Source organism: Aythya ferina, assembly GCF_964211825.1.
Source record: "Aythya ferina genome assembly, chromosome: 1".
NCBI classification, from domain to species: domain Eukaryota; kingdom Metazoa; phylum Chordata; class Aves; order Anseriformes; family Anatidae; genus Aythya; species Aythya ferina.
Genome location: NC_140296.1, coordinates 16,705,223 through 16,993,580, shown reverse-complemented (window position 1 = coordinate 16,993,580; position 288,358 = coordinate 16,705,223). Strand labels below are relative to the sequence as shown.

Genomic DNA, 288,358 nt, shown 5'->3' with positions numbered 1-288,358 from the left:
AACATGATTATCAGTGAGGAAACAATTGAAAACATCTGTTTTGAAATTTTCAGATTGTAATTATTTGGAAATGTTGCTACAGAATGTGACCACTGGAGAATGTTAGTCTGTTGGTTCTGAAAAGAAAGACAGCAGGGCCTTGCAGAAGACGGAATTAATGGAGGGTTGAATTCTGGCTTTCATCCTCCCCCACAGCACCGAGCCTTTGGGTATGACTTGCACTTCAAGATTGTATAACTGTGGTACTGTCTTTCAACCCTAAGTTTTGGACTGAGAAGTTGCTGCATGGTTTGTATCCCCCCTTTTTTTTCTCCATCTCTGCAGAAATGGAGCTTACCCATGGCAGTACTGGTTCTAGCAAGCGATGTTAGAAACAGTTGTTCCAGCAGAAAGAGGGGATAGAAGGTACCTCCCTGGCTCACTGAAAGCTGGAGGGACTGAATGAGCCAAGATGTCCCAGGGAATGTCCTGACTTGCAGTTCAGAAACAGAATTAACAGCAAAGTGGCAACACCAGATATATGAAAAGCCATATTTCTCTTTAGCAGGTAAAGTGGAACCTTTCTTAGAGACTTTCTATTTTGGTCCAGATTTCCTGCACTCTCCATGTCCCACCAGAACAAAACCTGGTAGACCTAAATCACCTCCTAGCACCTTACAGTGTAGACTGACTCTGTGTAGCTTGCTAAGGTTTAATGGCTGCTGCATCAATTCAACTACTTTGATGAAATTTGCCTGCACTAACAGTTGGGCCTCTCCAGCAAAGAGTAGCAATTATTTTGTTTTGATCACTCAAATGTTCAATGGCATCAATGCAGTATAGGTTGATGCATTTCTTATTAACATCAACCATCACAATGTACACAAATGGCCTCTCCAGCATCTTGTGTAGGAGAGAAAACAAGTGAAGATGCTGCAATGTTGTAAGGATACTTGAATGAGCTTAATTCATTCCGTGGAAAATAACAACATTTTCAGAGGGAACAGGATGGTATGCATAGTTAAGTTCCTGCACAAGTCCTTGCAGGTTGAAAAGACCTGAACAAGTCTGGGATATCCCCTTGATGTTTCTTCTGACACAACCCCTGTTTCTCACGGGGAGAGAGGGGGGCACACTGTGTCTCTTCTGTGAATGACTTAGAAGTGCATTGACAAAACTGTATGTTAATAGCTTTGTTAAAATCCATAAAGGTCTGCTCATACCCTAAAGGACAAGGTGTCTTCATACTATCCAAAACTACTTTAACCCATTGCACTTTTCCCAAGTAGTAGGAGATGGTTAAAAATTAACCTTCTGACATAATGTTGTATCTATATAATGTCTTTCAATCCTTGCTCCTCCCTCCAGTGATTTTTTTTTTTTCATGTCAGCAAACATTTAGTGGTAAGATAACCCTGAGGAACTAAAACCGAACTTTCCTTCTCGGCTTTTGCTGCTATTTTGCTTATCAAATACACCAAGCTTTATTATTTCTAGTTGATTGCAATGAAATCCACTACATGGCTGGGAGTGCTATCAATGGAAAACATGAAATATATTCCAAAAGTTGATTTGAACATCTGTTTTCCAAGGAGAAAGTGTGAAAATAAATTCCAATTCCTGACAGTGTTTGTGTTTCACTGCAACAGCCATTTCTGTGTGCTCACTGGGAAGAGCAGTGTCAAAAGGACAAAGCTCTTAATTTCAAAAGAGACTTTCAACTCAGGAAAAGTAGCAACTAAGTGAAAAAAAATACCACTTCTATCTCTAGGTGTTTGTAAACAAACAGCTGGGAACACTTCAGTATTTTGTGAAAAAACATAACTGTGTTTCTCTTTAGGGTCATACTGGAGTCAGTGAAGTTACACATGGATAAAACAGGGGATAAGTGAAAAAGACATGAACTTAGGAAATCATTACTGCACAATCTACCTGATGAAAAATTTATTTTCAAGTCTAGCAAAATGACTGCAACTTTCCATGTGGGATTATAACACCTCTGCCACAATGCTATGCATTTATCTAGCAGTACCTGCTGACTCTCACTCCTATTAGAGGTGTGAGAAACCCACTGGTGTCCTGCTAGACTTTCAAACCCAGCTGGAAGTTTATCAGTGAGGCATCTCAGAGGTGGCTCACATTGACGGAGATACAGTATCACACTCTTGCTTGTTAAACAGGCTTTTATATAACAGTTATGGTTTCCATAGAAACATAACTAAATCTTTCCTCCAGTATAATCCCAAAGGCTTTCACAGACCTGGAAAATATGCTGTAAGCAGTCAAATCATTTTTTATGCTGACACAAAGGATGCCACAGTTGTCACCCAGTGAAGTTTCTCATGGGGGCAAAATGAGTTTAAATCCCACATTGTGAAATTGCTTTGCAGCATTCAGACATTTTCTGGTATCCCATTTCCCTGCAAGCTCAGTTTTATAAACCTCTTAATGAAAACTTACAGAACTACGTAAGTTATAGATGGGAAAGACCTTATTATTCATCCATCTTCCTAAAGCATGTGGGTGAGTGCAAAATAAATAAGAACAGAAACAATACCCATAGTGATGATCTCTTTCCCAGTTCTGTCTTGTTTCCAGTTAAGCATTTTTTAGGTTCTTCATGTCTAGGGTTTAGGTGTTCCCCTTAATTGTTGGTCCTCCCATTATGTAACAGGGAGGGCATTCCACAAAATGATGGATTTGTCAGGCAGAAAGATTTCCTCTGCCGTTCAGTCTACACTATCCTCGTGTTTAATTTCATCCAGTTCTCTTAGCACCCTGTTCACTTTTCTAGGTCTTAACTGAGGATATTTACTGACACTCCTCTATGACAGAAATGGGGCTGATCTGTAATAACTCTTCTTCTTTCAACTAAAACAGAGATGAGCAGTAAGGTGCACCCTGACTATTAGATGTTCCTCGTCTTCATTTTCACATTATTTTTTTTTTTATTATTTTTAGTGGATGGATAATATGAAAGTCACAGTTAAAATAACTGAGTTTTTGGACTCTGTGGTCTGCCTGCTTGTGATTTCAGTGCTGAGGTGTGCTGGTTTCATGCCAGCTGAGCAGCCAACTGAAAGAAAACCAAGGATGCTCAAGGCTTTAGTGTCTTTGTGCTTCCCCAGTTGGTTTGTAATGTCTGTGCTAGCAGGGTATTTGGAGAGGTCCTTTATATACTGTTTCCCACCTATTTTCCTTCCCACTTGGTTTTTCTGACTCCCACTTTCCATCACTATAAAGCTAAAGAAAGTTCAGAAGATTGACACTGTCTGGGTAACTGAAAACTTTTTACACCATTTCTTCTCACCATTAGATCCCCCAAAATCTAGTGATCTCATCTGAAGAAATCTGAATTCATTCCGAGGGCAACACTTGCTGAGTTACTGTTGCTAGATGCATTAAGAAGAATTTCTACATTTTGAAGCCCATTTAGCAAGGCCATTTATCTGAACTTTGAGATCCTGAGCCATTTGTCATGAAGCCTTCCTGCTCTCCTTGTACTTCTCTATGTTTTTTATTGAGTTCCTGCAAATTTAGTGACTAATCAATCAAAATAATATTTCAAATGCAGAGTTCATACCCAAAAGAGTTTTCACTGAAGGCCTGCAAATGCCTAAGACCAAGAAATGTTGAGCTTGATGCTGTCTGTAGAAAAAAACATGTAGCAGCATTCCTTGCTCAGGCAAATCCCATCCTATGGGGAAAACCTGGATTGTAGGAAAAATCCACCACCAAAAAAAACCAACAATAAACACCACACACTACTACAAAAAAGTGACACTACCAGGTAGGAGGGTGGGGTGCAGGCTGAAGTGGGGGCTCTCCATGGGCCGCAGCCTCCTCCATGCCACATCCACCTGCTCCACCGGGGGCTCCTCCACGGGCTGCAGGATGGAGATCTGCTCCATGTGGGACCCATGGGCTGCATGGGGACAGCCTGCTCCACCAGGGGCCTCTCCACAGGCCGCAGAGGAACTTGTGCTGCCTTGTGCCTGGAGCACCTCCTGCCCTCCTGCTGCACTCCCCTTGGGGGCTGCAGGGCTGCTGCTCTCTCAGCTCTCACCCCTCTCTCCCAGCTGCTGGAGCACAGCAGGATTTTTTTTCCCCTTCCTTCAATCTGTTCTCCCAGAGGCCCAAGCACTGTCACTCATGGCTTGTCTCTGGCCAGCAGTGGGTTCCTTTTGGAGTTGTCTGGAGCTGACTCTGATGTGGGGCAGCTGCTGGGCTCTGCTCATAGTAGCCACCCCTGCAGCCCTCCTGCTACCAAATCCTTGCCACCTAAACCTGAAACAGCTGCCTGTCCTGCACACTACTGTCCTGGAGGGAGCAGCCTCTTTTTCTGCTACCTGGTGTGCATCATTGTATTATTACTTGAAAACAGTCTTTTTTATTCATTGCAGTGTGAAGAGCATTTAACTAAGATTAAGACTATTATTTCTGAAGGTCCAAAAGCAGACCTGCTACAGGGCTATACCTGCCACTGTATTTTCCCTATAGCAGTGCCTAAAGAACACCAACTATTTGCCATGTAGGTATGGTGGATACAATAGGAGCAATTAGGTGTATGTTAGGTACAACAGATGCCAGATGAGGTATCTGTTTTACAGAGGCTGTGGTTCAAGTGGGTACCAAAGGGCGGGGAAGGAGAATGTGGGGACTTTAAAGAATGAGAGATTTGTATTACAATGAGAAACAGAAGTGTGAGCATGGTACTTAACTACATAGAACCTATTCTCCTCATTCAGTAAAAGGCTGACTTGTCTGTTTACAGTAAGGACTCAAAATGGGCTTCAAGGACCTTGAACATAACAGAGGGCCCATAACCCTTTATCATAATGAGTGAACTCTATATGCCATCAAAAATGTCTTATTGTCCTGAAAAAGGTTGCTTCTCTGATTCTTTGTACTTATGAAAAAACAAAACAAAAAACCAACACACACACACAGAATAACAGCAAACCAGCATTTTTTACCTCAAATTTTCCTTGTTTCACTTTCCTCTACTACGTCTTGCCTTGAGGCTCTCCTGCTTCTGAGACTGTGTATATTGTTGTCTATGTATATTGCTTCCTTGCAGGCATGTGTAATCTGTGATTACTGTTCCATTTCTTGCCAATATAAATACAACTCTTCCAGTGTTTTTGTGATTTATTATTCCCTATGTAAAACCAAAAGAACTATGTGGACTTGATTTCTTTTGACTTTAAATTTTAAAAATAGTTACAGTATTTTAAAAAATACTTTAAACACCTCTAAAGCACACAAACTAACCTCGGTTCACTGTAGCCAAAAATTTTAAAATAGCTGTCAGTAGAAAATACTTACCAATACCAATCTAGAGGAGCTGGAAATACAATCTTGTATATTCAGAAACAATTTGCAATCTGAATGTAGCAGGTTATAAAAATTGCATGCAGAAATAAGCATTTATTGTTGGAAAGATAGAGACTCCTTATAAATAGCCAGACCAGCAATTATTAGAAAATTTAGGGACCAAGCTGAGATGAAGGGGGGCTTATCAAGGATCTGTACATAACTCTGCCTGCTATTTTTGCTCTATTCAGAAATGAGAGCAGAAAGAGCTGAAACTCTACAAAATTCAGACAAAACTATTCTGATTCATCTAATTAGCACCATATAAAGATCCTTTTTTATTTTTCCCCTGAAGTTTTAAATATATAATGCTGGTACGATTCAGTTAAGCAACCAAGGTTAGGCTTAATGCAGGTGTGTGAATAGTCCCATCACTTTCAACACAAAATTAAACATGATCCAATGCTTTATTAGAGTCAGTCTAAATTTGCTAGCTAAAATTATTTACTATAAATGGCAGATATCTGAATTACACTGCCTTCAGGTGGAGTATACCTGACTAGACACAGGCACCTGCACTGTTTGGTCCACACACCCACGAGTGGCAATGTCCTCTGGTCCTTATTCATGTTACAGGAACAGCACCTGAGATTTGGTAACAAACTCACTCCCTTCTTTGTTTAAAGGGGAAGATACAGCTCTTCCAGCTTGGTTTTTAGGTGATGTATTCCAGTCAGACAGAGAGAAATCTCCCGAGGAGCTGGTTCAGGGCTGCTGGCTGTGGATGAGCAGTCAGCACTGATGGGAACTGACGGCTTGGTCACAGCTCTCCAGACAGCAGAGAGCACTTGCTGTGCACGCTGTCCCTGCTGTGAAACAGGCAGTCTAGTCCACAGTGAGGAGCTGAGCAAGTTCAGAGCTGGGCACAGACCTCCCATCCTCATCCTCATCCTCATGTGGGAGCACGGCACGGTTGTCAGCTCTCGTTGTGTTCCCGTGGGTGAACCTGCTGCTTTCCCAGCTGGGCTGAGGCCAGGCAGGCTGGCAGGGACCTGAGGAACTGCAGCTGCACTGGGGACTTTGCTTCAATGCAGGAAAATCCCTCCCTGGTTAGCAATCTGTCTCCTGGGGGTAGCACTTTCTCTTGGGAGAAGGGCTGCTGCGAGGAGAAGGGGGGCGAGCAGTCCTCACTAGAGAAGCCTTTCTTCAGCTGCAGTGTGAGCTGAGGCCTTGAGGAACGGCAGAAATCATCGAGGGAATTAACCAGGCTTCAGAAGGGATCCAGACACAGTCTTGAAGCTAAACCAGATGGAGAAGCAGCTGTTAGATGAGCCATTGTTTCATGTCTCCATGTTTGTCTCCAAGTATAAGAGTTGTTTCCTTAAACTTTATTTTTAATTTAAGTGAACTCATTTAAATTGTAACTTAAGGCTCTTTGCTGTTAGGAGGCTCCGGGAAGACCATTTTTTAGTACAGGTTTGCTCTGGAAAGACCAGGGATCCCCAGGATCTGGTTAGCATCTCCTCAGGGCAGATCTACACTTCTCTGTAAGGACTGTGTACCTGCCAAACTGCTGAGGTACCAAGGGAAGGCACTGATGGAGGGGCTGAGCCCACTGCATGGCATAAGGGCAGATGAGCAGCAGACTGGTCCTTGGGACAAGCCCTGCCTTGAGCTCCTCCCATGTTACATAGAAGGAGGAATGGCAAAGGGCTATCCCCTAGATGGAGACTGGATATTTGTGACCCATCACAACAGAAGGAAGGTTCCTTCACCACCTGCAGAGGTGCAGGACCTCAGCAGGTCCATGGCCCTGGCTACAGGTGAGCCCAGAAGGTTGTGTTGAGGAGGTGTCTGGGCTGGGTGAGCCTGATCCATACACTGGAGCAAAGAACTTTTGGGTGGCAGTGGTGGGGGACACCCTCCTGTGGGTGACAGAGGCACCCTTGGCCTGCCAGGAGAGCTGTCTCAGGAGATTTTCTGTTTGATCAAGGCTGTCCTATGGGATGAACTCAAGAGATTTAAGTGGCATATTCAGTCCTTAGACTACTACCTGCTGCTTGCTCATCCACATAGGCTCTAATGATTCTTCTCAGAAGACCCTGACTGTTTCAAGAGTGGCTCCAGGGTCTCAGGGGCAAGGACTAAGGCTGTGGGGTCCTACGAGGGGTTCTTGGTTCTGCTGGTGGATGGAAGAGACTTAGATACAAGTGGCTCAAGTTTCAGCTCTGCAGCCAATGTCAAAGATAGGGCTTAAACTTCCTTAGACCAGTGAGGACAGCTGGGGAAAGAGCATCCATCTTACAAAGTGGTGCAAGAACAACTGTGCCAGAAGGCTTGCCAACCTACTAAGTAGGGTTTACGCTGGGATTCTCAGGGGATGGTGACAAAAGCTCAAAGAGAGATGGATGAATACATATATTTATTTCAATTTATTCACCTAGGACTACGTGCTGACTTTATGCACAGCCAGATTTATGGAGGGTTTAACACAGGATTCGTAGATGCAAGGGCAGCACAAATGTGTACAGCTTTTCCCACAGCCACCTGGTAGCACTGGTACAAGATGCTGTGCTCCCAGTTAGCTCCTTTCTGCTGGCTTAGGCAGGGCCAGTTGTGCTGAACTCCCTGTTGCAGCTATACTGTGAACTGAAGGGTCTGAGGGTAGTAGGCAGACTTACCCTGAAATGTTTAAAATCATTTTTCATTCAGTCCTATTTCTTAAAACATGCAATAGCATGCAGAAAGCTCAGTGAGTTTTTGCCTTTGCAGTCCCCAGGTGAATATGCACGCACCTCACAGCCCTCATGCTCCACGCAGTGACTAAAGGCTGGGCTGTGTTGGCATACAGCAATCATATTGATGACTCAGGGCTCTGAGAGAGAAAGTGAAGAGGGTGCAGGGTGAGTGAGCACATATATAGCATATCTCCAGCTCCAGTGATGGGTACATGATCCTTCTTCTGCTTCGAGTGCTTAAAAGACTGGGAACACATTAAGCAGTGCTTCTTTTGTAGATCACCTGGAGGTGATTCTCAAGGCCTACAAGGAATCACAGAATCACAGAATTTTCTAGGTTGGAAGAGACCTCAAGGTCATCGAGTCCAACCTCCAACCTAACGCTAACAGCCCTCCACTAAACCATATCCCTAAGCTCTACATCTAAGCGTCTTTTGAAGACTTCCAGGGATGGTGACTCCACCACTTCCCTGGGCAGCCTGTTCCAATGCCTCACAACCCTTTCTGTAAAGAAGTTCTTCCTAACATCTAACCTAAAACTCCCCTGGCTCAACTTAAGCCCATTCCCCCTCGTCCTGTCACCAGGCACGTGGGAGAACAGGCCAACCCCCACCTCTCTACAGCCTCCTTTAAGGTATCTGTAAAGAGCAATAAGGTCACCCCTGAGCCTCCTCTTCTCCAGGCTGAACAAGCCCAGCTCCCTCAGCCGCTCCTCGTAGGACTTGTTCTCCAGGCCCCTCACCAGCTTCGTCGCCCTTCTCTGCACCCGCTCAAGCACCTCGATGTCCTTCTTGTAGCGAGGGGCCCAAAACTGAACACAGTACTCGAGGTGCGGCCTCACCAGAGCTGAGTACAGGGGGACGATCACCTCCCTAGCCCTGCTGGTCACGCTGTTCCTAATACAAGCCAGGATGCCGTTGGCCTTCTTGGCCACCTGAGCACACTGCTGGCTCATATTCAGCCGACTGTCCACCATCACTCCCAGGTCCTTCTCTGCCTGGCAGCTTTCCAACCATTCCTCTCCCAGCCTGTAGCTCTGCTTGGGGTTATTGCGCCCCAGGTGCAGGACCCGGCACTTGGCCTTGTTAAACTTCATGCAGTTGACCTCAGCCCATCGGTGCAGCCTATCCAGATCCTCCTGCAGAGCTTTCCTACCCTCAAGCAGATCGACACACGCACCTAACTTGGTGTCATCTGCGAACTTACTGAGGGTGCACTCGATGCCCTCGTCCAGATCATCGATGAAGATATTAAAGAGGACCGGCCCCAGCACCGAGCCCTGGGGGACGCCACTAGTGACTGGCCTCCAACTGGACTTGGCTCCATTCACCACGACTCTTTGGGCCCGGCTATCCAGCCAGTTTCTAACCCAACGAAGCGTGCGCCAGTCCAAGCCAAGAGCAGCCAGTTTCTTGAGGAGAATGCTGTGGGAGACGGTGTCAAAAGCCTTGCTGAAGTCAAGGTAGACCACATCCACAGCCTTTCCCTCATCCACCCAGCGCGTCACTCTGTCATAGAAGGAGATCAGGTTCGTCAGGCATGACCTGCCTTTCATAAAGCCATGCTGACTGGGCCTGATCGCCTGCTTCCCCTTCAAGTGCTGCATGATGACTCTCAGGAGGATCTGCTCCATGAGCTTTCCTGGCACTGAGGTCAAACTGACAGGCCTGTAGTTTCCTGGGTCTGCCCTCCGGCCCTTCTTGTAGATGGGCGTCACGTTTGCTAGCCGCCAGTCGATTGGGACCTCCCCCGATAGCCAGGACTGTTGATAAATGATGGACAGCGGCTTGGCCAGCTCCTCTGCCAGTTCCCTCAGTACCCTTGGGTGGATCCCATCTGGCCCCATCGACTTGTGCACATCTAAGTGCCGTAGCAGGTCACCAACCAGTTCTTCATGGATAATGAGGGCCACATCCTGCTCCCCATCCCCTTCCACCAGCTCAGGGTACTGGGTATCCAGAGAACATCCGGAAATAAAGCTGTAAGACAGCTCTGCTTTGGCACAACCTCTTGTGCCCTCAAGATGGCAGGCAAAAAATTCTCAAGGAGGCTGCTTAATAGACGTCCAGAGAAAGGGTCCAAGCATTCCTCCCAAAAGCTCAAATCTGATTCTGGCCCTTGGCTGAGAGGCAGTCAGCAAAGAGGCACTTGGTGATGAATCAGAAGTTGTTCAATATCCACTTCAAGCCACAAGAACATGGTGAACAGTCATAGATAGAGGCAGCAGTTATGCTCAGAGCATATCTTTACCAAGACACTGGATTTCTAGAGTTCTTTGTCCTTTAATATAAGTTGAGAATAGATTTATGATGATGATGATGATGATTATTTTGTAGTTGTGGTTTCTACAAAGATGGTAAGTATACATCCTGAGTGCTCTGGACGTACTTGGTATGTGTGCCCTAAAGTCTAGGGGTTTCAAGGAAGCTGGAGCATGTTGTGGGAGGTGAGGGGCTTGTTATATTCTCAGTAGGACAGTGATCTTTCTTTCTAAGGCAGATCAAGAATTTCCATTGTTGCTCCACTCTTCAGATGGGAAGGTCCTCACCTCCTCACCAGACCTTGAATGACCCTGAAGTCCTGAGTGTGACAGCAGGTGACATCTCACCTCCAGCCAGGATGAAGTGTCATCCAGCCCTGGCTGTTTGGGTCAGCAGAAAGGTGACATCTGATGGATGAAGAGGTGCTGGGGGATGTCCACTATCCATGGCAGAGGGATTGGAACTAGGTTGTATTTAGGGTCCCTTCCAAACCAAACCATTCTGTAATTCTATGACATGACTTAAATTGAGTCCCAGAGAACCTCCACCAGAGGATTCTCCTTTTCATAGCCATTATCAAACAGAATATCCGTAACAACAGGTTTCACATGCTGACTACGTCTTTTTTGTCATTTCCTATAATGACTACCTGTCCCATTTGATGGTGTCGTAAACATGCAATGTAGTGGAATGCACTTAAAAGCCTGCAATGTCTTTCCTCTCAGGCTGACTGAAACACAGACTGCTTGTGAGGTAGTAGTGAGGAGAAGGCTGTGAGAAGATCACAGGAATTTGTCCCTGTATGAGTCCCCATGGAAAGGAAGCAAAGGATATCATGAAGGAGGAAAAGAGACTCGAAAGTGGCACAACACAGTCTGCTTGTCCTGGGGGCTCTGTCATCCTTCCCCAAGCACAGAAAGGGAAACCCTCAGCCCCATCCTGCAGTGCCAGCCTGCTCTCCTCAGGCCTGGTCATCATCACCCTTCCTGTCTGCAGCTTAACTTGCTTAACTGGTTTTCCCTAGGAGGTAGCTCTAAAACTCAGGAAAGATTCATCAGCACTTAGGTCTTGGTCTGTGTGCATCTGGTCTTTAACTAGTAAGAATTTAACTCTGGGTTACATTTAAAAAAATGTATCTTTTTCCTTTCTCTCACATCCCAGGGGGTAGCATGTCCTTGCTGTGATGCTAGAGAGACACATTCTCTCTGCTGAGTTCTCTGTTCCTTGTTTAATTTGGGTAGTTATGCTGTATGACATTGGCTCCTCTAGTTGAATGCTGTCTGGCAGAAAATGGGGGAACTCTTCGCGAGGCTGTATCTCTGAGATATACTTTTCATATGACATCTCACAAAGCTCTGAGAGTCTCTGGCCTTCATTTTCCTGCACCAAACACCACAGGCTCTACAAGCAGAAAGCCTGTCTGTCTGTACCACTACTGGCTTGCTGCTGCTCCTGCAACATCAATGCCAGTGTTGAAATCAAGGACAGCTTTCCGGGCTAATAGAAATAAGACACTTGCCAAGTTTCCATATGAAATATACTCTAAAATTAATTACATCATTGTATTACTGTTCTTTATTTGTCTCATGAAATTTAGTTCCCCAAAGGAGAATTACGATACGGATAGCATGTTGTAAATTCTTATGGGAAGAGAACTCACGCTCTCCTTGGAAAGAGCATGGGTAACCATGCAGGTTAAACTGTAATTGTCTTTCACTCAAGACAGGTCCCAAGGCTTCTGTCTCCTTAATGGTGACATCGTGGCCTCCATAGGATGATTCAGACCCACACAGCTCTAGACACCATCTCCCGTGTCTGCAGACTGAGCCCAGACTAGCCACTTTGTCTTAAGTGACTACAGATAGCTGAGAAAAATGAATCCTATGTAGATAGTTGGCCTGTGGTGTTGTTCTGGCTCCCCTGGAGTTTCTGAGTGCTGCTCCAATCCTAATAAAGCAGCAGCTCTGGTGTATGTATGCCAGCTCAGCTCCCGTGCTAAAGCACAGCTTTTGCTGGGTGAGGTATTTGTCAAACTCTGATCTAATGTCAGGACTTCTAATTGTCAGTGACATTTTGAATAATAACATAAATTAACTACTCCGAATATGATCTCAATAGGTATGAGGCTGCCATTGTGCAGTGGAGGTTGACTCATCACACATATTAAGGGACAATGTTTTTCTGAGTATTTCACCTGTGTGTGCTTATTTGTCCTGTCAGTGATGCTGAGGCAATTCTAGTGATTATTTTGCAACTGGATTTTATTTTGATGCAAAGAGAATTTTGTATTGCCGGCTAGATACTTGAAGGTGTCTGTTGCTGTTAGCTCATTTTCCCTCCATGGTTATTCTTTCAAGGACAACTGGAGACAGGTCTTATATTAATATTTATTATATCAAAAATGAGAGTGATTGCAGTGTTGGCAGCTCATCTATAGCTGCATTAATATAGCAAAACTTTTTCTCCCTATTATGGAGATTTCTGTCGCTGTATCTTATCCATTTTTGTTCCTTTTTCTTTCTTTTTTTTTTTTTTTTCCTGATATTAATAATTTGCCTTTTATTATTATTATTATTTATTGAAAGCCTATATCCTTACCCCATCCCCATCAAGCATAATGGAAAGGAAGAAGATTCTTTTTGTCCTTTCCCAAGACAGCAAGGGGTATTTTGCCTACAGAAAGAAGGAAGAAAGATGCCATGGGTGGTAAGGTGATGGAATATGTAATATATCAAGATGGATTATAGAGCATGTGCTTCTGCTATGACTTGTTGCATGGCCAGGGGCCAATGACTTTGACTCAGGCCCTTGATCACATTGAAGTGCCTACCTTTCACCTACAGAAATGTAATGGAGGAAGTGTGCAGTTGCTCCAGGCACATCCAGGTGTCAGTTTGCTTCTGTCCAGTCTATCACAGTCTTGGAAGACAACACCTAAGGGTTGTTTTTGCCAGAGAGGAATTTCTGCATCTGTGCAGGCATGAGGTGTACGGGGAATGGAGCCTGTCTTGGCAGAGGGCTAGTGTCACTCATCTAATTGGCTTAAATTCATTGATGATGCATTTCAGACCGTTGGCAGTGATGGTCAACACTGTTTATTGTCTGGCCATCAAAAGCCTGTTGTGATGGCAAAACTTTGCATTAGCATCCAGACCTTATTCTCTTTGTTCTTCACTGCAGCAACCTGCTGCTCCAGCTTCTCTGAGCAGCTCACTGCTGCTCCATTTCTTTCCCATCTGGTAGTGTGACTGGTGCTAAGCTAGTTAATTGGTGGCATCAAATTGTCAGAACTGACCTTTAAAACTCATACTTCAGTGTAATGAATGTAAGTGAGTGAGATGGGCTGGTCATACCCTCAGACTTGTTCAAAGGGAATAAGGTAACACTTGTTAATTCTTACACCTACAATAGAAAATTTTCTGTCTCTTTCTCTTTTTAATAAAAATGTATAACCTTGCTGAATGTGTCATACATAACACACAAACAGATTATATTGTTTAAATAACAACCTGTGGTCTGCATGTATGGTCATCCTCTTCCTCCTGCCTCCAAGATGGATACACATTCACAGAATAAACTTTTGTAGCTCTGTGTGAATTCTGGGCTGGATGGCACAGGTTAAAAAATTGAGGTCTTGAGCTGTTGAGTGGGTGGGATGTGTTTGCATGAGATGATGACTGCTGAAATGGGGGTGACCATATCACAGTCACCACCTATAGTATTACTTTGCTTTTGGTAGAGCAGAGCAGTTGCAGCCCAGTTGGCTAGATCAGAACAGAAATCCAAGTATTTTCTTTTTTATCCTTGCAGATAACCCAGAAGCTTTGTAATTTTTAACTATAGCCCATTTCTCATTCAGAATAAGAATTGGAATATCGTATTCCTTAATAACTGTGTTATATTGCTCTTTACTTGTAAACTCTCAGCAGTGGCTTGATGGCTAAGTTCATCTTTGTAGATTCTGCTCCAGAAGGATCACTGCTGAATTCAAGATGAGTTGCCTGGGAGACCGACTAATGCAATTCAAAATGCAATGCTGTGCAGACCGGTTGCATGCTGCCTAGTAGTATATGGCCAAGTGTTTTTTTTTTTTTTTTTTTTCCCTACTGAACACCTAATTTCAGAAATTCCTGGATGCTTCCTGCTCTTACACTTCTTCCATTGAACAATCTAATCACGTCTCAAGTATCACCTGTTTGGTGTCTTGTCTCTAAGAAAGGTGAGAGAGGTTTTCTCCTACCACTGTATTTTTGTGTAGTTATGATTTTAATGGACTCGTCCAGTGGTGTTATCATCCTCCGTTTTAAATGCTCCAATAAAGATTTTCAGTGTTCGGTGCCATTGCATTCAATGAAAGTGACAGCTTTGAAAATATAACTCTTTAATGCATTAGCTTGACTAACTAGGGAAGTAGTATTACTTGTTGCTTACTAATGTCCAGAAATGTGAATAAGATCTATGATGCATTGACTGGTATAGTATAAAGGCCAAGATATGTCATGTCTTGAAGAACTGACTGTCAAAAAATAAAGCAAGCTCCATGGTCTTCTCCTTCCACTCTGCCTATCTGCCTTTTCTGCATGTAGGATTACCCTGTTTGGGATATTTCTTTCTTTTCTGTCATTTTCTCTATTTTTTTTTTCCAGGTCATTCAAATGTGTTGCTGGGTAGAAGACAAAAGATCATGAAAATCAGCCTAACCTGCAGGAGCAGCTCTGAGATGTGTTGGCTCTGCCAGGTTGTTGCCTCCACCCCCGCGCACTGGCATTTGGAAAAGAGGAGCATCAGCTCCTCGGTGCCAACAGCTGTCTCATCACGCACTGATTCATTTGTCAGCTTTGACTCTGACGGCTGGAGCACATTGGTGACCTATGAGCTGCCTTCTCCATGCATAACAGACTGGCTGTTTAAACTGACAGCAGATAAGCAGCAAGTACCTAACTTTCCAGCCCAGAGAGATTCCTCTGTATTGTACCTGCAGCTGGGGTTGGGGGATCCTGGAAGATGGACAAACATAGTGTGCAAATAAAGCATGCTTCGGACTCCCCTAACCTGGCTTGAAATGGTTTGTTTCATTTTATCTGATAGCATAAGGCACACCACAGACTTCAACAATGTACATGACACATAGCCCCTGCAAACAACAATCCTGCCAGCTTCACCAGTTAATATCTAGGGAAGAGCTGTAACAATTTTTCCTGAATATTGGCCAGAAACAAGCTTTATATTGCTGCTATCTGTATGGTCGTTTCACTGGTCTGTATTTAGAGGACTGGGAAATTGTGTCCCTACTAAAAGCCAGGCTTAGTACAATCTTGTAACTCTTCTCAGGAAATATGCCCTTTAGGTCCTATTTCTTTTTGGCTTTTACTTAGGTTTATTGCATTAGATGGAAACAAACAACACCTGTCTGTTTCTGTGTGTGCATCCTCATGCCCTGTCCATAGTGTGTGAGTGGTGGACAAGTCTGTCTGGTGTCATCCCCACCCCACCAGAAAGCTCAAGGGGCATTAAGATACATGCACAACAGCAAGATGTAATCAAGGGGAATGTGTGCAGGATGGAGCTGTGTGCCTAGGGCAAAACAGGAGAAAAAAAGCTGGGCATCAATAGACGAAGCCATCGATCCAAGTCACTAGCTCCCTCAGATCAGTGCAGACATGATACAGGTCTCTGTCATTGGCTGGCTACCAGTGCAGAGCTCCTTTGCAGAAGGATGCTGGTGTGGAATAGCCCTGTGAGATACAACTGGAAGAAAAAGGTCAAGGGAATGCAAATTGTATGAAAAAGCCAGATTTGGACATGATGGAGCTTAATAAGCACTGGGCTGTGATTTTATTGATGATGCTCTATGCCCAGTTCTGCAAAATGCAGTTGCATGCTGCTCATTTGTATACGGTGCTCTGCTGTGCTTCTCATTTCGTCTCCCTTAAATGCAGACCCAGCTTTCCCTGTGGCCTTTCTGGGTGAAAATGCTAGGAAGAGAGATGTGTATTAACACTTGGTGTCCACAGCCTGCCTCCATTGAGCTCCTCCAGCCATCTCTGGTGGTGGCACGCAGGCTGCTGTGCTCCTGCCCCTCCTGTTGCTCCTCTGCTGCCCTGCTGCAGGAGTGCTGCTTTTTGCCTCTGCTTTTTGTGGGCTCAGACCTCACTGCTCATTGAAGCCAACAGAAAAATCTCTGCTGTCAATCAGATGTCAAGGCATGGACCATTACCATAGTTGAAGACACGGAACAACCCATGTACTCTTTGATTCGCTGCCTGTGTTTTACTGCTCTGCTCCTCAGCTGCAGGCATTTTACCAGCCATTACACTGACCACAGATTGTAAAATCATGTATTTATGTGGGTATTTTAACAGCTCAGACTTTAATTTGTCTGGCTAAGCAAATGTGATCATGTTTTAAATTAAAAGTTTGGCTCATAGAACGTAAACTGCATGAACATAGCAAAATCTTTAAGGCATTTCAGGACTCTGTGACATATTCCATCTGCAGCTAAAAGTTGTTTGTGAAGATCAGGTGAATTAAATAGATTAAGCCTGGGGTCACTGTTGGGCCATGGGCAGCAGTGCATAGAGAGAGGTCCTGGTGTGGGGCTGTGCCTGGTGATTCTCCAGATGAACCACAAGGATTCCATCAGCATCCTTGAAGCAAGGCTAAAATCAGCAAGCATAAGAAAGTTGTAGGTGAGGGTGGTGTGACACTAAGCAGATGGCCAATCAGAGCCATCAGAAGAATTTGAGTCTCTTCAGGAAAAAACATTTGTCCTCCCTCTGGTGCAGAAGGAGCCTTTGAGGTTGGCCACATGGCTGGGAACACAGTCAGCTGGCAGGGCTGATGTGGCTGTAGGTGCTTGGAGTAGGCTTGGGAAGGCCTGGTAGGAATTCACTGCCTAGTCATGGAATCAAAGGCATCCAAGATCATCTAATTCAACCATCCCTCTACTACCAATGTCACCTACTAAACCATGTCCCTAAGCACCACGTCCAACCTTTCCTTCAATACCCTCAGGGACAGTGACTCTACCTGGGCAACCCGTCCCAGTGCCTGACTGCTCTTCCTGAGAAGAAATGTCTCCTCATTTCCAACCATGCTGCATGCCTCCTGGACTATGAAGCACGTTGAAGGGCAATGTCATGTAGAAGTTATCTATCAGGCAGGATGGCCCAGGGTCCTTTCCTCAAGGTCCCAATCAGAAGAAACATTTGCTGAGAATAGAGGATTTGCAGACAGCCTGCATTCAATCCCACTTTGAGTTATCCATGAAGGAAATATGTAAGGGAGATGGTGGTGTTTTGGAGTAACTCTCAGCCAAATGGGGCCAAGGTTTTCACACCAAACCCACAGAATGGGGGACAAGCCTAGAAAACAGACAGCTTGCCCAGAATGGTTATGGGACCTCCCTCCCTCCTTGGAGATCTCCAAAAGCCGCCTGGTCGTGGATCTGGGCAGCCTGCTCTGGGTGTCCCTGCCTGAGCAGGGGTTGGACCAGATGTCTCCAGAGGTCCCTTCCCACCTCAGCTGTTCTGTGATGCTGTGATTCTGTGATTACAGTGAAACAGGGGTCCAGTGTCAACTCCCTCTGAAATACTTGGGGAAAAATGATTTTTCTGCATGCCTCAAGGGGAGGATAACAAATAAGACCGGGTAGGTGATTTTGTCTCTGTATGCATGGCATCATGAAGACCATGCTGAGGAACTGGGAATGGTTCAGGGCAGGGCTTAGATGACAACAAATGGACACATGCATCTGAGCCAGGCTCTCCTGCGTTCCTCTTGTCCACTGGAGGTGCTCGTGGTAAGTGACACACTGCACCCCAACATGGACTGTGGGGTAGCTTGAACCTGACAGTCTGGAAATGTTCATTTTTCCTGTGACTCTGGGGTGCCCATGGTCACAGATACTGAGATGACAGTGTGCGAGCTATATCCCACCCCAGCTGTGTGTGTGGTTTCAAGTGTGTAAAAGGTAGGTGAAGACACAGCAAAGCCCCATAGAGTTGTGCAATGTTTAGAGGAAATGCTGCTTTGTGTGAGCTTCAGAGGGTTTGGTTCATTCACACTACTGGACATAAAACCGAAATATAATTTCATTGTGACCTGCAAAACCTTTACATGAAGAAAATATGGTTAGCAAATGGCTTGTTAAGCTCAGGACAGAGGAAGGTATAATGAGATCTGGTGTTTGGATGCTGAAGACAGAAAATTTGAGTAAGGAAAAACTAGGCACTAATTTTAATTTGGCACCACTTGCCACAGCAGTGTGCAACAGGAGAAGGAGCAGGCTCTCTACCTCCTGAGGTTTCCTAGAAATGGAGGACATCTCTCTGGAAGACAGTCTTTAGCTCTAGTCAAACACAAACTATTATAGGCTCAGGAAGGAGTGCAAGAGTATTGTGTAATGGCTGTGACAGCTGAGGTGAGGGATCCTGCCATTCCCTGAGGGGCTTCAGCTCCCCGATCAATGAGCAAAAGGATTAGGAACTTATTTGGTCTCACAGCAGTCATTGATTGTTTTTTGAAACTCCCTAGTTTAGATGTGCACATCAACAGAGGGACAAGCAACAAGACTGGTTAGGTGCACTGCCTGTCACTGCAATAAACAGAGATCTTACTGGAGTTATAGAAATGCACGATCTATTTATTAAATTAGATCAGTTCCACTGACGTGCCAATAGACACCAGGAGTGTTTTTCTAAAGAAGACTTGCTGTTGGAGCTTCCATTTTCCAGTAAAAGTAACCATTATATGCCTGTAAATGGCAATCATCCAACCAATACTTCATATGAAGAAATGGTCCGAGTGGGAGATGCAGAAAATAGGTAAGCCTCTTCAAAGGTAGGCAGAAATCACTGAAACATAGAATGGTTGCGGTGGGAAGGGACCTCTGGAGGTGTGGTCAATAAAACGTTGTGTTGTTTTCAGCATGCGGTCTATGCAGATGATACAGGCGTATCACAAGCATTGACATTCCTACTGCCTTGGTGACACCCTGCCCTGCCTGCTTGCCCCAGCTGTGGGACTGTGCTCAGCTCTTTGCCAGCAGAGGTGGGGGAATTCCTTGTCCATGTGCTCTGAGGGAGGTTGGCAGGGATTTACAGGGAGGACATGGGTGCACCATGGGCATTTGAGATGCCATATTTGCATTCTGGTCTTTTCCCAGCATTAACCTGCACTCTGGTTAAATAAATCTGCCTCAGCTTTATGCCAGTGGCTCTTCTACTGTATCAAATTCAGGTAAGGACTTAATTTAACTGTGCAAAAAGGCATAGCTGTTCATCTGGAGATTCATTTGCTGCTCACTTTAGTTTTTCTACTGACAAGACATATGCAGTAATTTAAATATAACATATATATCAAAACTTGCAGGGCTATAATAAGCAAACCCATCTGAAATGATCTGACATTCTCTGGAGAAAAGCTGAAATTGCTGTTTACTCTTTAAACAAAACCAGCCAAGGATTTCAGATGACCCAAGCCACGAGTTCAGAAAATAAACTGCCTGTGTTATGCCGAACCACTCCATTAGTATGGATGCCAAGAGGCGCTCTGCTCATCAGTTACACAGAGAACGAGTGATTTCACATGCTAATGCCCTCTCTCCATCAGTGTCCTACAAATGGAGTCGCAACGGCATCCTGCAGCCTTGCTGGGATGCTTGCCTTGTTTAAGAATCAGCAGAAATCTGCACAAATCCTCACCCTGGCCACCTGAGGAGGGTGAGTTTTTTTTTAAAAAAAGACACAGACCAACCTCACCAGCTCCCCTGGGAGCTGCAGTGTCTTGCTGCTGAATGCTATTATTTCCAGATGAGTTTACAGCAATTTGAATGAATATTTTAAGAAGACAGGAACAGCCCCCCAGTAATTACAACTACACCATATTAATTTACAAAACCCTGTAAATCTGTTTACACATGGTAACAGTGGTATTTCATCCTGGTTCTGATATTAGATTTCTACTGCTTTGGCACCTGTGGTGCCTTTCATTCCTAATTTTCTCCTAAGCACCCTTCCTTTTTTTGAAGATGCACAAAGGAAAATTTTTATTTGAGACTTAACTGTGTGGAAATGCACCATGAGAGCATATATATGCAGGTTTTCCTCCTGGAAAAGGGCGACTGTTTTATCAAATGTTTTGTACTTTCCAAAGGCTGTGTATTTTAGAAAAAAGCTAAAATTTGGAGATGGAAAGGAGAGGAAAAGAGAGGAGAGGAGAGGAGAGGAGAGGAGAGGAGAGGAGAGGAGAGGAGAGGAGAGGAGAGGAGAGGAGAGGAGAGGAGAGGAGAGGAGAGGAGAGGAGAGGAGAGGAGAGGAGAGGAGAGGAGAGGAAAGGAAAGGAAAGGAAAGGAAAGGAAAGGAAAGGAAAGGAAAGGAAAGGAAAGGAAAGGAAAGGAAAGGAAAGGAAAGGAAAGGAAAGGAAAGGAAAGGAAAGGAAAGGAAAGGGAAAAAGGAGAAGGGAAAAGGAGGAGGGAAAATGGAAAAGGAAAAGGGAAAAGGGAAAGGGAGGAGGGAAAAGGGAAAAGGAAAAAGGAAAAATGGAAAAGGGAAAAGGAAAAAGGAAAAAGGAAAAATGGAAAAGGGAAAAGGGTAAAGGAGAAGGGAAAAGGAGGAGGGGAAAGAGAAAAGGAAAAAGGAAAAGAGAAAAGGAAAAAGGAAAAGGTAAAAGGAAAAGGGAAAAAGGAAAAAGGAAAAAGGAAAAGGGACAAAGGAAAAAGGAAAGGGAGAAGGGAAAAGGAGGAGGGGAAAGGGAAAAGGGAAAAAGAGAAGGGAAAAGGGAAAAGAAGAAAGGAAAAGGAGAAGAATCTACTTTAAACAAGAACCGCTCAGGAATATAGGTGTTTTGGAAAATGCCAAGGCTTGGCTGTGCAAAATTCAGTACCCATATATCCAGAGGAGAGCTAGTCACTCCTAGATTGCTTTGAGAGTCTGGGTCTGAAAGTCAGATTTTAGAAACAGAAGAATGGAAACAGACTTTCTTTTGCATCACAGTTTGCTCATGGGGGAAACCACCAGATCTCAGTACTAATGAGAGCCATAAGTGGATCACATTATCTGTTTTTGATGTTGTAGTTATTCATCACTTCATTCAAATCAGTCATTAATTTCCCTGGGGAAAAAAATACATAAATAAATCAGGTCTTAAATATGTTTGTCTTAAAAAAAAAAGGTAGTCTACTGTCACCACATAGAGTTGCTGTCTGTGCCACAACTATTTCTTTAGCAAGAGGAACCATCAGGCAAAGTATACCTGGCCATACTGCCCTGAGGTTGGCGAACGTAATTTGAGTAAAACGCATGGAAGAAATTGACTACATGATCCAAAATATTTTGAACATAATTAAATTGTGCTTGGAGCTTTCCTTGACATTAATCAAACAGGCTATTAAATGTCAATATAAGTGAACCTTAAGAAAATACGATGACCATAAAATACAAATATTATAATGTATTTCCCTCCTAGCCCACTATAAACACCATATTAATCTTGCGGCACCAACTGCAAGCTATTTCTACCTTGGTGTTTTTGTCCCATCCCTTAAACTATTGCAACCCATCCACTACTTCAGCTTCCTGTAATGGATTGTAGAAAGTCCTCTGTGTAGGATGCTGAGTGAGTGATCAGAAGAATCAGACTTTTTTTCCTGCCTTTTCAAGATTTTCGTGCATTATCTCTAGTGACTCATGTGCCTCAGTTTTTCCAGGTGTGCTTCAGGGGAAAATGAAAATAACCCACCTCCAGCATATGAGCAGCCTCTCAGGAGAAACAGCAGCTTTTGGTTATTACTCTAAACAAGATTTTCTGCTGCGAAGGATCCACTTAGAGCCGTCCCTGTTCCCTCTGTCCTCTGGGCAGGAAGTCTCTGCTCAGGCTGCTAATGGCTTGCTATTTTTTCCCTATGGAAAAACAACAAGCAAGCAAACAAACAAACAAGCAAAAGACCATAATCAGCAACACCATTCATATTACAAATTAAGTTGCCACAGGAAATATATAGATTTTCATATGAAAATTTCATTATATGTGTGTAGATATAAAGATTTTCATTCCTTTCCACATAGCTATTTGCAGATCTGCACTAAATAATGAATTTCAATGTCAGTGCTGTAAAAGTGTCAGTCAGCAGCTCTGTTGCTTCTGGGTCTGATGGTAATAGATGGGCTAAGAAATCTGGACACGTTCATTTCACCAAGGGATCGTGTGCTCCTGGAGGTAATGCACATCGGATGAGATGTCACACTCTCTGGAGAAGTGCAGAGGCATTCAGACAAGCCAAATTCTCTGCTGTTTATATTCTCCTTTACCAATCAGGATGTCAGGATGGAGGCTGAATTTATAAATACTGAAATGGGCTTTGTAACATGACAGAAACTCTTGGAGAAAAGAAATATGTTAGAGTTTTTGCCTTATGTTCCAAGGAAAACTGATTGATTATCAGGGAGTGTAGTGATAGGACAAGGAGTAATGGTCTTAAAGTAGAAGAGGGGAGATTTAGGTTAGATATAAGGAAGAAATTCTTCACTCAGAGGGTGAAGAGTCTGCCCAGAGAAGCTGTGGATGCCCCATCCCTGGAGGTGCTCAAGGCCAGGCTTGGATGAGGCTTTGGGCAGCCTGGTCTGGTGGGAGGTTTCCCTGTCATGGCAGGAGGCTGGAACTGGGTGGGCTTAAAGGTCCCTTCCAACCCAAACCTTTCTGTGGTTCTATGCTCATAATTTAAATCAAATAAATATGTTTGGATGGGGAAGTAGAGAGATTTCAGGAAAAAATAAAAGAAGTGCTTCAAGCACCGCATAGAGAGGGTAATTCTGTAAGAGAGAGGATTGCAAGGAATAAAGCAGAAAACAGCATCTGGCAGTGTTTTGTGGGGCACAGGTTTGTGAATGCAAGAAAACAGTCTTAAGAATCCTCACCAGTGCTTTGGAGATAACTGTCTCCAACTATAACCAGTTCTTGACTCAAGTTTGTAAGCTGATTTTGGGTAAGTGGTAGATTTCCAATGAAAAAGAAAGAGGAAAAAAAAATCTGCTCTGGAATTGGTGAGAGCCAGGGAGATGGCTGTGATTTCACTGTGGCTGTGGAAGCACGAGTGGCACAGGACGGGGAGACCACGCTGGGATGCTGTTTTAGGTTTGGCTGTGGAGCCCACGTGCTGCAGTGAAAAGCAGATGCAACAGTCTGACGCGCATCTCATTTGCTTTTTGCCTTTCCATCTTTTTGCCTATCACGATCTGACTAATCCTTTAAATATATTTTGCATTCATTTCTCAAATAACCAGGAGACATATGGTGTTAATGAGAGTTAGAGAGGTTTTTTTTTTTTTTTTTTTTTTTTTTTTTTTTTTTTTTAATGAACAAGAGCAGCTGGTAAGCAGAACGTAAAATTAAAAATGGAGGGAGAAAAAAAAAAGCCCAGGGGGATAGATAAGGTTATTAATCACAGAAGAATTCCTCAGCATTCCCCTCTAATGAGGAGAATCAGGTGGGGTAGGATGCTGGTGACCTTGAAATAAGTAGGGGACAACCTGTTGCCCTAGGGGAAAAGGAAATGATGGATGTGCTTGGCTGTGTGATAGCTCTGCCCTGTCCCTGTGTGGGCATCCTCATGGGCAGAGGCTCCTCTGGCTGCACAAGCCACCAGCCCACCACTTGTCCCTGCAGTCCAAGATGCCCAGGTGGGTGTATTTTGCAGAGGAGTCCCATGCCCAGACTGGCAGCAACATGCCTGAAAAGAAAACAATTGGAAATGGGAGAAAAACGCTCCATCACATCCAGGGATAAATTTGCCATTTCCAAGTGGTGCTGCATTGCTGGGAGGGTTTGTGGCAGATGCTCACAGCTTTCTGTCAATGAAAACCATTTCATTTTCTGCTATTTAAACATGTCGTCTCCACCAACACAGAACAACATGAGAGCATTCCCAGGACGCACTGATTGAGAGGCAGTCGCTGTCTGAACACAAAATGCCTTTCTGCCCAGCAGCCTGCTGTTTCTGCTGCACTGTAGTACTTATTTTTGAATTCAAACCTATTTCCATTAATGACTTGAGGCAGACAGAGCCCAACTTATGGTTTGAATGTTAACTTACCTTCTCCATGAAACGCATACTCTCCAAGACTACTCTCAATCAATCTTCTCCCTCCCCTTGCTCAATGCATCCTGTTCTCATTAGGTAAAAGCCTGTTCCTGCTTGAAACTTCCTGTTTCCACAACTGCCTGCACTCAGGATACCCAGACCACTCCTAAGCGAGGGCTGAGGTTCCCACATGCATCATTTGTTCTGTGAGATGGGGAGCCCTGGGCTTGTGGTGGCCCTGACCACCTCCGGCTGTGTTGGCTCCATGGCTGTGTTTGTCCCCTCTGTCAGACTGTGTACTCCTCATCATACAAAGCTATGTGGATTGTAGGTGCAGATAACTATTAAGGCTGGTCCGGTGTGCCTATTGTCTTTGTATATATTTGGCCATAAAAGATAGAAGTTATCTGGAACAGTCTTAGATGTCCACATGCGACCCAATCCTTAGGTTTGGTCCTAGGGATTTATCAAGGTCCTACCTTGACAAAGGTGGTGTGACTTGTCTTCTCCTGATGCAGACATATGAAGCTGGACAGATTAATAGCTTTCAAAACTTTTCCCTACTGTGCCCAAATCCAGGACAAAGGACAGTCCCAGTCCACCCATGTGCCCACTGGAGTACCCTTCAACCCCAGTATCTGTGGGACAGAAATGTAATTGAGGTTCTGCTTCCCTGCTCCCCTCAGCAGGCTGAAGACATTTACAAGCACTGCTGGCACCTTCAGAAGATGGAATCGATCGTTTATGTGCTTGGAATGGTGGGGAAGGATGGACATAGTCCATTATATAGTCTCTTCAGACAGATCTACAGAGCAAGGCAGCTGGTACTTAGGACAAGCATCTACACTTTGCACTTTTAACAGTATTTTCTTACTTCCTACTAGTTCTAGTCTGTCCCCAGGGACTGAAGGCTTACTTGCCATGGTAGTGCATTAGGTGCTCAGGTCCTGGGGTGAATCCTGTAGCTAAACCTTTGTTTGAAAGGATACAGTTCAGACCCACTGTGACCCACACCAAGATGTCCACCAAAGCTCAGAGAAAGGGGCGACTGCAACGTGTGTTCTTGGTCTGAACTGAGGTACCTGTCTAGCCATACGTCAAGAATATTTGCTGGGCTGCAGCATGAGCACTGCCCGTTGTTGGTTTCTATGGCACTATTGATCTCACTATTATCATGCTGAGACATAATGATGATTTACACAAGACAAAAAGAGTGTTTTATTTATTTATTTATTTTTTTTCAGAAAGCATCTCTGTGAAATTCCTAATCTCTCTAACTTTGTCCAGTGTCACACAGATGCTGCAGAGAAGCAGGAGCTGCTGCTCTGAGCAGGAGCCTGTGCCATGCCCTGTCCTCCTTTAACTCCTCTGAGGCTTAGTAAAGGTCACTTTTTTTCTAATTATTGAGTAAAATACACATTGTTAAGGCTGCCAAGGTAGTGGACCAGTAAACATAACAAGAGATTAAGATTCTTTACAAGGTGAGATCATAAAAATCAGGCTATATGGGAGAAAGCACTTGTTTGAACATGTTCTTTGTAAGAGTAGCAGGGAGAATATGTGCAGCTGAATGACTGTAAGTGACTTTCTCTGTACAGTGAAATACAAAAAAATTTGCCTAGATGAGCTGGATGAGTGATGGAAGTGCTCCAGCTCTCGAGGGAAACTCCCGCTGCCTTGCAGGATCGGGCTCTGTTTGCATCTGGGAAAGGAGAAATTGAAAAGATAACAGTGGGAGATGATTGCCACTGCTAACAGCAGCAAAGAATGAGTGCAGCTGTGTTGGGCTGAGCCCCCTGCCTGGTAGCAACCTTTCTAGGAACAAAGAGATTCCGTACACTGTGAGATTTAATGAAAGAGGAGATGCAACTTCATGGAAGGGAAATTCTCCAAACCATGGATTGGATTTGGATCAATCCAGATTATGCCAACCTGGGAAGCGTTTGGTGGACACGAGCACTTGGCATGCTGTGGCAACCCAGTGTAGTGCCTGTGTGCTCAGCACCAGCAGCCTCTCCCGGACCAGACTGCACATGCCACGCTCACACCAGGGCTGGAAAGGGCTGCTGGGGCCATCTGTGCCAGGGGATTCCCACCAGCCCTAGTGGGGGATGCAGATTTCCAGGATATGACTGAGTCACTTGCATCTCATTCACTGCCCTGTGAGAATTACAGTGATGGCTTTGCTCCTGCACTGAGAGAGAAAGGTCATGTGGTGCTCCTCCTGCCTCTTGCAGGCCCCCATCAATCTCTCAGCAGGGTGAAAGAAGCTCACGTAAAAGGGATGTTTGCAATGATGTTATTCCAATGAGCAACATACAAATAAAATGATATTTAGGCATTGCCTTTGCTTCTCAATAAAGTTCTGCAGGCAAAATTACCCACAATGGTACTTAAGCCTCCTCGGGGGGGGGGTCCAAGGCTGATGGCAGTATTTTCTTTCCTGTCTGCTAGAGTTCAAAGAGAAAAAAACTCCTTATTGTACCTGCATAGCCCACAAGCTTGCTAAGGCCCAGATGTGAAACATTTCTCTTAAGAGCACCAGGAGGAGGAAGAGACCTGAAAAAACAACAAAACCTTGCAAAAGGAGACATTTGCAACCACACAAAATTCATCCCTATGATTTAAATGTTTCCATACCTTGTTACAGAATTCAGCATTTGCAAGCAAGAATAAAAGCTCGCTGCATTGAACAGCTGTTGGACAACATGTTTGTGCAGAACATAAATATTCTAGGGGCAAAAATCAATGCTTGGAGGGGACCGAATGGCTCAGGCTATGGTTGAGCATATGGAGGCTGCTATGAAGAGCTTAGCACGTTGAAATTGGCTCAGGTCAGTAGGAACAGAAACTAATTTCCAGCTGACACCCTTTCTGAGGCCATTAGTTAGAGTCTGTCAAGTTAATATGACCTCTTTTTCCAATTTCAAGAGGGCAAATGCTTCCATTTCCTATTTACACTGTATTCACCACTGGGGCAAAAAGCAATCTTAGCTATTAGAGTAGAATAAAATAGCCACAGGGATGGAAAGAGTTCTTCCAAGTCAGGGCAATTGCATATAGCTGGCAGAAATGAGAAGGAAACGTGTACAGCCAAGATGATGCACTGGAGAACAGTGTCAAGAATAGTCAAGCTTTTGTGAGTACAGAGTTTGCTTTGTGTGAGGTATGAATAAGAGAAGGAGTGGTGCCACAAAGCACAGGGAACAGGCTGCCTATTTTTCTTTTGCATCCACTTTGGTGTGGGGGAACCAGGAGAAATCCTGGGCCTCCCCACATGAGTGAAGAGCAAGATGGGCATTGAGTGCAGGTGACAGATGTGATGGATTATGAACTAAGAAGGAATGAGAAGAACATTGCCAACAGAAGTTTTAAAGATATGGGATGTTTCCAGAAGTCCTTTGCTTTTCCTGACTGAAAACACAACTGCTGCTGAGTGGGGATTCATTCATACTCACTGCTACAGTGTGGCCAGTGACTGAACTCTTCAAAGGAAGAAAAACCACGAAGTCCAGCCTGCATGTTGGATGGCAATTGCAATTGATCAGCTGCATATGCTGGAGCCAAGGGATTTTATCTAACTCTAACTGGGAGCTCGCAGGTGGTGAGCAGGTCTCTTTGCCTGCTGGAGGAGAGCTCCTTTCTGCCATGCTGCAGCAAGATTAATTTATCACAAAAAGTGATGCTTCCCATTCCGAAGATCAAATGGGAAGTGCTGGCTGGGAGAAGTGCTTTGACCTGCAGGTCAGCTGTGCTACAGCTTGGCCAAGTCAGCATGCCAGAAAGTTAGGGATGTGACTCAGCTGGCAGTGTTTTGGGAGGAAGCCCATTCCAGAAGGGTTGTTGGGCTGTCAGCCCCATGACCTGCAGTACCACTGGGGTGGGAAGGGTGAAAGGTCCCTCTCTGAGCTGCCCAGCTCCAGTGGGAAGATGCCTGTGCCAGGTATAGCTGAGCTCACATGCAGTGGAGGAGGTCACTGGCAGGTCCCCGTCCTGATGTGGGTGGCTAATTCATTAGATGCTGTGGGACACATTTGCTGAAGGACACAGAAACTTGTTAGGCTGTACAAGACCTCACGGGTGTGTTTCTTTTCTCCTGCTGAGGCTCCAGCCGGTCCTTTCAGATCCGAGGACAGATTTTTACACATTGCTTTATCTGGTTTCTCTACACATAAACAAGTATAAACATGCTAAAATCTCTTTCCACACCCTACTCAGGAGAATACCATAAGAAAACACTGCCACAATCTCTAAAGAGTTACAGACAGTGATTGCTATTTCTCTTTGCCAAAGGAGAAACTATTTGCATTTCCATGGGATGCTCCTTGCCTCAACCTTGACATAACGGAAAGAGTGGACAGCCAGTTGTGTAGCATTACTTGAGTATTTTGAGTCTTTTTCCTTTACTTTTGCACAGATAAACTTTACATCTCTGAGACCTACTTCCAGTTTTGTTTATCTGCAGCAGACTGTCGTGGTTTAACCCGGCCAGCAGCTAAACACCACACAGCCGTTCGCTCACCCTCCCCCCTCCCTCTCTGGGACGGGGGAGAGAAATGGAAAGTGAAGCCCATGAGTTGAGATAAAGACAGTTTAATAAGACAGGAAAATAATAATAACAAAAATAATAATAACAATAACAATAATAATAATACAATGGTGATAATAGGAAAGTAATAATAATATGTACAAACAAGTGATGCACAATGCAATTGCTCACCACCCGCTGACCGATGCCCAGCCTAACCCCGAGCAGTCCGGCCCCCTCCCCCAGCTAGCCACCCCTATATATTGTTTAGCATGACGTCAGATGATATGGAATACCCCTTTGGCTAGTTTGAGTCACCTGTCCTGGGTCTGTCCCCTCCTAGCTCTTACTGCACCCCCAGCCTGCCTGTTGGCAGGACAGAGCAAGAAGCTGAGATGTCCTTGGTTTAGTATAAGCACTGCTCTGCAACAATTAAAACATCGGGGTGTTATCAGCACTCTTCTCATCCTAAGCCAAAACACAGCATTCCACCAGCTACTAGGAAGAAAATTAATTCTGTTCTAACTGAAACCAGGACACAGACGAAAACTGCCCCATGCTCCCTGTGCTCCTGCACTTGGTGGTGAAGCTGAAGCCCCTCTGGCCCAGAGCCCTGTGTCCCCCGTGTCCTCCCTTCCCCAGCAGGAGGTGGCACCATAGCCAAAATACAAATTAAAACATAATTAATACAAAAATAAAATCAATACAAAAATATACCACAGACAACACGCAGCTGGCACAGAATGAGACTAATATCAGCTGGTTATGTTAGTTTCTTTCCTGAGCCCTTGAAAAAAAAAAAAGCCTTCCTTTCTTTGCAGTCTGACTGTATGTGCTGTAGATTGTATCCATCATGCTCTTGTCTGTATTACTCGCATTAATCTGGTACAGTGTGGGAAGAAAATGTGCCCCTGAGACTAAGCATGTACGTAACTTTAACTACCAGCTGCCAACGTGGATGCAAAGTTATCTTTTCCAACTAGGCATAAAACCCTGTGGATAGTGACACTAAGTAGCTATCTTGTATGCAACACAGGCATTACATTTGTGTTAGTGTGTTGACACATCATTATATTTCTCAACAAGGCAAATTAGAGCAATGATGTGAAATTTTGTCTTGAGAGCATGAATATTTTTATGGATGTGGGAACCAACATTAAAACAGACTCCAAAATGGGATGTAAATATTCTAATGATGAGTTATTCTTTCCTGCTTACTAAGAAGCAACAGACATCATGGAAGAAGCCAGCACATCCCATAAAAATTATTTGCCTTATTTTTTAACAACTGCTGCATATACTGATTGTTTTTAGTTTGCAGGGCCCAAAGGACATGGATCCCCAAAGGAAAACTCCTTTCATTTTGTACATGGGCAGACACGGCTATCCATCACCTCAGCTAGCTCCCTTTTTCTGCACATGCCATGAAGATACCCATGTGAAGTCTTCCTTTTCTATCTTATTTATTTATTTATTTATTTTACTTTATTTTTTACTTTATTTTTTATTTTTTCTCTACCACAACATATGCTTTGGGGTCTAGCCACGTGGCACGCTGTGCTGTAGGTACCTACAGGGATGAGTTCCCCACATCCTTCAGATTACCAGGTGTATGCTGCCAGAGTCATTGTAGTATACTTTTGGGATTGGAAAACACTTGGCCCTCCCTGACCCTCAAAGCCAGAGGCATCATTTTGGCTGGTGGCACCACAGCCGTCACTAAGAAAGAGGACTGGGATCAGGCAGAACATCAGCCACCATGCCACATTTCCATTTTGGAGCACCACCTCTCCCTAATAGTGCTGTCATCAAGCCATCTACTTTTATTAGCCAACAAGTCTCTTGGATGATTTACTAAAATGCACCTTCACAGAAAGGTGAACAACCACATGAAATCTGAGCAAGCAAATGTAGAAGCTAGTAGTCCACAGGAGCCCTGTTACCTTGTGTGCATACCTGCTTGGCTTCCTCTCCTTCTGTTTTCAAAGAGGTATTTTTCAACAAGAAAATATTTAGGGCTGGGTCTCCTGAGATGTTCTTCTGCAAATTCATTGTGCTGTGGGCATTTGGAGTTTGGGTGTTTATGTTGAAGCTTCCAGGTTGCTGGATGTTGGCACCTGCTCGGATTGCACCCCTCTTTCAGAGGGGAAGGGATGGGTGAGCACCTCCATGCCCTGGTTTTCACACAGAGGAAACATAAAACAGCCAGGCATCATGCTGCATGCTCATTGCTCACATAGGTGAAACAATGAGATTTTGTCCTTACATTTACTAACATAAACATTTAGTAGTAGGTTATGTTCAATAACTATTTCTTATACCTAATCTGACCTTGTGCTTCACACAGGACTCATTACTCAGGACTCATTACTCACTTTGAACCCATCCATTTTATTTGATCAGAGTAGGACTTGTATTTTTCCACAAATAATGTTCAAAAAACTCATGCAGTCTTCATGTAAAACCACAAAAGGAGACAGAACATATTATTTCCCTTGGTCATTTCTACTGTTGGTTAACCATCTTCTTAAAATTGTATTCCTTATTTCTCATTTAAATGCATCTGACTTCAGTTTCCAGCTGCTGCAACTCATTTTTTCTCTGCAGGATGAAGGAGACCTATATGAGAGGTCATATTTCCTCTGTGGTCAGGCCACCCTCCAGCCTTCTCTTTGATACAGGAACTACAAGGACTGCTTTAAGCCTAGTAAAGAATTTTCCTTAGCTCCAAAATAATTTTAATTAATATTTTTTTGCATCTTCTCCTATTTATTTATTTATTTATTTTTTTAATTTTTATGCTTTAGCTGAGCAGCATATTCCACCAGCAGTTTATGTGAATGGAAATGAGATGAGGTGCCAGCTGCTGCCTGCTTCTGCTGCCAACCCCAGTGGGACCTCTCTGCTCTCCAGTCTGAGCACTTTGACTTCTCACCCCGTGTGTTCCAGAAACCCCATGGACTGAATCTCTTTTTTTTTTTCCCAGATACAAATCTTGATGCTTTACTGTTCACAACATTAAATTTTGTGTTTTGCTTGCTGATAGTTTAAGGCAAAAGCAAAAAAACATTTCAAGAAAAAGACCTTGAGGCCAGGTTTCTCTCAGTGTCTCCTACCCTCACTACTGGGCTGCAGGGACTCTTTATTCATTTGCTTTTTGATTCTTCAGATCCACCCCTCTGACCACAAGAGTGAAAAGTGATTCTGTGGCAAACCCAATGCTATCTCAGGGGTTCGGGTATTCCCTTCAGCAGGAGAAGGTTCAGTCTGAACTTATCCAGGTTGAGGAGGATTCAAATTTGTGTCTGTCCCTCTCTGGGTGATTGCTCTGACCACCAACCTCTTCTATCACCTTCAGCTTGAACATGAGGAATGCAGCAGTTCTGTGTAAGCAGCAGAAAGGGGAGCAGAAGTTTGTCCTGGATCTCAGGCTCCTTTGTGCATCTTGGGAGAGAGGCCTAAATCTGTTTTATAGCAGACCTGGGGTATCTAAATCCCAAACTGAGATGCTCCCCTCTCCTTATTCACTGCAGAGGAGTCTCTGGTGACCAGCCCAGGTCTGTAACCCTGAGGCTGGTGGCCAGAGCTGGTATTCAGTTCTTTCACTGAGCTGGGATCAAGTTCACCATTTACACATCCCATTTCCTTTCTGTAAAACAGGTCTGGCAATGATTCCCCATCTCAGAGGAATGGGATTTGAGATGTGTGAGTATGATGGGGTGAATTCTGCTTCTTAAACACCATTTACTTTGTGTATAGAGAAGCTTTCAGCAAAAATATTACATTGTACTTAACCCCTCCCCCCCCAATAATATTTTTTTACTTAATAGTTATTGGTGATTATAAATTCTTAATTAAAGTAAATAAAACTGTGAAGCTAACACTAAATTCTCCTCTTGCGTGTCTCCATGTAACTCTGGGGAATATAACACTAGTTCAGTGCTGTGAATGAATAAAATTCGGCCCATGGCTATTTTAGCTTGGGTTTGAAATGTCTTCCTTGATCTTTTGTTAGTTATTTCTATGAGAGACATGCAAATGCTCCAGAGGTAAAAATGGAAAGACATATGAGTGAACAAATAGTGGCCAATACTGCATGAAGAGTTCCAGTGTTTGTGCATTGAAGTATAATAGCCATTGTGGAGACTGGCATGTCCCAGAAACTCCTTGGATAGCACAGCTAAGGTAGGTCACAGCAAACACTGACAGATGACCCATTTGTATTGTGCACTTTTTGCTTTAAAATGCCCAAATTGTGTAATTTGATTACAAAATGCAACAGAGATACAAAGTTCAGGGTACTGAACCGCGTTTTAGAAAAAAATGAAACAAAAAGAATGCAGACCAGATTTCTATATCATAGGACTTAAATGCAGTGGTTTTCAACAATGGATGCAATTTTTTCCTCTTAATGAGCAGCTATTAAGAGAAGCAGAACAGGAAAACCTTTCCTCTGAGTGCCAGCCAACATTTGATTTCCTTGCCCTTAAAGTTCTACGAAAATTAGTTTTTAATCTAGACAGTTAATATCAATGAGTAAAACACTGGTTCCCTGTCTCTCTTCTAAATGACTTTTACATTTCTGACTCAGTAAAGTCTTCTCAATGAAAAGCAGAAAAGAGTCTCCATCAAGTAGCTGAAGGAGCTTGTAATGTATACATGACAACTGTGATATACACAGGCTGGTTTTGATACTAATTGTAGGTGAATATGTGTCTGTTGTAAATAGGATCACTCAGAGGGATTTGACTAGTCTGAATTAAGAAAATATTTTATTTCAGGAACTGCAAGTTTTGTGTTAGAAAATTTTCAGATTTTTTTTTCAACCGTATATATATATATTAAAAAAAAAAAAAAAAAAAAGGAAAAAGGAATATCTTATTGAGAATTTCCCTCATCTTCCACACAGTACAACACAATACAACTGGACATGACCCAAAGGATATGGTCCATGACAGGAAAACAGTCAGTGACACCTAGAATTTATGAGAATGTTTCTAAGACAAAAGCAGAACAGAAAGTTCCAGGTTTTATTTTGTATCTCTTGTAATTCTCAAATATTGATCTCACCATTTATGGGCTGTCTGGCTCTTCACTCCTGATAATTTCCTAAGTGCATACAGGAGCAGAGTTAAATAAAAGTCAAAGCAATTCCAAATAAATAGATATTTGCCCTTAGCATTGCTTTTTTTGTTCCAAAATGAAAGTTTCTAGTGAAAAAGTCTCATTAACAACAACAACACATTGTTTATCACTTCTCATCCAGAAAAGAAATTCTTGAGCCCTGTTCCTACTGAAAACAAGGAGACTATATAGGGCTCACTGGATGCAAATCACTATTTGTGCTGTGTTAGAACCAGACAGATTTTCATTTGACCTGGTGTGGAAGTTTTTCTATTCTTATTTAATCTACAGATGTGTTGAACAAAACAAGAAATGTGTTTTCTTTTTGTCTTTTATTTTCATTTTTGGTAGCTCTGCACACTAAAATGTTATGTCTGTTACACCCTTCCATGAAAATGAATTTGAAATTGCTGTATTATACTTTAAAAGAACGTATTTGTAGATATACTTTGTACATTATATGCAAACAAGAAAATCCATGCTTGAACAAGAATATTTGCTTTCTGTACCCATTAGCCATTATTCAGCATCCTCCTCCTGTTGTGCCATGCAGTGAGCAGGGCTGACATCACCTGACTTACATGGTCAATCACACAGTACAAAAATCCATTGGCACACATCACAAATCATCAGCTGGCTAAAAATGACTCAGAAATAATGGATTATATGGATTGTTTTGCAGAATTGCTAACTGAGATAAGGGCCAGATTCACTGGGTGCATTTACTTATTGCTGGTGAAAAATCGGCTGGGGATTTTTGTGTTTTAAAGTCATTGTGCCTGGGGAAAGCTTCCTCAGCATGTTGGTCATAGCAGGCTGGATCCATAGTTTTTCTCCATTTGATTAGGCTGTGGCTCATTCGCTCCTTTTGGCCTCTCTGCCTAGAACAAGCTCTTTGCATCTCTCTTTCTCATGAGACAAGGGTTTGCAGCCCAGCAGTCCCACACCATGTCTCCTGAAGTCTCTTCAGATTGTCAGAAGTTTAAACACATTTTATTTTATTTTATTTTATTTTATTTTATTTTATTTTATTTTATTTTATTTTATTTTATTTTATTTTATTTTATTTTATTTTATTTTATTTCATTTCATTTCATTTCATTTCATTTCATTTCATTTACAGATTTCACAACGAGCAGTTTGAATTTCCAATTTTCTCTCCAGGGATACCCATGTAAGAGCACACCATGGCCAGGGTTTGTAAGATCTTTCAGAAAAAAAGAAAAATGCCTTCTGGCTTTAACACAGAGCTGCCCAGCCTGCAACACCACTATAAAACATCTGCACACAATTCAATGCCTCATTGCCCTCTTTGGTTGTGAGTCCCCTGGGAATGTAATGCACTTCTGCACACAGCTTCTCCTCAAAGTCACACGTGTCTCCAGTCACTCCTTTTCTCCATCCTTAGCTATTTCCACAGTGACAACATCCTCATTTCTGAAAATGGGATCTCTCTGTTCTTCTCTCCTGCTCGGGCTCACTCAAGGTCTTGAAACCCCTCTAAGTTACTATTTGTTGGGGTGTTGGGGTTTAACCCAGCTCAGCACCACACAGCTGTTCGCTCACTTCCCCCACAGTGGGATGGGGAGAGAACAGAAAAAAGTAAAAAGTACAAGAACCCATGGGTCGAGATAAAGGAAGCTTAATAAGAAAGGGGAAAAAGAATAAAATAATAAAAAAAAAAAGTGATGCACTTGTGATAATTGCTCACCACCTGCTGAATGATGCCCAGCCAGTCCCTGAGCAGTGGCCTCTGTGGCCAACTCTTCCAGTTTTATTGCTGAGGAAATTAAATTCTATCCCATCTGAAACCAGGACATGGGGACTTTAATTTTCTTCAGCAAGTGATGAACTTCCTGTGAGAATGTTCACTGACTACTGACCCCCAATTATATACTGAGAAACATGGTGGTTTTTTGCCTTAGGAAACATCTCTTACATGGGTAGTCTTGAAAGCTCACCAGCCTTTCTCTGCTGGTGCAATTTTTTGTGCAAAATTGCTGGTGCAATTGCTTCTTCTGAATGTATGAAGCACCCCATGGAGAACACACGGCATCCACAGAAAATGCTGTAGTATAAAATACCAATAATTCAGGCAGTTCTTCAGTTCTGGTAACTTCAGTGTGCTGTTCTGTGCTTCAGCCAGAGTGTTTTAAGCAGCTGAGTAAGATCCAGTTGGAGACTAAAGACTGGTTGAAATACAAATTTGTTTAAAACTCAGTCTTTCTGTGGAGGAACAGCAGCAGTTTTCAATTTTCAGTCCCTGGGACAGTTTTCATTGAAGTCAATGTGAATATGGCTTTGAATCTGCCCTCACTCCTCCTTTAGCAAATACATGCCAGGAGCAGCTCAGGCTGAGTTTGATGTAACATTTGTTTTTCTTCATTTACTTGTAACAGGACCAGCTGCTCTAACATGCTTGGTTTACCCATGACTGCCAACATTCACTCTGCAAAAGGAAATATCTGGCCAAAGGACACCCTTGTACCTTCCTACTGGCGAACATGGTCACCAAATCCCTGCTTGTTTGGTGAACACCAGATTAGTTTGTTATAAATGCAGCACTTTGCTTTGAAATCCTGACAGAATACCAGTTGGTTTTACTGAACAAGCAAACTTCTCACGCTCCAGCCTCAGCCTAGGGCAAGCTGAAATAAATAAATAAGTCGCACACATGGAAAAGCAAGCAGCATAGGAATGGGTGATACTCCCCAGCAATCCCAGCTCTGTCACACCACACAGACTTCCTTTTTTTTTTTTTTTTTTTTTTTTTTTTTTTTCCCCAAGTCAACTGCCAGAACTATTTCAAACAGGCATCCTTGTAACCTTTGATATTCCCAACAGATTTTTCCTTGTCATAGAGAATCCAAAAGCAGTACTCTCAAAGAAATAAGAAACCTTGTTTTCTGTAAAACCTAGCTTCTTGATCTTTGCCAAGGGAATAGAGTGTAACTATAAGTCTCTATTCCAGAACAAAATGCAGCTATTGTGACTTGAAGGTGACAGAAAAAAAGAAAATTATTTTCTGTACTAATTTTATTTTTATTTCTAAATATTTATAATTCCTCCTTTGTTAGCATCTGCACAATTAAAAAGTGAGTAAAAGTAATGTGAGCTATTTCTTGCTCTTGTCAGGTTCACCTTCTGTAAGAGTACATGAGAGATCATGGCTCACCCAATAGAAGGTGGACAAGAGACTTGGATTCCTTTATGTCTCCCAGTGGATATCTGCTCATTCACTTTGGACACCTCACTCATGTAAGCCAGTTCCTTTGTTCAGCAGAGAACTGGCACCCACACAGCGGCCAGAAGCTTGGTGATGTATCTGTTCTGAAGGATGGCCTCTGGTGCAGCACTGCAACTTCAGGTGCTGTGAGGAAGCACTGGTTCATAGTGCCACCTACAGAACTGGCATTTCCACTTGTTTCTGAATTAAGGGGATAACGTGTGGATTGCCTTTGCTTCCTTTCTCTTTTAGAACGGGTAACTGCATTCAGCAGTCTCAGTAATACACACCTAAAAAGATGCAGTCGAAAGGATACCCTTGACAAAAATTTCAGGGACTGGGCTAATCCAAGAAGAAGCTTGGAGTGCCTTTGAGGCATATAAAAGTAAAAGCTGTAGTGGAGAAGGCTATCTAAGCAGCATATTATTATGAAATCTTTTGCTTACTGTCCTTCAGCCTAATAAAAACCAAGCAAAACAAAACAAAACAAAACACAAAAACAAAAACAAAACCACAACCAACCAACAACCACACCAACACAAAATAATTAAAAGGAATAGACTGGACAATAAAAGGAATTTTGGGTTTCACATGTCTCCAGATCCTTCTGCTGTTAATTTATGCTTTCAGAAATGAAGACTCCAATCACCACTGCTAGGATAGAAAGTAAATAAATAAATAAAAAATCACGATCCATCAGTTTTGTTTGAGAAACTTGCTGCATCACCAACAGGACAGCCTTATTTAACACTTATGTAATTAGCTATTTTTATGTCAAATGGGAAAGAGGTGTGGCTTTTCCCAGAGATAGGCTGATGCATAAGAGAGAATGATTTCAGTCTGGGGCATGTTCTCACCATGATTCTGTTTTCAGTGACAGCTTACACACACGGGTATGGGCACAGCTGCATGAATGTAGAAATGAAGTATAGTGAGGCAACAGAAATTGCTTCTTGTTCCAGGCCAGGCTCCGACAAAGGGGTAAACTCTGGTTTAGCTGATTTTGCTCTACAAAGGGGTAAACTCTGGTTTAGCTGATTTTGCTCTATATTTCCACACTGCACACCACATCCTATAGTTAGTACTCCTCTTGTGTTGGAGAAGTCCCATCTCTCTGTCCAAAGGACACTTCCCAACTTCTAGCTTGAATCTACAGAGTCCTGGGAAAACTAATCTGAACACCTCTAAAGAGGATTAACTGAATACAATTAAATGTGGAGTCAAAGCATATAAGAGTTTGAGATTCCCTTTCTGCCAAATGTTACAATTGGAGAACATTTTAAAGTGATTATGGAAGCTCTAGCAGATGAATTAATCAGTGTATGACTCCTTCCCCCATAGAGAGTAGTGCTTGAGTAGGAAATTATTTAAAACTGGCAGAATAGAGTAGATGTTATCAGTCTGACTGTCATTCTGTTCAATTTGGGGAATCTTACTAGTCCCTAAGGAAAAAAGAATCATATTTCTTGACTCACACTGTTCTGGTAAGAGGTGATATATTCAAATTACTGGGAACACATGTTATATTGGGTAGATAGCATGAAGAGCTCTCTTAGCATCCCACTTTCTGCAGTAGTTATTAGTATAAGGTGGGCTTAAAATTTCTGAAACAGGAAACAAAGGCCAAAGAACTGAGAAAGACAACCTTCTCACCCCCTCTGTGAGTAGCTACAGGCTGCATTTCTACAAGGTTATCAATGCTTGCACCTTTTATGTGTGACCTTTGTGATAGTAAAGGCCACGATCAGTTCCTTTGGTTTGAACTGCTTGGCTTAATATATGACCAAGTGTAATATCAGAACACAGAAGAAAAGGCTGAATTAAAAATACCCTTTTATTGCTATAAAACAGAGCGAAGTTGTATATCTCTTTTCATGTCTGCCCTTTAGTTTCTGATGCTCTTTAAATTTATGGTGAAGTGCTGGCCTAAAGTGATAAATGGTGTATAGATACTGGAAAATGGAAATGCTGCTTGTCAGCTTGCATAACATGAGCAGCCAGTCTGTGGAAGTGATTCCAGGTTTAAATGTACTTTTTGATGCTTCTTGCCCTGTACCTTTTCGTTCATGCCCCTGTCTGAGACACTATCTTGCAAGGAGATACTTGCTATGTATTTATGTCTATCTCTGTTTAAGAAAGAATTCTGACTGCCTGGTGGTAAGGTCTGTCGAGTTTGCTTTTGACTCAGCATGAAAACATGATATTTGACCTTTCCATGAGGACAGTGACACTTTTCTTTTATTCCAGTTTTTTAACAGAATTACAAAAAGCATTTAAAAGAGCCTTTTCATATTGAAAGGATATTGTAGAGCATACAAAGGGTCTCAGTTTTGTCCTGGATAAAGATGTGGATTTATCCTGTGGGCAATGTTACCTAAATACTTCAAAGGTTTGAAATCTATCAGTCATCTTGTTATCATCACTACAGGAAAACAAATACATTAGCCATGTATTTTCTTCCTGATATGATAGGAATAGATAAGAGATAACTTGCTAAACTATTCTGTCACTATCCTGTTTTGATTTTCGATTGTAACTTTTCCTTTTTTTTTTTTTTTTTTTTTTTTTTTTTTTTTTAAAGCACGTAATCTAACAACTGTAGAGGGATAACTAACTGATATTTTGTCTTGGCCACCGGTATGTTGGGTGAAATTCATCTGTTTCTGAGGTTCTCTTCTACAGGATAGGAATATACATTTAAGTTTGAGATATAGATCACCTTTACTGTCAAGGGAGAAGAATGGGCACTAATTTTATATACTTTGAGTGTAACTGAACACAATAGATGTCTATTACTATTGGAGATAAGCAACCCTTCAGGTGACAGTTCAGCAGGATGTGTTTTCAACAGGTCTTGCAGCACAAGTGGCAGCTTCATGTGGGTGTCTTAGTTATCCTGGGACATCTCCAATGGCAGATTTTTTAGGCCTTTATTCTTTTGATTATAGGGAGAACATGCAGTCAATAAGTAAAAACACATCTTTAACAAGTACAATCTTTAGTGTGATTACAGAATTACAGAACTCTTGACTTCTGTGAGAATCCAAACACATCAAGTTTTCTTCTTATCACTTCAGTGACTCTTTAAAACACTGGTCCTTTCTCCTGATTACCTCTATTTGCTAGATGTGGTAACATCTGCTGGTCTTGATATCAAAATGAAAATCTGAGATAACTGCCCTGTTATATGAAGTGTGCTGAGGAGGGGGTAGGGGCTGTCCTGCATTGTAGACAGCCAGTAGAGTAAAGATTTGTCAAGGTGATATGTAAAGTACAAGGGGACAGGGAGAGACCAAAATCATTCCCATGTAGAGTGGTAGAGACCCAGTTCACATAAGCCAGAGGAGAATGATTCAAGCCAAGTGCCTGCATAATGTTAAGTCTGAACATGGGCAACAGCAATGCTAAGGCACAGATATAAAACAGGAGCTCCTTAGTTTCATTTGCCTATGAGGTTCAGTTTAGCAGGTTTTTTAGACTTTGTCATGATAGACCACATCTATCAGCCTCTGAAGAATTACATCCTATAAAAAATTCAGCAGCAGACAATATTACTTTCTACATCAAAGAATGGATTTCTGTGTGTTATGCAGTTGCTTTCTGTGTGGATATCTTGCTCATGCTGGGGAAATCATAAGGATTCCTTAGAGGGATCCAATCTGCATTTTACCCTTTGAAGGAAACTGTTATAACTACCAGACTATAAGCTCAGCTGTGGAAATTACTTTCCATCCCTCCCTGAAGCTGTGTACCTCTATAGAAAAACACTGTAACTTAATTGGATCAAAACCTCAGAGCATGAAAGTAAGAATAGTTCTGTTGCTAAATAATCGGATCATTAAAAAGGAGAGGAAGAGTCTTGAGTTTTGTTTTTTACACTAAGGCCTGTTTGTACACTTTACCCAGAAACTGGGTAAAAATGCATAATAATGTAATATAAGCCAAAAACTTCCTGGTGCAAAGGTCAGGGCTCACATCCCTCCACTCCAAAGTTAACTCTCATGAAGATTTGGAGTCATGATGTTAAAAGTGAAAATCAAAAATACATCATGTAAGAATGGAGTGTCCTGATATGACAACAATGGTCATGAGGAATGATTGAGGAAGCCTGGGCTCAAGGCTCCTTTCTGTCTGGGCCAGAATTCAGTTGTTGTGAAGGTCAACCGCATCCTGAGGATACGTTTTAAGTGTCAGAACTGGGGGTGGATTTTTCTCATCTGTCCTGGTGTAGCTGGTCCAATTTGCGTCAGTACTTGAATGCTTCTGGGGCCAGAGAACAGACACAAAGATCCAACTTCTTAAATCTCATAGATAGGGCACTCAGTCTGGGGGAAAGGGAATAATATCTTGTATTCAGACTGTATTCCAAGGGATCTGTCTACATCTGTGGCTGAACATCCCATAGCATCTGTCTTCAGAAAGCTGATTCTCAGTGCAGCTGTTTCTCACAGTTCAAGAAGGAATAAGTCTGGTGCGAATCTCAGCCAACAAAAAAAAGAGTTGGATTGGTTATGTAGAATTCATGTAATTATACCCCAAACTTCCTGTGCATTCTAGCTTCCAAAGGTTCTGAAATAGGAGAGTATTTGTGAAAGTAAAAAATTGTAAAAGAATTATATATTTTTTTCTTTTTCTTTCTTTTTTTTTTTTTTTCCAAAAAAGGAAAAGAGGAAGTATTAAATCTCTAGTGATCAGTTATTTGCACACTCCTGAAAACATGAAATGTTTTGTTAAAAAAATGCCATTCCCAAAATGTTGAAATTTCCAAAACATTTTCCTTCTTTTTGGGGAAAAGAGAGCATGCAGAGGGAGGGAAATGTGAAAACAACACTTTCCCTAAATATACATAAAATTCCATGTTGTTGAAACTGAAATGGCAAGTTATATAATTAACTGTGGTGATTTAACACCAATGGGCAGATAAGCACCATTGTGGTGCTCTCTCACTTCTCCTCAGAAGGACAGGGGGAGAAAATGTGATGAAAAAAGCTCTTGGGCTGAGATAAAGTCAAGGAGATCACTCAACAATTACCATCACAGGAAAAACAGGCTCAGCATAGGGAGATTAATGTAATTTATTGCCTAGAAAAGTGAGAAATAAAAAGCAAACAAAAAACACCTTCCCTCTTCCACCTCCTGCCCCTGAGTGGTGCAGGGGAACAGTTAATGGGGGCTGTGGTCAGTCCATGGCGCTTCATCTCTGCCACTCCTTCATGGAGCTCCTTTATGCCGTTCCTCCAAACTCCCAAATTAAAGAATTTCACAAACTTATACCTAAGAAAATGACATGCAATTAGTGCTTATCAGGCTCCTCTTATTTGCCTTCAGGTTTTCTTCTGTGAGTTTGTTTACAAAGAACTTCTCTTTGCTGGGACCGAGTTGACCAATGACACTTTAGATCTTGTAAGAGCAGTTCCAGCACTTAAGCTAATGGAGAATTTTCATTATCTCTCCCTTAAATTACTGTGTTGAAGAGCAGTGGGAAAATGACTATTAATCATCTGTCAGCAGCAGCAGGAGGAATTTTTCTGTTTTTTTTTTTTTTTTTTTTTTTTTTTTATCTCCTTGCATATTTAATAATAGGAGGACAAAAACACCAATTTACAAACTTCACCTCGATCGGTCATCTTTTTTTTTTTTTTTTTTTTTTCCTTATACAAATATCTTGGGTGCTTATTGAGAACAGAATTTTCTTTGGAGATGCACTAATGGTAAATACGCCTGTGTGCAAGGTGGGTTAGGAGAGAGAGAGAGCAGTGTTGACGCTGAAGTAAGGAGAGTGCATGTTGAACACCGGTCCTACCAACAGGAGGATAGCAATGACTTCTGCCTCCAAGGGAAGGCAGAAGGTGACCAGTTGGGTGGCTTGGGGACAACAGGGATGAATTATATGGGAGGCCTCTGGCAACAAAAAGCCTAGCCAGAGGACTAAATTTCCTTCAAATAAAAGGATAAAACCAGGTAATTTGGATCCCAGAGGAATCCAGAAATGAAGGCTGATATTAGCAGAATTCTGAGTAAATATGAAAGAAGTGTGGGGAAAGAAAAAAAAAAGGCAAAAAAAAAAGCAAAGGTCTGAGAAAAGTGGCCAATTGTGTCCTACAATGATTATATCTCTGACTTGCACTGTGGAGGGCTGGCATCCCTACAGCCCCATACAAATCCCTGACTTCACTCCATCTCCCATGGCGTAGCATAATCTCCCTCTTCACTCAGGAGAATCACTGAGTTCCTTGTGATTTGTTACCTCTCTGGTCTTCCTGAGCTAGTGATATTTTTCAGTATATTTTCCAATATAGAGCCATCAGAAACATTCATAAATGACATATTTCTTTTGTGAGTTATTTTCATCAAACTTTGATCAAACCTGTACAGAGAAGATTGAGGTAGAGCTGCACTGAGTACAATCATATGTTCTATCCATACCACAGGATTAGTAAGAACAGAGATTTCTGCAGTCATAATTCACTGAGTTCATGAGAAGAAAAGACGACCAAAGAGCTCAGCTACGGTATTTTTGGCCGCTTAGGGCATCAAGCTGAGATATTTCTTGAAAATGGCCCTTTGTGCAGAAGTCATCATTTTTTACAGGCAAAGTAGCTACTCCTTTTAGTAGCAGACCTCACTGTTATTTTACATGGATGTTCCCTTGGGGGTCTGCAGAAGTGTAAGTATCTGTGTGGGATGTTTCTGAGTGGGATGGAACACATCTTGTGTTTCCTGAGCAGCAGCACTGTGATGCAGTCAAAAAATACTGCTCTAAGGAAAGCTTAGACTATACAGTACTATCTGTGCCCAAATTCTGCCTGTCTGCTGGGTTTCCAACCTACTCTTAAAAATGTTCCCTAGTGGAGATTCGCCCTAGACAGCCGATTCCAGTCTGTAACTACAGGTAGACATTTCTTACCTTGCATCAGTGTAGACCTGCTCTCAACTGGGACCTGTTGAAGTGCCTTCTCCAAGGCAGCAGTGGTGTGTACCCACTTTCCCATCTGCCCTAGGTATGGTGAGCAGCTCTTGGTGCTGACACTCATTGCCAGGTACGTAACTCCCTGACCAATGCAGCTTTGTGATATGTAATGCTTTTAAAATGACACTTAAAAGAATCCTATTCTATCCCTCTGAACAAATTAGTCCATGTGAGCTGCTCAGCTGCTGTGAGCTCTGTCACCTCACTTCAACACGCATGACTAAAGAAGAAGAAAGGCAAAAATTTTTACACATTAAAACATTTTATGCCTAATGTAGGCATGAGCTCATTGTCATTTCCAGCTTATGAGTAGCTGCTCATGTTATGCCAAGGTGCCCTAGCACTATTTTTAACTGGGGTGCTTTGCTTTTTCTGCCCTTGCATGGGAATGATGTGCAGGTTTAATGACAGACCCCCTCACTCCCATGGGCTGAGCTCACCTCGTTGTAAACGTGACTGATTCAAGGCTTGTTGGTGACTGAAAGGCTTTACCTTGTTCCTTTTCATAGCCACTCAGTGCCTTTAAACTTGATCCTTACTCAAAACCATTCCCTTTCTATAAATTACCAATAAATCCATTTATAGTCATATATAAATCACCTTTTACAATATTTTGTTACTGAAATATGATTAATTAAGTTTGAGTTCTTTTCTTTCCAAGTAGTTTAAATACTTATGAACTGAAATTTAAATAATTATAGCCTTCTCAGATTATTTTTTAGAAAGATCTATCAAGTACAAAGTTGAATTTTCAATGCTTCATTTAGCATACTGCAAAGAAAGAAAAGAAAGATATTAAAATATTTGGTACTAGAGCTTTAGAATTAAAAAGAGAGACCTAGAATTCTGATTACTAATTAAGTTCACATTTAACACAAATAAAGCACCCAGGGTTGTAGGAAATTTTGACAAGAAAAGGCCTACAGAGATTCATACATTTTGTGCTATAATTATACTGATATTTTAATATTATTAAAGCTATTAACTTGTGAATACTCATGAAAAACCATACTAAGTTGATACGGGTCATATATATATGCTTCCGTGTGTAAAAATGTGAAGAGTTGTAAAAACATTGAACCAGATTTTGATTGCACATGATCCCATATCCTTCAACCACTTAATGGTAGCTACTTCAGCATGAATTTTACCCTGTGTGTGTGAGCAAATCAACAGAGGTCAACTTGGGGAGAACCTCACTTGCGGCTTACCCTTCAGGTCACAGAACTTCCACTAAAATCACCTGCTAGAAGCCGGCATGCCAATTATTGATTACAAGCCTGGAGACTGATATGGATATTGAACACTGTAGTACTGTAGGGACATTGATTTGACTTACAACCCTCCACCCACCAACCGTGAGCACTGTGTCGCCAGAGAGATTCTTCACCATTGCTCTTGGCTTCAGGAAAAGTACAAGAGAAAATGATGCTGACAGAGCAAAGTCTGATGTTGCTTACCATTCCTTGCTTGCCAAGTGTGTGCAACCATGGACAAGTGAAGCCTGGGGGCTGCAGAAACTGCCTAGTCATAACCAAGCTGGCTCCAGCAGTGCTGTGCCAAGATTACCCTGATTCAGCAGAGTAATGAACTGATCCCACTGTGTCTAATGTGTTGCTATCGAAAGGTATCCATCATTCTTTCCTTGTTACTGCTGATTTTTGGTAGTGCAGAATATCTATCTATCTATCTATCTATCTATCTATCTATCTATCTATCTATCTATTTATTCTGAAGAGGACAAAATTGTTTCTGAGACAAAGTATGCCACCACTTTTCAAAATGGACCAACAGTGATTTTTAATGCGTACACTTGGATTTTCTTAGAAAGGCTTTATTTCTATTCTTGTTTGGATTGTGGTATTAAACTTCTCACTGAGAATATCATCATGCATTTACAAAGATGCAGTGACATGAATGAAGGACGAAGAACACTTTAACTACATTAGTTGGATAGTGATGAACAATTATTTGAACTGGAGTTAAAGGCTAACTGGAGTCTGGAGATTAATTTGGAAATGGTCTATGCATTCTATTTTCAGACACATTGATGCACTTAAAGAGTGAATAAATACAGACCAATCAAGAAAGAAAGCAGAGCTCGGGGAAGACAATTCTACAATATCATATAGCATTACACTTTCAATATGAGGCTCCCATAGGGTGTATGCAAACCTAGTCGGATTTAATTGAAGAGTTTGTGCATTCGAGTCAAACCAGGTCTCATTTACCCAGCTACAGAAGATGTTCCACAGTATGAGGCTTCATTTATCAAAATTGCAGGAGAGATTCCCTGTCTGCAAACCTGCTCTATCAGCTTCTGATGAAGAGCTGGCCAAGCTCTACTGGGTATTGGCCTTTCTGCTCATCAGGAGAGCAGGGAAGGCCTGTAGTGAGGAGCTGATCAGAGTTAAAGAAAGGCACTACCGAATAGCTGCTGTTGCTTTAAAAAGTCATAGTTTCTTGGTAAAAAAAATAAATCATAGTTTCTTGGAATCTGTGACTCTAGGTAATTTGTAAAATAAGAGAGAATATGCTAATGAATAGTAATATTCCAGTTCTTTCAACAGTGGGAGTTGTCTGTTACAGCCTGCACATACTTTTATCCCTGTTTTCAAACAAAAGGGAGAAAATTCAGAAAGATCTAAGCAAGCAATGGGAGAAGCAGGCCTACAGCAGAGCATTTGCTTGGTCTGTTTTTCACTGTTGGCCCAGGAATAGCAGATCAGATTATATCAGATTATTATCTTTTTATAGATTATGGGAAAAGAGAATCACAGCATCAGAGAAAGGCTGAGGTTGGCATGGCCCTCTGGAGGCCCCTGGTGCCAACCCTGCCCAAGCAGGGACACCCAGAGCAGGCTGCCCAGGACCACATCCAGGTGGCTTTTGGAGATCCCCAAGGAGGAGACCCCACAGGCTCTCTGGGCAGCCTGTGCCAGGGCTCCGTCACCCGCCCAGCACAGCAGTGCTGCCTGGTGCTCAGAGGGAGCCTCCTGGGTGCCCGGCTGTGCCCATGGCCTCCTGTCCTGGCACTGGGCACCACCGAGCAGAGCCTGGCTCCGTCTTCTCTGTACCCTCCCTTCAGTGAGATGAGGATGTGAGATCTGGTGAGATGAGGATGTGCCTAGAAGACGCTGGCCGCGTAAGCTGCAGCTTCAGTGATGTCAGAGCCACATGTATGTTTGCCTGAGCTGTGTTTGCCAGCAAAATGAATTGGATTGGCTTTTAGGAGGGCCTTGTGGACATACATGGGTCCTGATGAGTATGGAGGGCGCAATCTAGGTCATAGCTGCAATGTTGCAGACACTCTAAATAGTTTTGTTTCCAGATAAAAGCATATAAATACATCTCAACCAGTACTATGTACAATTGGATCATTGAATCACAGAATCACAGAATCACAGAATTTCTAGGTTGGAAGAGACCTTGACCTAGAGTGATTTATGGTGTGATTCACTTCAGTAAACAAAGGTAATTGACATAATTGAAGGTATCAGAGACAGCCACATGAAGCTGAAAGCTTCATCATTATATCCTTTTAGCAGTGGGTTGTGAAGTGGTGACTTTTTCTCTAGACAAACTAGTCTTGTCTGGTTCTTGGGACAGCCTATGTCACCAGCTCTGTTCCTACTTCTGATATAACTATGGCATGGGACATGTCAGCCTGCCCAAGAATTCCTTGCTTTTTTCCTTTACCCCTCCTAGCATTTAGCTATGTCACAGAGCAGGAGCTCTAGGGGCTCCAAATTTGGGGTATATGGAGCCACCAAAAGCCATATTTCTGGACACTGCTCATTTTTACATGAAATATGATCTAATGAGTAATGTGTAAAGGTTACTCTATCCTTGCTGTCTTTGTGCATGTCACTTACAAGTCTCTATGTACCCCTGGCTCATGGCCACTCCTGACCCTTTTACGGGAATCACAAGTAACTTTATGCCCATAAGAGATATCATCTAAGCCTACTGATCAGATAAAATAAATTAAAAATATCCATGCAACTTGACTAGAAGATAGACTAATGCATCTTGGGGGTGATCAGAGTAGATAGCATGTTGGCATAGACCATCTATCACAGTCATCCACGTCTTCAAAACAAGAAAACAATAGTGCAAGCACAACAACAGAGGAAGACTGATTTTACACAGTTCTGTGGTGGCTAGTAATGCATGAGACCTCAGTGCTCCCATCACCTTAGGGCAACCAGAAAAAATCTCCCTCTTCTAACAAACTTCCTTTTTCATCAAGTCTTTGTGTGCGTTACACTTCATATTTGTCTAAAATTGGCCAATGGGTTCAGAAGTCACTGAGGAGACCTAAGGAGGTTCACACAGACAGTGTAATAGCACATGCCACACCTTCCTTGAAAAATAGGCTAATAAAAATGCTATTGCTGTAACATGCAAAGCTCTTAGATGGGATTTCAGAATTAAAACTCTAGTTAAATTTAGTCCTTATGGCTCAAATGAATGATTTTGATGGCATGGTCTTTTTCCCAAGGTGCGAGAAGTCTGGCCAGCTTATTGTTCTAAATGTGTTGGCTATGAATTATTACCTGTGTGCTACTAAAATTTAATGGAGGAAGGGTCCAGCTATCATATCATCTCTACTTACTCATCCATCCATTCCAAATGCTGCACAGGGCATGAACACTTGAGGCATCTGGTCTTTTGGTCTTGGGAAATCCAGAACAAATTCTCTATGGTGAAGAAATGTGCTTGGAAACCACATTCTTGTTCTTGCAGTAGCAGTAGACAGAAAATAAGGTGTGAGTCATCTTATGTCATATGTGGCCAGCAGTTGGTAGCTATCTCCACTTTGAAATCCATAGGATCTGCCTTCTAGTCCAACTTTGTGAATCCTCTCAAACTTCCAGTTTCTGTCAACCTGTATGGGCAGGTAACCTTCTAGTGTGCCGCCACTGTGGTCCATGCTTTCTTTATTCCCCTCTCCAAGCCCCATTCTCTTGCCCCAAGACTTACTTTGTAAGATGTTGCAGGGTGAATTAGCAGAAAAGCATTTTTCTGACTGGTACCAGAGCTTGTCAGCCTCAGTTCTGAGACATCATTTGAGGCTTTTCCTCCATCAGAGGAATTGTTCCCCAAGCTCTTATCTATGTTTTGCTGATTTGTCAGCACAAAAGTCTGATAAGCAACTGATACTTAGGCACTCAAAACACTCAGAGAAGAGAAAGATGCCATTCTGGAGACTAGTTATAGCAGTTTTACCCTTCTGGGCAGCTGAACTCCACCACAACTGCTGTCTCACGCCTCAAAGGAAACAGGGGGAAAATATGATGGAAAGGACTCAAAGACTGAGATAAGGACAGGGAGACCACTCAACAGTTATTGTAATGGGCAAAACAGACTCAGCATAGGGAGAGTAATGTAATTTATTGCCTAGACAGGAGAGAAAGTAAAAACAAATTAAAAACATCTTTCCCCCACCCACCCTCTTCTATCTTCTCCGCCTGAGTGGCACAGTGTGGAGATCTGCTCCATGTGGGACAGCCTGCTCCACCAAGGGCCTCTCCACAGGAACTTGTGCTGCGTGCCTGGAGCACCTCCTGCTGCACTCCCCTTGGGGGCTGCAGGGCTGCTGCTCTCTCAGCTCTCACCCCTTTCTCCCAGCTGCTGTAGCACAGCAGATTTCCCCTTTTTTCAATCTGCTCTTTCAGAGGCCCACCCAGTGTCGCTCATGGCTGGGCTCTGGCCAGTGGCAAGTCCCTTTTGGAGCCTTCTGGAGCTGGATCTGATCTGACATGGGGCAGCTGCTTGGCTCTGCTCACAGAGGTGGGACAGAAAATGAGCACAGAGGAGTTTGGGAAGATCTGGATGTGAACAGGAACTGCACAGGAGGAGGAAAAATGATCAGTTGGAAGTAAAAACCATGCTGGAGAGACCATTTAATTGATTTTTGTCCAGCGAAGAATTCCCCCAGCACAGAGAGAAACTGGAACAAATGTAACGAGGAGCAGCTTGTGCCACGGTGGCTAACAGGACTGACCCCTGCCTTCAGCAGGCAAATGCCTGCTGACTGCCCTTGATTTGTTTTTATACTCTGTTAAATGATATTTTACATGTTTAGAGCAAGCCAGTGAATTATTAAAAGTTACCCCAGGGGTTTGTCACGCTGGACTATGCACCACAAGGGGCAGAGCTCTGCTTTCACCTGACATCCTCTTTCTCAAAAGCATGACATCAGCCTAACATGGTTGTGAGTGGCAGGATGATGGCAATGACTCCCTCATTGTTAATGCATTTGCTTTTCTCAACTCATTGCCTGTATAGTTTGCTGACTGCTGCTGGTAGCTGGTTGGCTTTATTTTTAATAATTCTGTGTCAAAACCAGGTAGGAGTGAAAAGTGCTTTGCAGAAAACAGCCAAGCACAAAGGTGAGAAAATAGTATCTCTTGCCAGTTGCAGGGAGTTTTGCTGTGATTCATTTTGTTGCTGCTGGACTTGCAGCTCTCTGCTGATTTTTTAGCTGCTGCAGGCAAAAGACAGATCAATCTATTTTAGGTATTTGTTTCATTGTTGGTATTCTGCACTCTGTCAGTCACAAAGGCAGAGGACACTCACCCAGAGACAAACAGATGATGGTAATTCACGGCATGCCAGACAGGGATGTATGATTTGACAGTGAGCAAAACTGCTAACTAGAAAGGCTATCAAACAGCAAAATATCTACATTTGCCATATGATTACTTTCTTTTAAATCTGCCAGACAAAAAGATCCATGAGCATGACATAGTTTGCATTTTGGAGCATTCCTCTGACCAACAAGTTACCATTTTTTACAAGAGCTTTTCTTGGAGGCTGGTACATGTGTTATCTGCCTGATTGAGACTTGGGTGAAAACCCAGCAGGATTTTGGCACATGTGAACAATAACTCCTGATAACATGTTTTCTTTCAGGAAATCTCATCTGACTAGGGAAAATTAAATCTCTGCCTTTGTTGCAAGAATTTATGAAGGCTAAACATATCCTTTAGCTTTGAAACAACAAACTTTGGCAAAAAGAAAAATTAATCCTACTGTGTAAAACTTACTATTTCTTCCTTCTGATATAGATATAACAGATTCAGTTTGTTTTTCACACTTTTGTATAAAAGCAAGTCCACTATTAGAGAGATTGTTTCCAGGTGATACTTGAGAAACTATGCCCAAGGAGATGGAGTCAAAGGGCTGTCATCACCTGAATCCTGCAGACACCGATCTTGTTGTTATGCTCAGACAATAAAGACTGGTAGGGACCAGTTCTCGAGTTCTTCCACCATGATGGCTGCCCGGCCATAACTTTCTGCACCCTCACTGGGTCTTACTCCAGCAGGTCTCCAGCCCAGGGAGGTGACAGGAACATGTGGTGACTGGCACAGTTATGGAAGCTGGTCTGTCCCTAGCATGACTTTGAGTTGTAGCTGGAATTTCCATCAAGAAATACTTTCAGATCTGGTAATATGGATACAGTGCCAATTATCATGTTTGTTGGTGAAGCTATTTGCACTGTGTCCTATGGTGCTGGATGACAGCCTGAGCAATGTCTGACTGCCTTTCTCATGGCAGAAGTCCATTTTGTGTGATGGTCATTATAATCTGTTAGTAACATTGATAAAGTTTGAGGCTTAGGCCTGTTTTATTTTTAATTAGCCATGATACTCACAGCTCCATGTGAAACTCTGAGGTTGGTCTTAGAGTCCGCAGCTGGCTTTCCACACTACATGTACCGCAGTGGGATTCTGCCCATGTGCAATTCCTGGTGACTACCTGTCCTCCTTCCCACCTGCCCAGGGCTGCTGTGAGGGACAGTGGCGATGGGATGTGGAGGTTTCAGGTTCTCCAAGAGCTCCTTTTCACCACAAGAAGAAACTTGAGCTGTGTCCTTCCAAAGCATACAAAATCAAAATAATGGAGCAGTAAAATTTCACCTGGTAGGTTGGAGTGACACCCCAGCCATTCCAAACCAAGCTATGTCAACATTGGGCTGTCGAGGCTGAATGGGGATGAAGCACAGGAGATGAATTTTGCTCCAGTGATACTGCTTCCCACCAGTTTTTGTTTAATTCCTAGAATTAGGGAACAGTAGAACTGCTGCAGTTTGTACATCTGCAAATTCAGTAAGCCATGGCATAGTACAGGAGCCCTCAGGCAGCTTTCCTTTTCATACTTTTCATCAGTCTCTATATGCAAGTGTTGATGTCAAAATGTAACATCTGCAAACGGTCAAAATATTGTTCAATATCTGGCACTCTTCCAATATGTCCTTGTTTTCACTTCATAGAAATTTTAAAAATGCTTAAGTCTCAAACCTTATCCTCTCTCAATATTGAACACAATAATACCATGTGTTTATACTGCTTCTATTAAAATCATTGCAGGTTATGTAGGTTTATTTAGTTATATTTACATTGATCTATAATGCCTCCTGAGGCATTATTGTAATTTATTTTGTTTTTCAGTTTCTACTTTAGTATTTGACTGCAGTAAATTTAACTTTGTATTACCTAAGAAACATACATAATACAATCTGTTAGGTGCAGTGGACCAAAATCCAGTCTGTGAGCTGGAATAAAAATCCACAGAAGAGCTGTCGCTGACTTGATGGGGGATGCATACAAAGATGAAGAGAGTAATCTCATCTTTGCATAGTGGTTGGGAAAGGATCACCTCACTTAATTACAGCTATCTATGGTATAAACATTTACAATGAAACGACTAACCCTAGGTTCTTTTCAGAGTTGATCAAGAGAAGTAGGTATTTTCAAGAAATGATTCACTTGACCTATTTGTAGCCATCTATTTTGGGATGAAATAATTCCCCCCTTCCTGCAGAAGTGCCTATTTCTGTGCATTGACTATAAAGAGCAGTGAAGGTGAAAGGCAAATGCCTACATTCCAGGCTTTTGCTTTTGGCCAAATGAATCAGTGGATGTTTAGCTTTTACCATTACTTATTTTTGACTTGTACCCTCACACTACAGTAATTGAGGTTTTTGGGCAATATACTTATGCCAAGGACTGCTCTGTTGCTGCCCATCTCATCACTGTTCTCCATGTCTTCATCTTCTGTTTCTCTTTTCCCTGTTTTTCTTTGTCTCTTCCTTTTCTCTGCATCTATTTTGAATCCTTTCTTATTTTATTTCCTGAAAATGTTTTAAATGAAATAATTACTATGAGCCATTCAAATATTAAGACTTTGAATGTAGTTGAATTGTAACAATGTCATGTACCTTTTGCTATGCCCTCAGGAAGTCTCTGACTTCTAAGTGGATAGAAAAATATCAAGGATTTAACATGTGTTTGGTCATTGGTGACATTTATTTTCTTTTTGTTTAATGGCCTCTCAGAGAAGACTGATCTTCCACACTGCTGCATGGTCATTCTTAATTTCCACTTCCAATCCTCCTATAATGAATAATGGAATTTTGCAACTAAAACCTTTATTTTTTTCTGTGCAATCCTTTTCAGAAGAGGACAGTTCTTGGAAAGTTTTCCCTACTGTATATTTCAGTCACTTTCTCTTCCCAGAAATTGAGACTTGAAAAGGAGGTATCCTTTGCTGTTGTGATGAGTAATGCTACCACCATGGGATCCCATACAGTGTGTCTCACACCAGTGGGCAGCCCTCATGGGAGAGGCATGCGATGTAAGGTTTGTGGAGTTCATCTGACAGTTGCAAAGGTGCAGAAAAGCTGCTGAGCAGGGATGGGCAGAAGTCCTGGTGTTTTCTCCCCCAGTGCTGAAGTGATAACCCCCTAGTTTTCTTTGTTGCACCAAGCCTGGCAGCCTGCAGGACAGCTGGGAGCTGCAGTGCCTGTGAGGGTGCTGAGTGGGTGGTTGGAAGGTGCTGGGACAAGCAGGGGACAGGCATGGCCATGGTGGGGCAGGCTTGCACCCCATGAGCTCCATTAAAGCATGAGCAGCTCTAACAGAGAATCAGATAATCATAGAATATCACAAGCTGGAAGGAACTTACATGGATCATAGAGTCCAAGTAAATGTGTCTCCTCAGCCCTGGACTGTGATGTTGAGGAGAGCAGTGATGCTCCCTGATACCTTGGGAGCTCCTCTCCCCACTCTCTCTACTTCCTCCTCCAGATTTCAAGGTGAATACTGCTGCTTCTGACATTTTTTCCTGCAAGTATAATGGCTTGTTGCTCTTCTCATTCTCACCAAGATTATGCAAACTCTCCACAGGTCTCCCCAGCAGTAAGATATTTATAACCTCACCTTTTAAAATTCTCTTGCTCTCATGTTTATGATTCTACTGTTCCCAGTAGAGCCTGATTTTCCTTCTGTTAGTCATATTTGTTTTCTTACCTGGAACAAAAAGCACTCAAAACCAATAAATCCCCCTCCTCTAAAATAATAAAACTCTATTATTAGTGTTGTCTTCAATGTAGAGTCTTATGTATGCATTATACATATTGGTCTCATCAACAGTGAAATAAACCAAAAGATTTCAGTAGAAGAAATGAAGAACACAAATCTTGTGGTCCTCTCTTAGTCAAATCCCCCTTTTAAGTCAAAGAAAGCTAAGGAAGAGTGTAAGACTTATAATGTTGATTGAAGTTTCCTTTGCCAGAATTTCCTAGCAAAGTGAAGTTTTATACTGTTAAATTTCTTAATGTGGAATTGCATACAGCTACTCAGCAGTACATAATGATGAGCAGTTTGCAAGAAGCAGAAATTTCCTTGGAGTGACTTCTCATTTCATGTAAAACCAGAATTTTTCTGGATCTTTCAGTAATATCCAAAGAAGACATGAAAAGTGAGCTTGAAGTGGGCAAGTTATAGTTGGCAGAACTTTCTGCTCTGGTAAGTCATATATCTATATTTGACTCCTTTACCTGTCCATTTCTAATTTGCCTCTTGTGACATTAAATCTTTTTCTGTGCCGGTCTCTAACACCTACATTTCTGTTCCACCAAGGCTGAAACTTCTCTCAGCAGAGTCTCCTCACAAGACCTTTTACACTATTTAAAACCCAATTACCCTGAAAATTCTTCTCTTCCCAGATATGTCTCAAGTGCTCAGATTGTGATGAAACTGCTTTGCTCCATATTAACAGGTACACTTGCCTTACCAATAGGAGAATAAGAAGCATTTTGCTGCTGTTTTATATGCATGTACCCTTATATGAATCGAGATTTTACTGTTATTAATATTTAATGACCTATACATTGACTGTTTTTTTTTGTTTGTTTGTTTGTGTTTTTTTTTTTTTTTTTTTTTTTTTTTTTGTAATTAAGGGTGAACAGACCAGGGAAGGAAAGGATGATAAAGAAGAAGAAACAAAATTTTTGGCATTTTAAATGTTTAAGAATAACTGGCAGCAGCAGACACAGACAGTAGCACAGTGCTTCCATGAACTATTTTCCAGCTTTAAAAAGTTGTTTATTTAGGAAATTTTTGGTTATGTTAATGTTAACACAAATTTAATTATTTGATATATGAAGTTTCTTTATTTTCATACAAATGGCAATGGCAGTGTTTCTTAGTTCAGAGTTAGAGTTATCTTTCTTCGTAGAGGCTTGTATGATTAACTATAACCCAGCCAGAACCACAACATCTATTCATGTCTTTATAATTTCATTTAATGTGATTTCACATTTTTCTCTTCCATTTTCAAATCTTGCCCACATTAAGCCATTTGTAACTCAATTGGGACAAGTAAAAAGTAATTTCTGATGCATAATGAACTGCATAGGTTAATACCACAATACCACGAACATACCACAATGCAATGCCATGAACATTTTCCTACTTTTGATCTGCAAGTTCAAGATGCTTCTCAACATCCAGAGAAATGCTGACTGTTTGAGGTAGTATGGATGTTTTCAGTGTTAATCTGTTTCCTTCTGCTGCAATGAATTTTCATTGTGTTGTGTTTGTATCCAACTAACACAGAGATTGTTTTTTTAACATTTTTGACACCTTATTCATGTTGAATCATATAAAGTGTTAAGCTATTGTCAATGGATGGAAAGTTTGACACTATCTGAAGAAAAACGTCATGCATGAAGACAAAACAGTATAGTGAATTTGAGATGATGCAGTAGGCATACATTTCAGTTCATGGTAAAAACAGGGCATGATATTTTACAGGTGCTTCAAATTGTGCACAGATTGGTACTAAAAATAGTTCAAGACAGCTATATTAGTACTTACTTTCATTTTTAGTTTTGAATCAATTTCTCACTGCTTTGCAAAAGATATTTTTCACTTTTGTGGTTTGACTTTAACCAAAATAATTGTGAAAAACTGATTTTATGGCAAACTTTAATAGACAGGTGACCAGAACCATCTTGTTCACTCTGTTTGCAAACCAGGCACTTGGGTGCACCCCCACAGTGAAAGGTTAGAACTACTTTGTCTTTTTAAGAGAGGTATTCCATAAATCTAGCTTACGCATTGGCTTTAAAAGCAAAATGTTAAAGATATTCTCTTAAGACTCAGTTCGATTGTTTCAGACCCTTAATGGCACTTTGCAGTAAAAATACTTTGCTCATCTGTTTTATTAACCTAAAGAGAACATTTTTTTAAAACATTATTCCTTTAGCATTAAGTGTTGTTTGTAGTTAGACTTTATTTTTGCATTACCACAAGCAGTTAAATTCCTATTACAGCAATATTCACCTTGCCTGTGGATTTTTTTTCGCCGTAAAAATGTTGAGTCTGACTCACCCAGGGACTGATTCAGAGAAGTCCTAAGGTCCTTCGGCAAGGTGCTGAGTGCCTCAGACAGTATTGGTAGTGATGAAAACTGCATACTGCCTACTGGATTGGGCCCACAATGCTTTTAAATCTACCATGAAATCTCAGATGTTTGCTCAGCCTTATTCACATTACAGGCATTTGCTTTGTAATTGCTTTCAAATCACATTGAGAAGTTTGTAATGAAGCGTGCTACGAAAGTGAAATAGTGATGTTATGGCAAACACATTGCAGCTCCCCCCGATGTGTGATTCCCTCATAGTAACCTACCTTCGTCAGATCTTTTTGCACAAAATAACTTGAGAATCAAATAAGTATATTTTGTAAGGAGAAGAATTGTGCTTTTTTTCCTCATATTTTCCTTTTCTTCTGGTCTCCCCCCACCACCTCCACCACTCCGAACATTTTAGTCAGTTCAAACCAAATACGAAGCTAAAATTATATATATCATGGAATAGCTTGGGTTGGAAGGGACCTTAAAGAACATCCAGTTCCAATTCCCCTGCCATAGCCAGAGATCCCACCCACTAGACCAGGTTGCCCAGGGCCTTGTCCAACCTGTCCTTGAACACTTCCAGGTATGGGGCATCCACAGCTTCTCTGGGCAACTTGTGCCAGGGCCTCACCACCCTCTGAGTAGGTAGTGTAGGTAAGTTCTTCCCAACCTCTAATCTAAATCTCCCTTCTTTTTGTTTGAAGTTATTCTCCTCTGTCCTGTCATTGTCTGCCTGAGTAAAAAGCTGTTCTCCATCTTTTTCATAAGCCCCCTTTAATTATTCAAATGTTGCAATGAGGTCACCCCTGAGCCTTCTCTTCTCCAGGCTGAACAGCCCAAACTCTCTCAGACTTTATTCACAGGAGAGGTGCTCCAGCGCTTTTATCATCTTCATGGCCTTCCTCTGGATCCACTCTAACAGCCCCACATCTTTCTTGTGCTGGGGGCCCCAGACCTGGATGCAGGACTCCAGGTGGGGCCTCATGAGGGCAGAGCAGAGGGGGACAATCACCTCCCTCCACCTGCTGACCATTCATCTGTTTATGCAGCTCAGGATGCAATTGGCCTTCTGGACTGCAAGTGTGCACTGCTTACATATATATATGTATGTATATATTTGATTCCAGTTGTGTTAACATTGAAGATATATTATTTAAACCCTCTCAGTGTATAGCTTTCCCATTAGTATTCATGCTACTCTCTGCAGAGAAATGTTCCTCAGGGACATGATGATCTGTTTTGCAAAGAACACAAGGAACCTTGAAATATGAAATCGTGGTGCCCTGATGGTAAGTAACATCAGCCAGAGTGACAGTGTTCTGAGTAACACAAGTACTCATATTTGAAGGTTGCATTCCACCACTAAAACAAAGTGACAGGAACCAAATGACAGGAAAAACATTTACCTTAGTATTTACCTGCAGCCATGTTATAAGGAGTCAAGTGACAGAGAAGAATGAGGAAAAAGTCCAACTAAATTTTGAAGAACTAAAAATGCAAGAAAACAGAAGAAATAGATAGATTCCTGGACAGATGCTAAAACTTCAGCCACCAGATTTTGCAGCTACTGTAAAAATTTCTCTTTTTAAGATTCTTTCTCTACAAGTAGCTATGACATTAACAGGTTAGAGAGATGAACATCTGGGAAGTTCCTGAACACCACTAAGTGCTTAAAACCATGCTGCAGTGCTAGGTTAGCTTGGAAGTTACAACCTTAGTTGTAAGAATTTCATCCTTAGTTAAACAGGCTTGGACAGTTCTACCAGCATTGTAAGGAGCAACATTCGTTTGGAAACCTGCTTGCAGAAATTACTTTTCCATTCATTTGCCATCTCTGGGTGAAACAGAGTAAATTTTATTTCAATAGATTTTATATGATTTATAAATAAAGATTTATTTGTTTATTTATTTATTTATTTAATTTGGACAATATTTTGGCTGACTTTTTCAGAGAATAATACCATGTTGGTAGATACTGTATATAATTTTTATTTCTCATGTACTATTCAAATTGTTTCTTATTATCTAAATCTATATGCATGAGCACATTCCCCCTCTCTGTCTACTGTTGCTAAAGCTATATATAAATAAACCTCTTATTCCTTTTTTTGCTTCATGGGAGCAAGTCATACCTGGAAGGTATTATGTGCTGTGTGAGAGACCACCAAAGGGAATTTCTACAAATAAGTCAGAGCCCTGGGACATGAAGGGCAACCTGTCTCATGGGCATCAACTCTGCCTTCCCTCAAGAGATGAGGCAGCCCAAACAGCCATTTCAGAAAACATGGACATCTTGGTTTAATTCAGCCTCTGCCTAGCACACAAGAAGTTCTCAAAGTCCTTGTGGACTTGGATTCATGTGGTCTGTGAAGAGTGCAAGGAGCTGCTCCAGAAGTCTCAAAAAATGTCTGAACTCCCAATACAATACAGCTTTAATCTCACATGTAGCTACTATTATATATTTGTTGGTCTGATCTGATTGATGACATTAATCTCCCCAATAAAAACTGTGTATAGTAGGAAATCTATCTGGAATAAATGTGATTGCAAGGGTGAAAACAAGTGACTTCTGTAGGGAGCTGTTCTATAAATAGTGGCTTGACTAAACTACAGAGTGCTGGGCTGAGGTGGCTATACACCATGTAGTAGCCCATCAGCATCTTCTTGTTTTGCAGCTTTAAATAAATATTGGTGAGGCTCATAGGTAACTCTGAGACAGAAGCCACAGTTACCTGCTGTTCTCAGGGTAAAAACCTCAAGATACAGAAGAGCTGCTAATCAAGAAAAGGTTCAGTTTATGTCACCCTGTGTTGAATTCAGTAAATGTGGCTCTCTGTGCAAGTCAAATGGAAATAAGAGGTAGTGAGTGCCACACTATATTTTTTCTTTTACAATTTATAAATTTTAAAAACTGAATGTTTAGTCATCTCTGTGTTCCTTCTAGACAATTAGTTGAAGCTGTATGCCCTCAGAAATTCTCCCTGATATTTGCAGTCCCAGTTTGACTTAATGATTTGAGTCAAAGCACTGTTATTTGAGCATTCCTTTTTTTTTCGTTTCCCCCCCACACACACACACACTCATTCAGTAGTTTCCTCCCACATTTTTAATGAGATAAGAGAACAAATGAAACTGATTCTGAGTAACTTTATCTTGAAATTAGATTAGGCAACAAGGTTTTCCCAGTTCTGCTCTTGATCTGCTATGTAATGTGAGAATCATGGAATCACTCATCTGTACTTTCTTTTCTCATTCATAAGAGGAAAACTCTACTTTTAGAGTGTGCTAAGACTAGGGTGTTTTATGACCGTTAAGGTCCAGATTCTGCTGCTTTCATTATGTAGGATCATCCCACAGTACAAGATTAATTATATACTCCTTCAGTAACACACTGCAACATGATGGACTCAAATATACCTGATTACTAGAACATCAGCTTTCATCAATGTGAATCCACTCTGTCTTGCAGATGAACTTTATTTCTGAGTAGCTGAAACATAAAATTGATCTGTTCTTTAAGCCAATCGTAATTCAACAGATCATTAATGACAAATGGCAGAATGCCCCAGCCGTCCTTCCAGGCAATACTCCAGATGGAAGTCATTGGATAGAGAACAGAAAGGTTTGGCAGAATGTGAAAAAAGAATAAATTTGCTTCACATCACTCATTTTGCCTGACTGCAATAAAGTAATTGTAATAGAATGTTGTCACAGGATAATGGTCTCCTGCTGCTTCAGAAATGCTTTGCAAAACAGATGTTTACTTTCTCAGTGGGAGACATTGATCCTGGGACAAAAATCTTTTCTATTAAAGGAAAATTAAGTACTTATATGTTCAGCAGTATTATAAAAAGATTATTATAAAAAGACATATAATGTACTAGGTGAAATGATATGAAATATTTAAGTAATATATGTGATATATGCAAGTAATCCCTAGGTGGGATTCATTGAAATAGTTTCTTCTGCTGGCTCTGCAACTAGCATATCCTTAAAAAATGCAGATAGGACAATGAAACACATGATGATGAAGTTGCTTTTATCATTTAAATTGTCTAAGGCTTTTTGAACTGCCAAAAGACAGCATTTGAAAATAAAAATGATATCAAAACTCCAGCATGTGATGCTGGAGGGAAATATCTGGTAAGAAATGTTGATTTATTAATAAATAAGTAAAAATCATGAATAAATAATGATGAAATAACATGTCAGAAATTAAAGATGATGTGTTTTATGTCAGGTCTGAACAAAGTCTTGTGAGTTTTGCTTACTAGAACCAAGACAAAAATTTGAAAATATAAAAAAATTTAGAAAAGATTTGTGCATTAAAAACAATATCTTATCATATGGTAGAGATTTTACAAAACAACCATCTTATCATATGGTAGAGATTTTACAAAAATTAAAAATATTCGTATTTTTCTCCAAGTTGTCTGCAAGACATGTGGGACACATAAATTGCATTCTGTTGTGGCATGATAGAAAAGTTTTACAGGCGCTACTTTGGTGAACCTTATACATTTTACAGACATGTCTGCTGTTCATCCAATAATATGCCAACTGCAAATTTAGGCTGGTAAGACATGTATAAAAGAAGAACATTTGTTCTCTTACGTGCTGTAGCTGTCTATGTGCTGTCAAAGGCATTCGACTATCTGACGAAGCAGCCCTCTGTGGTATTTAGCTTTTGCCAAGGTTGTATCTTGATCAGAAGGAATAAAATGAGAAAAAACTATCCAGGGTCTCAGTGACTTGTTGGCCTCACCAGGCTGACCTCCAGGACCTGGATCCATCATCTTGGATCTTCTGCTGGCCATTCCTCTTTAGCTCAAGACATCTTGTGATGGTGTTTGGTACTTTTCCAGCTGGTGTCTCTAACTGATTTCATGTATTTTAATATCAGGAATCCCAAAAAGAGTTGCAGTAGGCAGATCACTGACATCTCTGACTGTAGCAGCTATATCTTCCATGAGTGCTAAAGACTAAAGCTGAGCAAAATAGCCAGTGAACAGCGACACTGAGTCCAGGCTTAACCAAAAGGCTGCTTCAGCTGGAGCAATAGAAGCCTTGAAGCCCTAATTGCATCTTTTACTCTGAACGGTCAACTCCAGTGTTTAGATGCTGAAGGGAAATGCCTTTTATATTCTTGAAAGGAATTGCTTTGGTACATGAGTGCATTCATTTATAATAATCCTGACCTAAGGAACATTCACTGAAGCAAAGCATTTCCCTTCCCATTTCAGGGTCACCACATTACAGACACCAAAGGAATATGGCCATGAGTGGCATAAAGAAAGTCATTTTTAATGCTGCAAGGGCAACTCAGAGTGCTGTCAAACACCAATGATAAGTTGCACTGGGAACTGCTACATTAAACTTTGCTCCAAGAAAAAGTGGAAACGGAAGGCTTAAAAATGTCAGTTTTGTCTTCTTGCAAGTGTATTTCCCCAGGGCTGAATAAAATGCAAATATGCCCACGAGCAAGTTGCTTACCCTAGTCCTACAGTTGAAGTACCGCACATGGAACAGGTTAACACTTGGGTATTTTAGCAGTTTAGGCTTATAAATATGCATTTGCATTTTCAACACTAAACCATATAGCTCTTGCCCAGTTTTCCCTATTACTGCAGCCTCCAGGAAACCAGTGGAAGCTTCCTTTGCTGAGGACTGGTCTACCAGAAGGAAATAAGTAATGAAACCTGAAGCATGAGAGAGAAGTTATCACCTTAACACAGAGCGTCCTGTGCTTGTGTGAGTGGTTAGCACCAAAAGGACACCTCCCAGCCACTAAAAAATGCTAAATCCTAAATGCCCAAATCCCCTCCATGACAGGAGCTTGGCGTGGAGGGCAGGCACAGTGGGTGCAGCCAGGCCTCAGAGACTCTTGCAAAGGGAGCATTTCTTTAGAGGGAATACAGAAAAGGTATTAAAACTTGTCTTCTATGGGCTGAGGTACTGATGAATATTGTTATTCAGTAGTGGAAAGACAGAAGAGGACAACAGATTTGAAGGTTCATGTATGGATTAATTTTCAAGCGGAGACATCTATGATTCCTGTCCCAATGCTACCCAGGGGGTCACCAAGATTGCAAAAGAAAGTCTGTCTGTCTGTCATCCCAAGTGTAACATTTATAAGAGACCAGAAGGCAGCAGGGACCACCCTGAGTTTATTATACATCCTTTCAACATTCAGGCTTCAAGCTGCAGAGATTTAAAAACTGTGCCATGGCAAAAGGAGACCCATTGTTTTTCTCACTCCATATATATTCCTATAGAAAGAAGAAAATCGAAATAGAAACTGGGTGAGCCAAGAGAGCCAGGGATGATGACACTGAAATACCCCAGCGAGGGCTGCCTTGTCCTAGTTAAAAGCAGCCTGCTCAGCCACAGCCCCGTGTCCCTTCTGGATGCAGACACAGCATTTGTGCTGCCTCGGGCCATGCTCAAGGGCTGCTCCATGCCTGTAGAGATCTTCCCAGTCTCTCATTGAGTTTTTGTTTAGGCTAAGCTCAAACATTTAACAGGATGAAGAGGTAAAATGTATGCCCTAATATAGGGGAAAGGTAGAGTAAAAACTATCCTAAAAAGACTGCCTTTTAAAACAAGATTTGTTTAACTGAAAGTAAATCAATGACGGGCTGGATGGCAGGAAGAACCACACCACTGAGATCACATCTCGCAGCCTTTCTGCCAAGAACTACAATCATGGGACAAACACGGCTGCCAAGAAACTCTCCAGGTTCCTTTAACCTGCCTGCTTGGGTACGGAAGGAGACCCCTTGCATAGTCTTTAGGGGTGTCATCCTACATCCAAGCTCCCCTGCTTAGTTTCCTCCACCCGTCTCCTTTTCCCTCTCGGAGCACAGAGCTGTGGACGGAACGCAGCCCTTTTCTTTTTGCAGACACGACTCCAGCGTTAGCAGGGGCAGCGCTCGCAGGGAGACGGCAGCAACTTTTGCCTCTGAAACCTGACGAGCGCGCTGCAGCCTCCTTTTTTTTTTTTTTTTTTCCTCAAACACCGTGATTTTCCCACGAAAAGCCGCTCGGAAAAGTTGTCGGGCGCGGAGGGCCGGCATCCCTCGCCCTCGGAGGCGCCGCCAGCCGGGGCTCGGGGAGCTTTGCAGGGAGCTGTCCAGCACCGCCGGGCCGGCAGGCGGCGGGGCCGGGCTTGGGGTCGGGGCCGGGTTTGGGGTCGGGTTTGGGGTCGGGGTTAGGGTCGGGATGCCCGCAGCGGGAGGGTCCCGGGTGTCCGCCAGCCCCTTGAGGGGGGACATCGGCAGCGAGAGGCGGGGAGGGGGGAGGCGGGCGGAGGAGGAGGAGGAGATGGAGATGGAGGAGGAGGAGGAGGAGGAAAGGGCTCCAAACAACACGTGATCCCCGCGGAGCAGCGAGGGAGCCGGGGGAGGGGAGAGCGAGGGAGGGCGGCGAGGCAGAGGAGGGCAGCGGCCGCCGCTTTAAAGCCTCCCGGCGCCGCACCCGCGCTGCCCCCGGCCGAGCGCGGAGCTGGGAGCGGGGCTGAGCCGGCCCCGACCCCTACCCCGGCCCCGGAGCCCCCCCGACCGGGGGCACCCCGCGGCCATGCGAGGCGACCGCCCCCGGCGCCCCGCGGCTCGGCGCTGCTGCCCGCCGCGGCTGCCCGCCGCGCTGCGCTGAGCCCCGGCGCCCCGCGGCACCATGTCCCGCCGCAAGATCTCCTCCGAGTCCTTCAGCTCGCTGGGCTCCGACTGCCCGGAGACCAGCCCCGAGGAGGAGGGCGAGTGTCCCCTGTCCCGCCTCTGCTGGAACGGCAGCCGCAGCCCCCCCGGCCCCTCCGATCCGTCCCTGGCAGCCGCATCCATCTCCATCACCGCCGCCGGCTCCGCCGCCTCCGCGGCCAGCGCCGGTGCTCGCCGCGCTCCTCGCCGCCGCCGGGTCAACCTGGACTCGCTGGGCGAGAGCATCCGCCGCCTGACCGCCCCCGCGGTGAGTGCTCCGCGACCCCCCGGCCCTGCCTCGCAGCCCCCCGGTGGCTGCGGGGCTCCGCTCGGCTTGTCCCGGGCTGCCGGAGCATCCCCTGCCCACGGCCGGGCCCGCGATGGGTCGTGGGACCGGTGAAGGATAAAGGGTTTTTAGGGGAAGAGGGGAATGAGGCATGTCCTGGCAGCCTCTTGATGCGTGGAGGAGGGTCGTGAGAGCCTCTTGTCGCGACATGGTGCGAGCGACAATTCGGGGTGAAAAGTTGCGTGCGTTTACACGGTGCGTGGCACGCTCGTTCTTCCATACAGGAGACGTGAACTTGGTGCATTTACAGGGCTTTCCCATACCGAGCGAGGTAAAAAGAAAGTTTTGACGTGCCGGTCAGAAATATTTCAGCAACAGATTGCCCTGTGCCTCACGGATGCACAGGCATTCCCGAGCCATCAGTTTCTTGTAAGTGTTCTTTGAAATCCATGACTTGTGGTTATCTCGATAGTTACACCTGTAGCCGAGAGTCAGCGAAGCATTGTGCAAGCTAAAATAAAGAGTGAATTTGGGTTGAACCCATCAAGTACTTCGGCATTGCTTTGGGAGTCTGAAAGCAATGGCTCAGGAGTCCCGGTAATTTCATGGAGAACAGACAGAAGGTTGTTCTCCAGCCCTACCATCACGGTCATCCTACACTCCTATCTGTACCTCTGTGGCCATCACTACTTTTCCCTCATAAAGTTTCAGCTGCAACTGAATGCTTGCTGCTTTCTGAGATAACATGTAAAGGCATAAAATGTTAATTGCAACAAGTAGTTTAATCTGTTAGACAACTGCATCTGCTAAATTTTGTGGCATTGGAATATCTTTTGGCATGTTCTTATTCAGCTTCAGAAATTACTTACGAGTCGAGTCACCATCTGCTATTGGTTTGCTTTGGTTCTAATGTACTCTTTTCTGTTCAGTCTTGCTTGAACCAGCTAGATCAGGGTAGACAAGCTGTTTAAGGGGAGAAGTTAGCAGTGCATTGTATAGCTAATAGTCATCCGGCTTCAGTAAAGACTTTTCTTTCCCATTGATTTTTTTTTTTTTCTCTATTGGGAATCTGGGCTTGTAGTGCTGAAATTAATAGACGATATCTCAGGTGGCTTGTCTTGTTTTAGTACAAAAAAAAATGAAGCTATTTAATTTGATAATAATACAACGGTATAATTAGAGCATGTGTTACCCAAAATATTTGAAGTATTCTGAAGTAGCTCAGTGCAGTATTTTTAGATAACCTTAGTATTTGTATTTTTCTAGCTTTGACTGTTACCTCATGTAGGGAAATGCTATAAAAGACAACTACAGCTTTACAGCTTTGATGTGTTATTGAATTTGTTTGAAAAATAAACACATTCTGTGACTTGAGAGATGAGAAAAACTTTGATAGGTCTCACAGTCCTCTTTCCTTTGTGCTCTCAGAGAAATTTCATATAAGAATGCAAAAATTTCTTCCAACCTCGCCTTGATGTCCCAAACAATAGTTTCCACTGGCTTCCCTGAGAGATAATTATAACAGCCCATATTGCTGAAATCTGCATATTTTATTTTATTTTAATATGGGATTCATATGATACATATTGTTCAAAACCTTCCTTTATATCTTGGCATTGTAACTACTGCTTCATTCCCATCTTCCACATTTTGACATAAATTAACGTGATTCAAGTCAGAAAAGTCATGTTGGCACAGTGATGGTGTAAGAAAAGAATTGGTCCGCATTCTTTTGTTCTTGACTCTGAGAAATCACTTTTCGGGTGCTTTGCTATTTACGTGCATTTTTTCCCTTGTTGAGAATCTTTTCTGTGCTGCTGAATATCTGCCTTCTTGCAACAAGTTGAGTTACCATCTGTCTAACACTTCAAATCTGATTATTTTGTCGCATCTGCTAATATAAATCAGGAATAACTTCAATTACAAGTTAAAAAAATACTTTTCCTATAAAATTAGTGTCAAATGCGAGTCACTCACTATTTTTAAAATTAAAAGGCAAGTCTGAAGGGTGCAGTCACATATGTTCCTTCTGAATGAACAGCTTTAATTCTTTTCTATAGGTGTAGATATGTTTTTATTCCATAATTCTATAAAAATAGATCCCTGTTAATTATATAAGCATGTATGGATGCACATGCAAGTGTGTGTGAATATACATGCTATATGTATTGCCTGCAATGGTTTGATATGTTCACTTCCAGCATTAATGCTGCAGTAATCTGTCCCCATCCCAGTGCTGAGCACTTTCAAAGTTGAAGGATGCTACAGGTTCCTGATATTCATACTTAGCCTTAATTTTGTGCATTCCTTTGCTGATGGCTAGGACTGAGATACTGACTAAAATTTAATTTTTGTGTTTTCACCAAAAAAAATTCTCTGTGTGTTTAATACTGCAGAGGTGACGTTGTTTCAGTCTCAGTAGCAGGGAGCTGCTCGGGGATGCTCAGAATCTTGATCTGAGCAGGAGGAGCATCCAGGGGGTGAAGGAGCTGTACAGTAAGGAATGTCCATAGGACAGCATGGCAAGAGGGCTGTGCAAGAAGGCTGGATGTTATGAGGAGCAGTAGTGCAAAAGAGAATATGAAAATATTATCTTCTGTGCAATGTATTCATGAGCATGAGTACAAACATACTGTCAGTGGAAAGGCAGATTTTGTAGACTAAAATGCTGTAACAAAGTATTTGAGATATTTTATACTCAAATACAGTGAAAAAGAAGTTATTACATTCTGTATCACTTGCAATCTTGCTCTCAAATTTAGGTGAGCGTGACCGCACAACTATTACTTCTGGTGGAACAATGGGAAAAAAATTAAAAAGTGAAACCTTAGGTTTGCACGTTTCAATCCAGCCTCTTCTGCTTGCTCCTGGAGGACAGCTTCTAGCACTTTCCAGCACATGTGATCTTCCAACTTTTCTCTTAAATGCATTTTTAGAGATTTTCCTGACGTGGTTATTCTAGAGGATATAAGGGCCTGATCCTCAATCACCACAGGTTCGGTTTACATTCCTGTAGGTTCTTAAAGGTTTTCTGACATGCCTGGATGGCTGAAGGATGGATGCTGTTCATTTGGAACTTGCTTACCCCAAACACTCTCTTTTTTAATAGCCAGAAATAAGAGAATAGCAAGGTTCACCTCCCACCAAAGCAGCTGCATAATTCAGAGAAGAGAATCTGGTGGTGAGGAGGATGAGCAGAGCTCCATATATACCCTACTGCGGGTGTTTGTGAGTAGGGCTTGTAGGGGAAGGGCAAGCAGAGCAGTGTGGATGTGAGGAGGGAGGCAGCTTTTGGCAGCAGCTTCCCTGAGCAGGCGAGCTGTGCACATACCAAACAGTTATTGGAGCTGCTGCCCCGCGTCCCACCTGAAGGCCAGCTTCACCGGGCGAGCTGTGGCACTCAGCAGGAGGGCTGAGGCTCACTGGCCAGCCGGGTGCTGCAGCCCAAAGACTCAGGACAAGCAGCTGTGCCTGGCATAGGCTGTGCTTGGCACCTGGCTGGGAAGGTGATGTTTTGTGGGACCAAACACAGCCACTCAGCATGAGAAACCCCGGGTCCAGGTGTTGCACACACTCTGCTCTTGTGGCTCCTTTATCTCACGAGATCATGGCCAATGTGTATTGCTCCATGTTGGCTCTGCCCTCTCACAGCTTTTCATCCCTCTGATGTTCCCACAAAGCGGAGCCTGTAATTGTGTAGGCAGCTCCTACCCACCCTAACGGCAGTCAAACACCTAAATCATGCTCCTAGCTGGGCAGACATCCCTGCTGTCCTCCGTCCTCTGAACCTCCACCACTGAAGAATTTTAGCTTTTATACCTTGTCAGAGAAATATGAGCTAGATCCAGCAGCTTTCAAGACAAGTAGGTGCCCCTCTTACTGGGCTGCATTCGCACTTTTGGAGATAAATAATAAAATGCTAGGAACTCGGTAGGTACATTGATTTATGCCCTTGCTTTTAAGAAATCAGCTGCAATAAATAAATGTATGTCACAAGATTATTTAATGATATAGTTTTCTTTTAGTTCCAGCCTTATTGTTGTGTTCTATTTTAAAGGATGATTTTTACACCCACAGTGACATAAATTTTGATTAATTATAAATACAGACGATGATACTGTCTCCTGTTTATTCTCATCCTCAGTTTTTCTGCCTTTAAGGGCTCCGCTGTATGGGAATGGTATCCTGGCACCAGTGGACACAGTTTTATTCTTTAGAAATGCCTTTTATTATCATACTAAATTCTAGTTCCTTGCAGCAATTTTCACATTTGCTCCAGTTCTATCTTGACTTGTATCCAATACCAGGCTGAAAATAGAATCAAAATCAGAAAAAAAATACAATTTGTCACTGATTTGAAAAGTCAAATACTCTGCTCCTATCTGAGGGGCATGGACTACCCTGAAGGAGTGGAGAGTGATTGGGCATGCATTCAGAGGAGACTGTGTACCCCGAAGCGCTGTGCTGATCTTTCTGGAAAGAGAATTACAGTATGACACAGCATTAGACAGACTTACATTTCTGGTTGATTTTATTTTCTGAATGGCCTATGTAACATCTCTCTTGAACTGTAAACATTATTAAGTGGAAATCACTTCTGGTGTACTTTTCTGTTCATGAAGAATTATTCCTGATATCCTTTAAAGGCTCAGTTGAAGATACATTAAATTAAGAACATTTATTTTTTTCTCCTATTTAAATTAGGAAGCTGCTACTGGCTTATGCCAAATAGATTGAATTTAAGAATTGTCTTTTTTCCTTTTCCTGACAATGGGAGAAAAAAGAATGTAAAGACTATCATTTAGGTTAGTGTGCATGCTATTAATTCTGTCACTGCTGAAACTTCAAACTGTTTAATTGCAAATGAAACCTCCAGTGAGTGGAGGTGGGGGTTTTGGTGGAGAAGTGCAAATGTAGCAGCTCAAATCAAGCCCGGTTTCATCATAAGCCTCTACCAGTTACTCTTAAAGAATAACTACTCTTGCTGGGAGCAATAACAAGTTGTTGCCACTAGTACAAGAGGTAGTGTTGATTTTTACATGAAAGTTTGAAAAAAGATTGCACAAGTCTTCTGAGCTTGTTGTGACTCACATTAAGTCATCGGGTATACCTAAGCTTTACTGTTGTAAGAATAACTTCTGCCTAACTTTGTGAATGAAGTAGGATAATGCTAATGATATCCATATCAGCAGTGTGACTGGCTTATTCGCTTAATAGCCCGTGTTGGATGAGCTTTATGTGAGTAACATCCTTCTCAGGAAGATGGGTGCAAAGGAAAAAATGCCTTGAAAAAGGTGGAGAAAGGCACATCCAATGAGAAACTCAGTTTCTAATTTCAAGAAGCAAATAGGATTAATTTTTCAAAATACAAATAAAGTCAGACTTTCAACTTACCAGAGAGAAAAAAAACTCATACACGAGGCCACATGTGCAGCCTCTAGCTAGTCAATTTGCTATTTCATAGTGTGGAACAGAGCCGGGGAACATTCTGGGAAATGTTATTAATATTAGAATCATGATGGGTGTTGTTTGTTTGTCTTGTTTGGTGGCTAAACATCTCATGCATCTCATCTCAGCCTCAGCAAATAAAATATTTTTTTAAATTTATTTAGCTGTACCCAGAGGACTGCAGCCTTGTATTGACCTTGGTGAAATTTTGTTTAGGGTGACCTTGAATATTTCACATCTAGTACTTAGACTGTCCATAGTGATAGCTGCTTTCTTAATGTTTGTATAGTCCCAAGCTGAAATCTTGACTTTACAGAGCTTGGAAAAAAACACTTCTCTGAAAACATTCATATTTTGAAGGCATCTCTGCTGCCTGAAGCAGATACCATATCAATATATGCCCCTAAATTGCAGTATACAGTCATAGCTACATCAAAACAAGGGTGAATATCCATCATCCTCAACTACTTGAGCAAAGAAGTACCGCTTCACAGCAGCTCAGTGTAGTCCTGGTGAAACTTGGAAAGCCAACACAGAGACAAGCTCTCTCTTTCTAATTGTGCTAATGTTAAGGGCTGTTATATTATGCCATGAGGAAAAGAAATAGTTCTCATATCCAAATTTTTTCTAGACATGTCTGCTTGCAAACTTTAAAAAACAAGAAAATAAAAATGTGGTTCTTCCATACAGCTCAAAGCACCTTTGCAGCTGAGCATATGAAATTAGGTCCTGTTATGCTGAGGACAGTCAGTTTGTGCAGCAGAAGAAATTCCTTGAGAAGCACTGATGTGTAAAGCCTTTTATTTCCTACGTGTCTCCTAGCATAGCACCAATGATTTTATGTAGTAGATGTGAGTTGCTTTTAAAATCAAACAGGTTGCATTGGAGGTAGATTATCTATTATGCTCTCACTTAGTGAATGTATTCTTTCTGCAGCACAGAATGGATCTTCTATTCTTCCCAGACATGGCTGAAATTCAAAAGATGAACAAAGCGATCCCAGACGGTATTATAATGGATAGCACCCTGAGATATTTATCCCTCACTGTCGAGAAGTTAGACTAGATGAACTAATAGGCAATTTCCATCCATAATATCTGTGATGCTTCTAGTTGAAAGGCAGCTGGGGATGCAGGAGTTATAATTTCTAATTATTAATTATCTCTGTTTTATTTCTTTGGAGTGTTTGCATTGTTATTGCAATTAAATAGTATGAGGTAAAATTCTTGGTCTCAATGTTATTTATTAAATTAATGTGTTTTCTCTGATGCAAACAAGTACTTTGTTGCGAAGACTACCCCAGTTTGTACAAACTGAGGAGCAGAATGGTCTCAGGTTTAGATGCAAAGTGACCCCGAGCTCCAGTGCTGTACCTTTACCTCATCCCATCTGGATCACTGCGTGCTGCTGTAGTCATGCTGGTCCACAAGCAATCAGTGCTTTTATATAAATCACAAAATTCTGGAATCAGGAAGCTGGTTTTCATGAAGAAAAAATAAACTTCTAGCTTGCACAATTACAGAGAAGAAAAGTGTGTGTATCCTAATGGTTCAGAAGCTAGAGAGCAAAAAAAAATATATATTTTTTCCTGATTATCTAAAGCACTGTTAAACCCCCAAAGATGATTCTTTTAACATTCTCAAATAGTTCCTTATGCTGGGTCTCAGCTTCTCAATTTCTGATTTTTTTTTTTTTTTTTTCTATGCCTTTTCATTCCATTCTTCAGCTATTGGGAAGGGGGTGGGGAAGGTTCCTACCTGTACAGGATCTGTGAGGACCTGCTAGGGAGCCTGCCTCCTTTCTGCATCATCAATAAAAATTGTCAGATGCCAAAGGAACTCTTCTTTCATTTTTCAGTTCTGTTTTTCCCTAGTTGCAGCAATTTCAATACTTATCTCTGCATGCCTGACATTTGGGAAATGTTGATAAATGTTTGTCTTTAACTGGAGCCTTGGTTCTTTGTTTACTGCCTCTTTAACATCAATATTTGGGTGACCAGAAGAATAGGGAAAGAACAGCTTTCCACTGCTTTCATGATCCTGGGGTAAATACTGGAAAAAGAAAAACAACACACATACACAAAACCAACAACAAGAAACAAACGAACAAACAAACAACAACCAAGAAAACATACAAACAAAAAACCCAACAGATATAAAACTGGCTATTTTTCCATTTATTTCCTTCCAGATGGACCAGGTGCATACTTAATCATGTGTGCTTAGAACTCTGTAATCACCTATGCACAGAAACTTCACTAGAGCTGGTTTTGAAATATGAGAAAAGAAGTGTTTTTCATTAATGAGAGATGCCCAGCAGTGAAGCTGACAATTAAAATCTTACACATCTGCTGAGTTAGTGATTGAACATTACAAATTTGAAACACTTAAAGCTTTCAGCATCCAAGTGCTGATTTGGCTGAGGTCTGTGGTAACTTGTCTCTCCTGTATGTGATGCCTCTAGGAGGGACATTGCACCTCCCCATGGCAGAGGAGTCTAGAGGAGCCCCCTGACTTTACAGACTTCCCTGAAGAAATTCTGATAGAAGTGAAGTGGTTTCTAGCTGAGACTATTATGCTCTTCAGTGCAACTTTCATGTTTAAAATTTGTAGCACTCAAGTTCTTAAGAGCATGACTGTTAAACCACTTCTGAGGTTCAGCTAGGAGCCACTTAGCTTTCATCAGGGAAAATCTTTGAGGCCATGTTAGGATTAAGGAGAAACTGTGTGTTTGGCTGTTCTCTCAGCTCCCCATTCCATACAGTCCCTTTCTTCTCCGGTACTATCTGGTCATCATAAGGTGCAAAAAGAATGGGACAGAGAATATGAAATTGCATTTATGTAAATTTAAACTGAGTCATCTGGAATACTCTGCGCAGTACTGTCACTGCATGGTGGGGTTTGTCTGTCCTCACTTAAGCATTTAAAAGATGTGTCAGTCTAAAACAATCACTCAACATTCTATGTAGACAAAAGAAACAAGTATTTCCAAAGACTGAGTCTTGTATTAGTTGCCAACAGTAAGGTGAAATGAGTCACTTTGGGTACCTACAGTTGGGCAGCACTTTTGGGTACCTACAGTTGGCCATTTACTTCCAAAGGCATTGCAATCAAGTGAGAGACATTTCAGAGGCAACAGGCAATGGTTAGGCAATAGGCCAAAGTCTCTGTCCTCAGAGAAGAGATGAGAAAGCTTACATTTGATTGCCTTGGGAAAGACATTTATAGCAAGGGATGCATTAAAGTGGAAGTCTTTTCCGCTTTGTCTTCAGAACCTAAGGCAATTAAGTTGAAAAAAGAGAAAATTAATAAAAAAAGTTTTTTTTTTCTTTCTTTTTTTTTTCCAGACAATGTCTGTTTAAACTAGAATGCTTTTTCAAAGGAAGTTGTCTGAGTAAGAAAAATCAAATTGAGTATTTCAAGATCATTTAGACAAATATCTTCATAAACATTTTCCTCAGCTTGTCTTAAAAACACCTCTGAAGTTATTACTCTAGCTTCAGGTCTTGAACCAGTTTTGCAGTACTGTAGAACAGGGTGAGGTCAAGCGAGAAGGGCAGGTTTCCCTCCAAGGGCATCCTGCAAGGTGGGCACTGCAACAGAGCAGGCTGGTGGAGTCACAGCTATGACAGCTATGACATGGTGGGATGCCATGGCCAGAACCACTGCCTGCTGCTGTGTGACAGCATCCTGCTCTGGTTTCGCTGCTGAGTTGCCAGACAGAAGATCTGTAGGAAGTGGTGAGGGGGCTTTGTAGAGGTCCTGCAGAGCCAAGATCCTGAGCCCCATGTTGCAAGGAAAGGGGGACAACTAGAGAAAAAGCCTTGAGGGTCAAGGGTGGAAACTCCTGAGATGGGGGAGGCTGGAGGCTTATCACTTCTGGCAACACACTTAGGCACCCTTTTCCACCTGTGGTTCAGCAGTTATGGAGAAAATGCAGTGCCCTGGAAAGAGGTGGGAGAGATGACCTATTTGCCATGAGGCATCAGAGCCAATTGAGCTTCAACTGCTGGAGGCTCCAAGAAAAAGGAGAGTAGCAGTTATCAGAAACTGTCTCCTGAGGAGACAGAAGCATTCATCTGCCAGCCTGCCCTGCTGCCTCAGGAGGTTTGCTGCTTGCCAGGAGCTCAGACATGATGTTGCAAACAGGCTGCCAAGGCTTGTCTGGCCTTTGACTATGAACCCTGCTGCTCGTCCATGTGGGCACCAACAATGCAGCCAGGGGAGACCTTGAGGATATCAGAAGTGACTACATGGCTTTGAGGGCAAGGGCAAAGGCCTGGGGGTCCAGTTGGAGTCTCTTTAATCCTGATGATGAGGGGGAAGGGCTAAGGTTGTAGTGGACACATTTAGTGAGGCAGCCCCTGTAGCTGGTGTTGCTGGCAATGCTTTGATCTCTGTGGATGCACTCACTCTCTGAGGAGTAAAGACTACTGAGGAAGAAGGGATTTATCTGACAAAGTGGGGTGAGGATGTCTTTGACAACAGGCTTCCTTATCTTATCTTCAACCTATGTTTGTTTGCGAAGGGTCTACATTGTCTGAAGAGAAGGTGGGGAGGGGGGGGTGGGGGGAAGTGAAAAATATCTGGGGGACAACATGGCACAACAGGTTCTTGTGCTTACTTTGTGAAAGCAAGATGACCAGGGGCCCATTTTAAGGAACAAATAGGTGATACTGAACTTGGACCTCATGCGTTAGCACACACATCCTTGTGTGAGATGGCTTTCAGGACAGCAGTGCTGCAGGGAATGGACACAGGATGTTCATGGCAGACAGTCTGGGAAGGTGAGGAGCATGAGCAGTGCTCTGTGCAAAGGAGTCAACAAAATGTGCAGGCAGTAGTCTTTTGATGGGACAAGCTGGCCAAGAGTTTGTGGTCAGGAGCAGAGGACGGTTTAGCAGAGGTAGTGTGTTGATACGTCTACTATGCATTGGCTGGTCAAGAAGTGAAAGTAGAGGAAACCTTCAGACAGCTGAGACAGCTGGAGAAAGCCTCAAAATTGAGGGCCTTAGTACTCCTGGGGCACTTCAGCCAATCCAACATTACTGGAAAGGCAATAGAGGTGCAGGAGATCTTTGGAGCTGATGGGCGGGGGGGGGGGGGGGGCGGGGAGAAGGGGAAAGGAGGGAAAATACTCTGCTGGAGCTATTGTTCAAAAGCAAAGAAGAACTGGTTGAAGGCATAAAGGTTGATGGGAGCCTTGGCTACAGTGATTATGAGATGCTGGAGTTTAAAACAGAGAGAAGTGGGAAAGATGATTAAGTGGAATCACAGCCTCCTACTTCAGGAGAGCAGATTTTGGCTTGTTCAGAGATCTTGGCTGGATCCAACGGGCACCTGGCATGGAGGACAGAGGGACACAGGAAGTTGTTTTATCTTTGGGGACCCTTTTACACCCTCCTCAAAGCTCCAGAATGACTGATTATGGTATGCAGAAAGTCAAATAAGCATGGAAGGCCAGCATGGGTCAAGAGGTACCTCAGGACAGAGCTCAAATGCAAAAAAAAGATGTCTACAGAAGTTGGAAGCAGGGATTGGCTGTCCTAGAAGAGTACAGAGGCATTGCCTGAGCATGCAAGGATGGAGATAGGAAAGCCTCCCCATCATGGCAATCAGGGGAGGTAGCTGATGACTGGAAAAAGGCTAATACCACTTCCAGCACTTAGAAGGATAAGGAGGATCCAGGGAACTATGGACAAATCAGCCTAACCCTAGTCCTTGGGACAGTGAAGGAGCAAATCATTTTAGAAACCTTTTCTGAGAACAACAACAACAACAGCAACAAAGGACAAGATGGTGATTGGGACCAGCCAGACCAAATTTTAACCCTTTACACCATTTAAAACCCTTTATATGTTTTTATGCTCTTTAACAAGGATGAATTGTGCCTGACCAACCTGATTGACTTCTGTAATGAGATGACTGGCTCAATGGATGAGGGGATGTTGTTTACCTCGCCTCTGGAAAGGTCTTTGGCATGGTCTCCTATGGTGTCCTTAGAGACAAACTGGTGAGATATGGACTCCATAGTGGATGATAAGGTGGGTGGAAAATTGACAAGATCTTTGGGCTCAGTAGGTGGTGATCAGTGGCACAAAGTCAAATTATCAACCAACTACCTCTGCATTTTTTTCAGGGATTGATAATGGGGCCAGCAAAAGACTACCAGGATGGTTAAGCCATTGAGCTAGTGACATTTGAAGAGTGGCTGAGAAAGCTGCATTTTTTCAGCTTTTAAGAAGAGACATCCTTGAGCTGTATTGCAGTCTACAGATACCTGGTCAAGGGATGTAGTGAAGACAGAACTGGACTTTTCTCAGGGGTGCACAGTGGAAGTATGAGAGGCTGGAAAGATTGAAAATGGGAAGTTCCAGACCAATATTTAAGTTAAATACTGGGATGGGTTTGGATCTCCATTGCTGAAGGCACTTAAAACTCATCTGGAGAAGTATCTGAGCAACCAGTTCTAACAGATATGATTCTGAGCAGGACATTGAATAATGAGACTTTCAAAGGTTCCTTCAAATGTATATGAACCTGTGATTCTGTGATTTTTTATTTTATATTTTATATTTTATATTTTATATTTTATTATTTTATTTTATTTTATTTTATTTTATTTTATTTTATTTTATTTTATTTTATTTTATTTTATTTTATTTTATTTTATTTTACCGTTTCTTTTGATATATTAGGGTTAGCCGTGGCTTGCTATCTGGATTCAGAGTTATTTCAGGGAAGTCCTATAGCATCTGCTATGCAAAAGATCAGTCATCATCTACAGTGGTTCCCTCTACTTTATCATTCTAGATGGAGCTTGGACATGATCTGGTATGGCAATTTTTGGATTAATTTACACGTAAAAATAGCAGTACTGGCATGTCTAAATTTGAATTGCCCTTAGAAACCTGAACTGATGTAACTGTTTTGCAATGCAAACAAAATAGTAATAAATCATTCTAATCAAAATAAATTATTAAAAATTACTGGTTTAGGTAATTATTGTTATTTTACATATATATATATTTTTTCATTTTAATTGGTCTTAAAGCTTTAAAACCTTAGTACATAAGGTCCACTGGGTACCTGTATGGCACAGACTTGCATTGATTGCAGTGGAGGACGTGCATTATTATACGTCTTTTATCTCCCCTAACAGCAGAAGCTATGCTTCTTTGAGAGATGATGTGTGTTATGCTACTAGAAGGCTTAGTTATTTTGTCTTCATCAAGTCCTGCTGTTGGATGCAGAAAAGAGATAGAAATGTTTTCCTACCCACTCCCTCTCTCATAGGCAATGTATAGTCAGTAGTGAAAGAAGTAGAACACCAAACTGCCTATGTAGGCAGCTGTAAGCAGGTGTCACTTTTCTCCTCTCCCTTTATTTAGTCATGGCAAGATGGTCATAGTGACAGAATTACAACTATAGCAAAGGTACATTCACCAATGATTACAATAAACTGGGAAGTTGAACACAGTGGCTTTTTAACCATGTACAGTGACATGCCATTCTTGTCAGAAATGGAGAAAAACTGTGAGTCAGGCTGGTTTTCATATTAACTATGGGTATATTGCACAGAGCTCTGTTTATGACCAGTGTTTTAATCTGAAATCCTACTTTTTGCTTTAATTTATAATATTTGTAGATTGTAAATTAATTTCTAATATTTGGAAGGATGTGCCAGTAGAAAGGTATATGAGTGTATGGGATTGTATAAAGTTCTCTAACAATAGTTAAGCAGATGATTTAGCTTAGCGAGGAGAGTTAGTAGTACTTGAGCTATTCTTATTTCATTCAGCACTGTGGGGGAAGGGAGGTGATTGATGAAATCAAGCTCAGAACTTGGAGGTTGCTTATATGGTCTAATCTTGAGGTATTCAAAAGGGTTTTTCCCTGGATAAAAAGTGCAACATCTGTGTGTCAAGAATGAGAAGGGGAAAGACAATCCCCAGAGGATTGCTGAAGTGTCATCAAGCTGCAAAAGTTCTTGAGAACAGAAAAAGTCTGTTTTTCTTCCTCTTCACTATGGAACCAAGCATTGCTGCCTTTCATATGCTTGCTGTAAAAGTACTTTGGGGGATCCAGAAAGGAGATCTAATTTAACAATGAAAAATTTCCAGCGTTCCATGTTTCATGTCAAAGTAGGTCCTGGTGGAGTACTTAAGTTCTGTGTGTAGAAGTGGGACTGAGGGAAATGCAGTATGGAAATAGGAGATGGCAGCTGTCTAGACCTGCTTATTTAAAGCCATTTTACTTTGCCTGGTTGCTAGAGTGGGAAAATATATATTTTCTATATGTGAAGAATGGATTTTTGTGCCTACTGAGTACAGGAAAGCTTTTGAGTTTCTGTGAGAACATGCCGTGAAATAAGTTCGTAGTCCATAAGGTCTAAGGACTTCAACTGCTCCCATACAACTAAGGAGAGATGAATTTTTGGTATGTGGTGGTTTCATTCGTATGACACTTCCACTGTGTTTTGCAAAAGAGCGTATAACTTTTAATGCCCTTTAGCACAGGAAACCTAGCTCCTGCAGAGATGTGAAGTAATTATCTGATGAAGTACTATCAAAAAAAAACACAAAAAACAAACAAACCCACAAAAACTATTTCAAGGTTGACATGTATTTTGAGCTTATTTTTGCAAATGCATACATTTCTACACATTTAAATTCAAAAGGGAAGACAAGTTCATATAATATGGTTTAAATTTTTTATTTTTTTTACAGTTGCACAAACCTAGTATAGTCTTTTGCATTCCTGCCATCATCAAAGCAAATACCTCTTTCTGCAAACTCACGAACAACGTTAGGAAGAATGGTCAGGTCTTGAAGTGCTGGATCTGCACAGCAGACAGCAAAATCTGAGACTTTCAAAGTTGATGTTAGTTCAAACGAAATCACTTTAACTTATTTATTTATTTATTTATTTATTTATTTATTTATTTTCAAGAATGAAAGAGCTCAAATTTCCGAACAAACAGGTTTCTAAAATAGACCTGTTTCCAAAGAGAATGACTTGGATTTTACATTTGCTTGATTTACCCAAAGATTTTTTGTGTATTAATTCAAAATAATAGGAACAGCAGCACTGGCAGTAGCAGCAGTATTAGTAGTAGTATCAGTAGTAGTAAGGAAGATAAACACATATATAAACATATGTATTTTGGTGAATACTGTAGTGGTATTAATAATGAAAATAAACACAGATATGCACATACATTGCTTGGTGAACACCTGTTATAGTGGAACAGTATATAAATGCTTGAAGCATGTCATGATTTTCTTTTGATAAACTTGAGCTTCCTGATGATTTAAAAGATAACTTGGGAGTTACAACTTGTCAGGAAAGCAAGCCAAAATAAATTATGTCTTTATAATCTTCTTTAATGCAAAATGCTCTAGTGAGCATACAAAGTTTAAAAACCCAAATGGCTTTTCTTGGATATACTTTCACAACAAAATAATAGCATTTTCTTGCAGATTATTTTAAATTAATTATTTTAAAGTAATGAGATAATTGGTAGGTGATAGTTTGGGAGAGCTATTTGTGAAGTGGTTTCTTTGTTATGCACAAATAGTCTTGTTAGCAGTATAAATTATATGTCTCACTGTAAAATTAAATGGTGAAGTAAGATACAAGGAATGAATAATATTTCCTATCTATTGCTATTGCCATGATTGGCACCTGACAGGTAGATGATTTTAAGGAGTAAAACTGGGGAAAAATAGTGTATTGGAAGATTTGTTAATTAAACTATGCTATACTTCCATAATCTTACTTTTTTTTTTTTTTTTTTTTTTTTTTTTCTTCATTTTATTCTTCCATAGCCTCAGACTATTCGGCAAACTCTTCAAAGGACACTGCAGTATTTTGAGCATCAAGTTATTGGGTAAGTGTTAATGTGAGGTAGTGAAAGTTGCATGGAGTATTTTCCCTTATGCTTTCAAAGCTATGGCCTTGACTGACAAGCTTTTTAATTTTTATCACAAATTCTTAGGGAAGCTCTGCAGTAGCAGTACACATTAGAGATGTTAGTGATAAACTGCTGTTCAGTTCTGCTTTCATTCAATTCCATCACAGCATGACTGCTCCTCTAACAGTGACATTTCCTATATAAGGAGAATTAAGGAATCTTTTTATAAAAGTATAGGATCTACTCCAATTTGCTTTTCGTAGAACCACATGAAATTTCTGGAAAATGTATTTATGCTATGACCTGAGGCCCCAGTCTTGCAAAGTCCTACATTATTTCTTATTATATACACTGGCATGGTTGCATACCATACTTGCAGTTTTTTTGCAGAAGCAGGGCAGAAAACCACCTCCTAAGAGTTTAGTAAGAAAATTAAGAGTTGACTGAGGAGTAAAAGGGAAGTGATAGCAATTATCATCATGAAAACCTGAGACGTTTTCCCAGTGATTAAAATAATCTCCTTTCAAGCTTTTTCTTACCTGCACAAGTATTTTATTGTCACAGACAGCTCACGTTTCTAACAGAGTCAGAATACAATGGCTGCATGTCTATAGCCCTTAAATGGTGGTGCCATGTGACAAATGAATAATGCTGTCCTCTGAATTTAATTACACAGATGTAAGGGAATTTTTTTTTTTTTTTCAGGCTGCGCTCAGGGTCTTTTCAGAATTTATGACATTGTTTTGAAGCTCAGTACACTGGAGGAAATTGTCCTTGCATGTTTCTCAATGTTTGGTTAAAATTCAAAGGGTGCCTTAGCTTGGTAGATGTCATTTGCAATGTTTGCAGATTTGGCTGGCACCTGAGGGCAGTGAGGGAGCCAGTCTTGGCAGATAATTATGATACCAACCAGAGAACAGGCAAAGGGAGAAGCCTTTTGTCTGCTACTTTGTTCAGATGCTAAAAGCATTGGTTGAATTCTCATGTTAAAAGACTTCAGTGGGTGAAACAGTGCCTTGCAAAAGGCATGTGTGCAAAAACAATGCAGCTTCTAATTTATGGCCACATGTGGTTTACATATCCTTACTTTAATGGGCAAAGTTTAAAAATGGGACACTCCGGAAACCTGTAATTCCCGTAACTTCTGGCACACTTTGACTCAAGTTTTTGAATGCCAATGTAAATTTAGTCAGTGAAAAAACTGAAAACTCAGTCAGTGAAAGTCAAAATTGTCTCTAGATGTCGTATATTTGTCCTGTCTGGAGATCTATACTGCTGATACGTACTGTGGTGGGCTAACTTTCGGCAGCTGCAGGCCTCACCCTGCTGCTGTCTAACTCTCTCTCCTCAAAAGGACAGTTGGGAGAAATAAGATCAAAAAAGCTTCTGGGTTAAAATAAAGTCAGAAAAATTCTTTACTATTTACTGTCACGGGCCAAACAGACTCATCTTGGGGGAAATTAATTTAATTTGTTGCAAGTAAAAATAGAGTAGGATGGTGAGAAACAAAGACAAAACTAAAACACCTTTCACCCTGTCCCTCTTTCACAGGCTCAACTTCACTCCTTCATCCCCAGCTCCTTTTCCTCCTCCCTCCATGTGGTGGTGGGGAATGGGGGTTGCTGTCAAGCAACAATAGTACCTCTCAGCTGCTTCTTTTTCCACACACTTCTGCTCTGCTCCACCATGAGCTGTCCATGGCTGCAGTTTGTTCAGGGCATATCTGTGCCAGCGTGGGGTCCTCCCCTGGCTACAGGGTATGCAGCTACACACCATTGCTGGTGCCTGGAGCACCTCCTTCCTCTTTTTCTTTGCCGGCCATGCTGCTCATGCAGTTCTTTCTTGGACATTTTTGCCTCATCCCTCACGCTTCCTTTTTTTTTTTTTTTTTTTTTTTTTTTCCCTCCCTTTCTTAAATGTGTGTTCAGAGGCACCATCGGCATTGCTGCTGTGTCGAGCCATGCCCTGCATTATGGCCACTGAGGCTGGCTGGGACTAGGTGGAACCAGCTGGAACCAGTTGGAATCACCTGGAACCATCTGAGACTGGCTAGAACTGGCTGGAACTGTCTGGGACTAGCACAGGGCAACCCCAGCCTCTCCTCACAGAGGCCCCTGCAGCCCCATTGCCAGGGCTTGGCAATTATGCATAACATAGCATAAATTTTGTATTCATCTTCATGTGTACCATAAAGATGATCCAGGGATTGGAGCACCTCACCTATGAAGACAGGCTGAAGGAGTTAGGGTTATTCATCCTGAAGAGAAGACTCTGGGGAGACCTTATAGCAATTTTCCAATACCCAAAGAGGGCCTACAGGAAAGCTGAGAAGGGGCTCTTTGTCAGGGAGTGTAGTCATAGAATCATAGAATCATAGAATATCCTGAGTTGGAAGGGACCCTTAAGGATCATCAAGTCCAACTCTTGACACCGCACAGGTCTACCCAAAAGCTCAGACCATGTGACTAAGTGCACAGTCCAATCTCTTCTTAAATTCAGATAGGCTCGGTGCAGTGACCACTTCCCTGGGGAGCCTGTTCCAGTGTGCAACCACCCTCTCTGTGAAGAACCCCCTCCTGATGTCAAGCCTAAATTTCCCCTGCCTCAGCTTAACCCTGTTCCCGCGGGTCCTGTCACTGGTGTTAATGGAGAAAAGGTCTCCTGCCTCTCGACACCCCCTTACGAGGAAGTTGTAGACTGTGATGAGGTCTCCCCTCAGCCTCCTCTTCTCCAGGCTGAACAGGCCCAGTGACCTCAGCCGTTCCTCGTACGTCTTCCCCTCCAGGCCTTTCACCATCTTCGTAGCCCTCCTCTGGACACTCTCCAACAGTTTCATGTCCTTTTTATACTGTGGTGCCCAGAACTGCACACAGTACTTGAGGTGAGGCCGCACCAGCGCAGAGTAGAGCAGGACAATCACCTCCCTTGACCTACTAGCGATGCCGTGCTTGATGCACCCCAGGACACGGTTGGCCCTCCTGGCTGCCAGGGCACACTGCTGGCTCATATTCAACTTGCTGTCTACCACGACCCCCAGATCCCTCTCTTCTAGGCTGCTCTCCAGTCCTACTCCTAGTAGTGATAGAACAAAGTCAAATGGTTGTAAACTGAAAAAGGGTAGTTTTAGATTAGACATTAGGAGGAAGTTCTTCACTCAGAGGGTGCTGAGGCTGTGGCACAGGCTGCCCATAGAAGCTGTGGATGCCCCATTACTGGTGGTGTTCAAGGCCGTGTTGGAAGGGGCTTTGGGCAACAACCTGGTCTGGTGGGAGGTATCCCTGCCCATGGCAGGGGGCTGGAATTAAATGATCTTTAAGGTCTCTTCCAACCCAAGCCATTCTATGATTCTACAAAATGTTCATTAAATCTCCTATCTCGGTCAAGAGCAGATGTGAGGTATGGTTGTGGTACCATTCCAGGAAGCCTGTGGTATTTATTGGCTGTGGAGGCCTGGCCACCAGGCTTGGTTCTGGCTTTGGGCTATGACTTTGAGCTCAGGCAGTGGGTCAGGATGTGGTATCCCTCTGAAGCAGGATAAAGTTTTTTTTTTTTCTGCAACATGGCCTGGTGTCACCAAGGGCCACTGAGTGGTGAGTGGTCACTGCATTGTGGACCAGCAACCTTTAACCTTGCTCCAGATGGAAAACCAGTTTGTTGTTGGAGTAACCAGATGTACAGTCTGAATCCTTTCCAGCCTTTTCCATGGGTGCTGGCAAAACAGGCACTTGTTTTTTTCAGAAGTTAGTCAGATGAGGAGTCCAGTCCTTAAAACTGCTATTCATGATTTATGAAGTATAAACAAAGTATGAAAGCATAACAAAACCGTTAATAAAATACTCATTAAAAATCTTTGTGCATTGAGCTAAATCAATTACATATTTTGCCAAGTGCATTATCATTCTGTTGTAACACTTTCTTTACTTGCATTTCCTCCTCCATCCTCATTATCACCTGCATAAAGCTTAGTATTAAGCTTTAGTCTGAGGTTCTGTTCTGTTTCTGTTGAATTAAGGAAAACCAATGCGGCAAGGCTAAATCAAATAGAATAATTTAGATGTCAGCTGCTTTCTTGTTAGTCTGAGCACAACTCTGTACCTTTCAGCACAGGTGGGATTTTTTTTTTTTAATTTTTCTTTAACAAGCTATAACACAAGTTTCATCTCTTCAGCAGATAATCCACAGAGAAAGCTAGGTTTTATACTTGCAGTGCTAACATAATGTGGCATTGAAGATTTCTTCTTATTAGATACTCTCCATTGCCTCATAAACATTCTACTTGGAGTTTACTGTAAAACTTTGTTACAGGATCCAAGTGGGAATGAAGTATGACAAATACGCCTGATACCCTTCCCTCATGCCTGAATCCTTTGATACTGTTTTTTTGTTTGTTTTGTTTTTGTTTTGTTTTGTTTTAAATGCATTTATTCTCATTGCAGATAATGTACCAGATTCTAGTATAATGCTACTAATGTAGCCCAAGCTACTAATGTGTCATCTGTGTGGGAATATATATGAAGGGGGTGATGGAGGGGGAAAGAAGGAAGAGACAAGGGGGTCTATTATCTACTACCATTTCTGAAAGGTATTTGTCTATCTTGCGTTTGTATAAGGAGATGCCATAACTTCTTTATTTTTTACTGTAGTTACAGGGATGCAGAGAAGAATTTTCACAATATATCAAACAGATGCTCCTATACAGATTGCTCTGGCAATGAAGAAGCTGAAGATGTCTCAGGAATTCTCCAGTGTACAGCTAATGTACTTGGTATGTATTTTTTCAAGGGAATTTGTTACCTTCAGCTGAAAGGCATACTGACCATCTTATTACCAGCAGTGAAACAAGGCATTTTAGTTCTAACAAAGGAAATTTAGGATGTAGGCAGCTACATATCAGTGTACTGATATCTCGTGTCTCCTTTTCAACTCATATTTTCTACATTTGAGTAGAATGATTTTTCAGTGGAGGTGCATTCAGTAGGGATACATCAACTCAGGTTGATGTCAGTGGTTAGGGAGGTTTCACAGGGTTTGAGCTGAAGTGAATTTGCATCTGTCCAGGTCTGGGTCTTGGAATTATTTCAAAAAGTGTTTTAAGATTCTACAGAACAACAGATGCTCTTAGGGTCTATGGACCTGATGCGTAGAGGTCCTGAGAAACACAGAGCAGGATGACATGAAATATTTTGGAAACTGACATTCACACTAAAGAATGCTTGCTGCAAGAAACTTTTAGAAATGTTGCATGTCAAGATGGTGTCATCCATCACTGAAATGCAACTGTCTTACTAGGATGCACCAACAATACACAGCAAACTCCTGAAAATTACCTGGCGAGCTTGAGCTTCTCTCTGTAGTGTCACTGGAAGCCACCTGTTTTGTGCTGATAGCTCCAGTCAGGTGTCAAGGCTTCATTTAGCAGTTCTGGTGAGCTGTATACAGGAGCTAATAAAACAAGTACTTGTGCTTTCAAATTGTGGTGTCAAAACTAAATGGCTGGCTATTTGCATCCACTTATTATATATCCATATAACTCTTCTTCACTAGTTGTTACTAAGTTTTACTAGTTTTCAGTCAGACCTGTGTTGCTGATGCAAATCTACCAAGAAAGACACACACACACACAAAAGATGAAAAAGATGCAGAGCTCAACACTGAGAATGTAAATTTTGATTGTATTGGGGTTGTTTTAACTGTTTCAGTTCTATGAAACTGATCATGTTCCTTGTTTTAGAGTAAACTTTACAGCTCAAGCTTTAACCATTAGGCATTTATCTATATTTTACAGGGATCTGTAAGGAGGAAAACTAGAAACTGCTTTTAAAGTTAATAGTTTGAAAGCAGAATTTCCTGATCTATTTGTGATAGTCATTTGCAGAGTAGAAAAGGTGATATTACACAGCGCTACTTCCAGGACTGCACCAATCGACAATAAAATTTTCATTATGTTTTAAGACATGAAGTGGTCTTATATATGAATTATACACAATCATGCCATCTTCTAGCAATAAAGTAACACCAGTGGTCATGTTGTTGGTTGATGTGAGTTTATCAGCATTATGTGTGTTTGGGCTCAGTCTGGAGGTCAAGTAACTTACCCACTTGCAGCTCAGTGGCTGAGCTGTTGTAGCTGTCTGTGCCCACTGCTGTCTAGTGTCATTTATCATCCACTACTTTCATGGGAGTCTGAAATTGAGAGTTCTTGATGTTCTTTCTCTGCAAACAAGGTCCTGGGGGTCCTGATGGGCAGCAAGTGAGTCCTGATAGTAAGTTCAGCAGTGAGTTCTAACAGCAATGATGGCCAGTGGCAGCCTAGACTGCGTGAACAGGGGCAAAGATAGAGATTGAGATGAGTGCTTGCCCCCCTCTACTCAGAACATGTTAGACCACATCTGCATTACAAAATCCAAACCGGGAGCCCATAAATATGGATAAATTAATAAACTGAGGGAGATGAGTTGAGGCCCTTGAGATGGTGAAACATGGAGCACTTACCCTGTGAGAAGAGGCTGTGGGAGCTGGGCTTGATCAGCCTGGAGCAGAGATGGTGTTTGAAACCTCTGGAGCCTACAAGGTTGTGGGGGAAACAGCCAGGGTCTTCACAGTGGTGCAGAGAGTGAGAGACAGTGGCCTAAATTAAAACAGGAGATGGTCAGACTGAGTATTCTTCCCCATGAGGACAATCGTAGAGCTTAGGGATATGGTTTAGTGGAGGGCTGTTAGCGTTAGGTTGGAGGTTGGACTCGATGACCTTGAGGTCTCTTCCAACCTAGAAAATTCTGTGATTCTGTGAATCAGGGAGTGGCACAGGTTGCTCAGAGAGGTTGTGCAGTCTTTGCCCTTGGTGTTTTTTAACCACAACTGGGTGAAGTCCTGAGCAACCTGGTCTGAATGACTTGGCAACCTCTGGGATCTCTCCCAGCTTGAAAACTCTGATTCTGGCCCAGCACACAGCTAACAGGAAGCAGCGGGTGATACTGTGATGACATTTTTGCTAGTTGAGTACTGAGCTTTTTTTCTGAACTTTTATATATCACTCAGAACAGTTGGGACTGTACTTATAATGTCTAAACTTTATTTGCTCTAAACTCTATTGCAGGCCTCAGTAAGCTGCTGAAATTAGGGTGGAAAGTACAAAAGATGGCATTTTGGTTCATTGTAGGTTTCCTCTGACCTGGTAATATACAGGATAAACCTGCAGAATTTGTATGGCATTGTGCAGCTGGAGAGTCTTTCTTCAGTGACGCACAGAACTGAAGTCTGAGCTTGCATGATAATTAGAGATGTGATATACCTTCGTTGTCAGGTGAATACTGTAGGTCATATTCTGCCCACAGAAAGTCTGGACCACCATGTACTACTGACAAAAAATCCTTCTGGATTTCGTATTTTTATATGATTTGCATGTCTATCTTTTCTATCTTAAACTGTTAATCAGACTAATATATTCTAGTTTAGAGATGACTCTGCTTTCCTGTCGGTCAAAGTGCTTTTTCCTTTGTCAACTGCCTTATCCTGCAAGATGCTAAGGACTGTCAGGGAGGTTCTGAGAGCCTTTTGCTGCTGATCAAAGCCATGGGAAGAGGCTGTGCTTGGCACTTTCCACTTTTGGGTCGCTGAGAGAATTAAGAACACATTAAATTGTAAATATATCCAGTATTAGTTATAGAATATTTTGTTTGTATTTTTTAATAATTGAATGCTAACTCCCAGAAACAAGCACTGTGAGTGATAAGGCAGGACTAATATAAAATAATGACTTTTCGTAACACTGTTTATGTATTAATGTTATTGATGAAACCCAACAAATTAGATATTCAGTACTCACATCACCGTGAAAAAAAATAGTGTTCTAAAAATAGTTATGAATATGTTTTTGTCTTTAGAGTGCTTTTAAATCAATATGTTAGTTGTGGTCCCTTAGCATCACTGAGTGATGTTCAGCCTGGTTTTTCAGTGGTTTTCTCACGGTCTATGCATGTCAGGGACAGAACAGGCTGTTTGAATCACAGTGTAGGAGTAGCAACTAGGCATTACTGTCTTGGGAAATTATTGATTTTGTTGAAAATAAGTTTGTAGAGATTTATTCTTGGAAAACCTCGCATTTTAAAGACCAAATTTGAGTTCATACTAAAAAAATAAAATAATAATAATAATAAAAAAAGGTAAATCTCTGAGCAATTCCCCATTTTAATTTTTAGCTCCTGTCACAACAAGTAAATAGTTAATGGAGGCTGTGTAATTAATTTTCATGTGCATAGTTATTTTTCTGATTGAATAAGGATTAGTAAGAGACTTTTCTATATAAGAAGAACATAACCACATAGATGTGAAATTGGAGCAACTGACATTCCTGGGATTGGAGACAGGAATGAATCTGACTGTGACAGCAGCTAGTGAATCTGTTGAACCAAATCTGGCTTTTGATTTATTTATATGAGTGGTAACAGGGATTTGCTGTCTAGGGCTGCAAGGAAGTGTTTTCTTAAAGGTGCTTGGAAGCAACCTCATGATCTCTTGCCTTAGATAATGTCAACATGAATCACCTCTCCTGACCCTCTAACTGCCTCTAAAATAGTCATTTAGCATTCCTTATTCATCAGAAGACAGTGAAGGCTGAAGTCATTAGTAAGCCTGGAAGACTGTGAGCAGATGCTTCGCACCATGGTCCTGGTGCTTACACTGCTCACAGCACCGTACTGACTGCATGCTGTATACTCAGCGTGATACATGTGGTTTATCATGCATGAATACTGGAATTTTTCTCCTGTCAAGTCGTCACTAAAGTGTGACACTATCTTCCTGCAGTGGATGGGCCTGATTCTTGTCTCCTTAGTAAGTTATTCCTGCTACAAGTCTACAGACATCAATAGAAGTCTTCCTGCTTTAATCCACTGTAATTAAGGGAGCCAAGTCCATCATGCTTAAATACTGTAAACCATGTTTGATATCAGATCAATGACACAGTTTTCCTTTGTGGTGACAGCTTCTGTGGCTGGAATATTTAATTCTGTATCCTTTTCAAAATAGTCCAGACAGCTTTATGACAAGCTCTGCTTTAATTAATTGGTGCATGTGTAATTTTTTCAGTGTCCTCCATAAGCATATCATCCAAAGGAAAAACAAATATCAATATATTGGAAGCTAGGCAAAAAGAGAAGAGAAATCCTAGTCTCTAAAGGCTAGCATGATAAAGTTTATAGTTTGAAATAAAATATTGCAAAGACTAAATGCTGGTATGTTTTATCCTGTTGACTCAGATAATGCCTTTAGCAGGCTAGCTATACTCTGTTCCAAGCAGATTTGTGCCGTTAGCCTGAACGTACTTCAGAAATAATGATAAGAAAAAGATTCCTATGATGAAGTATATTATCTGAATGACTACTACATTTCTATATTAAGTGACTATAAATTTACACTGAGGTACGTTAGAGAGAAAGAGTGTATCCAAGGAGATTTCTTGTTTGACCTTAGGCAAGTTTTTATTCTTTCTGTGCCTCAATTTCCCATCTGTATAGCGGAGATAACAATTTCTTTTTAATCCTTTAAGCTATATGTCAGTGCTGGTTAGATTTTAACATTCTCAAAGCAAAGATGTTTTCAAACCATTTGTATATTCAGCATTTTGAGCAATGATGGTCAAATCTTGTTTGGGACTGCTTTTATCCCCGTAATTTAAAATAATTTTATTTCAAGTGAGCAGCATGCATTTGGACTTATTGCAGCTATTCAGAGTACAGCAGAGGATTTCCATGGAGGTGCAGATTGAAACTTTGGATACAGGAAAATAAGGATGAAAATGTTTTTAGTAGCTAGTATGTATAATTCCTACTTAAGAATTTATGTAGGGAATTTATGCTGTGATATAAATCCTTCCTGACCTGTCTTCTACTTATCTGTTGGACAGATACTCTAAGCAGGTATGTACTACAGAGCTTTGTGAAGCAAGAGAAAAATGCCTATTTTTTTCATTTTTCATCCCTGTTTTGTAGTTCTGGTATATCACAATATTTTTGAACATACCAATTGCACAAACTAGATACATCAGCCTTCACCTCACATCCCTGAAACACTCTTTGCAAACACTGCACACAATTAACTCAGTCTTTGTGGACATGAGCTACACTCTTATTTCAAGCCTTCACAAAGCAAAAGTGAGTTTCATGAAGGGACTTACCTGTTTTCCTTTAAATGCCAGCGGTATTTCCTTTAGTCTCTTTGCAGCAACTGTATAATCTGTCATAATTTTGATATTAAGGCTAATTGAAAGTAATCTAAGTGCATAAATATCTATAAAAAATTGCTATTTTGTGCAAAGTCTTGTCCTTAATGACACGGAAGAAATGTCTTGAAAGTCTATTTGCGTATTAGAATAGAGTATCTACATTGTATGTACTGCAGCACTGTGCTATATATACTGCATAATTAACACTTTTGCACCACCTTGGGCACACAGTCTGAAGTTAAAAATGCACTCATATCAGATAGTTGTTTCAGTAAGGAGGCCTGGAGAAATAATTGCACCTATCAATTGGTTAAGATACAGAAAAACAGGTCTTCCTTTTCTTTTATTCAATATATTAATTTATGCAAAACAATTATTTTTCATCTATTATAAAAATTTAGCTTCTAAAATCTTAGAGCAATAACCAAATTTTTCTTAAAAATTTCCTTAAAAAGTTCCTGTTAGACATTTTTAACTTATAGGTTAATAATAATGCTCATCCTCTTGATTTTACTTCTGAGAATGGTGTGAATACTTGGTTCCTCTTTCATTTCTAAGTGAATATCTTTTTGGGCATTTTCCATTTGGAGGATGACATGCCATGGAGACAAGGATTCACAGATGTCCCAGCGATGTATGTGAAATCCCACCCCAGAGCCCTGTCCCATCAGGGAGATAAATCAATCATTCAACCCCAAGACACTGATGAAGAGGTGGAATCTGTTGTTGGTGCAGGGGTTTAGAGAGCTCTTGCTCTGGGTGAGATTTGCATGTCACCACCAAAGAAGATAAGTGCTGTAGGCAACTTTATAATGAGTGAATCACTTCATCCCTAAATACATCTGGCAGGTCTGTTCCTTAGTGCAAAGGACATCATTCTATAAAAGTCTTTTGTTCTTTTGTTCAATTTGTCAAAATTGAAGATCTTTGTATCTGAAACTAAGAAAGTTTCAGCTTTTACCCATATTTTCTTGTTACAAAGAAATACATTTAGATCTTTCTGGTAACTATTTAATAATAATGGTTCATAATTGCTGAGAAATGATACATCTGAGGAGAAAAGAAATACATTGAAGAGGAGATGCAAGGGCAGATTTCAGCCTACAGTGAGATTAGACCAGATTATGTAACTGGAAAGGATTATAGAATCACAGAATTGTTTGGGTTGGAAGGGACCTTAAAAACTATTTCATTCCAACCTCCCTGACATTGGTAGGGATATCTCCCACTAGACCAGATTGCCCAAAGCCCCTTCCAACGTGGCCTTGAACACTTCTAGGGATGGGGCATCCACAGTTTCTCTGTAACCTGTTCCAGGGCCTCACCACCCTCTGAGTGAAGAATTTCCTCCTTATGCCTAACCTATATCTTCCTTCTTTTAGTTTTAAACCATTCCTGTCATAGTCTGCCCAAGCAAAGAGTTGCTCTCCATCTTTTTTATAAGAACCCTTGAAGTAATGAAAGGCCGCAACAAGGTCTTCTTGGAACCTTCTCTTCTCTAGGCTGAACATCCCCATCTCTCTCAGACTTTCTTTACAGGAGAGGTGCTCCAGTGCTCTGATCATATTTGTAGCCCTCCTCTGGACACACTCCAACAGCCCCACATCTTTCTTGTGCTGGAGGCCCCAAACCTGGCTGCAGCACTCCAAGTGGGTCCTCACAAGGGCAGAGCAGAGGGGCACAGTCCCCTCCCTGCACCTGCTGTCACCCCTCTGTTGATGCAGCCCAGCATGCAATTGGCCTGGGCTGTAAGCACACACTGCTGGCTCATGTTGAGCATTTCGTCCACCAGAACCCCCCTGTTCTTCTCTGCAGGCCTGCCCTCCATGAGTTCTTCTCTCAGTCTGTGCTTCTGTCTGGGATTGCAAGATGGAGAAAGGTTTGGCACACTGACTGCTCAGCAGGTGCCTGAAAACTGTAAATGCTTATATATTTAAGGTACATAAATTAGTATCACTTTCCATTTCCTTTCAGCTAAGAAGTGCAGATAGTCATTAGAATGCAACTAATTTAGGATAAACAGCCTTATTTATAATTAAAGTGGTTGGTTTACAAATGGTGTAAAAGGAACCATTACATGGCCTAGAGGACTGGCAACACTAATGGATTTTAATAATACTCGGAACTCCATCCTTGGGGGGGTCTAAGCTATACACACAGGGCTCCTATTACTTAGCAGATGTCTACATTGTCAGTAGAAAAGTAGTCTAAACAAAAATCACATAATTTATGTGATTTTAAAACTAAGATGAATATATCTAAATTAGGAAAGAACAAATATTTATATCAAATGGCCTTATACTTCCCACTGTCAAACCAGAACTAGATATTGTTACAAAGCAGATGAACTACTAGTGAGCAGTTTCAAGATATGATGTACATTAACATCTTGTAGAAGTCTATTTATAAAGTAGGTCATTTTGGGTGTGACTCATTGACTAACTGTAGGAGTTTGCCGTTATTTTAGCTGCTGTGGTGTACCTAGTGTGGCCTCTGTCAAGCCCTCAAAAGTGTGTAGGTCTTATTTAAGTCCTATATCCTAGCAGATGTAACTATCTATCAGTCCTTTTGTAGATGTCTTGGATGCCTTATGAAGTCTCAAGCAGCACTGGATTTATATATTTAATCAGCTGAATTTATCCCTTTATATATGTGAATAACTATGAAAGATAATTTTGCATTTCACAGGAAGTGTTTTTAGATTTCATGGCAATTTTATTCTTTCCAAGAAATGAAGTTCTGCTCCCTATGTGGTTTCAATGACATATATATTTAATGCAAAAGCAAATTTAAAACTCCTTTTTTTTATTGCTATTTGATCTCTAGAGTTAACATGAAACAAAATGGTTCTGCCTTACTTTTAGGAATCATCAACATACCGACTGCAATTTTCTTTAGATATACTGTGTGCAAATAGAAGCAGTGAAGTTTCCAGTTCGAGATGGGGGTATCAAATGATGATTGTCTTGCTTCAGACAGCTTGCTTTTGCTTGCAGAATTGGCTGGTGCCGAAAGTGCTGGATGGTGGGAAAAAACACATCATTGCCTGTTCTTTTTAGCTTAGTTGAGCTTCTTGTGTCAGTAGTTTGGAGAAGAATCTTTTAGGCATAGGCTGAGAACAGGTGACTGGGATGTCACCGAGAGGTGGTAATTATAACGATATTTCTAAGCATAATTTATTAGAGAAGAACCTGACTTTAGCAAAGAAAGAAAATGCCTCTTTAAAAATTGGATTAAGCAAGTATTATAAGTGTGAAGAATATTTTTTCTCAATAATTCTCATTTTTATTTTATGAAATGTAAGATATGTGAGCTCTGTATAGTTTTGTAAGAGAAGTGTATTACAAATTTCACAGTTGTGTCAAAAGCGTATGTAAAGGCATAAGATGATGCTATTGTGTTTATATAAAAGCACTAAAATGGTAGTATGAAAAATACTGTCTGGCTTCCTAGAATGATACAAATTCATCACAATAATCAAGTAAGATCAAAGCCCTTTCTACAGTAATTACATACTGGTACTAGGCTCACTTACAAGCCAAATGATCCATCTAACGTACCTTCAGCATTAGCCTGTACACATCAAAGCCTTTTTTTATTGAGAAAATAAATGTTGCTTTCCCTACCGTCTTTAAATTATGCCTTGGAATCCTAAACTGCCACCTGGCTTTCTGTCCAAAAGACTGTTTAAAGAAAAGATCACAATCATGCCCAAAATCTGCTAATCCAAAAACATTAAAGAGTGTTTTTTTTTTTTTTTTTTTTTTTTTTTTTTTTTTTTTTCCCTATAATTGAAGGTGGCAGATTCTGCTTTTGTTCACAGTATGAGTTCTGGACTTGCACTTTGAATTGCTCTATCCCCTTAATATTTGACATCTATATATTCTTAACGTGTATCCCAGAAAAAGGGTATTTTTCTATGCCAAAGCTTTCAGATGCTGTCCACTTCACAACTATTGTGTTCATGATTTACCTTAAGGAATAGTTGGATGGCTTGTAACTGCTTCTGTGTGGAATGCAATGGAATTGATTACTTTGATGTTTTTATCACATCATTCATCTTCTATTTGTTTCTGAAGAGACTATGATTTGTGGTTTCCTTTATGAGAACAGATTTCTATCGAATTTCTCCAGACAGTAATTTACAAATTGCTTAGATATACTACATTAGTTCCTTGGCATTAGTTCCTTGTTGTGAGTTCACAATTTACAGGAACTACTGAAAAGAAAATGAAGAAGGACCTTTTACTAGCATGGTACTCTGGGATGAAGTCATCTATTTTTGCTCCAGTTCAGAGGAATACTTAATTTCTGCTTTGATCCTATGCTTAAAGACTTTGGTCATTTTTGATCTGGCTCACAACTATAAGATCTTTTCTCTAAGTTTTATAGAGCCATAGAATCATAGAGTGGTTTGGATTGGAAGGGACCTTAAAGATCATCTGATAAAACCATCTTTGAGACACATTTTCAAAGGCTAACAACAGACTTTTAGAACTTTTATCATGGGTCTAAAAATAGTTTGTAATAGTGCCTTCATTCTAAAGTTGCTTTGCCTTTTAATTTCCTTCTAAAAAGTGTATATCTAATTTCTCTCCACCACACACTAGAGTAAAAAATGGCATTTTAAGAGAAAGCAACAAAAACGAAACTGTTATGGAAAAAAAAAGTATTAAAGTTCAGAATATGATTTGTCCTCTTGTAGAAGTGGTTTAAGTGGTAGGAACACAGTAGATCACTTTCAAAGGGGAAAGTAAATTAGACTGAAGAATTCTTAAATTTCATTGAGTATACCAGTAGAAGGCTGGTAAATAGCAGAAGCTCAATATAAGATCAAATGGCTTCAGTTGGGTAACAGAAGAGAGTGTTGGGATGAATTTTGGTTTATCTTGTGTCACTACTGTTTAGTTAAGAGTCTTGGTGAAAATAAAAGATACTTTGAAACAAAAACATTTTTTTTTCTTACTTAATGATTGCAGGCTTGCGCCGGTTAGGAAGCCCTATCTGTGTTGATGGGGGCCACCCACAAAGAAGTATAGAAGTGCAGTAGCCTCTGTAATTGGAAGTGCTGGGCACACACACAAATCTCAAACATAAAAATATTTTTTTTCTGGATAGCTGAATATATGTATATTTAATTAGAATGCCAGAGTGAAAAAGAAAGAATGAAAATACTAGCTTTTCAGAAAGGGATAGTAAATCACAGTGAAAAATACTTTCCATTTTGATAAATGGAAAGTTGACTCACATTTTCAGGGCCATCTTCAATGTGAATTACTCACCTGTAAACTTTAAATGAAAACAAAATGAAGATGCACAGAAAAAATATCATGTGAGAAGGGTAAAAAGATTAGACTTTTTATGCAGATGGATAACTTGAAGGTTATAAATAAGATTATTTTGAAAATTTTATTTGTCTTTTCTTAAAATAAAAGAAAAAACAGGAAATACTGAATATGTTGAAATTGGAAATCATATGAATGTATGATTCATGTTTTAATGATTTAATTTTTAAAGATCACAATTAGCTTATGGAAGTCTCCAAACGTAGTAAAGCATGCACTGTAGAGACAATTAATTCAGTGGATTTTTCTTAAAAAGTGGGATCTTCTATAACATATAAAATTATCTCTTGACCTCGTAGCTCCCTCCTTTTCACTAAGACAAATATTTACCGTAACAGTAAGGGAGAAGCTTTCTCAAAAATATGTTTGTTCATGATCTTTCAGCAGGTTTCACTTTTTTTTTTTTTTTTTTTTTTTTTTTTTTTTCCCTGTAGCATCTGATACCAGGCACTGCTGGACAATATTTTTGAGCAGCTACATAGCAGCCTGGTGTACTGATTATCATTTCTATCGTTTCTTGTAGCTAAACCTATACAGTCACTACAGAGAAAAGGGTGAGGGGAAAACTACACAGAAGATATTCAAAAAATTGGGATCATTTTTATTGTACAAAATAAAAAGTTATGATGAAAGATATCTAGAGTTAATGTTTTACGTAAGGTGTGTCTGTGCTTCTATTCATCATTTGTTCCAATTGGAGAGTCAGGATTGCTTCACTGAAAATACAGATAAAGTATTTAGTGCAACTTCATACAAGTACAAGACCAAGAGCAAACACAGGAAAAAAAAATTGTATTTTCTTGTATAGTAGGAATTTAAATAAAGGTTTTGATTTTTAAAAAATCATCATGCTTCAGGCAAAATTTTACCTCCAATTGGAGAGGCTTAGGAAGAAACTTCCCCAATAGGTAGGTTATACTTGTTTGTTTTAGAAGGTGGTTTGACTTTGTTTAATCTGCTCAGTGTTTCATAGTGTCTATTATTAGAGATAAAATTCCTGGCTAAGACAGACCAGCAGTTTCGTCTGGCTTGGGCATATCCATTTTTATATTCTGAGCTAATCTAATTTTCTGCTGGTACTGTGTGTAACTGAATTCAGAGCTAAAATGTTTTTAAAAGTAGTGGCACGTCCTCGAGCCAGGTCATTGACATAGGATAATTCATGTTGCTTGGAATCAGTATGTTACATCCAGATTGAACAGCCAGTCCTCCAGGGCAGATGATAAGACCAATCTAAGACAATCAGCAAAATCTTAGGCTAAATACTAAGATACAACTTCCTTCAATGATAGTAAGACAAGGTTTACATGCATAGCAGTGAACTGCAGGGTATCAAGTGATCAGTTCTGCATACCCTATTTTCAGTCAGTGGTGCCAGGGCAAGTTACGATTTTATTGTAATGTTATACTTGAAAGACAGCTCCACCTACACTATTGATCTGACATGTTGCATAGGTATGTTCCCATACTTTCAAGGCCTCTGTAATCTTACAGCCTTGGGTGCCCCTGCTAAAGTCTTGTGACTGCTCACTTTTACACACATACTTCTAAAGCTACTCAGTTCACTCTATAGAACAGTAAGATTTAACAGTATGTATATGTGTTTGTGTATATGTATGCACATGATAATTTCTTTATTCCTTGTTATTAATATTCAGTGATGACAATGTTATTGGTATGGGTTAGAATTTAATTTAACTTTTGAGTTATAGTGAGCATTTTTAAGGAAGACGTTACAATACTGTTATGTAGACGTAGTGATAATGAGTCAGAAGTTGGCACGCTGTCCTCTGAGTCAGGATATTAGGGGGGCATTGTGTACCAGAGGTACTTTCTTTTGGCTTAGCTGCAGCTTTGACCATCTGTGGTCATAAAAGATCCTGGGAATATTATTGTAATAACTTAGTTTAGTGACCAAATTTGATTATGAGTAATGGCATTCAGATGAACTTTCCCAAATTATTGCTATTACTTCTTTTATAAAATATGCTTTGTCATGCTGTCATGTTGTCCTATTTATATATGTAATTTTATGAATTTTAGTCTGCTATCAATCATGTTGAAGGTCCAAACAAAACTGTCATTGCAGATTGTTTGCAAAGCTATGAAACACTCAAATCCCTTGCAAATATTGGTCGTTATAACTATGCCTATGTGTATAGGCAGTTCAGACACTGCCTTGAGATGATCAAAGGTTATTGTCTGCAAACAACAGATGAATGACTTCTTCTATCCCCCTGTTATACCTCTTGGGCATGAAAGTCACTCATTACACTGTTCTTCCAAATCGCAAAGTCTACAAGCAATCTAAAAAGTGATAAGTTTGGCAATCCACTGGGATCTTATCGATGTTATAAAGCATGCGGAATACATATTAAAATAAAGGTCCTACTGTGCCCTTAGGAAATAAATAATTGCTCTTCATTTCCATTAAAATTCAGGATTGATTTTAAGGTGTTTGACTTGTTCACTACATTGAAAAATAGATTTCAATACTCCGGAGGAACTGTGTTATTTATCTCTAGTTGAATATTTGTAATTCACATGCAGTTGATTCATACTTCTTTTTCTTCTATCACAGCTTAGCACAACACAAACATATCTGATGAATTTTGTAACTCTGCTATTTGATATAGAGATTATATCAGATAAGACTTAACAGAGCATATCCTTTCTAAAATAAGACTGAGGAAAATGTTTAATAACTACCTTTTTTTTTTTTTTTCTTTTTTCTTTTTTTTTTTTTTTTCCCTAGTTTATCTTTCAAAATGTAAATAAAAAACTGGAGTAGCATTTGATGCACATTTAGATCCAGAGAATTCAATTACAGATATTTCCCCCCCTCCTTGTACAACACCAGCCTTATCACCACTGTAAATCAAAACCTTTTGAATTTCTCTGGTGGAGACTTGAAGTGACATTTAGAACTATCACAGGGCTATCCCATCTAATAGCGATTTAGAAAGATCCAAGGGACAGGGATTTTTTGGAAGGTGGATGAATTTCTATTTTAGGTGCCTAAAATAGAAAGGGTTTGCTCTCATTTTTAGGCAACAAAAAAGAAGTAATTATTCCTTTGTATCTTCTGCCAGCTCCAAGTACCTATAATGAGAAAAGTATTTTGTCTGAGAAAACAACAACAAAACCAACAAAAAACAGCTACTAAAGTGTGAATGAATTGTACAGCTTTATGCTACTTATTGAAAGCCAAAGGCCTTTGCACTTTTTATTGAAAACCAAAGGCCTGAGTCCCAGCAGCTTATTTTTCAAGCTGGTAAGAGCTAGATCTCTTTCAGAGGCAGTGAAGAAAGAGGCTGTAAAAGTAGAAGCCTCATCCACATCTAAGTTAGCAATGGCAGCTATACACCCTTGGTTGGGTACATTCAGACAATAGACTGGTTGTGACATGAAAAAATTAGAGAAATCGTAGTAGATTCTGGTTTTCATCAGGGAAGAGGAGACAGGGAAAAGTATAAACCTCACATATAGCTGGCAGGGACAGGGAGCTGAAACCATGAGGAATTAAAATAGCAGGCAAAAATGGCTGCTAGAATGAAGCAGTGTGTTTCAGGCACCCAAGGCTTATTCCTAGCCACCACAGAAAACAGAGTAGGTAAATATCCAGCAGGAAAGCCATTTTTAATGACTTGGAAAAATACTGCACAAAAAGACAGCAAAAGGAAGATGTGACATGGTAGCAGTATTATGCTGTTGACATGAGTATCTCATTTTCCTATAGGTTTGAAGTTTGAGGAAATGCAAGAAAAATTTGGGGAAGAATTCTTCAACGTCTGCTTTGATGAAAATGAAAGAGTTCTTCGAGCAGTAGGTGGGACCCTTCAAGACTTCTTCAATGGCTTTGATGCTTTGCTGGAGCACATTAGAACTTCATTTGGAAGACAGGCCACCCTGGAATCCCCTTCTTTCCTATGCAAAGAGCTCCCCGATGGCAATCTCATGCTTCATTACTTCCACCCACATCAAATTGTGGGATTTGCAATGATGGGAATGATAAAGGCAGCAGCAAAGAAGATTTACCGCTTGGAAGTAGAAGTAGAACAGGTGACTAATGATAAGCTGTGTTCAGAGGGGACGAACACAGGTAATTGCAGCTGTTTGACTTTCCTTATCAAAGAACATGAAAATGCAAACATCACAAAAGCATTTCCACTAGGAACTTCCCAGTCCCCCTTAGACCTGAGGATTAGTATCAGCACCTTCTGCAGAGCATTCCCCTTTCACCTGATGTTTGATCCAAACATGCTTGTTCTTCAGCTTGGAGAAGGTCTAAGGAAGCAGCTCAGATGTGACACTCATAAAACTCTGAAATTCCAGGACTGCTTTGACATAGTTTCTCCTAAGATCAGTGCCACATTTGAACGAGTCCTCCTGAGATTATCTACTCCCTTTGTCATTCGAACCAAACTTGAGGATTCTGGCTCTGAAAGTAAAGACAAGGTAAGAACGTTAATTTGGAAGGCCGTGTGTATATGTGTGCAAAAGGAGCGGTTATTTGTTCAGAGAGAAGCAGCTCAAGTACTGTGTACTCTGGAAAGCTCACTTATGCTTTCCAAACAGGGCTAAGTGGTATTCCCCAGCAGAGTGAGTATTTTCCTAAATTATTTATAAGCTTTGCCTATGAAGTTGTATCAAATCATGACATTGCCATTCAGAAAACTCTGTTTTGTGGACTTGCATGGTACTGTTTAAATCAAAAGGGTGAGGAATTTTACAAAATGCCCATATCTAATCTACTCAAGCTATATTATGATAACAATAATAGTTATTAAGCCATTTGCTGGGGAATAGCTTTCACTATGTTTTCTGAAAGACTCTAGCTGCAAGGTTCACACTGCTACTTTATTATATCCTGCTTCCCTGTTTGGAAATGCTGCTTTCTTCTGTGTTTCTTCGTATCTCTCACCCTGCTCTCAAGGGAACCAGAGCTATAAATGGTACCAAGTATCACTTATGCCACTTTTAATGCTTTCCAGTCATTTAAATAAGTATTTGTCCTTCTACTCTGCCTCTTCCCTCAATGCTTTAGAAGAGAGTTACTTAACTAGTGGGCTTTATGTTGAGTTCAGTGCATCCCAGCTGAGTTAGATGAGGTCTTCTAGATCAGACCTCCACAGAGACTACAAAGACTTGGATGGTGTTTGCCTTCTATCATTATATATATCATTGAATTATGGGAAAACTTTTTGGTGCTGAGCTAGATTCCATCTTTACCACCAAAGTACTTCTACTTTGTTCTTACATTGAAAGCCGATGCTTGGGTGCCTTGGAAATATTGCTGCCCAAGTGAAAAAATTATTGACTTTCAAGGTTTTAAAGAGTAAGTGCCAAAGAATAGTCAATTTTAATCACACCGGACACTGAGACACCTAAGTTCTGCCTACAGGTGGCACATAGGTGATTCAGAAGATGTGGATATGGCTAGAGAAATTCCACTTTTGTTTTGCAACCTATACTGGGACAGAGTCAGAATGGCTCCTGTGATAACTGCATGTTGACTTCTGGTCTCTCTTCGAAACAGAGCACTTTGATCAGCAGTATTTTTTTTTCCATCTTCTCTTTGGCACTGCTTTTGGCACCAATAAACAAGTTTCTGCTGCATTTTTCCCTGAAAACATGTTCCCTCAAGCAAAGCAAACCAGTGCTTCTCATTTTGTGTGAACTGATGTGATTCAACCTGCTTAAAACCAAGAGGAGTTTATTTTTCAGAATCTGTCCTCAAAATCACCCTAACTTGTAATTACAAAAAGGAAACATTATTTGAAAAGTGCAGAAGTGTTAGTTCTGAGCTACCTTTTGGCATGGTAGCCTCTTTTGAAAGAAGCTTGCGCCATGCTCCTTCCTTCCCTGAGCCATCCCTCTCAGCTGTCTTCTCCTGCCCAGAGGCAGAGTCCCAGCTCTTTGTCAACCTTCTGCTCTCCCAGAATCTGCTGTAGATCCCTCTGAAGAGGAAGGAGAAGGACAGGGTGCATGTCTGTGCTAACTCATAGTTTTTCTAATTGCAAGTTAACAATCAAACAAACAAACTCACTTTCTTAGCTGGACAGGTTTTGTACACCTGTGGCTTGCTCCCAGGAGAGGTGGCAGGAAGTGGAGCTTGCTGGAGGTGGGTTGTAGCAGCTGGCTTAGGAAGCAACTCAGATTTCAAAAGCTTCTGTACCATTGAGCTGTGCTGACTTGAGTGCATCCTTGCACATCCTTGACGTTTAGATGTAGAGCTTAGTGGTATGGTTTAGTGGAGGACTGGTTAGTATTAGATCAGAGGTTGGACTAGGTGATCTTGGAGGTCTCTTCCAACCTAGACGATTCTGTGATTCTGTGATTGCATTATTTCCTTGTTTTGTACCATGTGTATTTACTGGCGAGTCATGCATTGATTCAGCAGTGCCACTCAGGAAAGTGACACTCCCCATCTTAACGTTATGTGTAGAGACAATAAAAAGGCAATATCAGTAAAATAAATCCTTTTTCTGCCAGTAGTTATGAGAAAAATTGTGTTTTGAAAATTAAGGTGTAAATAAAAGAGAATATGTTGATAGCAAGGTGCAGGGGACATGGGGTAAATGTTGGGCTGCAGGCATGGGAATTAATTTGAGAACATCAGTTTAGAGATATTCTCTTCTGGGTCACTCATTTTATAAGTATTTTCTAAACGTTTCTGGGAGTAGTTATGCAATTAAACAAAGTTCAGTATGTGATGTATTTTGCTAGATACTTTTTTTTTTTTTCTATTTCTTTTTCCCCCAAAATGAGAGGTTGCACAGATTCAAAATGGTTATAATTGCCTTGCTTTCATAGATTTTGAGTGGAATGACATGGCAATACCTCATGCTAAAGTCCTTAATTTTCTCTTGGATTAAAAAAAATAAAATAAAATAGACTGAGCTTTGGAAACTTCATACTATGCCGTTTTCCCAGAGCTCAGGGCACTCAAGAAGCTCATATTAGAACTTTTCAGTACTTGTTTGGAAGCTGAGTGTTGGACCAGTAGGCCAGTGCTGTAAGCCGGGTCACCAAAAAAATTGGCAGTGACTGGTTTACATATTTCCCTATTTTTCTGTCACACATTTATTCAGTTCTTACTGGAGTTGCATCCCACTTACAGCTATTTATCTTTTTTAGAAAGTTCTGACTCTCCTCTGACCTCAACAGTTCTCAGACTTGGTTACTTTAAATATCAGTTGAAGCGGTGCAGCTCAGATGACTGCTCCAGTTTTTAAGCTGCTCAGATATGTCAGTAGTCCCTCAAGAAGAAAAAAAAAATGTTTCAAAAGGTTTTGTGATGAACACAAGACCTTTCAGCCTCTCTTCAAAGCACTTTTATCTTCATTTCAGTACATAATTTAGATTATTTTTTTAAGCCTTGTAGTGAGAAAGACAGAATAACAAAATAGTTTTCATTTAGTTCTGACTCCAGCTCTGTGTTCAGATGAAACTAAGTCACAGATCGTGATCTTTCCTTAACTCAGCACCTGGAAGACAAATTAAAAAAACACACCTGTCCTGACTTTCAGGATGCTTAGAATCATAGAATCATAGAATATCCTGAGTTGGAAGGGACCCTTAAGGATCATCAAGTCCAACTCTCGACACCGCACAGGTCTACCCAAAAGTTCAGACCATGTGCCTAAGTTCACAGTCCAATCTCTTCTTAAATTCAGACAGGCTCGGTGCAGTGACCACTTCCCTGGGGAGCCTGTTCCAGTGTGCAACCACCCTCTCTGTGAAGAACCCCCTCCTGATGTCAAGCCTAAATTTCCCCTGCCTCAGCTTAACCCCGTTCCCGCGGGTCCTGTCACTGGTGTTAATGGAGAAAAGGTCTCCAGCCTCTTGACAACCCCTTACGAGGAAGTTGTAGACTGCGATGAGGTCTCCCCTCAGCCTCCTCTTCTCCAGGCTGAAAAGGCCCAGTGACCTCAGCCGTTCCTCGTACGTCTTCCCTTCCAGGCCTTTCACCATCTTCGTAGCCCTCCTCTGGACACTTTCCAACAGTTTCATGTCCTTAGTACTTGTCTCTTGTATACAAATGGTACTTTGGTTCACTGCTATTACACAGAATCACACAATGGTTAGGTTGGAAGGGAGGTCATCTGTTACAACCCTCGAGGTTTGAACCACTGAAATAAATGGCTTGGATTGCTAAACCTCTAAGCTATGGCTTGTGAGCTTTGGGGCAATGGGTTGAATTTGCTGCTGAGTTGCAAATGCACCTTTGCCAAAGCACAGCCTAAGATAGTCAAAAGAAAGCAACAGCAAGAACTGGATTTCAAGAACTTGCAACAGCAAGCTTGGATTTCAACTGATTCCTAGAGGGTTTTGTAAGCAGTGATTTATAAATTATGAATAAAGGGGACAAAGTAAAGATTGCAAATGTTTTCTGGCTTAGAACAATGACTCCTGCATCTCTTTGTTGTATTCAAAATTTACCTATACATCTTGTTATCAACATTAGTTCACTAAAAAAATAGGTTTTTTTTAGAAACATATTTTATTAAATTTCCGACCAATCACTACTATTTTCTTTGCTGTCTTCTAGCAGCTGATTCTGGAGAAAATGCATACTTCTTCCAGCTTACAAACAAAAAATTCTTAAAAAACAACTTGCAGAATTATGCATGAGTGGTGGGTTTAGCTCCTCAGGGTATTTGATTAATTGTATTGTTTCACTTGCGTAGATGCAATGTTACTCATGGCAAAAAAGTGTTTCTAGTCTTTTAAAGCATCCAACAGTGTTTGTCTGAATTTTCACAACAAACGTTATATTTGGTAAGTGCTCCATTAAGAGATTTTTTTTTCCTGTTACTGATGTTTTGTTTCATTGTTCACTGTATTCTAACATTATGAGATCAGAATTTTTAAAGCAGTGTCTAAATTCTACTCAGGATTTCACAGAGATATTAAAATGCATCAATATATCAGCAAAGTTTTATTAATTTTATGTGTCACCAGCTGAATTGGACCAAACAGAAAAATGAACTACCCATCTGAAACAGTGTGGACACTATAGCTTTAATCCCAGTTTTCAACGCAGTCCATACTTCTGAGCAATAATTCTAATATTTTGATGTTTCTTGGCTGATAATTCAGTCTCCATTATACAATGGACACATTTAAAGGACATGTGAATAGTGAAAATGTTTATCCTGTAAAATAGTAAGCAATTGTATAAATTTATTAGGTCAGCAGTCTCACTGACTTTACCTGAATTTATTGTAGGTTTGCAAACACCCTTGTAAGTATGTGGAGAATAACAGAATAAGAACTGAATCATACCAATTAATACAGAATAAGACAGAATGTGATGGTTTACCTCCTTCCTCCCTTCTTCTCTCCTTCCATTTTGTTGTCTCTAGTGCTCAGGTTACTCACATTAATGCTTTGTTTTTCTTCTAGATCTTATTTTGCTCAAAATTTGCTGTATGAGCACTTGTGACTGTCTTTAGATCGGATTTCCTTGTATACATACAACTCTTTAGATGTATAAGAACTTATGTGATTGGCATCTGAAGTTTCCATTTTTCTCATGAAACAAAATTCTTATTAATATTTGGTATTTACGATATGGTACTTCCCAGGTGCCAAAAGGAGTATTAGGGCCCTGTTGCTCTACTTATATTAACATTCTGTTAAATTTCACACTTCACACTTATTTTTACTTACTATCTTTTTGCTTTAAACTGGAGAGCTTCACTTGCATGCAGTGACATTTTCCATGTTATTGTCCCTAAACAACAAGATCATAAATATTGCAGTTTCACCTCTCTAAGGAAACTCATTCTACATCTCTCTTTCCGGGAGCAAACATTTACTGTAACAATTCAAAATGCATTTTTGATTTTTTGCCACCTTTCTGCCCAGCCCTCCTTGGGTCCTGCCTGCTAGGCATCTGGCTGGGGCAGCACTTAGAGATGCTCATGCAAAGCACAGGGGGTGTCTGCACCCACATATCAGACTAACAGCCTTTTTCCATCTTTTGTATAAGTTTACTCATTGGCCTTTGACTTACTGTTAGGCCTGCATACTCTTTATTTCAGAGAACTATTAAGAATAAAGCTGCCTTATAAAGCTGTGTTACATAAAGTGGCCAGAATTTTTCTGGCAGAATGATTTCTATTTGAATATGCCATTTTACTAAAATGACAACTTCCCCAGGAATTCGGAAAAATATTGTTCTGGAAATTAACTTTTTGTGTGTGTGTGTGTGTGTGTGTGTGTGTTAGAATATTTTGTTTAATTATTTTAGACTTAAATTATTTTAGACAACTATTTTAGACTTTTTATTAAGAAATGTATTTTTTCATTATAAATTATAACACAATAACATTTAAAAAACATGAAACATTGTTTTCGACAAAAAACATCCTCTGAAAATTTTGTATCACAAGAAGTTCCACATACCACGTATTATTCAGATTTTCAAGAAACACCAACTCTGTAATGATAAAATGTCCAGCAAAATGGAAGCATCAGCTTTTTATAGCTCTACCCATCACACAGGCTGTCCAAGCAAGCACCTCACCTGTTGTTAGTGGGGAGGAGATGGTTGTGGTAGATGAGCTAGACTGCACCAGGAGGAATTTGTCCCAGTGTACTGATTTAAATAAATTCATAAATAGATAAAAATAAATCAGTCCAGAGCCAAGATAGCAAATATATATATATATATATATCCAGAAAGTTAGATTCTAAAATGCATAGATAGACATGCAGTAAATGGCCAGAATTTTTAAAATGTTAATTAACAAAAAACTGTTAATTTTAAAATTTAGGCTGATTCAGTAGAGGTCAGTGGGAATTTCTCAATTTCTCCCATTCATTTCCATTGTCCTGTTTAACTATGGAGTAGTTCTAGTCCTTCCACAGTTTGAGGAATTGCTGTCTTTAGGTCACATATTTCCTTTCAGTCACTTAGCTCTATATATTTGCAACGTGTGATCAGAACAAAAGTCCATCCAGTCCAGCAACCTGACTCTCAGAGTGACTGTTGGACGATGCTTAATGAAAAAAAATACGAAAAAATTCAAGTTTGCAGTGTTCTTTTCTTTAATACACTCTTCCAGCTTTTAGCTCCCCAGGGATGAAAGCACACCCCACTGCAGTGGCATCCAGATGGTGGTGCTTCTGCAGGACTACTCCTCGATAATTTTGTTTAGCCCTGTTTGAACCACGGGAAGTTTATACTGTTGGCTCCCATAGCATCCTGTGGGAGTGAGATTTGATTTACCAGAAACTGTATGAGGATGAGACCTCTCTGGTTGCTGGCACTAGCTGCCTTCATCTAGGTCAGTGGGGACACTGTGTGCTATAAGTCTACTTGCCTATTGCTTCAACACAGCACTTTCCTTTTGTGTTTGTTGACCATTAGAAAATGTGTGTAAAAAATAACACTTTTAAAAATCAGGAAGTACTTTGTCCCCCTTTTTTCTAATGTTTCTATTCTTTATCTGCTACTGTTTATTTATATTCTGGACCAAGTGGATGAAATGATCAGTCCTGTCATTGGGAGGCTAATTTAAACACCATCCCTGCTCCCCCAGTCTTGAACTGTTTTGCTTTTGCTCTATAACAGTGTTTTTCCTTCTCTCCTAATGAAATTCAAATGAAGTAGCCTGAAAATCATTCTAGCAAGAGGGACATCTGTCACTTATGATCTAGAAATTCTAATTTTTCACAGAGCTGATTTCTTCACAGTCAGTCAGCCTTTGACACTTAGCTCCCATTGCTTTGTAGACTCCTGGAGCTCTCAGAATCAAATTGTATCTTCACTGTCTTCTGAGGCTAATATCCCACCCGTTTACTTGTCAAAATGTGTTTAGACTTTGATGGTTTCCAAGATTAATTGGATTGGCTGTCTTGACAGCTACTAGGGACCATTATGGGTTATGAGAAACAATAGATGACATGACTTTCTTATCTCACTAGTGGCTCTGCATTGGAGAACTTTAATAACAATGTGAAAGTGGCCCAGAGTTTTTAATATTTCTTCTTGAAGACAAGCCAATGAAAATGTCATTTTTAAAATGTTTTCAGTGATAGGACTGTAGAAGTATAACTAACTAAAGATAAAATTCTCCCTTCTCCTTTCCATTAGATGAAAACTAAAGAAGCTGTTTGGAAATTATTTCTTGGAGTCAAGAGGCTATTAAACCAATTTGACTCCATAGTGAACTCTCCTGTCTTATGATTTGCATTATTTTTTCATGATAAGAAAACTACTTTTATTTGAAAATGACCACCTTTCTCTAATTGATAGAAAGCTTTTGAATAGGTTTCTAAATTACACACTGTCATAACTGAAACAAAAAAAGCATTTCATTAATTTTTACATTATATAATCAAAATACTCAGGCACAACTTCATTTGATTTTCAGGAATGCATTTTTTCTACCCGTTTCTTCTGGTGACTAAACTGAATTACTGGTGATTTACAATGTATTTTTATCCTTTCTCTCATTTTCTCATGAGTTCAAGAGTGACTGTGTTTTTCATGGCATCATAGTCCTCTAATCTGGATAGGTGAGATGTCAAAAAAAGCAATTTTCCTTGGCATAGTTGAATTAAAGATGTTCAATCACTCCTTACGTTCCTCCATTCTGTCCTGCCAGTTGTAACTGGACAATGTGTGTACTCAAGCAGAGGCTCCTTTTCCAAGTCTCTTTGCAAAGGCTGAAGTGGCCTTTAAAAGAAAGGGGAAAGCTTGATGTCATCTCAAATGAGGACAATGCGATTCCCTTCCTATTTGATTTTCAGTGTGGCTTAATAGTTTTGGACCTGTTTTGCACCATTTGGCTTGGATCCTCACATCTTATTTTACAAATAGATGACTTGATGGTCATTTGAGTTCGTTGAGTCCATTGAGTTAGACTTGATAGTCCTTGTGGGTCCCTTCCAACTCAGATGTTCTGTTATTCTAAATATTTAGTCTTCAGAGTTTGTGTTGTAGTAGACAGCACAAAGTGATTCTAAATACATTAATTTTCTCATGCTCACTGTTCATGCATCTTGAGCATGCTTTATTTCCAATGAAGCAAAGGTCTGAAGTGTTGGGACTCCCCACAGAACAGGAACCTCGTGGCTCTTTTGCCAGGTCATGGATCCAAGAAGATTAGATATCTGGCAGCAAATTTCTTTGCATGTGATTTGCACCTCTTTTTGATTCATTTTCCATTCTGGGAATGTAATTGAATGAGATATCATACATTTTGAGGTGGTAAGGTTGAAAGGAATGCTACCACGATGTAACACCTAGGTTAGTTTGCATGTTGCCCTACTAAGTACAATTAGCAGTTGTATAAAAGAGTAAGACAATAGTGATTTGCAAGTCAAGACTTGCAGATGTGATCTGCAGAAGGCAGGTGCTGATTTGCTAATACTTAGATGCAGTGTTGCTCTTACCTTTCAGCAGCGATGGTAACCATAGTGGATGCAGAGTAGAAGGTGGTGTGATATGAATGAATTTGACTGGGTCATGTATGCTGCCTTTCAGTATTACCAGAAATGTGTGATATTTACCTTGCTCTATTCTCCTCAGTCTTATAGGGGCAATGGCTGGTGGTCTCAATAACAGAAGATCACTTGTTGCCAGGCAAGCAGTCCCTGCCAGCAGTTCTAATCAGCATTTTAGCACACCCTTTGCAGTGATGAAAAAGCATGTTGAGGAGCCACGAGTACTCTCTCAGGAAGGGTAAGCCCTTTACACTGCTGAGGATGGAGTCATCATTCAAATGTGCAGCCCAGCCAGGGAGACCAGTGCGAGGATGCCTGTGGATTTGCTGATGTGGGAATGTCCATGCATCACATGTGGGTTTTTAGGATGTGGTAAGACAAAAAAGACAGAAGTTATCTCAGTAACCAATGTACTAGATGTAGGAGTTATATAAACCACAAAATTACTGCTTAGAGGGAACACAAGGATGTGTTGAGGTTTTCCTGACTGTGCTAGGCTGTTATAGGCAAAAAAAGAATAAAATAATCCAGAATCCTGTCTTGAGGTTTACTCATTTTTTTTTTGTAGTGTCTCAATATTTTTTTTTTAGTCTGCTTTTTATAAGCATGCTTATTCACCTTCTCTTCAGCCAGAAATATCTGTTAAAAAATCAGTGTCATTTTGGTTAAAGAAACTGAAATCAGTTAACCTATAAAATAATATGTATTTTATTTGTTTCTGAAATTAACTTTTGGCTTTTATAAGCGAGGATTGAGAATGAATATCTGAAAAGAAAATCAAACGTCCTTTCTCCACAGACCTAGGACAGGGATGTGAGATATTCCTAAGACATATTTTTCCCCCTGTATTGTTTCAAAACAGAATGAACTTGTTCCTCTTTGTGAGTACAAGCAAATAATAAACATTTGTTACTTTCAGACCTTGAGCAGAGGTAAGCATTTTAAAATTCAATCTTAGGTGAAGAAGCTTTTAAACATTATGTTGAACACTTTGACCAATACAGTTCCTATCTCCCTTGTGAGGATAACTTATTTTATACTTGTCACTCTTTCTAAGAGCTGGAATTGATCTGCTTGTTCATGATGTACAGCAGCTTTTTAGTAAATATTCTCAGCTGTGGGATCACTAGCAAAACAGGATCTGTGCAGCTCTAACAAGAATATACATGTCATTTTCTTTTTTTTTTGCATCACCTTTATTATTCTTTGAAAATTTAAGGATTGAATCCTTTTTGCCTTAGTCATAGGTCTAGAGACGTTGTGCTTGTAAGGATATACTTTGATCTTCATAAAAAAAGATTTTAGCAAGTAATTGCTATGTTTTTCCCACAGTATTTTCTTATGAATATGCCAGTGGTTTTAGTAGATTGTATTCGTGACTGGAGTTGGTAGAATCTGATTATGTCTTAGTATTTCAGTCTAGTACTTTCCTCAAATGTTGAACTGGTAGCTTTAAAATGTCCATTCTGATGAAAATATAGCTCTAGTGGATCCTCCTTAAGACAGCACAGATATAATTATCAAAGTATTTAAAAAAGATGGCATATGTTGACAGATTACAGAGATAACTACTCCTGAAAATTCATAAAATAAAAGCTTAGAGCATAAAAATGTTTGGCTTTTGCTGTTTGAGAGAATTTGAAGAATGATCACAAATCTGCAAGGAATCTATTAATAAATCCATTCCTTAAGCAGGTATTTTACGGGGCGAAGAATTCAAGTGGTGATAACTTCAGAGACCTATAATAGTGTCTGTTGAAGGGCCAATATGTCAGTCACTTTTTGAGTGTGACCATCCAGACAATTCCTTACCCACCCGTGGGTCCATCTATCAAATCCATGTCTTTGCAATTTAGAGACAAGGATATCATGGGGGACATTGACAAATGCTTTGCACAAATCCAGGTAGACGATGTCATTTGCTCTTCCCCTATCCACCAATGCTGTAACCCCATTGCAGAAGACCACCAGATCTGTCAGGTATGATCTGCCCTTAGGGAAGCCATGTTTGCTGTCACCAGTCACCTACTTATTTTCCATGTGCCTTAGCATAGTTTCCACAAGGATCTGCTCCATGATTTTGCTGGGCACAGGAGTGAGGATGACTGGCCTGTAGTTCTCCAAGTCTTCCTTTTTCTCCATATCCCAGGTGACCAGGTCTCCTGTTTCCTTCCAGAGTGGGACTGCAAAATTTCTAGTATTCCTTTTATCACCAATGTGCTTAGAAAAGCCTTTCTTGCTGCCCTTGATGTTCCTGGCCAAATTTAATTCTACCAGGACTTTGGCTTTTCCAGCCTGATCCCTGCACGCTCATGGTCTTTGTATCCCTCCCAGGCTCTCTGTCCTTGCTTCCACACTCTGTAGGCCTCCTTTTTCTGTTTGAGTTTGCCCAGGAGCTCCTTGTTCATCCATGCAGGCCTTCTCTATATATTTACTTATGTATAAAAGAGCTTATGCTTCTTTTTTTTTTTTTTTTTTTTTTTTTTTTTTTCCATAAACCCTCAGTGCTTTCTGCTTTGTTGCCTAAAGGCTTCCAGCCGAGGGAATGTTTGAATGGATTACGCCTGGGGATAATTCTCGGCTGTGCTTGCTGTGGCTCTGAGGCATTTGCAGTGCAGGTTTTTGGATGACTCCCCGTTGAAAGTACTTTCTGCCTTCATGGACATTTCACCTGGCAAAAGTCAGGCAAAAGGAATGGAGAGATCCCCTATTCCCTGAGTTTTATTATACCAATTAAAGGAGAGCTACCAAAAAAAGAACAGGAAAGTCTGTGCTTATTTCAGCTCCACTGAAACCTAAGGGGAAAAATACTAGTGCTTGTCAAATATAAAAGCAAATATAAAAGGAGATACTTGGTATTGAAAGATTTTTTTTTTTTTTCAATGAATAGTATTTGTTTTTTCATTTTAAAGTAAAAATGTGCTGTAAAATACTGACTATGGCAATGATGTGAGTGCTGTACAGTGTTGTTAAATTTTCACTTGGAAGAAGCATAAAGCATATCATTAAAAGGGCATCAATTTTTCTCGTTCATCTCAGTAGACTGATGATACAGTCTGTTTCCTCTTTGCTCATGAAGGCTTCAGATTCAGTTATTGGATAACTTCTGTTCTGTGTCTTGAACATAGAGTTTCTGGCATTTGTTCCTGGGAATACGGGGATAAAATAGCTGAGAATATTTTCTGTCAGCCAAAAATGCAGAACTATCTGAGAGGTTTCCTAGCTATGTTCAGCAGCATCAGAGGGTCCTGAAAGGCGTTCAGAGCCATTTTGGGTGATGGGGAACTCCGCTGAGAATTCTGGGGACATGGGAATAACACTGACAAATCCATAAACAGTATTTAAAAATAGCTGACTTATTTGTTCTGATTCTGTTTTTTCCCATGGTGTCATATAATCATATATGGGCTCACTGATGGTGGTCAACACACAGGGATATCATAGCGGACTAGCAAGACTTGCAGGATCATCCTGCCAGCCTGCCCGTTGTGCTGTCTGGAAATTCAAATTTGTTTTAAGTAGAATATTCTGTGGAACTACTGTAACAACCACAACAATGTAAACCCTACAAATCATTTAGTGCGTGTTGGTGTAGTGAGGTTTGTCTAAGAGTAAAAAGCAAAGAGAAGTGCCAGCAGATGTGGTCAGGATCTCCTGATAAACTGATAAAATAAATTAAGTTAAAATTCTGATCTAAGTATATTATACTGATACTGTTAAACCAACATCTGATAGCTTTGTGTGGGATAAGTAAATTTTTACTTCCTGATTTGTCTTACCAGTTTTCATAAGCCTGGTTTCAATATGATTACTTTGGGAGAAATATTATTTTGAGTAAGGAGACCAAAATACAGTCTTTAATTTGATGTTAAATTGCAGAAAATAAATTTGGTGACTGATCCTACAAATGTCTTGAGCATGGTACTCTTTTGGTAACAGAAGCTGTCCATATGGCGTGTTCAAGGAAGTAGATTTTTTTTTCTAAATAGGAGGCTTTAACTTTGTTAATATCGTATTGCTTTTTTTTTTTTTTTTTTTTTTCTTAAGAGGTTATCATAAATAATTCTTTTTTTTTTTTTTTTAAACAAACAAACACACAACTTCTTTTCCTATACAAAATTCATTTACCACTCAACAAACTGTGACTTAAACAAACCTATAATCTTTCTTTTTGCATGTGTTAATTTGATTGACATTTTAAGATTCATTTCTATAATGACTGTGGAAGTAGAGACTGTAGTATTCATTTTGGTGAATGTCCACAAAATACCAATGAATTGACAATAAGAAATGACTAACACATTGTTTTCTACCTATGACAAAGTACAGCTCTTCAAAATTATGAGGCAAATGATTGATACCCCCTCAAATGTTTATTTCTGGATATGTTTTCAGCTTCAAACTGCTATTTGTAGGCCAGCCAAGTCCTAGTCTCTTTTCAGTGGCAGGATTTACAGTGAAATCATCAGATGCCAGTCTGAGTAACCACTGGGTCAGAATAAAAAATTTGTATGGAGTCAATGAGAATCTGACCAAGAAATGACTAAGAAAATGAGACAGATCCAAGATATCTTAATCAAAGTAGGTTTTTTTTTTTTTTTTTTTTTTGTTTTTTTTTTTTGTTTTGTTTTTTTGGTTAATCTTACCTTAATGCAAATATTAATATCTCATTAAAAAAATAATTTTAGTGTGCATGTGCTTGTTTTTCTTTGAAAATATACACAGAATTAACCTGCAATCTGTCAAGGGAAGCAGACATTGAGTGAGGAGTCCAAATTCATGAAAATGACAATATCTTGCAGATCATTTGGTCTGTTTCCACAGATAAAAGTGTCCTTTACAAAATATTCTGTGACCAAAGCTCTTGATATTAAATGTTCATTCAAAGAATGTATTGATATGGGGATAGTCATGCTGGGTGAAACTTTAATGATCTTTCATACTGCATATTGAGCTTTCTGTTTTAAGTATCGTCCAGAAACATAATAGTGGCACAGGTAACTCCAAAATACCCTGCAGGGTGTTTCCTGCAAAATGTGGATTAGCTCAACCTCTTCCCTGATCTAGCCTGACCAGCTGTGAACAAGGAGCCAAGTCACTGCTGCTAGTGCTACCCAGTGCCCGAGCCTTGCTGGTGCCAAGGGCTATTTGTGGTTGAGCAGTGCTGCAGCTTTCCCCTGCAGTGGGACAACAAGCCTGTGCAGTGTCAGCAGGAAGGCAACCTCCCAAGGGTCCCTGGGGCATGGAAATTATCCAAAATTCTCCCACAGCATGAGCTGCTGGTTAAAAGTTAATGCCCTTACAAAAGTTTAGCTGCCTCCAGACTGATTAGGCTGAGAAAGGGATGTTGTAGATCTGGACAAACTCTTTTTTTTTTTTTTTTTTTTCTCATCAGACAGCTCCATTTCAGAGCTCAGCCTTTGGTATCTCAGCTGAGTGAAGACCACTGCTGCCTGCCTAAATCTTGCAGCAGCATTGTTGCTTTCTCTAATTATTACACAAATGCTTTTGTTCAGCTCTGCCAGTCCCAGCCTTGTTGCAGCTGAGCATTGCTGAAGGAAATCAGTCATCTGTATTAGCAAATAGCTAACACTACTTCCCGTCCAAAGACAGAGCTGAGATGGAGAATAACAACATGTTGTAGAGTATTGTTATAAATGAACTCTATTAATCAGTAAATGATCGGGCTACATGTGAAATAAACAGCATGTCTATCCTGTGCCCTGATGGGACCCTGCACTATCCCTCTCACCCATTCTTGTGCTCTCCTCACCTGCATGACAGCCTCTGCAGACCAGGATACTGACTTTGCTCTTCTTTTGCTGTGTGCTCTTCTCATCTAGTCCACCACAACCACATTTCTATGTCCACAGCTGGACTGTGGAGGTCAGACCACATAATAATTGACTGTGTGTTGGCTAGCAAGCTGGGCACTGACAGGAAACATCCAGAGGCTCTGTGAAGCAATTGTTTGTAGTCTTAATTGTGAGATACTCCTTGGCATGATTTTGGCTACTGCAAGTTAATAATCTCCCAGACTTTTCCTGGGTGAGGGTCAAGAGTTAGCATGGGCAGGGCACATTTCTCAGGAGGACTATGCATGTGACCAGTCTGTTTGGAAAGGTGAAGGAGTTCAGTTGTGTGGATCCAAGAGTTCCTGCAGAAACACCTGGAAAGACTGGGACCTGCAGCCCCCACAGCTCCTGCAGATGCAAGGGGCAACCTGCTGTTCTGCAGGCAGGTTTGTGCAGGCAGGGATGGCTTTTCCATATACCTGCCTCTGTATGTGTGCTGCTCTGTGCCCCTGCACTGTACCAACTGAAGGCAGCTGACACAATATGTTACCATCTATCCTAGACAACACTTTTAGCTACTGCACTGTCATTGCTTGATGCTCGCACTCAGGAGTCTCAGCTCTTCAGTCATGTCAGCGTGGTATCTGAAAATGATGTTTTGTTGTAGTGAGTCATCTGAATTCATGGACACACCACTGTAAATTTGTACCTCCTTGTATAGTCTTCACAGTAGCAGATGCCAAGGAGGCTTCTTTAAGCATGAGCACTTTTCTGCTTAGGGTCCTTTCCTGAAAGGTGACTTCAGTGTGGCACTTTTTCTGGCTGGGTGATATTCAGACACGTGCCAGAAATAGCTACCTGCCAGATTAGAGACAGCCTTCTGCTTCCCTCTGTTAATTGCTTTCTGTGGTGTATTATTACAGCAAACGTTAGTGGTTGCTGTTGAAACAGAGCTTTTGCACATGACTGGGGAAGCAGAAGGATTACATGCAGAGGAAAAGCAGATTTCATTTTTTAAGAAGCTGAAATGTTATTAACATTTTTGGGGTGTCTTCATGTGTTTGTGTATTGCAGACGCCAAACTGAAAATTGTACAGATAATCAGTATTTGATAATTTGTTGTAGAGTTAAAAAAACAAAACAAAACAAAACAAAACAACACAACAAACATCTGATCTCTGCATATATTAAAAAGCATATGAGATTTACTGCTTTAAAAGAAGTGCTGTATGATTCATAAAAAAATGCCTTGGGAGTTCAAAGCTTAACAGATCTTTTCCCATGTAATTCTACAAGCATTTGTATTTGTAGGGAGTAATCCACCTAAAGGCTTCCTGGTGCTTTCCCATTTGAGTTAGAGAAAATGAACAGAAATAAGTCATTCTGCTGAGCAGTGTGTTATAAAGGACTTCCAGTAAACTTATCTTCCCTTTAGCAGAAGTAAGAATGAGAAATGAGTTTAATTTTTATGTTTATTCACTAAAGAAATGTATCAATAAAAGATATTTGCCAATCTTCTACTGTGGATCTGTGAGGAGAGCCTAATAACTCTCTGCTCTTGTCCATGAAAATGATCTAGATTTAAAATAGCCTCTCCCAGAGGAATGGATGGGGGAGGTTTGTTTTAAACTGGGATCAGAAACAGCCTGAAAAGTTTATCTGAGTGCCCTAGTTACTGGAACCCATTTACTGTGAATAGGTTTGTTATAGAAATATTTATTTAAAACAACGGGATTTGGGTAGAGATAAAATGCTGTAGGAAACAAATGAGCTCTGACATAAAACAAGAGGCTGATAGCCAAACGGAATCTGCTACTTGACATGGCACTAGAAGAAAGAATTGATGCAAATAAACATCAATTGTAATTGATGCAGGTGATCTTCGTAGGTAGCAAAGTCCCATCTCCACTAATTCGGCAGGATTTGTGCAAATGACTTCAAAGGAAGCAGCATTGTTTCTAAGGTATTCAGTAAGATGACTACAGACAAAAATTCATTGCTTCAAGTAGCCCACTGCTGGCACGGAAGAAACACTGATCTATAAAGCAGAAAGTCAAACTGTAATTCAGAACGTCTGAGTTTCTGTTTCCTTGCATTTGGTTTAAGAGATAAAGGACAGTTATTTAGTAGCTTCTCTTATCTGCTCTACATGGGAGTCTGAAAAGAAAAGGTGGAGAAACATAAATATATTTTTGCTCACACGGTGTAATGCTATTGATGCCCTGTCAATGTACTTATCTTTAAAAGTACCAGAGCGCTTGATTTTCTTTATAATTTATCATTGAAGGGTTTGCATTTTCTAAAATGTCTGCTAAGTAAATACGAACACATTACCAAAGTCATACAGCACACATTGTGATTATACCACCATTGATATTTGGAAATTCAGATTTTTTAAACTTTTTTTTTCTTTTTCTAATTGAAGAATTTATAAATCATATTAATATAATATTTGAAATTTTTATTTTGGTTGATGTAAAATATGGCATATGGCCATGTTTACTTTTAGAAAAAAACATAATATCTGCAATCAGTGTTTATACTATACCCTTTAGGTAATTGTAACATGTGTACACCACAACACTGTGCACCTTCTGCAGATATTCTGATAATGCATGACCAAACTGTACACTGGACTCTGAGACCACAAACATAATTATTAAACATGCTTATATTAGAAAATACACTGATGTAGATGTTGTGAGTTCACATTGCAGGGATGTGTAGTGTAGCTGTGTCCTGTTTAGACATTTGCAAACAATTATTTTTGAAGTGTTTCCCTGTCAGCGTTAAATGAAAAAATTCCTGTGCTGTCCTGCTAAATAGAATCTTATTTATTTCCTATATATTTAGAACATGAAAAGCCATTTGAGATGTACTTCATTTTAAGTATTCTTTAGATAAAATAGAATATTACATACCAGTAATTTAGATTTTTGTTCAGGATGGTAGGCCTTGAAGGAAGCACTCTTGAAATCTAGAATTGCACTTGAAGTTTCATTATTAGCTGGCATACAAGGCCAGTTTGGATTGATATTGGTATTCACTGGTAAATTTCCCTAATGCTTTTGCAAGGTGGGTTTAATTAGAAACTTAAAATGATTTCTTTGCTATTTTTTAAAATATGAGTCTCTTGACTCATATATGCCATTTAGCATAGAATTTCCTTGTAGAAAGAAGTTCTTAATAGAATTATGTGTATGTCACTAACTGGCTGTTTATATTAGACACTGCACCACACTAAATAGAGTGGAGCTTTTATAAGTTTATTTTCAAATCTAAATCACGATATAAACAAACATTACTTATGTGAAAAACAAAAACAAAAGCCAAAAAAACCTATCCTGAGCCTTTTTATATCAATCCTGCCATCTTTTGAGCAAGGACTGGTGAGAAAAGAGCTCTAGCCCTCTGGGGCAGCCCATGGTCTGTAAAGCATCAGGTGTGAGGATTTGTTGAGACTTCAACAACACTTCAGTCCTCATGGCTGCAAGCACCTGATAGTGCATCACAAATTAGAAAGCTGAGCCTTGTGAAAGATAATTTACTTCATTTTATTTTATTTTTTTACTTATGTTCATATTGCAGGGGTCTGGCATAAGTTGCCTTGTTGTGCTGTGTATCTTAGAATTTTCACTGAGCCTTTAGGTAAAAATTCAATGATGCAGTTTTTCTCATATACCTTATGACTGGAGTGAAGTTATAACATTTAATATTTTATGTGTTTGGTCAGTTAGGATGTGGCAGTCCAAGTGTTATTTGTATATTAAAGGACTCTTTCACAAAGAAGATATGCTATAGTAATAAATATGTTACTGGGATGATGTGTTTGACCATTTCAGAAATCCAATAAGAACAAAATGTTTGCTTTGTTTTGGTATGACATTGTTGGCTAAATACAACATCACGTGATAAGCCATGCTATGTGTTGACATAAGGCCAAGCCAGCAGTCCTGATAGCATTTTCACAGTCCAAGCCATTTATAGTTTGTTTTCAGATCCAGTCAACAAAGACCTTGAACTGAATCTATTTGCTGGGACAATAGAAAACCCTTCTAATAAAAACTATTAACAGTATCTTTTAACACAGTAAACACTGTAAGGCTTATATATATATATACACGTATATATATATATAACCTTTATATATATATATATATATATATACATATATATATATAACCTTTAAGACTCAAAGGACTAAAAACAATTGGAAAAAAAAAAAAATAAAACCAACCAAACCTCCCCTCCCCCCCAAAAAACAAAAACAAAAACAAACAAACAAACAAAAAAACTAAAGATGTTTTAAGTCACTGATAGACCTAGTGTAAAACAATACCACATAAAGAAGCACTTCAGCCAAAGACAGACATGGCAAGAGCTGAATGCATTTTATAAAAGTGGCTGCTGTTCAGTCTTTCTTTAGAACTGAATCTGTCAAAAATAAAAAATAAAAAAGACAAAAGAAAACTAAATAAATATGCATAATGAAATTGTATCTAAAATTTTCAAAATACAAAGTATAAACAGTCTCTGTATATAGCATTTGCAGGTCTGTCTGCAAGGGCAAGCCTTTAAAAGCTGAAACACCATCTGAAATCATGATCAGCATAGCAATATCCTATTCTGTGTTCTCGCATGAATATTTGGTCTAGTGTGAGGAACTAATGATGTGGAGTGGCAGAGACATACGTGCATCCTTTTTTGTCCCCTTGACAATTTAGTTCTTAATGCACTGTCTAGATTTATCATTTATGTAGATAAACTATTACCTTAACCCATGGTTATCTCATTTTGCATTTTTCTTCCAATACCATTGATTTTGAAAGGGATGAAGGAAGTGAAGAAACAAATAACTTTTTTTGTTCATGGATTAAAGTAGCTCAGCTTTCAATTTGCACCGAGAATGCAAAGGGCATGGGCTAATCCCAGCTATCTGCAGGCTTTGTGGGCAGGGACCTGCTGAGACAACCCCTAACAGCTTAGGGGGTGGTCTGTGTTGTTCTCACAGTGAGGTTGAGTCTTAGAAGCATAAAACAAAATTCTGTTTATAGATATTGCCAGGGTAAGTATGAAGTGCTGGAACAGAAGTGACTCCTTTAATTCTTTGTTCAAGTTGAATTAATTTAATGAAATACAGAATATTTTTGAATCATAATTAATGACTGCATGGAGCATGATCCATTTCAGACAGAGTGCAAAGTAACAACTAAAATTTAGCATAAAATTAAGAACTTCATATTCAACAGAGAAAAAAACACAATACGGATTTTTATTGTTTGAGGCAGCATGGTCTTTCTTCTCTGTGTTTATATAACACAACAAACACCAGTCTAAAGAACCACTGTTTCTTAGGCACACTGAAGAGTTAAAAAAAAAAAAAAAAAGAAAATGGATTAAACCACCTATTTACTAGAATCAAGGAAGGCATCATCCATGGGCTTTGTTGAAAATTTCCATCCTCATACCAAAATTCACCAACACTAGCAGTGTTCTTGACTACTGGGTATCAGCAAGTGGCATTTTGGGGTGCTAAGTGAAACCGTTTTCACTGGGGATGCCCATCAGGATGGTGTAACTCTGCTGACATGCCTACTCATTTGGATTTCCTTTTATCGCATTTGTGCCTGCATTTGAATCTGTTTTCAAAAGAGTATTTATGACTCCATCATACTCCTATCTCAGGAGCTCTATGGCCTAGCCACATTTAAAAAAAAAAAAAAAAGTCTCACTTTTCCTGCCTTAGAATTTTAGGATACTACATTGCTCTTAGTAATCTCAGTTGATGTAGAAGTGTTTTCCCTTTTTTCTTTCCAGATGATAAAACACTCAGCACCCTTTCAACGGAGATCTTTATGATTGAAATTTCATTTATGGTTTACGTAAGGTCATTGTATTTCCTCTAGTAAGAGATTTTTTATTTTTATTTTTATTTTTATTTTTATTTTATTTTATTTTATTTTATTTTTTATTTTTTTTTTGATAATTAGAAGTAATAATACTTCCTTTTAAAATCTGGAGCTTTGGTTTAAATTTTCTCTGTAGCAGATAGGAGACTGATGGGACACCTTGGAGACATTAGCTACATTTCAGATCAGCTCTGTCTAATAAAATGGGCATTAGTCCCACTTGTACTTAACAAAGCTGTAATTTGGAGAGAGTAAATCAGTTGCTCAGAGCTATGAGATGAGTAAGTAACATATCTAAGAAATCGTAGTATTATGTTCAGCTCATTTCTTTATCCTTTGGCTATATTCAGCTATTTTAGTACCTTTATGTAGTCTTCCTATTATACCAATCTGTAATTTACTCCTCTAGTGTTCCAGGTGTTTTAGTTTTCCATTTGATCCTCTATAAAAATTCTTTCTTCGATACTTCTGACTTTGATAAAATGATTTTTTTTTCATTTTATGTTGAATGTTTTTCATTATAATTTCAGCAAGAGTGCATATTTTTAGGAACTTAAAGGGTCCAATTTCCTGTGACTGCAGAGAACTGTTTCATAAAATGATCTAGTGGCATTTTCAATCAGTTAGATTTTATTTTACCACCCATTTTCTTATTTACAAAACTTTTCCAATATTTATGCCCCTGACAGTCAGAGATGTTTTCTAATTTCCTGTTTACATTTATTTGTTGTTAGCTTGCATGCGTTTATTGTTGTGCAGAGAGTGTTGAAGGTACTCCTAACCCACAGTAATGTAGATCCTGATGGCTAGGGAACTCTCTTAGGAGGTATGAAATATGAATGGCCATGCTGTAGGCAGAGGAAGATTTCATTAATATAAAATATTGTCAGATGAGAAATGAGACCAAGGGGGATGTTTTCTTTTTTTTTTGTCTTCTGTTTAATCGTAGCTTATTTGTTACTGTTTTTATATCACAACTCATTAAGCCTGTAGAAAGCTCAAAGCTTTGAGAATGACATATTCAGAAGTTGAGTATCACTTTGCCATTCTAGATGGTTTGCTTTAAGTATGTGACTGATTGTGTTGTTTCTTTGGCTGCTACTGCAGTGTTTTTTAAAAACCACATTCCATACGTAGATTTTTTTTTTTTATTATTGTTAGGAATTAGCTTAAAAATTTTTACCCTGACATTTAAATTGGTGATATTCAGCGTAGCTCAAAAGCAAAGACATTTGATTTGATCTGCTCTATATACAGGCTGAAAATCTCAGTTTGGATATGAGGTGTAATTATCTACAAAAATTAAGTCTTGGAATAGACCCATTTTAAAAAACAAAGAATAATCAAAATAAGTATTTGTGATTAAAACTAATTCCATATTTACAGTCTGAAGTACACATCTTTGATTTTGTATTGATTTTATAACAGTATGACTCTGCTCATTTCAGAGTAATTACTCTGTTTTGCATAAAATGTACATAATACAAAGATCAAGCCTTTAATGTAGGTCTTACTACTGTGTCAGAAAATACTGCTGACTGAAAGTCACATAACTTTTGTTTTGATGTTTCCAAGGAAACACAGCTTGCTTCCACTGCCAGTTGGTTTCACCATGTGTGGAAGATCTGTATTTTTCTCATTGTGTACTCCTCTGGATTGCTTTAAAATTTCCTTCTGTGATGACTGCATATTTCACTCTGCATCTGCAATGTCTTTGCATTGAACTGAACAACACTTTCATTCTAATCTTGATTTGCCTGTATATCGGGCACCATGTGGTGCTGTCTTCCAGTCATAGTACATTGTAGCTGATTTTATATTTCAGGGTTTTTTATTTTATTTATTTATTTTCCCCACTAAATGCTTCCATCACTCAGGCTCTTTTGCTCCTACTTGCTTCTGCAAAATGGTTCCTATGGTGATACCACTAATTATCTTTCTATGTGCCTTGCATTGCCCTCTGTCATCTTTGCCTTCAGAAGATAAGGTGGTATCACAACATCCCATTCACAATTCTTTTGTAATAAGACTAAACCAAAATTTTGGTGTATACATATATTTTTACAAAGCATTTTTTGTGCATTTAATTTTTTACTCAAGAAGGGTCTTAATTAAATGTCATTATGCATGAATTTTCAGTTCCTGTTCGGTTTCTGATTCTCTGTCCATATTTCTTCACCTCTGTAGAACATGGTTTGGTTACTGTTCTCTGCATGCAGTGCCTGACACTTCTGGCACAAGAGGCATACTCTACAAGCCATGCTCTTAACTCTAAAATGTTTTCAAGGCTTTATTATAATTTGAGTAAATGCTTCATGTGTGTGAATACAGTACTCACACGTATTTATATTACTTTAGGGACCATAGTAAAAAGGTAAAAGGATCAGCTACATGATACCATGAATCAGCTTCATGAAAATATTTCCACAAGGCAGCTAGTATTGATTTGTAGGGCATACACTATGCTAACTTGACAGTTCACCTGGAAACTGCTATTCTTTGGGAAATGTCAAGTAACTTGGACAACCTGCACTGGGAATGATACCTTAGAATCACTGAAAGGTAAAACATGGCCTCCAGTGTAGGTTATGGGATGTCAGCTTGCTTTCTTCATGGTAAATTTTTATGATAATCATTCTTATACCTGACTTGGCTCCAAATGTAATGCTTCTGTGAGTTTGTAATGCATTTTAAAAGAGAGAATTCTTAATAAGAGAGAATTCTAATACATATAAAAGAGAGAATATTCCTCCAGTGGTATAATAGCATGACAGTTTTATTTACCTATACATTTTCTTTTTATTTATTCTCTTTGAAGAATTCACTCATTCATTCTGTTTTTCAACTTCATTTAGCCATCTTTCTTATGTGATTTCTATTTAAGATGTATTGCGGTGCTGATAGCATTGCACATGTAAATCATTATTCCTACTGATGCCTGCATAAGAACTTTGGAATAGTTTAAGTGTGCAGCACAGTTAACTTTTCTGTGAAAGTTCTGTCTTTTTTGAGAGGCATTTAGGCATTTCCTTTTTTTTTTTTCTTTTTTTGGTATTTGTTGAAACTCTTAATATAGTATGTGACTATATGTATAGTCAAACATATATATAGTCATATTGTCATGTATATTATATATGACTGCTTCTGGAGTTTGAACTGGCAGTGGCTTTTGTCAATCAGTTGGAAAAAGTGGCTTTCTGTCACAACATATTTGGTATTTGGTACTTTTGCAATCATTGTGAGGCTAATAATTTCTATTATTGCTGTATTTCAGGACTGAGAATTTACTACAAAGAGGTGTAGTGTCTATCTAACATAGGGAAAATCTTGAAAAGAACAATGGTTTTGTCAAATCTCTCAAATATTGTTATGATTTAGTGTTTTCAGATGGATCATTGCTGTAATTAACTCTATTAACCCAATTTCCTTGAAAATTTGAGTTGAAAGCTTGGAATTAATGTAGGTCCTTAATGTGCCTTTGGAAATACTCTTAACAGTTCTTCATTTTTGCTATTCTTGCTAATAAGTCTTGCATATTTTTACCTGTAAATGTTTTCAATAAATGATTTCAGTCTGGAATGCTTTTGCCTGTAAAGTGATAGAAATTTGAAAGCTAGAGCACTGCCTGGTTAACTACCAAATATATAAATATTAGCATATGTTAAGAACAGTCGCTTGCTGCTGAGCATACCCAAGATAACTGAAGTCCCTAAATTATTTGGAAATATGTCTTATAAATACCTGCCTTGGGAAAGAGAGATTTTATTTCCTCTGTATGCTAATAAAACAGATTCTTTCTTTATTTTGCCTTTTTTTAAGTAAGCAATCTCCCAACAATGCCTGTAGTATCCCAGAGCTGGAATTGCAGGTTCAGCCCTTCACTATAGGAGCCACAGAGCATATATTTGCTAAAATTTGCTACCAGCTGTCTGATAAACACATTCTTAAAGGGTCTTTGCTTTTGTTAATTTGGATGAGTTGACACAGAATGGCAAGACCACATGATACTTATGCTCTTATGCACAAAAGTACTAGAAATTACCAGTGCAAGATTTTTGTTTGTTTGTTTGTTTGTTTGTTTTCTCTACTTCATTAGGATTGGTTTGCTTTAACCTTGGTCATTTTTTTATTTTTATATTTTTTTTTTAAGGCCCCAAACCATTTTGGTCCAAATTCTCTAATGCCATGATGGCCTCCGGGAGACATTAGAAAAGGAAAATTTCAGCCTGAATTGTTCAAATATGACCAAGTTTTCATGGAAATTGGAAATGTTTGTAATGTTTAGTAGCAAAGAGTCTTGTAACATTGCTTATGATGCAGACAGAACAGCTTTTATACACTGACTTTTAACTTTCTCAAAATGTGAAGGGTAATGCAACTGAAATGAGATGGCATTGGCTCATGACAGCGAACAGTTCTTTACAGGTATAATTAAGTAGATTATGGCCTTTGCCATCTGCTTAGGTTACATTTATGAGAAAAAAAAACACTTTTCCCATGGTGCAGGGAAACAGATAATTAGGTGTTGATAGCTCAGTTGCATGTTAACATTCATACTTGGAATTCCTCACATTAAAAAAAAAGTCACCAGCAAGATAGCATGTGCATCTATATGTAATATATTCACTGCAGTGCCTTAATTCTCTGAAGATGATCTCCACATCTGAGCCTGTGATGGTTTTGTTAGTGCTTCTGACATTAGCTTAAAATGTCTGCCTGAGATGGGAAAGCTGGCTTAGAAAGTGATACTGAGGAGAAAAACAGATGAAAATCTCCTTGAGGCCAAAGATGATGACTTCATCCGTATTGCTCTCTTCCTGTGTAGGAAGGAACCAAGAACCAGAGGCTATAAATTCTAATTCTAAGCAGCATTATGTGGTGTCTAGTGTCAGGTGGGAAGCATGTTCTCTGGGCCTCTCTGAATTGGCACCTGTCACACAGGTCTCTGCAGTTGTGAGGTCTAAATTCCTGACAGTCCTTTCCAGTCCAAGGTTCCTGGGATTTCTCCCCTTCCAATGAGGATAATGCCAATATTACTGTAAATCTGTCTTCTGAATACCAAGAAGACACCTGGAGATACCTGAGTTGTGTGAGCATCCTTAGGAAACAGGCATTTGTATTTTCATTTTGTATTACTTTTTTTCAGGGGTAAATACCATTAAGAAAAACAGCAACAAGTGCACTTCTGAATCATTTGACTCTGCTATGTAAATGGTCAATTTAATCCAGGATCTTGTCTCTCTCAATGACAGACAGCAGTATAACTGCAGACAGTTAAAAGATGGAATGTACAATAACATATTTGCTGGGGATTTTTTTTCTGATTTTCCATCTAGTGCAAAGTGTTGCGACTATCTAGTATGAATTAACTGGGGATGTTTTCATTATCCATGTAAAGGACTAAATGTTTTCTCACTTACTAAAACCTTTCCTGTGTGATTCTTTATGAGAGTTGAACAGGGTTATTGTTCACTGTTAAATAAAAAGAATATCCCTCTTCTGATTTTAATTCTCTTCTAGTGCTGAATATTGCCTTCCTCCTTCATTATGAGATAGGACCATTAAACTTACAAGCTTAATACCTTTAATGTCTGTATTACAGATCCCCTCCAGCTGTTCTGGTTGCTCTACTTTATAGCAGTTAACTATAAGTTTTGACACCTCAACATCATTGCGTTTTGTTTGTTTGTTTGTTTGTTTGTTTTTTGTTTGTTTTTGTTTTGTTTTGTTTTGTTTTTAGATCATTAAGGAAGAAACAAATTCTTTCCCTTACACTACTTGTGAGCTATGACAGAATAGTACCCTATCCAGCAGTTACACATCCTTATTATGTTCTTATGAAAAACTCTGTCAAGGGCTTTCTAAATATTACATGTGCTTTCTCCTTTTGATGCACGTTTATTTCAAAAAGGTTATGTTTTCTTTGGGAACATTGTCCAATTTACTTTGTTATACCTCTCTAGTTGTACAGCAGTTCTATTTTACTCACTTCATTATGAATGAACTGGCCTAGGACTGAAAAAAAGCTTCACCCACCTACAATTCTTATAGTTATAGACAAAGCTTTATAGCTGATTGAGCTGCTGCAAAAAAGGAAAAAAATAAATCAATTTCTTCTTGAAATCAGCTGAAAGTTGGTATCTTAACAGCTTACAGAACCCCTGACTGGGAACCTTCCCAGACTGCTGACTGCTGCTATTTAATCATCCATTTTTTTCCAGTACCAACTCCTCTGACATATCTCTCTGTCTGTGCCTTTTTCATCAGGATCTTCTTAGCACCCCTTATGTGAAAGAAATTACTACAAAGACATCATCTTACTTCCCTGAAAATGTCCTTACTCTCTTTGGTGAAGAGTTTTAATGCTTTATACCACATGCTGTTGTGGTAGACCTACAAATTCATTGCTCCTTCCACAAATAGAAATGTGAGAGAATGAAGAAACTCACCTGGGTGATTTGGAAAGCTGCCTACCATCTGGTGTGGGCATACCTGGCTGTTGGAGCTATGGTAGCAAGAACCCTTATCATGTCTGAGCTCGCCTGGGTCTCCTGTAGGGCTGCAGCAGGTGGAGCTGACGTGTAGCATGTGTTCAAAAATCTAACTACTTCAAAAATGGCACTTCATATATTTAGGAAAATGAACTATATGATGTGATTGTCTCCAGCAGCAGGGAACTGGGCAAAATTAAGTGACAGATCCTTAATGACCTGTGAAGTAAACTAATGAAAAGGACTACAAAGTGCACACAAAATGCCACAAGCATTTTATATCCACTCCACCTTAGTGAAATGCACTGTGAGAAGTAGACTGTCGGGTGTTAAGTCTGAGTCTTCATAAGGAAGCATAAAAGCATATGAGACATGATGAATTATAATTTCTGTTCTATAATTTTATATATATTTTTAAACTTATATAGATTACTATTACTGAAAAATAAACCTGTATGTGATGTGGAAAAAATACTCTGCCATGTCTCAACTTAATGCCTTGCCAAAGGGCTGAAATATTAAATACTGAATGCCACGGCTTTATAATGGGCTTCATTATAGTTCAGGAATTGCAGAGCTTTCTGGCTTTCAGGAGATAATACCAACTACTTTTATTATTTGCAACCACAGAACATGGTGTGACAAATTGATACTTGAAGGTAAGGACCAAAATCTATATGCAGTGTGGCAATGCAACAGCATTTTCAGAAGCTGCTAAGTTAAGAACAAAGATCAAACTGATGCATAATAGGACTTTTACTCCTAAACAAAGATTTTTTTTGAAGATTCTACCTGTAGTTTGTGTTGTGAAGCTAATAGAAAGCAGTGATCTCAGATGGTTTTCTAAAGCAGTTTTATATTAGTGATAGGTAAGCAGTACTAGCTAATGGTAGCTGACAATGTGATTATTTGACAGCCAGAAATGATGCAGGGCCTGATTCTCAGTGCTGCAGATCAGTTGTGGCCATTCAAACCTGAGCAAAGTGACATTCAGTCTGTCAGGAATGTGCCGCGTTCAGTTAGCATTTGAATGAGACGATTCTTTGAGTTTCTAGGCAGGAAAGAACTAGGGTCATGACAATTACATAGCTGGTTTCCAAGTTTACTTTTACATGTATGTACATACACTAGCAAGTTGGCCTAAATCTAGGCTGGCATAATTCAGGGAGTGTAAGTAGCATGCCAAAAAGGGCACGTACAGTTTGGTATACATGAAATTACCTTCCAAGATTATTAATTAATTTTACCCTGAGTGGCTTTTACTCTGGTGGCTTTCTATGACGGAGTGACTGTATCAGTTGACCAAGGAAGACTGACCACCGTCATCTATCTTGACTTCTGTAAGGCCTTTGACATAGTCCCACTTGACATCCTGGTCTCCAAATCGGAGAGAGATGGATTTGATGTGTGGGCCATTCAGTAGATAAGGAGTTGGCTTGAAGGCCACACCCAGAAAGTGGTGGTCAATGGCTCTATGCCCAAGTGGAGGCCGATGACAAGTGATGTCCATCAAGGGTCTGTCCTGGGACCAGTGCTGTTTAATATCTTTATCAATGACATAGATGGTGGGATTGAGTGCACCCTCAGCAAGTTTGCAGATGACACCTAGCTGAGTGGTGCAGTTAATACAACACAAAGGGATGGCATCCAAAGGGACCCAAACAAGCATGAGAAGTAGGCCCACGTGAACCTAAAGAGGTTGCAGGGTGTTGCACCTGTGCTGGGGCAATCCCAGACAGGAGTACAGACTGGAAGAAGAACTCATTGAGAGCTGCCCTGCAGAGAAGGACTTGGGGGTTCTGGTGAATGGAAGGCTTGACATGAGCCAGCAGTGCGTGCCTGCAGCCCAGAAGGCCAACTGCATCCTGGGCTGCATCAACAGAGGGTGGCCAGCAGATGGAGGGAGGGGATTGTGCCCCTGTGCTCTGCCCTTGTGAGGCCCCACCTAGAGTGCTGTGTCCTGGTCTGGAGCCCCCACCACTAGAAGGATGTGGGGCTGTTAGAGTGGGTCCAGAGGAGGGTCACGAAGACTATCAAGGGGCTGGAGCACCTCTCCTATGAAGAAAGGCTGAAAGAGCTGGGGTTGCTCAGCCTAAAGAAGAGAAGGCTCCAGGGAGACCTCATTGCAGCCTTTCAGTCCTTAAACAGGACTTATAAAAAAGATGGAGAGCATCTCTTTGCTCAATCACATAATGACAGAACAAGGGGAGATGGTTTTAAACTAAAAGAGTGAAGATTTAGATTAGAGGTTAGGAGGAAATTCTTTACTCAGAGGGTGGTGAGGCACTGGAACAGGTTGCCAAGAGAGGTTGTGGATGCCCCATCCCTGGAGGTGTTCAAGAACAGATTGGACGAGGACCTGGGCAACCTGGTCTAGTGGGTGCAATCCCTGCCAATGCGAGGGATGTTGGATTAGATGCCTTCTAACCTGAGGCATTCTATGACATTCTACAATATAAGCATTGGATCAGCAACAGAACCAGTCATGAGAGATGACTACATACGCTATTAATTGCTGCTGAGCACTAGAAACAGGCCTAGAGAGTGAAACAATTAGTGTTCTGGACTCAACAACTACATTATTTGTATTTCTGTGGGTTTTACTGTGGACAGTCTTTTGCCCAGTCCCATGGACTTGTTGCCTTTTGGAGGCTGAAGTTTAGCAGCGTAACTTCTGGAGAGCAGTCTGGTCTCCAAGGCTGTTCTTTTAGGGTTTGCTTCTGAAGTGCAGTCCTAAATGAAATTAAAACACTATTATAGACCCATCTCATCTGAATCTAAGATTTTACTTAAACAATTAAATGATGCATTAATTTTGCTATTAATTATTGAACTATGAACTTTTCATCCTTTTCTGTGCAGGCTCCAATTTCAATGTGAAAGTTGCAGAAAATTAGTTCAAACGAACACTAATCTTTCAAGAAAATCTGTGAATGCTTATTCCTGAATCCTGAAACACCTTGCTGGAGTGTCTGCAAACAGAAGTCTTAAATTTTGGATATACCACTGATCCTAGCAGCCTAGCTATATGTTTAGTATGCAGGCTTTTCAATTGTCTTCTCCAGACGTGTATCTTGCCAGCTCCTGTACAGATAAATGGGCACCCAGGGCTTGATTCAGGTGTCTATGCTATGTCATCTAGTATGACTGTGGTACTCTAAAGCACATCAGAAGTCTTCACAGGGCTAGCAGGAAGTGTGGGAGACCTGTGCTCTTTTGGAGCAGCAGTCGGAAGCCAAGAGTGATACCACAGAGCACCTCAAATGTTAATACCAATGCGTCATCCAATGAATTAAACCTTCTCATCAGGTTCTGAATGCCTACGTTTTATGCTTTGTGGCACCATGACTATTAGATATGTAAGTCCTTACTTATACGTCACCCTGAAACTCATGCAATTAGCAATGCTGAAAACAGTAGTGTATGACTGTGAAATACGACTGCGTGCTACTGCAACATAAAATAACACCTTATGGTGATGAAGATTCACCATGCAATCAAATGAGTGGTTAGTAGGGATTTGTCGTGTTCATGACTGTCAAAGTGTCTTTTTTGCTTATGCCTTTTTCATGTGTATCCTCTGTTGGTGGCTATTATCTGTTATTATTATTATTTTTAATAAAGGAAACCTCCCTCAGTTTAATAACCCTTCACTAATATGCAAATTTGCAGTGTCTTATTTACAGTATCATAGTTCTAGTGCTGGATTCTGAGTCTTGCCTACCTCATTTTTTTTTTATTTTTTTTTTTCTGGTTAGCAGCAGTTTACTGTTTTACTAAAATGATTTATTCTACAAAACAAACAAACAAACAAACAAACAAAACCCACCGTTTTTAAAATACAGTGTCATTAGTATTCTGTTAAAATTAGAGTACATTTTTTCCCTTGCTAGGACATTTGCTTCATAAATCAACCACTGAGATACTGAGTAATAGCTTCTTAGTGTTTGTAATAATCTAAAATAAATGTATGAACATCACGAAGATTGAAGACTTCTGTGATGCTCTTTGGACATCCTTTAGTGATATAAGAAGTCTGTGCAAAGATTTTTTAAACATGTTTGATCTTTAAAATATGTTTTCTAAAAGCAGAACATCCATTCATTTGCTTCAGTTTGGCTTTTCCTCAGCCTAGTATTGATTTTAGTGAAGTACTGTTACCCATCAGTAGATCTGTTAGATTTAAGTACCTCCTTGAAGCTTGGCATATGCTTACATGTTTCTCTGAGAAGGGATGAATTGTCCTGAATACACCAAAACTTAAGGATTTGACCACTGATAATATTATTTCCTCTGTGTTGACTCTTCCATCAACTGGACAGATCAGAACATGTTTAAATTATTTCCTACAGAAAATATAATAGAATTTTTGTTATGACTAGCAAGTGATAGGCTCAAATCACTAGTCAATCTTTGTTATTAATGACAGAATCAAACAGAACAGCATGTTTGGAAAGTGTCAGGCTGGCATATTTCATTTTCTATGAAGAGTAAATGGAGTGAGACACTTATTTGTGGCATACTTCACTTCCACAGCAAAACCAAATAATGGTGACATTTAAAAAATATATTTTTGCAATAATACCATTACAAAATCATCTAGGCTTGATATGAGTAGCAGAGACTATAATGAATCCTTATTGTTATCTATGGGAATATCGGTTTAGTTTTAGAGGAGATAAACTGCAATACATTTGTTAAATGTACCATAAAAACACTGTTAACCAAGGTTTTTATTTTTCCTTTGTAGCAGCCTGGTTTGATGAATTTTCTTGATTAGCTCAGGAGAACTTTATATTAAAATTAGGTGAGTCTTGCAAGCAAAGCTAGTAACATGTTCAGAGTAATTACAGATTGGTTAATATGGGGAATTAGCAGATCTATCAGCTAGGAAGAGGTATCATTTGCTTATTTAATTTTATTTACTTCATACCCAAGATCATGGTAACTGGCTCATTAGTGAGCTTAGAAAGAACTTATCATTGCCCAAAATATTTACTTTGTTTTGTTGCTCGTCCCATACTTGTGATACCTTTCCTCTGCTGTATGTGCACATGAGAGCAGAACCACCACGCAGAGTCACTCCCTTGCACCCTGAAGGGCCCACTTGGGAGTGGACTGCCCCTGCTCCACTAGGGGAAAGGCAAAGAGGGTTCTGCCAGACCTGACCTGCTCTGACAAGTTGTCAGAGGGATGACCTGGGAGAAGTGCCTGGGCTCCCGGGGAGAGGGGACAGAGAGGAGTCCAAAATGAGCCCTTTGTTGCAAGGCTGAGAAGCAATAGGAAATGCAGACTGCAAGGGCATCGTTGGAAATGTCTCATATTTCTGGAAGCGAGGGCATAAATCAGAGCAAGAAGAGAAAAGACAAAGACAATTTAGGACCTAGAAACCAGAATTCCCTTGGAAAGACAGATGTGAATTTAATCCCTATGGACCGATGACAGCTAGAGCCCACATCTATTCAGGCAAGCATCCAGCAAGAGTGCTATGTAAAACACTGCATAACGACCACCCCTGCCATATATTTCAAATAGGGGTGTCTGAGAGTGAGAAATCAGTGCTGTCCATGCCAGCAGGTATACTCAAAGGGTACCTGTCCTGTGAGGCTCTGCAGGGCTAGAGGCTGGGCTTTACTGCTTTTCTGAGTCCCAGGGTATCTTAGGAGGTTGGCCACTATGGGTCCCAGCTGAAGCACCCCTGTGATGTGTATGCAGGAACCTGCAATGTGTTTAGGACCAACAGGGAGATGTGCAGGGAGCTTATGGTCTCCTGCTTACTGTGTGACTCCAACCTCCTATCTTGCAGATTAGGACTTGTGCTGAAGGGATGCTAAGTCCTCTTTTAGGTATCTAAATCCTTTCTTTGAAGCTGGATCTTGATTCTGTTTGGCTAATCAGAATAATAATAAAAGAATCACAGAGACTATGACTTTGTGTAGATCACTTCTCAAAAGCTGCAGTCTTTGTGGAATAGAGAGAAAACATATGCTGACAAAAAACAACTTGGTTCAGTTCTGTAAATCAGTGACAGCAGGACAACAAAGGGATGTTATAATAAAATCAGTCTGTACTTTGTAATATAGTTCCCATCATGCAGCCCATACTATAAATGGCAGGCTACTGAACGACATTCTCCATGTTGTCATGCATTTTAACTCCCTAATTAGGCTATTCAATTTGAACTACAGAACCAGCAGTCTCTGGATTTTTAAACCCCTTGGCTAATGGAATAGATGGCTTCAGCATTGTCCTAGGAGACAAAAGACATGCTACAGGCTGTGCCAAATTAACTCCATTTCTTTAATTTAAGGGGCACACACTTGCTGCTGTATGAAACCTAGTATGAAATTGGACATGGTTGGCTAACAGTAATGATATAATTTCTCATTTTTGCTTTATTATGGCTGCTAAGTACAAATTTACCTTCAGAGTTCAGTCAAGAGGAAAAATATCGACAATATTAGCATCTGAGGGAAAGTATATTTATTCTTTTAGCAATTCTTTTTCTTCGTTAGTTGCTTTTTGAAGAGACTTAGTTTAAAGAAAATTAATTGTTCCTTTTCTATGGCTGCAGAGATTATATTTTATAATTTTTCTTTGAGCATATATAATCTTTTAATGGCTGTTTTTTTCCAGACAATGTGACAATAATTGCTAGATTAAAAAAAGAACAGTTTGATCAAGCTTGAATGCTGGTTTGATCCTTTTTTCATTGAAGTCAAAGAGACTTCTTCAATAAGAAAAGAGCTAGAGTTGGAATTTGCTCTATGATTGTTTTCTCCTGCCAAATCCTCTTTCACTCATCCAAAACAAAGAAGAATTCTACATTCAATCACAATTCAATAAATTTGGCATAACTGAATTGACTGAGTGGGTTTATATTTTTTATAGATCTGTATAAATGAGAGAAGTATTTGTCCTAGTTCGATTAATGCTTCTTGTTAGGGAGGCAATGTACTATATAATTGGCCCTATCAATAAGACTTTCTCAGTATTAACTTATTTTTTAGTCTATGTATGGAAACAGAGGGAATATATCATATTCTCTAACACACATGAAAGGTACAGTATCCCAGAAAAAAAAAGTTTTCCTTTGGCTGGAGCTTTTCATCTTTCATCCTTAAATTAAAAAATAGCAACAAAGTGCTAATGGATATTGCTATCCATTGCTCATTTGCTGTTGCTTAACTGTCCTAGGTGTTGTGACTGCTGACAGAATCGTAACTGTTTGAAGGGTTGAATGCTAAAATAAGAGGTATACACAAGGTGTCTATTTTTTATAGCACCCACAAGATGCTATAGATAGAAGGTCTAGGAACACAGCATTTGCATCTTAGACAACTCACAGTTGTCTAATAAAGTGGAAAGTGAAAAATGAGAAGATGATAACAGATAAAAGAAAAGCAAAATTAGTAAAAATTTCCATGCTTATAGTTACATTGAAGGTGGATTTTTGCTTGAAAAAAAAAGGTATTGTTTAGATAACATGTTCTGTGCTATAGTCAAAAGAAAACAGAAAAGGAGAGGGTCTTTTCTGGACAGAGTAGGGTGTCAACATAAAATCTTGGAAAGAACCGCTTATATTGTTTAACTTTGTGGAAAATCAGTTTTGAGTGGGTGCTGTGATAATCTGGGAGCTCACAGGCAATCTTATTTGCTACATTCTAGAGCCAAGAACTTACTTGGCATGGATTTTTCGTATGAACTTTGACATATTTATTTTTACTGCAGTATCTCCAAACAAGAAAGGACCATGCTTAGACCATGCTTAGAAATCTAGAATATATTATAGCAATAAAAAAGGGACAAAGATAATGTTGTTCTGGTAAGTTCTGATATACAAAATAACTAAGGCTGACACTGATTTTTCTTCTTCATGCCTCTTTCATTTTTGGCAGATCTCTTTATAATTTAGCTCTTTGGTTCTTTTACATCTCTATATGCACGTGTTCCAAGAATTTGTGCAACGTTAATTAAGCTTGTATGTCCTTCCTGATGTTATTTGTGAGGGAAGAGCCATTACTGCTTATTATTTAGATATTATAACACTTTCAGGAAGCTTAAACTATTCATCTTTACAAAAGGAGTACAAAATTTAATTCTGATTTGAGCATACCATTTCAAACCACCTTGGTTCTCATTAGGGTTTTGATAATCTAATGTTAGATTCATTACCATCTAAAATTATTGCAATCTGCTGCCTTTTGTTTTGATTCAAAGTCCATAATTGTGCCACATGATGTCAGTAATTACTGAGGCTGCTTTCGGAAGATATGCAAAGATATGGGAAGAAAAGATGATCAAGAGAAGTTTAGATTTGTTACATTACTGTACAAGTGCGTCAGAAACTACATTTTATTAGTATATCTGTTTACACTTGATATTGCGTAGGTTCCAGAAAAGGAGGAATTATGCTGGAAAATTAGGAAAACAAATTAAATATAGTCTTGAATCATCCAAGATAGAAAGGGAAGGACTCCTAGACACATTCAGCTTATCGTATTGAATCCTTCTTTATTCCACTTTCTTTTAAAGACAATATGTGCACTTCCCTCTATGGAATCTGATCTTCTGTGGAAAACAATAAAACAAACACTCATACTTGTTGAAAATGAAAAAAAAATGTTACTGACTCCAAAGTATGTTACAGATTATATAATTTAAAACACACAAAAATGTTTACTGTTCCTAATTAGAAATCCAATTTACTAATTTTGTCCCTTCTTCTTAAATGAATAAGGCAGTCTTTCTGCCCAAAGAGGAAAATAAAATAAATTTCATTTCTGCTCTTTGATTTCATATTTCTTATCATGACCACATCACTCTTGATATGAAATTCTGCAAAGAATATAAAGGTGAAATACAAATATTATATATATATATATACACACAAAATAAATATAGATATGAATATATAAATATATGTTATATAAATATATAAATATATATGTATATATATTTATATATATATATCTTGGCATGCCAGTACTTATGACCATCTTCCTTGTAGAGGCACGTGTTCTCTTAGAGTCAAATGAGACTTGTTCTTAGAGTAACTGGAAACAGTCTCTGGCTAGAGAAGCAATAGAGAAGATCTTGTGCTTTTTAGTTGCAGATCCACTAAAAGGGCTTTCTATGCTCTGCAATTGGAAGTAGAAAGTAGGAGAATTATGTAAAATGTCAGAATTCTGGAGAACATTCATACTTCTCAGGGCACTTAAAATTAAGTATTAAAGAAAATCAATCTGAAACTTGGTAAGAAAGGTTTTTCCTTTTGTCTTTTGCTTGAAGAAAGGAAAAAGCTTCAAGTCTGATGGCAGTTCACAGTCAATTTGTGGAAGGGGCTATAAATCAAGTGCTGCTTTATTACACCTCTGTACATTTGGAATAAGTTGGATTTCTGCAGCGGGCAGTATTTTAAATTCATACTGCTGAAAATGAAGTCAAGACTTTTCCTGAAATCACTATCTTAAGGGGAAAAATGGAAAGATAGAGTTTAATAATATGAAGAAAAAAAAAAAAGAGAAAATAAATGTTTAAATCAAATGTCAAGAGATTACAATAAATAAACTAGGATTACTAGTCTTCTTTAGTCCTGGTTTAAGCACTGCCAGTTATTGTCAATGATATGAAAAAAAAAAAAAAGGAAAAAAAGAATCAAGGCAGGCTTTGGAGAGAAGTATGAAAACTGAATAGTGTTAGAAAAGCAAGTTCCCTTTCCAGATTAAAGAGTTTTTTTTTTTTTTTTTTTTTTTTTTTTTCCCAAACAATATAGAGAGCAGATTGTTGGTGATTTGGTGTTGGTGATTTGGTGCTGTTTCACCAATATGTGAGAAAAGATATTTGGAAATTGGCCTTGGATCACATGGAGAAGTCAGTAAGCAAAGACATGAAACTAGGTTTTCTGAAAGCATTAGGAAACCCTGAAATGCTATGAGCCAGAGTAAAAACTCTTCACTTCCACTGTTGAACAAAGACTAACAACAGTAGTCTCACTGAAGAGTTCAACATCTGCTTTTATAAGAAGGGGGAAGCAATTAAAAAACAAAACAAAACAAACAAAACAAAACAAAACAACAACAACAAAAAAACCTGCATTCAAACAAAGTTGAGAACCTCTCACTGCAAAGCTTAACATGGGGAAAAAAGCTGGGTGTTCCTGTGCCAGAGCTCCCTGTGTAAATTTGTTGTTAGCATCCTATGGCTGAGTATTTTGTTTTCTACCTATGTCACTTTGAATTCCTGATCTTTTCCTCCCCATCTCAAGCAGCAGCTTTTAGGACTTCTTCAGGATAGCTCTCAGAAGAAAACAAAGAAACAAAAACATCCAGAAAACTCACAGAAACAAGCACTTTCCCTCAGCAACAAAATACATCAGCAGCCATAGGGACATCTGGTATTGATTGGTCAATAGCAGATAAAGGGCACAGGAGTAGGAGGACCACAGGCTAATCTAATATGGCTAATTTTGTACAGTAATCATTGTGTTATCACGGTATCAACACAAAAGTACCTTATCAGTCTCTTTTTAAAAAGAATACATAGTATTCCAAAGATGATGTATAAAAGAAAGCACAGAAAGATCATTACTTCTGTGTTAGGATATTGGCATGGCTTGTCAAAAAGCATGTAAAGCTAATACAGCTTGCCAGAGACAGGCTGTTCCTGGAACTAACTGTTTAACCAGAATAACAGCATAGTGGCAGCAGCACAAGAAAGCATGTCACGTAATGTTTCTGGTTCGACTAAGAAAAGTATAGTCTGATAGATGTAGGTGTGGATGTGAACAGTGGCCACGATGGAGCAGAGGAGGGGGAGGTTACTTTGGTGTTGCATCGTACAGCAGAAGAAACTGAGTCAGGTCCTGTTAGCAGTATGGCAGTAAGGTTTGCTAAAGAATATCCAGTGGAAAGGAGTGTCCAGACCTTGAGACGGATTTTTTGTAAGCATGCTGTGCTCCATCAGGAAAGAAAGATTTCTGTTCTTCTTGGCCCAAATATCGCAAAGCAATATATAATCAAAACATTTACAACCCAAACCTAATTTCAATCTGATAATATCAAACTATCAGTTAATTCCATTTTCGTAGCCTGTTTATTAGGAAATATGCATTCAAGTAATACATTTCCACTTTTTTTGTTGTTTGTTTTTTTGTTTTGTTTTTTTACTATAACTATGAGAAACTATTTCTACTAGTCAGAGCTCATAGTATAGTGCCTCAAGCGGACAGTGTGATCCTTTAATGCCCCTTATTTATCACAAATAATCCAAACTTCAATTTCCTTAACCAGAGAGAGTTCTGCCATGTCATTTTTCTTTTTTTTTTTTTCCTTCAAAACCTAATATTACAACATTTTTTTCAAATTTTTGAGACAAACAAAAATCACTGTATGCAGTGTTTTCCTCTCAACAAGATTGAAAGTGTTTGTTTCAATAAGGATAAGCCTATTTGTTTTAATTTTTATCACTTTATTTATACTCATGATGGAATTAAAGAGATTCGAATTTGAGCCCACATGGATACATATTTTATTTCAGCATTTGGTTTAGTTAATGTATACCCATGAAATATTTTGCTTTCCTTTAATGTCCTGACAGAAAAAGATATAATGCCAGAATATTTATGACCACCGTCTGTCACTGTAAGTATTAAGGACACACCTACCAGTGTTATCTCAGGGATGGACTGTATTTGAAGGCAACTGAAGAGTTAGTTAAAGTCAACATTGTTGGATCTGTGTAGCTGTAACAGCTTTGAATCTGAAAATATCACCAAATGTGACAAAAAGTGAAGTTAAAAATATATTTCTCAGATATATTGCTGATTACAATTCTCACTCCAGAAGGATTAGTTTGCAGGTTGATTACTAATGAACTTCAATGTTAGGGTTATTTCTGGAAGATTTAGTGTATTGCAAACTAAAATGTTTGTAACAATCTTGTATCTCTAAAGCTTATCCTTTCTTCTGTATTTTTAGTTTAATCTGGTTTTAGTACAAACTTAGGAACTTAATCTAACAAGTAGGTCCTCATAATAACAGGTTAAATGATTAGGCACTGTGAGTCAGCTATGTTTTTGTCCTTCTTGTGTGAAGTCCAGACAATCCTCCTGACTGTGGTGATTTACACATGAGAAACTGAGATTTAATGTTGCTCTGCAATGGAATTTAGCTTTCTGGTGATCTGAAGTTAGCAACACAGCTCTGGGAATATGAAAGCTCTTCTCTGGCAAGCTTTCACAGAACAGACTTTAATTTTTCTGTTGACTTCACTTGTTAGCTGCTTGTATGAAATACAAGCATTAGGATGTTGTAAACATTTATGACAAGCAGAGATGGTGTATTCTATGTATGGTCATCAACGTTCAAATAGTACATAATCTTGTAGCATAGAGAAGAGCCTGTGGTAGACTTTTCTCTATTAGATTTGTCTGTTTAGCAATTTATGTTAATAGGTCAGGATTTTTGCTGTGAGAACCTAGCTATAATTGAAGTACCTTGGTGACCTGTGGTCATTTAAAATATTTCAGATGTGTTTTGTGTGAAAAATAAAGGTATTTTAGATTGATTGAGGGGCCATCAACCAAAGCAGAAGGGAGAAGAATAGATTTTATTCTTTTGTCTTCTCACAAATCACTAATCCATCAGAATGAATTTTGGTAAACAATACCTTGTTTTTTTTGCTCATTGAGCAAATGGTGTTATTTCCTTTGTGTGGGAAGAATTGGGGGAAAATGGCTAGTTACACTGTTTGGCTCTCACAAATGTTATCAGAGAGTTGTTTATGCCAGACTATTTCAATTTATTATAATAAACTTGCACAATATATTCTTATTGTATATATCAGTAGATATAACCCAGAATCTTGTTTCCTCCAATAAAATGAATGAAATACAAAATGCATGAATGTATTTTGATCATTTTAGAAAGGAGGGATTTTCCACTTATTTACAACTACCTGTCCTAGAATGTGCTGCCATCAGTAACAGCCTCCCCATTAGCTTCATCTAACTCATATTAGGCCTTTTCATTGCTATGGATCAAGAGCACCTCTCCCGGAGAGCCAGGCATTTTTAAAGCTGTTGGAAACCTTCTTTAAACAAAAGAATTCTGTCTTGTGGGAGCATTTGTGTCTTAACAAAGAAACAGACAGTGGTTGGTCTGCTTTTCTGTTCCATTTCTTCTTACCTGAAACTGGGAAATTGTCTTCATTTTCTCTCTTCTCCTCAGTGAATGTGAATTGTCTAATTTACAAGACATGTTAATACAGGAACAGTTTCTCCTTTTTTAAAAAAGTCAGATGATCTCTGAATAATCCCATTGATTTAAATCAAAAGACTGCTGCAGTGTGATTAAGAACTACTAAATTTTCCTGTTACTTATTTTGGTGATTATTCTTTTGATGGAATACTGTGCACGAATAGATTATTTAGGAGAATTGGCTTATTTTTACTTATAATGACTTTATAAATATACCATATGATCACACACAAGAAGCTGAGGTCCTGTCTTTTGTATTCTCAGTGCATCAACCAGTGTCATTTTGAGGGTCAGAACTTTATTTCATAGAATCTTCAGAATGCAGTAACATTTAATATTCCTTAAAGTATTGTACATACTCCTAATACTTCAGTAAGAGATCATGCAAAATTATAAAATGATTGAAATTAAGCATTCTGTAGGACATCATGTCTAGCCAAATATTTCAACTTACATTTGAAAACTAGGGAAAGATTTATTTTTCTTTTGTGTTTGTGTTATTTTGAGTACCAGTCAATACAGTCAATACTCAGAAGAGAGTATGGGTTGGGATTTCCAGTGTAAATGTAAGAAAAAATCTACATTTCAGCATACCACTACAGTCTCGGTGCAAATTAATTGAAGACAAAAGAGTGTATTACTAGGCCTTGTTGCTTGTAGATCATGACTTCTCAGAATCACAGAATCACAGAATCACAGAATTTCCTAGGTTGGAAGAGACCTCAAGGTCATCGAGTCCAACCTCCAACCTAACGCTAACAGCCCTCCACTAAACCATATCCCTAAGCTCTACATCTAAACGTCTTTTGAAGACTTCCAGGGATGGTGACTGTTCAAGGAGTTGAGTGTTTATGAACATGCCTGTGTGTGTAAATGAAATAAGCCTATCCTATATAATTTTATGTGAGTCGGTGTCAGGCTGTATAAAGCAAAACACAAATAAAGAAGGAAAATGCAGTGCAACTAGTGAAAACACATGTGCCAGAAGTAGGTACCATAGAGAGTTACAAAGCAGCCTTATGGCGAATCATCACCACAGAAGGCTGCAGACTTCCAGGCAAATAAATTTCCGACAAGAGTATCTGTTTTCTTTCAGACTCTTCTCATGGGGTCTTTTTCACAAGAGATTCTGGGACAAGATCCCTTGTTTTTTATTCCAAGAGCTATTAAAGGAGAAGCTGCAAACAGCCCCTGCTCCTATGACCAGGGTTCAGTCAGGGTCTTTAATAACCCCGACAAGGGCTGGGGAGAGGCCCTGGGGGAAGCTTGCTGGTGACACTACAAAGCACACACTGCTGGATTACAGCTAAGGATGTTGTTAGGAATCTGTTTTCTGCAACAACATTTCAGGATGTAGTGCTGGTCGTAAACAGCATGATGAGCAGGAGGATCATCAGCCCTTTCCATTTTCATCAACAACATTACATCTAGCCTGGATATATCTGGAAAACTTTTGTCAGTCACCCGCCTTGAGTAGTCCATGCCATGTAACTGTTTGCGACTTTGCAAACACTGCTTTCTATCTCCATCAGACAGCATGGAGGACTGTTTGTTAAGTTTGATTGTCTTTGTTGAGATGAGGTATGTAATGAGGCTGCTGAATGTGGAGCAGTAATATAATCAGCGCCCTGCTCTGAGCAGTGGCAGGATGACTTCAGCTCCTGGAGGAATTCCCTTCAGATTTTCATGCACTTAGACCTCAGAAGGACCTTTTTATAATATTTTTTTTCATTCATATATACCTATATAAATGTATTTACAACACAATACAGTGGGACCTGTTAAAAAACTTTCCACCCAATAGTGTGGGGGGACTCAGAAGTCATGAATAAGAAGTGAAGTGCTCCTGACTCTTCTGAAGGGAATAGCAATACAGTGGGTGAGATTTTGAAAGGCACCTCGATCCTGTTCTTAAAACTGACTTTTGACATCAGGATTTTATGCTTAAAGGCTTTAGTACTCAAAGAATCGTAGAAGTAAAAATGCTGATTGGAGTGCTCCAAATTAGCTCCAAATTAGGTGCAGGTCAGGTTTTGTATAAATAGCATGAAGTTGGTCCTGTCAGTGTTTGTTCAGACAGCTTCAAAATAGCTTCACTTGGTCTTGCAGCCTGTGAAGGGTAAGCTGGCCCCAATCCAGTAGCCAGGTAGCAGTGTTAGCATCATGCTGTGCTTGAGCAAATATTTTCTGCTTCTCAGCAGGGCTCTTCAGCTGAGGCAGAGTACTGTTCTAAGGCAGTCCTGTGGCTGCTGGGCTGTGGGCTGCGGTCTGCCCACTCACAGCAAGTACTGACCAAATGTGCAAACCTCCCCTGAGGTATCTGTGGACAGAAATCTGCAAGCTGACTGGGAGTTTCCGAAGGCAGCAGTTCTTAACATTTATAGGCTGATCACTTCCCTCCTTTGCTCTAACAGCTGGACCTCCCATTTGCATCCTCACACTTGCCCCAGCCCTGTGCACTTGAAGGACCAAGCTACCTCTGGGCTTTGGTGGCCCCTAGGCAGCAATGCTGTGCAGATAAAACCTTGGGGACAACTTTGTGTTTCTCCCTCCTTGTCAGCCTGGGTCATAGAAACACACTTTAACTGCTTTCTTCATCTTGCACTAGAATAGTAAGGTAACTGGGACTGTCTTGATTTTAAAATACCACATTTCACCTAATTAATTTAATTTCCTTTGTTACTATTTCAAGGAAAAATGAATTAGTTGCATTGAACAAAATGGAAGCTAAGCAAATATTTTAACACATACAGACGTGCATATTCACTACATCCTGGCTGTTCCTTCTTGCATTCCATATTCTAATTATAACTAAGTTAAAGGCATTTGTTTTTTATTTCTTGATGGGTTATAAAAAAAATGCATTGTGGAATTTTGGAACTATTCACAGAATCACAGAATTGAAGGGGTTGGAAGGGACCTTGAAAGATCATTGGGTCCAACCCCCCCGCCAAAGCAGGTTCCTTAATGCGTTCTTCCCAAATTCAGATCTTTTACATGGCCTGAAAGAGATTCCATGGGAAGATTATGTTTTACTGGTTCAGGTCAAATATAGTAACTAAAGAAAGTTGTGGATGAAAGGTCTACTCATGGTACAATACATTGTGTTGAACATGCTGAAAGAAATTTAATCATCTTAAGAAAAATACAGAAAATTTAATTTTAAAGGTCTGGTACAATTCCTACTAAAATCAGCTAGATGTATTTACAGTGACCTCAATGAAAGCTGGAATGGCTCTTTCTAATTATATCTAACATCAGAATGATTGAACTGGGAACAGCAGAAATTTCTTGTCATGGTGTTCTGAAAATTCTTACTGCAACAAAAGATCAGAATTGATTCATCTCAATATCAGATTCTAATGGTAAAGTCTTTTATCAAAGCTGAAAAAGTACTTGATATATGGAGTAATAAAGAGAAAAACAAAGTAAAAATAACATTAGATAACTCTACCTCTAATCAGTTTTCTTGGTGTGGTGCTGGCAGGAATTTGGAGCAGATTTATATATTTAAGATGAAATAGAACAGAGAAGGAGTTGGAACATACAAATCCTAAAGGAGAAAAATGTCTGCGAGCTAGATATTGAATGGTCTAAAAGATCTTTTAATCACAGGATTTTAAAGATACCTAGATTGGTAATGAAACTTCACATCTACTAATGGTTGCTATATATACCTGTTCTGCACAGATCAAAGGGGAAAGCTACTTCTACCGCTCATTGTCTGCTGTTCTCATGAATACACAGATATTCTCCATTAACCATTTCCCTACATTTTGATAAAAAACAATTTCCACAAAGAAATAAATTAACCTGGAAAGGAAAGATATTTAGCAAAGGATACCACAGAATGAGCAGGAGCACTTTCTGATAGCAGGTCAGCTTAGATAGCTGGGATGGGTCATGCTCAAATGAGAAGCTTTTGCTAGGAGCTGCTGACCACTAATGGAATGATTAGGTGTAGGACTGATTTGTGCACCTGTGTGGTGTTTTTACCCTGCTGGGCTGCTGAACACCACCACAACCGCTCTCTCAATCCTGCTCCTCAAAGGAAAAGGGGGAGAAAATACAATGGTAAGAGCTTAAGGGTTGAGATAAGGACAGAGAGATCACTCGACAACTCTCGTCATGGCCAAAACAGACTCAGCATAGGGAGATTCATGTAATTTATTGTCAAATGATGGCAGACCAGTGCAGTGAGAACTAAAAGCAAACTAAAAACACCTTTCCCCCCACCCACCCCCTTCCAAATTCTCCCCCCAAGCTGCAGTCTTCACCGCACCTTCGTGGTCACTCACTGCCCCTGCTCCCCCTGGGGGAGCATCCCACGGGATGCCCTCCTTCCCGAACTGAGCCTGCGGGGGCTGCCCACAGGCTGCAGCTCTTCAGGAACTGTTCCCACACGGCTCCGTCCCACAGGGTCCATCCCCCAGGAGCAAACTGCTCCAGCACGGGTCCCCCACGGGTGGGCGGCAGCTCCCTCCAGACCCCCTGCTCCTGTGTGGGCTCCTCTCCACGGGCTGCAGCTCCGGCCCGGGGCCTGCTCCTGCAGGGGCTCTCTGTGGACCGCAGCCTCCTCCAGGCCCTATCCACCTGCTCCACCGGGGGCTCCTCCACCCATGGGGGGGCTGCAGCGTGGAGATCTGCTCCATGTGGGACCCGTGGGCTGCATGGGGCAGCCTGCTCCACCAGGGGCCTCTCCACGGGCCGCAGGGGAACTTGTGCTGCCTTGTGCCTGGAGCACCTCCTGCCCTCCTGCTGCACTCCCCTTGGTAGCTGCAGGGCTGCTTCTCTCTCAGCTCTCACCCCTCTCTCCCAGCTGCTGTAGCACAGCAGATTTCCCCTTCCTTCAATCTGCTCTCCCAGAGGCCCAACCAGCATCATTCACGGCTGGGCTCCGGCCAGCAGTGGGTCCCTTTTGGAGCCATCTGGAGCTGGCTCTGATCTGATGTGGGACAGCTGCTGGGCTGTGCTCACAGAGGCCACCCTCACATACCCCCTGCTACCAAAACCTTGCCACGTAAACCAAATATACAAGCTGCTCTAATCTTGTGGTGAAAACTGTAGGAACTAGTCCCAGAAGTAACAGTTCTCTGGCAAATGTGAGCCTTTCTGTTGCCTTCAGAGTGCACTGGCAAGTTCCTCTGTAATTCTGCTTGGTTGACATTGATAGGTATCACTAAAAATGTGTCTTTAACAAACTTACAACTAACAGTTGTCAGTTATAAAGGCATTTGTAGGCATAAGGTGATTTAAGTTTTGATCACATGAATGCATGAAGTCTTTCTGGTTTCAACCAGGTAGATAGTCTTGGTGGTGTTACTTGTGTCATTCTGAGTCAGTGGAAAAGGAATGGTGCGATTTGGTGTGTTTGAACATTTAGAAAGAAAAGGCCCAATTCAGGGTAGGGTGTCCATCATACTTTCATCTCCTTAAGTTTTTTCCACTGACATGATTGTACACTGCTGTATGGCAACTGTACCAGTAAAAAAAAAAAAAAAAAAAGGAAGGCCTGGATGTATGGAAAAGGATGAATTTTAAGCTGCAGGAAGAACTGAGCCACTGAGCCCCTCCTTAAGTTTCTTTCAGTCAGCTACGACTGTTGTTGCATAGTTCAAATATTCTTAACTTTTTGTTAAATAATTCAAAATGAATTGAAAGGTCTTTGATGCTGGGTTTGAGTGATGCAAACAAAAGATAAAAATAAAATGACATGTTTGTTTCAAAATCCCTTTGAAATGCAATCAAATTATTCTTATTAATTTATATTTGAAGTATATCATAAAAAGATTTCTCTATGATTGCTTTGACCTTTTGTTAAATTGTGTCAAGTGGAATGTACTGGGTATTTACCATGCCCTGGGTGCTGGTCACTACACTATTCTGTGTGATAATTTCCAAAAAAAAAGAGGAAGTACTTAATGACGATATGTTATCATCTATTATGAAGTGGGATTCTTTGCTCTTAATTCAGCACATCCAGAGCTGTCTGTTTAAAGGTAGATATGCTAAGGAGCTGATGAACACAATCAAAGCCAGAGGTGAGCCACAACTTTGCCACTATGTGTGTAAAGTTTACCCCCATGGACACCCACACAGGTGCTGGCCAGGCTGTGGTACAGCTCTTGGATTTGCTCCTGGGGCAGGAGCTGTGGAGTTTTCACATCCTCTCCAGGAGTCAGAAAGTGAAATCATGGTTCCTGGCTAAGCAAAATATATTAATATGTTTCTTTGAGGCTTATAATTTTACGACAAGATATACCAGATTTTCTTTTAACTGAGTACATTTTAAGAGTTACTCACAGAAGAAACCTTTGGAAGTCAGAAGAAACCTCAGGAAGTCAATGACTATTACAAATGATAATCCATAAAGTTCTGTTAATGTCCTTCAAATAGGAGAAGAAAAAAAAGACAAGAAAAGCATTGTATTAGATACCATACCTATTAAATTGGCATAATTATTTCAGGTATAATAATTGCAACAAATATGATTTTTTACCTCTGTGAATTTGGCAAACTGAACATGCATTTATATGCGTCATCTTCCACCTCACTGCCTTACCAGACTGAGACATGTTTGAACCGAAGAACCAACTTTTCAGAAAGCTTTAATGACTTTATCAAATGCTATGTTCTTGTTTTCTCATTCTCCATCCCTTTTTAAAAATGGAAAGAAAAATGTAACAAAAATAACCCATTTTTCTCTCAGGAAAGACTTATTATACAAAGTAGTTTAACATATGTTCATTGGAAACATAGTTTAATTCTATTCCTTTTATCTTACTTAAACACAGAGAGAATATTAAATATGAGAATTTTCTCTTAAAATTTTGTTGGTTTGGCAATGTTGTAACCAAACTGTGATGGGATCATTAGTACAAAACACTGAATTTTTCTTTGGTTGAAATGCAAAATTAATACAAATGTGTGGTTTGAGGGTCTCCTGTTTGGAACATGTTTATAGCTACCACAGTTCTCAGAGTTCTTGTTGAGAAGTAGGTCTTCTGGTTTTCTGGAGTCTTCTTAAAAGGCTTTTGGCTGACTTAGAGTTACATGAAAAAAACTGTGAAATAACCCATAAGCTGGAGCCTCCTCAGAATCTACAGCTCACAGCAGTTAATCCTTCTGTCTACTTTAAACGTTATGTCAAGAATATAAATCTCAGTGAGTAGTTGCATGGGGCTTCTCAAGTCCATAACTTCGGGAGCTATGTGCTGGTCTAAGAGCAGAATCCTTACTGTTTCTACAACCATAATCCATGAAAAAGCTAGGCCGGTTCTACTGGGTTGCTAAGTGCTAAAAAAAAAATCTGATCAGAGGATTTGGAGAAGAATCTCATGCTAAACAAATGGTTGTTTCCCAGAAAACTGTTTTCATTGCTCTGTTCCTGACAAAGAGATTATTATTATTATTTTTTTTTTTTTTAAACCTTGATGCTGTAAGTTTGTAACCCTATCTTGTTAGAATAAGGTGGATAGCATTACATCTGCATTGCATATCCCGTCTTTTAATGAAGTAGCTGAGAGATGTGTTATTGATATCTAAGAAACTACTATGCTAATCCAAGTGTGTGAGACCTAACAGCAGTTTTAAGGGATTAAGTTAAGTTTTGTACTTTACAATTAAGTAAAGTTTCATACAAAGTACAACATTCATGCTGCCATTCTATATTTATGAAGTATCTAACACACATAAAATGTTAAATTTACTCCCTTTGGTTTAGGTACTGCTGCATATTACGTAACACCCCAGGGACTTCTATAAATAACCAAAAATTTTTAACAGTCACTTTGCTGCTGTGTGGAATCATGTTCTTTTGACAATGCATTGAGCTGGAAATCCAAGCTCATAAGCAAATGCTCAGGGTTCTGCTTCAACAAGAACCTGAGAACCTCCTGGGTTGTGCTGAGCAAACTGCCTCATTTATGCAGTTGCACTAAGCATCGACTGAAAAAATATTATATATTTTTTTTCATTTCTGTGGAGATGATATATATATATATATTTTCTTTTTCAACATAAGATATATATATTGGAAGCTGATATTTTGTTGTGATTCATTTATTGAATTTAGATGCTTTCTTTGTGCCTACAGATAAGATCTGGTTTTCATTTGAATCTGATTTTTTTCTTATTCCCACGAATCTTTCTTCACAGTTAGTTCTACTGCCTGTTACTTTGATTTACCCCACTCTACAAGCAGAACTGGAGTATTGGGAAGGTTCACAGAATCATAGAATCACAGAATCACAGAATTTCTAGGTTGGAAGAGACCTCAAGATCATCGAGTCCAACCTCTGACCTAACGCTAACAGTCCCCACTAAACCATATCCCTAAGCTCTACATCTAAACGTCTTTTGAAGACTTCCAGGGATAAATGGTTGTAATGACTTTTCGTAGTTCTTTTGAATATTTCCAAGGAGAGAAACTCCACAACCTCCCTGGGCAACCTCTTCCAGTGCTTCATCACCCACATAGTAAAGAAATGCTTCCTGATATCCAGAGGGAACCTCCTGTGTGCCAGTTCATGCCCCTTCTTATTTTGTGACTGGGCACCATTGAAAAGAGCCTGACTCCTTTCTCTTTGTGCACTCCCTTCAGGTATTTATAGACATTGATAAGATCATGCCCTACCTGAGGTTTCTCTTCTCTAGGCTGAAGCATCCCAGTTCTCTTGGCCAAACATAGAATCATAGACTACCCTGAGATGGAAGGAACCCACAAAGAAGGGTCACAGGAGAGGTGCCACAATTTCTTCATCATCTTTGTGGTTCTCTGCTGGACACTGTCTGGTATGTCCATGTGTCTCTTGTACTGGGGAGCCCAGAACTGAATACAGTACTCCAGATGTGGCCTCATCAGTGCTGAGTAGAGGGGAAGGATCATCTCTCTCAACCTTCTGGCAGCACTCCTCTTAATGCAGACCAGGGTACCATTAGCTTTCTTTGCCACAAGGATACATTGCTAGATCATGTTGAGCGTGGTGTCCACCATGAACACCAAGTCCTTCTCTATAAAGTTTTTCCCATTGGATGTGTACAAACACAAAACAATCTGTCTTCTTTGCATTAGCTCTTAGTATGTTTGAAGAATTTCATATCCCAATCCTGAGACTTTTCTTCTCTGGGGTAAAACATTTGTGTTTTCTTTTTTTTTTTTTTTTCCTTTTTTTTTTTAAATGTCATATTTTCTAGACATTTCATCAAATTCATACGGACTATCTCCAATTGATCCATCTCTTTATTTCTTTCTTTAAGTGTTGTGCCAAACATTAACAGATTCATCCATCTGGGACCTGAACACTGGTGGTCAGAGGAGGATTACTTCCTATGTTTTGCAAGCTATGTAATTGTTTATATAGCCTTGTAAAATGTTTTCATTCTTAATGACAGCATGACTTGTTGGCTTACATTCTTATCTTCTACTCTGTAGACTCCGAGACATCTTCTTAGAAACTGTTATTCTGCATTTATTTTTGTATTTGATTATTTCTGTCTTAGTTTATTCATTGCCCTTGTTTGGAATCCCGTTCTTAGCCCATTTCTCCAATTTAAGAGATTTTTTGAATTTCATTGTCTTCGTTGTAGTTGCAGCCATTCTTCTAAATGCATCACCCGGAAACATGCCAACCAGAGTCATTATTTTGTTTTTGACAAGTTACTGTCTTCCTTGTGCAGTGCTCACGAAATTCCCTTAAGCCCCTAACTGCTTAAATACTTTGGAATATCTTGCTGTAAATGTCCATAAGACACTGTCATATATCCAAGAGGGTATTCAAAGAAGTGAACACAGCTGGTTTAGATTTTAGTCTAGCAGCTAATTCACCTTTCTAGAAGTTACCTTATACTTTCATTCTCGATATGAAGTAATGGTCTTTTTTTTTTTTTTTTTTTTTTTTTTTTTTTTTTTTAATGAGCTTTTGTTATTTTCTTTTTACCTTGAAATGTGTGATGGTGTCCAGGCTTCTTTGTCATAAGCTGATTTTCCCTCAGGTACCCCAATCCTCTAATTAATAATATGCCTTTTAAAAAAGAAGGTCTGTTTATTGTCATTGATTTTGTTCATTGAGTGAAGTCAAACATGTGAGTGCAACTGTTTACAAAAGTGTGACACAGCACTCTGAGTTTCCTAACCCAGTCCTAATAAGAAAAGAACCCTAAAAACAGAAAGCTTTTATAACAATTCAGAAAGGAATTGTTATATGTACTGATCAAAGTCAGAGCAGAAGCTCCACTGAAATTTGTGGGAAGATTGCAGAGGCTGCAGAATACAGGCCAGGCCTAACAGCAAAGAAAATTAATTCTTAAACCCTTGAGACTTTCTCAAAAATACTGCCTCACGTTCCCATTAGTATTTTGCAGATGATCTATACTTAATCGTAGTGTGGTGTGAACCAAGAGCTTGCAGAGCTGGAATGATGTGTACCTGTTGAGGTAGCTGTTGGTGTACAGCACAGCAGGAGACTGTCTCATGTTGTCAAACAGCAGCTTTAGTCTGCCAGTGTTCGCTGGGTGGGTCTTTTGGGAGAGGAAGGCTGGAAGAGTTCTGGAGCATCAGGGACTTTTCTTTGTGTGCTCCATTTTCTTTGCAGTGGGTTTGCAGTGAGAGTAAAACAGCAACATTTGTTATTATTATTATTTATTTCCTGGAGCTACTTAGGATTTCACAGCAATGTAATCCTGTAAAACATTAGATGCAGTTGCTCATTTCAAAATGTTTCCTATTCCATTATACCACTAGATCAGAAAATGTCCTCCGAAAACAGTGGAATTATTCTCATTTTATTCTGTGAGAAGATAATTAAAGAGACAGGAAAGCAATAAAATGTAGTGGTAATGAAATATAACAGATGACAGAAGTGTTTCAATCTTTCCTTGCTTACAATAAAGATAGATGATGTAATCCTGGTTGCCTGTAGGCTTATGGTCTGGGTGTAGAGCTGTCCAGCTCTGGGGAGCTGCCTAGAAGTGCAACTTGCTATGGCTAACTTCAAGAAAACCCCGTGTTCCATTTTGTTCAGTTATACTTCGAGATACAGAGAAGTGGTGAGGCACTCCAAAGGAAAGAAAGAAGATTTTGCTGGATCATAGCTGCAGTTCAAAGCTCACTATAATAGGTCTGAATTATCTCTGAAACTTCTTTGGAAGGGAGAGGACTTTGTAAAGACTGAGCAGAAGGATGTAGTCTTTGCTATTCTCTGTTGCTGTGCCTTGTGAAGGTGTGTCTCCCCAGGTAAGCTGGGACAACTTTTTTTCTGCATATCCTCTTGAAGAGGTTAGCAGGATAGTCTGAAAAAATAAAAAAAAAAAAAAAAAGAAAGAAAAAAGAAACAACCAACATCAAGAATCACTAAAATCACTAATATGACATGCAAAGAATGATAGAAAGTATCAACAATTCCTGTTAAGCAGCGCAAATGATAAAAATCTTCAGAGAGTAAAGTCTAAATAACATTGAACATTTGACGCTGTCCTGTTTCAGCTGAGATGGAGTTAATGTTTTCCATGGAGGCTGGTATGGTGTTGTGTTCTGGATTTAGGAGAAAAATAATGTTAGTAACACATTGATTTTTTTAGTTGTTGCAGAGCAGCACTCACACAGAGCCAAGGACTGTCCAGCTCCTGGTGCTGCCCTGCTAGCAAGGTACCTGGAGTTGCACAAGGAGCTGGGAGGGGACACAGCCAGGAGCTGGCCAAAGGGATGTCCTAATTATAGGACATCCCTTTTTCCCTAATCATAGGGAACAATAAAACTGGGAGGGCTGGCTGGGGGGCAGCCACTGCTGTGGGACTAGCTAGCAATCACTCAGCAGGTAGTAAGCAATCACATTATGCATCACTTACTTTGTATATTCTTTATTATTATTATCATCACCATCATCATCATTATCATTATCATTATTATTGTCATCATCATCCCTTCCTTTTCTTTCCTGTTAAACTATCTCTATCTCAACCCATGAGTTTTACCTTTTCTTTTCCAGTTCCCCATCCAAATGTGGCTGTGTAGTACTTAGCTTTCTGCTGGGTTAAACTGCAACAGACACTTTTAGGAAACTGAACAGTTCCTTCATAGATGTTTCTCAACATGATGTAGAAACCCTCAACCCTGTTGAGGCAGGGGCTCAGCTCACTTGGGCAGAGAACAGGCTATTATTAGTTAGGCATTTTACAGAACTGCCCTTGTCTTTCACTGATTCTCAGGCAGAAGTCTCAAAATGTGTTATAGGGAGGTCAATATCATTGTTCCTGCTGTGCTGAAAGCATAAATAAGCACTCAGAGTTGATAATTTGCCTGGGGTTACCCAGAGGCAGAGCAGAGGACTCTGGAGTGTCCGCTTACTGCGTTAGTCACTTGATCAGTGTTCCTGGGGAAGAAGCCACTCAGGGATGGTTGGCACAATATATTCACACAGATAGAGATCACATCAAAGAGTTTAACACCTAAAATTGACAAAAGAGAAGCAGGAGCACAGAGGGGTGCATTAATTTTCTTCTAGTCTCACAGCAGGTTGTGAGGAGAAGTATGGCTCCAAGCCAGGTGGCTTGCCTTGCTGACAGGTCAGGCAAACCAGGGGCCGTGGTCACACTCTTACCTTCTGAACTGACAGCCTCTTTTCACCTGGAGGTGGAAAAGAGAAGTGATAATATGAGGTACATTTATTTTGTACACGGGTGATGTTCTAGACATAAATAAAAAAGAAAAACTCTCTGGAAAGGGTCAAAAAGTAAGAAGAAAATATAGAAATCTAGATAATGTAGGAATATTATGTATTTCACATTTAGCAATTTGCACTTCAGAGTTAAAACAATTTTGCGTGTCCTTTGACAGCATGAGGCTGCATGCATGAAGAAAGCATCTATTTCCCTTATGTGTTAAGAAGGGAGCCATATGTTTTAAAAATTAAAAAGAACAATTAGTCTTGGAGCAGTAAAATCTGCCCAGCTAGGTAGCTGATCAGCTTCCTCCCAGAGATTGCTCTCCCAGAACAAAGTTTAGGAAGTAAGGCTTAGAAATGTAGATATTAGTAGGTATGTGGGAATATAAATTTGGGAAATTGATAATTTTTAATTTCTTTTATTTTCTTGTATTTGCTGAGTTCCATGGCTGACATCAGAAGTTGCATGTGCTGGGTTGCTGGCAGGATAGGGTATGCTTCAATGGAAGCAGAGAGACATGGGGACAGGATAGGCTTGTCCTCATATTGGCAGTAGGATCTGCAATAACAGTATATTACTTGATGTAGTAAATTCCTAATAGAAACAGGAGCTTCCCTACTTCTCCCCCAAACACAGAAGGTCCCATGCAGGAGTAGCTGTCAACACAGCAGGAGCTTCCAGACCTCTGGATGCTTAAATCACATTGCTATTACAGATACCTCTGGGTTCTCTGCCTGAGGTTTTCCTATTTTGCTTAGAGGGATAATGGATGGAAGGCAGATTAAATGTTGAATCATGTGAAGATGAGAAAATGTCTGCATGAAGCATGAAAGTGTGACTGGAGGAGACCTTTTTGTTTCAGGAGGGATTTTGTGGAATATAAAAATACAGAATTAAGACATTATGGTGCCTAACACTTATGAGAATTCTTTGCTTAGATGCACGAAGTGTGTTTGTTGCATCTGTTTTGACTCTGAGATCCTTGGGTTAAAGACTGTATTTTTTTAGGTCACCTAGTTCAGTACTGCCCTGCTCTTTGTGTACTCCTGGAATGAAAACATTAACAGTGAATATGGTTCATGGCCAAGATTATGGGAGGCTGTGTTTACAAAGATGGCTACTTTACCCTATTTAATTCTTTTCTGCTTAAGCAAAATATGTTTATCTTATTTATTTATTTATTTATTTATAATTCTATTATCCGGTGAAAAAATAGTGCCATAACTGACAGATTCTCTTGTGTGACCTGAGTAAGTTGATAAAAATCAGAATGTATGTAGCCCCAAACTTGAAATATATAATTACAGTTGAGTTTCATTGTGCATTTCCATCTGGTATTGAACTGGTGCTGAACTGCTGTCTTGGTGCAAATGGTAACAAGCAAGGACCTCATTCATTATCAATCACTGGACATCATTCAAAAGATGGGACGCCTTGCCATTTAGCAGGCAAATGCAAAATCAGTAAAACAGTGCAATGGACCCCTCGATCTTTTCTGGTACTCCTTTCTTACTGTTCCTTCTTCTGATCTGCAAATACAAATTATACAGATCTGTGTCAGCAAGAAATCTGCAAACTCTAACAGAATATCACTCTTCAAGTACTCTGCATATAAAAGAAGGCAAATAGAAATAGGAGCACTAGTGCACTTTTTCCGTGCCATTCATTATTTTATAGAATTCTTTCTCATGTCTGTTCTTATTTTACTACTCAATGGCATGGCCACATTTGAATTAGTACCTGTTTGCTGAAAAAGAACTACTTCACTATTTAACTGGTTTGCTTTCAGATGGTTGTATCTTTCTTTTCATTTTATAGTTTTAGAATTTGTATCTAATTAACAGAGAAGAAGCTATTCTGGAATTTGGATTTAAGACGAGGTACATTCTAGGAGCAAAACTTAGAAACAGTATTTCTGAGAAATACATGTAATTGTGATTGCTTTCATATTTAATTGGGCTGGAATTGAGTCTGACATCTGATTTGGGAATATTTTTGTGTGAGTATAGGATATTTTATGACTCACCTTAGTGGGTAGACTATGTGAGTCTCATTACTTGAATAGGTGTTATAAGAGTAGATCATTTTATCTGAAGAGTAAATAGGGGAAAGGTAGAATGGAGATCCACCTATAAGCTGATTTTTACTTTTCTAAAGTATTTTTATTTTTATTTTTTTAGGTGATGGAAATTAAAGGACAAATGATTCATGTGCCAGAATCAAATTCAATTTTGTTTCTGGGATCCCCCTGTGTGGACAAGCTGGATGAACTGATGGGCCGAGGCCTCCACCTTTCAGACATTCCTATCCACGATGCTACTCGCGATGTCATACTGGTTGGGGAGCAAGCGAAGGCCCAGGATGGCTTGAAAAAACGAATGGATAAGCTGAAGGCAACACTAGAATGCACACACCAAGCCCTGGAAGAGGAGAAAAAGAAAACAGTAGATCTCCTTATTTCTATTTTCCCTGAAGAAGTGGCTCAGCAATTGTGGCAGGGGCAGCAGGTTCAGGCCAGGAAATTTGATGATGTCACCATGCTCTTTTCAGACATTGTTGGCTTCACTGCCATCTGCGCACAGTGCACACCCATGCAGGTCATCAGCATGCTGAATGAACTCTACACACGGTTTGACCATCAGTGTGGATTCCTGGACATCTACAAGGTAACAGCTCAAGCTCTAAGTTAGAAAAATCTAATTGAAATTGAGATAGAAAAACTTACCAGTAGCCACCTTCTTAAATTACAGACTTTGCCTATAAAAATGGGAAAGGCAATTATTTTTTCACAGGAAAAAATAAATTTGAAATATATCCACTGAAGATCAAATACTTTGATAATGAGAAGTCGTTGTGGTTCTCCCATAGGAATATATGCCATATTGCTGTTTTCTTACAGGGACATACACCTCCTGTGTTATAGTCTGATTATATAGTCTTGTTTCCTTTAAGTGACACATTGGTCATAGTGTAGTAAGGGTGATGAAGTCCATAGTGATGATCCTAGCCCAAAATGCATCTCCTGGAAGGCACTCAAATATTTTCTATTTCAGTGGAAACCTGAATGTTTTCAGTTTCAGACACTTATATTTTCGATAAATTAATTCTATTAATTTATTTTTATTAATTTATTATTAATTTATTATTTTCCATAAATTAGAAATTTTCATAAAGAACAAGGCATTCACTTAAAAAGATGGTAATAAAGGATTTAAACTTCCACTGAAAACAAGGAAGAAGACAGCTGTTTTCCATTTTAGTGATTTTACCATGCATGGCAGTTGAACACCACTACAAATCTCATTCCCTGTCCTAAAAGAAAGCGGAGGAGAAAATATGAGGGAAGGGGCTCAAGGGCTGAAATAGGGACAGGAAGATCACTCAACAGTTACTATCATGGGCAAAACACACTCAACATAGGGAGATTAGTATAATTTATTGCATTTGACCAGCAGACTAGAGCAGTGAGAAATAAAAAACTAAAAACACCTTCACCCCTGCTCAAAAGCCAAATGACATACTAGAAGAGGGCTACAACAGAAGGTAGTGACCATCATTTGAAAATGTTTGTGGTGTTATAGCTGGAAAAGATTGGAAGTTTGATCTTGGTTTGTATTAATCTACTGTTAAAGCACTGGTTCTCAAGCCAATTCTGAGAATGTGACTTGAGAGACTTCTGACCCACAGCTGTGCGCCATATCTAGTGACCCTGTTTCACATGCTGTATCTGGTACATGGGTGTAGTTAGTGTTTTCCCAGATGATTTATTTTAGATAACTGTTTTGAGGCATTCAGGACATTTTTTATTAAAAACTGCAGTTGCATAGCAATAGGAAGTAAAGTATCCCATACTCTCTGACCTGTTTGGAAGGAAGGTTGGCTGAGTCCTGTGAGAACACTATGCAGGATGAATCCAAGCTGAATCTGCTGTCCCTGGGGGTGTTTAAGGAAAGGTTGGATGTAGTGTTTAAGGACATAGGTTAGTGGGTAATATTGCTTGTAGGGGGATGGTTGGACCAGATGATCTTGGAGGTCTTTTCCAGCCTTAATGATTCTATGATTCTAAGGAATATTTTTACATAACTCACAAATATTATGTCATTTAGACCATGTATTACTGCCCTTCACCTAGCTTTGCGCCACTTTGGATGAAAGATGTTACTGCACAGCAATATTGTCCTCCTGACCAGTGAAATAATATGATGGCTGCTCAGATAGGCAAAGTAAGATTTGTGCAGCCCGAAAAGGTACAAGTACTCCAAAGAAAATTACCCTCCTCGCCCCATAATTCTATGAGCAGAGGAATAAACAAAGTCTATTTTTCTGTGGAAGGGTATCTAACACCCTTTCCCCACTGTTACTGCCTTAATGGAGCTAGTTCTTCCTCAGATCACTTCATCCCAGGTTTTTGTTCATCTCTCTACTCTCCCCTGAGCATCCCTAAAGCCCCACCACCACTGACTTTGCTCCACAGCCCCCCTCCCACTGAGCAGGATGATGTGTGCTGTGGTTACTTGGAGCTGTGTGTGCCTGCCCTGCTTGCTGATCGCTGAGCCCAGAGTGCCAACGAGATCGTGTTGCTGCCGGGCTCACACGACAGTCAGTTCCACTGCTGGGGACACTGTTCTGAATCTCCTACATCCATCCAGTCATGGATCTTCTCCCAGCCTGTGAGAACTCGGTCTTTGAAATCTCTACTTTTTTTTTTTTTTTTTTTTTCTTCCTTTTTTTTTCCTTTTTCCTTTTAACTAGGAGTCTAAGAAAGTTACTGTGAGGTTAGGTGAAAATGACTCAGTTAAGCATTACAGAAAGACAGAAAACCCAGGCATCGAACCCTCCGAACCCTCTTTTATTTCCTTAGAGAAACAGTCTTAAAATAAAATGACAATTCCTTTTGAAAAAGCATTTGCATTTTTAAATAAAAATAGCTCATGTGTTTACATTTTTCATTTGTTTCAGATGTTATTCTGGAAGCTAATTTTATTAATAAGTATGATCAACACCACAACTATAATTTTAGAAGTTATTGTCAAGCAGTGAATTTTAGATATGTAATCACCAGTGTTTGTACCTGCAGCCTGCCTCTAAGATATTGTCCTGTAACTAGGCTACAGAAATTCATCTTGTGACCTATATTATATATACATCAAAACACAACAATTTTCAAATTTGCTTGTGTTGAAGCAACATGGAAAGAATAATTTGCAAAGATTATTTGGAGAGTACTTTTGAATACCAAACGCGTCATTTTGTAAACATAAAAATAAGCAAAATTCATTAAATAGATTCCATGCCGTAAATTATTCACCCAGCTTTACTGTTACAGCATTTTAAATTCAGAACCTCAGTGCTTCTAATTTTGGAGTCAGACAATGAATGTAATGAACATAATACTTTTCAATTGTCTCACACTATTCATTCAGGAATATTTACAGAGAAGTATGACACGGAAAGAAGAACAAAGATGCCTGTATTTAACAAGTAGAACATGGAGGGCAAGCATAATGATCTGTTGGTTGAAGAATAAGAAATGTTTGTTGAGGGCTGAAGGGGGATGAATCAGACTTTGAAATACCTTGGAAATGAAAGTAAGTAGTTATAACTGATGAGACAGGGAAAGGGTATCCAGTGGATGGATGTGCAGGTATGAATGACACAGGCAAATGACGGGCTCTGAAAATCAACTTCACAGCAGAATTTTAAATGGATACTAGGGATGACAGATTACATTCCTACAGGCTGAAGGAGAACATCACAGTAATTGAGATGCATCATGATACAAGCCTGGGTGACAGTTCTAGCAATTTGTGTTTTAGAGAGTGAAACTTTAGAAAGAATCTGCTTACATATAGCTTTGATAAAAAGATGAATAGGGACACTCCTGGGGTAATCACAAAGGAGAGAGGATGTGAGAGAACTGAGACCCGGCAATGCCTTTGGGAACTGGTGCTGCTGACTATCTGAGCTAATCATGTTTGGCGTGGTACTGAGGAGTGGGAGAAAAGGATGCTGTCAAGCAGGGAGTGCAAATTATAGCAATGCAGTTGCAGATTTGAAGACCTGAGCTGCTTGGTAAGTCAATGTCTGTGGACATGCAGATAAAAACATGGGCTCCAGGAGAAAAAGTACTAAGAAAGATAAGATCTCAATACATTTTGAAAGCAATTGTTTTGGATAAAGTATATACTGGTTGACTTGACTGTATCTTTGTTTTGACCTGTTTTTCTCTGTATCTGAATTCCTGTCATTTGTGAGCCAAGAGCTGGGAAATGATGCTTCAGCTAAGCCACCTATTTATTGAAAAAACTATTTAGATATACTGCAGCCATGGCTAGCATTTAAAACTTATCCCTGCAGGCTGATATCTTCCATGTTCAAGCTTCCTGCAGCCTCTGTTTCTCTCTCTAAATAATGTCTTTGATATAGGCTCATTTTAGATACTTTTGGTGTTGTGTCTTTTTGCCTGGGTAGGCCTGCTTTCTTAACTCTTTTCCCCTCTGTTACTTTCCTGAAACAAACCCATTTCTCTTCTTTGTCTTTTAACTGCTGTGTACAGTAAAGACAGCACGTGTTGTGGCTGGTTTTTTGGTCGTACATTCATTGGCTGCGTGGCTGTGTATGTTGGCTGGGTTTCTTGGTCCTTTCTCTGGACAGTGCAACATTTGTTGTAGAAGACATTTCTCCAAGGTGGATTTTCTCCTAGCCCTGAACTTCACTTTCTGTGAAATGATGAGTCCCACTTTTCATAACTGAGCAGTCTTAAATGTTTTGGGCAATGAACTATTGTCAGATGACAAAATTTATTTGCTGTACATCTTCTGTTGTATAACTGATTCTGCTGCATTTTCAACCAGCAGAAATCAGTATTCATTTTTAGTTAAAACAAAACAAATTATAACAAAAAGGAAATTTAAGTACTTTCCTACTTCCTTAACTATCCTCCTTGGTGTAAGATACTTCTACACAATCACATATAAGTAATTAAGTTTATTGTTGGTGCTATAATGACTAAAGAATACTGTGATGACAGGGATTCATGAGCTTCAGACTGTTCTGAAGTTTTGCAAGCTTAATGTTCCACAAGTTAAAAAACCTACTTTTCAAGTTTTCATGTAAAATTTATGGCCACTACTTTTGTCTTCTTTCTATCACTTCCTCGGTTTTAACCTTGTGTGTTCAATGCAACTACCTATCTACTTTGAAAGGGATTCAAATTCTTTTAGCTTCAGCAGAAGCATCTACAGAATTAAGATTCTATGAAATGCAATTAAAATGTATAAACTATACTGATACTCTTCTATGAGTGATAGTATATACAGAAAATATTATGATATACCTATTTAAAGATAAATAGATGCAAGTTTGGGGATTACTGATGCAGCAAGTGTTGCTTCTTCTTGTTAATTTAAAGTCAGGCTAGATTGGATAATAGAAGAAAATCCCCATCACGCAGAAACTCTCTCTCTGTGGTGCCACCCGTATGTGTAGAGCTGCCCTTTAGCAGACTGCTCTGTTCAGGTCCCACCACAGAGAACTTATGAACCTTCTTGCTTTCCTTGCTCTGAGTAGGCTATATCACTGACTTTCTCTAGCTATCTGCCTCTGCATAGACTTTGCTATCACACAGAGCATCTCACTCTGGAGACAGGGCAATGCTGGGGTGCCTATACTTTGGGGGGAAATCAGAACTGTTTGGGGGTTATGTTTAAAAAAAGAAAACTCAAAAGGTTCTTTTCTGTGTGAAATCACCCTGCACATCTGCATTATTTTTACCAGAGAGCTCCAGGATATTTCAAGACCTCCCATTACTTTAAGCCTGTATTTGTTTTGCAGCCTTGTGGTGGATTTACACTTTTTGTCTTTAGGGAGATGTACAAATGAGGTAAACAGATATGCAGGCTCCAGAAGAGTCATTCTTTACTTTATAAACATACAGACCTGCACAAAGCCCTAAAACATCTGTGCACATTCCCCTGATCTAGGCAATTAATCACCCAAGAATCCTCTTAAGAGTTGAGGACTTGTGCTTCTGTGTACGATTTCTTCAGGAATACTGTGCTTGTATATGTTTCCTTCTCTTTCTCTTTTTAGAGAAATGTACAGGTCCTTCCACTTTTCTCTTACCTGAGAAGCCCATATTTGTTTTTAAGTGTACCGTTCCACTTCCCTCAGACTGTCTGGGAGCCTTAGAGCCTAAGTCCTGCTCACTGGTTGTGGGAGTGCTTCCCATGTCCTCAGTTTGTGTGTGGACACTAGCTACATCCTTTTTGTTTGGGCAGCACCCAGAAGTTTATCCTCCTTTAGGGCTCCCTGCTCCATGCTGAGAAGAAAGCCCAATTGCAGTGTCTAGAAAAGAACCATGGCCAGGAGTGTGCCCTGTTAGAGCATGCAAGTCTCCCCGATGTTATGTTTTTTAAAAGCCACCATTAATAGCTAAGTCCTTTGTTTTCTCGTGTCACATTTATCAGCCATTTAAATTTTAGTCCCTCTGAAGGACTTGAAAATTTCAGTTTCCATCAGTCTAAACTAATTCCATTGCAACAGTCCAGTATTGTCCCAGACCTAGAGGATACTTAGCACAATCCTGACAACTTAAGGCTGGCCCTTCATATACATCAGCCCTCCATGATGCAATGTTTTCATTCTTTCAAATAGTATTCATAAGATGTACCCTAATTTCTGAAATGAATGTGGGAGATACTTAGGGAAGTTAGGAGAATATAGAAATTTCAAGACAGATAAATGAAAGCTCATATAATCTTGATGAGGTTGCTGTTCAGCAGTAGTTTTAATATTAAGGGTAGCTACAGCAATCTAAGACCCTTCTTACTGCTGGAGAAGGCCTATCACATTAAACTGAAATGTGTGTCTTAAGTTATACATGATTATTTTAATGGTTGCTTATTTCATTAGACAGTTCATTACTATGACATTGTAACTACCTCACATAAGGCAGAATGCCAACCAGAACATTTTTTATTCATCGTAAACATTCAATGTGATTTTTGCAGCTTCATACTTCCCACAAAAGAGAGAAATCATTTATGCACTGACTTATGTGTTCCATGACTGTTGTGTGCAAACCTGATGTTGGTATAATGTAAACTGTAATTCTTCTTGCATGTCTGTATTTTAACTAGTGGGAAAAAAAAAAAAAAAAAAGAACAAAAACCCACACCCAAATTTTAAAATACTAGATGCTACACAGCAAGAACCATTTGTCTATTTTCCTTTCATAAAGAAAACAGCACTCTGAATCAATGTGTAGATAAGAGAATTCCTCCATATGCTGGATACTGTAAGATTTAGGCTTAAAACTGCTAAGTAGGTGCTAGAGAAAGAAGTTTGAATAAAACTCTTCTGGTAATATGCTCATGAACTTGCTGGCATGTGGCATCATTAAACTCACTAAAAATAAAATGCCCTCAGGCCTGGTAAGAGCAATTGATTCATAATTAGACTCTTGGGAAAAGAGCTGGGATTTGTAGTAAGATACTTCTTTTAAAAATGAGCTTTACCAGATGAACTGAACTTCATAGACAGGCACTTGGAATCCACTTCTGCTGACTTGGGAGGGGTTTTCCATACGCTGAACTATTCCCAAAAGCAAAATTCAACATCACAAAAGCATTGCAGAGTTACCTTGAAACTGAGGAATAAGTTTTCATTGCTTAGGAGTTTTGAAAAATTGAAAGGCACAAACTAAGAGAGCCAAACACTAAGAAACTTAAGAAGATGATTCCTGAATGCTATTTTGAAAACTTGCAGCCTTTAAAAAATGGGATTTTTCTTAAAGTATCCCAAAGATTTGAGGAAATCTATAAATTATACTGTATCCAAAATGTAAAATTCATTTCTGGAAAAACAAACAAACATACAACAACAACAACAACAACAACAACAACAACAACAAAAAACAGGTCAAAGTACTTTAAGCTAACACATGTTTTCAAGCTTCACAATGTCATACAATCGAACTGCATTTAAAAGCTTTTCTGTGCGGTGGAAAATCATATAGAAAACTTGAAAATGCAAACAGACCTAAGCTTTGGTTTCTATTCACACATCAAGAAAACACATGCATTTTGGTTAATTTGGAAAAGGTTAGTATTCTATCTTTGTTATATAGACAGATAATCTCTTCAGGGATTTAGGGACACGCATGAGATCCCCCTGAGCTTCCTCTTCTCCAGGCTGAGCAGCCCTAGCTCTCTCAGCCTATTCCTCACTGCAGAGATGCTCCAGTGCCTTCATCGTCCTGGTAGTTCTGTGTTGGGGTCTCTCCAGTATGCCCAGGTCCCTCTGGTACTGGGGAGCCCAGAACTGGACACAATACTTCAGGTATGGGATCCTGTGGGATCCTCAAGGATCAAGCATACTTAGACCATGCTCAGTAGCAGCCTTTCTGAAATGCATTCCAAAGAGCACACACACGGCCTCTCCATGAAATAACCCATCCGGTTTCTCTCCAGTCTCCAATGTCAGTTTAACATTTATTTTCATGAGATTTGTATTTTATATTGAATTGTTCTTATCTTTTTACCATAGACAGCCCAAAATATTTTACCTCTTTCCTCCTCCCTTGACTGATTTAATACCATCCTCGACCTGCATGCCAAACTATGCATGGCAAAATACAGGATTTTTTTAATTTTACTTTTTTAATTTTATTTTTTAGCTAAACGGGATTTTGCTATTGCTGCTGACAGACAGTATCTCAGCACTAGCAGCCAACACACTTGTGCAATCTCTTTACTGTTTTAGAGTACATTCTGGGGGCAGGAACATGCACTCTGTAGTGCACTTTGAAAGGCACATGGTGCATGAGAAGATAACAGCTCACCCAGGGTCTTCTAAGAGTTTCACAAACTAAGTCATCCAAGTCTTTGGCGATCCTGACCCACATAAATCTGTTTTTCAGCTGTTTCTCAGGGAAAAAAAATGATGATAACATGGGAGCATTTTTTTTTTATATTAAACTGCAGGCTGGGCATGGAAGCAATTAAGTGAACACATGAATTTTTGGGTCCTGTTGTAGTAAATGGGTAAAAAAATGATGTTTCTAGACTTCAAGGTGGAATAAATCACGCCATGGAAGTTCATTTTTCTCATCATTGACAACAGAAGGATTATGATTGAATAGTTAAAATTAGAGGCTTGAGTTTAATGTGACCAAAGCTGGGTAGTATGAGTCCCACACTAAATGACAATATTGTAAGTTAATTACTGATTTACAGAGATGTATTTGGGAGAAGGGTATGGGTAGAAAGACATGGAGAGAAGTCAATGATATAGAATATGGACATTAAATAAATTTCTGTCTGTGGTGAGTGCTGAGACTGCTGCCTTAATATAAAACTGGAATGGAGAAGATCTCCCTTTTCTTCAGTCTTTGTCCTATATCTATTAAAAAGGTATTCCATTTGCAACAGAACTAGAAGTCATGGACAGGAATAATGAAATCCAAATGAAAAGTGTGGAACACCACATTGCCATATACCATAGCCTTTCCCTAAGTTTCCAGATCTACAACTAAGGGCAGAAAACAGATGAAAGAAAAACCCGCTGGGAGATCCTAATGACTTCAAAGTTTTTTATAGAGTCAAATACGAGAATTTCTTCTTAAGGATGAATTTTGCAGTATGCCTTTAAATGGAATACGTTTCAGCTTTCATAAAAGAAATATGTCGTTTCGAGGTACTATGTAATTTAGTCTTGCAGTTGGAATGAAATATAGGTAAAGAGGACAATGAAAACTTTGGGAAGGCATAGGTCTGTACTGCAGTACCTCAGACCACTTTCCAGATTACTACTCCAGGTGCATTCCCATCCTGAATCCTGGTCCCATGGGATGGCAATTGAGAAACAACCTCCTTAGATGTTTGTACCTTCCCACAGAAATGCAAACTAGGTGTGTAGGAAGTAGAGATGTGCTCCAGTAGTCACAGGTTGAGGAGTATGCATGGAATTTAACTCCGATGAAGAGACAGTCAGGGAAATACCTTGACAGTGCTCATTGAGAAATTATTTCCAGGTCTTCAGAACAAATTAAAAAGCTTAAAGTTATAGATTTTTTGTTTGTTTGTTTTGTTAGTGTAATCATAGGAATCAGTGAAACTTCATATTCTCCAGTATGAATAGTTCTGAGCCTAGATTTGAGTGGAAAGGAGCATGACACATGGAGCATATGCAGGTTTTCCATTTGTTCATCTATCTTTCTAGAGATAGAATGATAGAAATTTTCACTTGCTTATCTGTATTTCTAGGGATCAGCTTTACTGAAGGACTGTTTGGTTTCCCAGAATTTTCCCTGTCCTACTTCTAAAATTCACCTGCTTCTATGACCTTGTTCAGTCTGCCCTTCTGCCTCTTCCCATGGTCTTGTTAGAGCCTTCTCTTACATGGTTCTGAGACAGAGAAGGTGAAACTATACTATTTACAACAAAGAACTAGTTATCTAGACTGTTCTCACAGTCAGCAGAGGGAAATATGATTTTATATGGTAAGCATGAATCTTTTTTAGTGTGAGATTCATCTTTTTAGTGTGAGAGTCATCTTTTCCTGAAGGAGATGCTTAGCACAGGTCAGATGACTGCTAGAATCCCCAGTTCTGTCCATGGGTTACAAGCTAAACAGAGAGAGAATACTGTCTTTACATTAAAGATGTCTCAGGTTAGGTGAGCCAAATCTCACCCACTTGGTCTTCACCTTATCAACTTATCTGCAGCCTATGTGCTTGAAATGTTGCTTCTTCCCTGTTACTGTCATCTCCTTTTCATGTGATTTATTGTTATGTTTTTTTAATCATGTTATCTTCCCTAATTTAGTGTCATATAATGCACGGAGTGTATTTTGATTGAATAAAATGAAGTTTCACTGCATTTTAATTTCTCTCATGCAATCATCATCAACCCAAATTTATGTTTTTCCAAATTTCATTGCTTTATGTTATATTGACACTGGAGTAACTCCCTTCACCACTGAGCATTGCTCTGTCTCTCAGTAGGGTCCCTTAGAATACTTGACAGATTAGTTTAAAGCTTGACTTTCCATGACTTTTACAAATGGAAATGATGATCTTTGTGCAAAGATATAAGTATTGCATACTCCTGTTGAAACAGTCAGAAACGTCTGGGATTGACTGTAAGAGGCAATGGAGTATTCAAGGGCCCTTAATGTTAATGCTGATTCTGTTCATTTTTAGCTAAGAAGAGAAATATAAATGGTATTTCATCAACCAAGGAAACTGAGGTGGTAATTTCACTGACAATCATTACAGAAAGATAAAGAAAGGCTGACATTCTGGCAGATGCTAATATACTAGTTGATCACCAGGGAAACCAGCGTGTTACAGCTCCAAACAATGCAACTCTGTGGCTCAGCTGAGCAGTAAAGTTATCTGTAATAAAATATGCAGATTCCTTTCCTTTCCTTTCCTTTCCTTTCCTTTCCTTTCCTTTCCTTTCCTTTCCTTTCCTTTCCTTTCCTTTCCTTTCCTTTCCTTTCCTTTCCTTTCCTTTCCTTTCCTTTCCTTTCCTTTCCTTTCCTTTCCTTTCCTTTCCTTTCCTTTCCTTTCCTTTCCTTTCCTTTCCTTTCCTTTCCTTTCCTTTCCTTTCCTTTCCTTTCCTTTCCTTTCCTTTCCTTTCCTTTCCTTTCCTTTCCTTTCCTTTCCTTTCCTTTCCTTTCCTTTCCTTTCCTTTCCTTTCCTTTCCTTTCCTTTCCTTTCCTTTCCTTTCCTTTCCTTTCCTTTCCTTTCCTTTCCTTTCCTCTCCTCTCCTCTCCTCTCCTCTCCTCTCCTCTCCTCTCCTCTCCTCTCCTCTCCTCTCCTCTCCTCTCCTCTCCTCTCCTCTCCTCTCCTCTCCTCTCCTCTCCTCTCCTCTCCTCTCCTCTCCTCTCCTCTCCTCTCCTCTCCTCTCCTCTCCTCTCCTCTCCTCTCCTCTCCTCTCCTCTCCTCTCCTCTCCTCTCCTCTCCTCTCCTCTCCTCTCCTCTCCTCTCCTCTCCTCTCCTCTCCTCTCCTCTCCTCTCCTCTCCTCTCCTCTCCTCTCCTCTCCTCTCCTCTCCTCTCCTCTCCTCTCCTCTCCTCTCCTCTCCTCTCCTCTCCTCTCCTCTCCTCTCCTCTCCTCTCCTCTCCTCTCCTCTCCTCTCCTCTCCTCTCCTCTCCTCTCCTCTCCTCTCCTCTCCTCTCCTCTCCTCTCCTCTCCTCTCCTCTCCTCTCCTCTCCTCACCATGGGAAGTTACAAATCAGAAACAAACAAAGAAACAAACAAAAAACACCACCACCTCCAACAAACAAACGAAAAACAACAACAACAAACAGATTTCATTATTGCCAATGGGAGAAAAATAATATAAACATCTTTTCCATGACTTTAAGGTTTCTTTGGGCAATTTAAACATACATCATGAGAAGTAATTTATATAGCAATTTTTCTTCCTCAAATTAGTAACAAAGGGAAAAATCAGTAGCTACACTATAACCTCAATTATCTAATTGTCAGGGGAACACTATAATGGTCCATCTTTGACAGTAGTGAATGTGGAAACTTGAAGAAATACAAGAAGCCATAATAGCTACTTATGAAATATGTCAGACCTTTTAGCCTTTCATTTTGAAATTTATGCCATGAAATGCAAGGTTGTGTTCTTTATGGAGGCACCTAGATCAGTGTGTCTGTATACTGGGACAGAGAGAAAACTTGAAGAGGCAACAGGTGAAATGAAAGCCAAGTTTTTTAAGATGAAGAATAACACTTGTGTGGGGAAAAAATTACACACAAGCAGAGTTAGTTTTCTTAGTGAGAAGAGTCAAGGGAGAAAAGGAAAGAACATTAAATTACAATTATCTAAGTCATTATGCCTTTTCCTGCTGCTTATTTCTGTATTTTCATTTCTCAAGCTCTTTAAGAGGAAACTGATATCATTGCAACTGCTGTTCATTATTATTTCAATCTTATAAAATGAAACTTTATAGAATATCTTTCAGCAATTGGAGACTTTCTAGCTATTGGCAGACTGCTCATAAGTGATAAGAAACAGTTTAATAATAAGCTTTCCTTCAGCTAAATATAGCATATACACTTTAAATGCTGTGGCTGTAAACAGGGTGTGCAGTGTAGAGAAACTGTTTAATATTCCAAGTTTACTGCCAGCTTAAAATTATAAAATACATACTTACTTAAGCAGAAATAAATATTTCTGGTGATTAAAATAACAGAAACACATGAGACCATAAGCAGGATTTCATACATTTAGAAACGCAACTGAATTTGAAAAAGTATCTCTTATTCTATAGAGGGAGGATAAGAAATCAAAGACCTGGAAAAGGCTGAAGAATACTTATGTCTGGTTACTCTATTAGGACTTGGCATATTCCATAATACCTTGTTAAATGTGGCACAGGGTCTAAGATCAGAGAAAAAAAAGAAGCTGCTCAAGGACCTCTTACACCAGTTTTTTTTTTCTTTTTTTTTGTCATTCTGTCATTCCCAGTAAAAAGTAAGAGTAAGTAGGTGGAAGAAAATGGGCATGCCCTTGCCCCCATTTCTCGTGGTGGCCATTTTCTGTGAGTTTTTTCATGAGTTACAGTGGTTTGACCTGAGTGGATTAGCTCTGCTCAAATAAGCACAAGAATTAAACGAATGTAAAAATGAAACTTAGATTGCCTTTTTGTATCATCTGGTGAGGTATAGACAGTGTCACCCACTAGAACTAATCAATTTGCTGTAAATAGGCCTCGAGTATTAAAGTCTATAGGTGTGATACAGTAATATAAACGTAAGGTGCTAAAGTATGAATGTTCCTTGAATTAATTTGGCTTGATAAGGGCTCCATTAGCAGTCATTTTTGTCTCAAACAGCCAGCCAGCATTAACTAAAATCAGTAGTGCGACTTGCATTGAGGGCTTTTATTTCTGGATGACAATTTGAGGTAAAGACGATACTTCAACTGTGTTTACCTCTAAAGTGAAGTCAAGATGACTTTTTGTTTCCCATTTATTTATTTATTTGGAAAAAGAGACTGTAACAGTCTGTAGAGACACTGGCATGGATTATTTTAGGGTAATTACTTTTATTGTAGATATTCACTATGGAGTGATATAATAAATACCTACACAAACTTGTGAGTATGTAGGAGATAGGAACAATAGTACACAAGTACCCTTCAGAGGAAGACAAAGGATCTACAAGGGACAAGCCACTAAAGGTAGATGTTCTTCATGAAATAAAGCAGCAATTTTTGAACTTTCATTCCCATTCTTTTGTGTATAGTTAATCTTCTTTTCATCGTGTAATGCATAAAAAAGGAATACCTGCCCCAAACACACATATTACTTTCAGCCCTTTGATAAAAACAAGGTGATGAGCACTCCACTGTAACAGTTATAATCCAAATTATCTGTTAAGCTTTTACAGTAAACCTGTAGAGAGAGACAGGTCTACAACTAAAGCCACTTCTCCGTTCACCTGCTTCTTTCAGTGCATTAAATTTTTGTGATTGCTGTAGGAATTTGCAATCAGAATTGGCACAAGAGTGACCACCAAGATTGCATTTTTGATGCTTATTTCCTAGCTGTGCTTTGAAAAAGGTGCTAGTAAGATTACTTTGAGTGTTGTGATTCCTGAGTATTTTAGATGAAAATCTTACACTTGCCATTACAGGTTTTGCTTTCAAAATTATCTTTTGCCCCACCCCCACTGTGTGTATAAGACTGTGAAATTATGTGTGACACTTCAGAGCCTTCATTGCTTTGAGAAGTTCATATAATTCCTGGTGCACCTTCATTTATTCATGAGGAAAAGTACCACACTTTCCCTTCTGAACTGTCACTGAATCAACACCCTGACTTTATAACAAGGGGACATCATTTAGCTACAACTTCCAGTTTTTCAGTTAACGTAACAGAAGGTTTAGCTCCTGGTAGTTAGAAAAGACCCACTGGAGTTGCCCCAGGGACAGTCTATTAACCTCTGTTCTCTGCTAACATTATTGGAGAAATGATATTCTGCCTGCTGGGCTCCTAGGTTCATCTGCAAATCATATTCCATCTAAAATCCATATGAATTAAGGATAAGTAAGTGACTGTAAGATAATTACTGGAGAGCTCAATCTCTATAAAATGTACTGCTCATATCTGTAACCTGCAAACTGTATCTGCAGTGAGTCTTACGCATTGTTACTATACAGTGTTCAGCAGCCTGAGCGTATCTATCAAGAAGCAGTTTCTTAACAGCAGAGTGCACACAACTACTTCAATTACTTATGAATCTTAATCTTTGATGTGTTGTGGGGCCTGACAAAAAATCCTTTGGACATTTTCAATGATTTGGCAAGGAGTTACAGCAGGCTTGAGAAAAGACCTTTGTATAGCAGTGTAAGTAGCTGCAATGATTACTGGCTTCTTTCATTGTTAATTAAATATAAAAATGATATCCTGTATTTTTTATAGATTGGTCTAATTTTGACATCTATTTTCAACCTCACTTCTCTTCTATGTTATAATATATATTATTTCCCAATTATGAAAAATCCAGTGAAGCTGACAGAAGTGAGTGTAAATTAGTCATAAAGGATGAAAAATGATTAATGGTAGGCCAAGCTGTCAATGAATGCCTAGAAATATTAAGACTTTTAAGAAAAAAATCTTTAAATAGAACTAAAATATACTAAATATTAATAAAGGTAAAGCTGTCAACCATATGCAAAAAATGGCTGAAATATTCAACAGAGGACATTTTGTTTTTTAAAAGAAACAACTTATTGCATGGTTACAGTAGCAAAATACCTTTGCCTGTGTACCTTCCTAGAAGGATATGACAATCAAATATATTAATGCATTATAATATTCATATTACAAAGCCAAAATCTCAGAAGTTAGTTTAGCATCAGGTAGAGATTTCCTATGAAGTTTTATTACTGTGCTTAGTTTGATTAGCATGATATTGGACTGAGAACAGTCCTTAGAAGAAGGACCTGGGGGTGCTGGTTGATGAGAAGCTTGACATGAGCCAGCAATGTGTGTTTGCAGCCCAGAAAGCCAACCATATCCAGGGCTGCATCAAAAGCAGCAAGGCCAGCAGGGCAAGAGAGGGGATATTCCCCCTCTGCTCTGCTCTTGTGAGACCCCACCCTGTGTTCAGCTCTGGGGCCCCCAGCACAAGAAGAAGATGGATGTGTTAGAGCGAGTCTGGAAGAGGGCCATGAGGATGACCAGAGGGCTGGAGCACCTCTCCTATGAAGACAGGCTGAGGGAGCTGGGGTTGTTCAGCCTAGAGAAGAGAAGGTTCTGGGGGTCTTACAATGGCCTCCCAGTACCTAAAGGGAGCCTACAGGAAAGCTGGAGAGGGACTCTTTGTCAGGGGGTGGTGTGATAGGACAAGTGGGAGTGGTTTTAAACTAAAAGAGGATAGACTTAGGTTAGATATAAAGAGGAAATTCTTCACTCAGAACATGGTGGGGTCCTGGCACAGGTTGCTCAGAGAAGCTGTGGATGTCCCATCCCTGGAGGTGTTCAAGGTCAGGTTGGATGGAACGTTGGGAAACATGGTCTGGTGGGAGGTGTCCTGGCACATGGAATTAGATGATCTTCTAAGTGATTTGGAAGGTCCCTTCCAAATCAAACTATTCTATGATTCTACAGTCATCTTGAAGAACATTAAGTAGAGCTGAAGGCTGCTATTTTTAGCTGCATTGAGTAGTACCTTCCGTTTCTTCTAATGCTATTGACATTTACTCTAATTAGGGAATTATAAGAAGTCATGGAGCTTTTTGAGAAATAATTGGGAAAAAAAATAAACATTGAGAAATGGAAAATTTGCTTAACCTGATTTTGAAGGAGGACTGAACGAAGGTTAAAGTTTGGATAAGATTTAGCATGGAAATTCCAGTTTAAATGCTTAGTCAGAGAAAATCTTAGTAGAGATTGAAACCAGTTACAGAATGGTAAAACATTGGACCACCTTATCAGTAATCATCACATTTGGCCTTAACTAGCAGGTCAGTCTCAGCTGTCCTAATCATTCCTCTGCTACTCCAGTATTTTTGTCAGAGGAGTATCATAGGGACATATACTTTAAAGGGTATCCTTCAGTGGTACTATTATAATTTATATTTTTAGAGTAAAGTTAAAATGAGGAAGCTGGATTCTCTTTTTCCTGGTAGTACTGTGATATATATGATGCAATTCTGATGATACTACTCATTCTGTGACTGCAATTTAGCTGTTAAATTGGCTTACATGTTATGGAAATTTCTGAAGGGGAAGATGCTAACGAAATAAGTAGGTCTGCCTGAATATTGCAGGAACAGTATGTGGTCTCAGATCTATATTTACTTAAAGTGGTGTAATGCAACAAACTTTAGTGGAAAAGTCATTTTGAAATTAAGTCGTTCAACAAAGAGTAAAATTTGTATTTCATTTTTTGTATCTGTCATCCTAGATTCAGCTCTCTGTGAGAGAGCTGAATACATTAATTTCTGTTCAAACTGGTTATGCTCATCCACAATTTTAAGGTTGACAACATCCATCTATTTGGATTTCTGTTGATTCTTTCTTCTGTGGTTGAAAAAATTTTACCATCCATTTCTTATCCATCCAGAGTGTGTTTTTTATCTTGATGCTTTTTTTCTTATTGTGATCATGTGTTTTGTTCTCCAGTTTGTATATTTTTCACCCACCCATTGTATTGTGCTTGCCCATCCATACATCTTTGAAAATATGACCTAAACTGCAGGGATTTGTCAGTCTCTGCTTCTCATGGACAGAGATCCTGACATAGAGCTTAGGGATATGGTTTAGTGGAGGGCTGTTAGCGTTAGGTTGGAGGTTGGACTCGATGACCTTGAGGTCTCTTCCAACCTAGAAAATTCTGTGATTCTGTGATTCTGTGATATAGACTGGGTAAAATGGGCAGACAGACAGGGGTATTGATTGCTCCCACATGTTTTTCTACATGCAAGTACTATTAGGAGCTTCTAAAAGTGAAGATGGCTAGCAGATGCCTCAGCTCTCAGGTCATGAGAAATCCTGAGCTGCTGCTGTATATCCTCCTGTATGATCACCAGGAAAGACTAAGGAGTCAAACTTGGCAATGGGCTTGTAACGGTTTCTGACTTGCTCATACTGCTGTCCTAGATTCCTGCTCTGGACACATTTACATATAAATGCTTACATTTCAAGATATTACCTTTAATTCTACTTCTCAACACTGGAAATTAATCTGCAAAGGTCCAGGTCTCCTGCTATTAGTAGAGTCCCCACAGAAAAAAGAATCATCTGTATTTATTTGTTGAGTATCTCCTTGCTTAATGCATGCTTCTTTCTCACCCTAATCTTCGCTAAAACCTTTTCTGCCATTCCTGTAGTGTTGTGGGCAGGGTGAAAGCCAAGTTAGGTATGTAGCAAAAACCAAACTAAACCTTCAGGGCTGAGTCTGCCTGGGCATGTGCTCACAGACTTTGTGTGGAGCATGATGCAGACTACAAAACACAATGCTGTCAGTAAAGCTGCGGAACTCAAGGGCATCAGTGTTTCTCAAGCTTCCTTCATCCAAAGCCAGAGGGCTTCTGTAATTTCCTTTGTTCCTTCTTCCTCCTGAGGGACAGCTTTCTTTAAAGAAAATCAAGGATGAGAGATAGGTAAGGCCTGTCTGAAGAGACCAGAGGGAACAGTCTGCTGAACTTGATGCCTGAAGGTAGGGAATTCACAGTCAGGTTGCCCGCACAGTAGAGAGAGGCAGCATTTCTTATTTGAAAATAACAGAGGCAGATGCAGTCAGAAGTCTGTAGCAATAACATCTATTTTTAAATTCTCCCCTACACCAGAAAGAGCTCCCTCCTAATGAGAAGTCATAGACTGTCGACTGTTTTTTATGGTGACATTTTGCTTCTTCTAATTCTCTTCCTAATGTACTTTTCTAGCAGAGCAAATAATAATTATGAATTATAATCATGTGGTACTATTCTTACCAAACAACAAACTCAACCGGAATAGTGCCAACCAAAGCTGCAAGCAATTTCTCATTTAGGAAAATAGAGTTTTCTGCATTACTGCTACGGGAAAATGTCATATTTCAGCTGATGGCATACATTGTTCTAGACGTAATGATCTTCTTTGTTTATAATGTTGATGAACCACTATGCAACTGCTTGTCAGGTTTTGACTGCACCTGTTTGCAAACTCAGGTAATTATGCTCCGTTGTTTAATTGCTTATTTTATGGATGTTTTGCTCACATGTTTTTAAGCAATGCTGTTTGATTGCAGATAACTAATGGTAGCGATCTCTTCTCATTATCGTACTTTAACATTTGATTTGTCTGATTGCTGCAGGTGGAAACAATAGGTGATGCGTACTGCGTTGCGGCAGGGCTCCATAAGAAAAGCCTTAGTCATGCTAAAGCCATTGCCCTGATGGCACTGAAGATGATGGAGCTTTCAGAAGAGGTCCTCACTCCAGATGGGAGTCCTATTAAGGTAACCCCTTTGTTCTTTATTCTCAGCTCGTCAGTGGTACATTGGCCTGATTAATTCCACTGTTTTCTGTTGGTAGAAATCTACTGCCAGGAGAATTTGAAATTGCATTAAGATTTCACAGTCTTTCTTATGAACATATAAAGTGGATGGTGTCCATCAACAATCACAGCTACTTTAGTAAACACAGGAGATGACACAAAATCAGCAGAGACCTAAAATGCACATTATGCACATTTTGGTAAATGTAGGGATCTACTTTGGACTAGCTGTCACTTTGTCATATGCTTATTTGTAGCATTATGCACAAATAGGTGCACTCCTGGAGCCTTTCTTCTAGTTCAGTTTAGTGTGAGAAGATAGTTCACATGTTTCAGGAATGTCCTGTGCTACAAGCCAAAACATGATGACATTTGGAAATACATTCAGAAGTAGGCTCCTGATCTGAACTTCAGCACTGTTGTGGAGGCACTCAGTTCTGCATCTCTGAGGGGCACATGTCTCTTTTATAAATAGTTGATCTGAATAAAAGAGTGTGTGGACTACTTGCTCTTTCTTGGTGATAATGTACTTCCTTCCCATACAACTCACGTTCTTCCTACTAGTTGATATTGGAGGTAGCAGGAGGTGGAAAAACATGTCCATTTTGTATTATTTTAAAGTTCCACTCTGCTGTTCTGCTGCTTTTGATCTCGCACTGACCTTGTAGTTGCTAGCATTTGGAATGAGTAATAATGAAGTGAAAGATAGAAATTCAGCAGGGAAAAAAATCCATGCATTTCTTTTACAAGGTTTGGATCACATGTTGTCTTTATTATGTGTCCTGTTTCTGGTTAAATTGTTCTTCCCTTAACACAAACTTTTTGTTTTCAGAGGAAATGGAGGGATTATTTAGAACAATAATTCAACACTGTCTAAAGCCTATAACAAAAGCCATATGTAGCTGGATAAGAAGGCTGGACAGAGTTCCCATGGGATAATTTATATCATTGTTGAGTTGCACTTTGCAAACTGCAATTTCTTTTATCTATTAAAAATGAGGGTTGCAACCATGGATTTTTATTTTTTTTCCAAGAATTCAAAGATATTTTGAGGTTTTAAAACTTGACAGAAAATAAATAAAACTCAAATATTCAGTGCTGCTGAGATGCTTCTTGACCAATGAGAATATTACTAAGTTCCAACCTTTCTCTATTAGTTAAATCAAATCTTCAATTATATTACTTGAACTCTTTTTATGTGTCAAGAGTTCAATCAAGAGAGCTTTAATCTAAATGAATTGTTATGCTCTGAAAGGAGAAAGGAAAGTGTGGATGCACTCAGCTAAGCTAGAAATTCTATGAAATATAGCAACACAATATTAAAATGAAAATATATTAAGTTCTGGATTAAATATTTCCATTTTTTAGTATTGATGGTTTGGTTGGTTTTGGTTTGGTTGATTTTTATTTATTTATTTATTTATTTTTAATTCCAGAAGAAAATATTAATTTGATTACTGCAAAATGTCCACATATCCAAAAACATTAGTTTTTGTAAAAATGCCTTGGACTGACTATGGATGTCGAACAAAAATTCTGGAAAAGTTTACATGGGCATTTATCAAACACAGAACAAGCATTAAAAGACAAATATTTTCTAAAGACTGAAGAAGAGATAGCATTTTAAGTTTTGATGTAGGTAATCATTTACCAATTCATGAAATTGGTATTCATTTACTCCAATCAAAATAGATTTTCTAGATTGATGATTTCTCTATTTTTCCAATGACTATAACTGATTAATGCATTCTATCTAAACTGTCATACACTGCCTTCCAGATCCTCTCCAACTTGTTACTTTCTTATGAATGATTCCTGCAATCATAGGGAAATTTTGAAGGTGTATATTTTACTCTTAGACTCACAGTTTGTGGCTGTTTTCATTTCTACTGTCATTTTTCTTTTGGAAAATTATTTATGGTTTCAGTGACTGCATAAGAAAACCTATAAAAGAAAGAATATGAAGACAATGCATAGCAAATATGCATGCATGAAAAAGAAAGTGCTAAGAATAACTGCATATGTTCAAAAAGTCCTAATGAATTTCCTTTTGAATTCAGAACTATCAGTTCATCATAACTTATGCTGAAAGTAGAGGTACTGAGAAGGTCCTCAGTGGGCGTTAGTTATCCTGTTTTCAGTTTTAAGTGTGAGTGATTTCAAAGCTGCAGGGCTGGTGATACCAGCTAATCACATCTCCAGGGTGACAAAAGCTTAGGAAATTATTGTTGCCTTTGTGCTGAGCCTGCTAATTCATGTTTAAAAAAATGTATCATTTAGAAAGGCTTCTTGACTAGATTTTAAATGTATCAGGGTTAGGATTTCTCTCACCTGGATTTCTACTCCGTAAAAGCTATAGAAATAAGGACTTTTGGAGAAGTCTACTCTAATTTGTCCTACTTTAGGTATCTTCTCTCGTATGAGATGAATCACACCCTAAAACTGTGTGTTTTCTCAGTTGTCTGTAAGGGAAGTCTGTAGACCTAGCCTAAATGTGGCTACTGAAATACACTGAAAGCTTCTACACTCTGTCAGATGAATCCTCCTACAAATGGCAAATAATGCATAGTTTTCTTGCTGATTATGTCAATGATCGTCACAGTTAAGTGTATGCACTACTTCTAAATTGAATTGGCATGACTAACTTCCAGCCAATGCTGAGTTGTATAGAGTGGCCCCTGTATTCATTAGTTTTTCACAAAACTGTGAAGGTGTCCATTTTGCCACAGACTCCTCTTAACAAATACACAATGTGCATAATCCACCTGAAGTTTAAGGAACCCCTAAGTGTGTGTAAATGTTATGATAGACTCAGCTCAGGACTGTTAATAGGAAACTTATGGCTTCACAGACTTTACAATTAGGCCTCACCATTAAAATAGTTAATATATTAACTATTATATAACAGTAGATATGAAGTACACTCCGTGAGCTATAAAATGGTCTCACTTCTAAACAGTGAACTAGAATGTATTGTAATGTGGTTACTTTGAACTGGTCCTATTGATATGGATGTCAAAACAAGTGCAGTGTTTTGACTATATTTTGACCTTAATTCATATCTGTGACTCATGTTACTGAGATCAATTTACATTCCTTGAGTCCTTGCCAAGTGTTTCATATATAGAATACTGATGCAGTTTTTTTTTTTTTTTTTTTTTTTGTAATGAAAAGCCTGTATCAGTGTTTAGATATTTGAAAACTTGAAATCAGAGGGCACTTTTCCTCATGCTGAAGTCTCTTTTTGATATTTTTGACAGTTTCCATGAACAACTGTGGCCTTCATTCTTCAGGATGGTTTAACTAGCTGTTTTGAAAATAAAACAAAACAAACAAACAAACAAACAAACAAAAAACAACAATTACTTCACCAACTCTGAGACAAATTTTCAAAACGTAATTCCTAAAAATAAGGGACCTTCTGATCTCAGGAGTGTCCTGGTTTCAGTTAGCACAGAATTAATTTTCTTCCTAGTAGCTGGTGGAATGCTGTGTTTTGGCTTAGAATGAGAAGAGTGCTGATAACACCCCGATGCTTTAATTGTTGCAGAGCAGTGCTTATACTAAGCCAAGGACATCTCAGCCTTTGCTCTGTCCTGCCAACGGGCAGGCTGGGGGGGTGCAGTAAGAGCTGGGAGGGGACAGACCCAGGACAGGTGACCCAAACTAGCCAAAGGGGTATTCCATACCATCTGACGTCATGCTAAACAATATATAGGGGTGGCTAGCCGGGGGGAGGGGGCCGGACTGCTCGGGGTTAAGCTGGGCATCGGTCAGCGGGTGGTGAGCAATTGCATTGTGCATCACTTGTTTGTACATATTATTAGTAGTAGTACTATTATCATCATTGTATTATTATTATTATTATTATTATTATTATTATTTTCCTGTCTTATTAAACTGTCTTCATCTCAACTCACGAGCTTCACTTTCCATTTCTCTCCCCCGTCCCAGAGAGGGAGGGGGGAGGGTGAGCGAACGGCTGCGTGGTGTTTAGCTGCCAGCCGGGTTAAACCACGACAGTCTTTTTGGCGCCCAACGTGGGGCTCGAAAGGTTGAGATAACGGCAGATCTGACCAGAGTGTGTTAAACTAAAATTGGTATAAGTATTAGACCTGCTTAATAGTCACTTGTCATAATGCTGATTGCTTTAATCTCAACTGTGCTGCGCCTGTTTTCCAAATTGAGTATTATAGCACGTTATTTTCCGTATGTGCTCTCTGTCATGTTGTTTATCCTCTCCGGGCCCTGGTTTCAGACCGTTATGGTACTGTGTGTTGTATCAGTGGCTTATGAGATGATGAAATATCTGGCCATGACTCTAACCTGGTATTTGTACTCAGTAACATCTTCGATTCTATACTTTGGAAACTGTATTTTGGAAACTATTAGCAATTGTATCTGTTGCCTTTTTCCATTAGGGAGTCAATCTGTGGAGGGGAAAGGGGAAGATAATTTTTCTTACTTAATCACTCTCCCTTTCTCCTTCACCACCCCTGTACCCTCCTTGATCACTCTCCCTTCCTCCTTCACCACCCTCTTATCCTCCGAGTTTATTACAATAGCTCTCCAAGATATTGAATATCCTTGGGATACTCAGACAATGGGACTCACTTCCGAAACAACCTTATAGACACTTGGGCCAAAGAACATGGTATTGAATGGGTGTATCACATCCCCTATCATGCACCAGCCTCCGGGAAAGTTGAACGATACAATGGCCTGTTAAAGACTACCTTGAAAGCAATGGGCGCTGGGACGTTCAAAAACTGGGATACGCATTTGGCAAAGGCCACCTGGTTAGTCAATACTAGGGGATCTACCAACCGAGCTGGACCTGCCCAATCAAACCTGTTACGTACTGTAGATGGGGATAAAGTTCCTGTAGTGCATGTAAAAAATATGCTGGGTAAAACAGTCTGGGCTACTCCTGCCTCAGGAAAAGGCAAACCTATTCGTGGAATTGTTTTCGCTCAGGGACCTGGATATACTTGGTGGGTGATGCAAAAGAACGGAGAGGTCCGGTGTGTACCTCAAGGAGATTTAATACTGGGTGAGAATAGCCCATGAACTGAATTGCACCATGTTAAATAGTATATTATACTGTATGTTATCACTACCATGATTACTATAGGTGACTAATTAGAATGTATGGAAAAGAGTGTAACCTGAGCATGACATAAATGGTATGGAATAAGGGGTGGATAGATGTCCTGGTTTCAGTTAGCACAGAATTAATTTTCTTCCTAGTAGCTGGTGGAATGCTGTGTTTTGGCTTAGAATGAGAAGAGTGCTGATAACACCCCGATGCTTTAATTGTTGCAGAGCAGTGCTTATACTAAGCCAAGGACATCTCAGCCTTTGCTCTGTCCTGCCAACGGGCAGGCTGGGGGGGTGCAGTAAGAGCTGGGAGGGGACAGACCCAGGACAGGTGACCCAAACTAGCCAAAGGGGTATTCCATACCATCTGACGTCATGCTAAACAATATATAGGGGTGGCTAGCCGGGGGGAGGGGGCCGGACTGCTCGGGGTTAAGCTGGGCATCGGTCAGCGGGTGGTGAGCAATTGCATTGTGCATCACTTGTTTGTACATATTATTAGTAGTAGTACTATTATCATCATTGTATTATTATTATTATTATTATTATTATTATTATTTTCCTGTCTTATTAAACTGTCTTCATCTCAACTCACGAGCTTCACTTTCCATTTCTCTCCCCCGTCCCAGAGAGGGAGGGGGGAGGGTGAGCGAACGGCTGCGTGGTGTTTAGCTGCCAGCCGGGTTAAACCACGACAAGGAGTAACAGTCTTCTCAAGTTCTCCCCCCCCACGAAACTGGCTGATAAACCTTGACTGAATAGGAGGAAGTTTTTCTCAGCCATTTTATATAATATGTGACACCACAGTAACTTGAAGTTTGATTTCTGTTAATAGGCAGACTATTATAGAACAGTTATTCTGTTCTGACTGCATCTTCTAATAAGAAGTAAACACGCTAAAGTCTTGGTGTTTGCACTGGATTTCTTTTCCAGAGGCATACCTCTTGTTTAAGTTCTCTGAGTTCAGCAATGGGAAATGAGTTCAGAAGTTATCCCTCAGCTTGTTGGGGGTGTGACTGATCATGATGCACATTTAAGATGGCCAATTTCTTACACAGGCAATGTTCTTTTTTTTTTTAAGGCAGACTTGAGTTAGGAATCTCTTCAGGTTGTCCTGCTTGCAAAGATTTCAGCTCTAGGGAAGCCTAACAGCAATTATGAAATGTAGTGCTTTTTATTTGATGATTACTCGATTAGATACATCTGGCTTTATGATTATGCTTAACAGAATATATATATTTTCTAAATTACTTTGATGAATATATTTCATTGTCATCTCAGGACTGAATTTGCCATAATGTAAATGTTTACTTTTTGTACTGCTTGAAATGATCATCCCCTGTGATAACAGCTTTATTGACATCTTATTGAATGACAATTACACATCCCCAGAAAGGGACTTGGGAAGTTAGGGAGAAAAAGTAAATGAATGAATGAAAAATACTATAACACATAAGTGAGAATTTAGGATAAGGTTTTCACCCATAACGTGCATTAGCAGACAATCAAATGAGGTTTGTTATCTGGGTTCACAGTCATCATTTGAAAGTATTCATTGGAGACTTTATGAAAAATCTGTCTCTTAGAGGACAGAGGACCTGTGTGACTAGCAAACACTGATGGGCCTCAGGATGGTGACAAGATATAAGAAGCAGGTCCAGCCCCTGGTCTCACCCTGTGAGTCAGAGCTCCTAGTGTGCCGATGAGGGCACTGTGCAACTGACATGTACTCTGGTATTTGTCACTTCCAGCATAGCCAAGGGAAGTGGAAATGCACAGACAGAATGAAGACCCCAGGCCTGCACTCCTTATACCAGTGTGAATAGCCTGTGATTTGCACAGTAATGAAAAAAATTTTGCAGAGAGAGTGAGTGGGCTATATTATAGCAGCCTCCGTAAGTCCTATCATCAGTGTTGTAACACAGTCTTCTCTTTTCTGCTCATGGAGCAGATCCTCCTGAGAGTCATCATGCAGCACTTGAAGGGGAAGCAGGCGATCAGGCCCAGTCAGCATGGCTTTATGAAAGGCAGGTCATGCCTGACGAACCTGATCTCCTTCTATGACAGAGTGACGCGCTGGGTGGATGAGGGAAAGGCTGTGGATGTGGTCTACCTTGACTTCAGCAAGGCTTTTGACACCGTCTCCCACAGCATTCTCCTCAAGAAACTGGCTGCTCTTGGCTTGGACTGGCGCACGCTTCGTTGGGTTAGAAACTGGCTGGATAGCCGGGCCCAAAGAGTCGTGGTGAATGGAGCCAAGTCCAGTTGGAGGCCAGTCACTAGTGGCGTCCCCCAGGGCTCGGTGCTGGGGCCGGTCCTCTTTAATATCTTCATCGATGATCTGGACGAGGGCATCGAGTGCACCCTCAGTAAGTTCGCAGATGACACCAAGTTAGGTGCGTGTGTCGATCTGCTTGAGGGTAGGAAAGCTCTGCAGGAGGATCTGGATAGGCTGCACCGATGGGCTGAGGTCAACTGCATGAAGTTTAACAAGGCCAAGTGCCGGGTCCTGCACCTGGGGCGCAATAACCCCAAGCAGAGCTACAGGCTGGGAGAGGAATGGTTGGAAAGCTGCCAGGCAGAGAAGGACCTGGGAGTGATGGTGGACAGTCGGCTGAATATGAGCCAGCAGTGTGCTCAGGTGGCCAAGAAGGCCAACGGCATCCTGGCTTGTATTAGGAACAGCGTGACCAGCAGGGCTAGGGAGGTGATCGTCCCCCTGTACTCAGCTCTGGTGAGGCCGCACCTCGAGTACTGTGTTCAGTTTTGGGCCCCTCGCTACAAGAAGGACATGGAGGTGCTTGAGCGGGTGCAGAGAAGGGCGACGAAGCTGGTGAGGGGCCTGGAGAACAAGTCCTACGAGGAGCGGCTGAGGGAGCTGGGCTTGTTCAGCCTGGAGAAGAGGAGGCTCAGGGGCGACCTTATTGCTCTTTACAGATACCTTAAAGGAGGCTGTAGAGAGGTGGGGGTTGGCCTGTTCTCCCACGTGCCTGGTGACAGGACGAGGGGGAATGGGCTTAAGTTGAGCCAGGGGAGTTTTAGGTTAGATGTTAGGAAGAACTTCTTTACAGAAAGGGTTGTGAGGCATTGGAACAGGCTGCCCAGGGAAGTGGTGGAGTCACCATCCCTGGAAGTCTTCAAAAGACGCTTAGATGTAGAGCTTAGGGATATGGTTTAGTGGAGGGCTGTTAGCGTTAGGTTGGAGGTTGGACTCGATGACCTTGAGGTCTCTTCCAACCTAGAAAATTCTGTGATTCTGTGATTCTGTGATTTTGAAAGAAATATTTGTAATGGAAAATGGGCTGACAGTTCTCCTGTGAGTGATGGAGGATACCATATTTTTTACTCAGTTCTATTTGAGGCAAAATCCCATTACTATAACATGAGCTAAGGCCTTAGTACAAAAGAAGGACTTCTGGCTCTGACACTGCTTGTAGAATTGGATATATGTTTTTATCCTTTTGCCAAAATGTATTTTAGTCCAGAAGCACTCATATGATTTAGCATCTGCACCACTAATTATATGTAGTGCCCCATGACTGTAGTTTGAAAATATTGATTTAAAATTCCCTCCTACATTTAAGTGAGCATTACTTGAATTTATGATATTCTTCATATTTTACTGTATTTCTTCAGATAAAGTGGAAGCGTGTTAATTTTAATAGCTAGAGATAATGCTGTAAGAAGAATTCTCCAGAGCATAAACCTTTAGAGATAAAGGTCACAAAGCGTATCTCATTTAATGTGTTTAAACCCATCAGATATTATCAATGGCATCACTTTTTATCATGCTTCAAATCCTGCCCAATTATTTAATAAGCAGTGTGTATCCTAAAGACACAGAAAGGTCTCCTCTGCAGTTTGTTGTTAAAAGGGCTGGTCTGGCAGAACATACCTAGTTTTGACTAATGAGATTTTCACAAGAGGTTATTCTGTCAGATTGCCAGCTTTATTTATTTATTTATTTATTTATTTATTTATTTTTTAATTTTTTTTTTTCCCCACTGTGTGAAGGTGGTCCTAGTAGGGCTGTGAAGAGATACAGAACTGGGAACACACTGAGGAAAAGTGAATGACTTACATGAAGCTGGAGAAATTAACTGCAGTTATGTAGAGTTGTTGTATACAGGTGATCTTAACTAAAACATACAGTTTTTCAAAACATGTTTTGAAAATTAATTCACAACATGTTTTAAAAGATGTTTTAAAAGATGTTCCACTACAGCAGAAAATTGTCATGTATATTTCAAATTCTCATGTTAATAATAACATGAGAATTAGGCCTGTAAATGCTTTAATCAGAAACTGAAGCAAACACATACCCTCAGTTTTCTGTCTGTTTACCTGCTAACAACCAGTTCATGAAATAATCTAAAGTGGAGGAGGTTTTCTAGCTGATGCTGGCTTCAGCTGGATTAATTAATTCTCAGGTGAAGTAGGTGGGACCTTGTATTCACTGTGATTGCAAGGCACGTAGTCTAGTCCTTGGCTCAATTGTTTCTTTGTTATCAAGATACTCTGCATTTGCAACTTCTAACTTTCAGATGTGCATTGCCAAACCTGTTTTTCTATTGGATTTATAAACCACGCTCAAACAATGTAGTCTGGTCACACTATTAACACAAGAGCCTGTCTTTGTCTTTCAGCTAGCAAAAGAAAAACAGCATGGCAGAGGAAGATTTTCATATTGAGGTTGGGATTAACCTCATCTAATTTCAAACACTGACAGTGTAGGAAAATGCATCAAAATAGCTCCCTCTGTAAAAGGAGAGAATATAGGTATTTTAGTCTATACTTATCTGACATGCTTTCAGTGTCTACCTCATAATGAAATATTTGAATGTATGTTTGTCAGGTAAGTCCTACTTGCAGGGTGAGCAGGCTAATATGCTCTCAGATATATGTATTATCCCAATGGAGGGAGATGGACTGAAACACAGGTTCAAATCTTTGTTCAGTCACAGCCTTCCCATTTGAATTCTAGATGTTTTCCAGGCATTCCATACTTTAACTTCCTAAACGTACAATATAGGTGAGAGCTAATGTTTTGCAAGTAAACCCATTTCTGCAGCACGTCAAAGTTGTCTGACTTTAGAGCCATGCCATTGCATTAGTTTTAATTTGTGTTGTCTGTTTATATGCCTGTGTTTGTAGTGACTGGAACAATGAAAGCCTCATTTTGATAAACCTCTGATCTTTGCTTCTGAAGTGGTAACTATTAGTAAGGATGAACTCTGGCTCTTGAGTAAAGGTGTGAAGAGACAAAAGGTCTCTCTGTGCTGTTCATGCCCACAGTAAGAGGGACACATGGCAATGGGCAATGAGTTTTAGTGTGTGTAGCATCTTCTGCCTGCTCATTAAGTGTTCCCTTTTGCATTATGGTAATATGGCAGTTGGGCCCAGAACACAAGTAGAGTGAAAGTACTGACATTTGCTTGAATATATGCTTTTTATGAGTTTCTAAATGAAGCAGCCATTCCCAAACATACAATGAAGGAGAGTACTCCAGTGAGTGTTATCTGTGTAATCCTTTTCAGTGTGTCTTGCCTTGTTTTAATTTAGATTGTGGTGTGCTAGCTAGTGGTCCTCACCAAATGTGCATCTTTACGTAAGCAGTAACAGGTTGTCTGCTTTGTTTTAAGTTGTTGAAAGGATGACTGCTGATGCAGGCATTCTCATCAGCCGTGTATGAATAGCTGTGGTGTTACTGCAATGCTCCTAGCTCCATCTGTGGTCTCCTAGCAACTTTGCCTTGTACCTAATGTCTAAATCAGCCTCTGGAAGGTATATAATATCCTACTTCAGGCTGGATAGCCTCAAATAACTAATTTCATTGTGTTAAAAGAAAAAAAAATCTTAAACAGTTCCACAAAAGAAACACTTCATTAAGAAATATTTTGACTAAAAATGGTTGAGGAAGACAGTGCAATGGTTTTACAGGCTTACCAACATTTGGGCATCATTACTCCTTTGGGGAGCCTTTAGAGCTGCACGTCTCAGGGCAAAGCTAAGTGAAATGGAGAGCCTAAGCCAGCTCTGGAGACAGTTCCCTGGACTTGAGGAGAGTTTTAGTTCCTGCTCTATGGAAATGCGAAGTGAGAGAAGCTGGTCTCCATGGCTCACTAGGCTTCTGGTAAATTGCAGAAATTGCAGGTTTTATTAAGCTATCCTAGGGGAAAAATTAAACCTTCCTCAGCCCTCCAATCATTTTCACTCAAGTGCTTCCTTTTGCCTGATTTTAATAATAATCTTTATTCTTATTTCAAAAACCACACCCATTATTTTCAACTTCCATTCTTTGGAAGGAATTTTATCATACCCAGTTATATGTTACACCCACTGTATGACAATGTTACTGAATATGTGTTGTAATAACAAGGGTAAGTGGGGTTTAATATAACTACTAGGTGCACAACAGCAGCTTTGTGGAAGAGGTTGGTCTGAAAAATCAGACAGATATTTATTCTGCTGAAGAAGGATGTTGCCCAAAGGGTTGGTTGCTATTTCAGATGGCATGCATTTCTTGCTTTAATCAGGTAGCAGGGTAAAATCTGTGGTAGATGATAAAGGTAGACTTTTAAAGCTACCAGAGCTTGATCCTCCACAGCACGAGTGTCAGCCTGCTGTGGCTGAAATTGCAGAGCACAGAAACATGATATCAGGATTGGCAACACAATGTAAGCCCAAGCTGAATGAATTAATTACAAGGCTATGAAGATATTATTTTTCTGACTTCTGGGAGGAAGAGACCTGAAAGATGAGCAGAGAGCTAATTAATAACGTGTGGATCACTGGGAAGAGAATTTGCCTTTGGACCTAGGCATTCTCCTCTCATGGATTGCTTTCTTTGACATTGCTCTTCTAAGAGCAGGAATCACAGAATCATTAAGGTTGGAAAAGACCTCCAAGATCATCTGGTCCAACTGCCCCCCTACCACTAATATTATACACTAAACCATGTCCCTAAGTACCACATCCAACTTTTCCTTAAACCCCCAGTGATGGTGACACAAAGCCCTATTCTGTCTACCCTTGTCTCCACGGCAAAAGTGAAACATACTTGTAAAAAACAGGGTACGTACCCAGGGCACCTTGTGGACTTTTCTATTATTAGTTCACAGTGACTATTCCACATTCACAGCAGTTTGTGATTCACAGGATTTAGGTTTTACTGACTACAAAAGCATATGTAATTCAGATTTGCCTGTTCACTAAGGCAGGCAAAACCTTGCTGTGACGGATGTACCTAGTTCATAAGTTTGTCCATGTGCCTCACAGTGAGCATTCATGACCTCCTTCACTTAACATAAGTAATTGCAGAGGAAAGACAAGAGATGGTTTCAAGATTTAATTCCTGCATGGGATTTGTGGCCACAGGATGTGCATCTGGATTGCAGGGTTAGATTTAAGGTCACCGGTCTGATTCTCACGGTTCAGCGGTTTTTCCAGACACAAACGCCTCCAAGTAATGTACCATATGTCTGGCTAGTAGTAGAGCTGGTCGGGAATTTTCCATGGAAAGCAGTTTTTGGCTGCAAACACTAAATTATCAGAACCAAAAACCTCCTTAGAAATGCCTGGCCACATTGTCATAAGTCAAGAACATAAATTTTTTATTTTATGAGATATTTTTTTTCTTTTGCTACAGAACAGCAAATAGATTAGTGACTAGGACAATCACCTGAAAAAGATTTAAAAAAAAAAAAAAAAAACAAAAAAAAAAAAACAGGAATTAATACAGAGTAAAGGATTGAAGTAGTGTCCATATCCTTTGGGGAAAAAAAAAAAAAAAAAAAGGTTTTCTTGGCTATAGAGGATGGATGGAAGCTACCCTATGAGAAACATTTTGTATTGGGGCAGTTTGCACAGCTATGAAATTACACATTTTGGTTTAGACTTGCTCCACTCAGTGGAGTGCTTCCATGTTGAGGCTGAAATTTTCAACTCTTATTATTGTCATCAACTCTTAAACTTTTTATTCAGGCAAAAGAAACCAACCAAACAAACAAAAAAACAGGAATAAATACAAACCACCAACCCACTAGGTTGATAAATAATCAAATCTGAGATGTATGCTGGAAATTTAGGATGTTGACATTGTTATATCTTCAAGAAAACAAAAATAAATGTTTACAAAGTGAAAACCAACATGTGTATAGTGATAATATGGATTTGTAAAAAAAAAAAAAAAAAAAAAAAAAGGTCAAAGCATTATATAATTTAAAGAATTGGTTTAAGGAACCCAGGGTGGCTGAATGTTGAGCTTTTATTTCTGGTAAGTCAGGAGTCTATGTCACTGAATATCTTCTTCCCTTAAGTGTGTCTTGAATATCTTCTTCCCTTAAGTGTGTCTTTCTGTCATATAAGACCTAAAAGACAGATTTCCACTGTCAGCTATGAGAGTATTTTTCCTGTCTTCTGAGACGGAGAAGAGATGGAAAATGCTAAACAAACAAACAAACAAACAAAAACCAACAACAACAAAAAAACAAAACCCTAAGTATTGATAAGACAAAATACACAAGCGAATGAAAATTCATGGAAAGTAAATAGTAGTACACCGAGAAGCAAGCACAGATTTTTGCGTATAAATAGTTCTTTTGTGGAGTCCAGCCACAGAAAACGCTGCTAGTTTTGAATTGCTTCCTCACTGAGTTAATAGACACAGGTGCTCTGACAAAGACCTCTGAGTGGGAATTAGTGGGGAGAAGACTTTGCTTTTTACAGCTGTAGATGTGGTCTTTACCTAGGTGTCTATGTTTCCAGCTGCTGAGATACTGCCAGGCAGCTGCTGCCCTGTGTTGTATTGCTACAGCATCTGCCTCTCCTTGTGCTTCAGCATCCAAGCTGTCTGCACCTGCTTTTTGGTCTGCTTCTCTTAAGGAAGCCTCTTCTGGCCCATGCTAGTGATAGGAGTGAGGAACCTCCTTTACTGTCCTCTGTCACATATGTTGTATTTTCCAGGCTGTGTAGTATTTTATTTTCAGAACCACCAGTACTTCACCAATGTCCCTTCATTTTCTTTCTTTTTTCCAAGGGTCCAAACAGTGGAGTTGCCTAAACCAATTGCTTTTATCTGGGGTCATAATGAGCCAGTAAATAGTGAGGCAAATCAGCCTCCTTTTATCTGACACTATTCTGTAAGCAAAAGATGGTATGTACACAGAAGCCCTCTGATATGGAGAAGTAACACATCCTCCTGGATGATGCAACTTGGGCATTCATTGTGCTAGGTGACGGTGCTAGCATATCTCCTTTCTCTTTCACCCTCCTGCAGATAGGAGAGAAAATCACATTAGAGGTCCTCTTCTACATTTTCTTCTCCCCTCTCTTTTGTTTCCTACTGCATGGATACTTTTGAATGAGGTCCACAAGAATTAAAAAGAAAACAACAAAAAATGGAGCTGAGCTGCTCCATGCCTACTTTTTTTATACTGCATATGCTCTGTTATGCATTGAAAAGGTGTAGTTACCTTGTCCCTTTGTCAGGTTTCTCCATCTGTTAATATAATTTTGCTGGGAGGACTATGCTCACTGCAGAAAAGGGCTACTACCAGCCCTGCCGACAGAAAGATTTCCCATCTTGTGAGGAAGAGCACCTTGGTAACCATTGTCTTTTCTGGCCCTGAACTGACAGCAGAGCCTTGCACAGATTCCCAGAAGAGCTGCTTTTGGGTTGTGTCTTTCTCAGCCCCACTGGGTAATCCCGTAGATATGTTAACCTTTATACAGCTCTGGCTGCATACTCCATATTTAGGGGATTTTTAGAAGCAGCTGCTAGCATCCCTTTGCAAGACCAAGGCAAAGCAGTTGTATTTTTTAATGAGAATTCACTACTTTTCTTCCTCCATTTCCTCCAACACACACACCTCTGAGAGTAAAAGTCAAAGTCTGCTGTTTTATGCACCATTTAGAAAGCTCTATCACATATCTGTTGTCATTATGCTGTGCTAAACAGTGAGTCATGATTCTGTGCTATATTTGAGTGAACAGTTCAGATGGGGGGTGGATGCCAAAGGATAATACTTGGCCTTCTGTTTGAAGCTGACAAGTTCGGAAACATTGTTCAACTGTTTTAGAATAGTTTCATTCCCTGAGGAAGAATGTATTTCCTGTCATAAATAAATCCATAAACTAAACGTTTAATGGTATTTCAGCTTCCTTTCATATGAGACAGAGCATTTTGGAAAAAATGCTAATACTTCAGAGGAACTTGTGACAGCTTCTTCTGTTCAAATGTCGTCCTTAAATTTAAACTAGAGTAAAAGTCATTAAATGTAAATAAAGGACTTCAGAGGCTTTATATTGAATAACCTGAACTTTTCTGTAGACAAAATGATCTGTACGTTCTGGTATATCTTGTGTCTGATTTTGGGTTTTGCATTTATACTGGAAAGGAGAGGAGCGGAGAGGAGAGGAGAGGAGAGGAGAGGAGAGGAGAGGAGAGGAGAGGAGAGGAGAGGAGAGGAGAGGAGAGGAGAGGAGAGGAGAGGAGAGGAGAGGAGAGGAGAGGAGAGGAGAGGAGAGGAGAGGAGAGGAGAGGAGAGGAGAGGAGAGACATTAGTTTTTAATGGAAAAGAAGAAACAAGGTAAAATAGTTTAAGGATGTTCAGATAGGGGCTTTTTAGTTTCTTCATAGCATGTGAACCATTTGATTAGGGGAATAAAAAGAAAGATGATGGGTTAGGTTGTACTGGAATTTCTCCCAGCTGGCAGAACTTGGAAGGATCCAAAAGATTATTACCCAGCAGGAAGACATGATTCTTATGTGGGTTTGAAACTTTCTTACAGGAAAAAGAATCAGCCCTGAGGACTAAGATGAGAAATGATAGATCTCTGAGATCTCATTTTCATTCAGGGAAAGTAAATATCCACACCAGCAAACACAATGCGTTGGATAATTTCATTCCTATTCTTGCTGAGATGTAGTTTTCTTAGAGTGAACAAGATAATCCTGACATTCAGATAAAGATTATAACCCTAAAGTTTCCACCATTATCTTGAAATTTAAAGAGACAGAAACTGATTAAAACAAGCTTATCTACAGTGATGATATATTTGTATTCTTGAAATTTGGTGTTCATCTGGGAAACATAAGATACTCTTTACAAAAGGGTATGCTTCCAGTCTTCTGTGGATGTAGAGACATCTCTTACATGAGTTGAAATGGAAAGTGAGTAATTAAATCCCTAAATACCTTATTAAAATTGTGTCTTTTCTGTTGTCTTTCTATGAAATATTATTTTTCTTTCCATTACAGCTTGCTTGGTAGTAGATGATATATTTAGAAAATGGATGAAAACTACCTTTACCAAAAAAAAAAAAAAAAAAAAAAAGTTTAAAAAATAGGTTATTTTTGACTGTGCAGTTTCTAGAGTTCTTTTGTTCTTTTGGCGAGGAGCTAACTGCTGTTGTTACTACTTTACTACTGTTATTTCTACAGGCTGGTCTTTTAGAAATCACACTGTGGCTACAAACTCCTTACAGAATTAGATTTGTATCTGTTGTGAGCATCAGTCTGTTTTACTTAAAAGACACAGATTGAACCTTACCTTCAAGAAGTCTTTTCTGTTTTTTGAGTACTCTATGACAGTGACAATGACCAAAAAGGAATATAAAATGATGGACATCTTTCCAATTATTCCAATAAATATTAGTGTTTTTCTGAAAGAAAAAAAAAAAAAAAAAAAAAAAGCTGTGATCAGAAGGTGGTCTTATTGTTAATAAAAAGTTGAGTTTTGTGGTCTGAAAATCAGGCCTCTGCAGAACATCTCAAGTAGGACAATTAAAATCCCTACCCACTCCAAACTGTGTATAGTCAATTGTAAAAGGTGTTTTTATGATGTGTGGTTATAGAATTGTGGTCTTTATTTATGTGGTATTTATTTGTGATTTTTTTTTTTTTTTTTCAGCTTGTGGTTGACTTTTTATCTTTTCCAGTTTGCAGAGCTTTTTATACACCAACTTCAGTAACTAGTTATTGTACTTTCTTCCCAATATTATTTAAAAATCATAATCTCACAAAACACTGCTTGCTTAAACTTAGAAAATAGCACTGCTGGTCAGTTCTGGGTTTGATCACAATTCCTACTCATTTTAGCAAAAATAGTCCATAGGTTATAAGTAATGGAAACAATTTAAACTAGGTTAGCTACCTATACATTTGTGAATCTTAGTGGTTTGGGACCTGAGCTCAAGTCGTTTGACTTGAGTAGAAAATCTTTTACACTTATCTACCTTTGTTTAACCTTTGATTTTCTGAGGTGAAGCTGTTTCTGAATATCAGTTTGCAGATACTGGAAGGCATATATAAAGACTTAAAATTTTTGTATCTGCATAACAAGTATGTATGTGTTCAAGAATTTACACAGTGTTAGAACTGTACCATCTTGTAAAACCAAAAAAGTGTGGAATGTCTCTTAGGCATTAAAATTAGCATGAACCATAATTTATCTGCAAGTCTCTGGATTTCTCTTTTTTTCTCTCTTTTACTTTTATGGGTGTAAATAGATGACTCTGAAGGTTTAATCCAATCTGTGAGAGCCTTTGCTTATAGGATACTTGACTATCTGAGGTGTTGAGTATGTTTTAAAAATAAATTTTATTTCAGTTGCACATTTTTATTCAACTATGAATACATTTAAGGAATGTGTGTTTTATAAGAACTACCATAGTCGTGTCGAATTAAAAAATGATGGACTTGCATCTACCAAATCACTGTAGACTTTCACGCTTGTATGCATTTCACTGATACTTGTTTGCTCTAAACTGCTCTATTTTTGATTCACTTGTAAACATCTATCTTTCTGGACTTACTGAAGTGAATGCTAAGAGATATTCACCTAAAAAAATTAGTTAATATCCAAGTCCATGTCCCACACATAATTATATTTAGGTTTAGGTAATAACAACAAAAACTCTGAATCATCATAACAAATAGAAATTGTTCCTTAAATATACATAAGTATTCCACATCTATATATTATGTAGGTATTTAATGAAAGGCCAGATTCAGCAAACCTACGTGTGACTGGTGTGCACCCACATGAGCAGTTTATAGACTTACAGACTAGTGTTATGGTTAATAGTAAGAATGATTGTTGAATGTCTAATTTTGCCACTTTTCAATAGCTCATGTGTTTTATGATTAAAAGAGTATGCTTATATCAAAGGGAAGTACAAATACCATAACATTAAAATCTAGGAGGGAAAATGTATTTCAGTAATCCCTTGAATCTGTATGAACTGAAACAGACTATAATCAAGGTTTATTGGATGAGTTCGTTTCAAGACACTTACAGTACAGAACTTGCCCTTAACATATCATGCTGGGAAATCTCAGTAACTTTACTGCTCAGACACAGTAGGATAGTTATACTTAAAAAAATAAAATTGTTAACTTAAAAATATGTTCGTGGAGCTACATTTTATAAAACAGAAGCCAATAGCATGTGTTCAAGAGAATGGGAGTTCAGACAGTTCAGACAGTGTTTTCAATTTTGATTTACATGTAGTTTTTGGGATAATCGCAATTTCAACTGTAAAGCCTATGGAAGCCTGAGAAATCCATACAGCTTCAAAAAATACAGTGATGGATATTTTCTGTAGATGTCACCTTACTGTGTTAGCTTCTGTGCACTGAGGCAACATGAAAATGTCTCCAAAATAAATAACTGAGTCTTTCCCTATATATACTTTCAAACACTAATTAAATTTCAACAAATACTAATTTTAATATGGACAAGATATCTTAAACACTGAAATATTGTTGCGGGCTGAAGGCAGTTCCACTATCTTTAAGTACAAAACACCAGTCTCCATTTCACTGGACTACGTGTGCATAAGAACTTTCTCAAAGGTGAAAATTAAATATGTTGTGGAGTTTAAATTCAGGAATTTTTGTTGTTGTTCTATTTTGTTTGCTTGATTGTTTGGTTTTTATATTTCTCTATGTGTTTACCACAAAACCTCACATCTCTTAGGAAGGTATTTGATATTCAAATTTACTGTCTCCATTTTCTTAAATTTTTGGGGAGAACAAAGAATGATTACATTATGTTTGGCACTGTATAAAACATTTTCTCTGCCAAAATGAAAAGAAAATTTTCACAGGCTCCAGTGAGTCTTTCATTTAACCCCATTTGTCTCCAGGGTACTGTCCCTACATACTGGGCTCATTCTTCAAGTGTTGCATCTACTTTCATGGCCACAGTATTGAACTAGATGGTCTTTTGGTTTGATACAGTATAGTTGTCTTTATTTTCTTATCTAATATATTGCCTAGTCCTAGTCAGAGACCTCTGCAGCTAAATGTCAGCTTGTTTTTCTGAAGACATGACACACTTTATGGCTAGGATATCTGAGATAATAAAAAAAAAAAAAAAAAAAAAAAAAGTGTGTGCTCTGACTGAGGTCATGGCATCTATTTCAGTCTGGTTACCCTACAACATTTTATGGTTGCTTATGCACTGCCATTTCCTCCCCAATGGCTTAGTAGAGAGCTTGTGAAATTGCTAAGTATAAACATATTGAGGAGACTATGACATCCTTCTTCTGTTCTCAAAGCTTTCATTATTTCTGAGCACATGCCAAAGAATTTTTAGCCTTTTTGTTTTTCATGAGATCTTCCTTGATTTTTTCCATTTGTTGCATTGTGTGAATATTGTGAGCATTGGTAACCTAAATTATGTGACATCTTTTCTCCTTGGACAGAGCAAAACCTTCTAGTGCATGAGAAGGAATGATAAAAAGCTAAATAAAGACTTCTCTTGTTCACACACAAACACTATTGTTTACAGGAGATGAGATTAATTTTGTAAATATCTGTTCACCAGTAAAGTGTTTAGTTCTGAGTGTTCATCACTAGAAAGAAATGAACTATCATTCAGAATCAAAATGATTGTTTGTAAAAATGAATTTTATTTTTTTTGCAGAGTGGTTAATAAAGGTTATTCTCATAGTAGAACTGTCTCTCTAGTTATAGCTAAACAAATTTATAAAGCCACACTCTATAATCTACAAACTGTAATATACTTAAGAGTTTCCAATCAAGTTTTCAGTGAGGCTTACCATGGTATTCTGCAGTCGTCCTACAGACCTCAACATACCTTGATGTAGAAGCTTGAGTCAGGTATATCATTCTTTTTCTGTTTTTCAACTTTTCTGTAAGTAGAGCCAGCTGAAGCTGCATCCAGCAAAGAGCCACCAAGATAACGGAGGGTCTGGAGCACCTCTCCTATAAGGAAAGGCTGAAAGAGCTGGGACTGTTCATCCTGGAGAAGAAAAAGCACAGGGGGATCTTATCAATGTCTATAAATACCTGAAGGGAGGCTGCAAAGAGGACGGATCTGGTCTCCTTTCAGTGGTGCTCAGTGCCAGGACAAAAGGCCATGGGCACAAATGGAAAGACAAAAGCTTCCCCCTGAACATCAGATTTTTTATTTTTCTTTTATTCTTTTTTTCTTTTTTTTTACTTTGAGAGTGACCAAGCACTGGCACAGATTGCCCAGAGATGTTGTGGAGTCTCCCTTCTTGGAGATCTAGTTAGAAATAAGCATATATTTGAGAACATTCTCTATGTAAGGGACATCTTAAACCCAAAAAATCTCTCTGTAAATGCCTTTGTTTGGAACTAGGACCAAATTGCAACAGACTGCTTTTAATTTGGTCTTCTGAAGACAGAAAAACAACGTGAAACCCTGACAACTTCCTAAAAATCATTCTCCGTACTCTCCCATCACTCCTCACAAAAAAAGCAAAAACAGAAAGAAGCCAACAGGAAAAACTTGGTTAGTGGTTGTATACCTTTAGAACTGAATTCATTCCCTGTGTGTAAGAATCATGCAACAGTCAGTAGAAAGCACTGAAATGTGTGGAAATTTATGTGAGAGGGGTTTGTGCTACCAGTTTTGCTGCTGCTTCCTTTCCAAGAACACATGATCAAATCTTTAACTAGACTTGTGTTTTCCTCAGCAGGAAGTGGGGATGATGCAGATGTGAGTGTAGTTTATTTTGCCATGGAGAAATTTTAATGGAGAATTTTAATTCATTTTGTTTGCAGACATTTCTAAAAGTCCATCTCCTGATGTGTCTTGCACAGTAATGACAATATTATGAATAATGCCCTCACATCCTGATGCAGCTACTTCCTGAATATACTTCTAATTTAGTGGGACAAGGTTCCAAATTGAGGAAGTGACTAATAGGTTCTTCCATTACTTTGGGCTAGCAGAAGGTGTAACTTTTATAGCCCGATGTCATTATAGCCATTATACTTTTCCTGCATTTGCCATGACACATCTGGAGGTCTGGTGTGTAAATGAGTTGTGCATCTTTGTAGTTGCTTGTAAGTTGCACTATGGATTTAGATTGTTAAAATTTAGCTTAACATTGGTCCTCTCTCTACATTCCTCTTCTCCCAAACTTTTGTTTTGCCTTGTATTAGAATTTTATTTTTGAGGTGTTTTCTGCAAGCAAAATTCTTGTTTACATCATGTGATTATGTGCAGGCACATAGGTTATAGCCTTTAGGTCTGGGAAATTCCAGCATTTAAAATCTCCATAGATTAATATGGATTAACAGGCTTTGTCATCCTTTCTATGAATGCTGTGAAAGAGGCCTGTATTTTATTTTCTGTCTTGTACCCTTAACTGCTACAACCTCTCCTCCCTTCCCTATAGCTCGTCTCTGTAAACTCAGGCATCATAACCAGCCCCCAGCATACTGCCCACTCACCAGCTTGCATTCCTCTCTGCTATCCTTCCTTGTCTTTGACCTAAATAATTTTTCAGAAAAACTTTGTGTCAGGGAGAGTTAATTAAAATGGGTCAGACACTGTTTTTGTGCAATTTTGTGCAATTCAGGAGACCTTCTGCAGTGTGCTGTTAGCTATTGGTGTCAGCACGGGGTAACTGGGTGGAAATGCAGTCAGCCAATTCATGTGATGTGATGGTACTTTCTGTTTTAAACTTTGTTGGACTGGACTGAAGTGATGTCAGAAATAGCATTTGTGACCTCCACGGAAACAGCATGTTATCAAAACTGCTTCTTTTAGAAAGAATTTTTTGGGAGGGATTCCAGGATTCTCCAGGTTAAGAAGAAAAGGTTCTGTTCCTATAAAAAGTATTTAAAAATCTATTGTATGACATTTTTCTAGTGAATCAATTTGTTTAAATAATGTCAAGGACATGTAGAGGGGAGGAGGGACACTTGCTGCTGAGTCACATTTTAAGGACAGTTTTATTATCCTTACAGATTTTTTTTGTTCTTTTATTGTCCTTACAGATAGGATGGCAGACTAAGGAAAAAAGAGCTGCAGTGAAGTATGCTGCCATTAATTAGTGCTTGTGGTCTACAACAAATTGAATCCAGTGAACTTTTGAGGAACCCACCCTCTGCATAGCTTTGAAAAAAATAGCAAAGACAGAAGACCAGAAATACACTGGCAATTAAGGGAGAGGCAGATATCAAATGCTGTGTGTTCCAGCTTTACACCAGTTAGCTCGGGTGTCCATAAGAGTCTAGTGAAAGCATCACAGGATATGCACTCAGCAGAGTTGATTTGTCTTTTGCCTTAGAAGGCCCCATGTCACAACAAGTTAAAAGCAAAGAAACCTGGAAAGGCATCCCTTTGTGCTTGACTTTTTCTGGTATTTTTTCATAGGTGTTGATGACTTCCATGGTTTAAGCCAGGACATTAGTCTTTAAGGCCATTTGGGCTGACTCAGTTACAATGCCATGCTTTTACGGTTATATTGAGGCAAGCACATCTTAAGAAAGTTTGGAGTCTCTATGCCTCACTGAAAACTTAAAGTGCGGATATGGCTTTAAAAATATTCCTAATATGGGAATATCTTTTCTTGCTTTGGAAAAAAACAAAACAACAACAACAACAAAAAAAAAACCTACAAAGTTTTCATGTTTGCTTGACTTTATTTGTTTGTGATGACTATGAAAGTGTACTTCTTGTCAACAGGTTCTTCACACTTTGGTGTAATTTTAAAAAATCTTCATGCTTTTTGAGGTGCTATGTTCTATAATTTAAAGGGATATTAATTAAATGTACATTTTAAAGAAGATTTACTTCTTTTTGCTCACATTCACTTATTAAGTTCAGCTACATGATTTTGGATGGTCGCCGGTGTGAATAAAGCTCCTGTTTATTTTTATAGAAAATAATTATTTGACTTCAGAGAGGAGAAAATAAGTTTTCATTACTCTCCCACATTTCTACTATAGGGAATGTTATCTGTGGAATAAGTAGTTTGAATATTATTCATCTTTCCCATGGGGATTATTAGAAGTGCATTAGGATTCTCTGAACTTGCTTACAGACCAAGATCAATTTCTAAGTAAGACTAAATGAAGAAAAACTGTGGTGAGTTATCAGACACAGTCCACTGTAGTAGCTGCTTTATAATGAGCTTTGAGACACACCATAATGCAGTCTATTGTTGCAAGTATCTTTTGTACTCACACTGCCTACCTTTTATAAAGTAATTAGAATTTAACATGCAACAGCTTTGAAATGTATGAAGCCAAACCCTTAATGTGGGAAGCTTCTGGGATTAAAAAATTTTGCAGAGAGAAATCTTAAATGTGTTTTGACTAATTTCATTGAAGGTTCATCTACAGCATTTTATATAAGCAAATCTATTAATTTTATGGGCCTTACAACTCTAATTAAAGATGTCATTGTTTTCATTTTACATTTCAGTCCTGAACGTTTCTAATACAGCCATAACATTTTAACCTAGTAATGAAGTAATTGTTATAAAATGTCAGTTGCTGATTTGAATTTTAGAAAGTACATTTTTAAATGCATGATCGCAGGCTTGGCTGACTAATGTTACATAGTTAGTTTTGGTCTCTTGCCCCTGTCAGTGATGATCCAATAGGTTTGCCTGCTCATCAAGTAGCTCAGCGCAACAGAAAAGGATCAGTGGATGAAGCCTTTACATCTACAGTCAATGTATATTTTTGAGGTTTCACTTGGACTAATTTTGTTTCTTTGACTGAATGCCTCCACTGTACGTGATCTGAAAGACCAAGTGCTGATTTGGACCCTGATAAGGCCCTAATAAACCTCATAAGGGGTTTTCTTGCTTTTGGTGTACATCTTGAGCACAGCTCCTGCTTTAATTTCATCTGACAGGGATCTAGTTCACAAACACATAAACTGCTTGTTAAAATGAAGCAATGTAGAGTAAGAAGTGACAACAGGGGAACTTCCTTCAAAATTGCACTGTTTCGTTGAATGAAACTCACTGTAGGATATAGTTGAATTTTACATTGGAAGTTGCTATCTAGTTGAATTTTACATTGGAAGTTGCTACCTTTTATTGAGGTGATTCTCTCATCCTCATGCAGGCTGAATGTGCAACTCCCTAAATATTTCCTCTGAAAAGGTTTATTTTAATGCTTTTTCACATGAAGCTGAATATTAACCATCAAACTACAGTTTAACTGTGACTGTGATGAGGAACAGAACAACACCAAAATAATGACTAGTTCAATGTAAAATTGCATTTTTTTAGCAGAACTGACTCTCTGCTTCCTAAAAGATGACTGTCAAAAATGTTATTAATTTTCCTGCCTGACAAGACTGAACTAATTCATTATATATGGTGTACTCAATACTGAAAAATATGTTGTTAAACATAGATCATCATATTATCATTTTAAAGAAGTGTTAAAAATCTGAGTTAATTTTCTAAATAAAATATATTCAATGTAATCAGTACATTCTCCATTTTCCTCTCTAGTCACTTATTCAATCTTATAACCTAATCTGATTAGAAGTTTTCTGCCAAAACAAGCTTTTGATTCAATGACACCAAAGATGTCTTTCAGTATGAGTTTTAATGAATATACTGACAGCTTTCTTTATGACCAGTGTAGACTATGGCTTTCCAGGGATTGAAAGCCTCCTATCATTCCCATTTCACCTACTAGAACTGTAGTCTACAAGCACCCAGTTCATATCAAAAAATTTTAGGCTTCAAGTCTCCCTGCCATGCTCCCAGCTTAAGATCCAAGATCTAAGATCCAGTTTACATGCTCCCCAGTGTCTCTGAAGACACCCCTTTGCCCACTGAGGACCTGAAAAAGTACAAACCTTGTGAGACCTAGTTCTGCTGAAGTTTCTGAGTTTGGGATCCATCTGTTTTCCAAAATGTTTAATTATTATTAATATTTCCCAACCTGACATCTGCTAAAAGTCATAAATTTATTTTCTCAGAAAAATAAAAATAAATGTGTTCTTCTTAATATTTTCACACCTTCCTATTACCATAGAAATAGATGTTCCAATATTGGACACAACTCTGTATCTCAGTGACTGTTTTCAATTATTTTTGAGTGTTCTTTGTACTAAGTTCAGAGCACTGATTTCATTTTACTTAGATTTGTTCAAGGAAATAAAGCAGATTCTCAAAGTTCTTTTGGAAGGTATTTTCAAAATGCTAAACCCTAGTTCAGCCCAAGTGTTTAGACTAAGTTTATATGAAATTCAAAGGAGAATGTGAACAGAGTTGCACTTAATTTCAAACTGATATTCAAAATTCTGCTGTCTTTTTAAGCGGTTTCAAGATATTAAAAAAATCACCTAGCTCACCTGCTATTAAGGACGACAGAAACACAAACTTTTTGGCAATCATTTGAAACACTCAAAAGTATCACCACTTTTTAATTAGTTGTTCTTAAATGAAGTATGATGCTGGACATCATAGTTAGGAAAGATATCTATTAATCCATTCTGTCCATCTTACTGTCAACATTGTTATGATGTTTTTGTTGTTGTTGCTTGTTTGTATGTTTTACTGTATTTTACTAGTGTCCTAAAAAAAAAAAAAGACCTGTATAATATAAATTAACATACTTGCCTCAGGAGTCTGCTGACATTCATACAGTCTATGTAGATCTGAGAAAGCTTCTCTGGATATTTATCTGTGTCTTCATTTCCATTTTATTATTCTAGTTATGTCCTCATTTGCCATATCTCCGTCTTTGACATTAACACCTTGCAGTTATTTGTAGATAATTATCTTGATATCCCTACTGAATAATAGTTAGTCAGGCTGTGAATATCTAGTGGGTTTTGTTTTGTTTTGTTTTAGTTTTCCTCCTTAAACAGATCCTTTCAAGGATTCGAACAGATTGTTGATCTTTTCTGAAACCACTCCTGTTGACAGTACCTAGGTTTTCACTTGGTGTAGTTGAACTGGAATTCTGAAGGAAGGAACTATTCAGTGTGTAATATGATGCTTATAGCTGCATTTACTTTTTTTAATGTGACTAGATTGCATGTTAACTAAAGTTCATTTTGAAAGGTCAAGAGACCTTTCAGAGGTTTTTTCAATTTTCTCTCTTGAATTGTGCATTTTTAGTTTGGGGTATATTCCTAGATGTATTTAGTTTGTGTGATCAGTAAACTTAAAATGTATGTTATTTATTGCAGGTCATTAATGAACACATTAAATAAAAAATCTGCATGATTTATTTTTATTTACTCGGTAAAAGTACAAGCAAGATAAACTTCAGACGTATTTCATGTACTTTATTTCATTTATCCACTTAATTTCAACTCAAGTTAAATACAAATAAAAATGACTAAATTGGCATGATTTAATCTTCATAAAACCACAGCTACAGTCTCTGAAAAGTCTAATGATTTTTTTCTCTCCGACTGTTTTCCCTTAATTTCTTAAGGCTAAAAGAAGCAATAACATCAAGTCTAATTTTCTTGTTTTTTCTCTCTAGAAAATCATAACTATATTTAGCTTTCCGGTGTCATTTCTTTTGTTTATTAATTTTAAAAGTACTATGTGGGGGAAACACTTTATTTCAGGTGATCGAATGGTCACTTTGTTTCTGCTTCTTTTCTCAGATTGATTTGATTATGTATCATCTGATAAAGGCTAAATTAATTTTTAAAAACAAATATGTTTTGTTGTTGCTTTTTAGCAATTTAAGGGAGATGGATTGTTGAGTTGGTTGCTCTTTTTCCTTGTGGGAAAAGAACTTGTATATTTTACTCCTATTTTTCAATTATACTAATTATGTACATGATGTGTATGTGCGCTATGACAAATTCAGTGCACCAGAGAATAGACGGACTCTTTCTGAGAGAACATATCTTACTTGCATCTGGGAGGAAAGGAGTGAAAAATAAGACAAAAAGACAAAAGGAGTTAACAAAGGTTGACCTAAGAGAGATGGCTTTGGTGGAAAAAGTTGACTGGAAAAGTTCCAAATAAAGCACTATCAGAAATGTGCAACAGCAGGAAAGAATCAAGTTATGATAATGCTGGTAAAGCAAAATCCAGGACTAGGCATCTGTGTCCTTCTGCTGCCAAACTCACCCAATTAGCAGCATTAAAGGTTGGCTGGGCAGCAGTGACAACAATGAGGTTATAGACATGTCACACTATCATCTGCTTCTGCATTCAAAACTAAATCAGTGTTTAATTTGTCTAGCATTTTTCAAAAGAACATGCAAGAATAATTGAGGCTTAAACTCTCTTTGTCTTTCTGTTTTGGTCTTTTGCACACATATAAATATGGTTTTATTTGAGTGTGTGTGAATGTTTGTGGATTATAGAAAAATTAATTTGTTGATAAAAGCTTGTGCAGATGGTCAGAGGTCATCTTGACTAAGCATATTAACACTTGAGTTTTTGTACTTACAAAATTCGTAACATCTAAACAAATTTATTATTTATTATATATGTATTAAAATTGCTTTTTTTCTTTCTTTCGTTCTTTCATAGGACACACATGCTAAACCCAGAATTATATGTTCCCATGCTTTGTTCTTTTCTCCAAGGGAGAAAATCTCTCCAAGGGAGAAAATGTTTAATTTCTCCAAGGAGGGATGAGTGTGGGACAGAAAGGGGAAGGGCACTGAATGAAAGGAAGAAAAGTGGTTAGACTGCACGTTGAAGTCTTTCCTTACCATAAGTGATTCATCTTCATCTCAGAGCAATTTTTTTCCATATGTTTAGATTTTGCCATATTCTTTACATCATCAGGTCTTTGCTAATTGCTTTGAAAAAATAGGTTGAAAATAAGATTGAAATCTTTTCTAGCCATGAAAAGACCGAAACATTCAAAATTATACTAAATATTCATCTAAATTTGCAGTGAAGTTGAGTATTTTATCTGAAGCAGTTGAAATAAACAGTAATCTGCTAGTTTATTGCCATTCATGTCACATCTGAGATACAATCATCATCACACATTGCTTGTAGATTTGCAACTTAAATATAGGAGTAGAACCTGTTACATTTTATATTAGTTGCACAGTGATTTTTCATTGATTTCACTAACCATTTTAATTACAAATTTCTTTTCTAACCCAGATTTTCAATGAAGGGAACAGAGCTGTACATGATACTATGTGAATTTTGATTGTTATTATATTTGTTTTGTAGTGTCAAGAAAGTTTGATTGACTTGCTGAAGTACTGGCTATACATGAATCAAAAGTCCTCTGTTCAGTATAAAAGAGCACCATTTGGCTTCATACTCCTTCCCTTTGCTCTGTTGAAGTACTTTGTCTCAACTCAGTGGCTTTGCCTGTGTGAAAGACTTCCAAAAAAAATCATCGTATAAGAATATGTGTTTTGATTTCACTGAGGAGGAATATGTCTGGGAACTCCCCATACATAAAGCTGAAGCTCTGTGGAGGTGAAGCACAAAGGTCAATAAGGACTGCTAATAAACTCCTTCCCAATTACATACAAGGTGAAGGTTTGGACTCTTGCTTGTAGAATACAAACACAGAATCACAGAGTCTCTTTTCTCTTTGTATGCAATAGCAATTGCCTTCTAGGCTAATTGTTAGCTGCCAGCTGTGGAGAGTTGCTCCAGACTTAAGAGGAGAGTAAATTCTACTAAAATCCTCATTGTCATCTAGCTCTTATATTGTCTTGTGTTAAGTTTATAGACATTGAAGTTCTTAGAAAAGAAACGATAAACAATGGAACACAATCGTTATTGATTTAGAGATGGGTGATGTGTATAAGGGTAATCTAATATTGTGAGATGTTCTAACATTGGAACTTGCCCGGTATAAAGTAACTGTAGGCCCCAGTTGTCATATGGAAACTTCCTGTACTTCAAAAGCTAATTTATCTTTCTTTTAATTTATCTTTGGGATGAAACTTAATGCAGACTCATCATTATGGTACAATAGGCTGATAAGGTTTCCTGTCATAATAAAACCACAAGGTTCTTACATGTCAATGGTTTCTGTAGATTTAAAAACTATTATGCAGCAGATCCTTGCTGATACGTTCCAAGCTCCTTGCTGATAGGTTCAAAGCAGATCGACATGAATGTCATCCATGCAGAAAAGCACATGCTACAATCAAAACACAGAGTAGGTCTTTTCCACTGAAAAAAATAACAAAAAAGAAAGATTGCAGGCTAGATTCAAAGACCATTATGATTAAACATCTGAAGAAAATTCTGCTGTTCTATATATGAAGTGATCTTCTGACATTGTCCTATCCATCAAAATCTGTTTCTTTGATCATTTATGCGAAGAGGTATAGCTCATTTTAAGCAAGCAAGATGAAAATGTGTCAACTTCATCAGTCCGAGAGCTGGATTCACCTCACTTATCTTTAGCTATGTGTCAGGTGTTAAGGCTAAACTCCCTATTGAGTGCACCTCCAGGTATGATTGATCCAGACTTTCCTAGGTGCCAGTTTTGGAATGTAAAGATCTGCATCCTAGAGATATTTACCTTGTTGGTTTAGAAAGAGTCTAGAAATCTAATTTAAATGAGCTTCATAAATTCAAGGTTGTTGAAATTGGATGAAATCTACCTTAAGTGACAAAATTAGCAAAAGCATGGAAGACTGTTTCTTAAAGTTCAAGCCCTTATGCCCAAATTTTCTTTTAGTATAGATTTTTTTTTTGTTGTTGTTCCCTTAAATATTTTGAGCATGTGTCATTTATCTTCATTAAAATATCACCCAATCCATTCAGTGTATGTCATATGATGGCACTGTGGGACAAAGATGTCCTCCTACACTAGGGATCAAACAGAATTTTCTGATGATTTTTTTCCTTTTTTGGATGTCAGTGGAGAGGAGGCCGGGAAAAAATCCTCCACTGATATGTGGGTTTGCTTGAATGATTAGCTCTTTTTAAGTGCCTGAATGCACAGATTCACATAGCAATTAAATTCATGCTGTGAGAAATACTATTAAAAACAAAACAATAAAAAATGGTTTTGATTAAATCCTGTGTCAACAATGAAAAACAACATTTTATTGGTGAAGGAGAAGTAGCTTATGAAGCACATTAACACTAATCTCTCTTCTTTGTTATCTTAGGGGATGGATATAGGTCTTACTCCTCTGTTCAGAATGCTAGAAATTCTCATCTATAGGCTTTATCTTTCCTGTGCCACCATGACCCCCTTGTAGTAAATCACTTCAGGTCAGATGTCTTCTTAAAAATGACCCAACTTCTCTTCTAACAGAGAACCTGAGAAATCCCATAGTGAATTCAGGTAGTACCTCAGAACAGGATTTGGCTCCAGAACACTTTGTCCAATATAATTTTGGTGCTAGAATTAAAGAGCCCCCTGAACTAGTCTCAGCCTTTGGTTTTGAATTTTGCTTCATGTAATTATACACCATGCTGCTGCTGAGCACTCATAATGATATAGATTTTCATTATAGGGCGTGAAATATATAATTACCAAAAAAAAGAGTTGTTGGGAACCTCTAGAGGTCACCTAATCCAACCACTACTCAAAGTAAGGCTCATGTAGATTGTAGCAGAAGAAGATAAGGGAATGAGAAAAGGAATTTCGTCCTTCAGATCTGAGGCATCCTTACAAAGTCATGTTTCACAGCTCCTTGTTTCACATTCAGTAGAGATGGCTGTAAGTAAAGATCATAGCCCAGGGATGTACATATGTAGTGTGTAGCATGCTCGTTATAAAGAAATTGTGTCCTTCACACAAATCACACTTGGTTTACCCATAACTATTTAAAATAGGTATATTGATCCCAAGGAATTCAATATTTATTAATTATTGTATTTTCATTTCCCATGAATAATTTTCTGTGTCTTTTACTTCAGACAGGCGGAATAATTATAAGTCTATGAATAAGAAATCTAGGAAATTCTCATTAGAAAAAGCTGTGTTCACTTCTCCCAGTGCTATTCAAACACAGGGGAAATATATCCTGTAGTTTTGTTCAATAGAACACCTTGTGAAATTAAAAAGGATCTAAATTTTCCTCTGAGCAGGTCTGTTCCTTGGCAACAATTCTGTAGTGAGCTGTGCTGTCATATGTCCCTTTCCAGAAAGACACTGTGATATTTATAATTCTATCTAAGAATACGGATAACCCACACACTAAAGCATATGTCACGGCATAGCTGTCAGCCCTTGTCAACTTGCAGTTCTTTGAAGGAGCAGAAAGACACATCGACTCACCAGTGCATGGCCCTGATTTTAGAGCTCTGAGCTTTGTAGAGTCTATTTTGCATTAAGATATTTTACAAATAAATATCCCTGTGTAAGGCATTTGTTGAGGTTCAGAGTTAGAAGTGTTGTTAGAAGCTACTACAAATATTAGAGAAGATAAGGACTTACAGAATTTGCCATTTTCTATTTGAAAGGATCTGGCAGTGGGTCACGGACTAATGCCTAAGACACTGTGAGAGGTGACCTTCTCCTTTCTGAAGGGGACTACAAGGACAAAAGGTAGAAAGTTCCTGCTTAAACACTGAGTATCACTCAGTATGTTAGGGCAGAAAGTGTGGAGTGCTTTATTTGTCTGAGAAATGGTAGCATAAATATGTTGAAATTGATGTTGAAAATTGTGATCCAGCAGAACACTTACGATTGTCTTTAAAAGTTTGCTGGCCTGGGACATACATATGCCTGGAAATATTTTCATGCAGGTCATGCCTCTTATGGAAATATTTTCAAGCAGGCCCTGAGCTCTGCTTCCAGCTCAGCACAAAGTCTTGAGCAGATGCTGATTGGTCACATTGTTAGGGCCTGAAGTCCTCTGGGCTGTCTGAGTGGGGGATTGCTCCTACCCATAGCTGCTTCTGAAACCTTGTCACCTACTTCTCAGCCTGCCTGCTCTTTGTCAGGATCTGTGTAAGGCAAGCGGTTCTTTGAAAATGGATTTTAAGTCCTCCTGGATGCAGTTAACTTGACAGGGAACCTGAGACTTTTCTTTCTAGCCCAGGAGTCTATTTTCAGAGTGTGAGAACTGTGCATTAAGGTCCTTTTCTCTGTGTGTGTGGTGGGAAGTATGTGTACATGTACTATTTATTGTAAAACCTACCACTCCCAGGAAATATTATCATGGTTTGCATTTGAGGATGAACTGTGAAAAACAAACACCCTTCTTTTGAAAAGAAAAAAAAAAATCTTTTGGCTCAGAAAATAAAGATTACTGGTTACAGAGAGAGTCTTTTTTTTTTTTTTTTTTTTTTTTAATTATTATTTATTATTTTATTTTTAAATCATCATATATTTTTGCCCTGTGCTTATCAGGAGACAGATTACATGTACCATGAATGAAAAAGTTTGAATGAGAAAGTCTGATTGCATGTTACAACATCAACTATTCTTTACCAGTAGGCAAAAAGGAAGATACCCACAGACTTGTCTTTTTCCTGCTTTGCCTTTCAATACAGTCCAAAAAGAGCCTTTATTTTCAGCTCAATATTTGTTCTTCCCTTTCGTGTCCTCAAGCAATTCTTCATGCTGTCACCTACCAGGGAAGTTATCTGGTGTTCTCTGATGTCTCCTTTCTCTTCTTCTGAATTAAGTGTAGGTCTTTTTGAAATAGATTAGTAAGCCTTTAACCAGGATCTGCAGATACTTTTGCACAGCATCACATACTTAAGAAGCTTAACAAATAATTTAAAAAATAGTTAATTTTCCTTTCAGAAATCCTTACAGTTTGAGACATTGTTTTGTCCTCTAAATAATAAAGGAAGATTTTTTAAGTCTTGTAATGAAATGTCTCAGTTTTGACTGAAGGGAAAAGATTTTAATGTGTTCTCTTACTTGTCAGTGTGCAGACATGTTAGTCAAAATCTTAGATTTGAGGAGGTTTTATAAAATGTTGTGGAGGAGAAAAGTATTTCTTGAACTTGCTTTTAAATATCAACATTTTTTTTCCCTCATTATTTATGTGGGGAAATGAGGAGATGGAAAGGAGAATGTATTTTTCAACAATTTGAAGAGAAAAAAACTCAAGAGCTTTGAACATAAATCAAATGATTGGATTTGCTTATTGTGAACAAACTGATTACCAGAGAAAGCTATTCAGGTATTAATTAGAAATGGTAAAATTCAGTTCAGGAATGCCACTGCATTTCTTTACTCTTTGTAAGTACTTGTGCCTCTTTACCATAAAATGACCACATACGGGTTGTGAGTCTTCAAGGTTGCATTTATTTTGTTCTCAGCTGCAAGATGCTGTATTATGATGGAATAGAACAGGTTTTGCTGTGGTACCTGAGAAGGCACTGGGACTTTTGGAAGTGATGGAAACTGCATAGCAGTTAAAAAATAAAATAAAAATCAACACTTTTATCTTCAAGAAAGAAAAATCATGTTTTGACAATGAATTGTAAAGGTGTAACACAACTTCTTAGATTTAGTATGTCAGAAAAACACAGTAACAGAAGTGTGTACTTTCTCAGTTCAGAAAATAAGCAACAACAACAACAACCAAAAGACATTGGTCATCCCTGTTCCTGTTTGTTCTTGGTTTTTCTCTCAATCCAGTCTGGTCTATCAGGTCTCATTAATACCACTTCTGGCATGTTTGCCCATCAAACTGCCAGAGAATGACCGTAGCACTAGTGTTCCTTGTCTTTCCGTATGAACCTTTATAATATCATACAAAACCACTATACTTCTTGTCACTCAGATATTATCCTTTTCTGGTCCCTCTGCTGTATCTTGTAGGCAATATCCACATGTTGCTACATTTTCTTTAAAAATTCTGGAAGTTTGTTTTCCTTTTCACATAGCTATGATTTTACTCTTGTCCTGCATCAATCAGCATGGGCTGCTTTTCTTTTACACCTCTGACACTCATCATCAGCTTATTCCCACTTCACTATTACCACAGCTGCTGCAAAGATTAAATTAATTAATCTTTCTTCTCCTTGTCATTCTCCACTCTAAATCTTTACATTGCAGCCAGTTCAAGTTGATTCTTTTTATCTAAAAGGTCTCTCACGATTCTCTTGCTCTTTTTCACACCTGTTCATGTTTCATTTTTCATTGTGCTTTCAAGTATTCTGTAGAAATGGCTTTTGCCTTTGTCCATCTCTTCAGTGCTCCTTAACTATGGGGTTTGGGGTCTGTTTTTGTTTTTGTTTTTGTTTTTTCCTTCAAGGCTGTCATCTCTTTGTGATAGTTCCCAAAGAGCTTTCTTTCAATTTCTATGTGGAATGTCTTTAAACATTCAGCCTCAGTTATATGCTGCCAGCTTATCATTAGCCAAATAATCAAGGACATATAAAGGAGCAGTCAGCACAGATGAAGAGCATATATTTTATTAAAATAATTCAATTGAAGTATAATATAGGTAATAAATGTATAATGTATATCACACAAATGTAATGTACATAAATTAATAAATATAGCTATGATGAACAAATAATGCATCCTAATGTTGCCACCTAATTTCCATTTCATATGTTGTTAATAACCTTAATGGTAACTGTTATGGAAAAGTACTGATAAGGGCTGGATATATGATGTAGCCTGGGAACTATAACTGTACATATATAACCATGATTATTGTTCTAATTCAAGTTATTTTGCAGATGTTATTTTGCTGCAAAGTTAATATGAGAGGCCTATGTGCCTCAATAGGTGCCTTGTTGCTAATAATTTGATCACACATTTTCTTCCTTTATAGAAAAAAAATCCTTAAATTGTTAACACAACAGTTGTCAGCTCAGTGAGGAAAAAGCCAGAATAGCTTATTTGCAGATTAAATGAAATCCTGAAAAGGCATTGCTACAAAAAACTTTGTTCACTAAAAATAAAATATGACCAATAGAAGTGCTAGTCTTGATACACTAAGGGATGCCTCATGGAAATAGCATCAGTGTTGCAGGCTTTTTCTTGTAGAAATCCAAATAATGAAGCATAAAATGAGCTTTATTTCAAGACATCCTTTTGTCTTGTATCAGACATTTATTGGTATGGTGTAATGAGAAAATATACATTAACTTCCTTGCACCTGATGAAAATTTTAGATTTGACACTATTTGATAGCTCTGTGTAGTTTAACCTGTGTTTGTGAAAACATCTATATTTTTTACTGTAGGAACATGTTTTTATTAAAAAAAAACAAACAACAACAACAAAGATACTACAGGATGGTAATTTTCTTCACTGAGACTAAGTACCCCATTCCTTACAGCTAACAACATTTTAAATGGTCACCAAAAATTAGGCAGACAAATTCCTGTACAGGCCTATAAGAGTTTGAATACAAAATGTTATTTATTCAGCCAAACAGACAAGCTAAGTTGTTGTTGTTATTATCATCATTATCATCATCATCATCATTATTTATTTATGCATAATCTCTTTAGGTACACACTTTATTAAATACAAAGCCCTTTCCTGTCTTCTCCTGTCCCTTTCTTCTTCATTTTTTTTTTTTTTTTTCCAGTGGCAGCTGGCATGCATGGCTTTAAATTCATTCACCTAACAACCTAACATTGCAAAGGAAAATATTTGATATTAGGAGTTGTATATCACATTAAATTCACCAAGCCTTACACTAAGGTCTGCAACTTGTTTCCTTGGCACGTGTAGAAAAGTCATTTCCCCAGTGTCTTTTTCAGTGAAACAATCATAAGAAAGGAAGTAAAGATTTTCAAATCACTTACAGTGTGAATGGGGTTTTAGTTCTTCAGGACACTTTTGCAACTGAGAATTTTGAAATCTCAGTTAAAGTCTGTTGTTACTTAATCACTGAATGATAAAAAAATACATGTAGACATATAAAAGGAAGCACTTGAAGAGTGAAAGTGGAAAACTAACCACAAACAACTTTATCTTTCACTGCATATATTGCAAAAGTTAATTTTATTTTATTAGTATATTTTCTGCTAACAAGGTTTCCTTCTGGTCTAAAGTATACTCTCATCTCAACTTTCCAACCACCAAAAAAAAAAAAAAAAAGAAAAACAAAACCAAACACAAACAAAACTATGACCAAAATAATGTAGATGGGTTTGCACAGATATTGTTCTCAGCCAAAGCAAGTCTGTTGGCACTTCCCAGCCCAATAACATAGAGTAGTTGAAGGATTTCAGTAGCTGCCTTCCAAACTATAGTAAAGGTTTGAAAGCTCAATGAAATTCAAGTGCTATTTATTCACTTTTTATTTATTTATTTATTTTTTAAATCCTAGTCATTAATTAACAGCATTATTATGAGGTGACTGTGGGAATGCTGAAAGTTGTATCATACAATGCAGAACAACGTCTTAATAGGTTAGCCATGGCTTTAGTGTATGGTAGATAAAAAGCCATACCCACTGTCAGTTATTTGTAAGACAGGAATGCAATGAAAAGGTTATTTAGCTGCATGGTAACAGTCTTGGACACACAGGAAAAACTATAGTCTGTTAAATAATGTGGGACCTACATGTTCATAGAACTTTAAGAACATCAAGGATATAATGCTAACAGTGATTTTTTAACAGTATATTCTGGGACGTATCAAATTAGATAGTAATTTTATTTTTAAATTTGTATTTGAGCAAACATTCACTATTATTAAGAAAAACAGAGATAGATAGACTGTTAATTGAGTAAGTCAAAGGACCTGAGGGTTGTATTAATATGTCTGCTTGAGTAGGTATTTATTTTTCTGCATGTTATCTCAGTACAGTTGCTGTGAGTAAAAGTATCCTCACAGGCTATAAATATAAATATCTTCTTCTTTTTTTTTTTTTTTTAAACGTAATAAAGTTAACAAGAAAAAAAGAGTTTCCTATTTATAAAAAAATGATTTTATTGGCAAACATAATAGGTTGCTAAAATTTATGAATAAATCCTCTGTTTGTTTGTTCACTCTGAAGGAAACTGGGAGGGTGACCCCAAGCTTTCCAGATCAACGTAATCTCCACACCTCAGACAGTTTCAGGGAAATAGACTTTTTTTTTTTTTAAACATTTTCTGTGCATTTATTCCTTCTTATGTGTGTGTGGATGTGTGTGTGTGTGTGGGGGGGGGGGGAGTAAAATTATTTTTAGAAGCACTGATGCCTTAATCTTCAGCATCTTCGTCATTGCAATATCTCTCAGACTGGCAAAGAAAGAAAAGCAGCCATAGACTTTGAGGAGAAAAATAAATAATAATAAGAAAAAAGTACCATATATTATTCACTCTACTTTACTGCTCTTCATGACAGGTTAAGAAAATGTGGGTCTTTGTTTAAAGCCTGTGTTAAAAGTAGCGGCAAAATTAATACTCTGTATTGTCTGTGTGTAATTAGGTAACTGATATTGCAATACCACCTGGTCATCCTGTGCTGTTCTGTTTGCAATTCCTGTTTTTGACTGTGGCAGTCTCCAGCAAACATGCACAGAAGCAGCAGACAAAAATGGTTTTAGTGAAAAGATACCATGTTTTTCTTCTTCCTTATTATAATTGCATCAGATTTAAGCTAAAGGAATGGCAGAGCTTGTTTTTTTTTTTTTTTTTTTTTTTTTTTTTTTTTTTTTTTTTCCCCACCCTTCCTTCTTAGGTTTATTTTTTATTTTTTTGAAGGGGAGCTGTGGCTGGCTTGTACATAAGTGCTAATGACATTAACACGGGCAGCACAAGAGAGACAACTGACATGGATCTCATGTTTTTCCAGATGAGGATAGGCATTCACTCAGGATCAGTGCTGGCCGGCGTTGTTGGTGTAAGAATGCCACGTTATTGTCTCTTTGGAAACAATGTCACCCTTGCAAGCAAGTTCGAGTCAGGAAGTCACCCACGCCGCATCAATGTCAGTCCAACCACGTACCAGTAAGTGTTGCTAGCCTTTTCATACTGTTTATTATTATTTCAGTTTGTTTTCAGCATGATCTTATAGCAGGCACTGCCTTCACTCAGCACATGAGCTACAGCAGAAAGTCAGCAGGGTGTCAGGATAACTGGAAAGAGGGACTGCATGGGGTTCTCAGGCTTTGCAGGCTTGCATCAGAATGCTCAAGGAAGTCAGGCAGTGGAGGCAAGGGAACACAACGGGACTGGCTGCCATGGCTGCCTATAAAAAATGTGTATTGGAAGTGGGCAGATGACATTAAATTAGGAGGAACTGTTGACTCCCTTAAGGGTACAGAGGTTTTGCAGAGAGATCTTGACAAATTAGAGGGCTGGGCAACCACTAACCCCATGATGTTTAACAAGAGGAAGTGCAGGATTCTGCACTTGGGAAGGAGCAACGCAGTCTGCATGTAAAGACTGGGGTCAAGAAGCTGCAGAGCAGCCCCACAGAAAGGGGTCTGGAAGTTCTGGTTAACAGCAAGTTGAACGAGCCAGTAGTGTGCTCTGGCAGCCAAAATGGCCAACCATACCCTGGGTGCATCAGGTCAAGGCTAGCAGGTCAAGGGACGGGATAGTCCTGCTCTGCTCTGTGCTGCTCTGGCCTCACCTCAAGTATTGTGTGCAGTTTTGGGTGTGACAATAAAAGAAGGACATAAAATTATTAGAGAGTGTCCAAAGGAGGACTACAAGGATGGTGAAGGATCTAGAGGGGAAGACGTATGAGGAGTGGCTGAGGTCCCTTGGTTTGCTCAGCCCAGAGCAGAGCAGGCTGAGGGGAGGCCTCATGGCGGCCTGCAGCTCCCTCACGAGGGGAGCGGAGGGGCAGGCGCTGAGCTCTGCTCTCTGGGGACAGCGACAGGACCCGAGGGAACGGCATGGAGCTGGGACAGGGGAGGGTCAGGCTGGGGGTTAGGGAAAGGTTCTGCACTGAGGGAGTGGTCGGGCACTGGGACAGGTTCCCCAGGGCAGTGGTCATGGCACCGAGTCTGCAGGAGTTCAAGAAGCGTTTGGACAATGCTTTCAGACAAATGGTCTGACTTTTTGGGTGGTCCTGGGTAGAGCCAGGAATTGGGCTCAGTGATCCTTGTGGGTCCAGCTTGGGATGTTCTCTGTTTCTATGATTCTATGATTTTGTCTCCCACTGTGTCGTCATTTTATGCTGTTGATGAAGAGAAGCATGGTTCCATTAGTTCAGGAAAGAGTTAATTTTTTGAGTGCAGCCAAGCTTTCAAAGACTTTTTGTGCTTTCTTGGAAACAAAATTTCTTATTTAACACTGTAAAGAGACACTTAATAGAAGTTTTTTCTTAATATAAGAAAAAAGATTGAAAATGGCAAAGCATTATCACCACCTCTTTGAAGAAATTATGCAAATAGAGAGAGGGCTTGATTAAATCAGGTCATGAGGAACATCTAAAATAAAAAAAGGTGTTCCTTATTGTTCAAATTTGACAGCTTGATAATAAGAGTTTCTTCTGTTTGGATTGTGACTGATGTATTCGCTTTTTTTTGGCAGGAGATCTAGATCTTACTCTTTTTTTCTACATTCTGTATCTCAAGTAATTTTCTGAAGTACAGTTTTGCTCAGGTTTTTGGACTCTGTTCCTCCACAATAAATCTGTAAGCAATCATTCATACAATATTGATTTTTTTTTTTTTTTTTTAATACAGAACTGTGAATCTCCGTATTTACTTTTTCCCATAACTATGTAAATTAAAGTTTCAAATGGAATTTCTTCATCCAAGAATCAAAACTTCTGATATGCTAAAATACAAAGCAGTCAGAAATGAAAGTTAAAAAGTAATTAAAACTAGCGTATAAAATTACATTCATCTAAAGAGCCCTTTCACTTGAAATCAAATTTGCAGAATAGTGCAAAGCGGAATTAATTGAACAAGATGCAGAAAAACTGAACAGACTTTTGCAATGTGCACAGAAGCAGGTTCGTATAGTTTTCTGTTAACATGCAAGAGAAATGCAGACGCAAGCTACTATCAGGCATGTTCATTTAAATAAAAATATTTTCTATAAATATATAGGAAATATATATTAATTTTATTGACCTAAAGCATTCTCCAGTATGCATGGGGAGGTTGTCAAGTAGAATGAGCCCGGCTTTCCAAAGTGAGGCTAGGTGGGAGGACAAGGACAGCAGAAAGAGACTGACACAGAAGAGACTCGGCCTACATGTAAGGAAACACTTTTCCCCCGTAAGGACAGTCAGGCAGTGGCAAAGGCTGCCCAAGAGGTTGTGCAGTCCCCATGCTTGCAGATTTTCAAGACCTGACTGGATGAAGGCCTGAGCAGCCTGGTCTAAATTCAGTGTTGTACATTTTTTTGAGCAAGAGTTTGGACTAGAGAGCTCCTTAGGTGCTCTCCAGCGTGAATTATTTTATAAGTCTCTAATGTGTCCATTTGTACATTCATCTTAAATGCCAATTGAAGTTCTAGACCTAAATGAAGAAATTAATATTTTTTGACTGACCTACACATTCTACTGAAAAAGAAAAAATGTCCTGCTTGTTGCTGCAGCATCAACCTGTGAATCTAGAGTAATTTCATATATTGGGTATACTTCTGACAGATTTTGAAACTGGGTGAATAATAGTGACTTTCATTGAGTAGAAATATTCTTTTTTGCAACAGTCATAGTGGAAAAAGTAAAAGGCAAAAAGAAAAGACCATACTTTAGTTCTTCATATCAAGTTTGCATTTGAATGGTTTGCAGTTTTAATTTTCTGGTTCATCCCTAGAAAACATATACTGATTTCACAGTTCAGGCTTGTGTTATTGGTAGACTCCTTGAGTGTGAAGGCCATTTACAGGCAAACAATTTATAGAGCAATCAGAGAGGAGCCATGTATGAGGTGACATTCTGGTATATGTGGGAATGTCTTGAATACACTGGGTCATCGATGAAGGGTCCTTTTTTCACCATGGCCAAACGGCTTATTTTCTACAAAGCTACAGATTTTGACTGATGCTTTCAGAAAAGGAAAGGTAGTAGAAAAGTTACTCATGATGCAATAATATTATTAAAAGAGACCACAAAACAAAACACAACAAAACATAGAATTTTTGGTATGTGTTATCTGCATTATTGTACTACGTGGACAGTTATCATTCAAGATGAATGGCTGAAAGTAACAACTGAACTAGTTTATTCAACATGCTTTTTACAGAAAGCATTTGAGAAAATAAAATGAATGTGCATGGGGCTACTTAGAAAGGCTGTTCCAAACCATACCTTCTGGCATGATTGAAAGCATGAGAACTGGTAAGGGAGAAATCAGGAAACGGCATGGCTGACAGTGGCCAGAAGAGACTGCAATTGTGAAATATTCAATAAAACAGTATTATTCATGGCTCCTGAAGGTGATCCAGGGGGCTTAAACATAATATAACAGTACTATCCAAGTAAAGAAGTAATAATCTGATGCACCTGTATACAACTTTTCTTACATAGAATTTGCATGAATATATAATTTGCTGTGTACAAATGAAGTGATTCATTGCAAACTGAAATGTCTTTATGGCTGACCTTATCTGCCATTTCTATTTGATCATGACATACTGCTGTGTACCCAGTTAGTATTTTTATGATCCAAGAAGCAATGTTTTACTAAGTAGATAATTCTGCAATCAGTATGAAAATAATAGAATTTCGATTAATTGAAACTCCTGGCATTTATCATAATGTGTTTGTGTCTACCATGCTTCATGATGAAAATTCTGATAACATATTTTGTGCTTACAAAGTATGTAGATATTGGAAACATGTCTAATACTTATCAGCTTTCATTTTACAGTACAAATTATGCATTACAAAATGTCATCAGTGTTCAAAGTGATAATAACACTTCAGAATGCCTATTATTAGTTTCAGACACTTCCCCATGAGCCCATAATATGCCTGTGTAAGAAGCAGAGTCTAAAATATAAATATAACATGTGGTGTTGCTTAGCAGCAGCCCTGAACCTGGGGCAGCCTTGCTCCCAGTTACACCTGCCAGGGAAGAGCTGTGCGGTGTAAAACAGTGCCTTTTACAAAAGTGTCCTTTGAATCTACTGGGGATAGAAGCTCACTTCTGTTCAAAATACCTTTTTCTCCTGACTCAGATGGGTCTATTGACAGAAGGACTACAGAGCCCTGGTGGCTTTGAATCACAGGGTATTGTAAGATTAAAGTGCTGAAAAGCACTGGTAAAACTTCCTGAGAAACACACAGAAACTGCAGAGGGAGGATAGGATCCCAGACTGGTCCCTGTTAAACATGTGGCCAGAAAGGAATAGAAGAAGAATTACACATTCCCTGTTCCTTTAGCACACTTGAAAATCCAGCTGTAGATTTATTTAATTCATCTATATTATCCTGAATTGAATAAAATTAGTTTTCCATACTCAGGAAGGAAACACAGTCAGATTTTTGAGTCTCTTCTTCAGCAAAGAAGAAAGATGAAATAATTTTTATTTGTTTCAGCCTTGAATAATGTCTATCAGATATTAACATAATATACCTACATTCATCCTGTTTCCCTAATGGTATTAAAATATAATGCCGTGGGATCTCTAAGCAGTTATCAAAAGCATATAAATATAGTTGTTGTTAATTGTCAAGTAACTGTATTTTAAAAATATTTTTTTTGCCTCTTCTTTCAACCTCTGGCCTTCTCTAGTACGTATTTATCTTATGAAGAAGGTACTTTAGGCATCAGTTATGGGGTACAGATACTTTCTGTTATCACATGCTAAGCAATACATATGGTTAATATATCTCAGTTTAGGCAAAGATGAGCAGCCTGTACCCCTCCTCCTTATTTGATTAAGACAGAGAGAAACCAGGGGTGCTTTTGCATGGAGCTAGGTGAAGTCCCTGCTGGTTCACCTGCCTGAATTGTCCCTCGGCCTTTAAAATTGTACATAATTTGAATATTTATGTCATTGTATGGAAGCATTTGTACTTTTAGGTATTTAAGAAGTACATATAACTCACTTTATCTGTTTATTATTATTATTATTATTAATATTTTTATTTTTAATTAAATCTGTATACATTTATTTAGACTTTTAATTTCAAGTTATTTTTCCTACTAGCTGTATGTATGTCTGTATTTTTCTATATCACATGGGCAAACACATGGATTTGTCCTCCAAGAGCCTTTTCAGATTATTTTAAATTTTATTTCTGACAATCCTTTAAAAAGCTGTTTCTTTTTACATCATTCAGTTCACTGCGTGTGCTTCCATGAGACATATTATTGGACAGACAATTTAGTTGTGTGGACAAAAAGGGAACACAGCTTGTATGTGGACACACAAAAAAAATCAGTTAGTCTAATTAAAGCATTAAAAGTCACTTCCAAACACATCAGTTTATTCCTGTTTTTTAATATTTCCTTTTGTTCCTACAACCTGTGTCATCTGCCTCCATGAGGCTGCACTCCCATAGTCACTGATTTGTGATTAAGGTCCTGGGCCTCTGTTCTCTGCCTGTGCCTGTGCTCCATTGCACTCCATTTTCATTTGAGGATTATAGGTAGTTCACGCTACACAGAAGGACTTGTTAGATCACTGTCAGGTAGGTAACAGTAGACGCTACACCACATAATTCCACACAGCTAACAAGTTATTTTTGCAATATGACTGATAGAAATCTGGTAGAACTAAAATAAGTTCAAGACTAGGCAAATACAGGCAAATCCTGAGGCCAGCACTATTAGGTCAAGGCAAAGGCTGTGGCCTTTCACTTGTGATGCTACAATCCTATTCACTGAGCCTAATTCTCTAATGTTCTGAACAGAGAGCAGATACAGTTTTAATTCTGCTTAGCTGGGTAAGCAATTAAGGTATTAAAGGTCAGTGATAGGCACTTACCACGCAGAGCTGCATGTGATATACAACATATTGCATTAAAAAAAGAGGATGAGTCCTCTCATAATCTTATTAAAGTTGGTCTACATGAAGGAAAAACACCGATACATGAACTTCCATAAATTCAAAAATAGTTAAGTACAACGTGAAAATAATTTGAACCAGACATAGTCATTTTTTTCTCAGTCTCATTTTCTGTTTGCTGCTACATGGCAATCTGTCAGCCTTATCCAGCAAGCACTACTCAATATTTTATAGGTTTTCAGGCACCATATGGTCAGTGTATCCTCTGGGTGAAAAGTGTTTGAGCATGATGAAGCTTAGTCAAGTACTACTTCCTCAGCACTGTTGCTTCTCAAAGCAAGTAGAGTTGAATTAGCACACGTGATCATAATTTCTTTCTTTTGCTTTGGAAATAAAGTTCTCAAGGAACATAATTGTTTGTATTTCCAAAGGACATGCTCTTTCATATTTCCAGAGGAATTGCTATTCCAGCCTGCTAAGTGGCTGCTCCTCTTACCATCTTATTCTTCCCTTTGGGCAGAGGCTTCAGCTTGTGGAAGTGTCTTGTTTGGGAGGGAATGGAGCAGTTTATTTTTTCACAAAAATAAATAAGTAAATAAATAGATTGTAAAATCATAAAAGAGGTGAAACTGTCTTCCAATGTGCACAGAGAGAAAAAGAATAATGGTGCAAAGCTTGCCCCTAATGTAGAGAGCCTTGCAACAGATAAATCCATACATGGATAGCTCATTTTCTGAGTATAGGCACTTGCTGATGAAGATGTAACTATTTCCTGCCAAAATAGTCTGAAATATAATTCTCCTATCATAACATCTATGAAAAAAAGAGAAGAGCCAAAACATTTCAGTTTCTACAAAATTCCCATTAAGTGTGATCCCAATTTTAATTAACATACAGACGTCCTTCAAATGCTTCAAATGCTTCCTGTTTCTACTAGAAAAAATGTTTCCAGTACTGACATCCTTTTCTTTTTTCCCTTTCTTTTCCCATCAGGGAAGGGATAGAACAAGAATTTAGACTGTTCTGGAAGATTTCAGGTTAGGAGGGGAAGCTGTCATATTAATCAACTACAAGTCAGTGTTTAAGAAATTCTTCCTCCTCTGAAACATCAACAAAAAAGACAAGCTGAGAGCAGACCTGGTTCCAGGCAATTTATAGGCATGCTTGAGTAGCCTGACCCTCACAATATAATCATTGATTGTAAATTGTTTATCCAACTACTTGAGTGGAAACCAGAGTTCTGACTGTGTGAATAACCTACTATAGGAACGTCATTTACAATAGTGCTCTCAAGGGAAACACACAGAAGTGATGCAGGAAAGACAGCTGAGACAAATGCTTTGGAATAGATTCAGACTAGTTGTTATATGCATATTCCTGAACTGCTGAGGTTGTGCTACTTCAAATCAAGCTCTATGACTGTGGGACACTGTGGGGATTTGGAATACCTTATGTAGAGTTTAAGCCATCAGATAATTTCCTGAAGCTGAAGGATAGATTCTGCTCTCAGGATCTGGATGGGCTGTGCTCTCAGACTTTCAGAGCAGGAAGTCTGACTTGGTCACAACAAAATGCTCTGAGAATGGTCTGCAAGGTAAGACTAACAACCAGACCCGGGTGCCACCACTCAGGACGCCTTCCAGATGAGGAGGTTTTACACTGGTTCTTCCCCAGAGTCAGAGGGGAAATGCAAAAACTGACTGTGTGGCTCACCCTTACCCCCAGTGAGTATCTGCACTATTATTCGGCTCTTGGCAGAAGCATCTTTTGGGGCTCCTTGTACCTTTGAAGAGGAAGATAAGAAATTTAGCAAGGGCTGAAGATCTGGGCTGTGGCCATCAGCTGATACTCTTTTCTTTTTAACATCACCAGTAGCATAATATAGGAGGAAAGATTCTTGGAGAAAAATGTCCTCACTGCTAAGCACTGAGGGTAAGTAGATAGCTTCTTCTTTAGTGTATACAGAGAGCTATAAGAAATCAAAGGCAATTTATGAAACCCGATTTCATTCACAGTCTGAGAAACCAGGTGCCAGGACCAGTATATTTAGGGAATACAAAGAACCTGTTATTTAGAAGTGGACTAAAAAGAGACAATGTTTGTCCTGTTTAAAGTCTTTCTAATAAAAGCCAGCAAATATACATGTATATATATATGTATGTATATATATCTTGAGTGTATAAAGTAAAGTAAGGAGCATATAATATGATTGCAAGTATCTTCCATTAGTATTTGTTAAAGAGGAAGATTTCCTGCTGTGCTTGCTTGGGGGCTGAAATCTTATCAAAGTAAAGGTCAGTTAGACAATTTCTGAAGGTGAGAGGCTAATACAAATAGTGCACCTAATATAATGATGTGGAGTCTATCATGAGCCATAGTAGTGGACAAATTTCCAAATAGCTGTACAAGGACTAATGGGTTAGTTACCCATCACTCCTGGCACCTTTGGTACTGTCAGAGCATTTCATTGTGACCAAGTTACAATACACAAAACAGGTGAAAATAAGGCTTTTAATTAATATATTGTACTTTGGCCCAAGGAGAAAAATAGTGTGAAAATATCACCTAAACTCAGTGCAAGCCCTGAGTTAAATCTATCTATCTATGTATCTATTTATCTATCTATCTATTACAGTTTCAGACTTGTGTAACTGTCGTTACAATTAGATAATGCTGGGCTCCAAGAGGGAACCATTGATTTTTAGGAAGGTTAGATGCTCTGTAATGAATAGTCAGTTTGGGGGAAGAAAGACTGCACTGAGCGCTTATGGATTTAGCTCTGAAAGCTCTAAGACTTCAACTGTTGCTTGCAAAAATCTACTTTTGGAAGCAGAGAACAGTTGCTTCAGTGTGTTAAACCAGTAGTTTTAAAGTGCAGGATATTTACTGAAAGCATTGAAGAGATGAAAGAAGAGAAGCTTCTCTGCAGAGGCCTCTGCAAACTCTCACCCAATTTAGAAAAGATTATAGTATTTCCTCATAAAATTGACAGCCTGGAAAATAGATTATGGCATTCAAACCACATGGTAAACAAAGACCACCATGGAAGTTCAAAGGCAGAAACATTGTTGGACTTACAAACATCTGATAAAAGCTGGGAAGAAAATGCTTTTATATTTCAATGAGTTGTATGGAGCTCACATGGATTCCCTCAGCCAAAAAAAAAAAAAAAAAAAATTCAGCAAAGGAAGTTCCATTAAATGTGCTGAGAATCCAGCAACGGGATTCATTCATTCACTTACTTCTCAGAAATCAGTTTTAGAGATATTAAATAAACAACCTATTATAAAATCTGCTGAAGGTAATAAGGTTCTTTCTCCTGATGTTTTTGAGTTTAAAATAGTGCTGACTGAAAAAAAGAAAAAGTATCTTGAGAGGGGAAAAGACTAAGACTACTTTCATATATCCAACTGTGCTGAGAATTTATTATTACCTCAAAGCTTCTCTTTTCAGTTCTGCAAGAGAATGAAAACCCCTAACTTAATTTACTGGAAACAAAAAGAAAATTGTGTAGACTTATTTTCTTTATTTAACAGCTCCAGATGGTTTCAGGGAAGATAATTGGTGAAGAGGCCCCAAACTATCAGATCTATCCAGACAGAGATTTTCCACTGTGGAGAAAGGCTACAAATGTCAGTAGGCAGTATAGTCAGGCTGTGACATTGTACCACTTGCATAGCATGACTGGAAGAAAGTAGGGATGGCTTCATGCCTCCTATGAGCCTGGATCCTTTTCTGACCCCAACCAGATGTCCCAGGTTAATATTTCTCATATTACTCTTTTTTGCTGAGATGAGGAAAATGAGTTATATTAATCCCACAGGTACTTTTCTTTTGGTGGATAGTAGCAGATTTCAGTTGTTTCTCACTGAAGCTGTATTTTCTGGTTTTGGATCTATTTTACAAATACAATACTATTAGTACGAGAAGGGGTCAAACTGATCACCCTGCATGTGAGAGCTCCCAGGCGCTGTCACCTTCGTTCCTACATTCCACAAGGAGACCTGGTGGTAGTTGTCAGTAGGTTCATTTCTGCACAACTGGCCAGACCAGAGTGCTTTACGTGAGGCGTTTCATATGTTATAGATAATTGACATTATGAATTTGGTTCCCTTTCTGCCACATGTCTTTCTGAATGCTGACACTGTTTGTCAGACATTGGGTTTATTTGGGCCATTTCCTCATTTGATCTCAGTCAACAGAGGTCCTTGAAGTTAGGTTAATATGTATAATGCTAGGTTAATATGTATTGTCTGGGGATCCTGGCACAGGATAATTTAGATGTTACATGATACTTTTAACTTTTTTTTTTTTTTTTTTTTTTTTATTTGGGGTCACACAGGATCAGTATCTTTCAAAGAGATGTGTCTGTACAATTTTATTTTTTTTTTTTATACTTTTATATCCTTCTGTTTCCTTTTTTTTTTTTCTTTTTTTTCAGGCTTTTGAAAAAGGAAGAAAATTTTATTTTTATCCCTCGTTCCCGTGAAGAGCTTCCAGAAAACTTTCCAAAGGAAATTCCTGGGATCTGTTACTTCCTCGAGGTCAGAAGTGGTCAGAAGCAGCCAAAATCCTCCATCACATCTGCCAGAGTGAGAAAAGTTTCTTACAACATTGGCACCATGTTCCTCCGGGAGACTAGCCTATGAGGCCTGCTGCAGATCAAAGACTCATCAAAAAAGCACAAGCCCAGAACTGGGTCATGACAGGGGAGTTGGAGGTTCTTCTATTTCACTGCCTTGTCCTGAACAAGCAGTAAAAGCTTCATGTAATGTCAGGCAATAATCATTTTAAAAGGTGGGTGACTGCTGTCAGTAAACAGAGTGGAGACAGGGAAAACAAAAACAAAAACAAAAACAAACAAACAAACATTTAAAAAACATACTTCCACGTCCAGAGGAATTTCATTCATAAACTTGAGTCTGGCCCCTTTATGACAAATAAAAACAAACAAGACAAAACCCCCAACTCACATTAGAGGTTGGTTTTGTTTTGTGCCGAAAGGGTGATGGTTCTTTGTAGATTTGCACCAGCTAAGCAGAATTGGGAGTCAGTTCTGATTATGCATTCCTACATTTAATGTGTTCTTCAGTAAAGTAATGATGTTTTTTAACTTTATGAACAAACATTTCATACATATACTGTAGAGCTGTTGTAACCTTCCTGAAAGGAGGAATTATAATTCAGTATAAATGTTGTAGGGATTTTACCTATTTTTATACATATTTCACTTTCTGGATAATTACATTCCACATACTGTAAGCTGAGTGAGCTTAGATAGCTTTTCAGAAGAAGCTACTGTATATTTCATATATTCTACCTATCAGATCTTATTGTTATATGAATAAGAAGAAGTCATTTTTTGACTTTTTGGCAGCAAAATATCAATATTTTAAAGGAAAAAAAGAAAAACACTTTGGTAAACCTATTTACCTGATGTTTATGCTAAAGCTTTAGATGAGCATTGTCTTGCTTATACAAAATAATGTTTGGTATTTGTCCTACAGTCTTGCGTGTCCAGTCTTTCCAGGACAAAGCAAACAAAATGTAAAAGACCAATTTGTTAACAGAAAAGTTCTGTTATACACAGTGGGGCTTGTTTTCCACAGAAGTAGCAGCCAAACTGGTATTTGGTAGAAGTCCTGGACCTTTATTAAAAAATTGATCTTGTAAAACCTTACTCTGAGAGCATTCAGCAAACACTGAAAGCTCTCTGGGTACTGGTTTTCCATTTTTTAATAGGGCTTGTGCTCCTATTCTACTTAGATTATAAAAATTCTATCTGTTATTAAAATGCTGTTTTGGAAATTTCCTCTGTTGGAGAGAATGAAAGGTCCCCCGCTTTATCAACTGTAGGCCAAAAACCACTGAAAATAGTGAGGAAATTATTCCCTAGTTTTAATGCAAATGGCAGTTCAAATTTAGATGCATCAATATCAATAAAAAAATAAAAGAAAATCAAACTACAGCCCAATTCTTTCCTGGTGAAAATTAATATAGCTTTATTTTCTTCAGTGAAACCAACAGAAACAAGAAACAAGATGTAGATCTGTCCCCCAGTAGACACATTTTCAGACAGTGTTTATTTCTTTGGCTTTCCTTTTCAAAAATAATGGTAATAAGTTTTCTTCTGCAGGTGTACTTCCCTTCGGGTCCTACTGAAGTGAGCCAATATTTTTCTGTTCTACCTTAGTAGACAAACAGAGCAGTGATTTGAAAGTGGCTTAGCTTTACATGGGCCTGCTCAAAGAGAAATCAAAGTCAAGACTCTCAACAGCACAAGAAGGCATGAGAAGCTCAGCATTTCTATAATCCATACCAGAGATTAGGATCTTACTTATGGATTTAGTAATCAAAACTTGAAGCACCTTTTGAAAATGAGTAAATACCATTCTCCGTGTTTCCAAATTATCCTGTTAGATCTTTCTGTGGAGGCAATGACAGTGCTGTATTTCTCCCTTTTGACCCAGCTTGGGATGGGAACAGATCAGTGTGTCACTACTAGCCTGTTGCTGAACAAATTTCAGGCTTCCTTTCCATGAAGGCTGTCTGGATGAGAAAGGACTATCTTGAATCTATGCAGACTTCAGCATGTAGAGGAAACCTGAACTTATTATGCAGTATTTTTTCTTGATGAAGAGGGTAGCTGCATCGGCATGGCAGGGGGGCTGGAACTAGATGATCTTTAAGGTCTCTTCCAACCCAAACCATTCTGTGAATATTACTTAAATGGAAATTCCCTTGCTTTCTAGAGGAACTGATGCGAAAGATTTCTTCCATAGTTATTACAGCATCTTTGTGATTGGAGGAGTTTTTCGTCTGTCTACCTTGATAAACAGCATCTGCAGCTCTGCTATCTGAAAAAATGACTTGATGAAAAGTGTTCAAGCTTGAGGTTTCAGAATTTCCATCCAAACTACAGATCCAAGAAGTTTCTGCATTGGATGACAATTTTTTAGCCTAAATCCATTAGTTTTTGTATACACAGGATGTAGCATGCATTTTTTCTAGTGAACACCAGTGAGACCTGGAAGAATTATAAATGGAGCAAAGTTGCAGTTTGACCATGGGAACTGGAACACTACTTCCTAGCTAATAAAACTGTGGTTTTGATGTCATTAACTAATTCCCTAGAGTGATTTTTAATTTAATTTTGTTTTTTTTATAACAGCTATCAATACAATGAGATTTCATTCTTTATTTACTGGCACATCCTCATTGTTCAGTAGTTGTTGATGTCAGATTACTAATCTCTCTGGCCAAACTCTTGTTTCTCTTCTCACCACCCACAGTCCTCTGTGAAGACAACAAACACAGAGGTTCATACCAAAAGCATACTTATTGCTCAATATCCCTTCTCTCACAGTTGCCAATAGGAAATGTCTAGGTTAATCTTGTGAGTGATCTTGGTAGATCCATGGAAACATTTTATGAAAAGTTGAGGTTAAAAGGTAATTCAACTAGTAAATTGGAGAAGCAATCCAAAAGTCTGTAGCACCATCCTCATCCTCTCAAGTGACTGTTTATTCTGTAAGGGAATATGAGATCACTGAAAAAAGCTAAAAATTGGTATCAGCATCACCATGGAGACAATGTTTGCCAATAAATCACCTGGCTCCCCAGATTAGAGTAGATTTATTGTATGAAAGTATATAGTCTCTGCCTTTTGTAAGCTTGTGTAAAGGTAGCACATCCAAAACTTCAGCACTGATACCATGTATTGTGTTATTTGCTCCTGTGTTATGACAAGTGAAGTTAATGGAGAAGTGTAGACTCTCTAGAGGCATTTTTCTATCTCAGTGTGAGAAAAGTGTGAATGATTCTCAGCATTGTTTAACTTAGTGGTTGTATCTGCTGCCTGTAATATTAGGTTACAAATTTATTTTGTTGGACACCTTTATGAAGTAAAATGAAGTTCATTAGCAAGGTTGATGCTGTGAAGTCAGTTAGATCATAGTCAAATTAAACATTTCTCCAACACTACTTTTTTAGTGGTAGAGAAAACTTTCTTATTTGTCTGTCATTGCCTTTATAAATAAAAGGGCTTTCAGAGTTTTTACCTTGGGATGATGAGGTGGAGAGGACAGAGGTGCTGAAATGGATGTAGAAATCACATACTGTAGTTGGAATTTCCTTATGATATTTTCTTTCATATAAAATAGATTTTTTTCCTCTGATTAAGAAGTTACATACCTATGGTTTTTTGCTTAGCTGCAAGTAGCAACACCTGCTGGCTCGAGGTTATGTAAGAACCAAAACCACCCTCTCTGAAGATTAAGGGAGGAGATCTACTGAAAAGTGCCTGTATGGGGAGGAGGTTGACAAGGACCCTATCTGGGGTCATCGGTTCCTGTGCCACAGACTTGTTCTGTGCACCTTCCCTCTGCTCCAGGCTCAGTCTGCAGACCAGGGACTGACCGCAGAGGCAGACTCAGTGGCCAACTTCTAGTGCAAAAGTCGTAAGGCCGAAGTAAACAAAGGCAGCAGTTACCCTCTCGGAGAACTTTTTAGCGATTTTGTGTCAGATTTCTCAATCTTGAAGCTCCCCTTCACACAGCCTTTTCTGTGATGCACTGCATAGATGTCAGGAAGTCAGAGTAAGAGGGAAGCAGTGATGAAAAGGGTAGAGGGGTGGATTAAATTTTGTTCAGTATTACTCGTAATATCAGCCATACAAAGGCAAAAGCCACGGCATGGGAGAATTGCTGGTAAGCTAGGATTCTAAAAGTGTGGTTGTCTTGCAGAATGCCACAGGATTTTGCTGTTTTAATTCCAAAGAGCCCATAGTCATTAACTGTGGTTGTGGGTTTGGCTTTATTGCTCATTCCCATATACAGTTTCAGATGCGAATTTGTTCAGAGGGCTGTTCTGGAGCCTGGAAACAAGCCTCTGCAAACAGAAAACCAAACTTTTGAAACTTTAGAAATATTCTGTGAGAATTGCCTCTTCAGAAGAAGAAATCTTTTCAGTTGAGTTACTAACAAGCCCTGCTGCAGTTCATGCCTCTTCACGGTGCTGTCTCCTGTGCTCATGGTGGTCCCTGCCGTGCTCAGCAGAGGCATTAGGTGTACACCTTCTCTCTGTTTTCCACTAACATTCCTTTTTTTATTTTTTATTTTTTCCTGTATAAAGCAAACAGTGCAGAACCATGATGTGTTGCATACATTTAAATGTATCATGGCACTGCCCTGAGACTTATATTGTGCTAACTGATTTCACGTTACCTACTTGTTGCTGTGACCAGATTCTTCTCCCTGCAGACTTTAAAATGAAGGGAAAAACAAAACAAAATACCACCACAAAACTGCTGTGTTGAATTGCAAATTAGCATGAAACCTGTGTCAGTCGTTGGGATGAGTGTAACAGGTTTCATGTTCTTCAGCTTCCACAACCTGTCAAACATGCTTACCTCATGCAGTCTGTCCTGCCAACATCTAATCCAACTGCAGAATCACAAATTTCACAGAATCACACAGAATCACAGAATCACAGAATTTCCTAGGTTGGAAGAGACCTCAAGGTCATCGAGTCCAACCTCCAACCTAATGCTAACAGTCCTCCACTAAACCATATCCCTAAGCTCTACATCTAAACGTCTTTTGAAGACTTCCAGGGATGGTGACTCCACCACTTCCCTGGGCAGCCTGTTCCAGTGCCTCATAACCCTTTCAGTGAAGAAGTTCTTCCTAACATCTAACCTAAAACTCCCCTGGCTCAACTTAAACCCATTCCCCCTCGTCCTGTCACCAGGCACGTGGGAGAACAGGCCAACCCCCACCTCGCTACAGCCTCCCTTGAGGTACCTAAAAAGAGCGATAAGGTCACCCCTGAGCCTCCTCTTCTCCAGGCTGAACAAGCCCAGCTCCCTCAGCCGCTCCTCGTAGGACTTGTTCTCCAGGCCCCTCACCAGCTTCGTCGTCCTTCTCTGCACCCGCTCAAGCACCTCCATGTCCTTCTTGTAGCGAGGGGCCCAAAACTGAACACAGTACTCGAGGTGCGGCCTCACCAGAGCTGAGTACAGGGGGACGATCACCTCCCTAGCCCTGCTGGTCACGCTGTTCCTAATACAAGCCAGGATGCCGTTGGCCTTCTTGGCCACCTGAGCACACTGCTGGCTCATATTCAGCCGACTATCCACCATCACTCCCAGGTCCTTCTCTGCCTGGCAGCTTTCCAATCATTCCTCTCCCAGCCTGTAGCTCTGCTTGGGGTTATTGCGCCCCAGGTGCAGGACCCGGCACTTGGCCTTGTTAAACTTCATGCAGTTGACCTCAGCCCATCGGTGCAGCCTATCCAGATCCTCCTGCAGAGCTTTCCTACCCTCAAGCAGATCGACACACGCACCTAACTTGGTGTCATCTGCGAACTTACTGAGGGTGCACTCGATGCCCTCATCCAGATCATCGATGAAGATATTAAAGAGGACCGGCCCCAGCACCGAGCCCTGGGGGACGCCACTAGTGACTGGCCTCCAACTGGACTTGGCTCCATTCACCACGACTCTTTGGGCCCGGCTATCCAGCCAGTTTCTAACCCAACGAAGCGTGCGCCAGTCCAAGCCAAGAGCAGCCAGTTTCTTGAGGAGAATGCTGTGGGAAACAGTGTCAAAAGCCTTGCTGAAGTCAAGGTAGACCACATCCACAGCCTTTCCCTCATCCACCCAGCGCGTCACTCTGTCATAGAAAATTTCTTGCATTTTCTGGGTTCTCTTCCAGTTGGAAGCTACTACCTCACCTCTGCTGAGTGATAAGAGCTCACTGAGGAGAGTAATTACCTGTCTTAAGTCTCAAAACTTATGACTGTTTTTGGATTCTGGTAGTCTTTTGCAAAATTATACATTTTTAATATTGGAAACAGCAACATGCTTAAATTAGCAACAAAAACAGAAACAAAAGAAAGCTTGTCAAACCCAGAAACAGTTGATTCCCTTCCTTCAAGAACTGGGTTTAAGGATGCCAGTGACAGGCTTGCAGGAGCTGATGAAGACTGTGCAGGAGACTTGAGAGGCAGGAGCTGATCTGCTTCTGCTCTTGTTCATACTTCCATCACCTTGCATGTTCTTTTCTGCTCTGTTCTTCAGAAGACCTCCACTCTCCTTTGTTTTGCAGCCTGTATGTGGCATAGATAGTAATTCTTATTATTGTTCTCATTAGCATCTGTTGACATGGCTGCTTATATCTAAAGAATAAGTGGGATTAAAGGGCTGATCTTAGTCGTCTTTGCAGCAGACAGAACTGCTACAGTGACAGAGCAGGCACGCATGTCAGTAGAGAGGGGGAGAACCACAGTGCAAGTTTTCACTAGGGGATTTGGGTGAAGTCAGTGCAGTAACAGTCTGCTGCATGTCTGTCTTTGACTTTTGTAAACACTAAGTTTATCCATGCAGCTAGAAGTTATTCCTCAACAATGTTATTAATTTGCAGTGTATGAGAAACTTTACAACAAAAATCTATAAACTGTTTAACCTCGTATGTATGTCTGTTCTTTTGTGACTTGGCTATTAATCATGCAAGCAAAACAGTGAAGCTGAGGAACATAGCAATTCAGTCATAGGCCACAAATCATTCACCTTTGCACAGGCTTACATGTTCCTGTGGTTTAGGAAGATTAACCTCCAACTGTCTGTGGTCCAGGTTTGTATCCCAGCATGAGTGCTTCCCTAGGGGCTGAGGTTCATATTATAGAGGCCGATATTGTAAATGGTGCAAAGTGGCAGCTGTGTTGGCAGCCTTAGAAAAAAGATCAGTGCAGGCAGAGGTTAAACTGTCCATCTGCTCCTGGGATTTTAGTTGCCAAAGACAAAGTGAGGCAGAACGTGTTTCATCTGGGGACAAAGAGAGAAGACACTGGGTGTCAGAGAAAGAAGTGTCATACCTGTTTTATGGTTAGAAGAGAGGGAGCGGAGTGGAGCACTGGGATTCAGCAAGGCTTGCTTCTGCTGTCGGCTCCTTAACCCACTTCTGCTTTAGCATTCCAAAAATCAAGTTTCATATGAAGACTGGGGGACAGGTAAACACTTCAGGTACTTGCCCCCCCTCTTCTAGTCACAGCGTGAGGCTGCCTGAATCCCTGAGTGTGCTTGTTTATCACTGACCACAGAGAGCTGACTTAGACTAGATCTACTTTTTAAGACGTCCAAGAGAAGTGAGATTGATCCCGCTGAATTAATCTCTCTCAAGCCCAAATGCTGTGTCTCAAACCTTTTGGTCTGTGCTGCTTTTCAGAGTTCTGCATTGTAAGTGGCAGAGGGATATATAAGTATATTCCTGGATAAATAGAGGTTTGATACGGTAGTCATGGTGACTATCAAGAACAGGGGCTATTACAGTCCTGGAAATCTCTTGCTTCTGATGCCTGAACCATTTACATATGATACGAGTGCTGCCAGTTGCAACTTCTGGATGCCATTGTGAATGTTATTTAGAAAAGCTGTTGGGCTTTGAGCTCCTTGCCAAATTATGCAAAACATCTGTGCCATCTTTACGTGAAATATATTCCAGAATGCCTATATAAGCCTTTTTAGTTATCCTGTTGTAAAGATGATGATAATGTACATAAATTCTAAAGGACAGAGGGATAGTTGCTAGGTTATCATTAATGTACATTTTTCTTGCTTTTGTGAATTTGTAGGCCCAAAATTAACTTTCTATTAGCAGAAGGTCATGTATTGAGCTACCTGTTTTCTTGACAGTAGTCTTATTCCCTAGCAATACTTTCTCATGACTACTCTTCAAGCAATAAATTAAGCCATGTTAATCTGTTCTGTGTAGGTTCCTGTACAACACCTGTTGCTTTAAAAAAGCAGCTTTTAGCAGAACATGCGATGACATACTAACAACCTGTCATGTATTGTTTGTCCTTTCATCCTCTTCCCCATGGGAGAAGAGTATGTAGTGGAATAATTTCATTTTGTGAGGTGTTGTCTCTTTGCTAGTTTTCTAAAAATATTTGTTGCTACTTAAGCAAGGGCAAAATCAGACTTAGAAAACACTTTCAGTTGTAAACAGAATATATTAAAGACTGCGTACTGAGTAAGACTGGTCTCCTATCCTACAAATAAATAAATAAATAAATAAATAAAACAGTACCATATGTAAGAAAAGCCCAAGAATAATAAATATCAGCACTAAAACCAGAATATCCATAAGTAAGGGATAAGTTCTGCTTGACACAGTGGTAAAATGATGTTAAGACTGAATAAGATCTAGAGAAGAAGAATTCTGCTTAATTCATTTTAGTATTTGTTTATTATCAGCATACCTCTAAGGTATTATTTTTCCCTTCCCTAATGAAGCTGGAACACACTGTTGAATCAATATCAGAGTTTCTGAGATTATTGCAGAGGCACATGCTTAGAAATTAATAACTATTAAGGAGAGCTTTTTTAAAAGTGAGATCATATGTGAAAGAGAGAAGAGGTACAGACATATATTCGTTGTAAAGGTTTATGTCACATTTCTGATTGATTAAAACCATTCTGAAACTGTATAATTAAAGCACAGCTGCCTGGTATAGGTTTTTTACATTTGTAATACAAAGGTAAGATTTTCAAAGTCTCAGGGGATTTATTCCTCAATCCCATTTTATTTGTTTAAACACAACCTCTTTCTGAACCTAACTTTGCTCAATATCCCAAGGTTCTGAATGCCTAAATAAGTTTAGGAAATGTGGATTATAAATCTGTATCATTTATGTTCCTTTGAAAAACTGTTCATAATGATGTATGGAAGCAAATTCTAAATATCTAAACATCTGCAAAAGTGCATTTTCCTAGTGTTAACCTGTGCTGGATGATGAAATCTGGAGTTCTTGCTAATCTATGCAGTATTCTACATATTTTACACCTTTCTGCAAGGTGATGCTCTAAGATGTGTTGCTGTGAGCATATAAATGCTCTGGTCTTCGGTGGGAATGAGGCTTTTTACCCACCTTTATAATATTGTGATGAACCCTAAGGGAGAGAGCTCTGCCCTGGCAGCTCCATCCAGTTTAGCTCATCTACTGAAGTAGTTTGGAGTAAGCTGAGTCTGAGATTTACTTTCCCATTACATCTCAAAAAAAAAAAAAAAAAAAAAAGTATCAAGTGCTTGCTAGTGTTTAAGTGTGTAAGCATTCCTCTCCAGAAACTTCTCACAGGTCCTGAGAGTGTGTGGGTAAGAAACCAACAGGGAGAAAGCATCTGAGGAAAGTGAAGGGAAGTATGTGTGTAGGACAGAGCTGTGATGTGCTGCTGATTCTCAGCTTTTGTGTGTTTGGAAGTTGGATGACCCAGACCATATTCTGGGTATGTGGCAAAATGCAAGAATGTGTTATACATAATGTCATGAACTATCATGGCATTAGGATGAGTTTTAGAGTTGATTATCCTTAGGGTTTTAGTGAAGTTGCATGAGAAATGTGTTAATTTGGGAAGAAAGAAAGTTGCTTTATATTTAAATTAGAGTTCAGTCTCTAGCTGCAGAGAAAAGTTGCGGGGAAAAAGGAGTCTAAAAATTCTAAATGCAAAAATTAATGATGAATGCCCCTCTTTTTTATATCATTTGACTTTTCTAAAGGTAGCACTCAGAATTCCTCTGTAAGTTTAGATGGTGAATGCAAAACCTGTCAGTAGGTGTAAAATATTACAAGTAAAGTACTTTGCCAAGTGGTATAAATTTGGAGATGATAGTAGGAATGCCTTTAAAATGTGTGTAGGGGTATGGTTCTTATATGTGAGCGCTTAAAAAAAGGAAGCTTTTATGCTTTGCTAGTAAATATTGTTTAGAAATGTCTAAACCGCAAGTTTAGAAGTGTTGTATCAAAACAAAAAGATGTAAAACCTATGACATAGAGTTCACACTCTTTCTTCAGAAACAATCCTGTATATGGAGTTTTCAGAAGCACTTGCAGCCAAAAGTCATTTATAGCAAATTTCAAAAAGAACAGTACTTCACCAAGTACTTTCTGTAAAAATGCCTTACACGTTAGGTAAGGCCAAGATTGAAGATTTAACTCAGCTTGTTTAGGGTGTACTAAGAGAGATACATCGTCCCAGTGCCAGGCTTTAAACACACTCCTAACATATCAGCATCATGCCTTTTTCTGAAGCCTAAACAAAGCCCAGTGCAGCCACAATTCCCATCCCAAGACTTGGCATTTATATAGCCTCATGCAACAATTAGTGGTTCTCTAAGTTGCAGCCATTAACACCTTTGATACTGAAATATTGCTTATTATCCTTGTACCTCACTCTGCCCACGTTATACTGTGACCCAATAGGCTTTAGAGCATGAAGAATTTTGGGAACTGCTGCGAGACTGAGTAAAGTTCTTCCAACTTAAATTTAGGTATTTAAAACTTATGTCTGGCCTGAGCTAGTCCAGCTGCCTCCCTCTACAGTCAGTGTGGACATCCTGGCAGCTTGGAGGGTGACAGTTCCCAGATAAAATGTTTGCAGTGGGATAAGCCGCTGCCTTTCATGTGCTCTCCTCCTGAGACACACCAGTGATTGCAGTGTGGAGGTGGAGGATTAGTGGGGGACTAGTTTAGACTAGAAGGACTAGTAGGGGACTAGTTCAGACTAGCTGCCCCACTGCAGGTGAGATGCAATCCCCTGCTGATAAGAATGGGAGGATGTGAAAGGATAGAAAAGCAGATATACACGTGGAGAAACATGCCAGGGACAAGGGCCAGGCTGCAGACAGAAGTACAAAGGGTCTTGGGCTGAGCGCTGAATCAGAGGTGAGTGGGAAAGATCAGAGCTGCTGTGCTGCCATACAAGTCCCATACTTCTCTTTTCTGTTTGCTATCACCATGCTGATCCATAGACATCTGTGGCGATTTCCATTGCAGTCTTGGTTTGGGAGGCCGTGGGAAAGTTCTTCTTGGGAAGAAGCAGTCCTTTGCACTGTGAACTGTCACTCTCTCCAGAGAAAAGGAATTACAAATGGTATTGTCCTCAAGAGCTGAGAAAACTTGCAGATTTTTCATGTACAGTAAACATGAAACAGTTTCTATAATTACCAGGAAAACAAAACAGAGGCAAAGCTGTGCAGCAGGGGCATCCCATCTCATACATGCTGCTGCGATAATGAAATCCAAACCCCACAGAACTGCAGGCACATTATTCTCACTTACTTTAAAGGTCAGCTAAGAAGCTAATTTCTCAAATGGGCTCATAGCTCTGAGACAACGTAACACTAGTCATTTCTTCCAACAAATTGCAGTTGTCAGAGAAACTGGATTAGTAGCTCACAGAGCTAAAAATAGACAGTATGTGATTGCCAGAGAGGCATGAATTCAGTAACAGAGGTGAAGGTAAAATCAAAATGTCATAACGTGGAGAAAAAGCAACAACAAAATGCTCAACACAAAGCAAGTTAGCCATAATAATCTCAAAATAATCTGAGTTGCCAATGGGAAGAATTGACAGGGCTTAGTATTATGTCTGTTTTATTCACCTCCCTGATCCAGCTCTCAGTGGCTGCTTTATCAGCTCAATCAGTTTGGCCACAGTGTTTTCAAAGTCAAGTACCTCACATTAGGCAGTGAAAGTCATTATTTTAAAGGCATTTTTTGAATAGTGAGAAAGAAGATTCATTGATGTAACATTTTTATCTTCCAAGGGGAGAGAGGGAGAGGGGGGATAAGGAGTTAGTTTATCACTAAACTTATTCCACTGAAAAATAAAAATTAAACTCCCAAATCCCAAATCTAATAAGACAGCTACAATGAAAGCAACTTTTCAAAGCTCAGCCTATCTTTACTAAAAGGTGGATAATTATTTTTCATTACATCAAACATTTGTATTTTAAATAAAACTCTGTTATGCTATGAGTTTGCAAATTAGTATTACTACCTGCTTGGATTAAAAAAGTGGAGGGGAGGAAAGGAAAGAGGGAGGGAGGGAGGAAAGGAAGGGAAGGAAGGGAAGGAAGGGAAGGAAGGAAGGAAGGAAGGAAGGAAGGAAGGAAGGAAGGAAGGAAGGAAGGAAGGAAGGAAGGAAGGAAGGAAGGAAGGAAGGAAGGAAGGAATTCTTTATTCTTAATCCTTCAATTATTTAATTTCAGTAGGAGAGAAATTCCACTGTACTGCGTGTGACTCTAAAAGAGCTGCATCCACTACAGAAAGAGAGCCTCAGCCCATATAGTCAAGGTGAAAAGTTTTGTGAGGCTGGATCTCAGCTGAAGACAGCTGGCAGTAGCTGCATGCAGTCTGTACTATGACTTAAGCAATTCTTTTTACTTTTATATTTAGAAGCAGATCTACTTATAGTTCAGGAATAATTTTCACCACTTTCTTTAGAACTTTTTTTTTTTTTTTTTTTTTTTCCCTGTAGTATATGTGTTTTCTGCACACCTATTTTATAAAATCTCTGAATTTCAGATCTCAGTACTGGGTATAAATAACTAATGTCAGTGACTGAAATCACTATGAAAAATACTTAAAGCATTTATGCTCAGTGTCTTTTAGATATAAGCAAACACAGTTCTTTTGTAAATTCTGTGCTTGCAGAAGTCTTTGGTCGTCATTTTAAAAAGGGCCAAGATTAATTTTGATTTTAAGATTTAGTTAGCGTCACTGCCATTTGCCTGAAATTCACTGTGTACCAGAATTACTGTAGTGTGAGGGATTGATTGTGAAATAGAAATGTCAGGACAAGCAGCACTAGCAGTTATCTACATTGCACGTCCTACACATTTTGCACACATTTCATGGCATTCTTTATATTATAGAACAGAATATGACAAAACAGACAGAGAAATAGCTAGTAATAAAAACGATACACAATATGTGGACACTGCAGTGTCTGATAGCTATCTTGAGATAGTAGATGGTTTTATCTCCTACTTTTGGGATTGCTCTGAACTGTCATGCATCCTTGGCATCCATCCTTGCTTCAATGGGAGATATGGTCATCACCAGCCCTAAAGCTGATAAAATTCAGGTGTATTTAGAGATTAATAACACAGACAGGATGTTTTCAGCCAGCCAAGAGAACTGATGATATTTTATTTTATTTTATTTTATTTTATTTTATTTTATTTTATTTTATTTTATTTTATTTTATTTTATTTTATTTTATTTTATTTTCCTTCTGAGTTCTATGGGTTCTACTAATGGGTTCTACTTCTGAGGCTGACATTCATCTCTTCTTGATTTGATTTTAACCTTTCTCAGGTTACTATGATTCTGCAGTTCCTTTTTGCAGGGTTCCACAGAGTGTTTAAGAGACCTTGTACATCTGGTTGTGTGATCCACTGGTGCAACACACAGATGCTAAACTGTCTTATACCACTGGTGTCCTGGAGCAGAGGACACACAATGTCTGGAGTACAACCAGTGTTCACAGTCACAAATGATCTCCTTATTCTCTTTGCTACTTTGCTCACCCCCTACAGGCAACTTTTAGAGAAGTAACTGAATGCTACTGATAATCTTCTTGTGGTTTATAATTCTTTCCGTGGGATAAATTCATGATTGTGAGACTTTTGCAAAATACATCAGTATTATAGGCATGAACTTCACAGCCTGAGCCCATCAAGTCATAGGTCAGACTTCTCCCAAAGCCTCTGAGAACAAATTGAGCTCTGCATGCAGTATCTGTCCTGGAAGAACTGATAACAATTTGACAGTTGTCTGCCCCAGTGATCCTGACTCCACCATCTAATGGAAAGACTGTGAATTTTATGAAACCATGAATGGAAAACCTCATGCTTCTGCTATTTGTTTAAATCTTTCACTTTCTTCCAGGAGCCTGATGCAATTCTGAAATTGGAGATTTAAATGGCAATTCATTCAGGCTTATCTTAGTTTACCCTGCAGGTAATTCTAGAACGATTAATATTTGATGCCTTAGAACTGTATCGTATGGCTTTTCCCTTTGATTTCAGAGTTCCCAAAGTAAAACCTGAAGGTAATTGTCTGAGATGCTCACAAACATCTCCAATAAAAGGACCAGACATGTAGAGGTAAGGTGTAGTTATGAGTAAGAAACCTGGATTCTTGTAGGAAGGGGGATGTTCACTGGAGTCCACAGTGCTCAGTTTTAGGTGTAGGAATTTTTAAGATTAGGAGTTATCAGCTCCATCCAGGTGGTCTGTTGTTTACTCTGAGTTGAGCAAAGGGAAGGAGGAGTTCAGTTTTACCCTCCACTTTCTGAATGCTGAGAATTACTTCTTGTCTTGTTTCTAACTTCTCTGTTTTGCAAGCTGGATAAAAATATTTGTTGTCCTAAAATGTGAAGACTGACTAGATCAAAGTCTGCTGTCCTGTGTAATGGGCCAATCTTCCCTGGGTGCAAATGATTTCTGTGTAATTTGATGATTTTATTTTACTGTGGCCTATAAAGTTACTCTGAGGAAACTTGTACTGCAAATTTACAAGCATTCTGCACTAAATAATGAGATTACAACCTTGCACTATCAACAAAGGATACTTACTGTAAAAATAACATTGGATTTCACTAAATAATACTAGCACTCTGTCAGGGTTTGGAGCACTGTGATGTCTGTGAACTGAAGCAGTTTGTATAGAATTTCTTATAGAGATAAGGATAACCTAATTAACAGAAGTATTTCCATTTCAGTAATACACAGAGGAAGTAGGGTGGTAGATCTGGATGTTTCTGCCAACGTAATGGTTAAGAGATCAATTTTTGTACTACATAAATCTGGATATTATTTTAAAACTGCACCCTGCAATCTACTATGAAAGGATGTGGCAGGTTAGACTTCTACTGTGAGCTCACATGGACAACAGAAAACTCAGCAAATCCAAGATCTTCCCATGCTGAAACCATCAAAGTAACAGCAAAATCCTGTCTGGTTACTTTTCTTAGTTTTCAGCAAATGAATCCACCTGCCAAAAGAAGCAGAATCCACAAAAACCATCTCATGCTGCATTTCACTTTCCTTATTGCGTTTCATTTGGCAGTCTTAGTGGTCTGGAAGTTACAGTAAGTACCTCTGGTTGAAAATTAGCATTTCAGTTATGATTGCTTCCCCCAAACAACTGACTTTATTACTAACCAAAGACTTACCTACTTGAAAACAAAACAGTAAAGTTTGGTTTTGCCATTTATGTCTTTGACTGGGAACAGTTGAAGTGCATAATGTATGTACTAACCAAACCTGTGTTGTGTCATTGAGCAAGAACTATTCAAGGCTGCAGCACTGGTGTAACACAGCAGAATTCAGTATTAATCCCTCTGTGGGAACATAAGTCTATGTAATAAATTGATGTGCCATATGTGTAGGACATGGGAAAATTGTGTGTTCAGTGAATTACATACGGTCTTAAAAGCTTTAACATTTGTACTGCTCTTCCTATAACGGAATGTATATCTTAGTAGCTGTGACCCTTCAGGCTTCTGAAAAATATGTAATATAAAGTTTATTCTTCTTGTTTTAAAACTGCCATTTTGTGAGTTATTGTTTACATGGGCCTCCACAGAGCAAGGGGTCTTTCTCCATGTGTTGCTGGGAAACAGGATGCTATCTGTCCTGAATCTCTTCCTGATGAGTTGCTGCTTTTTTTTTTTTTTTTTTTTTTTTTTTTTCTTTTCTTTTAAAGCAAACAGTGCCAAAAGCCTCGGCCTTCTTTAGAAGAAACTAATCATTTGTTAAATGGCCTTCTTCTATTCAACTTCTGTTGATACTTGATTTTCTCGTTCTGCTTCCTCTCACCTAGGTAATATGAACCTTTCCGAGTGTAAGCAACTGAGGGCAGTTTGCCTTCTTTACTCTTCCTTTATCCAGAGCCACTAAAGGCCTCAAACAAGAAGAAGAAACTTTACAAACTCGTGCAGACATGTTGTTAACAGAGAGTAGAAGGCTAAAATAGCCTTCTAAGAGCACTCCAAATTATCTTTTAGTGACATGCCTGCACTGTGTTGTGACTTCACATCTTGCTTTCATAATGTGACCTGCTATAATGTTGTTTGTTACAATAAGGTCCTTTTAGGTTGTCCTAAAAAAATTTACTGTTTGTCACCATATTAGAAACATAAGGTACACTCTATAAGAAAAGCAATATACAATATACTATATACATCTTCTATTTCAATGCCTCTAGTTTTAGACTAGTATTCGTATAAATGTTTATAAACAAAATACAGGTTTTATTGTTCTTCACAGGACCAAGCAAAGAAGTTTTGCCTTGTCTTAATACTAACAGTTGTCTAAACACTAACAACATTTCTATTCAACAACTACTCTTTTCTCATGCTTCTAGTTAACTTGTGGTGGGCTCCATCCTACTCTGAATCCCCATAAATGCATTTAAAAGAGAAAAGTAATGAGCTATTTCAGTGCATGACCTTTGCACAGTACCTGATTCATAAATAAGTCTAAAATCTCATTTATGAGTTATTAGTGACAAGCAAAACAACAAAAGTCCCCCTGAAGTTCAGCTGAGTATGTTCTGAAGATCCTTGCATTACTTACTCAGTTTCTCAAAATTTCTTGAGTCATTATAGCAGACAAATTTTCTGAAGCTTTTGCCATGGATACTGGCGCCAGCCTTCATGAAAAATTATTCACATTTCTGCTTCCCATTTTATCTGGAAGTCTAATGTAATGGAGAAATTATCTGGATTAAAAAACAAATAAATCACATGAGCTTCCTTCAGGACAGTTTTTGCTTTATTTGACCTAGTCTTCTGGTAGGTAGCTCACACTAATTACTCTTTGCCATATTAGTAATATAGTATTCAGTTTAAAAAAAAATGTTTTTCCAGAGAAACTACACTAAAGAACATTTTGCTCCTGATTGTGACCAGGATAACTCTATTTTATATATCAGAGAGGTCATTGAAATGATGATCAAATAAAACAATAAATAAATCCAGAAATTTCAAACACACACAAATACAATAGGGAAGTTATTAAGTTCTTCTTCTTCTTTTTTTTTTTTTTTTTTTAAAAAAAAAAAAAAAAAACTTTGCTGAATCACATAGCAACCCCCCATGAAACATTTATTTCTTCTCTCATATTCTCACATTTGAAACCAATAGAGCTTCAAGAAACAACCTCCACTCTCCACACACACAGAAACCCCAAACTGACCTGGTTGCATTATCCAATCATTTAGTAAATGCAATTCACCTGCAAGGTACGTCCAAACTGATTTTTAAAAGGTAGTTTATTCTATGGAAGTCATTGACAGTGCTTAGTTTTCTAAGCACTGCAATAACATGATCTGAAAAGTAACATTTCAGTTACACTGCCAGGTGCTCAAGATACTATCCAGACTGCATTTATTATTATTCTCCCATCATTTAAAAAGACAAATAGTTAGTATATGTTTCTGCATTACAGGTGGAGAGTGTGTCTGGTAGTTGCAAACTTGCCTTCCCATGCTACCGAATGAATGAGCAGCTGCTTTATTACTTTTGTGATACTTTTTTTTTTTTTTTTTTTTGTCTGTCTGTCTGTTTGAATTTTTTGACATTTCTTCAACCATATTAATATCTCTGACTGGGCTGCCAAATATCTGGAAATCCTGGATAAATGCCACACTATAAATGTGCAGAAAAATTCTGTATCCCAGATGAGAAGAGTTTTGTATGGGTAAGCTGGATTTCCTGCTAGTAGCAGACCAACTTTGCAAATGCACTGAACTCATCTCATGTGGTGGAGTTCCTGTGTATAGGCACAACACACATTGACACATTGCTCACCTAGTGCAGACACATGACCATGCATTTCAGTTGGCAAAACCTGGGGCAACAAAGAAGTTGCATCATTTGGAATTTCAAACATTGGCAGGAGTACATGATTTCTACCATGTACTTTCTGCTGTTTTGTGAAAACTGCCTGGAACAGTATAAGATAAGGAGAAAAAAAAAATGAGGGTGATTGTGACATAGAGCTCATTTATCAAAATTTATGTTCTCTTAAATCTCATTTGCTATCTCCACGTGTGGAACTAACACCATAAAGATGCAGTAGTCAACTCTAATCATCCATCTCATAGACGTTATATCTATGAGGTAAATATTTACTGAGTAGCTATAATACTGCCATGGGGCAGGAGGTGACTGTCCTTTTTAATAAACATTGTTCAAAGATTCATTGTTGAAATGACCAATACCCAAACACCCTTTTGGGATTCATCAAGCAACATTCTCCAGCAACATTTTTTTGGTAGGAATTCTGAATGTTATTGTGCATCAACAGTGATTTGTGGTGGTCCCAAACCTCTGCTAATAAATCAGATTATTACAGCACAGTCAAAACCATCTGCCATGCCAGAAACATGGTGTTCTGAACAATTGCAGACTTCCACCACCTTGCTTGCAAAGAAAAACCTTGTGGCTCATATTATAGTCAATAGGAGTCTTTGGGCTAAAAGTCTGCAAAAAGGTTTGAAACCATATCCCACACTCCTTGCTGTACAAAACATCAGTGGTATGATTCTGCAGATGTTACATTTGCTGGGTAACGCTTAGTCTGCAAACAGAACCATAGCCTGGCACATCGATGTGTTAAGCATTCCTTGTAGGAGCAAGACTGCTCCTTCCCCTGACCTGCACCTGGATTTAAAGCTTAGTTACACGGGCCATTTAGGCTGCAGTCCTGCATGTGCTCAAGTAAACAGGTAACATAAAGGATGCTGAGGGCCTCACAGCCTGCTTTGGCCAGGCCTTCTGGAAATGTTGTGAGCAAGGGTGGTGGGACTGTGGTCATACCTCATCGGGTGGTTGTGGATGGGAGTCGCACACCCAGTACCTAATGCAGCATTTCAGATATCTAAGGACTTATTTTTCCATACATTCTACACACATTCGTACACATTTTATGAATCAGGTCTGTGATCAATGTTTTGACCAATTTGTTTGCTGCGGTTTCATGGGGTTACTATCTCTTTGGTTTGCAATGTAAATAATATTGTACAACTGCTATTTTATGATACAAATGCCATGTGAATTGCTTATTTTTAAAATGTTAAAGCTCTGTTATGGTTTATTTACAATGCCATCTTACAGTATTGGTTTAATATACAAAGTATCTGTATGGCATGATTAAATTGCTTATGTTTTACAATGTCAAATACTTTATTTTTGTTTTCTAAAATTACTACATTTCATCCTATGCAGTTTCATAAATGTTTCATAAGTGGCTCATTATGTCTGGAAATATTGCTTCCATTCCAGTAGTACAGGCATAAGAACAAGTATTCCTGATCACCTAGCAATTTTGGATTAGAAATATATGTACAAATATGTAAGCATTTATAGGTAATCTGAACATCTACTGTATCTTCCTTGCTTTTCATGCAAAGATGCATTTTAATCATTTTGTATACATTTTATTTGTAATTATTTGTGTGTCACGCACAGTGTAAATAACATGTTTCATTATGCAAGATTTCTAGGTATTCAAGATTACAAAAAAGGTGAATTTGTAAATGAAAAGAACTTGACTGTAGATTGGAATGACATAAAATAAAGTGGTGATGATTATGTTCTATTTATACTGTTCAATTCCAAATTGTCTGTTAAAGAAAAAACATTTCATTTGCTCTTTAATGTCCACCCAGTTATTTGCAGCATATTTACATCAATAAATCATGCAAAAGTCTATTAAAAGTCATGATGAATCATTGAAATTTTCCCTTTGTCTGTTGACAGCTTACCCATGAAAAGCAGAATTAAAATATAGTAAAACTCAATTCAATGGAAAGAGTCCCAAAAGTCAATGAAGATATTTGCAGAAAAAGAACCTGTTTTCACCCCTAGCTCTCAAACTTCACTTTCAACCACAAATCCAAATGTATTGTTAAACAAAAAACTAGGAAAATATGTTATAACAGAATGTTAGATAGTTAAATATACACTGTATATATCTCTTGTTATGAAAGCTTCAGTTTTCATGATCATTGCCACATAAAAACCTTACCAAAGCCTTTGTTGACTGAATTTTTAGAGTTTTGAGACATAGCTGCTTAAGAAATCTAACAGATTGTTGGAAAGGAAGTGTCTGGTTTGGGTGATACTATAACAGTGAATTTCTTCCAGTGACTGTTCAGTTCTCTGTTTGGTAGAAAAATGGAAAAGAACCAGATTTAAGTCCTGAAGTACAGAGTTTGAAATCAGGTGACATTACAATGAAATATCGACATTAGTTCATCGGTACCCATGCAAGAACAAAGGAAGCTGGCACACTATAACGTCATCAGCCTTACAAATGCTACTCATGTTGCCCATTTTTTCATTCCTTCTTCAGCTTTTCTATATCCCCAACTGAGAATATGACTCTTTCAGTTCTGTTATTTTTATTTATTTATTTATTTATTTATTTTTACTGAAGACTATTAACTAGAATTGGTTGCAATATTTTTCTGTGGAATGTGTTCTTAGGAAAAAATGGAATTTCAGATAATTCCAAATGTTGGCAGGGGAGTTTGATTTTGATATTTCAGTACTGAATATGTTTGACTTTAAGAAGCTAAGCTAAACCTGAATAAGGTCTAACCCATCCTTGTATTTCAGAGTTCTTTGCCCTTTGCCACAGCTAGCTTTAAGGTGGAGGAACACTTTCTAAGAAAGAAACTGATGGTTTCCTATCCCTGTCTTTAAAGTTATTCCTTAAAATTATTCCAAAATATGTTAGAATATTTAGTTGAGAATGATATGTGGGAGTCAGTTCTGGATCACCATAGCTTAGGGAATACTGCATCCCAACCAAGAAATTAAGAGAAAGACAATTCTCAGATTCTTCCTGGCTAGAGGAGTTACTCTTCTAGCAAAAACATTGCCTTTTGAGATCTCACCTTATGGAATGAAATACATTTATGACACTGTATGAATGTAAGGTTTGCCTTCAGTTTAAAGCAGCAGTCCAAACAATTCCAGCAGAGAAGGATATGAGAGGAATAAAAAAAGGTGCAGACAAAGACAACGGCTATGAAAAATGTTGCATATCTTCCAGAAATTAAATAGACAGGAATTGCTCAGGTTTTAAAAGACATGGCTATGATAAAGATCGCTGAGCACTATGGTGAAAATGGATAGAAGACGATTATTGTGTTTCTTACAATGCCACAATTAGAGGGCATTTAATGAAGTTACAGGCAGCATATTAAAAAAAAGGAATGTAAGAGAAAGTACTTTTTTCACAGACTGTGTAATCAAATTGTGGCTTTCAGTGCCAACAGAATATTTCAGAGACTAAAATAGAAGCAATTAGAAAAGCTGATGGGGGCTAGATTCATCAGCTGATTTTAAACACGTTGAACTGAATGCTATTGCCAGCTCAGTAAGCCACTAATGCTTGTGTTCAGGAGTCTCAGAGAGCGTACCAGCGAGGTCTCGTGATTCTTGTTATGCTCTCCCTAGAGTAGCATTCACCACTGGATGTTGTTGCAGACAGGTTGTTGGGTTGGTGGACCTTTCAAGAGATCTGAAAAGGTTGTTTTCATACTCTATAAGAGTATATACTCTTATATGGGATACACTGGGAGAAGAGAGGCCAGGATGAACTGTTGGCTGGGGGAGGAATAGTAGGAAGAGAATTTGAAAGTAATACCAGCACCAGGATGCAACACCATAACGTACTGGAAACTTATTGTTAAAAACAATACACAGACTGGACATTAGCATTAATCTCAGGGGAAAAAGAAGTGAGCTGTCTTCTGGGAGCATTCACAGGATATTGGCTGGAGAAAGAAAGACTGCCTGATGAGTTCATACAAGGACAGATCTAAAAAGTAGATTTCTGCTGAAACTTCTCAATGCAAACAAGTTTCATGCGATCTTTGACAGACTTTTCCTGTTCCTGGGAAAGAAAAAAACATGTGGACTAAGAAGATAAAGACAATAGGGCAAGACTGGTGTTACAAGGACTTGGGGCTGTTTCAACATTTTCTTGTGGGAAACACTTCTTGATGTGTTGAGTATACCAGAGTTCCTGGAGCAAAAATCTCACAGGATTAAGTCTGAGATGTGTTTAATAACAGCTCTAAGCAAAAATGATTATTTAAGTTTTCTTACATCCTCCATTATTTCAGTACACAGGCAAGGAAAATTAAAAAATAGTTCTGAGTAAAGGACCTACTGCTGTAGTCTACACAAGCAAATGCTTTTCTTCACTTGTATATAACAGCATATCACATACTTTAATTTTGTTTTACTAGCATCCTAGTTTATAGGCATGTGTGAGATGCACAGGCTAAGTGGAATGGAAACTGAAATTGAGGACCAGTTTTATTCAATATTTTCATTAAAGATCTTAGTGCAGAGGAGGAGTGATTATATCTGTTGATGGCACAAAAATGGGAGTTCTTATCAACACAGTAATAGCCATATGAAATAAGGGAAGAATGGAACAGCCTTCAGACATAAAATAGAAGTAGGATGAAAGGATAAGTAATGTGTGCCAGGATTAATTGCAGGTATTCCTGTAATAACTGGAAACTCATAATTTAGAAATGACAGAAGAAGAAAGAGATAGAAGGGTACTGACTGAGAAGTGTATGATTATAGCCACTAATGTCATATGAGAAAATCAAATGCAACCACAAGAGAGATGTTTTTGATAGATATAAGGAAATATCAGTGTCATTGCATGAGGTACTTGTGGGATCGTATCTGGAATGCTGTGTATAATTCTGATTATCTGCATTCAGGAAAGTAATATATTCCTGTGACTGATGGCAATGTAAAGCCTAAGGGAAATATAATTCATTCATTGACCTGTTTCTGTTCCAGTGGATCATGCATCTTTTAAATAACATATATAAAACATTTTAAGTGCATCTGTTGAAATGGTATGTCTTTGAGCATACAGTACCATCAAAATGTTTTAAGGGCTTGCATTGCTTGCTGCTCTGCTAGACTAAGGAGGCAGAAGGTAATGCATCTTAAGAATATAGCCAAAAAATAGAAATGACTGAGTTGCCATCTAGCATATCTCTCAGTAGATCAGGGTTGTGATTCTCTGTACCCTTCCTTGTTTTATGTGGTGCTAGAACTAACAAGTAAAGGACCTTCAGCCATCACTTTTATACTGAATTTTCTTAAAAATGTGAGAAAGAAAGTTAATTATCAATAACTGTGCATGGGATACTGCTTTGGCTTCCTAAACACGGACCTCTTCTGCTTTTGAGATGCCCTGGTTCATCTTGCTTGACTTCTAGATTCTGAGTAGGGAAAGGTCTCCTGTAGATCCTGGGCCACATTTACCAATGCCACATCAATCTCTTAGATACTATAAAATGATACAGTATTTGAGCAGCTGAATTAGTTATTTCATGCTGAGAGGTCAGCATTGTCTTCCAAGAAAAGAAAAGAAAAGAAAAGAAAAGAAAAGAAAAGAAAAGAAAAGAAAAGAAAAGAAAAGAAAAGAAAAGAAAAGAAAAGAAAAGAAAAGGAAAGGAAAGGAAAGGAAAGGAAAGGAAAGGAAAGGAAAGGAAAGGAAAGGAAAGGAAAGGAAAGGAAAGGAAAGGAAAGGAAAGGAAAGGAAAGGAAAGGAAAGGAAAGGAAAGGAAAGGAAAGGAAAGGAAAGGAAAGGAAAGGAAAGGAAAGGAAAGGAAAGGAAAGGAAAGGAAAGGAAAGGAAAGGAAAGGAAAGGAAAGGAAAGGAAAGGAAAGGAAAGGAAAGGAAAGGAAAGGAAAGGAAAGGAAAGGAAAGGAAAGGAAAGGAAAGGAAAGAAAAGAAAAGAAAAGAAAAGAAAAGAAAAGAAAAGAAAAGAAAAGAAAAGAAAAGAAAAGAAAAGAAAAGAAAAGAAAAGAAAAGAAAAGAATACATCACTCTCTTTGAAGGGGAAACTAACTAATCATACTAAGATTGAAGGGCTTGTGTTTTGTCAGTGTACAAGAAGACTCGTACCAGAGTGCATTCACAAATGATAAAACTTTATATATGATCCAGAAAAATACTAAAAGAAACTTGAATAACAAGCTGCTAATATATCTAACTTTGTAATACAATGATTTGAGTATTTATATTTGCAAGTGAGAACTGTGATCAGATTTATTTCATTTGAACCTGAAAATGTCTCTTAAAGTCCATGGAAATGGACAGAATATTATATTCTTTGCATTTTTTTCCTCCTATCTCTGTTACTTCTGGTAATAGTAGCCACTTGTTATTTTTTCTCGTATATCATGCTGTATTGTAATTACTTTCAGAAAATCAATAAAATCCTACAGTGCATAGATCCAGATAGACTGCTTGTCCTATGGTGACAGTGAAAGAACAAATAGTGCTTTTATTTCAGTTGTCTGTCTGGAGCTGTCAGAGTTTATTATGCTGCACATAAAATCAGTGCAGCAATCAGAAACCCTTGGAGCAGACTGGTAAGCTGAATACAACGCTCTTCAGCCAAAAAAGACTGGCTGCTTTCTTCTTTTTGTTGTTATTGCAATCTTCAATTCTCTCTCAGAAAATCCTATGACTGCATGTGACTGCTCAGGTCTGAGTCCTGTGAACCTTAGATGGTCCCTCAACAGTGCCAGCAGCCTGGCCATGAGTCAGGTGAGAAATAGACCTGTTGTCACGCACTTGAGTCATTATAGGGCAGGTTCTGCATGCTCTTAATGGCATTATTTACCTGTTCCAGTACACCTATTAATATTTCATATAATCTTTAGGACTATAAAATACTTTTTTGTTGTTGTTCTTTCCAATATTTTCCTTGGGAATAGCTTAGCTGCATAATGGGTTATGACAAAGTGTTTAGCTTCATTTCTTACCTCCCATTCTTGTGTGCAGGATAGATTTATGGTTTTTGACCCATAGGTTCTTTCAAATCTGAAGACACCAGTATGTGAGAGAAGTGGATTTGCTTTTCCATTTACATTACTAAATATTACATTATCAGAATATCAAAAAGCATCCCTGTAAAAGATTAAGACATCTTGTGCTAGATATCGCAGACTCTAATATTTTCTTCCCCAAAATGGGCTCAAAGCTTCTCCAGCCCTTTCACTAACACAGAGGCACGCAAAAAGGCTCAGTGCATTGTCAAAATGCTCTGAAATTTCACTATGCTCCTTCCCCAACAGTACCATCTCAGGTGAGAGAGGCCAATCTGTAGTCAGAAATGATTCCTCTCATGTAAATATCTGTATAAATTGTGAGCTGATCCCCTTCCACACCATTCATTCTTTCTGAGTTGCCTCATTTATTACAAATCTGTAGTTAGTTGACATTTTTTGTAAAAGGACATTTCACAAAAACTTCATGTGTTGCATCTGGCTATTATGATGGACAAAGATCTTCCCATTAAGGTCTTTGATTATGTTTTCAGAAGTGGGAATAGCATGTTTTGAACGATGTGGGCACTAGTGTTTTTGCAAGTTATACTAAGCCTTGGTTTTTTAAACATATTATGAAACTAAGCTGTATGTTGTTCTTATTCTGCATTTTTTCAACAGCATTATTTCTAAATAAGGCAATTTTTTGCACGTTGTACATATGCAGTAAGTTCTGCATAGCAGATTTTTAGGTCCTCATTTATAAAACCTTTAGTAGAGGGAAGCATAGGCAATACTAATACTGAATACCTCCATTTCTGAGGACTCTAGAAAACACTGGGATAACTGAATTATTTGAGAAGGTTACAGTGGAAATCCTGGCCATGTAATGTGAAACAAATATATGTTTTATTTTTGTAGTCTGTCAAATTTAAATATTTATTTGTGTGTGTACTTGTATTACTTCTAAGCTTTGCTTTACAATTCTTCATATAGTAATGGTGTCTTTCAAGAATGGTGCATGAAAACAGTCTTAAGCTAGAATCTAGAACAGATCTTAAACTGAAATGAGCACAAATCCATCTAAAAACAGCGTTCTAGAAAAAATGGAAAATGGAAGGTGATGCTAGGCTAGGTAGGACTTCCTAAGGAGGTAAGAAGAAGACAGATGCTGCTATTACCTGTAGAAAACCATTCAGAAATCTACTGTCAGGAGATACTGAGCTTCTGTTTAAATCACAAAAGCATAATATTGTAGTCCATTATATAAATGCTCTGCTGAACAACCACTGATAGCAGTAGTAATAATCTTGAATCCTAGGATAAGTGGGGTTTTAAAATTAGCTTGAGCATTGGAGACTGTAGATTATAAGGAGAAAAGAATTATCTCTTTGTGTCCCTGCTGGCATTCAAAGAAGTAACTTTTTTTTCTGCCACCAAAGAGGAAATTATTAGTAGAAAAAGGAAGGATTATTCTTCAATTTAGGGTGATTCATTTTACATTTGAATCAAGAAAAATTCTTCTCTATCTCAGAAAAATCTATGAATTTCTCAGATACTTTGGAAAATCAAAATGGACCTCATCAATTATAAGTGTCTATAGTAGGTCACTACATTGATGCATCCCAACAAAGAGGAAGTTGGGCAAAAATTAAAAAAAAAAAAATCAGGAAGCCTGCATGGATGAATAGGGATCTCCTGGGAAAACTCAAACAGAAAATGGAGGCCTGCAGAGTGTGGAAGCAAGGACAGAGAGCCTGGGAGGGATACAGAGACATTGTCTGAGCAGACAGGAAAGCCAAAGCCCTGTTAGAATTAAATTTGGCCAGGGACATCAAAGGCAACAAGAAAGGCTATTATAGGTATATTGGTGACAAAAGGAAGACTAGAAAAATTGTGGGCCCTCTCTGGAAGGAAACAGGAGACCTAGTCACCTGGGATATGTAGAAGGCTGAAGTACTCAATGACATTTGTGCCTCAGTTTTCACCAGCAAGAGCTTCAGCCACATGGCTTCTGCCTCAGAAGGCAAATGCAGGGACTGGAAGAATGAAGAACCACCCAGTGTAGGAGCAGATCAGATCTGAGTCCAGTTAAGGAATCTGAAGGTGCAGAAGTCCATTGGAGCTGATGAGATACATCCATGGGTCCTAAGGGAACTGGCAGAGGAAGTTGCTAAGCCACTGTCCATCACATCTGAGAAGTCGTGGCAGTCTGGTGAAGTTCCCACTGACTAGAAGAGGAGAAACATAACTCCCATTTTTAAAAAGGGAAAAAAGGTAGTCTTGGGGAACTACAGGCCAGCCAGTCTCACCTCTGTGCCCAGCAAGATCATAGAGCAGATCCTCCTGGAAAATCTGTTAAGGCACATGGAAAATAAGGAGGTGACTGGTGACAGCAAACATGACTTCACTAAGGGCAGATCATACCTGACAAATCTGGTGGCCTTCTACAATGGAGTTACAACATTAGTGGACAGGGGAGAAGCAACTGACATCATCTACCTGGATTTGTGCAAAGGCTCCGGGGAGACCTCAAAGTGACCTTCCAGTACCTAAAGAGGGCCTACAGGAAATCTGGGGAGGGACTCTTTGTCAGGGAGTGGAATGACAAAGCAAGGACTAATGGCTTTAAACTAAAAGGGGGTAGATTTAGATTAGATATAAGGAGAAAATTTACTGTGAGGTTGCTGAGGCCCTGGCACAGGCTGCCCAGAGAAGCTATGGATACCCCATCCCTGTAAGTGTTCAAAGCCAGGCTGGATGGGGCTTTGAGCAACCTGGTCTGGTGGGAAGTGTCCCTGCCCATGGCAGGGAGGTTGGAATAAGGTAGTCTTTCAGGTCCTTTCCAATCCAAACCGTTCTGTGATTCTATTTTCTATGATCCCGCAGCCACAACCAGTTATATGGTTTCACAGCATGATTTTGAGGCCAAGAAAGCAAATTTTTACACCACATGAAGTATTTTGGGTGACCACTAGTAAGGTGTCGACTATGGGGCAGATTGTGCTTCGATAGTACCCTGAGCCAGTGGGTGCTGAGGCAGCACCACTAACAGAAGGTGAGCAAGCCCATCTCAAAACACGCATGCCTGAAGCAATGCAACAGATGCAGTGTGATCACAGGAAGGTTGCAGCAATGCTGCTCATCCCAGGTATTGGTGTCAAGGCAGACAGTTGCAAAGCAGTTCCAGTGACTGCCTTTTGCCAAGTCTGTGGGGGAATTAGCAACATGAACAGTGTCATGTTGCCTTTTCTAAAACATGCCATGCCAAGTCTCTCCTGGCTTTGCGGCACCTGGCAACATCGTTTGATCAATATCTCCATCCCTGGGAACATCATAATTTCCTTGCAGAACAAAGTCTGTAAGAGCAAATGCTTGTTGAATCTTAAAAATGGCCAACTAATTGCTGACAGGAACACCACAGAGAGTTCACGTGCTTGTGGAAGGCCTTACTACAAGTTGCTGTGCCTTCACATGCAAGGACAGGATGCCCAGTGAGGCATGGGGAACTGGGAAGTGATGAGTAGTATGAAAGGGTTAAAAAGTGATGGGTGTCAAGGAAGATAACCCCCTAATGTTTGTTAAAGCCAACAGTGTGGCTATAACTACCCTAGAAGAAGGCAGGCAGAGGCCACAAAGGTTGGGCTGGAGTGGTCCTGTTCTCTTACCCTTGCAGCAGCAGTGGGTTGAAGCTAGTGTTTCTGTCTTCATCGGGGGAACTAGGGCTTTATTTATTTATTTATATATATATGAAATATAAATGTATCAGCTTTAAGGCTTTTTATTTATTTATTTATTTGTTTGTTTGTTTTTGGATTTGTGGAGAAGACCCAAAGGAGAGAACATATGATTCTTAAACCAGGAGAATAGTAATGTCCAATTCACTTTAAAACTCAGTTTGATACTTCTGTTAAGGGAGCTGTAATTGTCACAGCTGTTATTATTTCTAATGCATTTTTAAAATCCAGATTAAGTGTGCTGACACTGATTAGTGCTTCATTTTGCCTTTCCACAGAGTATCGACACTCCACCATCATTTTGGTACCTGTTCCTGGGCCTTGTAGGGAAGGTCATGTACATGTATCTTGGAAATAAGTCAGGACAAGCATGTACCTGGAGAAATCACTGATTTTTCTCACTCAAACTCTATTCTACTGCACATAAAGAATGCCCCCAGACAGGGTACCAGTCTGCATGAACCCTCAGGCTGACCCAGCGAAGCTGTTCACAGGTGTGTGCCCAGGAGGACCCCAGAGATATTTCATCAGATATCAACAAAACAGATGAGAAAAGCGAGAGGAGCAGTGGCACCATGATGCACCTGGACAGAGCTCAGCCATGCTGCTTCTGGGTACAAAAGCTGTCATTTAGAATAAACACTGAGCTAAAGACAATTTTTTTTTTTTTTTTTTTTTTTTTTTTTTTTTTTTTTCTGAAAGACACTTCTCACTCCACTGTCTCTCATCTCCAATAAATGGTTAAAGCCACAACTTTTGGTTGATTAAAGAGGATTCAAGCAGCTACTATTCAGAGATCACCACAAAATATAATGGTGGATTCACTACTGCCCACACATGAATAGTGCAACATACTCCTTACAACCTTTGTTGTTAATGAAATGCAAGCAAATAAATTCATTACCTCTCTTACTGTCCAGTGGGGACTTCTCTGTATTAATTGTAGCAGTACTCCCACTCATTTTCTCCCCTTATGCAAATTATTAATGTCATGAGCTTGCATTACTTCTTTAATCTGTGTGATACAATTTTCAATGTCATTGCATACAGTTAGGATCTTAATTCCTTAATTAAGCTCCAATGTCATCAATTTTGAAAAGGGTAGAATCTCACTCAGGAATGAATAGACTAGTGCAATAACTCCTTGATGGCACTTTAGGAGTGTTTGTGAATTCCTCCTCCCTCCCTCCCTCCCTCCCTCCACACTTTTGTAGAAGGCATGGTAGAAGTGGAAAAATGGACCTAAAAAACAATGGTCTTAGAAGGAGAGATGTGGTGGAGAAATCTAGTAAGAAGTAAATATTTATGTAAATGGTAGGAAAAAAAAACAAAATATATTTGAAAAAAGAGGAGGGAAGGATCCAGTTAACCAAAGTGAAATAATACAGAACTAATCAGGACTATTTGAACAGTGTCTATTGAAGGAATTAGAAAAGCAAGGAGATAGCAAGGAGAAGTACAGTCAGCAAGCAAGGAAAAGGCAATTCCCCAGTGAGACTATTCCCTGGTCATGTTGTACTGAGGAAAAGTGACGGGGAGATAACATGAAGGCAGGGAAGGCTGCCCTCCTAGGGAAAGGAAGCCCATGCTTTGATCTGTTGTGTAGATTCATTGTTTTTTTTAACACATTCATTTTCCATTTCACACAGAACTGATGTTCATAATTCAGCCTTTTTTTTTTTTTTTTTTTTTTTTTTTTCCTGCTGTTCGTAGTCCTGACTGAGCTGAGACTGCTTAAATTTCTCTGTAGCAACTTCCACCAAAATTACTTTTGTTATTATTTAAAAGGTGACTTCTTGACTGTTTACAGAACATTTGGACCAAGACAGCCCCTGATGTTTTTTCAAATGCTCATGACTGCAGTTTTTCAAATGGTAGCACAGAAACACAGTTTGACTCACTTGATGACCTTTTCTGGTACAAAATAAGTCTGCCAGAGATAGTTCATTTTTCACAATGGGGAGAAACAGAAAGATTCTTCTCTTGGCATACTCAGAGAGTGGAAAAAATAAAAGTGTACAGAGGAAGTACTGGAATTAAGAGAAAAAAAAAAAAAAAAAGAACTCAAGAATGAGATCCAAAGAGATGTAGCTTTAGCCAGTGAAAAATAGAGTAATATAGCCCAGGGGAGCCCAGGGAATAACAGAGCAATGAAGAGCAGACCACGTCAGTTTGTGAAAAGTAAACAGGAACAACAGAACTACCATCATGACTGGCAGCTTTCACAGTGCTACAAGCCAGGAGATGCCACCAAAGAGGCAATTGGTTTAAATGTGTTGCATGAGATTCTAGAGTTTGATGCAACATTTCACGAAACTTTGCCAAAAGATCTGACTTGCATGAAGACAAAATAACTTAAGAAAAGTTCCAGAGCACAAATTCACCTTTTAATGAACAGTAAAAAGTGTTGGAAGTTTTGGTGCCTTGGGAGCACACCCATTTTTCCCTTTGGAATTTGCCAGTAGACCAGCTGGGAGGTTATCTGCCTAGGGACCATATCTGGGACCTTTTCAGTTCCTTGCCCTGTTTCTGTACTGTCTGCTCATTTCCAGAAGGCAGACAAAAAACACTGGGATGCTGGGTGGATGCAGCAGTAGGAGATGTCAGCAAACCCCAAAGATATCACATGCTTTGACATCCTCACTGATTCTTACAACAGGAAAATCCATTTTTATCACTTAGTCTGATCATCACAACTCTTGATGCAAATCCCGCTCTAGTAATTTTTGCATCAAGACCGTATTTCCCTTCTCAGCAGAAAATGACTTACCGAAAGAAATCCAGACTTGATTTAAAGCTCTAGCATGGAGCTCTGCACATTTAATTTCATTTTTCTAGAAACCAGTCCCATATAAACACTCTAATTCTAAACCTGTATTATGGCAGGATAATTCCTGCATTCACTCCACTGCAATATGACACTGTACCTTTGGGGCGAAAAAAAACCACTGTGGTCTCAACCTGTTGAACAGCACATGGGTCTATCAGGTTTTAACCTGGAGCATGTAATTGTCCTCCCCTGCAGGGCTGGAAAAAGCCTATGCACAGCCTTGAGCCCCAGTAGGAAAATAATGATACTTCAGACTTCTTATTGCAATAAACTAAAATATAAATAGTGGAATATTAAAACCACGTAGCAGGCACTGTTATGTTAGCAGGTTTAATAACTTTCATGAGATATTGCTTTGTTGTAATTGGTAAAATGACCATGACCACTTCAGCAACGTGGGTGACTACTGCGTTGGTGAGATATAGCTATTGCAGCGCACATTTACTGTCACCACGGGCTCGCAGATAATAAACATAATTGCCTCCACAGTACCCGATGATGCTGCTCCTTGCATAAATTATTTTGCAATAGCGTGACCTACCCTCATGTGGTTTGCTGTGCCTCTATTATATGTCATGATCCCATTTCAGCACAGTATTAGCTGCACTGTAGCAAAGCCGTGGAACCATTGGTGCATCTCCAAGAAAGTTTCAGCCATTTATTGAGCTCCAGAAAAGGAAAGACTCATTTCTAACTGGAGCTTCAGGAAGCTCTTTGGGGTTTTGTCTTGGTAATGTTGTGTAATGCTTTCCCTATACTGCACTGAATAGGCAGGCATAGAATCCAATTTGTACTTCTAGATTTACACTTATATCTGCTTTACACTTCCACCCCCTCTCCTGGGACAGTCTAGAGAGCTTTGCAGGGTAGATAAACAGAAGAGTATCTCAAAGGCTGCACTTTCCTGTCCAAAGCTGCTCTGATGTTTAACACCCTTTGGCAACAGTCCTGAATCTGGCTGTACCTGGGGGAGTAAACTCAGTTCTTTGAGATGGCACTGGTCCTTGGAGAAACAGCACTGTGTCAAGTATACTCATCTGGAAACAACTGGAAACTGGAAACCACAGTCTTGCACACAATGCATAATACCAGGAAGCAGTTAAGCAAATGTCAGGTTAGCTGCTCTCTGGGAGCACAGCGGCTTTTAGAGGATTCCTTTCATCCTGCTGCCTGGTATCACATTCTTGCTCAGGCCCCTCCTCCCCTAGTCACACCAGCAATATCACTTTCCAGATGGAGATGCACCCCTATATTAAATCTGAGGTTAAGCCTATTTCTTGCAGCTTAAAGCTTATTTCTGGTAAAGGGCACATCTGACTCTTTATATATTAAATCTCTGGCTCATGGCAGTGCTCTTGCCTTGCTCTTTATCTATGAGGGGCTGATCCATCTCCTCTGTTTGATCTCCAGCCTGACCATCATCCATTTCCCAGCAGCATCACTGGGTGTGCACCAGGCCTTACCTGATAGTGGTACGAAACACGGGGAAAAAGACATTGGGCCAGATGACCTCCAGAGGTACCTTCCAACTTAAGTCACAGAATCATTAAGGTTAGAAAAGGCCTCCAGGATCATCTGGGTCAATTGCCCCCCTACCACCAATGTCACCCAGTAAACCATGTCCCTAAGCACCACTTCCAACCTCTCCTTGAACAGCCCCAGGGATGGTGACTCCACCACCTCCCTGGACAACCTGTCCCAATGCCTGACTGCTCTTTCTGAGAAGAAATGTCTCCTCATTTCCAACCTCCCCTGGTGCAATTTGAGGCCATTCTCTCTAGTCCTATCACTAGTTATCAGTGAGAAGAGGCCGATGCTGCAATTCTGTGAAATCTCATCTTCCATCCCAGTATGTTGACTACCTTCCTGAAGTGCTGCTACAAGGATTAGATAGGAAGGTTTGCACATAATCTGTGCTATGCTTCACCAAACACCAACCTGGTGTATACGGACTTGTTTGTAGAAAACAAACATCATGCCTACCTTTGAAGGACTTCTTAGAAAAGTCCTTTTTTTCAAACTGCCTAGTATTCATCACAGGACACATTCTCGATTTGTGCTTCGCTACTTCATTAAATTCTTTGAACTCTTCCTCTTATCTCTTGTGGGACTTTTTACACTTGATTTTTGCTTTGTGAGTCTTATAACATTATTAAGAGTACAACAGTTCTCAGACAGCTGCAAACAGGAAATCTCTGTTGGCATAAACAGCCCGGGCCCATTCAGTTCAGCCTGTGAAGAGGCTGTCTGTGTGTTTCTTTCAGTGGTCTGTCTTTATTGTTTAAATTGATAAGCCAAATCCTAGTTCTTCAGAAATTATGCAGGTGTGAAATTATGCATGAGCTATAGAACAAGGGAAACAAGGCAAATAAAAACATAGTGGAAAGAAGTAGTGGCAGAGAAATATGCAGAGAAATAAATAGCAGTTTAAATTGCAAGAAGAGCTGTGAGATATTTGATTTTCCTTTGCACTGACATAAGCAAATGCATATTCTCTTCAGATACGTTCAGCAGCAATGGGCTTGTGGTGGGGTTGCATTTTTTCTGCATTTCATAATGACAAGAAAATTCAAAAATAAACCTGAGGACAATCTCAAAAATCAAAACATCCTGAAGCAGACTGAATGTCATTATAATACCGAAATATTAAATTTGTGCTACAGTAATTTAGTAGATTGAGTCTGACAAAAAGACTCAGATATTGATCTCTGTCCTTCCTTTGAAGTTCTGTTAACCAAATATACCCACTGGCACAAGAGTTACAGAATTTAGCTTATAAGTCTGATAAGAAAATGAAATTGAAGTTTGCCATGTAGTTATAGCTGTGATAGCAGGGATCTGCCTGTGTACATTGCCAGTACACTTAGTCACTCATTCCCTGGCATGTCCAGGAACTCCCCAGACACTCTGCATAGGTGAGACATGGGACTGGTTTGGTTCAATGGACTGATATGCAACAAAGTGCTTGGCCAAACTCCTGATGGCTTCACTGTGAGGCAATTGACCAAATTTGACAGCTGGTCTTCAGAGGGAGATTTTGAGCAGCCCTCCAGACTACCCCTGAGCAGCTGCTGCTGCATAGGCACCACTGGCCTGCCTATGCTGAGTAACATCCTGGGTGGAAACTCAGTCCTTCCAAGAGACTCCCTGAGGCCATTCCTGAGGCAGAACTGACCAAACTGTATGTAATCAGGGTACCTATGTGGCCAGTCAAAACTGTTCCTGCAGAAGAAGAAATGGTCACATAGGAGAGTCTAGTACATATTTAAGACATAAAAGGCTTTTGCATAGTTGAAGAAAATCAGTAGCAATAGATTTTGTTGGTGTGGGAGTGATCATGTAGGACCATAACCCATCTGGATAGAAAAAATCCCCACGACAGCAGTTTGGGGTGTCTTACCTTATCCAGCTGAAGATGCTGCTGCAGTGCCCCTTGCAAACCCCTGTTGCCAACCAGACAGCAGCTGACTATCCTGTGTGAGAGATTCAATTTCCCTTGTGAGTACTATGCTGTGTAAAGATCTCAATAAATTAGTTTAACAAATGTTCTGTCTGTGTGTGTGTGTGCATCACTATGGCAGAAGTCTTATTTTCACATGTAGAAAACAAATAAAGTCTTTATGGTGGAACACTAAAAATAACTAGTGTCTTTCAGAGATGCAATAATCATCTTAAAATAATTCATTTCAAAAGCCTTAGTAAATAACAGTGGGTGCTTTCCTTCCTCACAGGTTGTTAAGTGATTCCCTTGTTTTACAGCAGAGAAACAGTTCCCTAATAAGTCTAATTATTATTTCAACATTTTCTTCCACATTAAACTTCATAGTATTCATCCAGTAATGAAAAATACCCTGTTATACGAAACATCTTATTTTTTGCCTTGCTGTTAAAAAGCATAGACCCAGTTTACTCTATACTTGAGCTGAAATGTGTTCTCTCTCTTCAGACAGAAATCTTGAAGTGTCTATCACAACAAGAAGTGGGCTTCAATAAATTTTACCCTGGAAAAGGGCAGTGTTTGGAAAATACACAGCCAGTGAGCATTTCAGTGGCGTATGTTACCAGGTTTTACTTGTACTGTGAAGTCTATGAAAAGCCTTTGCCTGAAAAAATGATATGGTCATGCCATTAAAAACAAACAAACAAACAAACCCTCCTGTTGATGACAGAATAAAATTTGAGAGAATCATTAGTTGTTTGGGGTCATTCAGTTTGCAGATTTGGTTCAAGCTATGCATGCTGGGAGTGTCTTTATATATATATATATTCAGTAATGATGAAGTTTAAGTCTCTAAGCTGTAACAGCCACAAAATCTTCACAGAGAAGTTACCATACCAGATGAAGCTAAATACTTGGCTATTGTCAGCTGGGATGAGATAAAAGAAATGGTGGGATAGCTGCCAGAGAGGCTAGGATTACTGTCACTGTTTAATAAGAAACTTCCTAGCAAATTCCTAGCACTTGCAGGGCAAGCAGGCGATCAGGCCCAGTCAGCATGGGTTTATGAAAGGCAGGTCCTGCTTGACGAACCTGATCTCCTTCTATGACAAAGTGACGCGCTGGGTGGATGAGGGAAAGGCTGTGGATGTGGTCTACCTTGACTTCAGCAAGGCTTTTGACACCGTCTCCCATAGCATTCTCCTCAAGAAACTGGCTGCTCTTGGCTTGGACTGGCGCACGCTTCGTTGGGTTAGAAACTGGCTGGATAGCCGGGCCCAAAGAGTCGTGGTGAATGGAGCCAAGTCCAGTTGGAGGCCAGTCACTAGTGGCGTCCTCCAGGGCTCGGTGCTGGGGCCAGTCCTCTTTAATATCTTCATCAATGATCTGGACGAGGGCATTGAGTGCATCCTCAGTAAGTTTGCAGATGACACCAAGTTAGGTACGTGTGTCGATCTGCTTGAGGGTAGGAAAGCTCTGCAGGAGGATCTGGATAGGCTGCACCGATGGACTGAGGTCAACTGCATGAAGTTCAACGAGGCCAAGTGCCGGGTCCTGCACCTGGGGCACAATAACCCCAAGCAGAGCTATAGGCTGGGAGAGGAATGGTTGGAGAGCTGCCAGGCAGAGAAGGACCTGGGAGTGATGGTGGATAGTCAGCTGAATATGAGCCAGCAGTGTGCTCAGGTGGCCAAGAAGGCCAACGGCATCCTGGCTTGCATAAGAAACAGTGTGACCAGCAGGGCTAGGGAGGTGATCGTCCCCCTGTACTCGGCTCTGGTGAGGCCGCACCTCGAGTACTGTGTTCAGTTTTGGGCCCCTCGCTACAAGAAGGACATGGAGGTGCTTGAGTTGGTGCAGAGAAGGGCGACAAAGCTGGTGAGGGTCCTGGAGAACAAGTCCTATGAGGAGCAGCTGAGGGAGCTGGGCTTGTTCAGCCTGGAGAAGAGGAGGCTCAGGGGCGACCTTATCGCTCTCTATAGGTACCTCAAGGGAGGCTGTAGCGAGGTGGGGGTTGGTTTGTTCTCCCAAGTGCCTGGTGACAGGACGAGGGGGGAATGGGCTTAAGTTGAGCCAGGGGAGTTTTAGGTTAGATGTTAGGAAGAACTTCTTTACTGAATGTAATGTGAGGCATTGGAACAGGCTGCCCAGGGAAGTGGTGGAGTCACCATCCCTGGAAGTCTTCAAAAGACGTTTAGATGTAGAGCTTAGGGATATGGTTTAGTGGAGACTGCTAGCGTTAGGTCAGAGGTTGGACTCGATGATCTTGAGGTCTCTTCCAACCTAGAAATTCTGTGATTCTGTGATTCTGTGAAATGGTTCCTGAAAACTCCTGATGAGGGAGATGAACTGACCATGAGAGACACCCAGCAGATGGAGTTGGGAGGCAGGGCTATGGAACTGTCTGGTGAATAATGAAATCTCATAACTAATTTCTATTCTCTCACCCTTTCTTGGCCCATAGAGCCATCATTCAGCCATAAGATGGAGGAATGTAGTGTTGTCAGGCTCAGTGAGAAGATTACCAACCAGTAGTGAAAGCCTATATAAACTGTGTCAGAGAGAAGGAATTTCAGAGGCTGCTGCAAAGAATCATTTGTCCATAATATCTCTACTCTACCTTACTGATTATATACCCACAGGTCCTCTCCTTGCTCTATGCTATCTCCTACCCTTCTTTCCAGAAACCATTCCCAGAGGGCACTTGAAAGTTCACAACCTCTCTAACTGAAGATAGGCTAGAGGTCTGATCATAAAATCACTTGCAACTGGTTGGTACTACTGTAGAACCTATGGTGGTGTTCTGGGGGAGAAGGGTGAAGGGCAGAAGTTTTCGGTATGCTTTGGGGCAGTCCAATGAGACAGGGCAGTAGGGCCAGTGGTTTCGCCAGACAGGCAGACATGGGTAGAAAAGGTAGAGATGACAATGGTATGAACCACAACATCACAACTATGCAGGTGGAAAAAAATGGTGTGAGCTACGGACAATTAAAGTCAGCACTAGAGATAGTACTGACTTGTGGAATTCATCTCCATGAGTCCAAATACTAACATGTGTGTGTCTTCTATAGCTAATATAGATACCACCAGAAAGGATGAAAAGCTTCTCATCTTTTATTTGATCTGGTTCTTCTAAGAGGGTTTGATTACATAGTCTGATTTCACCTGCACCAAGAAATCCTGTAAGTGCAGACAAAAACCTGGCTTAGCATTTGGAAGACCTCTGAGAATGTATCTAATCTTGTTCCTAAGGATTCCTATTGATGCAGTATATTTTTCAATCTACAAAGAAACCAATATCCTTTAAAAAGCATTGTTTTCTCTTGAAAGAGCAGCAGTGACGTAAAACCTATGAGAATCTTTCCCAGCTAGGATACAGCTCTCAGAAATTTGTGTTTTATTGTTATCCTTGGTAGTCAATTCTTAGGTTATTTCTCAAGTGATGACTAACAGTAGTCACACAGTTGAGTCTGAAAAGGACAAATTGGCAGATGCAGTGTTCATACATAATAGATAAAATGAGTTTGTGTGAAAATACTACAGTCGATATTAGCAGTTGTGCTACAAATATCAATTGTTTTAGATTATTTCAGTTTCAGTAGCAATAAACATTGACATTCTGTGCTAATGTCTTAGAATATCACCAGATGGAACAATGCTAAAGGAAGAGGTATATTGATTTTAAAAATACACAATATTAGAGGTCTAAATGTGGAAGTAGAAGGGAAAAAAAAAAAAAAAAGAGAGAGAACTAGCATAGAATTAAATGTGACAATTTTCCTATAAGTTTGTGTGTTTTTGATGTAGAGACTGTCTTAACAGACATATACAAAAAAAGCTTTGCAGACTTTTCCAGGGAAAATAGTCCCATATAGCTGTGCTGCCATTTCCTCTTCTGAGGAAGGGAAGATTTATCTCTGTGTTAGTCCAGTGTATCTGCAGTTTTGGTGGAGAATCTATGAGGAATTTCAGTGCATTTTAATGTCTTCAGGAAAGGGTTTGCAGAAGCATTCAAAGTGTTGTGGTTTTTGTTTGTTTGTTTGTTTGTTTTTTCCTCAAAATTTAGGAGTTTGCTCTGAACTTTCTGCTGTTTTTCCCACAGCTTTTTGTGGCTTGGAAGTTCAATTGTGTCAAAGGCCTTCTCACTAGAGACCAATCAAATAGCTGTTTTCTGTAATATTGTGTAAAAATGAAATGTTATTTTTATCCAAAGAGCATACACCACTTTACCCAGCTCCCTGATGAGCTCAAACACTGTGGCTGTTCAGTGTGTCCTGGCATCATCTTCAACTACAAGCTTTCAGTAGTGGGCACCATTTTTGCTTCTTCTGCTATGTGTGAATGAGTTATGATGATTTTTCAGGTGATGGGAGAACATCTACATTCCTAGAAACATCTAGGACCTACATTTCCAAGGTGGCTCACCCTTCTTTTGCATGCACACAGGATTTCTGGTAATTGTTCCCTGCCAGGCTTTCCCTGCCCAGCTGCATTGGTACTGCACTCCTGGTGTGACACTTGAGGTCACATCTTCTGGTGCTTCGTGCACTACCCAGCGAAAGCCTGCATGTATGCCAGTTGCAATAGCAGTGAGGTGCATGGAGGGATGCCAGGAACACCTTGTGGTGCGCTTCACCCGTTCCTTCTTGCTGTTTGGGTAATACGCGCCATCTCCACCAGCTTATATTCCCTCAAAACACCATGATGCAGCTTGCCTTGCCAATGTCCTCATACCATGCCCTGAACCTCCACACAAGATGTATATTAAAACTAAATTCCACATACAAGTAGCAGATAGAGCCCTTCCACCCTGTGCAACCTGCAATGGATGGTGGAAGACACTGTTTGCTGGTACAGTTTGAAGTGGGAATAAAGTCTGTGTGTTTGTCCTCATATGAGCAAATTGTGCACAGGAACACAGGATTGGAAAAGCCAACCACAAAGGATATAATTATGGATAGTCACTGACCAGATTAACCAGCAGAGCCAGAGCTGGAATGGTGAGGAAAGGACCCAGTGATACCACAGGTTTCTGGCAGCCGAAGGAAGAGAATAGGATATACCTTTTTCTACTGTATGTTTTTCTGGGACAGGACTGCATCAGAATTAGAAAGAAATGCACAAGGAAAGTATGGGGTTTAGCTACATTAATGGCTAACCAGGCCACAGAGAGGTACTTTTTTGGCTCAGGAGACTGCTCTCTTCTGTCTCATGCTTGACGGCCACTTTTACAACCTAAAGTTTGGATATGTTTGGTAAAGACCTAGCACAGTGCATCCTAGGATTTGCAGCTAAAAGGCAAATCAAAATTTCTGCATAAAATTAGACAGAAGTGATATGAATTAGGTCTCTGACATATTTACCCATACATACCTACTCCATTGTTAGACTGCCTTTAGCCTCTGAATTTCTCTACAAGTGGGGATTTAATTCCTCAGTGTTAATTCAGGGTCTTTCATGTTTCGTTGCTAGTCTTGGCTGTAGAGGCCATGAAATAGTGGAGCTGGAGAGAGCAAGTCAGAACATCTTCTGTCTTCCAAAAAGGCAGTTTAGAGGACTATGGGCTGGTCTCCCTCACTTCAGTCCCTGGGAAAACCACTGAGCAACTCCCATGGGAGTACATTTCTGGGAAAACATAAGACAAGAAGGTGACTGGGAGAAGTCAGCATGGCTGTCAAGGATAAATCAAGCCTAACCAACATGTTTTTCATGATAATATAACTGGATTTTTGGACAAGAGGAAAGCAGTGGATAACATTTATTTATCTTTAGCAATATAGTTTTTCACAGCATCTTCTATCCCTCTTAGGATGTTATGGTATGAATGGGTGGACAAAGAGATGGGTAAAGAATTGGCTGGATGGCTTAGATGAAGACAGTGGTTGATGAGATGCCTCTGCCTGGAGACCGTTAACAAGAGGAGTGCCACAGTGTTTGTCCTGGGACCTGTCCAATTTAATTAATCTTTATCAATAGCCTGGAAGACTACAGGGATTGCATAAGGCAATACCATTCAATATGCACAAGGGCAGGCCTTCTATCCAGAGGACACAGATAAACTGGAGGAATGGGACAATGGGAATCTCATGGGATTCATCAAGAACAAACACCAGCCACTGCTGCAGGGAGGAAAGAGCTCCCTGTATTTACAGGCTGCCAAGTGACTGCCTGGGGAGCAGCTCTACAGAAAATGCCCTGGGTGTCCTGGTGGGGGGCGAGTGAGATGTGAGCCAGCAGCGAGTCCTGGCAGCAACAATGGCCAACAGCAACCTGGGCTGTATGAACAGAGGCAAAGCCAGGGATTGAGTGGGATGGTCATCCCTCTCGACTCAGTACTTGTTATATCATGTCTGGATTAATGAATTCACTGTTGGGTCCCCCAGCGCAAGACTGTCTGATAAACTGAACTGAGTTCAGGGAAGGTCACTGAGATGGTGGAGGCTTGAGCACAGGACCTGTAAGGAGGGGCTGGGTTATTCTTGGTCATCATGGAGCACAGATGGCTTCAGGGGGACCTAACAGCAACCCTCACTGCCCGTGGTCATTGAGGAGACAGAGACAGGATCTCCAAAGTAGGGCTGGGTGAGAGGACAAGGACAGCAACATTAAACTGATATAGAACAGGCTCAGCCTGCATGTAAGGAAACACTTTTCCCCCAAAAGGACAGTCAGGCAGTGGCAAAGGCTGCTCACAGAGGTTGTGCAGTCTCCATACTTCTAGTTTTTCAAGACCTGACTGGATGAAGGCATGAGCAGCCTGGTCTGAATTCAGTGTTCTCTGTTTGAAGAAGAGTTTGGACTAGAGGTGCCTTCCTGCCTGAGTTATCTTGTGGCCCTATGAGAACAGGATTAACCTCTCTATGGCTGCTGTCTATCTCTCCAAGGAACCCTTTTCTCACTACTTCACTTACCAACCTTCTTTTCTTATACCCCTTACCATGAACTTGTGTTGCATTGTTCTGCCATTTGGGTACTTAGAATTACAACACTTGCAGAATAGGAGAGTGGTTAAGGTCCTGGTTTCAGTTAGGACAGATTTAATTTTCTTCCTAGTAGCTGGTAGAATGCTATGTTTTGGCTTAGGATGAGAAGAGTGCTGATAACACCCCGATGTTTAAATTGTTGCAGAGCAGTGCTTACACCAAGCCAAGGACTTTTCAGTTTCTCACTCTGTCCTGCCAACAGGCAGGCTGGGGGTGCAGCAAGAGGTGAGAGGGGATAGATCCAGAGCAGCTGACCCAAACTAGCCAAAGGGGTATTCCATACCATCTGACGTCATGGTAAACAATATTTAGGGGTGGCTAGCTGGGGGGAGGTGGGAAGGAGGAGGCGGGAGGCTGGACTGCTCAGGGTTAGGCTGGGCTTTGGTCAGTGGGTGGTAAGCAATTGCATTGTGCATCACTTGTTTTGTACACATTATTAGTAATGGTACTATTATCATCATTATTGTTGTTATTATTATTGTTATTATTATTCTCCTGTCTTAATAAACTGTCTTTATCTCAACTCACAGGCTTCACTTTTCCATTTCTCTCCCCCATCCCAGAGAGGGAGGGGGGAGGGTGAGCAAACAGCTGCGTGGTGTTTAGCTGCCGGCCAGGTTAAACCACGACAGAGTGGAACCTGAGGTTTATCAATACAGAGAAGAACTCTGCTGCTATTACTATTATTATTATTGTTACTTCACCGAGAGGATGTACATAGAATGTTATAGAGCTTGATGTTCATACAAATACATTTACCTGTGGGAGGGAAATGACTCATCTCTGAATTTTGAAAATGGAAGTGATGACTGGATTGTTTTTTGGAGATAGGCATTTACACCATCTGCAGTGCTGTCATGTTACTGTGAACAAATCCAAAATGCAGTCAGAACAACACTGTAAAATAGACTTATGTGAGAAATTCCATTGACCATACTGTGGGAATCTTACCAATAGCAGCAAAAATTGCAGTTTATATGAAAAATAAAGCCTGGTACTGAGAGTCTTCAGCCTGTTCCCAGCAGTTAGAGACTTGGTTTGGACCTGAAAACTGAGGCTTTGTCTTCTCTGGCATTCTTCCTGGCGTTAATGCATGTAACTCTTCAAACTTCATTCAGCCTTGCAAAATCCTTGCCCTCAGTTACACCTCCATAAATGTATTTGTTCCACAGTCCAATTACATACTGTAGAGAATGGATTTTATCAATTTCCATTCTGTCAACTTTAGGCTCGCTCTTTCTCTCTCTCTCTCTCTCTTTTTTTTTTTTTTTTCCCCATATCCCCTTGTTCTTGCAGTACAAGAGAGAGAAAAAACAGAAATTCTTCATCTGTATTTTCTATCAAATTCCTTTATTTGGTATGGTTATTTCTCATCTCCTCTTATTTATTTCCTTTCTAAAGGAAACAATTCCCCTCTTTTCAATCTCCCTTTAAATGTTTTTCTGTGTTTCTAATAATTATGTCCTTCTCTTGAGCCCACTATAATTCTGTGCATTTTTATTTTTTTCTTAAAAAAATGGTGGCTGGTATTGTAAAACTAGCAAAATAATTGCATTATTTTCATTGTATTATTCCCTAGCCCATTTTTTTATGCAGTCTGACATCTCATTTGCTTTTTTTTTTTCACCACTGTAATGCATTAAATAGAGGTTCTAGTGATCTATCTGTAATGATAAGCAGCTCCTTTTCCCCAGGTGATAAACCCAACAGACTTCTAATTCATCTGTTGAAGCAAAAGTACTTGTGTGGGTTTTTTTTTGTACTTATCAACTTTACATTTCACGTCAGTATATTCTAAAGTTCTTTCCCCTATTTTCATGTTCTGAATAGCCTAAATAACTTTATCAGCTTTTGAATTTCATGGACAGATTCTGTAGGTAGAATTTTTCTCGTTCTTTTGTGTCATCCTTGTTCTGTGATAATGCATTATTTCTCATGCGTAGCGAGAGTTTAATTTTGGTTTTCTTGTGCTGGGAATGTTATCTTCCTCCTAAAGTGAGTACACCTACCAATTTCCTTCAGTTCCTATTTTCCACAGATTTACACACAAATAATACAACTTGCAGACAGAAAATGGAACAAAGAAAGGGAACTAAATGGATTTCCAGCTAAGTCCCCTGCATTTTCAGATTACTATGTAGTAGACATTAATTCAAGCATTGTCTATAAAAGCATCTGATCTCCATACCTTCTCCCCAGAAAGACCAAATTTGAAGTTTGTAAATATTTTCTAAATTTGGAATTTTGATTCTACTGCAAATAAAAACTCTGAAAAACACTAAGAGCAGCCCTGTTCAAAGGCATTGCTAGTTGCTATCACACTGGGACACTAATAATTCCAAAGCACAGTTTTAAAAGTGAGATTTTTAAGAATTATTTTTATCTATTTTATTTTAAGTGCTATCTGTTATTCACTAGAAAAAGAAACAAGAACTCACCTGCAAGTTGTGGAGCGTTCCTGCTTCATACACTTGATAATATGGGAGAGGATTTACTAAGAAACTTATTTTTTCTTCCTTCTCCCATGGACATAGATCAAAATACAACAGAAATATATGGCAAAGAATCATGGTGAATGGAGTTAAATGCAGTTGGAGGCCAGTCACTAGTGGTGTCCCCCAGGGCTCAGTATTGTGGCCATTTCTCTTCACTATCCTTATCAATGATCCGGATGAGGGGATTAAGTGCACCTTCAGTAAATTTGCAGATGACACCAAGCATGAGCATTGATCTGCTCAAGGGCAGGAGGGTTCTGCAGGCAGATCTGGATAGGTACGACTGATGGGCTGAGGCCAACTGCATGAGGTTCAACAAGGCTAAGTGCTGCATCCTGCAAGTGTTTTTTGGGGTACAACAACCCCATGCAATGCTACAGGCTGGGGGAAGAGTGACTAGAAAGCTGCCTGGCAGAAAGGAACCTGGGGTATTGGTCAATAGCTGGCTGAATATGAGTCAGACTTGTGCTCGGGTGGCCAACAAGGACAACAGCATCCTGGCTTGTATCAGGAATAGAGTGTCCAGCAGGACTAGAGAAGTGATCATCCCCCTGTACTTGGCTCTGGTGAGGCTGCAACTCAAATACTGTATTCAGTTTTGGGTCCCCCGCTACAAGAAGGATGTTGAGGTGCTGGACCATGTCCAAAGAAGGGCAACAAAGCTGGCGAGAGGTCTAGAAAGGAAGTCTTACGAGGAGCAGGTGAGGGAACTGGAGTTGTTTAGCCTAGAGAAAAGGGCACTCTGGGGAGACCTTATCATGCTGTGTAATTACCTTAAAGGAGGCTATAGCAAGGTGGGGATTGAGCTTTTCTCCCAAACACCAAGTTACAAGACAAGGGGAAATGGCCTCAATTTGTATGAGGGGAGGTTAAGGTTAGATATTAAGAGCAATTTATTTACTGAAAGAGTTGTCCGACATTGGAAAACATGAAAAGTGATCTCCCTTTCTTTATTTTTTCATCTCCTCTTCTCCCCCTGCCCTGTTGAGGAAGGGAGTGAGAGAGCCCCTGGGTGAGACCTGGTGGCTGGCCAAAGTCAAACCCACCACTGAGCCTCTGTAACCTCAACAAGCTTGACATCTACCAAACACATACTTTCCAATAAGAGAATAATTTTCACAGCGTGCATGGTCTCCAGTTCACTCAGTACAATGACTATATTCAAATGCAAAACCACCATGCATAGTCTCTTCCACAAAGGGGATAATCGTCCATATACTGTAGTCTGCATGTGAGCACCCTGGTGTTACCTATCACAGACCTTTGTGTAGAGATGTTATAAAAAGTTTCTAGCCATGAATATCCTGCAGGAGGTTGGAGGGCTTTATCTTTTGATATGACTGGTGCCATACACAGCTGCACAATCATATTTATTTCAAAGTTGTGTCTGTCCCTGAAATTGCCAACCCACAACAGTGGCATAAGCAGAGGGACAGGATGACCCTGAAGGTCCACTCAAAGGTCTGAAAGAAGAATAACTTTTAAGGCTCCTAGATATGACTCTCTTAACGCAAAATGATGGACTTTTCTTTTACTTCTCAGGTGGATGAATTCCTGATGAAATTGGCTGCTACTAGACTGACCTGCTGATACTCAGTCTAAGATTTTTGACACCTTCTAGATGTACCTTTATTTATTTATTTTACCATGGGCATGCTGTTTAGAAGCTCCAGATGTTGAACATGTCAGGGAGTGAGGAAAGCTAACTGGAGAAATGAAAATGAAGTAGAGAAGTGAAAGTGCCTGCTCTTTCTCCTATTTTTGATTTCTTCTGCCTTACAATGATATGAAACAGCAACACAGGATCTAAATATTTAGAAGTCCTGACTTCTTCCATTGCCCTTTTAACTCATACTCATTTGTTCAGAACCCCTTGAAAGACACCAAGCAGCCTGGAAGGATCAATTTTCTGCCAAGAGAACCTGACATTAGATTAGACTGGCTACACAGAAGAGTGGTAAAGCAGAGAAAATCAAATCACAGAGATGCATCTGAGAAAGAGGCAATGTGTGGTGTGAAGTGTAGACAACTAGCAGAACAGAAAGGGCACTCAGACTGAAAACAAAACCTGTAAGGCACACAGAACCTGTGACTGTTGATGAAGCAGCTATGTTACACTGGTACTGAAATAAGGAGATAGAAAAACAATAAAACAGACAAGGCTGATGGCAATAATCAGTGAACAGGAAAATCACTTTCTGTTCTATAAGTTGACGAGGAAAAACTGAAAGCAAGACCAGGGAAAGAAGGAAAGAGCTTAGATTAATTTCCTAGAAAATATTTCTTTCTAAATAAATGTTAACTGTGGAGAAGGTATATGAACCATCCTGCAGTGGCTGTTTGTACTGGAAAAAAAAAAAAAAAAAAAAAAAAAAAAAAAAAGTGGTCTGTTGATTTTACTGTGCTGTCAATGGAAAATAGTTTTTTAATTTATTTTTTTCTTTTGCATGCATTGTATAAATTATATTCAGCTTCTGAGCCTTGTAAAGTAAAAATCTTTTTATTATCATAGATGATCTGAGAGGTAAAAAATCTGCTGTGCTGAATAGCAAACAGTAGACTAGAAGAATATATATCTGCAACAGGGATAAAGTCTTGAGATAACTGACAAGGTTTCCATATAAGACTGAATTTGCCTTTTCTTCCATGCTATGTATACTGTGTGGAGGAACTATGTATACTCTGGAGGAACTTTAAACTATAGCAAAGTTCGATTATTTTTCACCTAACATCACACATTTTATAGATATAGAGATATATTTTGTTATGTAGAGACATCTCTCCATACCTCTTCCCTGTCAGGAATAATGTATCCTCCTATAGTAGAGCTTGAAAGTCATTCTGACTGGAAGGTATCTGTGGATATTTAAAGTAGAGATGACTTTAGCTAACGAATAACGTAGAATCTCCACACAATTTTCCTATTTGGAGTAGAAATCTGGCTGTAGATCTGTACCTACTAGGTTTCCAGCATGCCTACACTTATGACCATCTGTTGGGTGACACGATGCCCACTGTCAGACACATAATACAAGTTTCAAGGAGGAACAGGCACCAGTCAAAGTGGAGCTGACAAGGATAGCCTTTACACCTGAAGACAGCCTTAACAGCAAGCTGCGTCAATTAGTATTATAAACCTCTGCAAGATACTGTTTCTGTGATCAGTCAAGACTTTTCCATGTGTTAGAGGTAGAGGCTGACAAAAATTACTGGGAGTACTAGTGGACACTTCCTTCTGATGCCTTCTGATGATACCTTATGAGCTAGTTTCTCTCTGGTGCCCTACTATGTCTGTTTTTCCCTTTAACTAATGATTTCCTAATACCCTGTAAACAGCAGGGAAATCAGTGAAAACCTGTTTCACTGGAAATAAGAAAGTTGCAGCTCATTTTGTTGTAACTCTGTTCTTGAGCTTCTTCTGAGTTCCTCTAAAGGCTCTCTACCAAACAAGCAACCTTTGAAAATGCTTCCAGCATGGTTGAGAAGATACTGTTTCCTGCATATGGAAAAAAAAAAAAAAAAAAAAAAAAAAAACTGATACCCTAAAACTTGGAAAGAAGACCTAATGAGTCATGCTTTAGGAATCTTTTGAGTTGGCTACCAGGGACGGAGCTACCTCCTACATACCTCACACAAAGGAGACATGTGTTGCACACTTGGGAGGTTTCCAGGCTGAGGATTCACTGGGAAGGAAATGCCAGCTGACCAGAACCCGAGGTTACTCCAGATTAAAGTATGTGGATTGTTTTGACAATGGCAAACTTCATGATGTGGAATGGATATTTTAAGTCAGAGGTCCAGCTTTTCTGATCTGATTTTTTTGATCTGAAGGGTTACTTTACCTTAACTGGGTTACTTATCATAACAGACTGGGAGAAGAACTCATTGAGAGCAGCCCTGTGGAGAAGGACTTGGGTGTTCTGGTGGATGAAAGAATTGACATGAGCCAGCAGTGGGTGCTTGCAGCCCAGAAGACCAACTGCATCCATCAACAGAGGAGTGGCCAGCAGGAGAACTGTCACCAGGAGGTGACTGTCCTCCTCTGCTATGCCCTTGTGAGGCCCCACTTGGAGTGCTGCATCCAGGTCTGGGGCCTCCAGCACAAAAAAGATGTGGATCTGTTAGAGCAAGTCCAGAGGAGGTCCATAGAGATGCTCAGAGGGCTGGAGCAGAAAGGCTGAGAGAGCTGGGGATGTTCAGCCTGGAGAAGAGAAGGCTTCTGGGTGAACTCATTTTGGCCTTTCAGTACTTAAAAGGGGATTATAGAAAGACGGAGAAGGACTTCACTCAGGTGGATAATGATAGGACAAGGGGGAATGATCTTAAACTAAAAGAGGATAAATTTAGACTAGACATAAGGAGGAAATTCTGCACTGGTGAGGCACTGGCTCAGGTTACCCAGAGAAGCTGTGGATGCCCCATCCCTGGATGTGTTAAAGGCCAGGCCAGATGGGACCTTGGCCAACCTGATCTAGTGGGTGGCATCCCTGACTATGGCATGGGGTGGAGTTTGATGATCTTTAAGGTCCCTTCCAACCTGAGCCATTTTATGACTCTTAAGTTGGGTGAATCCCATGATGTCTGCATGGTATTTTTATGATAAGAACACTAAGGACTCAATTAAAAGTAAGTAAATAAATAAATAAATAAATAAATAAATAAAAAGGAAATGACGCTAAAAGGCTTGTCTTTCTGAAGATGAGATAAAGAAACCATGTCAATAGTTCACTGAAGAGACTTTTATGCACCTTATCTATTTGGATTTGGATGTTGATGTCTTTTGTGTTCTTATCCCAGTGGTTTGAAACCTGTAGATCTGCTGAACTGTGAGAATGTTTTTACTTTGAGTCCTATGATTTTCTTGTTCTAGCTTGACAGGCAATTGTGTGAAAATACTTTCCTAAATTACATTACTTCTTCCACTGCTGGGAAGAAAGACATCCAAATTACGACACAGTAACATGCATTTAGAACCGAGGTCTTATGGTAATATGGTGACTCTTTTAGTATTCAATCTGACATGGTTCCAGTTATACCAGAGCTGTGGTGTACCATGTTTATTACTGTCTACCATCCTATCATCTGATCTTAATTCAGACACCTGGTAAAGTATTTCAGTGACAGAAGCCTGATGTTTTTTGATGAAGCTGGACCTGACTCAAATAGCACCCAGCTAGTGACAGGTCAGGGGAAAGACTGATATTTAAAGACTCGTGATTTTACATCAGTCATAAACACTTATATCCCAACACATTCATATATGCTACTTTTTGACAAATTAATATTCTCAATTGCTCACAACTGATTAACATGCAGTGCCTGCTTGCTTCTGGGAGCATTAGCCCTTCTAGGAAGTAAGAAGGAAAAAATAATCATGAGCTGCCAGAACTAACAATGCGTTTGTGAATTTGTAATTGAAATGATGAAAAGCGTCAAAAAGGAATTTTTAATTATTTACTAATTGTTTCAGCCAGCAAAATAATTACAGAAAATTATTGGAGGTTGCTTTAAAGTAGAGATACTTCAAAAGTTTTCCATTTGACTTAGAGTAAGTTGAAAGAAATTCACAGCAGTCTTTGCATTACAATGAAGGAAGGAGACACTTGGCAAAACTGTACTGCTCTGAATTGCCTCAGTAGCTTTTAAGAAGTGTTCTGCAGCTGGCCTGGCACTGTGTGCATTTTTTGCTACCTGGTTTACATGTATGCTGTCCATCAGACCTGTGGCTAATCAGCAAGATTAGCACATACTAGTGCCTTGTGTAATTGACAGCTTTGTATCATGTCCGGGTTAGAAGACACATCTGAAAATGGATAAAACTGGAGAATTTGAAAATAAAAAAAACACCAACACACAGATTTTGCCTTACCAAGTTTTTTAGTAGCCTTGGATCTAGAAAGTTTTGTTGTTGTTTTTTTTCATAGTCATAGAATCATATCATAGAATCATAAAACAGCTTGGGTTGTAAAAGAGACCTTAAAGACCACCTAGTTCCAACCCCTCTGCCATGGGGTTGGAACCCACTAGATCAGGTTGTCCAGGGCCTCATCCAACCTGGTCTTGGAAAACTCCAGGGAGGGGGCATCTGCAGCTTCCCTGGGCAACATATTCCAGAGCCTCACCACCCTCTGAGTGAAGAACTTCCTCTAAACATCTCAGGCAGATGAACATGAGGGCAGAGCAGAGGGGCACAATCACCTCCCTCCACCTGCTGGCCTATCCTGTGCTTATGCAGTTGGATGCAGTTGGCCTTCTGGGCTGCAAGCACACACTGCTGTCTTATGTCAAGTTTTTCAGCAGATGAAAACAACCTTCCCATTATTCTTTGCATCCCCTGCCAAGCACAGTTCCATCTGTGTCTTGGCTTTCCTGATCCTGTCCCTGAACATTCAAACACCATCCCTGTGCTATTCCCAGGCCACATGTTCCTGCTTGTGCCTGTGCATTTCTTTCTTGTGCCTGTCTGACCAGCAGGTCCTTGCTCAGCCATCCCAGTTTTCTGCTCTCCCTGCCTGCTTTCTACACAGAGGGATGGGGAGTTCTAAGAAAAACACCCTTAGGAGCTGCCAATTCTTTCAGCTCCTTTGTCCCTAAGGACAATGTTCCAGGGGATCCAGTAAGTTTTCTCAGTCCCCTTCTCATTCACTATAGGTCCTTACTGTCAATCGCAACCATAATGAACTGGACATGTGTTTTTTTGTTTTGAAATTGAAATTCTTAGGTAATAGAATTATTATTGTTGTTGTTATTATTATTGTATGAGGAATTGTTCAAGATCCTCATTCACTCGTGGATTTAAGGGCAGTATTCAGATCAAGGTTCAGGCACCTACAGTTATGTGACACAGTGCTGGTCCAGCTGGAAGCCATTTTAGAAAAGTCATGAAAACAACTTGGGGGGTTCTAATTCTGTGATGTACTATGGCTGTTCTCTCACTAATTATAGTGAAAAGACTGCTATTAACACCTTTAACCTCTGAGCCAGACATCTAAGCTCCCATTATAATCAAGAGAGCTCTAATCAAGTCAGCCAGTGGAGTATAGAGAGCTATTTACCTGACCAAAAGTAAGCATTTGGTTCTAAAGGAGATAAACAACTCTCCAGAACCTCTTTCTTTACTGGCCAGACCTTTATTGACCATCATCAAAGCTTAAATTTCTGTCTTGCATGCAGATATCTAAATTTAGGTGTCTTCAACTAATTTGCATTCCAACCCCTGAATTTGGTAACCAGCGATATGTTTGATTTTTATTTACATCTAATAAACATTTTGACATACAAGATTTGAAAAAAAAGAACACATTTCTCTGCAGTAAACACTTCTTTTTTCAGAGCATATGGAAGAGGCTTCTTCAGTAACCGTGGAGAGTCCAGGGCCAAGACCAGGAGCTGTTGTGCTCAGCAGCATCTGTAGACATTGCAAATAAAAGATCACTGTACGTAGATATGCATATAAGTAAATGCAAACCTGAAGATCCATTTAAAAAAAAAAAAAAAACGTACAACTCTTGAATGTGCCTTTCATACTTGTTAACCTTTTTTGAGTCTTTGCAAGAGCATCTATCTGAGCAGTCTTATGATTTTTAAGATGGCAAGAGGTACATTTTTGGAAATGTCCTGTTTTTCTCTATTCTCCCCTCAAATCTCTCCTTCCAGATGTGGAAGATGTGGATACATGATATTCTTATTTGCCCACTTCTTATTTCCTTTTTTTTTTTTTTTTTTTTCCTGCTTTCCAATTATAAAGTATTCAATCCCTTCTTTTTCCCACTTTCTTTCTTTTTTTTTTTTTTTTTTTTTTTTTCTTTTCTTTTCTGTCTACCCACAGAGCTACTCACAGGCTCAGATTTCTTTGTTTCTCCCAGAAGCAGAATTGTACCAATTTGAATGCCAACAGCTATTTTCTGTTGGTGAGCTTTGCTTACAGATTTGAGTTACCCTATCAGATCTGTGATGCATTTAATTATTACTACTTTTTTTTTTTTTTTAGAAGGCTAAAAAATCCTATTATGATTTTAAAAACAATGTATGCACTAGCTACAGAAAAGCAATGTTTTTTTTTTTGTTTTTTTTTTTTTTTTTTTGTTTTTGTTTTTGTTTTTGTTTTTGTTTTCCTAGGCTGTCATCTTGTGTTTTCAACTACCTATTGTAATAGTTCTTTTTTATTGGATTGCAGTGTAATTGCTCCTCACTGGTACAGTGAAATGTGAAAGTATAATCGTATAATCATTCTGCTGAAATTTCTTTTTTGGTTGTTTATTAAATAATAATGAGAAATGTTGGTAATATGATGCAACATGTCTGTTACAGTTAAGGATACTTAAATATGTGACAACAAAAAGAATGAGAATAAGTGGAACCTTGTAAAAATCTAAAGAACACTGTAATGTATATTGTTGCTCAAATGCCCAAAAAAGCACATTGTATTACACATCTACAGAAATGACACTGTCAGATAAACTACTGGAGTTATGCTGATTCCTGGAACTCTGGAACATTTTGCTAGGTATTATTTAAATACTCAATCAGATTTATGTATTTGTTTTACAAAGAGCTCAGTAAACCTGGCCAGACATGACTGAATTGCTAAGTCCCTAGGAAATGATGACTCTGAGTTCAGGTTTTCGCTCAGTTGCATGTGAGTATTGGGAATAATAGCTGCAGCCCTGTAGCTTTCTCTAGCAGGAGGAAGAGAAGCTGCTATTTCACTGGCCATCATGCTAGGAAGGTCTAGCTCCTCTTTAGCCAGCTTAGCTGCAGTGTCTCCAAGTTGAAAGTACGTGGAAGATCCAACTGAAACAACTATTAGAAAATAAAAGAAACAATGAGAAAAGCATATTCCAGGTAGCAAAATTTGTAAAACATCATAAATGTACATATTTCAGAACATATTTCTGAAAACAGAGTTATGCTCCCTTTTTAAAGGGAAAATCTGCTTTTCTGAACCTTTGCTCATGCAAGGAACCTTCTTCATTTGCATTTTCCCAGTGAAGTCAGTGCAGCTTTTATCAATAGTGTGCAGAGCTGTTTTTAGATTTGACAGCTGCAAGCAGAGTTCACAGTGAAGAAAACAGAAGGTAGAAACTTTATTGAGGTTTTGGTCTGGCAGTAGTCTTCAGTGTGTGATGAACTTAATATTTACACAAACACCTGAGAGAATATTCAGGCCTCACTATGTCCTTATGGCCAATTTATGCCCTGCAGAACCTCATTACACTCCCTTAGTTATGTTGGTGATGTTTTCAGCTTTAATCATAGAATCATAGAATATCATTAAGATTGGAAGAGACCTTCAAGATCATCTGGTCGAACCATCACCCTACCACCCTACCACCAATGTAACCCACTAAACCATGTCCCTAAGCACCACTTCCAACCTCTCCTTGAACAGCCCCAGGGATGGTGACTCCACCACCTCCCTGGGCAACCTGTCCCAATGCCTGACTGCTCTTTCTGAGAAGAAATGGCTCCTTATTTCCTACCTAAACCTCCCCTGGCACAACTTGAGGCCATTCCCTTTAGTCCTATCACTTGTTACCTGTGAGAAGAGGCCAACCCCCAGCTCCCCACAGCTTCATTTCAGGTAGCTGTAGAGAGCAATAATGTCTTCCGTGAGCCTCCTCTTCCTCAGACTAAGCATCCCCAACTCCCTCAGCCACTCCTCACAGGACTTGTGTTCCAGGTCCTTCACCATCTCCATAGCCCTTCTCTGGACACATTTCAGGGCCTCAATGTCCTTCTTGTACTGAGGGATCCAAAGCTGAACACAGTAATGCAGCTAAATTGTTTTTCACAAAATACTACTGATGCAGCCTTTCCTGATTATGTCACAATCAACTCTTTCAGTAAAAGATGGGAAAAATTGTTAGTTCTTTTCACAGGGAAATGACATAAATAACCAACTTTATAACATCTCTTTGGAAACTTTTGTTAGCTGAAGTATTTACTACTCTGGAGCAGCTATAGTCTGCTTGCTTTACATGTAAGAGGCTGAAGGGAGCTTGTTTTATTCTTCAAGAAGGTGTTATCTGTGAGTTAATATTTTAGACATCAAGCTATAGGGATGCCATATAGCTCATTTTCTCCAGGCTTGGTTAGGGTCCATCCCAATGTGTACAATGACAAGCAAAATCATTGGGAGGTCTGCAGAGATAAATAGGGATCTCATGACAAACTCTAAAAAGAAAAATAAAACAAACAAGAGGCTGAAGCAGGAAGAGGTGAGACTGAAGGGTTACAGAGACTGTCCAAAAGTGCAGGTACAAGAAGAGATTGGAAGGGACCTTTGGAAGTCATCTGGTACAATGCTCTTGCTCAAGCAAGGCCATCTAGCACCACTTGCCCAGGATACCATCCAGACATCATGTCCTAGTGCCTGGGATTGAAAGGTATAAAACTTTTTACTTTTCTTGTTGAACTTCATGAGGATCCCGTCAGCCCATTTTCCCAGACTGTTGATGTCCCCCTGTAGGCAACAAGACCATTTGGTGTATGAGCTGCTCCTCTGTTGTGTGTCACCTGCCAACTTGATGAAGGTATGCTCTGCTCCATTGTCCAAATCATTATTAAAAATGTTAAACAGGACTAGACCCAGTACTGAAGTTTACAGCCATAAGTGTTTAAGGAGCTAGCTGATGTCACTGCAAGGCCATTCTGAATTATTTTGAAAGGTCATAGTGAACAGGGGAGGTTTTTGGGGACTGACAGAAAGCAAATGCCACTTGTATCTTCATGAAGGATGAGAAGAATGATCCAGGGAACTACAGGCTGGTCAACCTCAATTCAGTCATGGAATAGTCCCGGAAGACATTTTCAAAGATATGCAAAACAAGAATTTTATTGAGAGTAATCAGCATGGAGGCACAGAAGAAATCAGTCCTTACCAACATGATAAAGTCCTATGACTAAATGACTAGCTTGGTCGATGAGGGGAAGGCAGTGGATGCTGTTTGTCTTGACTCTAGCAAGACTTTTTTCCTATAACATACCTACTGACAACTGATTCTGTGATACACATGGAATAGACAGTTTTTGACCTTTAGTGAATGGAATTTGTTTTATGTGTTTCTTACTGGATGTGTTCCTATGTAGTAGTTCACAGGTTAGGAAAAGTTGTAACATTCTTTCTTGTCCAATGAAAAGCAAAGGGATTTCACCAGGTCTCCATGTGCCAGCATCCGCCAAACTAACTTAAGAAAATGTTGTGATCCAAAGTCAGATTGCTCTCCTTACAATAAATTTGCAGGTTTGAAGGTCTGAAGTAGCCTGGATTCACCAGCTCTTCTGAAAACTGGTTCATTTAAGAAAATAATCAGTTCCAGATTTCAGAACCTTTATGTAGGCACCCATCTTTTGAAAGTCTTGGCCATGGATTAGGCTTCTACTTATGCTTAGTTCTCCCTTCTCTCTTAGAGTATTTTAAAACATATGGCTGAAGTTATTCTGCATCTTGCTAAACGTGTCATCTAAGCAACTCTGACACTTAAAATGTTAATCAGATGGTAGTCTTCTATTTGACAAGCAGGAATACGACATTGTGAAACTCATGGTTTCTTACATGCTACTAAGTATATGAAATATATTGTGACTTGATAAGAATTTCAGTTTGCAATAACCATGTATTGCGTGAGAAAATATAAACAGATGGGTCACCTTGTGATAACTATGAATAAAATAACAAACGGGGGAGTTATTCTGATTTTATAGCGCTATAGCAGAGCAGAAACTATTAGGGCATTTGCTGTCAGGCTGAAGCCTGGCCAATTGCACTTCAGTTGCTGACTGCATGATGTACTGTGTGGGACAGCATGTTGCTCTAAGCAGTGGAGCTACTGAAACTCGCTTCTCATGGACTGTGTCTTACATCCATTCCTACCTGCTCCCTCGGCAATATCCTCGGATTTTCTGTGTATTCCCCAAATTCCCATGATTCCATCTAGTTCGTCATATGCCTGATATCTCTTTTATTCCCCTTACCCATACACTTTACTACTGTTTTCTATGTGTGTTTACTGTTTTCAAGACAAGAAACAACCATGTCCTATAGCTAGGTTGCAATGACGAGTGCACTGACCTGCCATCTGGTACTCATGGTCAGTTGTCTATTACCTCTCAAAATTGATAAACAATGAATTCTGCTCTCCTCTCCCTCATTATCAACCATCCGTTGATTTTCACAAAACTTGCTTTGTGCTTGGTTGTCACATGATGCATCCCCCAGTTTGACTGTAGTTAAATTTAACCAACAGGTTTAGAGGTTACTAGTGGAGTGGGCCCTCAGTGCGATAAGAGGTGGTGTTCACATAGCTCCAGGGATCCCTTAAAAATGGTTTCCATGAGAGGAGACTAAAACCAAAGCATAGCAAATAAAAATGTGTGCATATTTTAAACTGTAGCTACTGGCAAATGTGCTTTTCAACCTAGAGAGCTAAAGAAGGATATTTTTTTTGTTTGTTTGGACCTTTCTTTCTTCTTTTCTTTTTCTTGACATAAGCCAGCAGTGCACACTTGTAGCCCAGAAGGCCAGCTGCATCCTGGGCTGCATCAACAGATGAGCAGCCAGCAGGTGGAGGGAGGTCATTGTCCCCCTCTTCTCTGCCCTTGTGAGGCCCCCCCTGGAGTACTGAGTTCAGGTCGGGGGCCCCCAGCACAAGAAGGATGTGGGTCTGTTAGAGTAGGTCCAGAGGAGGACCATGAAGATGCTCAGAGGGCTGGAGCACCTGTCCTGCAAAGAAAGGCTGAGAGAGCTGGGGCTGTTCGGCCTGGAGAAGAGAAGGCTCTGGGGTGACTTCATTGCAACTTTTCAGTACTTAAAGGGGGCTTATGAAAAAAATGGAGAGCAACTTTTTTCTCAAGCAGACAATGACAAGACAGCTTCAACCGTTCTGTGATTCTGATTTATTTTGCTACAAAATATATTGTCAAAGAAAACAGATATTGACTGATGAATCCGCACCTTGTAATGCTTCTTTCAAAGTCATTATCCATTCTCCTGCCAGACACAGTGCTTGGGCAGTGAAAAATCTGTACAAATTTATATGCATGAACTAAGATAATGCAAAGTTAATTATCTTGAAAATATGATGTTTACTGCTGATTTCCTAAGTGTTTTCACAACCAACAGGAATGTGTAGCAGTGCACACAACAACCTTGAAGTAGACATTTAAACAACTTTTAAAAGCTGAATTACTTGATGACCTCTTTGTCTCAGCTTCTCCAAAGCTCCTATGAAGGGGTACAGGTAGGAGGAGGATGGCCAGTAGTAGACGAAGACTATGTCAGGGAATGCTTGCAAGAACTTGACCAATGTGTATTCACTAGACTAGACAGGCTACATCCAAGGATTTGAAATTGCTGACACAGTTCTTGCAAGGCTGCTCGCTGTCATCTCTGAACGATAATGGAGATGGGAGGAGGCTCCCCAATGACCAGAGGAAAGCAGATGTTGCACTCACATTCAGAAAAGGCCAGCAAACTCTAGTGGTTTCATGCTGATGGCTAGCTAAAGTGTACCCACACAGCTCTCTTACTCCTCCTCTGAAAGGAAAAGGGGGAGAAAATACAACAGGGAAAAAAAAAAACAACCTCAAGGGTTGAGATATAAAGAGGAAGATAACGTTAATCACTGGCATGGACAAACTAGACTCAGTGTATGGAGATTAACGTAATATTTTGCTTATTACTGGAAAAGTAGAGAGGTGAGAACTAAAGGCAAACTAAAAACACCTTCCCCCCATCCATTGTATTCCACCTCCTCCCCCTGAGCAGCACAGGGGAACAGGGAATGGGGGCTGTGGTCAGTCCCTGACACTTCGTTTCCGCCGCTCCCTCAGGGTCCCTCTCTGCCCCTGCTCCCTGTGGGGTCCCTCCCATGGATGCCGTCCTTCCCGAACTGAGCCTGCGGGGGCTGCCCACAGGCTGCAGCTCTTCAGGAACTGCTCCCACACGGCTCCGTCCCACGGGGTCCATCCCCCAGGAGCAAACTGCTCCAGCACGGGTCCCCCACGGGTGGGCGGCAGCTCCCCCCAGACCCCCTGCTCCTGCGTGGGCTCCTCTCCACGGGCTGCAGCTCCAGCCCGGAGCCTGCTCCTGCGGGGGCTCTCCATGGGCCACAGCCTCCTCCAGGCCCTATCCACCTGCTCCACCGGGGGCTCCTCCACCCATGGGGGGGCTGCAGTGTGGAGATCTGCTCCATGTGGGACCCATGGGCTGCAGGGGGACAGCCTGCTCCACCAGGGGCCTCTCCAGGGGCCGCAGGGGGAACTTGTGCTGCCTTGTGCCTGGAGCACCTCCTGCCCTCCTGCTGCACTCCCCTTGGGGGCTGCAGGGCTGCTTCTCTCTCAGCTCTCTCCCACCTCTCCCAGCTGCTGTAGCACAGCAGATTTCCCCTTCCTTCAATCCACTCTCCCAGAGGCCCACCCAGTGTCGCTCATGGCTTGGCTCTGGCCGGCAGCGGGTTCCTTTTGGAGCTGTCTGGAGCTGGCTCTGATCTGACCTGGGGCAGCTCCTGGGCTCTGCTCACAGAGGCTATCCCTGCAGCTCCCCCCTGCCACCAAACCCTTGCTACTTAAACCCAATACACAGATTAATCTCAAGATCTATGGTCTTCCTTAGCTCAATCCACAGGAAAATGTTAGCTGAGAATATGGATGACAAGAGGATAGCTGGGAAGAGTTAGCATTGATTTGCCAAGGATAAATCATGCCTAACCAATCTGATTGGTTTCCACAGTAAAATGATTCTATGATCACTGGATTTCTATGAAAACACAAGATTACAGCCTACTCTGCCAGCAGGAAAAACTTGAGGTTTTGAAGGTTTATTTGTGCAAATGTCAACTCAGAGAAGGATGAAGCTGCTGAACAGCTTGTAGTTTATTAGGAGATACTTTTTGGAGCAGATCCATATTTCATTATGGAATCTATGTCTTCACGTAACAATGACCTGAGGCAGTCTGCCAAAGACTTGTGTTACCTTTTTATTTATTTATTTATTTATTTATTTGTGTATTTTTATAGGAACTGATGTATTTTTGTGCTTAATTTTAAGCATTCTGATATAGCTTGAATACCAAGCTATATTTTATTTTATATATATTTTATTTTATGTATATTTTCTTACAGGTAATAGAAACCTGAAACCTGAGGTGAATATCATGCACAGCTAGAAACAACAGATGAGGAACAAATTACTTTAATCTAAACCCAGCAGATCTGCTGCTTCTCTTCCTATCTCCCCTTAACATGTCCACAAAGAGTGGGGTGTCACCCATACAGGCTAAAGCAGAGAAAAAAATCCTCTCCTTTACCCATCATCTCCCATCTTCCTCCTTATATAAATAAATACAACTAGCCACCTAAACCCAAAGAAATTGCTTATCTGTGTTTTCCATTCTTTGCTTAAGTCTTGTGTTTAAGACTTACATACACATCAAAAATTCTTAATATCCATTGCTTCAGAGAAACATACAGAATGGTATAACAGGTTTTTTTCTTTCATAAGCAGATTGGATTGACTTGCATGTAATATAGCTTGAAGCCTTTCTCTGGTTCTCAGATGAGAACACTGAAGCCTCTGATCTTTGCTCGTCACATTAAGTTCATGTGTTTATCGAAACTGGACCAACTAATTTTTCCTTAATTCAATTTTATTTTCCACTTAGATCTTTCTACAAGATCCATTACTTCATTTTCATTTTAATATCATTTCTCATGGGATTTAACAGGAAAGAAATTCTGCTAAACTTAAAACCTCGTGCTGCAAAGTTCTTTCCCAATGTAACTCTTTTGTTGAAAATGGATTCATTTGATTCCTGTTTAAAAACTGTCCTGCTACACAGGTATTTATTTTATATCTATATATATATAAAATGCCAGAAAAAAATAATTAAAAAAAAAAAACAGTATTAGGAAAACAAAAATAAACAAACAAACAAACAAAAAAACAAAACAGTTGAAGCATTAACAGCTGAAGTAGAGATTGGTGCAGTTATATGAAATGGCAAATGAAGCTCAGAGGCCCATCATTAAGTAATGTTACGGTTGTTTCATTTGTAGCACTGTAGCAATACTGTCATTGCTAGTAATGGGCCACTGGGTTTGCAGAGAATTGACAGGGCTTTGTCTGAACTTTTCTTGACCTGCCTAGAGCTTTGTTTCCATTTGATTGTAACATCAATTTTTTTAATGATCAGTTGGTCATGTCCAACTTTACTGTTGCTTACTTGTGTATAGTACAGCTAAAATATTTATATAGGTAGTAGTAGCAGGTTGTCATTCTGTGTAGAATGAAATATTTATATCATTGTGTCAATCGTAGTGTGGTGAAATTCTAATCTGTAAGATAGCAGAGACTCTGAAAAGCAAAGTTGCGAGGATTGTAAGCATGAGATGGTAAAAAGATGGGGTATAGTATGTAGACCCCATGGCTATATACAACTCACCAATAGCTACTAAAGAAATGCAGATCCAACACTGGACAAAACTGGTTTTAGGGTAACAAAGAACAAGCACCTATATAAACAAGCACCTATATAACCTATATAAAATGCACCATATACAGTAAAGTCACATGTTACAAAGCATTGCAGAATGAGGAAGAAGAAAAAAGTGTATGGGTGACTTAACATTCATGTAAAAATGACCCAAGTCAATCCTAAAATGAATAAACAGAAACCATCACCACTTCTCCTGTTGGAGGATTCTGGATGCTGACAATTTGCTGAACCGCCACTGCCCTCACAAAAATGAAACCATCAATTTAGTAGTCAGAGAGGCAGTGGTAACATGAACATAGTACCAGGAAAAGGAGTGGTGAATAAAAACGAGGAAATGCGTATAAAAATTTAATTGTCTTGTTAACATTACTGACAATTTTCTTGTATAATAGTATACTTCTCATTATATTTTTCTCTCTTTTATATAATAATTAGGTATGGACTAATAATGTGTTTTGTTTTGTATTTGTATTTGTATTGATGTCAATTACACTGATAATAAATACTTTATTTTATTTTATTTTATTTTATTTTATTTTATTTTATTTTATTTTATTTTATTTTATTTTATTTTATTTTATTTTATTTTATTTTATTTTATTTTATTTTATTTTTTACATATTACATACATATTTTTTGATACCATTCTTGATGCATTGACCCCCATGGTATCCTTGTCTCTAAATTGGAGACACATGGATTTGACAGATGGACCACTCGATGGGGGTCCATCTCGTAAGGGGGTGTCGAGAGGCATCTTCCTCGTAAGGGGGTGTCGAGAGGCAGGAGACCTTTTCTCCATTAACACTAGTGACAGGACCCGCGGGAACTGGGTTAAGCTGAGGCAGGGGAAATTTAGGCTGGACGTCAGGAGGGGGTTCTTCACAGAGAGGGTGGTTGCACACTGGAACAGGCTCCCCAGGGAAGTGATCACTGCACCGAGCCTATCTGAATTTAAGAAGAGATTGGACTGTGCACTTAGGCACATGGTCTGAACTTTTGGGTAGACCTGTGCGGTGTCAAGAGTTGGACTTGATGATCCTTAAGGGTCCCTTCCAACTCAGGATATTCTATGATTCTATGATTCTATGATTCTATGGGTAAGGTATTCGGTGGATGATAGCACCCAAAGAGGTACAGTCAATGGCTCAGTGTCCAAGTGGAGATCAGAAGTGAGTGTTGTTCCTTAGGGTTCAGTACTGGGACCAGCACTGTTTAACATCTTTGTCAGTGACATGGACAGTGGAAACAAGTGCACCCTCAGCAAGTTTGTTGATGACACCAAGCTGTGTGCTGCGGTCAACGTGCTGGAGGGAAGGGATGCCATCCAGAAGGACCTGGACAGATTTGAGAGGTGGGCCTGTGTGAACCTCATGGGGTTCAACAAGACCAAGTGCAAGGTCCTGCATCTGGGCTTGGGCAATCCCAAGCCCAAATACAGGCTGGGTGGAGAATGGATTGAGGAGAAGGCCCTGGGGGTGCTGGCTGGTAAGAAGTTCAACATGAGCTGGCAACCCAGAAAGCCAACCTCATCCTGGGCTGCATCAAAAGAAGCGAGGCCAGCAGGGTGTGGGAGGGGATTGTCCCCCTCTGCTCTGTTCTTGTGAGATCCCACCTGGAGCCCTGCATTCAGCTCTGGGGCCCCCAGCACAAGAAAGACATGGACCTGTTAGAAACAGTCCAGTGGAGGGCCGGGGGGGTCATCAAAGGACTGGAGCACTTTGTGTAGGAGGGAGCTGGGAGGGAGTTGGGGTTGTTCAGCCTGGAGAAGAGAAAGCTCCAGGGAGAGCTTAACAGTGGCCTTACAGTACCTAAAGAGGGCCTACAGAAAAGTTGGGGAGGGAATCTTTGTCAGGGGGTGAAGTGACAGGACAAGGAGTAATAGTTTTAAAATAAAATAGGGTAGATTTAGATTAGATATTTTGGAAGAAATTATTTACTCAAAGGGTGGTGAGGTACTGGAACAGTGTTTCAGTCCAGGTTGGATGGGGATTTGAGCATTCTGATTCAAGGCAAGGTGTCCCTGCCAATGGCAGGGGATTGGAATTTGATGATCTTTAAGGTCTTTTCTAACACAAATAATTCTATGATATGATTCTGTATAAGCACTGTTTCCTTTTTGGCCATAATGGGATATTGTGCGTAACATGTACCACAACAAATATTGCAGCAGAAATACCTGGAGCAAAACCTGAACAAGATCTGACATATGAGCATCTTGAGTTCAGAATTTTGCAATAAGCCTTTGCATTAATTTCCAAATGGAAAGCAAGCAAGTGGATCACTCCCCGCCGAAAGACAAGAGTCCCAGATTTCAAGGAGGTAGAATTTCTGAGGTTTATCTTTTTCTAGGAACTTGCAGTTGATGTCTTTACTAGTGTGTATTAAGACAGCACAGCTCATTTAAACTCTCACCTGCAAAACAGGAGATTAGATTCAGTGGTCTCTAAAGTCTCATCCAGGTCCTTGTTCTCCTTTGTTTAATTTAATATAGTGTTATGAAAGGAGCTCCTAGCTGGTGATGATTCATGTCACTCAAAGCCTTTTGTTTACAAGATGAGCTATACTCAAAATCATTTGAAAAAAATCTGTATCATGGTGCCACAGGCTCTGAGATAAACTGCTTGAAACAGAAAAGGAGGCCTCCCTCAGCCTTAATAACTGCATTTGGTTATGAATGCTTAATTATAGCTTTAATGCTGTGTTTAACCATCACAGTTTGGGGACAAGTGTATAAGTATAAATAAACTAATCTGAATTAGGAACAAACTCGGCTTCAGAGCTATTGATGCACTGCCTTTGGGAACATGGTCCAGACAGAGCTTAGTTCAACTCTTAGTGTGCTCCCAAATATAGACCCATGGAACCTTCTTGGTACCTGAGCTACCAATTTCTTCCTTACCATAATGTGTAAAGACAGTTCAGGGTCCAACTGCCTATAAATCCTATGGACCCCTGTGGCATGCAGAGTTTGGGCCATATGAGAAACATAGGCCCAAACATTTGGATATTTGATGTGGATTTCAGGAATAGCCTTCACCTTCATCAAAGCTTCTGTGCTTTGATTTTAGGAAAGATGGGGAGTCTTGGCAGATGCTTGCTCATTTGCATTTATGTCAATTTAGCAGCAAAAAAGACATTGGGAAAATGCCTCTGTTTAGATGGGGTCAACTTTGTACTTTTAATTTGCAGAAATGAGGATCATTTTGTCTTTTGAGAGTAGGGTAGAAGGAGGAATGAGAGTAAGCATGTTTATAATGAAGGTACATAGCCAACAGAATTTAAACCACTGTGAAATAATACAGAAATTGTATCTAGCATTTCCTCAAGTCAGCATACAAAATCTGTACCAGTGAAACATGGGCTTCAGCAATATGAAGCATGATTTCCTAGAGTGAATGAGCTAATGTAGAACATGACATCTACATCCTGTGTTAAAACTGATTTACGCAAATTTACCCATCTCTGATTACATCATCTTCCCACCTTCCAACCAACGCCTATCTATTTATTCATCTGTCTGACATTGCCACGGGCTGAGCAGTGTCTACACTCTAGATGACAGGACCGTTGTGGAGGCTCTTTCCTCTGGTGTCTACTACAGTAGCTTTTGTTTGCCTAGTACAGGAGTGCTTGTTTAGCATTCCTGGCTGCGACTGAAAATAGAAACATTCTCATAGTATCTCTAACAGCAGTTAG

General features: G+C 39.5%; 1 protein-coding gene and 1 long non-coding RNA gene across 5 annotated transcripts; one reads left to right on the top strand and one right to left on the bottom strand.

Annotated features, from left to right (window-relative positions):
- Nucleotides 1-64,379: 64,379 nt before the first annotated feature.
- GUCY1A2 (guanylate cyclase 1 soluble subunit alpha 2) lies at nt 64,380-225,113 on the top strand. Its single transcript, XM_084507036.1, has 8 exons — nt 64,380-64,895; nt 80,191-80,252; nt 84,920-85,041; nt 99,583-100,301; nt 155,602-156,087; nt 174,749-174,892; nt 212,930-213,084; nt 223,442-225,113. The coding sequence occupies exons 1-8, from the start codon at nt 64,608-64,610 to the stop codon at nt 223,647-223,649; spliced, it is 2,184 nt and encodes a 727-aa protein (XP_084363162.1). The 5' UTR covers nt 64,380-64,607; the 3' UTR covers nt 223,650-225,113.
- On the bottom strand, nt 151,566-195,267 carry LOC311430456. Of its 4 annotated transcripts, XR_014688799.1 has the most exons (5): nt 195,138-195,267; nt 191,583-191,694; nt 156,147-156,178; nt 153,358-153,383; nt 151,566-152,050 (listed from the first exon to the last, which is right to left on the bottom strand). It is a non-coding gene; the product is annotated as an uncharacterized lncRNA (long non-coding RNA). The 4 variants fall into 4 exon arrangements; XR_014688800.1 differs by lacking the exons at nt 153,358-153,383; nt 156,147-156,178; XR_014688801.1 differs by lacking the exons at nt 151,566-152,050; nt 153,358-153,383; nt 156,147-156,178 and adding an exon at nt 178,071-178,237.
- Nucleotides 225,114-288,358: the final 63,245 nt, after the last annotated feature.

What these genes read in the sequence shown, in the direction of transcription:
- GUCY1A2 (XM_084507036.1), top strand. Translation starts at nt 64,608, where the DNA reads ATGTCCCGCCGCAAGATCTCCTCCGAGTCCTTCAGCTCGCTGGGCTCC. An exon ending in GCCGCCTGACCGCCCCCGCG is followed by an intron (nt 64,896 to 80,190) that starts GTGAGTGCTCCG and finishes ATTCTTCCATAG; the next exon opens with CCTCAGACTATTCGGCAAAC. An exon ending in GTCAGTCCAACCACGTACCA is followed by an intron (nt 213,085 to 223,441) that starts GTAAGTGTTGCT and finishes CTTTTTTTTCAG; the next exon opens with GCTTTTGAAAAAGGAAGAAA.